Source organism: Pinus tabuliformis, chromosome Q (genome assembly GCF_031772625.1).
Source record: "Pinus tabuliformis cultivar Carrire ecotype Pingquan chromosome Q, CPIR1, whole genome shotgun sequence".
Taxonomy (NCBI): Eukaryota; Viridiplantae; Streptophyta; class Pinopsida; order Pinales; family Pinaceae; genus Pinus; species Pinus tabuliformis.
Window position 1 is genome coordinate 1,162,954,162 of NC_142296.1, and position 288,358 is coordinate 1,163,242,519.

Below are 288,358 nucleotides of genomic sequence, written 5' to 3' on the forward strand. Positions count from 1 at the left end.
GAGTGACAGCCCCCGGTCTGAGCGTTGTCGTGTCAATCTGCGCGACAACAGTCCCTTTATTTGATCAATTGATCGAGCTCCTTCTTCAGCGAAGCTCTGTCCTTTTCCACCTGAATGCTTAACAGCGAAGTGCATTGTTCTGGCTCCTTCAATTCATCTGTAATACTTTGATGGAACCCATGTAATACTTGATTTGGCAGTACAGCGATGTTCACATTAACGCGGTCCCACCCTCTTGCTCACTCTTTGTCCTTGGCGGATTCAAACCATAACACTCCACCTAGTATCTGCAAAATCCTCAATCCAATTGTCATCTCTATACGTCGCTCTCACTATAGTAGCTGACCTATCTATGCAGGTTGTCTGGTTGTCTCCACGGGTATCTTTAACTCAGTGATGCCTTGCAGCACTCCGTCTAAGGGTTCTAGAGGGACAATGACCCTCATATCGTCTTTTTCGAACACCATTTGTCTCTTCTTAAAATTGATTATCGCCAAATTATCGAAAGCCCAATCCAATCCAAGTAGTGTCGGATAGGGGAAGCGCCAGAGGATTTTGTAGTGTTATTGTCGTGTGGTTATCTCTGTTGGGTGAGCCAAATTGGAACCCTAGTTGTACTCAAGAAAAGCTGATTAATAAAATCCTCCTCTGTTGCACTAGTTTTCTCGCATTGGGTTTTTCTGGGGACAATTGTCCAAAAATAACTATGTTGATGTGTTTGATTCTTGTGCATATATTTGTTTTTGTATAATGGTGTGATATCTGCAGTAGAATTTATTTTAATATTTACTGAAAGGATTTTGTAGCTAAGTAGGTAAAATAAATCAGTGGCTGCAGTGATAGAATTTTCACATCAAACTCTGTTGGATGACTCTCCACTACCCAATTTGATGTTGGATCAATATCTTCCAACACAATGGGATTTGAATCAGGTCTTTTGTTCAGCAATTGGTTACATCTTAGTCGGAGGTTGTATTGGACAGAGACCAGATCATTTAATCGTTTTTTATCCGAACGATTTCTCTTCTTCATGTGAATCCTCTCAAAGACAGACCATTTGCGCTCACACCTAGTGGTACTGCAAGTTTGACTCAAAATACGAATTGCAAACTTCTGCAATTGAGGACAATGGCTACCAAAAGCCTCCCACCATTTTGTTGCAAAAAGCATAGTAGTGTAATCAGTTAGTTCAACAAATTATATCCAACTTTTAAATTATAAACAATTTAACAAAATAAGTATTAAGAATTTGAAAATTGAAATTTTTGTTTACCTGGCTCATCTGCGTCCCTTGCAATCTTTGTTAGGTTCTTGCTCACTGAATGTTGTGACATGTCGGTGTATCTCCAGCTGATCACACTCTAATGGGATCGTGCGATCAATGAGGTCAATCAATCCATGTCTAATCTCCCCACCCAAAGCTCCTGCCTCCAAAGCTTTATAATGATACCATGGGTTCAAAAAATACTCAGCTACATGTATAGGGCGATGGAGTTGATTGTTCCATCTTTCATCAATGATTGCCCAAATGGGCCCATACTTAGCCACTCTATCCTTGTATGCCCTCTTTATTTGCTCTTTTGCTTGATCCATAGCCTCATAAATGAAGCCCATAGCCAATCTTACCCCATCCACCAACCGCAACACCTTAACCAGTAGCTCAGCAACCTTCACAATCTATGTTGCCTTTTCCAAAATATTTCTTCATTCACTTTCTTTTTCAAATCATTGCCTTCATGTTTGAGAGACCACTGGTTTTGATTCCAGTCATCACTGGAAAACATCTTTTGCAAATTTCTATGTTCTCAAAGCATAGATTGCAATGTCAAAAAATGAGTTGCAAATCTAGTGATGATAGGCATAATAATATCTTTGCCCCCTGTTTGTCTCCTCATCAAGCTCAAAATCCATGAATGATTATAGATAAATTTTGTTATGCTTTTGGCATGATCTACAATGTTCTTGACCCAATCTAATTTGCCAATATCCTCAAGCATGAGGTCTATGCAATGTGCAGCACATGGGGTCCAAAAGATGGTTGTGTTTTTCCTCTAACAGTTTACCAGCAATAACATAGTTAGAGGCATTATCTGTGATGACTTGAACAACATTAGCCACCCCCACCTCATCAACAACCTCATCCAACAATTGAAACAACAATTGTCCATCTTTCACCCTAGCAAATGCATCAACTGATTTTAGAAACATGGTTCCTTGTGGGCAAATATATAAGAAATTTGATGATGGTACGGTCCCTTTGATCAGTCCATCCATTTGACATGATGGTACATCTTGTTTTTACCCATGATTTTTTGAAATCTTTCAAATACTCATTAATGGAGGAAATTTCTTTCTGCAAACGATACCCCCTTAACTCATGCATAGTAGGGCCTCTGAAGCCCTTTCCAGTAGCAAATATGGCATCAAACATAGGCTCATAATATGGTGAACGGGAATCATTGAAGGGGATATCAACATCATACCCACCATCTAGATATGTAATCACAAGCAATCTCCCTCAATTCTTTCTTCCAATGGTTATCTAAAGGGGGTTGGAAAGTTCTACTAGCTTCAGGACCATGTGCATCTGATGGAGAGGAGGGTGTGACAGTGAAATAACTTTTGATATTCATATCACCCTTCTTTTTCATTTTACCCTTACCATTTTCATGAATAGACTCCAAAGAGGGAGGAACATAGCGAAAGGGGTTGGATGCATCAGTACAAGGGATAGAAGAAGAGCCTTCAAAATCAAAATGGGGGTTGGTAGCCATCATTTTTTGTATACTCCTCTTCCTCCCAATTTCAACCTCTATTTCTTTTTGCCTAGTTTTTTCTTCCTGAAACTTCTCAAATTTATTTAACAACTACTTCCTAATGTCCTTAATTTGTGGTGATTCACATGGAGTAATTTGGCCTCTAATACATGCCAAGTGTTGTTTCAGCCTATGAATGCCCCTAGGACCCTCCCTAATTTTTCTATGGAAAAATTTGCAATGCTGACTATCAACCATTTCAGCCTATGCCCAAGCAACATCTTTCACTCTAAGAGCCATTTTTTGACTTGGAAATTAAAGGAAAATTTATGAAAATGAAAACAAAAAAAAATAGCATTGCTTTAATGCTCATTTCTTTTACAAAAAACACACTTTTCAATTTCCAGATTTGCACAAAAAATAAATAAGCAAAAACAGATTTTAGAAGTGAAAAAAAATACCTCTAGGCACAAACTGCCTCCTCAATGTTGCTCCAACAAACCAACTCAATGTTGCTCCAATGGTTGCCCAAGAAGCTCCTCACCCTTGCTCCAATGCTTGCCCAAGACTCCTCACTGCTACTTCAAAGACAAACTCCACAACTCTTCACAAACTCCTCACAAATTCTCACTCAAATACAATGAGATAGCTATGAGGAAATGAGAGGGGTTGGGTAGCTTTTATAGGGTTTGGGAGAGGTAAAGGGACCCCAAATAACCCTAAGGAAAAATAGAATGGGACCCTTGCTCCAATGCTTGCCCAAGACTCCTCACTGCTACTTCAAAGACAAACTCCACAACTCTTCACAAACTCCTCACAAATTCTCACTCAAATACAATGAGATAGCTATGAGGAAATGAGAGGGGTTGGGTAGCTTTTATAGGGTTTGGGAGAGGTAAAGGGACCCCAAATAACCCTAAGGAAAAATAGAATGGGTCGTGGGGTCCTTAATTCCCCCCCAAAAAAAAAATCGTAACTGCTTTTCGACCGCGACCACCGAGCTGGCTGAGTTGGCCAAGTTCTTACCGAGTAGGCCGAGTCGGTCACCGGCTCGGTAACAACCCGACCAACCAAACCGATTCAGCCATCGAGCCAACCCGACCAAGCTCTGTTTCAATCGTTTCAGTTTCGAGTCTACCGTTTTTTAAAACAATGTTGGTCATACCAGCCAATTTCGTCGATTCCAGTTTGGTTCCGATAACATTGGTATAGATGTATGGAGGGAGAAACCACGGAGACATGAGTTAACCCTTTCCTCAACTTGCTTTTTCCACCCCTCTTGTGCACCTTTAACTTCTTTTTTATAATGCTTTGATATGGAGCATAGTTCAGTTGTCCAAGCTTGATTTTAATGATATCACATTTATTTACCCCTTAAAGGATGAGTTGGTATCTCACTCATCAGGGTTGTGACATGCAAGAGTTCCTTATGATATGATGGAGCAACTAATGCTCAAGAACCAAGTGATGGCTAATGAGTGGCTAATGAGGGGAGTAGAGCTCACACTAGGCTTTTGCCCACACGCTAATTATGTCCCAACCATCTTTTACATTTTATTTTTTCTTTTTCTTTTGTTGTGGTCATCTTATTCTTTAATCTTTCTTTTAGTTGCATCAACCTCTAGAGCAAATTTTTCCAACCCTAACTCAAGGATGTGGATGTATGGGTCCCAAATCGTAGTGAACCAGTAATAGCAAATCTGAAGGATAGATGTGATATTAAGGGAATGATGAAAGGTGTTATGTATGGGATGGTTATGGACATGCTACTTGAATCCAATTTTCTGAGGTAGTGCTCCTCCTATATAACCCTAAGGCCTTAGAGGAAGTCCCACTAGACTATGGCTAAAGGTTAAACCCCTTGGTAGGGTGAGAGAACAAATTTTCAATCAACATCGATCAATCATCTAGATCATCCCTTTATCCATATGAGAATTCCCAAAACATCAAGTAAAAGCTCCTGGTTAAAGTACTTCTCGAGTTGTAGCCCACCTACATTCAAGAAGAATGTTGAATGGTGAGAGGTGTATGACCCCTGCAAATGGAAAAGGAATGTGTCATATCATCACAATGAAACAATGTGTAGGGTTGCTAGTTGGTTGGTTGTCCAAGATAGGAGAAAAGTTTTCTCCTATGGGGTTACCCACTATGGTGGGTAACAAAGATAACATCCACCATGAAATCTCTGAAGAGAGGTCATTGAGGTGACAATGGTGGCTAAACTCTTTATTGTCATAGACCGAGGTTGGCTTTGCACTGGGCCTGCTAGATTTTGCAGTAATAGTCCATACAAGGATTACCAAGACCAAGCAATAAGGCGCAAGAAGTTGAGAACAACCTTGGTAAAATGAGGTTTTCAAGTTTTTAGGATTTTTATAATAAGTGATGGAGGGACAGAGATAAGTATCAAATCCAACTAGGGCAATGGAGTCATGTTGAATCAAATGAAAATGAGGTCAAGAAATAGCTCTCCAAATATTGGCTTACTTTCTTCAAGAGGTTGGGTCTAAGACTAGAACCAAGGGAAGAATAGCCACTCACCCAACTAAAATCAGCGATGAAATCAAGGTCTACTATGACTTGATGAGATTACTTAATATTTTAGACAAGGAACCATAAATAAAGACAAAGCATGGTATCAAATAATCACCAAATCAACAAAGGAAAGAGGACAAAACCTAGACTTCTTTCCTCCAAGTGACTCAAGTTATCGTTCAACAGATTGATCCTAAAAGGCTTGTAGAAGACTTGAAATTTTCATTTTTTATCCTCGCGGACCAAAATCAAACCAAGAAAGAGAAGCTTCAAGAGTTGAGAACATTCATCCACATAAAAAGAAATCTTTACACCATAAATGATCAAAGAAAGATATGCCAATGAGGCTCCAATGAAAGAGCTCCCAACTATCGAATCATCAATACAAATGAGGACGAGCTCCTCTATTTACATAGTGGGGCCTAACTTCCTCTTAGAATAGAATAATAATATCTCATTTGATTCCTTAGATCTAACCTAAGAAAAACAAAATTATAGCTAATTAATCTAACACAAAAATAAAATAAGAGAGATGAAGCCACATGTATAATGGACAAGATGAAGCAAAGCCCCAAGAGAGGGGAATCCTTTGAAGAAAGTCTCCAATCTACCTTGTTGACCTCGAAAGGCCCCTAAGATAAGTAGATCCGCAAGCAACCTCATCCAAAGTGCAAATCTTCCTTCCTAGAATCCCTCCAATATGGTTGAATAGGCCTCCAAGGTCAAAAACATCCCCATAATGGTGACATTAAACCCTCCAAAGTGGGCAACTCTAAAACAACTCCATAAAAGTGTAATATATGTTGCATAACCTCCAAAATAAATTTCAATCAAGTGCGCATGTCCATACCTCAAGTCAAGCAACTTCCCTAAAGCATGGGAATGACTTTCAAAGTCAAAAACTAGTCATAAAACACAAAGTCATGTTGACATCCAACTACATGGGGTCAGCCCTCACATTCAGTTCATTGGTCTTCATGTTGTATCTTTATGTTATGTCCACATCATTGTTATGAAAAAAAGAACCCCCATAAGCAATGCCAATGACCCTTCCAAGTCATATTATGTTCACAATACACCCCACAAGCTGTCATAAGGCTAATAAGTGTGGATCAGCCCTCCAAACAAGTGAAAATCAGCTCCAAAAGTGATGAAAAGGGAGTGCTCAAGGATCCTCCACATGGCATGTGATGAGGTTGTCCATGCATGCACAAATAGCCCAAAAATGCCTTGGTGGTTGTGACCAATGCCTTGGGACATGTGAGTTGCTTCAGTAAGTGTGAACTGCCTTGAAAAATGTGAAAATACCTGAAAATCAAAATGAGGCTGACTGCTCAAGAAGTGAATGCCATGACATCAAAACCCTCCTACTCATCAATATACAAGTGAATATCCAAGCTATCAAAGCTCAAGATACAAGGGCCAGTGAAGAAATTCACAAGGGGTACCCTTGTCAAAATGAGGGGTAACAAACCCTATAGTAGCAATCAATGCATCCACTAGTGGTATGCTCCCAAAAAAGTAAATGTCATCTTGCCGACCATAAATTGGATCCAGTCTCCCTTGATACCTGCGCTAAAATTAGACCAGGTGAACCATCCTTCATAATCCAAGCCTTTTTCCCCAAATCAGGATCAAAGACTTGAAGATTCACCTTGCATTTCAACCATGCCTACTTCTCTGAACCATAAACCACCAAACCAACTCCGCCCACCCCCACTTGTCAATCTTCCACCTTCTCAGTTAGTCAACTTGAATCATTCAATCACATCTACTCCCGTCCTTGCCATGTGCCTTGTAATCACACTCAAACAGAATGAATTTTTCAAGAATTCACCACTTTTTCTTGTGGTACTAAAGCAAGTACATCAACAATGCCAAGCATATAACTAGTGATATGAGTTGTATATGTATTTTAAGAATTAATAATATGGGAAGGTTTTCAACCTCCACTATAACATGCATAAAAGACCACCTCAGCCAAACAATCATTTTGCACTACTATCAATAAATATGTACATGCATGAATAGCTATTCCTTCTTCCCTCCAACATCCTTGCAATCCCCAGTGCTAGGAGAATGCCTGTTATTTTCTATCAACTCCACATGATCAGAGACACATAATCAACTCCTTGTTAAGTTCTACCCTTCAAATATAGTTTATATTTCGATTTTGTTGCATGTTTTACTGCAGACCTCTTTGAACTCCTACAACCATGAAACCCCCGCAACACCCCCCCCCCCTCCCCGACTCCACCATCCATGCTTTCAAAGAGAGCTTGAATCTGCTATAAATATTCTTCCCTCCCCGAAGAAGAAAAATTCTCTATCAAAAAAATAGGAAGATCAATAGATGCAGTCCTCCTAAGTCAGAATTCCACCGAGATCCCTATAGATAATTCCAAATGAGTTTTAGTAGATCTTCCTTTTGTTTTTCCCTAGAAATTTTGTGACTATTTCATGCTAATATTTATTTTTCATGATCAATAGCCAGTGGATTTCTAGACACTATTGTATTTCCAAGAATGATCATGTCAGGATCTGGATGGACTAGTCCTTATCATTCCAGGGTCATATCAATCCTGCAGCCAGAAAAAGGCTCTCGATTCCTGCTTACACTGGAACCAATAAATATTCCTTCTAATTGAACTTAGTCAAGGATTTCAAGAAAAACAAACTGGCATGCTTACATTACAATGACCAAATACGCTAAATTTGTCCAGGGGTCAAAACCAGTTTTCTGGATACAATCCCAGGCTTCCAATAAGTAATATGATAGCTTCTTGAGAAAAACATTTACACAACTTCAAAATTGCCTTACTAGTATTCATAACAGTGCGTAAATTAGATTTCTGTTTACCCTAGTGAAATAAGTACACAGCCAGCTTATAGAATTCACAATTAGCACTAAACCATACCCTTCTGTAACAGTCGCCATGCTTTGACCAAAATCAAAGACCCCAAAGTCCCTCAGGATTTGACCAATGGAACCAAGGCTATTAGGTTAAAATAACTGATGAAACATGTTTGGGTTGAAAAATCTAGGCAATGTCCATGTTAAACTCATGCACATGTTTTCTATAGATGTCTAGTTTTCCATTGTGTCTAGGCAAACACCATGGAGAGAATTCCGAAGTCCAATCAGTTACTGGCAGCTCCTGCCACAAATTATTTCATGAAATGGTAAAGGATCTCATCTCATAAGAAACAATGTAAGGCAGAGTACTAAAGCAGGTTCATCATGTAACATAATTCAGCTGGGCTAATTCATAGCCAACCAGTACCATACAGTGTATACAAATCTATGTTTTGTCTCAGAAATTTCGCTAATGGGGATGCCATCATAGTTTGCATGGTTAATACTTATAGCTTCAGACAATTCGATTGTCCTTTCTTCTATTACTTGCTTAGTTACTGGCAGATTAAAATTTAAGGCATGTCAGACAGTCGACAATCTCAGACCATTAAAATGAGGGACATATGAGGTACATTGGCTATGATTTTAGGTCGTAAACAGTAACATGTGGCTACATTCTGACAACAACAATTTCTTGTTGATCTCCAAGGCATGTCCATGTACACTAAAAGCATTTCCTGGTCAAAGATAACATAAAGCCAAAACTTCTTTAAGACTAATTACTTGGAAAACTTCTTCTTAGCAGCCAATTATAACAGAATCAAGAATCCGTTGTAATTCCTTTACTTCTACGCTATCCACACTTCCCGACGACAGCCGCCGATGTGACTTTTGCAAATGAAGTTTCAGGGAACTGCTACTTACACCTACAATCTTGCCACAAATTGGGCAACTCCTCATGATAGGCTTCCTTCGTTGCCAATCCATGGAAGGCTTTCCATACAATTTCTTATCCAGATCCATAAGAATTCTCATGAAACCATCATTTGGCTGTGCACGACAGTGAACTCCTTTAAGTCTGGTCCATGCTTCAAGAAGTGTCTCATGCCTGCAAATGAGGCCTCATATAAAGAAATGTATGATGGAATACAACAGAACTATGCAGCAAAAACATGGCACAAAATGCACAAGGAAACAGTAACATAAATCTACTAAAACCCACAATAACCTTACTTGCGTAGCATCAAATATGCAAGAACAACTGTTGTGCTACGGCTTTTGCCTTCAAAGCAGTGCACAAGAACCTTTCCCCCATTTCTTTCGACCTTCTCTATGAAATCAGATGCATCTTCAAAAATATAGCTAATATTTGCATCATCAAGATCAGATACCTGTTGCAGAGTATCATGCAACAAATAAAATGATAACATATCTCAAACATTTTAGATGTTTCTGTAAAATAATGCATTTTGAAAGAATACTAATACAGGTCAGAGTAACAGAAAGAATTTGGCACCATATAGTTACTTAACAAAAAGCAGCACAAAGAAAAAGAAAACTAAAAACACCTCAAAATTTTTATACTCAAAAAGGTCTGGATATTGTGCTTCTGATTGACCAAGCTCATTAGCACAGAGGCATAGAACATGAGTGACACCCAAAAGCTGCAGTGTATTTATAGACCTTGCAGCCAAAGCTCCACCAATAAACAAAGAATCTGTGACATGTGATGGCCGCTCTGAGTCGGCAGCTTGAGAGACCAAAGCCATCCTTTCCAGAAGGTGTTCCAACCTCACCTATACAAAGGGCAAAGTTTCTTCAGAATAGCAAGTTTCCTTCTACTAAATGCAATACTGGAATAAGGTTCTTCACAGATTTAACATAGATCAACTTGCTAGTCAATTCAAGGAATTCTTGACCACTTACCTTTAATTCATAACTGTCTATGACATTTTGTGAATCACCTCCTTCAAAAAAACCGGTGTTGAAATTCATTTCATGGCAAAGTTTAATCACTTCCATTCCAAGCATTTCATTCCAATGTTCCAGTTCCTTGCTCAGCTCACTATCAAACTGCAATGTTATACATTTATCATGACAGCATTCATCTTTCAACAGATCAAAAAAGAACTTCAAATGAAACATTCGTTGTATATTAACATGCCAAGAAAAAGGAAAATAGAAGACTTGCCTTTGCAATCTTGTTCAAATCCTTCAATTTAACTGTCAGGCGCATACTGTGAGATGAATCACTATTTCCTTTTGAATATTTTCCATGATAGTTCTCTTGAAAAAATGGTGACGTTTCTAAGTTGTCCCTATAAGGTGATTTTGAGAATGGATTACCAAGGAGGTCCTGTGAATCTGTGCCACTGGTATATGCAAGATCTTGAGGCTCTGTGTTTTGCCCATTTTTCAAGCATTCTTTACCTGCAACAGGTGACTGACAAGAAAGACTGTGAAATGGTGAGTACAAGTGGCATGATTCAGAGGCCCCAGAATCCTCTTTCTCGTCATCCCCTGGAAGATATTTGCTTATTAATGACAGAAATGTCTTTAACAAAACATCCAATTTATGGTGAAGCTTGAATATGAATGGTTGCAACCTCTGCATTTCTCTTAATCCACCACGGAAGCTAGCTTGAAACTCGTGCACAACATTGTCTTGGTCAATATCTCCAGAGAAAAACTGATCCATAGATCCAACCGCTGTTTCTGAAATGTGACAGCCAAGCTTTTCCCATGATATCTCATGTAACAAATCTGAAGCAAATTGTGGACTATTTAGCAAAAGCTCGACTAGTCTCGGATACTGTGAAATATCAGACAACCTTTTGCCAGCAGGAGGACGTCTTGGAACCCCTGAATCGATTGCCACAATATGAAAATCACTAGCATGTTTACTTCGATCTTCAATGGGAAGGAAAATTCCTTCAGAAGTAGTCTCATTAGCAGTGTAATCTAAAATTTGAGGAATGAATGTTATCATGTCAGAATTAGACATGTTCCCCAAGTCAAAACTTTTCCTTCTACGAGAAAATGAACTTCCTTTGTTTTTTCGAGGTGGAGACTTGACATTTCCTGGTACTGAGGCTACTCTGTTCCCAAATTCCAGCTTTTCAGTGAATAAAAGATTTGCCGGATTCCCGCGCCATCCAAGCTGGCGGCATGGGAGGCGATCTTCATTTCTGAGGACTAGATCTAGAATCAAAATCCTGCCAAGTGCCACTGCAGTCCTTTGTGCTGCCTCCTGAGAATCAAAAGCACGGGGACTTTGCAGCAAGGGACAACCATGAACATAACTGCAATTGAAAAATAAGATGAGGTCTATTAAATTTAACGGTATCAGAACCTAGATTTACATGCATTTCCACTATATATGCTAGATTGAAATATTATACAAAGGAACACTTAAAAAATTTATAAAAGAAAGCATAGAAGAAAAAATACTTCTCATTCCAGACTTCAGTACAATAAGAAGAAGTTTTGAGGTAATTGTCATTTTAGACTTCCTTACAATAAGAAGATTTTTTGAGTTATAAGGTGAAATCCTGGTTTATGTGGGTTATACAGTACTTCATTCCAGTAATCATAGATTTTCATCTAGGAAAGCTTTGACAGAAGCTGTGAAGAGTGCTTACATGCCTCTGGGCTTCTTATTGAGGTAGATAGGAAGGGCATTTTTATCTTTGACATGCTAAAGGAATGCAGTCAACAGGCATATACAGGATGTAATCCTTTACACTAATAAGAAGTCACGGCCTTTTTCCAAGGGAAAAAAATAACTTTTGAGGTTGGATGATTATATAATTAAGAGAGCTGCCAATTAGAAAAGAATTTCTGTCACAACCTCTAATCTAATATCGCTTCTTCAGATCATTTCCATGCATGTACTAATCTAGTGTTGTGTTCCTCTATGCTTCAAATCCTTAGGATATCAAACCTCATATTATAATTTATCGTATTCATCTTCTGATTCAAAAACCATGTTGCATAATGACAATGATATGCAATAATATTAGATTGTTTTTCTTGCAGAATGACTCGTTCTCAATATTGTTTTTCTTGTAGAATGACTCGTCCTCAATATTTAAAGCGGGTGATCAAGAATGCTGCCTTACCTTTTTGGTTTTTTACTTCAAGAACAACAAGGTGCTCATACAGCCAAGAGAGGGAGAAGTTTTTGTATGCATGAGATGCAGGTAAATCTAATAAAATAATATGGAAAAAAAAAAAAAGACAACATAAAATAAATAAATAAAATAAAATAAACTAGCACATATTCCTATTAGCCTGAATAGTTTAAGCACCACAACACTTGCACTAGGATTTCATTTGATCCCTCTTGGTGTTTAATAGATCTGGGCTTAAGATAGATGGTCCACAGTAGTTTATATATAACTGAAAAAGTTATCTTACATTAATGTTTACAACTGGAATTTAACAAGAAGGGAAAAGAAAAAATCCAAGAGGAATAAAGGGTAAACTAAATTCCTACAGTTTAGATAACATTTTGAATAGATTTATCTAATTTATGCATCCTAATGACGCACAACAAATTCCTTCTACGCAATAGACAACCAATCTGAATGTCTCTGGACCCCCCCTTGTTGGGTGAACCAACCTCCACAAGACCCCTTCCAAGCTGCCACTCCAGAGCCTATGGACAGCCACCACCAATCTCACAAACAGATTATAGTTCTAGGAGATCCTCAAGTCAGGTTCCACCTTGCATGAAGTTCTAGTAGTGAAATTACATTGAATAGCCAACCTCTATTAAGAGTTTCTTCCTCGCAGCTTTGGATGTTAGGAGCAATGTTATCAGAACCAAAGTGGAGATAGAACCGGAAAACCCTCTGAACCAGAAACCAGTCAGAACCAGACCGAAACCGGTAGGAAAACTAGACCAAAAACTGGTCAGCCAAAAACACAAAATATTCAAATTTTAGAGAAAAACATATATATTCATGTGCATCCATATGAATCCAAACCATTTATATACAATTATGCAAAAATTCTCATTTTTATAGCAAACCAGAGAGCATATAACCAAAAACTCACTTAGTGCAATACATTTTTGAGGCAAAAATACATCAACGAAGAGGCTCCACATGGACTTTAGTGTCAAAAAAAATATCATGCTACAACATATACTTACATATCGTCAAAATCATTTCCTATATTGAGATCCTCATCATCAATATCACCCTTTTAGCATTAAAATAAGATAGAAAAATATTCACATGTCAAATCAATAATTTGTTTGAGTGATGGGTACATTTTTACTAGGGTCATGATAGATGAGTTCAACAGCCAATGCCACTAGCACCAAGGAACATGGAGGGCTTGGTGCTCTTGATTAAATGCTAGTTCAATACCCTCGTATGCAACAGACTTCAATGGAAACGTTGCAATTCCCCCAATCCTGAAATCCTGGAAACTGTCAAGTCTACTGAATTTTGAATGAGATCTAAAATTCTATTTTCTCCATGTGAAAGCCAATGAAGTCAGAACCATTCTCAAGCATCCTAAATCAATTAACGGTAATGTTAAATATTTCAGTAAAAAGAGAATGTCACTTTTACTTTAACAATTTAACATTACCATTAAGTGCATAGAAATAGTAGGGCTACAAGATCGAATATTAGGCTTCCCCACTCAAAAATTCTTGTTTCTTTTTAAATTGTGTTTGGAACATCCTTGGTCACATTGTATAGAACCAATCGGTTCAGCACAAAACCAGCTGGTTTGGTACCGAACTAGCCATTTCCAGTGCCAGAGCTCAAACCGAACCAGTTTGACCCCCAAACTAGTCAGACCGGCCGGTTCCACTGGTTATGGTCCAGATCCGATAACACTGGTTAGGAGAGATGGGCTTCCTCATTGTTACACCCCACCAAGATTACGAAGTCAAGCCCCATCGATCCTAGATACTCTCTAAATGAGCTCATCTGACAATGCATCAACCCCTTGATAGTGATTGATGACTCCAATGAGGAGTTTGCTTTTCAGCCACCAAACTCATCTTTAGCATCTAGAACTAGCCAGCCTTGAGATCTGCTATTTTGTGTTGAGCATAGACTCATTTGGTTTTAGCATTCTTTATTCTCATTCTCATGTACCTTACACATATTCTTTTAGCTAGCTTCTTAGATTTCTATCTTTGTTAGCATCGCTTTAGAAATTGTTTTTGCACCCCTACTATGCAACTTAACTAGATGTAATTTCCAGTCCCATTCACCCGATCTTTTAAAACATGGACTAGGACTTGGAATTCGTTGAGGGTCAACTCGGGCTCGAACTCAGATTTGGAATGACTCCAGATCTGATTTTAATGACTTGTTTTACTAAAAAAATACATAAAATATTTAATTTTTAATAAAAATATATATATATTTTAAAGATTCCAAATCATTAGAGACAAATTACACAAGGTCTGATCATGCATATCATGCATATACCATTTAAGGGAAAGAAACAAAAAAAAAAAAAAAATCAGAATGGTACCTAGTGCAATATATAGCAGCAACAAAATACATAATCAATGAGGCTCTAAATGCCCTTTAGACTCTAATAGTCTGAAAAACATGCTAAAAGCATCTACTTTTCCCTATTCCTATCTTCTTCAAATTTCACAAGCTGGTTTTTCAATTCCAATCTAATTTGTCAAATATCTTCTAATGGGGCCATGCATGGGACAACCTTTCCTCTTATACCAGCCACATGTTCCTTCAACCTACAAATCCCCCTCCATCCCCCACCGCCCTCACCTTTTATGCATTTCTTGCAATATTTGCATCAAATATTCTCATTAACAATACTACCATGGATACATGCAAGGTCATTGACTCCTAGGAGCATGGTAAAATTCCAATCTACAAATACAAATATGGAACATTGCAAACCCTATCCTAAATTCTTAATATAAAAAGTTCATGCTCAAACTTCAAACTACTATAAGGATGAAAGTACAAAACTTTAAAGACAAATTTCAGTTATGCACTCTAATGAGAGAAAAAATAGAGACAGATTAATTGTTAACATACATGGATGGGACAAACCATTGCTCTTCAAAGCTGCTCTAAAACTCCAAATGCTCACAAATGCTCAACGAGAAATGTATGAGGTAGATAGAGGGGCGAGAGAGGGGGGAATCTCTTGATAGCTTTTTGGTAGGGTTTAGAAATTAGGCTTTTGTTCTTTTTTCCAAAAAAAAAATGCATTTTGAAAGCCGAGTTCAGGCCTAGTTTGAAGGTTGGGTCCTAAAGTTTTGAAGGCCAAATGCAGGTCTAGTTTGAGGGCCAAGTTTTGGTGCATTGAAGGCTGAATTTAGGTCTGGTTTCAAGGCTGGTTTCTGGTGTTTTGAAGGTCGTGTTCAAGTCTAGTTTGTGGCCAAATTTGCAGTCCTATTATAGACCAAGTTGTAGTCTGATTTTTTATGTGCCTAAGCTCTATTGGAAAACTATCGCAAGGATCTCTGGAGGCCGAGTCTAGTTAGCTAAGGCAGTGTTGCACTGTTGAGGGAGTTGTTAGTTGTAGTTGTGATGTTAAGGTGATGATAGGGTTGAGCCCCGTTGTGGACAGAGTTGCATTAAGAACTGGGCTATCATGGGGTGATAGGCCTGCAGGTTGCATAAGGTGATTGTTTAGTGCAAAGGTTGATAAGCCGCAAGAAGCAGACCTTCAAGGTTGTAAAGGCATGTTTGGTTCCAAGTGTGTTGAAAATACCTATGTAGCAAAAATAAATCTACAGTGTTGAGTACAAGTTGCCAGGTGGGCAGACCTTTTCTTTGAACATATAATAACCCTAAGTAGTGATAACTGAACAGTGAACAGCAAGAGTTGAAGAAGTTGAAGTGTCAGATGGGAAGACCTCTTTTTGATCAAATACAGAGAATTAACGTGTAGGAGATCAAGTCTAAAGAGCCAAATCAAGAAGCCTAGTTAAAGGGCAAAAAGTTAAAGTGTACAAGTCAAGTGGTTGTGATCAATCTTGAAGGGGCAAACCTGAGGGTTACATGGTTAAATGATAGCTCACTGAAGAATTTGTTGAGGACCTAAAGTTATTGATGACAGATCCAAGGAACAAATTGAAGACGTAGGTTGGTCCCTACAGTTTGCTAAGTTGGTGCTCTACTAAGGGGATTGGTGTCTCTTTTAGGCTTAGTCACCGGGTTCAACTACTTTTCCTTATGAAGTTCAAAATCACCAAATTTTAAGGAACCACGAACATAATCGATTAAATTTGCACATCAAATTTGGCTAAATAATAAGCAAATCATTTCCGGTTATTATCAGATTTAAATTTACATGTGAATTCATTCTTCTAAAGAAAAAAATTGTTAAAATTAAAGTATATTTCAAAATAAATTATGTTATTTCATTCAACTCAAAATATCGGGATCGAGCACAAGGTATGTATTATTTACGAGCCGAAATTAATCAAGGAGTACATTCTCTCTACTGTAAATTTCTGGAGTTTCAATTTTTGCTAGATTGTAATGTAGTGATGTGAGCCATCCTGATTAAAAAATGGAGGAGCTTCCCAATTTATGGCTAGCCATAGCACATCATTAGAAAGCATAGACAGCAATAGAACATCCTTTCGAGTTCAGGGACGGCAACGAAATAGGAAGATTTATATCTTCTATTTTTTATATGAAATAAACTATTTATGTTAGTGACCTAGGCTGTAATTCTTAAAAGTTATAAATTAATTTAAAATTATATAATAATACTTATATTTTTGTTTATATAGTATATAAAGTATAATAAAATTTGTTATTTATAAAAGTTATATTTATAAAATTATATATATATTCTCTAACTTAATGTCAAAATTTATCGAAGTTTTTTTCTTATACGAAATTTTAACGAATTTTATTGTTGTTGAATTCGAACACGAACACGAACCAGGTTACTATGCATGTAGGTTGGTGCCTACATTTGTTGAGTTGGTGCTTAGCTAGGTGAATGAAATCTCCTATAGGTTGGTGCCTACGAATGATGTATGTCAGTGCTTACTTTGTACAAGGAAGTTTACAAAATATTTACAAAGAAAAATTGTATAAATGTTTCTTATGTAAAGATTTGTGTTTCATGATTTATGTGCATCACAAGTTTTCAAAGATAAAAGTAGTTAAAAATAATGAAACACTGATTCAACCCTACCCCCTCAGTATTTCCAACAATTGGTAGCAGAGCCAGTACCTTCAGACACAACCTAACAGCTGAAAGGTAAACCTCAGAAACACAGATGGCAAAGTCAAGAAGGTGTGACTCCAAACCCACAAAAGAAGTATCCTCTATAGCCATGATTGTAAAACCATTTAAGGAAGCTAAAGAAAATTAAAAGAGTTAGTTAGATCTAGAAGAAGTTTACACCATTGATTTTGAAGCATAAATTGTGGTTGCTCAAGAACAAATAGTCGGGCTAAGAAAAGAAAATAAAAGGCTTAAAGAGTGTTTGCAAATCCTCGAAGAGGTGTCATAACATTGATGAAACAAAAGTTGTCCCTCTGAGATGTCAAGCAAAGGAAATAGAAAAGACAGAAGAAATGTTGCCAAGTCAGCTGAAGGAAAAGTTTGAGGATTATGAGAAGCTAGAAGCAGAAGTTGATCAAAAATGGAAAGAGCAAGAGCAAAAATTTACATAATCATCCCAAATATAAGTGAGGTAACTTGTTTGCATGCCTCGATCTACTTAGACATTTGAAGATGAGTTTTGTTTGAAGTGATATTATGCCCCTAACATTAAATATGGTCCATGTAATGACCCACTTATAGTAAATTAAAGTTTATGAAATCAAATAAAATTAATTAAATTATAAATTATAAATTAAATAAATTAAAATTAAATCATTAAAATTAAATCATTAAAATAAATCAATAAAATTTATTTCAAATTAAAATATTCAAATAAAATCAAAACAGATTTTGTTTATAAAAATCAACACGTATCATACTTTGGACACAGTGACGGAGGATGTCGGTAAATGAAAACTTATAAGAAGGAAAGGACGGTTGGAGGCAGGGGGAGAAAAACAAGAGAAAAGCTTATACACAGTTTGTTTATCATCAGGAACCGTTGGGCCTTGCTTGTTCTGAGGTTTCTGGGCACGGGGGAACAGTCTGTTTCAACTGAGAGGTTTACTGTACTGAGTAGTGAGGTTCTGCTCAGTTTAGCTAGGTGGTTTCAGTCTTTTGGTAACCGAAGCAGGAGTAGTTTGAGGCATCATCGACCGTAGGATTGTAGGTAAGTACTTTCATTGGTTCTGTCAATTAAATTTATAAAATTCAATAATTTTTATCATAGGATTATGATGTGTAATTTTAAAAGCCTTTACTGTCTCTGCAATGGCTGTAATATTTTGTTATTTCATATTCTGTTCATAGGGAATATTTGTTTAAATTATTCACAGTTCTTATAGTCCACTATAATGCTCTAATGGTTATTGTCCCTAATGACTATTGATTTCACTTGATGTTGAGAGGTTTTTGTCAGGTGGTATTAGCACAATAGCAAGAACCCCTTGACAAATGAGCTTGCTCCCTTTTTGTAGCACTCAAGAGGTTGTTGTACCCCATCCAAAGAGCAATTTTGACCTTGATGATGCAGTGTTACCCCTCCAGAGATGAGCATTGGGCTATGAGATGATTCCACGTGCTACTTGACTCTCATCAATAACCCCAGATGTTCAAACATTGAACCTATGAGGTTCGACGATGAAATTATAGATGATGTGTCTAGACTAACCCAAGACACCTCAAGGTCACCCTTGACAGTGCTTAATGAGTATGCTCATTTGGATCCCAAATGATGGTTAGGTATCCTTGAGATGACATCAAAGGGCTTGCACATCACCTTTGGACCCAAATGCTTGGGCATGATGATGCCAGAAACCACGTCATTCCTTTTGCCCCTATAAGTGTGACATAGGGCACAATTGTGATGATGTCATGGTTTTGGAAGCATACCCATGTACTTTGAGATTTCCTTGAGTATGGAGCACTCATGATCCATTTTTTCACTAGCTTGTGGCATATCGACCATTTATGGAGGATGATATCATAGTAGAGGACATTATTTCCCACATGTAGACTATTTTGGCATTTATTGTTATGTTTTTAAGCTATACGAAGGTCTGCTTGTGACCTCACACCTGTTGAACACTTATGCAAACTTGTTTTGGGAATTTGCTTGTAAAATTATGAAAATAAGGCTTGTTTGACATCATATAAATAGACAAAGCCTTATTTCATTTTTCATCATCATTCATGCATTATGATTCTCTTCCAAAAGAGTGTGAATTAGTCCTCTTGTTTCTACTTGGGCCAAAATGTATCTTTTACAGTGTGAGTTTCTCTTGGAGATGCTTTTTGGTTGGAGATGATTTTACGAGATTGGTTGAAGTGTTTCTCTTGGAAAATTTTGTAAGTTTATTGCCTATCTTCTATATTTTGTGTTTTGTATTTGTGTAGTAGGGTTTCTATTTGTGCCATGCAAACTACTAAAATTATCCTAAAATCTTGTTACTCTATGATATGTATAATTGTTTTCCTAGAAACCTTTAAGGAAACTCTAGGCAGGCATTCCTTAAATTTAAAATCTCCCCTCAAAAGAAAATTTATATGGTTTAAAGTGGATGCCCTAGTCATCTTCCTTACTCCAACAAGGTTGTTCTCATAGATTAAGCCCTAGAAGACTCCATTTTCCCATTTAGGACAAGGCACTAGACAAAGAAGTCTTGATGAATCCTCTTTAGTTAATAATTTCCTCCTTAATTTATCTAATTCCTAGAACCTAGGGTTAAGGCTAGGGCTTAGTAATTTTTGTTTGATATTTCATTGATATTAAAATAGGGAATGCATTAATAATATATAAAAGCAAAATCTAGCATTATTTCATGTTAAACCCTATCTTTTAAGACTAACATCATCATTCCCTTGTTGTTTATACATAATTTCAGCCATAAAACTCCATTATAAACCCTAAATCCTTGGTATCTATTTGAAGGCCTTTGTCCCTTTATTGATTAGTTATTGAAAGACTTTTTCCTTTGGTTGTTATATGACATCACTTGCCTTATAATTGGAAAAATGCAAATCCCTAACTTATAATAGTCCCCTGATCTATCTAGGAATAGAGTACCTGAAATTTGGCATAGAGTACTTGGGCATTTTAGGCTCCGCGGACACTATATCCCACTTAGTAGACCTCATATCAATCACCTTCAGCCATAATAATTGAATATCTTTTAAGTGACATTTAGGGAAGCCTCCCTTGTGGTCAAACAACACTAAATAGCAAGAGAAAGGTTGTTGAGGTGATAGTGGCAACCAATCTCTTGTTGCCCTAAGGTCTAGTTTGTAATGTCCCCTTCTAATTAATTTGCCCAAGGGAGGACGAAGTCGCCTATCCAACCCGGTAAGCTTTAGTCATTTGTAAAGGAGAAACCTATTATTTGATGTTATTTGGATAACATTGAATAGCTTGGGGTAATTGGGGGAAAACTTGTGATTAAAGCCAAATTTGGGGCAAAATGGAGGCAAAATTGTTAGCCCTTTGTTAAAATTGGCAACTAGGGCCAAATTCCACCTTGGGACACTCATATGATGGAGATGATTATTGCATTGGATTCCTCTTTTCGAGAGATCCAATTTTGATATAAAGATCATCTCATTCTGACAAGCAAAAGTGGAATTTTAATTTATTCTCTCTCATGCACAAATTGTCAAAGTTGGCCTCAGTCAAAGGTAGGCTCAAGAAGCCCAATGGATGTGTCACCTCACCCTCAACGAATTTTATAAATAGGAGTGACCTCTCTCCTCATTTGGACATCACACATCACATCAATCATCTCCCTCTCCACTTGATTGGTTCGTACAGCTTGGGCAGCCTCTCTCTCTTCTTCGCACGTGTGGCAGGAGGCCGAAAATTTCAGGGTTAAGTGCAGGCCGAAAATTTCAGGAAAACAGACCAACGTTGACCAAGGCTAATTTGACCAACTTTGACATTGGTTTTCAAGGCAAAATTCCAATTTTCCTAGGCCAAGTTGTTGGGCACAGAAATCGAGGTGTTTTGGGCAAGTTGACCAGCGTTGACTTCAAATTTGACCACAAGAATTACAATAGTGTTTCTCTCTCCATTGACCGAACTGTTTTGGGTTGACTTTGACTCTCCTTGAAGGCCAAATTGCACTGTTGTTGACCGAGTTGCTTGGAGGATGTTTTGGTGTTGATTTGACCAACATTGACTTTCCAAACCTAAAAAAATAAAAAAATCATAGAATAGTTTAATTTAAATAAGCAATATCTTCACTTTCCAAACTCAATTTTGTACGATTATTTTATAAATTTGGATTTTCCATGAAGAAATAATATCTACGAAAAGAGACAAAGATTAATTCCACTTTGTCCTTAGAAAGAACTCTAATACCACTTTTTGTTAGCTTCAAGGGTTAGCCCAAAAGTGTTTTTATCTTGCAAGGAGAGAACTAGGTCTTATAGCCCCTTAGCAATGCTTCATGGAAATAAGGATGGCTCAATTTCGGTCAACACTTGACCTTGGCTAGAGTGTTTGCATGGCATCCTTACCTAGAAGTTGTTACCCCAAACAGCATGTTGATTAACCCATTTAGCGCACACAATGGTGAAGTAAATTGCTCAATCATGGGAGGCACTTTACCCAAAAGGATGAGCATTGAACACTTGATGCACAACACTTAGCCCCTGGAGAATGGGACTATATGATTACACCTTATAGCTAGAGAGCATGTGATATATACCTTGGAGGTTGGACACTTGACTTGAGGACACTTTCGTTGAAGAGCATACTTCTTGTAAGTTTGTGATGGACCCAAACACATATGATGAGGAGAAGCATCAAAGCTTTGTGACCACATTGGCAAACATGAGAGTAGGATTGATCACATGAGAGGACATGCAGCACACAAATATAGAAGAAGCCCCTTGGATGAAGATAACTAAATAGTAGACCATTGTCGAAGAGGAAGCATTAGATTAACATCTTATTGGAGAGCACACCATCTTTGGCATGGAATGGTGGTCTTAGGACCAAGATCACTTGGAGGGCATTTTACTTTGGGAGTTCGATAAACTATAGTTTGACACACGTACATCCTTGCACTATAGAGTGCTCCATGTGAGGTTTCCTTGTTGGTTACTTGTATTGACACATCCTTATTTTATGTTATCCTCCCTCACCTACTTGTATAAACAAGGGGGGACAAAGCTCTTATATCCATTATCATCATTGTGCTTTTATTTGTACTTATCTTGGAGACATTAGGGTTGATGAGGAAATACTAGAAGCTAGATCTTAGGTTTTATGAGGAAATCCTAACGGAAGATAATCGTAGAGTGAAATGTCTTAGATGCAAGAGAGTAGAATCATTTTGATCATCATTGAATTGGATTGATTTGTCTTTGTTTTTCTTTGAGCCTAAGGCTTTGAGGGTTTTAGGACCCCTTTCTCTTCTTTGACTAGTTTCAATCGAGGTGATCCCACCCTACCTAGTCACCCCTTTCTCTTGTCAAGCACTAGTTATTATCTTGGAGTGAATCAGATCGGCTCTATAAAAGCAGTCTTCTCTTGGGAAAAAGATCGGATCTGCTTGGGCTTGCAGGAAGAGGGGTTTCGGTGGATGTTTAATTAGCTCACATACCCTAGTCGCGATAGTTTCCCTTGAGAATTCAATTGAAACAAATCCTATGTGACTCCTCAGACCAGATGCATAACAGGGGCTAGTGAATGCCATAAACCAGACGAAAGGACAAATTTCCAGCCACCAAATTTTTGGTTAGGCGACGAAGATTCTCCAAAGGGTCCTAAGATAATATATCGATTCTTGGTCTATGGGGCAGCCATTCTTATTCACCTTAGAGCTAACATCAAAAAACTTATTAGGCATAGCATATTGCTCCGCGAAATCAACACGCATCTAGGGTATGCACTACACAAGAGGGATCTCTGCAGCAATGGAAAAGAGCAGTCGGCGGCCAAGCCTTCTAAAGGTTGCAGTCATCTATTGGAATAGTTATTGAACCATACTGCAACCAATCACCCACACTTCATGTCAGTGTTAGGAGCTCCACGCTTGAGATTGAAGCATCTTTCGACAACCCTGTGACAACCTACACATAAAATGATTTTCTCTAAGGTGGAATTAGAATATATGATAAAGTCATCCTACAATAGGCTATTAAGGTACAGCAACCACAAAAATCTACCTGCAATTGGTCAAGGTTCTTTATAACAATGACAAGGGTTCAATCTCATTTCCACCACAGATTGAGAATAGCAAAATAATCAAAATCAAGCAATTTGATCAAATAGCAAGCGACAGTAAGCTCAGTTATGACCTCATCAATATAAGAGAATTCATAGGTTATTATTTTGAACAAGATTTGAGTTACGAGATTAGTCGTTGTTTGAGGTCGGCATTTACAATACTATACGCATAACAACTGTTGGATTAATTAAGACTATATTTTTCAATATTGACATTGTTGGGTGTGATAGTGCTCGTAAATGGTAATTAAAGTGGTACTGAGTTACTCAAATTCTCATCTCGTCTACGTTCCTTATTGATATTGCTATTTGTCCAATGTTGCCATTTGGGAAGATTTCAAGTAGTATTATGTTATTAGCACAATAAAATTTCATGTTTGAAACCCCACGGGCAAAATAATTACCCTAGGACATTACAACTAATGCCTTGCATGATTTTGGAGCCTTGATCTTTTAGGATATAAGCATAGGGAAAGATCATGGAATTTTATATTTTGATGATCCATGGAGGTCTTGGCACTTGTGTTGATGCAAAATTGGAAGACCTAGGGTTTTAGGATTCAAACCCTTGGACGGAAATGTAGATTTGGAGACTAGCACTAGAGTTGTCTTTCCATGTACTTCTATGATCCAACATGGTTAGGGTTTGCATACACTAAGGAAAACAATCATGCTTGTCTGGAGCATAGTTTTAAAAACTGGAATCGGTGACCAACCCAATCCACCTATAAAACCGATTTTTGAACCAGAACCGAAAAAATTGAACCAGTCAGATCTCAATGAACTAGTCTTTAAAAAAATACATGAAATAATTTAATTTTAATGAAAGAAAAAATAAGATTTAAAACCATGGGTCCAAACCATTAGAGACAAAATATGAAAAGTTTGTTAATCTATATACATTTAAGGGTGATTATACCAAAATGGCACCAAGCGCAATACATATCAACAACGAAATACATAATCAATCAGGCACTAAATGGCCGCTAGAGTCCAAAAACAATGTTACAAGTCATGGGGCCACTGGCCTACTACAAGTCTACATATCAATGATCGACACGATCACTCATCATGATCAAACTCATCACGACTACTATACGTGGGATCATCAACAAGAGCTACATAAACATCATTTGGCTCGGAGTCTGAGGACTCCTCAGACTCCTCTGCAACCTCAGTAGTATTAGTAGTAGTAGCAACAAAACTAGACCTAATGGACATATGATTACATATTATAATCATATAAACATACCATTATAAATTTATAGATAAGGATTAAAAAAAAACTTCTAAGAGATGAATAAGATTTATTCATCTCAAGTTTGGTCGAGTTGCATGACTGGTGCCTTCCATTGGTTGTTTTCCTTTGCTTAATTCAACTACTAGTTTTGGTTCCATTGGCTCTACCAAATCTACATTGGGAGCACTCTCCCCCCCCAACTCCATCGCATCAATATCAAATTCAGCATCAAACTTAGTTGGTTGAGTCCCCTCCACCCATTCTGATGTTGGATCAATATCGTCCCACACAATGCGATCTAGATCAAGTCTTTTGTTCATCCACTGGTTGCACCTTAATTGAAGATGAGATCACTTATCTAGATTTGTTCCAAACATTTTCTCTTCTTCATGTATCCACTTAAAACCAAACCAATTGCGCTCACAACCAATAGCACTGCAAGTTTGGCTGAGGAATCTAATGCAAACTTTTGCAAGTGAGAACATTGCCTGCCAAATAACTCCCATCGATCTGCTGCGAAGACAAATATATTAGTTAGTTCATTGTATAACAATTTAGATTCTAAGTTTGGATAAAAGAGAAAGTATTTACAGTTTGAATTGTAAACCACTGAACATTAAAAAAATAAACAAATTGGAATTGCTTACCTAGTTGATCCACATCTCTTGCCATCTTAGCCAAGTTTTTGCCAAAGCTACCTAAGGCCTTACTGAGAAGACGAATTTGTTTATGTATTTCCAACTGGTTGGATTGCTTAAGGGCAATGCGCTCCAAGCAATCGTACAACCCATATCTGACCTCCCCAATGTCATCTTCTCCTACTTTATTCTTGTAGGTTGCTCATATCTACTCCTTTTCCTGATCCATTGCCTCATAGATGTAGCCCATGGCTATTTTTCCCCATCCACTAGTCATAACACCTTAACAAGGGGCTCACCAATTCTCACAACCTCTGCGGACTATTTCCAAAAATAGTTGTCAAAAACTTTCTTTTTGGTGTCTTTGCCATCTTGTTTGCGATCCCACCAAGATGAATTCCATTCATTACAAGAAAACAATTTATGCAAGTTTTGTTGTTGAGAATTGAGAGACTACAATGTAAAGAAGTGAGTTGCAAATCTCATAATTGGAAGCCTAACAAGCTCCTTGCCCCCAGTGTTTTTTCTCATTAGGCTCAATAGCCACGAGTGGTTGTGGATGTATTTTGTGATACACTTGGCGTGCTCTATAGTCTTCTTTACCCACTCCATTTCGCCTATGTCCTCAAGCATGAGGTCTATGTAATGTGTAGCACATGGAGTCCAAAATCGGGTCCTATATTTGGACTCTAGCATCTTTTCAGCAAAAACATAGTTTGAGGTATTATTTATGATGACCTGCACAACATGCTTCTCTCCCACTATCTTAATCATCTCATCCAAAAGCTCAAATAGAAGGTTTGCATCCTTCACCCCATCAAATGCATCAACTGATTTCAAAAACATGATTCCTTGTGGGCAAAAAGAAAGGAAATTAATGATAATCCAATTCTTTCCATCGCTCCATCTATCTGACATGATAGAACAACTTATTTTGGCCCGTGACTATCTATGCTCACCCAAACATTCTTCAATGCAAAAGAATTATTTTTGCAAAAAGCTTACCCTCAACTCATGCATACTCGGGCCTTTGAACCCCTTTCCTACAGATACAACAGAGTCCCACGTAACCTGTTAATAAGTTGAGCAAGTAGCATTAATGGGGATACATGCATCATACCATCATCTAGCTGTTGAAAAACATAACTATGTTTGGTCTTCATAATTGTACTTGAAGTCAAAGTGTAATATATTTGTCAAAAGAAAAGCAACAAAAAAATATTATTATTGAAATTGACTTATTAAAGCATGGGTGTCATGCTTGGGTCATTTGTCTTACTCAAGTCAAGCCTCCATTGTAGGCTTTAGGTTATTTGTTAAAGTCAATTTGTGAAGACTCCTCCATCCATCTACTATTGAGAATTCAATAGAGCAATAAGTATGTTAATTCTCTTAACTTGATAACTGTTTGTGTTACCTTTTTACTTAATAGCTTTGTTCCTTATTATTATAGTGTGTGATCAATCAAATAGCTACCAAAACAATACGAATAGTGACACAGTATATAGGTTGCAAACCAGGGCCAAAACCCCTCCTCTTGAGGGGAAAACCTGTAAGTCTCTTCTCTTCTTATAGATTCTTCAATTAACGAATACCATGACTTAGTCACTCAGACAAATACCCTCCAAGATCAAGATCAACTCGACCTCCTGTTGTAGTGACTTTGACCTCTCACTGTAGATCCGAAATTCTGGCTCACAGCGACTGCTGCTGCTTCTCCTAGAGACTTTGATCTCCCTCGAATAGCCTTCTCTTCCTCTTCGCTAGCCTTCCCTTGAGACTTAGGGCTAATGAGATGCCCTAAGTGACCTATGCTTGCTTGTCCTTCTTTCTTTCCTTCAAGATCAAACTAGTGATAGACCCAACGCAGAAACCCTAGCTTCGACTTTCACAAGGGAGGTAGATCTAGCCCAACCACTTCAACATCTTCAACTTCCTCTTCTTCGTACCCTCTTCTTCGACTTCTTTCTTCCTCTTCTTCACATACAGAAAGAGATGAGTGAATGTCTCTAATGAAGGACAAGTTCCTCTCTATATATAGGCTCTTCTAAGGATGGGTATGGCTCTTCATGTAGGCTGACTTGACAGCTCCTTAGGCCAACTTGATCTTGGAGATATTTCAACACTTTAAAGACAAAATAATTTTTTCTTTACATGATACAATGTGCCCATAGGGTCTTCAATATATAACAATGAATGTTAAACCTAGGGCAAACACTAGAAGCAATCAATGGGTGCTTGACCTAAAAAATAAAAGAACTTCAGCATGAAACCCATGCTCCAGTAATAACAATAATAATTTTTTTCATTTTATTATTTACAAGAGTACATTTCATACTTATGAAAATTGAACCTAGTTACACATTTCTCAATACTCCCTCTTAACTAGGGAGGTATCCATAAGAGGTACATGGTCATTCTCAATCTGAAGAGATCTCATAAAAAGAGTAAGATTGGTAACCCATTTGTCTAGCATCATATCCATCAACATTGTTACATAGCAAGGTCTTGATTAACAGGGCTATCCACACGATCAGAGCATAATGCTAGCGAGACCAATGATTCATAGACACCAAAAGCATTGTCTCTCAAGGTACATACTCCACCCAAGTGTTCACAGAGTATCACCATCCATTGGACTATTCTTATCTTGGGTAGCTAATTCTCAAAGGATATCGGTCCATGACTAAGCTTGTCTTGAATGCCCTACCACATTCTCAAAGAGTATCAAATGCCAAATGGTTACCCCATCCCCCATTCTTTCTTCCCAAGAGCAAACAAGAATGTAGTGTCTATCTCTCCCTCTCACTTAGTGAGGATATGACAACCAAACCAGGCTTGTCTCTCAAGTATGCAAGCTTCTTGTTCGGAAGTGATTTCATCAATATGTCAGCTACCTGCTCATCAGTGGAGATATATTGTAGTTGCAACACACCATTTTGTACTAGCTCTCGAATATAGTGATACTTGTTCTTTATATGCTTTTTCTTTCCATGAAACACTGGATCTTCATGTTGGTGTTATGATACAAGTGTTGTCCTTGATGGCAACTCACACAGATGACAGATCATAGTGCAGCAGATCAGTAGCAAAGAATTGATGATCAGACTACAAAGAATGAAGAAAGAAAAGTATATACGCAGGTTCACTATATACCAAGCCGCGTATATACGCAAGTTCGTTATATACCAAGTAGTGTATACACGCAGTTTCACTATATACAAAGGCGCGTATATCGTACACACGCACTTTCACGCAAGGAAAGGCGCGTACATGTCGAAAAACTAAGTTTTGGGTCCGTGTTATTTGAACCTATGGTTTTGGACCTTGGTATTGCATCTGAAGTATTGAACCCAGGTATTAGGTCCCTAGTATTGGTTCTAAATGGTTTTGGACCATGGTATTGAGTAAGGCCTAAGACTATAAAAGGGGAAGGAGATCATTGGGCAAAGGTATTGACTCAAGCATTGAATATCTGATGAAAAGCAAGATCTAGAATACTGGTCATTGGGTAATGGTGCATAGCTAGATTTGAATCAAGGAGGAACCTGAGCGCTAGAAGAAGGATAAGTTCTATTGATGGGTCAAGATCTTAAGGCTTGAATAGTAGTATCTTTGTGTTATTTTGATCTGTTATATTTGGCGCATGACTTGATCTATAAATCTGATAATCTGGGTTTAACTGATGTCTGAATAAGTGAAAAAGGTAAATTATCTTTTATAGATCTGTATGCAGGTTTGGCACAACAGAGGCATGTATACACGCAGGTTCATTAATTCAAAACAGCGTATACGCAGGTTGGCCTTAATACATCAGCGTATGCATGCAGGTTCTGCATATTGAAGTAGCGTACGTCTCATGAAATATGTTTTAGCTACTTCTGTTCATTGTTGCAGTGTTCTGGGTTCAGGATTGGTTCTGGTTACTGTTACTGTATTCTGGTTACAGCTTTCTGAGAAGTGATTGGTTGATTCAGTACTGGTTTGTACAAAGAAGATTGGTTGATGCAGATATACTTGATGTTTGATTTATGTTATTCATGGATCCAGTCTGAAAATTTATGAAACGTGGTCCTTGGAAGAAAAGAGAAGGTTGTAGCCTTCTGTAGGTCAGCACCTACATACTAGTATCTCAGCTAGTACAAGAGCTAAGGGGGTTGTAGCTCCCTTCCAGGAGATGTTGGAGAACGAGAGAAGGTTGTAGCCTTCTGCAGGTAGTAGCCTACGTACTGGTATAAGACTGCACCAGTACAGAAACATTGTAAAAAGAAGTTTCTAATTGAAAGAAGATAGAGACGAATTGCAGCAGGTGGTTTTCACCCACATTGGGTTTCCACCTTATATCTTGTGTTCTTGTGTGTGACTGTATGATCTGTTTTACTGTTCTTGGTTACTATTTATATGGTTGTGACACAAATTAATGATCAACATCTGAAGAATAAATTAAATTACAAGTCTGCAAGTTATACACGAGTTTCCTTAACTATAGTTGCGTATATACGCCGTTTTCACTAACTGAAGTAGCATATGCAAATCTGATTATGAAATGAAAAATAATTGACTTGATAATACTGATTCACCCCCCCTCTCATTATTATTTCCAACAATTGGAATCAGAGCAGGTCCTCTAGAAGAAACTTGATCGCTTAAAGGAAGATCTATCATCATGAGCAACAACGAAAAAGAGGCATCGATCAGGCCACCAATTTTTGATGGAAGCAACTTCGTCTATTGAAAGGTAGGAATCACAGCCTATCTTCAATCTCTTGGTATAGAAGTATGGGATATCGTGGAAGCAGGATACACATTTCCATCAACAACTCCTACAGATACGGCTGGTAAGAAGCAGTATGAAACAAATGCAAAGGTTGTCAATACTCTATTAGGGAGTTTATCTCAATCAGAATTTCTCAAGGTTATGCAGCTCAAAACTGCAAAAGAAATATGGGACAAGATCGTTCGGAGCTATGAAGGAGACGATCAGGTAAAACGTGCAAAACTACAAACTCTCAGAATTCAATATGAAAATCTCGGAATGTATAATGATGAAAGTGTGGCTAATTATTTCTTACGTATAGATGAGATTGTTAATCGTATGAAAAACTTGGGTGAAGAGATAAAAGAAGTTACTTTGGTTGAAAAGGTTCTAAGATCCTTGTCTTCTAAGTTTGAATCAAAAGTCTCTGCCATAGAAGGAAAACAGGATCTACAGAGTATTACCATGTCACAGCTACACGAATCCTAATTGCTTTCGAAATGAGAAAAGGGGGACCATCAGACAGGAGAGAAGCCGCATTCAAAGCTTCAGGAAAAGGAGATTACAATGAGTCAAGACATATGTCAGAAGAAGAGGAAGAATCAAACTTTGTCAATAACCTTCAACGAGGTTCTGGAAGATTCAGAGGTAAGCTACCTTTCAAATGCTTTGCTTGTGGAAGAGTCGGTCACTATGCAGCCAAGTGTCCTCATAAAGATAAGCTTGATAAAGGTAAGGAACCAGTTAGATGGAACAGAAAACAGAATGTAAGTAAGAAGAGCTATTATACACATGAAGACAGTGATGGATTTTCAATTAGTGATGAAGATGAACATTATAGACTTTTGATGGCTTTTGAAGATGATGATTTCTTGGATGCTATAGATGAAAATGATCTCTATGAAGAAATTTCTAAACTTAAAATATGTTTAGAAGAAAAGAGTATGATCATAGATACTCTGACATTCCAACTTGTTGAAAGGGAAAAACACAATGAAAAGTTAGAATGTGAAATTGTGGGACTTAGAAAAAATATTGAGAAAACAAAAGCTCTTAATCTTAGATTTTCTAAAGGATCTGAAACTTTAGATGAGATTATCAAAGTACAGTGTTCCCCACTAATCAAGACAGGTCTTGAATATACTGAAAAAGCATCTCAAGCACAGAAGCCATCCACCTCCAAAAGTTATCTTGATGCAACAAGGAGAAGTGAACAGGTTGATAATCGCAACAACCGCATAAAGCAGATCACCAGGTAAATCAGGGTCAATTTACCTCAAGGATGAACAGAGATCACCAAGTACATCAGGGACAATCTACTTCAAGGATGAACAGAAGCTACAATCAACCGCAGGTAAATCATTCTCAATTTGCCTCAAGAATGAATGTCTATGGAAACTACAATCACCTGGACGGAAGGTTTGATAATCACAGAAATTTCTTCAATGGCCAATGTTTCTCTTGTCATAATTTTGGACACAAAGCATCTCAATGTGTTGCCTACAAGACCATCATGACCAGAGAAGCACGAAATCAAAGGAGTGTGAATGGAATCATGAAAAGAACCTACAATAAATTTTCTGCTCTTGAAAATGAAATAGAATGTTCTATTTGTAACAACTTCGATCATGAAGATTTTGAATGCAGGAGTAGGTTTCGGCAAACAACTCAGAAGGAGCAAGCTTCATTGAGTCCCAAAACATGGAAAAAGAAAGAACCACAACCAGAAAGATGTGGTATAGCCTTATATGCGGAAGGACATGAAAATCAGTGATACATCGACAGTGGATGCTTGAAACATATGACAGGTGATAAAGAAAAACTTCAGTCATATAGTGCCTTCGAAAAGGAAAGGAAGGTCTCATTTGGAAATGACACCCCTACATTCATAAAAGGTAAAGGTTCTATTATTTTGAAAGAAAAAGTCAAGGCTGGAAATGTTATGTATGTTGATGGCTTAAAACATAATCTATTGAGTGTCAGTCAAATGTGTGATCAAGGAAATGAGGTAATATTTCGATCAAATGGATGTATTGTTCGAGAGCTTGATACAGGAGAAACAGTGATCAAAGGCATAAGAACTCCAAATAATTTATACATACTCAAGGGAGGACAACAACAATGCTATCTAAGCAAAAATGATGAACACTGGCTATGGCACAAAAGATTGGGGCATCTAAGCTTCTCTCAAATAAGGAAAGCATGCAAATATCAGGCAGTTTGTGATCTCCCTGACATCAAAATTCCAGACAATACAATATGCAAATCATGTCAGTTTGGTAAGCAAACCAAAACTAATTTCCCTGAGAAGGAAGGATCAGCAAGTAAGCCACTTGAACTTGTCCATACAGATGTATGTGGTCCATCCGGGAAAAGGTCACCTCAAGGAGAAGAATACTTCATATTGTTCATTGATGACTTTTCTAGGACTTCTGAAGCATAAAGACGAAGCTTTCAAAAAGTTCAAAGCATTCAAAGCCTTGGTTGAAAATGAATCAGATAGCAAAATCAAATGCCTTAGGTCTGATCGAGGAGGGGAATTTACCTCGGATGAATTTTTTGATTTTTGTGAAGAACATGGAATAAGAAGGGAATTCTCTACTCCAAGGACTCCTCAGCAAAATGGAGTAGTCAAAAGGATGAACAGAACGGTTCAACAAATGGCTACTGCTATGCTTGATGAGTCTGGAACTCCTGCAACCTTCTAGGGTGAAGCCGCATTTGCTGTCGTTACTATTCTCAACAAGACAAACGTTTGGGTGAATAGCACTCAAACTCCTCATGAACTCTGGTATGGTAAGACTCCTACGGTAAAATACTTCAAAATTTTTGGAAGCAAATGTTACATCAAAAGGACTGATGAAAACCTTGGCAAGTTTGAACCTAGAGCAGATGAAGGCATTCTCCTTGGTTACTCTCCCCAAAGCAAAGGATATAAGTGTTACAATAAAAGACTTAGAAAAATTGTTGAAAGTATTGATGTAGTGGTTGATAAGAAGGAAACATTCCAAGGCAAGTAAAATCTGAAGATTTCGAAGATGATGAGGACTATCTTTCAACATCAAACCAGACTAATGATGAAGAAGAAACCTATGAGGAACCAGAAGAACAGATAAGGGTAAAAGAAAAGACTCCATCCAGGTACGTCCAGAAGAATCACCCATAGACTCAAATTTTGGGACAGAAAGAGGCAGGTGTACAAACAAGAAGAACTATTTCAGATGCTTCAAGCTATCTAGCATTACTCTCCTCCACTGAACCATAAAATGTAAGTGAAGCATGCAAAGATGAATGCTGGGTCAAGGCCATGAATGAAGAACTTGAGCAGATTGAAAAGAATAATACTTGGGAGTTGGTTCCTAGACCAAATGATAAGAATGTCATAGGGACAAAATGGATATTCAAAAACACGCTGAATGAAAATGGAGATGTTATTAGAGATAAGGCCAGACTTGTTTGTAAAGGGTATGCTAAACAAGAAGGCATAGACTTTGAAGAAAATTTTGCACCGGTTGCTAGACTTGAGGCCATAAAAATGTTCCTCGCTCTTTCCAGCTTTTAGAAGTTCAAAGTATTTCAAATGAATGTGAAATCTGCCTTTTTAAATGAAGACTTAGAAGAAGAAGTGTATATTGAGCAACCAAATGGATTCATCCTTGGAAATGATCCAAAACTTGTATGCAGACTTAAGAAGGCACTCTATCGTCTTAAACAGACTCCAAGGGTTTGGTATTATCGTCTACACAAATACCTCCATCAACAAGGTTTTTCAAAAGGATCAGCGGATAGCAAACTTTATATAAAAATTGATAAGGATAAATTGCTAATACTTGTTGTGTATATTGATGATATCATCTTTGGTAGCAATGAAGAAGCCATGAGTCAAAACTTTGCCTTGGTGATGCAAAAAGAATTCGAAATGTCCTTGCTTGGTGAGCTGACATACTTTCTTGGTTTACAAGTCCAACAAAATAAAGACGGTATCTTTTTATCACAAACCAAGTACCTCAAGCAGATCTTAAAGAAATATGGCATGGAAGATTCAAAACCAGTATGCACCCCTATGGTAACAAGATGCAACCTCAGCGCAAATGATGAATCAGCAGCATTACATCAACCAACCTATAGATCCATAATTGGTAGTCTACTCTATCTGACAGGTACCGAACCAGACATCATGCATGCAGTGGGAATAGTTGGAAAATTCCAGGGAAATCTAAAGGAAGCACACCTTCAGGCAGTTAAGAGGATTTTCAAATATCTTCAAGGAACACAAAACTATGGCTTATGGTATCCTAGAGATAAAGACCTCACACTTCATGCATATACAGATGCAAATTGGGCAGGAAGCGTGGATGACAGAAAAAGCACTAGTGGTGGTGCATTCTTTATGGGTTCCAAACTAGTATCTTGGTACAGCAAGAAACAAAGTTCAATTGCTTTATCTACAGCTGAAGCAGAATATGTGACTGTTGCATCTTGCTACACACAACTCCTTTGGATGATGCAAACTTTGCAAGATTTTCAAATCACTTGTAATCCACCTATCTCCGTTTTATGCGATAATACAAGTGCAATCAGTATTTCAAAGAATCATGTCATGTATTCAAAGACCAAGCACATACATATCAAGTACCATTTTCTCCGGGAACAAGTGCTTGAACAAAAGGTAAAATTGGAGTATGTTCCCTCCAAGGAACAGGTTGCTGATATACTCACCAAACCACTGCCCAGGGAGACATTTGAATACCTCAGACAGAAGCTGGGAGTAGTTGATGCATCATCTTGTCGTTGAAACTTATCTATTTCAGAGAAAAGTGGTTGTACGTGAGTTTCATGCGGAGCATTCACGTATATACGCCGGTTTCTGTGGATACAATCGCGTATATGTTGGTTTGAAAGAAATCAGTGGGCCAAACTCAGGATGAAAAGAGTCTGATATGGGTCTGACAGAGAACATCTGGCACAAGTTCAGGGGGAGCATATACACTTCTAATAATGCATTGTTGGCATTATCTTAGAAGATCTTGGATTAAGTTCACAGTTGTTTCTGGTTTCAGGTGAAACAGGTGCAGAGGGAGATCATGGTTGCTGGTCTGAATGATGATTGACAAATGCTGCTAATGATAGTTGTTGATGACTATCATAGTCTTGTTGTAGATATTTCGTCTCTATGTCATGTATTCCTTTTTTTTATCAAGGTCATGTAATGGCCTACTTTGGTTTCCCCACTATGCTTGGGATAGATGATGTAATGTTCTGATTTTATCATGTGTAAACCTTTGAAGTATCCCCACTTGGTTGGGAGATGGATGTATGTATGAGTGTTTGGTGATAGGAAGGTCATTCATGATGTATAAAGTTATGTTCTTTCTTGTAGATCACCTTTTTGCAGACCTTGCCTACAGTCAGGGGGAGCATGGATAGCACAGCACAGCAGAGAATTCAGCATGTATTCAGGGGAGCATAACCCTTTGCCCTTGATGACAAAGGGGGAGAATGACTTTGAGTGACTTGGGGTTGCCATCAAGTCCAAAGGGGGAGATTGTTGGCATTTTGATACAAGTGTTGTCCTTGATGGCAACTCACACAGATGACAGATCATAGTGCAGCAAGTCAGTAACAAAGAGTTGATGATCAGACTACAAAGAATGAAGAAAGAAAAGTATATACGCAGGTTCACTATATACCAAGCCGCGTATATACGCAGGTTCGCTATATACCAAGTAGTGTATACACGTAGTTTCACTATATACAAAGGCGCATATATCGTACACACGCACTTCCACGCAAGGAAAGGCGCGTACATGTCGGAAAACTAAGTTTTGGGTCTGTGGTATTTGGACCATGGTATTGTGTCTGAAGTATTGAACGCAGGTATTGGGTCCCTAGTATTGGTTCTAAATGGTTTTGGACCATGGTACTGAGTAAGGCCTAAGACTATACAAGGGGAAGGAGATCATTGGGCAAAGGTATTGACTCAAGCATTGAATATTTGATGAAGAGCAAGATCTAGAATACTGGTCATTGGGTAATGGTGCATAGCTGGATCTGAATCAAGAAGGAACCTGAGCGCTAGAAGAAGGATAAGTTCTATTGATGGGTCAAGATCTTAAGGCTTGAATAGTAGTATCTTTGTGTTATTTTGATATGTTATATTTGGCGCATGACTTGATCTATAAATCTGATAATCTGGGTTTAACTGATGTCTGAATAAGTGAAAAAGGTAAATTATCTTTTATAGATCTGTATGCAGGTTCTGCACAGCAGAGGTGCGTATACACGCAGGTTTATTAATTCAAAACAACATATACGCAGGTTGGCCTTAATACATCAGCGTATGCATGCAGGTTCTGCATATTGAAGTAGCGTACGTCTCACGAAATATGTTTTAGCTACTTCTATTCATTGTTGCAGTGTTCTGGGTTCAGGATTGGTTCCGGTTACTGTTACTGTATTCTGGTTACAGCTTTCTGAGAAGTGATTGGCTGATCCAATACTGGTTTGTACAAAGAAGATTGGTTGATGCAGATATACTTGATGTTTGTTTTATGTTATTCATGGATCCAGTCTGAAAATTTATGAAACGTGGTCCTTAGAAGAAAAGAGAACGTTGTAGCCTTTTGTAGGTCAGCACCTACGTACTAGTATCTCAGCGAGTACAAGAGCTAAGGGGGTTGTAGCTCCCTTCCAGGAGAAGTTGGAGAACGAGAGAAGGTTGTAGCCTTCTGCAAGTAGCAGCCTGCGTACTGGTATAAGAGTGCACTAGTACAGAAACATTGTAAAAAGAAGTTTCTAATTGAAAGAAGATAGAGACGAATTGCAGCAGGTGGTTTTCACCCACATTGGGTTTCCACCTTATATCTTGTGTTCTTGTGTGTGACTATCTAATCTGTTTTACTGTTCCTGGTTACTGTTTATATGGTTCTGACACAGATTAATGATCAACATCTGAAGAATAAATTAAATTACAAGTCTGCAAGTTATACGCGAGTTTCCTTAACTGTAGTTGTGTATATACGCCATTTTCACTAACTGAAGTAGCATATGCAAATCTGATTATGAAATGAAAAATAATTGACTTTATAATACTGATTCACCACCCCTCTCAGTGTTATTTCCAACACTTTAGACAAACGTATACAACTGGTGTTATCACAAACTATCATTGTAGGGTTCATCAGTCCTTCAAACAAGTCGAATACCAGCTTCCTCAACCATACTGCTTTTCTTACTTCACAGGTTGCAGTATTCAGCTTCAGCACTACTAAAAGCGACTGTGTCTTACTTTCTTCTCATCCATGAGACCATGGACGATCCCAAACTGAAACATCCTCCTATAGTGCATCTTCCATCTTGCTCACAGCCTCCCCAGTCGAAATCTGTATATCCAATCAGTTGGACATCATTTCCTCAGTCGTACTTCATACAGTAGTGGATGGTTCCTTGCAGATATCTCAGAATATGTTTTGCTACCACCCACCGAACATGCTCCGGCCCCACTTGGAATTGACTTAGAACATTTACTGCAAAGCATATGTTTTGTCGAGTATTCACCAAGTACATCAGTGAGCCAATGAGTTGCCTATACTTCGAAGGATCCACAAGGCTAGATTCGGAACTTCTTACTCTCTTCAAGTTAGTGATCATCGAAGTAGTCATAGGTTTGCAGTTCATCCTGTCAAATCTTCTCAGTATCTCGTTCACGTACTTTCCTTGACCCAAATAAACTTCATTAGGTCCTTGCCAAACTTCTAGTCCCAAGTAATAATGCATCAACCCAAGATCTTTCATGTCAAATTTTCTTGCCAGTTGCCTCTTACATTCTTCAATTCGACCTTCTACACCTATCAAGAGAAGATCATCTACATACAGAAGAATAATTACAGGTTCTCAATTTACAACCTTGATATAAAGGTTCGAAACATCAGAACTTTTTATGAAGCCTATTCTTTGTAGGTATGCATATATTCTAGCATATCATGCCCTTGATTCTTGCTTGAAGACATATAATGCTTTCTTCAATCTGTAAACATACGCCTTTCTGTCTTTAACTTAAAATCCCAAGAGTTGCACTATGTAGCCTTCTTCATCTATTCTGCCATTCAGAAACGCAGTCTTGACATCCATTTGGTGGATGTTCCATCCCATCGATGTTGCCAAAGAGACTAATGATCGAATTGTTGTATATCTTGACGTTGGAGCAAATGTCTCTTCATAGTCGATGCCTTCAAGTTGAGAGAAGCCTCTAGCCACAAATCTTGCTTTATACTTATCTATACTTCCATCGGTTGCATGCTTGATCTTAAAGATCCACTTAGAAGTAACCACAGATTTGTCTTTGGGCCTAGGTACAATCTCCCAGACTCCATTCTTCATTATAGATTGATACTCCTCATACATGGCATCCTTCCATTCTCGATGATTTATAGTCTTCAAAAGAGGATGGTTCTACTTGTATTAGTTTTGTCATGTATGCAACACACCCAGAATATCTCTTTGGTTTCTTGCTTTCTCTAAATGAGCATGTCGTTGCTCCATGACCTTCTGCATCAAGTAGTGTAGACTTCAACCAATTAGGTATTTTCCTTGTTTCAGGAATGACCATAGATTAAACAAATTCACAGGGACCTTCTTCTTCATGGTGTGATTCTTCATTCCCTTGGTCAGCTTCTTCCTCAAATATCGAAAGTTCTTCGTCATTAGAGTCTATAGATGGCTTCTTTCCAATGAACACTTCTTCCGGAGTTCTGTTGTCTAGAGATCTGTGGGGACCTCAATTATGAATGTAGACAGTTGTATTTGTAGCTTCTCCCCACAGAAACTTACGTAGATCCTGATCGTGTAACATTGCCTTTACACTTTCTTCAATCAACATATTCTTTCTTTTTTGCAACTCCATTTTGTTCTGGATTATATGAGACTATCTACTCCCTCTTAATCCTAGATTCCTTACAAAATGCTATAATCTCTTTGGATGTATATTCTCCATTATTATATCTTAGTATCTTGATTCTCCTTTCTGTAAGGTTTTCCAGTTCAGTTGTCAATTCTCGAAATTTTGTAAATACTTCGTCCTTGGTTTTCATTAAATAAACCCAGATCTTTCTTGAATGGTCATCAATAAATGTGACATAATATAGATGTCCTCCAAGAGATTTAAGAGTCATAGGGCCACATACATAGTAATGAACAAGATCCAAGGTTTCTTTTGACCGTGAAGCACTACTTCCAAATGGTCTCTTGGTATTCTTACCCAATGCACATCTCTTGCAGACACCTTCATGATCCTCCTTCAAATTAGGAATTCCATCTACTATGGGGTTTAGAGTTGCAAGGATTTTGAAATGTAGATGACCAAATCTTCGATGCCAAAGTTCACATCGACTAATTTCAATGTGGACTAGGGCTTGGGCCACAGGAGATATTAATCTGTAGAGTCTTCCTTATCGGATGCCAATGACCTTGACTTGATTTATATTTGAGTCATTTCCCCAGACAATGACCTTTCCATCAATGAAGGCTATTGCAACACCCTTATCTTCTAGACTTGAAATAGAAAGTAAATTCTTATGCAAACCTGGAACAAATAAAATGTTGTTGAGGTGTATGTTGCTTCCATCTTCAAGCGTTATGGAGGTTGATCCAATGCTTTTCACTAGATAGCTCTTGTTATCTCCAAGTTCCACTAAATAAGTGGATTTAGATTTTGATAAGGTCTTCAATCGATTGGATTGTCTAGTCATGTGCCTTGATGCACCACTATCAATTACCCAAAAGTCTTCATCTTGGAATATACCAAAGAGAGCCGAGAAAAGACCTTCATCCCTTTCTTTGTATGACACCTTCTTTGAAGAAAATAAGAAACTCCACCTTCCATAATACCTTTCTTGAGATTTAGATAACCTTACCTTTGATACCATGTTGAGAATTCAATAGGGCAATAAGTATGTTAATTCTCTTAACTTGATAACTTTTTGTGTTACTTTTTTACTTAGTAGCTTTGTTCGTTCTTATTAAAATGTGTGATACATCAAACAACTAACAAAACAATAAGAACAGTGACAGTATATAGGCTGCAAGGCAGGGTCAAAACCCCTCCTATTGAGGAGAAAACCCATAAATCTCTTCTCTTCTTATAGATTCTTCAATTGACGAATACCATGACCTAGTGACTCAAACAAATACCCTCCAAGATCAAGATCAACTTGGCCTCCTGCTGTAGTGACTTCGACCAGGCAATGTAGATCTAATATTCTGGCTCACGGAAACTGTTGCAATTACAACTACTTCTCCTAGAGACTTCGATCTCCCTCGAATAGCCTTCTCTTCCTCTTCGTTAGCCTTCCCTTGAGACTTAGGGCCAATGAGATGCCCTAAGTGACCTTCGCTTGCCTTTCCTTCTTTCTTTCCTTCAAGATCGAACAAGTGATAGACCCAGCGCAAAAACCCTGGCTTCAACTTTCACAAGGGAGATAGATCTAGCCCAAGCACTTTGACTTCCTCTTCTTCGACTTCTTTCTGTTGATTTTGGGTAGCATTGGATGTGCTCTAGCTCCGAAATTTTGTAGAGGGGCTAGAACACATGAGATCTCCAGAACCCAAAAATCATTTGGAGAAATTCCACTCAAATGAGGAGTTATTAAAATAATTAGTATTTTTAATGAGTTCCTAGGTCTAAACTTAGGAAAATAAAAATATTATTGTGTATGAATAAAACTATGGGTGAGAAGGTTCTAAGTGACGAGGATCAAACCTATTTTAATCTTAGCCGTTGATTAGAGATTAGATCTCGTCTGTTGACACATCAACAGGAAAAGTATAAGAGGAGGCTTGAGGGTCAGTTGGAGATACATCAAGAGATCAAAGAGGTCGATTTTTCTGGGGCGTGGCTTGCTGAGAAAGTCGAGTTAAGTGATCTGAGTTGCAGTGAGGGCCAATTCGGGAGAGGGACTTCAATCCAAGGCCGAGGATACATAGCGAAGAGGTAGAGCAGCAACAAGAGAGACAGCGCAGCTCCAGCGAGGGTGACGTAGAAGATAGAGGGGCTGACGCAGACCCTTAGAGGCAGTGTTGGGGTTTTACCTGTGGGGCAGAGAGAGTAGAAGTTTAGCATATCGACTTCTGAGCAAGGGAGGCTCATTGGAAGGGTGACACAACTCCTAGAGGAGATGACACAATTCCAGCGCAGAGCTTGCAGCAGCCATCGATGCCCAGCATTGGGAACAACATTGTCATCTATGGGATTTGATCATCCAGCGGTTGGAATTGACAAAATACTTGTCTCTGGATAGAGGTACTTCAGCCAGCGTTATTCTCTGTTGGGTAAGCCGGATTTGGCACCCTAGTTGTATTCAAAATTCTGCTTAATAATACAAACCCTCTATATGTTGCACCGCTTTTCCGGCACTGGGTTTTTCCGAGGAGGATTGTCCTAAAATAATGGTGTCCCTTGTGTGATTGTCTCAATTTATTTCAGTTCATGATTTGTATGTATATGTAGGCTGCAATAGTGTTTTCATTGTTGTTTAAGTAATTAAATAACTTGTCAAAAGTAAAGAACAAGGAGATGATAAACCAGTTATTGCAGTAGGATTTCCAAGGTGTTGATTCAGTTAAAAGTAAAGAACAAGTACGAGGACGCCTAGGCTAAGGCCAAGTGCATGATCCTATACGGGGTCAAAGATCATGTAGTACCACACATTGCTAAGAAGAACACAGTAAGGGAGATGTGGGAGGCGTTGACCACCTTGTATAAGGGATCTTCCATCCAACAAAAGATGCTATTAGAAAATCAATCGAGACAGTACCAGACGCAGATGAGACAGTACCAAATGCAGAAGGGAGAATAGATTGATCCCTTCCTTCTCAGGTTGCAAGGGATTCACGACCAGTTGACTTCAATGGGGTCTACACTAGATCCTGAGTTCATGGTCAAGACTGCCCTAAATGCAGTCACCGAGCACTGGGAGACTTTTATCCAAAGTATCTTGGGGAGAGCGACTCTCCCCAGTTGAGAGGAGATGTTGGCAGCTCTTCGATAAGAAGAGCTCAGGAGCATGACCAACATAGGGATTAGCGGCAACGAAACCCGGGTCAAGAAGGAGGAGGAGGAGGAGGATGCAGCTCTCACGTCATCGGGACATCAAGTGCAGCAGAAGAGAAAGAAGGACATCACCAAGGTCAGATATTTCAACTGTGGGGAACTCTGACATTATGCCACTCAGTGCCCTCAAAAGAAGGGCAAGTGGGAAGCTCTTGAATCAAAGGTTGCTCCAGCGAAAGCAAGCAAGGAAAGCGAGGATGACGATTGTGCCATGAGAGCTCATACACCTTTGGAGAAGAGTTGGGGCGACATGGAGTTGTAGTCGAGAGGACTACATGAGGGCAAGATCCTTGAGGTGTCCAAACTCTTGGATCACATATGGCTACGGGAGCCCTTAACCACAGTAGCAGAATGACGGATGTCAGTTGGTGTGAGGTGTGATGGAGCGACAGTGGTAGAGCTAGAGTGCCAAAGTCTGAGGCAGCGCAGTGGAAGTTGTAGCAATGCGAGAGGCACAGAGCAGTTTGCAGCAGCGCAATGGCAGCAAAGGGTCAACACAAATTAGCAGCAGAGGTAGCTTCAGCATCACGAGGCATCCATACTGAGTAGCATGTAAGTTTTGGGTGAAGTTCTAGTTGCTTACTTCTCAGCAATTGAGTTGAAGTGCAACAATTAGCAATCGCAGTGTTATGGGCAGCATGAGGCAGCATTTTGAGAGAGTTGTAGTACAGATGTAGCAGTGGCAGTTGCAGAGTCATCGGCAACAGTGCAGTGGATGAAGGGCATCAAGCCAAGCATCAGCAAAATAGGCCACCGATGCAGTAGATCAGTGTAGTACTTCTGTTGAGAAGTATTGCTAGAGCACATTCCTCGCTAAAAGGGAGTGTTGATTTTAGGTAGCATCAGATGTGCTCTAGCTCCGAAATTTTGTGGAGGGGCTAGAACACGAGATATCCAAAACCCAGAAATCGTTTGGAGAAATTCCACCCGGATGAGGAGTTATTAAAATAATTAATATTTTTAATGAGTTCCTAGGTCTAAACTTAGGAAAATAAAAATATTAATGTGTATTAATAAATATATGGGTGAGAAGGTTCTAAGTGACGAAGATCAAGCATGTTTTCATCTTGGTCGTTGATTAGAGATTAGATCACGATCGTTGATTCATCAACAGGAAAAATATAAGAGGAGGCTTGAGGGTCAGTTGCAGATACACCAAGAGATCAAGAGTTTGAATTTTTTGGGGCGTGGTTCGCTGAGAAAATCGAGCTAAGTGATCTGAGTTGCAGTGAAAGGGGTAGTTCAGCAGAGGGACTTCAATCCAAGGCTGAGGATACATAGTCGAGAGGTAGAGCAACAGCAGGAGAGACAGCGCAGCTCCATAGAGGGTAACGCAAAAGCTAAAGGGTTGACGCAGTCCCATAAGGCAGCGTTGGTGTTTTTTTTCCTATGAGACAGAGAGAGCAACAGTTCATTCATCAACAGGAAAAATATAAGAGGAGGCTTGAGGGTCAATTGCAAATACACCAAGAGATCAAAGAGTTTGATTTTTCTGGTGCATGGTTTGCTAAGAAAGTCGAGCTAAGTAATCTAAGTTGCAATGAGAGGGGTAGTTCGACAGAGGGACTTCAATCCAAGGCCGAGGATACATAGTAGAGAGGTAGAGCAACAGCAGGAGAGACAGCGCAGCTCCAGAGAGGGTGACACAGAAGCTAGAGGGGTTGACGCAGTCCCATAGAGGCAGCGTTGGGTTTCTTTTTTTTGTTGTGGGACAGAGAGAGCAGCAATTGAGCATATCGACTTCTGAGCAAGGGAGGCTCATTAGGAAGGTGATGCAGCTCCTAGAGGAGATGACAGAATTCCAACGCAGAACTTGGACCAGCCATCATTGCCCAGCACTGGGAACAACATTGTCATCTGTGGGGTTTGATCATCCAGTTGCTGGAATTGTCAAAATATCTGTCTCCAGACAGAGGTACTTCTGCCAGGTTTATTCTCTGTTGGGTGAGCTAAATTTGGCACCCTAGTTGTATTTAGAAATCTGCTTAATAATACAAACCCTCTATATGTTGCACCGTTTTCCCACATTGGGTTTTTCCGGGGACGATTGTCCAAAAATAACGGTGTCCCCTGTGTGATTGTTTCAGTTTATTTCAGTTCATGATCTGTATGTATGTGTAGGCTGCAATAGTGTTTTCATCATTGTTTAAGTAATTAAATAACTTGTTAAAAGTAAAGAACAAGTAGGAGATGATAAACCAGTGATTGCAGTAGGATTTTTGATGTTTAGATTCAGAAATTATCACACTTTCTTACTCTTCTTCGCATAGAGAATCAAATGAGTGAATGTCTCTAATGGAGGACTAGTTCCTCTCTATATATATGCTCTTCTATGGACGGACGTGGCTTCTCTTGTCGACCAACTTGACAGCTGCTTAGGCTGACTTGATCTTGAAGGTATTTCGACACTTGAAAGAAAACATTTTTTTCTTTACAAGATGCAATGTGCCCATAGGGTCTTCAATATATGACAATGACTCTTAAGCCTAGGACAAACCATAAAAGCACTCAATGGGTGCATGACCTATAAAATAAAAGAACTTGAGCATGAATTCCATGCTCCAACAATAATAATAATTTCTTTTCATTTTATTATTTACAAGATTACATTTCATACTTATGAAAACCGAACCTAGTTACACATTTTTCAACACTACCTCTTAACTAAGGAGGTATTCATAAGAGGTACATGGTCATTCTCAATCTTAAGAGATCTCATAAAAAGAGTCAAATTGGTAACCCATCTGTCTAGCATCATATCCATTAGCATTGTTACACAACAAGGCCTTGACTAAGAGCTCTATCCACATTATCAAAGCACAATGCTAGTGAGACAAATGATTCATAGAGACCAAAATCATTGTCTCTCAAGGTAAATACTCTACCCGGTTGTTCATAGAGTATGACCTACCATTGGACTTTTCTTATATTGGTTAGCTAATCCTTAAAGAATATTGGTCCATGACTACTCTTGTCTTGAATGCCCTACCACATTCTCAAAGAGTATCGAATGCCAGATGGTTACCCAATCCTCCATTTTTTCTTCCAAAGTGAAGACAAGAATGTAGTGTCTATCTCTCCCTCTCAGTTAGGGAGGATATATCAACCAAACCAAGCTTGTCTCTTAAGTATACAAGCTTCTTGTTCGGAAGTGATTTCGTCAATATGTCAGCTACCTACTCATCAATGGAGATATATTGTAGCTGCAACACACCATTTTGTACTAGCTCTCGAATATAGTGATACTTGTTCTTTATATGCTTTGTCTTTCCATGAAACACTGGATCTTCAGACAAACCTATGCAACTAGTGTTATCACAAACTATCACTGTACGGTTCATCGGTCCTTCAAACAAGTCGGATACCAACTTCCTCAACCATATTGCTTCTCTGCTTACTTCACAAGCTACAACGTATTCAGCTTCAGCACTACTCAAAGCAATTGTCTTACTTTCTTCTCATCCATGAGACCATGGAGGATCCCAAACTGAAACATGCTCTCGTAATGCTCCTTCCATCTTGCTCACAGCCTCCCCAGTCACAGTCTATATAGCCAATCAGTTGGACATCATTTCTTCGGTCATACTTCAAACAGTAGTGGATGGTTCCTTGTGGATATCTCATAATATGTTTCGCTCCCACCCAATGATCATGCTTCGACTCCACTAGGAATGAACTAAGAACATTTACTGCAAAGCATATGTCTCGTCAAGTATTCACCAAGTACATCAGTGAGCCAATGAGTTGCCTATACTTGGAAGGATCCACAGGGCTAGATTCGGAACTTCTTAGTCTCTTCAAGTTAGAGATCATCGAAGTAGGCATAGCTTTGCAGTTCATCATGTCAAATCTTTTCAATATCTCGATCACGTACTTTCCTTGACCCAAATAAACTTCATTAGGTCCTTGCTAGACTTCTAGTCCTAAGTAATAATGCACCAACACAAGATCTTTCATGTCAAATTTTGCTACCAATTGCTTCTTACATTCTTCAATTCGACCTCCTACACCTGTCAAGAGAAGATCATCTCCATATAGAAGAATAATTAAAGGTTCTTTGTCTACAACCTTGATATAAAGGTTCGAATCAACAGAACTTTTTGTGAAGCCTATTCTTTGTAGGTATGCATCCATTCTAGCATACCATGCCCTTAGTGCTTGCTTGAGGCCATATAATGCTTTCTTCAATCTGCAAACATATGCCTTTGTATCTTTAACTTCGAATCCCAAGGGTTGCTCTATGTAGACTTCTTCATCTATTATGCCATTCAAAAATGCAGTTTGGACATCCATTTGGTGGATGTTCCATCCCATTGATGCGGCCAGAGAGACTAATGATTGAATTGTTGTATATCTTGTCGTTGGAGCAAATGTCTCTTCATAGTCGATACCTTCAAGTTGAGAGAAGCCTCTAGCCACAAATCTTGCTTTATACTTATCTATACTTCCATCGACTGCATGCTTGATCTTATAGATCCACTTGGAAGTATCCACAGATTTGTCTTTGGGCCTAGGTATGATCTCTCAGACTCCATTCTTCATTATAGATTGATACTCTTCATCCATGGCATCCTTCCATTCTCGTTGATTTATAGCCTCTTCAAATGAGGATGGTTCTGCTTCTATTAGTTTTGTCATCTATGCAACATATCTAGAATATCTCTTTGGTTTCTTGCTTTCTCTAAATGAGTTTGCCACTGCTCCATGACCTTCTGCATCAAGTAGTGTAAAGTTCAACCAATTAGGCTTTTCCTTGTTTCAGGAATGACCACAGATTGAACAGGTTCACAGGGAGATTCTTCTTTAGGATGTGATTTTTCATTCCCTTGGTCAGCTTCTTCCTGAAATATCGGAAGTTCTTTGTCATCAGAGTCTATGGAAAGTTCCTTTGATTTCTTGAATGTTATGCTTTCATCGAATATGATATCACAAATTACTTCTATGTGATGTCCATCTTTCATGTAGATCCTACAACTAAGTTGCACTAAAACAGATACAGGGTTTGAAATGAATACGAATACGGGGTTTGAAACGGATACAACAAATTTTCACAAAATTTGAATACGATACGGCAAGAAACAACACATAATAAATAAATAAGAATAAATAAATAAATGAATAAAAAATTAATTAAAAAAAGAAATATATATATTTAAAAAATAAAATTTCATATTACCATTCATATTTTAGAATCTAGATTAGATCTAAAGACAAAAAGTACATAATCAATTATCATCCATGATCTATCATGATTCATCATCATCAATTCAACATAAACATTGTCATCATCATTAACGATTATTATAACATTCATGATTCAACATATCAACAAGTTTTTGTTTCAAATTTCAATCATCAAGTTATCAACATGACAAGCTACACGGACACCATCATTACCAAAATTAATAATGCATGCTAATTACTACATAGTACAAAGTACAAAATGAACTATGACTGACAGTCTACTATCATTATTCATAATTCATATGGTTGTTCAAAAGTTTAAAAGTTAAAACACCATTATAAATTACATTTACATATCATCAAATATGTCTTCATTCATGCCACTAGAAGGTTCCATGTCCTCTCTAGAAGTGGGACTAGAAACATTGCTACCATGTCCACTTGAAGATCCACCTATTGGTGACTCCGCATCAAACAAATTCATATCAGACATGGCATTCAATGTCATATCCAAGTCAAGCAACTCTAGTTCCATGTCCCATAATTTGGTGGGCCCAAATTTGTATTCATCTCTCTTGTGTGACAGAAGGCGAAGGTTTGAATGAACATACACTAGTTCCTCAGCCTTCTTAGAGCCCAATCTGTTTCGCCTCACTGAATGGATGAAGTCGTATGTACCCCAGTTCCTTTCTGCTGAAGAAGAACTAGCAACTTGTGACAAGATCTTGATGGCCAATTTTTGGATATGTGGAAGTGCCCCACCATAGAAGTTCCACCACTCAATTGGACTTACTCTGGTCTTGTCCCGCATACACTCAATATCACAACCCAAACCCTCTGATCCCACAAAATGAGAAAATTGTCCACGAATCCGAAGCCCAATTTCGGGATCTATAAAAAACTTTCTAAAATCATTTATATATTCTTCTGCAACTTCTGGGTCTTTGTTTGGTGTAGTTCTTTCTGGATCACGTAGCAACTCTCCAGCATAATATTTTGGATTCACTGCATAGGCTAAAAGGTGCAAAGGGGTGGTCATCTTGTTCCACCTTTTGGTCAATATATCTTTTACTTCTTTGTAAAAGAATTCATTCGGGTCATTCTCCTTGGCATTTATAACCATCCTTATCTTCTCTATCATGGAATCAATGCCCTCATACACCTCTCCCAAATTAGGCATGTCTCTGTCAAATATATGGAGCAAATCCACAATTGGCTTAGTAAATGCCAAGAGGTACTCCACCCTATCCCACCATTCATCATCAACAACCAACCGTTTCATTGCTTGTGCTCTATCAGATTGGGATTGCCTCCATTGATTCCAAAGAGAACTGCATACCATTGATTCTAATGCATCTTTCAACTGCATAAGCCTTGTTAAGACTATGATGTGAGAAGCAAATAGAGTCTTAGCAATCTACAGGTGCCAAATTGCCAATGCTTCAAATTTCAACAAATTAAAATCATAACTTGATTGAATAACTATTATGATTCACGAATCATGACATTTGAGAATCAAATTTAGATATTTGAATTTAGAGTAGGAAATTAGAATTTATGAAATATTTAATAAACTTTAAAGTATAGGTACCTTAAGGAGCTCCAACTTAGCAAATTCCCTGTAGATGCCTTGGGACATGTGGTGGTTTGTGATAAAGGCTTGAATTTCTTTTGCCTCTTCGAAAATAACTCGAATTCACTCAATCTGCTTCCCCATCTTGCTCAACATGAGGTTCAATGAATGTACAACACAAGGGGTCCAAAAGATGTGCTGATATTTGCCTTCAATAATTAGGCTTGCTGTTGTACACATCGTTGCATTGTCAGTTATTACCTGGACAACATTTTCAGGCCCTACCAATTCAATTGCTTCAATCAAGATGTTAGAAATGAATTGAGAATCTTTCATCTGCCCCTCACAATCCACTGCCCTCAAAAACATTGCCCCCTGTGGGCTCTGAGCAATCACATTGATCAAAAGCCTATTTCTTTGATGGACACCCCTGAAATGAGCCATGAATGACAAATGGGGCCTAATTTAGCCTCCAAATCTAACTTTTCAACACTCAACAATGTGGTGCATACCTTCTCATATCCAGGGCTCCTGTACCCTCTTGGGGCTTCATTCACTATTTTTACCATATTTGCCCAGTAAGGAGATCGCACAAGGTTAAGGGAAGACCATTTGCATATGCCATAACTGCATTGGGCTATAGTTGCATCTGCTATCTCTTGAGCGTCATTATTAAAACTCTTTTCAAGCAGTCCCAAATTTGACCGCTTTGAACAAACAATTCCTTGAGAATGAAGTGGAGGATTTGATGAAGATGCTCCCAACCTTCTTGGGTGTTTTAAATGGGAGGCAGGATTTGCCTCATTTGCTTTAGCATCTGCCTCGCCTTGTTCTCTCTGATATTTTGCACGTTTTGCCTTGCTTAAACCATTTCCATCTGTGTCATTCTCTTTAGGTGGGCCACTGCATATTCGAACCCCGTTGCCTTTTAACCCAAGAAAATGTTATGATCCCTTAAACTGCTTTTTACACTCACTGCAAACCCATGCCAATGATCCACCTCCTTGGATCTTCCCAACAGTAGTTACATATTTCCAAAGTGGTGATTTTGGATCAACTTTAGGGGCTGATTCAATTTCATGTTCCACTTCCTCTGCCTCATGAATGGTTGAACTTGAAGTTGCCATGAATGATGATGACGATGTAAATAAAACTGAAAAAGAAAATTGACAAATATCATATATGTATTTCAAAAGTTCAAAACAAGTTACAATTTACAAACTTATAATTTTAAAAAAATTAAAATATGTATCTCAGTCTTCAAATCCCAAGAAAACCCTAGTAAAACTGAATAGCAAACCAAAACCCTAGTGAACATGGACATCACAAACCCTATAATGAGGAAGATAGGTGTCAATTCTCATAAATATAACCCAAACCCAATGAACAACCAACTTTGCTAGTTGGTGTTAAAGGTTAGTTAAGTGGTTCGGGTAATTTTCTAAAGTTTATAAAGATTTTAAACATTGATCAAGTGTTGGGTTCTATGTAATTGGTTTTATGGCATTATGATTCTTTATTGCCTGCAAATGCAAGTTCACTTTGCATTTTAGAGGCATTCTCTTCAACAGCATCGTACCAGCAATGTAAGGTTCGAGCAACACCTTGTTTATCATGCATGGGAGAGGTAATGATGGAGATACATGTGATTATCTTTATTTTTGCATGTTGATTGATGTACATGGAGGTGTGTTTCATTGTTGCATTCCATATAAATGTCTGTATTCCCCAAATGCATTTATAAATGCCCATGGACGAAGTATTCGCTATTTACGACAGAATTTTACAACTCAATCGGCCCCTTTAATTTTGATCCTTTCTACAGACTAAGAAATGGTGATTTTCTATATAAGAAAGGATACTACAATCATTTGTTCAAAGTATGCCTCTCTATTTTCATGGCATTTTCCATTACATCAGTCTTCCCAAGGTCACATTGATGAGTCACAAAGCTTGCAAACGAATATTGAGCGATGATGTAACTGTAGGGCATACAACTGTAACAGTAACACTGTAAAAGTTAAATTTTAAAACTGTAACAGTAAAACTTAGAAGTTAAAAGTTCACTGACCAGTCTCTCGGTGGTGTCGGGCGATGAAACAGTTGAACAATTGTAAAAGCTTAAAACTAGTGTCGAACCCTGATGGCGATGTTACAACTTTCAGTTTCAAGTCAACTGTCTCGGCGGTGACAAGTCTCGACGGCGATGAACGTTTCAACTTCCACGATAATGCTTAATGATAAATAACGTTCACTCCAATTTTAGGTTAGGGTGAACTGTAAACCCCGTAGTTGTAATTTGAAGTTGTTCGGTGGTTGAGAAACAAACCAAATCAACCATTCCCAGCAGGCATTGTGCGGAAAACGTTTTTTTTCGTCAAATACGTTTCACAATTTTCCAAAACCGCTTTCAATTTTTTTAATACATTTCATGATTTTCCTAAAACGTTTTCAAATTTTTTAAAACAGCAAGTTTTTCAAAAAAAACGGCTAGGTAAAAAACTTTCCGTTTCCATGAAAAAACGGCAACAAAAACGTTTTACCAGCATTTCGTATGCGATCCGGATCTGAAACAGAAAATGGCGTTTTGGGGTTGGAGGTAGCTGATTCCAGCAACTTAGTCCTATAAGCTTTTGATGAGCTACTATACCCCACAAATATACCAGTCAAATCGGAAGGATACAGCTTCTTTCTTTTGTCCTTTGGTATATGGATATATACAGGACACCCAAAGATCCAGAGAAGATTTACAGATGGGTTCTTTCCAGTGAACACTTCTTCCGGAGTTTTGTTGTCTAGAGATCTTTGGGGACTTCAATTTTGAATGTAGACAGTGGTCTTCGTGGCTTCTCCACACAGAAACATAGGTAGATCCTAATCGTGTAACATTGCCTTTACACTTTCTTCAATGGATTTATTCTTTCTTTCTGCAACTCCATTTTGTTCGATATTATATGGGACTGTAAACTCCCTCTTAATCCCAAATTCCTTACAAAATGCTATAATCTCTTTGGATATATATTCTCCTCCATTATCGGATCTTAGTATCTTGATTCACCTTTCTGTAAGGTTTTCCCCTTCAACTTTGAATTCTTGAAATTTTGTAAATACTTCGTCCCTTGCTTCCATTAAGTAAACCCAGGTCTTTCTTGAATGGTCATCAATAAATGTGACATAATATAGATGCCCTCCAAGAGATTTAGGAGTCATCGGGTCGCATACATCGGAAAGAATGAGATCCAAGATTTCTTTTGACCGTGAAGCACTACTTCCAAATGGTCTCTTGGTATTCTTACCACAATGCACATCCCTTGCCGACACCTTCATGATCCTCCTTCAAATTAGGAATTACATCTACTATGGAGCTTAGAGTTGGAAGGATTTTGAAATGTAAATGACAAAACCTTTGATTCCAAAGTTCACATGGGCTAATTTCAATGTGAATTAGGGGTTGGGCCACAGGAGATATTAATTTGTAAAGTATTCCTTCTCGAATGCCAATGGCCTTGGCTTGATTTATATTTGAGTCTTTTCCCAAAACAACGACCTTTCCTTCAATGAAGGCTATTCTATCACCCTGATCTTCTAGAATTGAAATAGAAAGTAAATTCTTATGCAAACTTGGAACAAATACAATGTTGTTGAGGTGTATGTTGCTTCCATCTTCCAGCTTTATGGAGGTTCATCCAATGCCCTTCACGGGATAGCTCTTGTTATCTCCAACTTCCATTGAATAAGTGGATTTAACTTTTGATAAGGTCTTCAATCGGTTGGAATGGCCAGTCATGTGCCTTGATGCACCACTATCAATTACCCAAACGTCTTCATCTTGGAATGTACTAGAGAGAGCCGAGAAGAGACCTTCATCTCTTTCTTTGTATGATACCTTCTTTGAAGAAAACAAGAAACTTCACACTTCTGTAATACCTTTCGTGATGCCCTTAGATAACCTTACCTCTAATACCATGTTGAGAATTCAATAGGGCAGTACGTATGTTAATTCTCTTAACTTGATAATTGTTTGTGTTACCTTTTTACTTATTAGCTTTTTTCGTTATTATTACACTGTGTGATACATCAAACAACTACCAAAACAATAAGAACAATGACACAGTATATAGACCACAAGCCAAGGCCAAAACCCCTCCTTTTGAGGGGAAAACCAGTAAACGCCTTCTCTTGTTATAGATTCTTCAATTGACGAATACCATGACCTATTGTCTGAGACAAATACCCCCCAAGATCAAGATCAACTCGGCCTCCTGCTGTAGTCACTTCGACCTCCCACTGTAGATCTGAAATTCTGACTGACGACAATTGTTGCAACTGCTACTGCTTCTCCTAGAGACTTCGATCTCCCTCGAATAGCCTTCTCTTCCTCCTTGCTAGCCTTCCCTTGAGATTTAGGGCTCATGAGATGCCTTAAGTGACCTTCACTTTCCCTCCCTTCATTCTTTACTTCAAGATCGAACTAGTGATAGACCCAGCACAGAAACCCTAGCTTTTACCTTCACAAGGGAGATAGATCTAGCCCAAGGACTTCAACTTCCTCTTCTTCATACCCTCTCCTACTTCTTTCTTCCTCTTCTTCGCATAGAGAATCAGGTGAGTGAATATCTCTAACGGAGGACGAGTTCCTCTCTATATATAGGCTCTTCTAAGGATGGACGTGGCTCTTCATGTAAGCCAACACGACAGCTCCTTAGGCCAACTTGATCTTGGAGGTATTTCAACACTTTAAAGTAGAAATAATTTTTTATTTACAAGATGCAATGTGCCCATAGGGCCTTCAATATATGACAATCACTCTTAAACCTCGGACAAACCCTAGAAGTGCTCAATGGGTGATTGACCTATAAAATAAAAGATCTTCAGCATGAAAACCATGATCCAATAATAATAATAATTGCTTTTCATTTTATTATTTACACAAGTACATTTCATACTTATGAAGACTAAACCTACTTACACATTTTTCAACACTCCCTCTTAACTAAGAGGTATTCATAAGAGGTAAATGGTCAATCTCAATTTGAAGAGATTGCATAAAAAGACTCGGATTCGTAACCCATCTGTCTAGCATCATATCCATCAGCGTTGTGACATAGCAAGGCCTTGACTAACAGCTCTATCCACTTGATCAGACCACAATGTTGGCGAGACAAATTATTCATAGACACCAAAATCATTATCTCTCAAGGTAAATACTCCACCCAAGTGTTCATGGAGTATGACCTTCCATTGGACTATTCTTATGTTGGGTAGCTAATGTCGAAGAATATATGCCCACGACTACTCTTGTCTTGAATACCCTACCACATTCTCAAAGAGTATCGAATGCTAGATGATTACCCCATCCTCTATTCTTTCTTCCCAAGTGAAGACAAGAATGTAGTGTCTATCTCTCCCTCTCAATTAGGGAGGATATATCAACAAAACCAAGCATGTCTATTAAGTATACAAGCTTCTTGTTCGGAAGAAATTTCGTCAATATGTCGCCACCTGCTCATCAATGGAGATGTATTTTGGCTACAACACACCATTTTGTACTAGCTCTCTAATCTAGTGATACTTGTTCTTTATATGCTTTGTCTTTCCATGAAACACTGGATCTTCAGAGAAACTTATACAACTGGTCTTATTACAAACTATCACTGTAGGGTTCATCAGTCCTTCAAACAAGTCGAATACAAGATTCCTCAACCATACTGCTTCTCTGCTTACTTCACAGGCTGCAACGTATTAAGCTTCAGCACTACTCAAAGCAATTTTGTCTTGCTTTTTGCTCATCCATGAGACCATGGACAATCCCAAACTGAAACATCCTCCCATAGTGCTCCTTCCATCTTGCTCACTGCCTCCCCAATTGGAATCTGTATATCCAATCAGTTGGCAATCATTTCTTCAATAATACTTCAGACAGTAGTGCATTGTTCCTTGCAGATATCTCAGAATATGTTTCGCTACCACCCACTGATCATCCTTCGGCTCCACTTGGAATTGACCTAGAACATTTACTGCAAAGCATATGTCTCGTCGAGTGTTCACCAAGTACATCAGTGAGCCAATGAGTAATTGCCTATACTTGGAAGGATCCACAGGGCTACATTCGGAACTTCTTAGTCTCTTCAAGTTAGTGATCATCGGAGTAGTCATAGCTTTGCAGTTCATCGTGTCAAATCTTTTCAGTATCTCAATCACGTACTTTCCTTGACCCAAATAAAAATCATTAGGCTCTTGCCAGACTTCGAGTCCCAAGTAATAATGCACCAGCGCAAGATGTTTCATGTGAAATTCTGCTACTAGTTGCTTCTTACATTCTTAAATTTGACTTTCTACACCTATCAAGACAAGATCATAGACATATAGAAGAATAATTAAAGGTTCTCCATCTACAACCTCAATATAATGATTCGAATCCGCATAACTTTTTCTGAAGCCTATTCTTTGTAGGTATCCATCCATTTCAACATACCATGCCCTTGGTGCTTGCTTGAGGCCATATAATATGCTTTCTTCAGTCTGCAAACATATGCCTTTTTGTCTTCAACTTCGAATCCCAAGGGTTGCTCCATGTACACTTCTTCATCTATTGTGCCATTCAGAAACGCAGTCTTGACATCCCTTTGTTGGATGTTCCATCCCATCGATGCTACCAGAGAGACTAATGATCGAATTGTTGTATATCTTGTCGTTGGAGCAAATGTCTCTTCATAGTCGATGCCTTCAATTTGAGAGAAGCCTCTAGCCACAAATCTTGCTTTATACTTATCTATACTTCCATCGACTACACACTTGATCTTATAGATCCACTTGGAAGTAACCACAGATTTGTCTTCGGGCCTAGGTACGATCTCCCAGACTTCATTCTTCATTATAGAATGATACTCTTCATTCATGGCATCCTTCCATTCTCGGTGATTTATAGCCTCTTCAAATGAGGGTGGTTTTGCTTCTATTAGTTTTGTCATGTATGCAGCAAACCCAAAATATCCCTTTGGTTTATGGCTTTCTCTAAATGAGACTATCCCTACTCCATGACCTTTTGCATCAAGTAGAGTAGACTTCAACCAATTAGGTCTTTTCCTTGTTTCAGGACTGACCACAGATTGAATATGTTCCGAGGGACCTTCTTCTTGATGATGTGATTCTTCATTCCCTTGGTCAGCTTCTTCCTCAAATATCAAAAGTTATTCGTCATCAAAGTCTATGGAAAGTTCCTTTGATTTCTTGAATGCTATGCTTTCATCAAATATGACATCACGACTGAATTTAATGTGATGCCCATCTTTCATGTAGATCCTATAAGCTTTTGTTGAGTTGCTATACCCCACAAATGTGCCCTTCAGACCGGAAGGATCCAGCTTTTTTTTTTTTGTCATTTGGTATATGGATATATACAGGACACCCAAAGATCCGGAGATGATCTATAGATGGCTTCTTTCCAGTGAACACTTCTTCCAGACTTTTTGTCTAGAGATCTCTGGCGACTTCGCTTTTGAATGTAGACAATTGTCTTTGTGGCTTCTCACACAGAAACTTATGTAGATCCCAATCGTGTAACATTGCCTTTACACTTTCTTCAATGGATCTATTCTCTCTTTCTGCAACTCCACTTTGTTCGGGATTATATGGGACTATTAGCTCCCTCTTAATCCCAGATTCCTTACAAAATGTTGTAATCTCTTTGGATGGATATTCTCCTCCATTATCAGACCTTAGTATATTGATTCTCCTTTCTATAAGGTTTTCCATTTCAGCTTTGAATTCTTGAAATTTTGTAAATACTTCGTCATTGGTTTTCATTAAGTAAACCCAGGTCTTCCTTGAATGGTCATCAATAAATGTGACATAATATAGATGTCCTATAAGAGATTTAGGAGTCATAAGGCCAGATACATCAGAATGAATAAGATCCAATATTTCTTTTGACCGCGAAGCACTACTTCCAAAAGGTCTCTTGGTATTCTTACCCAATGCACATCTCTTGCAGACACCTTCATGATCCTCCTTCAAATTAGGAATTCCATCTACTATGGGGTTTAGAGTTGCAAGGATTTTGAAATGTAGATGACCAAATCTTCGATGCCAAAGTTCACATCGGCTAATTTCCATGTGGACTAGGGCTTGGGCCATAAGAGATATTAATCTGTAGAGTCTTCCTTATCGGATGCCAATGACCTTGACTTGATTTATATTTGAGTCATTTCCCCAGACAACGAACTTTCCATCAATGAAGGCTATTCCATCACCCTTATCTTCTAGACTTGAAATAGAAAGTAAATTCTCATGCAAAACTGGAACAAATAAAATGTTGTTGAGGTGTATGTTGCTTCCCTCTTCCAGCTTTATGGAGGTTGATCCAATGCCTTTCAGTGGATAGCTCTTGTTATCTCCATGTTCCACTGAATAAGCGGATTTAAATTTTGATAAGGTATTCAATCAGTTGGATTGGCTAGTCATTTGCATTGATGCACCACTATGAATCACCCAAAATTCTTCATCTTGGAATGTACCAGAGAGAGCCGAGAAAAGACCTTCATCCCTTTCTTTGTATGACACCTTCATTGAAGAAAATAAGAAACTCCATCCTTCCATAATACCTTTCTTGAGATGGCTTGCAATTTTCCTAATGCACTTCTTCACTATAGAGAAGATCTTCACGATGCACTTAGATAACCTTACCTTTGATACCATGTTGAGAATTCAATAGGGCAGTAAGTATGTTAATTCTCTTAGCTTGATAACTTTTTGTGTTACCTTTTTACTTATTAGCTTTGTTCCTTATTATTACAGTGTGAAATACATCAGACAACTAACAAAACAATAAGAACAGTGACATAGTATATACGCTGCAAGCCAGGGCCAAAACCCCTCCTCTTGAGGAGAAAACCCGTAAATCTCTTCTCTTATAGATTCTTCAATTGACGAATACCATGACCTAGTGACTCAGACAAATACCCTCCAAGATCAAGATCAATTCGGCCTCCTGTTGTAGTGAGTTCAACCTCACAATTTAGATCTGATATTCTGGCTCACGAAAACTGTTGCAATTGCTATTGCTTCTATCACCCTCGAGTATTTTCCATAGACAACAACTTTTCCATCAATGAAGGCTATTCTATCACCCTTATCTTCTAGAATTGAAATAGAAAGTAAATTCTTATGAAAACCTGGGACAAATACAATGTTGTTGAGGCATATGTTGCTTCCATCTTCCAGCTTTATAGAGGTTGATCCAATGCCTTTCACTGGACAGATCTTGTTATATCCAAGTTCCACTAAATAAGCGGATTTACCTTATGATAAGGTCTTCAATCGATTGAAGTGGTCAGTCATGTGCCTTGACGCACCACTATCAATTACCCAAATGTCTTCATCTTGGAATGTACCAGAGAGAGCCGAGAAGAGACCTTCATCCCTTTCTTTGTATGATACCTTGTTTGAAGAAAATAAGAAACTCCATGCTTCCTTAATACCTTTCTTGAGATGGCTTGCAATTTTCCTGATGAACTCCTTCACTATAGCGGAGATCTTCATGATGTCCTTAGATAACCTTACCTCTGATACCAAGTTGAGTATTCAATAGGGCAGTAAGTATGTTAATTCTCTTAACTTGATAATTGTTTGTGTTACCTTTTTACTTATTAGCTTTTTTTCTTATTATTACAGTGTGCGATACATCATACAGCTACCAAAACAATAAGAACAGTGACACAGTATATAGCCTACAACCAGGGCCAAAACCCCTCCTCTTGAGGGGAAAACCCATAAATCTCTTCTCTTCTTATAGAATCTTCAATTGACAAATACCAGGACCTTGTCACTTAGACAAATACGCTCCAAGATCAAGATCAACTCGGCCTCCTGCTGTAGTCACTTCAACCTCCCACTGTAGATCTGAAATTCTGGCTCACAGCGAGTGCTGCAACTGGTACTGCTTCTGCTAGAGACTTCGATCTCCCTCGAATCGCCTTCTCTTCCTCTTCACTAGCCTACCCTTGAGACTTAGGGCTACTAAGATGCCCTAAGTGACCTTCCTTGCCTTTCCTTCTTCCTTTCCTTCAAGATCGAACTAGTGATAGACACAACGCAGAAACCCTCACTTCGACTTTCACAATGGAGATAGATCCAGCCCAAGCACTTCGACTTCCTCTTCTTTGTACCCTCTTCTTCCACTCCTTTCTTCCTCTTCTTCGCATAGAGAATGAGATGAGTGAATGTCTCTAATGGAGGACGAGTTCCTCTCTATATATAAGCTCTTCTAAGGATGGACGTGGCTCTTCACGTAGGCTGATTTGACCGCTCCTCAGGCCGACTTGATCTTGGAGGTATTCCGACACTTTAAAGACAAAATATTTTTTTCTTTACAAGATACAATGTGCCCATTGGGTCTTCAATATATGACAATGACTCTTAAACCTAGGACAAACCCTAGAAGCACTCAATAGGTGCTTGACATTAAAATAAAAGAACTTGAACATGAAACCCATGCTCAAACAATAATAATAATTTCATTTCATTTTATTATTTACAAGAGTAAATTTCATACTTATGAAGACTGAACCTAGTTACAGATTTTTCAACATCTAGTGTCCTTGTTGTTGAAAGAATCCTTATGAAGTCGGCTAAAGTCAAAAGAACACATTTTGGCTCATTGTAATGACACATTTCCTCACATGGTCGTGTTGGCTCATTTCAATGTGGAGACAACTATATATACAAGCCTAACAAACTTGCATTAAACACAGAAGTAGAAGTTCGGATCATCTCTTAAATAAGTTCGGTCATCACAAGAATAATTTCGGTGCCACTACAGTGGTTATATTTCAGTGTTATTACATTGAAGGAAGCTCGAATTGATTGTTGATTTAATGAATAAATAAACCTCATAACTATCACGGTTTTGGGTTATTACAATGAATAAGCTTTTTATGCTAATGCAGTTTGGTAATGTTATATTGGGTCTATCTTGATGCTACCACAGTGAATCTCAGTGCTACCACAGTAGTTATATCTTGGTGTTAATACTATTAGTTTTTGGTAGCATCGGAAGTAGTCTAGCCTTGAAAATTGGTCGAGAGGCTAAGGCACATGAGTTCTAAGGAACTGAGAAACCGTTTAGTGAAATTCCACCCGGATTTTATTTTATAGAAACAATTAATATTTTTAATGGGGTTCCTAAGTCTAAACTTAAGAAAATTAAAATATTAATGGGTATTGATCAAAATATGGGTGAGAATGATCTATAAGGCGGATCAAGTCATGTTTAATATTAGTCGTTGATTAGAGGCTTAATCTTGGTCGTTGAAGACTCAACAGGAAAAATATAAAAAGGAGGCTTGGGGTTCATTTGGAAACACACACACACAGATTGATGATATCGATTTTCTGAAGTGAGAAGTTCTCAAGAAGAAAATCGATTGGGGAGATCTTGCAACTCAGGGGCAAAGAGAATCCGAGAGGACTTTCTTGAGAATACTGACAGAGAGGCGGAGGGAGATTGTAGAGAAGCAGCGCAAAAGCCAGGAGCGCTGACGCAGAAAAGCTCCCTATCACGCAGAATCCAGAATTGTCAGAACAGTCGAAACTACCGAGAACTGTCGAAATAGCTGAAATTGCCAAGAACTGCCGAAACTATGGGGAATTGTCGGAATAGTCGGGAGAGCTGACGCAAAAAAGTTGTCTGTCACACAGAATCCGAAACTGCAGGAACTGTCGGGAAGTGCCGAGAACTGTCGAAACAGTCGAGAGCGCTGACGTAGAGGGCAAGAAGGTGACCCAGGGGCCAACGCAGAAATAGTCGGGGTTAAGCCAGTCTTGTGCCGGATCAGTCGGAATTCTGTCGGGTGAAGTGAGGTTAAACTCACTTAGATTTTCGCCAATATTTTCTCTGTAAAGGATTGCTACATGAGCATCCTAGATTTGTATTCAGATTTTCTCCTGCATAATAATAAAACCCTTAGAGTTGCTACACCAGTTTTCCCAAATTGGGTTTTTCCGGGGCTATTGTGTCCAAAAATAAGTGTCTCCTATGTATCTTGTTCTTTGCTTTGTTTTCTATTTCATGAGATCAAATATTTAATTAGTGTAGGCTGCAAAAGTAATTTGCTTCAATATGCAGAAGAATAACTTGGTTAATGTATCTTAAAAATCAAGTAGGTGAAGTAGATTCAAATTTGTTGCAGTAGGGGTTCCTTCGAGTGTAGGATTTTTCACATGGTATCAAAGAATTGATTTTAAAACAGGAAGAGCAGATCCAGTGCTGAGCGGTGAGGCAAAAAACTGCACTTGGTAGCAATTCGAATCCCCTTCAAGGGACTGCGCAATCCTTGTCGAGAAGCAGATCCGAGGAAATCTCTCTTTGAGTGAGACGATAGAGAGGTACGATTTCCAGTTCATGAGTTTGCAGAGGCAGAGAGAGTGACACAGAGCCTCAGCTCAATGCTTGAAGGGCGCAGTTTCTGTCGGGGTAGAAATTCGCTGAAAAATAACAAAGACACGCAGAAGGGGAATTTTCTCGTCAGAGAACTTTCCACCAGAAAGTTCGAATTTCTCACTTGTTGAGCAATGCTAAGCAGTGACTAGAGGATTCAATTCAACAGTTGGGTGAGATAGCAACGCATGGGCTAAGAGATCAATACAGGTTGGAAGAAGCCTCCAACTATGTCATATGAAAAACCAGAATCTTAGTTGTTCTGGAGGAATATGATCTCAAGGCCTACGTCAAAAGTGTTGTAGTTGTTCCTGCTGACAACGATCAAAAGAAGAAGTACAAGGTCGAGCAGGGGAAGGCAAAAAGGCTCAGTCTCAATGGAGTTCGAGATCATGTGGTATCACGCTTGCAAGGCAAGGATACAGCCTGAGAGATGTGGGAAGCCTTGTCTTCTTTGTATGAAGGCTCTTCCAAATAGCAGAAGATGTATTTGGAGCAGAAGTTGGAACAGACTTTGATGCAGAAAGGAGAAGGGGTGAAAGCTTGTTGCAGTGGGATCCACTCCTCAGCCAACCGCAATGGTGAGGATAGCCCTGAATGGAATCTCAGATGAATGGCAAGTTTTCGTCCAAAGCATATTGGGCAGAGAGAAACTACCTTCATGGGAGGAGATGTGGGCGGCTCTTCAACAGGAGGAGTTAAGGAGGGACCTAGTGAAGACCAACCTCAGTGGCAGCAGTGGGAGTGGCTCAAAGACGAAGGAGGAGGAGGAGAACGAAACTCTAGCATTGAAGGTACAGCAGAAGCCGAAGCGAAAGAAGGACATTTCGAAGGTGAAATGTTTCAGCTGTGGGGAGATGGGCCACTATGCATCCGAGTGTCCTTTGAAGAAAAAGGATAAGGATGAGAAACATGATCCTAAGGCTGCTTCAGCAAAGATTGACGAGGATGAGTTTGCCATGAGTGCCCACGCATCTCTAGGTGGGAGATGGGGCGATATTGAGCTATAGTCGAGTGGACTACATGTGGGCACGATCCTTGAGGTGTCCACCTCTTGGATCAATTCCTTGCTACGAGAGCCCAAGATTCAACAGTAGCGAGATGAACTTGGTGTCAGATGATGCAATGGAGATTTTGGAGGACAAATGCAGTAGCTTGGGACCAGAGACTAATCAGCGCAAAGCAAGGTTGTCAGCAGTGCAGTTGACACATTGCAAGAGTCCGCAGCAGTGCACAGGATTCAAAGGGTCAGCAACAGTCAGATTCCAACATTCATTGTCTTATGCTGAACACAATTAAGTTCAACTAATTTTGGATGTTTTTCAGTTGTTTCTCTCAGCAACTTAGTTGCAGTACGAATGCAGTGTTAGCAATGGCAGTGCTAGCAGCATAGCAAATGCAGTGTTTGAGAGGGAGCTATAGTACAGATGCAGCAGTGGCAGTGTCATGGGCAGCAGTACAATAGCAGCAGCAGCACAGTGTTGGTGGCAGAAGCAATGCAGAAAGGAGGTGCTTCAGAAACAAAGCAGCATGTAGGTCAACATTGTTGCTAGAGCACTTTCCTAGCTAAGAGGGAGTTTTAGTTTTCGGCACCATCGGAATTGCTCTAACCTTGAAAATTGGTGGAGACACTAAGGCACATGCGTTCTAAAGAACCCAGAAACCATTTGGTGAAATTCCACCCGGATTGAATTTTATTAAAATAATTAATATTTTTAATGGGCCTTCTAAGTCTAAACTTAGGAAAATTAAAATATTAATGGGTATTAATCAAAATATGGGGGAGAATGATCTAGAAGATGGATCAAGTCATATTTTAATTTTAGCCGTTGATTAGAGACATAATCTCGACCATTCAAAACTCAACAGGAAAAGTATAAAATGGAGGCTTGGGGTTCATTTGAAAACACACACACACAGATTGAGGAAATCGGTTTTCTGAGGTGAGAAGTTCTCAAGAGTAAAATCGATTGGGGAGATCTTGCAGCTAAGGGGCAGAGAGAATCCAGGAGGACTTTCCGAAAAATACTGACAAAGAGGCGGAGAGAGCTTGCAGAGAAGCAGCACAGTGGCTGAGACAGCTGATGCAGAAAAATTGCATGTCACGTAGAATCCAGAACTGTCGAAACAACCGAAACTGTTGGAATTGTCGGGAATTGTGGGAACAACCGAGAGAGTTGACGCAAAGGCAGCGCAGTAGCCGGGAGAGATGACGCAGAAAAGTTGCCTATCACGCAGAATCCAAAACTATCGAAACTACCGAGAACTGTTGGGAGAGCTGACGCAGAGGGCAAAGAAGGTGACGCAGGGCCAGCGCAAAAATAGCTGGGGTTAGCAGCCTTGTGTCAGATCAGGCGAAATTCTGTCGGGCGAAGTGAGGTAAAACTCACTCAAATTTTCCGTCAGTATTTTCTCTGTAAAGGATTGCTAGATGAACATCCTAGATTTGTATTCAGATATTTCTCCTGCATAATAATAAAACCCTCATAGTTGCTGCACCAATTTTCCTGCATTGGGTTTTTCCAGGGACTATTGTGTCCAGAAATAAGTTTGTCCTATGTATCTTGTTCTTTGCTCTATTTTCTGTTTCATGAGATCAAATATTTAATTAATGTAGGTTGCATAAGTAATTTGCTTCAGTATTCAATAGAATAACTTGGTTAATGTATATTAAAAATCAAGTAGGTGAAGTAGATTCAAATTTGCTGCAGTAGAGGTTCCTCCGAGTGTTGGAATTTTCACAATTACAGTGAGGAAGTCTCCTTTCTTCAGTGTCTCTTGAACAACCTTCAGTGCTATATCAATCAAGTAAAATCGGTGTTATCACAACCAGGACGGTTTGGTGCTCGTTCGGTGCCATTGCAATGACTGAAGTGTAAATAAGGATGACAGAACTAAAGAATGACGTAAGAAGGTTGACTAGATGGATGGAGATAGTCTCAAGTCAAGTTGTAAGCGTCTTAGTCGTCTCATCATGAATCTACTGAAGAAAGAATTTTGACTGGGTTTTCCCCTAGAGTGACGTTTTGCCCTGGCAACGTGCCTACATCTTGTGTACTCTTTTATTTGTTGCTTGGCATTAGTTTTGATGATAAGAAAAGATAAATCGAAAGAATTAATAATAATAACGAAAACATCACAAGGTAATGTCATTAATAAGGGAAATCATTTAACTACCACCTCTATCAGAGCTATGGTCAAGGTTAAGGGCAGTTTGAAGAACACTCGTACATCTCTGAAGCATTCTCAGTGAGAAGTTAAGTTCGCATTGAAGGTCAAGATCAAGATCCCAAGCACATTTATGAGCTAATATTTTGAGGTGTATTGAAAGGATGGATAGCAGATTACAGTGAGCTAGTTCATTCACACCTTGAAGAAAAAGGAGGATTCCAGTATTACTCAAGGTGACAAGTTCGGATCAATTTGCAATAGTATGAGGATCGGTAAAATCACAGTCAAGGAATGATACTTCACTTAAATTACAGAAAAGGTTTCAAGAAGACAAATCAAGTGACAAGGTTTTACTTTAGTGATATCTCAGAAGAAAGTATAGTGTGAAGTTCGGATTCATCACAGTGAAGAAATTTGGACAATAGAATAATTTGGATTATCTTAAGAAATTGAGTTCATAATTCAAAACAACTTCAGAAATGGAAGAAGTCAAAGTCACAGTCATAAAGAAGAATTCAGGGTCATTGATGTGTTGACGCACTAAGTGTTGAAACAGTGATATGTGTATACAGTGAAGTAGCGCATTCGGCCTACAACTCGTTGAAGAAAAGGATCTCGTAATAGTTGTCTATGGAAATCCACCAATGATTTGAGGTATCTATGACTACAATAAGTATTCAGTTTGAAGAGAACCCGAAGACTGGAAAGCACAAAGAATCAACTCAAGGAACTCAAGAAAGTATCATGATTTCTATGCTTTAATCTTCGAACAATGTGTTCACAGTTTCCAAAGAGAGCATCAAGTCTTATGAAACATTGATCTCTCAATTAAAGAAGTTGAAGGTATTTAAACTCGAGGTATGAATATTTATAAGCTTTTATTATCTTACATGGTCCACATAATCCTAGTCTAGAACATACAAGAACCTTAACCCTTATCTTCTAGGATTTATAAAGCAATCTAAGATGTCAAGTAAAAGCTTAATATTAATTAGAAGGAAAGAAAAATTTTGATTTTTATATAAAGGATTCCATCCTCCATTGTTAGAAAATATATAATTATAGCTAACATCATATTCTAAGTATCGCATATTTTGTCTAGAAGTATTTGTTACAGGTACAAAATATCATGCCACTTCAAGGAGTCCCTACAAGGTTTGTCAAGGAACAAAGGTATGTCTTAAACTACAAAACAATGATTTTTTTATGATAAATGTTTATTCATTTGATAATATGTTACTAACATCATTATGTTTAGCTATATTGAATCATAAATCTACCCCCTCATATTCTTAATTGACTTTAAAGAACCCTACATTGGTTCTCTGAAAAACCCTAACCTAAGGGTATGCTAACGTGAATGTCTCAAACCATAAACTGCTTAGGGTTACTAAAAAAATTCTATTTGAAGTTTTAATGATCATGTCATGTTTGGGGTTTTCGTATTATCATTAAAACCCTAACTTGTTAAGGTTGAAATGATGTTCTCTGAAATCCAAAAACTTTGAAGTTCTGATAAAGTAGGGTTTGCTATGTTATGAATTGAAATCCTAGATCCTTAGAGTTTGGTTGGGTCTATAAGCAAAACCTTTGTTATGTATTTAGAATCCTAGGAATGAAACCCTAGGTATGTTTTCATTTGGCTGAAACCCTAACATGTTTTAAGTCAGTATATGTCTAACATATTAATATTGCCTGACATATGATGTGCTTATGATATGCTGATGAATTCCTAGATATATGAGTTGACCTCAGTGTTAATGGTCATGAATTCTAGGGTTTGGAAACAAGCTTTAGTCAAAGTTTGATGTTCTAGGATGATGTTGTTTTCTCTAGTATGTGTGATATAACAATTTGGAATCTACTATGGAGATTGTGGGATTAAGAAATCTAGGGTTTACATCAAACTCTTGCAGATGTTAGTCATGATGTTGATTAAGTTGTGATTGGTTGTTGAATCTCACATATAAAATCTAGGATATGTATGAAATCCTAGTGACGAATCTAACAAGAATTTTGAAAGTTGTTAAGATTCATTGATCTAATTTGTTTCTAGGGTTTTCTATATGAGAGAACTTGTCATGTCATTAAAAGAATGTTGAAACCCTAGATTTGTTTAATATTTTGAGTTGTGGATGTGTTTTAGGGTTTGTGACAAAACTTGGGAAGAAGTTGATGTATTGAAGTATAGTCTCTCGTTGATTATATTTGTAAGTGCTTCTGTTATTATAAGATTTTGATATGGCTATCTTCATGCTTCTATAATTTTGGTGAAGATGATCATAAAGTAAAGTTGATGTAATAAATACAGAATGTCTAGGCACCGCGACACCAGTTCAAATTGGGGGCTATCACCTTGATTCCCAACCTCTTTGTTTAAGTTGTCTCCCAACCACAGAATAAGGGGGGTAGACCCTAAGGAAATAGATGGCAGAATGACTAGTTGGGAACCAGCCAATCCAAGGGACACAGTTAAGCGACCAAATACTCGTTTTAGATTAAGCAAGATTTTAAAAGATTAGATTAAATTTAGATGATTGATACCAATGCCTTATGGAGTCAACTATCTTGCTGGAGCAGGAAAGAATGCGTAGGCAAGGAAGGAAGAAAGGGAGGATGCGAAAGATGTTGCGGGCTGGAGAAAGAGGGACGAGGGAGGAAGGAAATGAGAAGAGCGGGAGACAAGGGCGAAGGAATGCGAGGAGAGATACAGGTTAAGGCAAGAGGGTTTAGAAAACAGCAAGCAAAGGAGGGCTTGGCCTTAGGCAGCGAGGGCTTAGTCCCTTTATAGATATTTTATCAAAATAGAAAACCCTCAACAAATTTTTCGAAACTTTGATTCCCAAATTTTAATGAACCCTAGAAAATTTTTTATGAAAAAATCTCAGATCTGGAATTTTCAATGAATGGATTTGAACTAACGTTTTCCCTACAAACAAAATTGTTTGAGACAAGATCTTGCCCTCCAAGGCCTAGATCTGCCTCAAAACTCGAAAAATCTCCTTGTAAAACTTAAAATCTACACCTGTACAATAATAACAAAAAAAACCCAAGACCCAAAATATATACAAAAATTCAAAATCAAACCTGATTCGCAAGTTAGAAAATAAAATTTAAAATTTCTAAAGAACTATACAATTTAATTTACAGATCTATCAGATCTAAAGAGTATGAGTCCAATTCCGCTCCCAGATCTAATGATTTATGCTCTTTTCAACCAGATATAACTATAGCACAATTTATTAAAGATAAATAAATAAATTTAAATATTAAAAAAAAAAGGTACTAGCCCAAAAAATCCCTGCAAGAAGAAGTTCGTCAAATAATCTTAAGATTTTAATCAGGAAGGCTCTCCAGACCTTATGTCTCAGGAGTCGGCTGGTCTAACCGAGGACTTCTCAAAATGCCCAATTTTTTAAGTACTAATAATTTCTACAAACACTAAATCAAATTGTCAAATCGATAGAGATATAAAATAACAATATAATCTTCAAAAATTAGAGATACCTGCTAATTCAATCAAATTAAAATTGCTACCTTAGATCCAATAAACTAAGTAAGATACATGTGCAATAGACTATTCCTCGAAAGCTATTAATTGACAATTTATAAATAATATTCAGCAATACATTAAAAACAATATTACCATAAAATAACAGAGGAGAACACTACCATCAATAAAACCCCAAAGACTTTGTGTTTATTATTCCTAAAATTTATAAGAACTCTTCGAGAGCTAGTGCACGATCTAAAAGATCGGATGATTTGATGACAAATGACCTCTTATTTATATATTAATTCTCTAATGGCTAGTCGACTTGATCCCCCTCAAAGTAATCTCAACCATTGAAAAAGATTTAATTATCTTTTAATCTCTTCCGTCGAAATTATTTTATTTTTTAAGAAATTCTAATTTTTCATTTAATTGAATTTTAATCAACTCAAAATTAATTATTTTGTGTTGATTTCCTCAAAAAATGGATTTGACTTAACTACCAAGGCCCAAGGGTCCAAAATCTCTTGAAATTCTCAATATTCCCTTGGTCAGGGACCTCCAAAAATTAATTTCTTTGAGATCCACGAATTTTACCTTTTGGAGAATTAATTTTCCCTAGGACCTAAAATTAATTAAATTTCTAGCTTAGGATTTTAATTTAATTTTGCCAGAAAATTTAATTAATTGACTCATGGGAAGATCAATAATTTTTTCGACCCTCAAATATTTTAGCTATGGTGTCTAAATATGAGGGACCATGTACTAAATATTTTTTTTACATCAAGATATTACAATTTAATACATGAAGGGGGAACACCTGTTCATTATAGACCTTCAATTATTTACTCAATTCTGTGACTCAAATATGATCTAGTAGACCAAGTGATTTGTAATAAAATAATTTAGCCAATTAGCTAAAATTATTTCCAAATCGCTTTACAGAAAACTAGACTAGAACACTAGGACTTACCTAAGATCTTGACGACAAAATCCACCCTAGCTTTCCAGTGAGGTTGGAGGGAAAAACTTTGTCAATCATCTATGTTTAGAAAAACATGCATGAATCGCTAGATAACCGGATTCATCCTATAGGCCCCACGAATCCCGAATCTAGCGTGTCCGACACTATTCTGCCCTGATTCGTGTCCAAAAACCATGACACGTCGTGTCCTTTCCTGACTCGTCGAATCCGAGGTCATGTCACAATTTTGGCAGCGTGTCATGTTTTCCAGGACTCGTTAGGCAGCAAAAGTGACCTGCACGGGTATGAAAAGGCCGCATTTGGTCATTACAGCCACGCATATTTTCATTTGGCAAGCGTTTTGGCAGCTTAATGATCAAGTCTAGGCCCTAGTATTGATATGCTATTCATGGTAATGTTAAATTCTTAAAGTAAAAGTGACATTCTCCTTAATCTTCATTTTCATCCTTTTACTTAAATTTTTAACATTACCATGAAATTACTCAGGATGTTTGAGAGTGGTTCCGGCCTCATTAGGTTTCATATGGAGAAAGTAGAATTTAGATTTCATTCAAAATCCAGCAGACTTATCAGTTTTTCAAGATTTTAGGATTGGGGGATTGCAATGTTTCCATTGAATTTTGTCATGTATTAGGGTATGGAACTCGTATTTAATCAAGAGCACCAATCCCTCTATGTACCTTGACGTTAGTGACATTGGTTGTCAAACTCCTGTATCATGACCCTCCTAAAAATGTACGCATCACTCAAACAAAATCTTGACTTGACATGTTATGCTTGTTCTATCTTATGTTAATGCTTAAAGGGTGATATTAATGACAAAGATCCCTATACAGATACAGAGGTAATGACAAAAATACCTCTGGATATTAATGCTTAGAGGGTGATATTAATGACAAAGATCTTGATTTTCCAACAAGACTAGAAAATTAGACATTTCTCGTGGTGGCAAGAGGGCCAAGCATAAGAAATAGATAATAGATTGACATGTATTTGAATTTTGTATGTACTATGCATGCTAATAGCTATAGATGAAGATCTATATTTGAAATCAATAAATTTGCATCATTAACTAAAATTTGTGTAAGAAATATCTAATTTTTAGTATATATATGTATATATTTTTAATAAAATGATATATAACGAATCCTACGTGTCCTGTTCCGGGGGTCAACATGTCCGAATCCGACACCACGAATCTCGAATCCTACGTGTCCCGAATCCCCGTGTCAGGTGACTTAGATGAATCGGTGAGACGAAAAACCTCCTAAAATAGAAATCGTCACCAAAAAAGTAGGATTACCTAGGTCGTTACAAACATAGATGGTCTTACTAAAATCATTTACATTATAAACTTGTAGAATGGGTTTACAACTTTTACAACATGATGACTGAAGATGATGATGAAATCTAGATAATCTTCATTGTTCGATCATGATGGAATCTTCTTGCGAAAATGTATACTGCTATAGAGTAGTTGACGCGAAGTGGTCAACATCTGGCTCTACTTGGGGACACGTTGTTTCACTAAAGGAAAGTGAGAATCCAGAATCTACACCCAGGGAACAAACAAAATCACATAAGTAGCGTCCATCCAAATATAATCCAAAAAACATCATATAACATTGAGTATATAAAATAGAAGCTATGTAACCATTAACAATTCGACTAACATGAAAAGTAAATCTAATCTTAAAACAGAAATGAAATGCTGAAATGACAAGGTGTAGGATTAGAAATACAATACAAAGAATGCTCTATGGCATCAGATGTGTTCAATGAAATCCTTCTTGAGCATTTGCCTGCTTTTTGGCAAATTGGTGGGTGGTTTTTCGGATGTGCCATGCCTGATCATGCATATCATAAGACTTTGTCTTATCTGAAGATCGAGCTACTCTCGACTATCAGATGCATCAAACTACTTCCTTCTTCTTTTCTGCCTTTTGTTCTTCTTCTGGGTGGGTTGAGATGTCAATACTGAGACCACTATAGATTTCTTGTCCTGATCTTGAAGATGTTTGGACGAAAGATCTAAAGAATTTGAAGTATGCCCAATCTTATTCTAAATGTACTATGTTAATGGTGACACATATGCTTGGTCTTTCTTAACTTCCTCTGTAACCTTAGTCAATTTGTCCTTAATGGGAAAAGTGACCTCCTTGCGATGAGATAGGAATTGCTTCGACGGACTTAGAGATCTGTGAGTCGTGACAAACGCTTTGTGCTTTGGGCTGAGCTGCAGTCTCGAGCCCTGTGCCTTTTTCATCATTTGCAGCTTATTCTTAATAGTGGTCTTTTCAAATTTGATGGCATCAATTTGGTTATAGTGTCCAACCTTCATGGCATTTATTTCCTTTGCATGACTTTATTCCATAGTCTTTATCACTTTATCATTATCTGTTTTTATGGCCATCAAACAATTTTGCATAGAGTTCATTTCTTTGACATGATTTTTCTCTATGGTAATCAAATGATTTTGCATGGTAGTCATCATGGTTTCCATTTCATTAGCATGTTTTTCTTCTATAACCAACAACCTGCTCTGAAGAGATATCTGACTGGTTTCCATGTCCTTTATCATTTTGTTATGATTTACTTGAATAGCACTCATTTCTTTCTCATGATTTGCTTCCATGGTGGCTATCTAACTAGAGTGATTAACTTCCATGATCTTTATTTCCTCAACATGTTTTTCTTCTATAGCCAACAACCTGTTCTGAAGAATGATCTGATTAGCTTCTATGGAACTCATTTCTTTGGCGCAATCAGTTATTAGTTTTGCTTGATTAAGTTCCATATTCTTGCTGAGTTGAGCCTAGTTAGCCTCCATACTCTCAAGTTTTTGTGCTTGATTCAGTTGTATATCCTTAACCATTTCAGTTAATTCCTTGATAATATCATTTTCAGTTTCTTTAGTTTCCTTTACTTCAGCGTTCGCTTTGACCTTTCTCATATCTCTGTATTTATTTTCAAAGGCATCAAAGATTGATCGTAAAGAATCAAAAGTGTTATCAAGAAACTCAGCAAACCATTCTAAGGCATCTCCATATAAGGTGAGAACGAATATCTTCATTTTCACATGTTCATGGTCGGAATCTGGGCGATACTTTCTTATACAGAGGTTGAAATTCTGAAGGTGAGTCTAGGCAATAAAAGCATTGTCACCTTGAAAAGGAGGAAAACCATCAATGATTTCACCAACTTCATAAGGATAATCATGTGGAGCTCCTTGAATGTTAATAAAATCATTAGGATCAAACAAATCAATCATGATGACTTGCTTAAAAGGAAAAGGAGGGGCCAAATGGATGCTATAGAGAGAGATCCTTGTTCAACAAAATCAAGAGATCCACAAGAAGCAAACTTCTAGCAGAAATTCTTGTAAGAAATTAAAGAAGTGGAGTCGCCACTTGAACATGAATCTAGCTCCAATATACAAAAGGAAAAAACCAAAAGGTTGGTCAAGGAGAAACATATACGTACCAAGGAGGGCTTCTTGTCTGATAAATAATGGATGAATAGGTGGAGTCGCCACCCAAACAGGAAACCAACCGAAAAGTCCAAGTGCTAAATGTGCAGATAGAGAAGATGATAGGATTAAGATAAGGTGATGAAAAAATGGAGTGATATAATGGCACCAGAGAATGTGGCGTTGATGGGATAAGAAATGATGAAAATTTGAAAAGATGAAAGATGAAGACGAAAGATGAATTTCGTAAAGCTAAGGCCCAATAAATTGGTTCCCAGCAACTGCACCAAAAAATGTTGTCGCACAGAATGTATAGGCACTGTGACAACGATTCAAATCAGGGGCTGACACCCTAATCCCCAATCTCTTCGTTTAAGTTATCTCCCAACAGCAGACTAAGGGGGATAGACCCTAAGGAAATGGATGGAAGACAGACTAATCGAGAACCAACCAATCCGGGAGACGCAGTTAAGCGACCAAATACTCTTTTAAGATTAAAAGATTAGATTAAATTTAGACGATCGATACCAGTGCCTTATGGAGTCAGCGATCTTGCTGGATAAATTTAAGATCAAGTACAGGATGGATAATTGTTGCTTAAGGAAAATGTTATTATGATAAAAAGAGATGCAAAATCCGAGTGAGTAGTCTTGAGGTAAGATCGTTTAAGGCTCAAGTACTTAGTATTGATTAACTTTTTGACAAGAGTTTAATATAATCCTACACAAGACGAATGCAAATAGGATACAAAGATGAAAAAGATGTAATCGTTCAAGTAAACAACGCTTCTTAAAGAGAGGCGCCAAAATGACCATAAACCAATGATATTAATGTCAAGAGAACTAGAGAGTTAAATTATTTATCCAATCTATATTTAATGACAATTCTTCAAAATCAACACTCTCCTTAGGAATTTTCCAAGATAATTCCAATTATGTAGATGCTCAAAATACTCGAGAACTGAAAACAATTTTCCACAAGTTTTCCATAGAGTACTCAATAAAAATGTTGATCACAATTACTTGAAAATTTTTAAAACTAATTATTCAAGAAATATCCAATAATTCAAGTAAATAGATCCAAACTTTGACTTAATTTCTTTCTTAGACAATGAGCGATCTCAATAAATATCAAACATTAAAACCAAAGCATGCAAATCCAAAGCACTTAAATTTCAATAATTTAATATTTCAAGATAACAATTAAATTTAAACGCTAATTAATGCTAATTTACCTCTTCAAATAATTCTAAAAATTATTAATTTTTCTAATATTTCATACCCAAAAAAAAAATATCTCTTCTCTTATAGTCAAACTTAGAAAAATTTTAAAAAAATTATGTTATCTTAACTATAGAAAAAATTTAATTTTTGTGGTAAAAAATTTTAAAGATTTAAAAGCTCCAAAACCCTTATCACAAAAAAACCCAAAAAATGAACTTTAGTCACACCTTTATTAAATTTAATGTGAAACTTTTTAGTGTAGTAAATGTTAGGGAAAGTAAAAATTTAATTTTTTAAACGGCCAAAGGCCACTTAAAAAATTAAATTGAAATGTAATGAGTTAGGTTGATTAAGGCAAATCGTGTATGCAAGTCAACGGAGAGACATGAAGAATGCAAATCAGGAGAAGAATCTAGCATCGAGAAATGGTTGGAGGGGTAACGTGCAAAGGAGAGAAAGGACGCAGATCGAGGAACGTTGGTAGCAAGGAGATGAGAATGTTGAGGGAACCGTGTGACAGAGAAAGGAAAGGACTTCACGTGAATGGTTAAGGGAAATGCACACAGGAGAAGAAGAGAGGATCGAGGGCCGATGGAGCTGCTGGTTGGAGGCAGCAAGGAGGTCGAGAGGAATTTGAGAAGAATGAGACACAGGCAGAGGAGCGAGGTAGCAAGGGAGATGAGGGGGATGGGGAAGTGAGGAGCGAGAGGGAATGCGCAGGCAAGGAAGGAAGAAAGGGAGGACGTGGAAGACGATGCGGGCTGGAGAAAGAGGGGCGAGGGAGGAAGGAAATGAGAAGAGCGAGAGACGAGGGCGAAGGAATGCGAGGAGTGATAAGGTTTAAGGCAAAAGGGTTTAGAAAATCGCAAGCAGAGGAGGGCTTGGCCTTGGGCAACGAGGGCTTAGTCCCTTTAAAAAATATATCAAAATCGAAAACCCTCAACAAAATTTTTGAAACTCTGATTCCGGAATTTTAGTGAACCCCAAAAAAAAATTTATGAGAAAACCCCAGATCTAGAATTTTCAATGAATGGATTTGAACTAAGATTTTCCCTACAAACAAAATTGTTTGAGACAAGATCTTTCCCTCCAGGGCCTAGATCTGTCTCAAAACTCGAAAAATCGCTTTGTAAAACTTCATATCTACACTTGCATGTTACAACCAACAAATAAAAATTATGAAAAACAACCAAAAAAAAAAATCCAAAACCCAAAATATATACAAAAATTCGAAATCAAACCCGATTCTCAAGGTAGAAAATAAAATTTAAAATATCTAAAAATTTATACAATTTAATTTACAGATCTATCAAATTTGAAGAGTATGAGTCCAAAACCGCTCTGAGATCTGATGATTTATGCTCTTTCTAGCTAGATCTAACTATTTAGCACAAATTATTGAACATAAATAAAAAATAATAATTTAGGTACTAGCCTAGAAAAGCCCTGCAAGAAGAAGTTCGTCAGATAATCTTAGGATTTTAATCAAAAAGGTTCTCCAGATCTTGTCTTGGGAGTCAGCTGGTCCAACCGAAGACTTTTCTAAACACCCAATTTTTTAAGTAAGAATAATTTCTACAAACATTAGATCAAATTGACAAATGAATAGAGATATAAAATAACAATATAATATTTCATATTTAGAGATACTTGTTAATTCAATCAAATTAAAATTGCTACCTTAGATCTAATAAACTAAGCAAGATACTTGTGCAATAAATTATTCCTCGAGAGCAATTAATCGACAATTTATAAATAATATTTAGCAGAACATTAAAAAGAATATTACCATAAAATACCAGAAAGGAACACTGTCATCAATAAAACCCCAAAGGCTTTGTGTTTGTTATTCTAAAAATAATACAAGAGAGCTTTGAAAGCTAGTACACGATCTAAAAGATCAGATGATTCAATGTGACAAATGACCTCTAATTTATAGATTAATTCTCCAACAGCAAGTTGGCTTAATCCTCGTCAAAGTAATCTCAACCGTTGAAAAATATTTAATTATCTTTTATTCTCTTCCGTCGAAATTATTTTATTTTTTAGGTAATTCGAATTTTTCATTTAATTGAATTTTAATCAACTCATAATTAATTATTTTGAATTGATTTCCTCAACAAATTGACTTTTACTTAACTACCAAGGCCTAAGGGTCCAAAATCTCATTGAATTTTCAATATCCCATTGGTCGAGCAACTCCAAAAATTAATTTCTTTGAGACCCATGAATTTTACATTTTAGAGAATTAATTTGTCCTAAGAACTAAAATTAATTAAATTTTTGACTTAAGATTTTAATTTAATTTTGCCAGAAAATTTAATTGACTTATAAAGGGGTTAATAATTTTTTCAACTCCCAAATATTTTAGCGATGGGGTCTAAATATGAGGGACCGTGCACTAAAATTATTTTTTACATCAAAATATTACAATTTAATACATGAAAGGAAAACACCCGTTCATTATAAACCCTCAATTATTTACATAATTCTGCGACTCAAATATGATCTAGTAAACCAAGTGATTTGTAATAAAATAATTTAGCTAATTAGCTAAAATTATTCTCAAATCACTTTACAGAAAACTTGACTAGAACACTAGGACTTACCTAAGATCTTGATGACAAAATCCACCCTAGCTTTGGGGTGTGATTGGAGGGAAAAACTTTGCCGATTGTCCGTGTTTAGAAACACGCATGAATTGGTGAGACAAAAAACCTATAAGATAGAAATCGTCACCAAAAAAGTAGGATTACCTAGGTCATTATATACATAGATGATCTTACTACGATCATTTACATTACAAACTTGCAAAATGGGTTTACAACTTTGACAAAATGATCACTGAAGATGATGATGAAATGTGGATAATATTCATTGTTCGATCATGATAGAATCTTCTTTCGAAAATGTATACTGCTATAGAGTAGTTGACGCAGAGTGGTCAACAATACCAACGCATTTGCCTATCAGTCTAAGAGTGCTACAAGAATACTAATTCAAAGTCTGTCAAATATAATACTAGCTTGCATCAGATGTTATGGAATATTCTTGCACCGTACATACCCATTTTACTCCTCAACGTCAATCTACCATAAAAGAAGACTAAAATCTGACCTTTAGGCTTTAACATCACAGACATTAAACATTTCATGCCAGCACAAACAGAAATTTTGGGACTACAAATATATAAGACAAAGTATTTAAAGAAAAAAGACATGAAGCGTGATCTTGTCAACATTCAATTTCAAAAGTGGCATTATCTTGCTGCTCTGAGCCAAAATGCTGCGAAGATTTCTCCAAAGCAATCAGACATGGATGGTTGTCATTATTTGGACTTCAAAAAATAAGATATATTAGTTTGACACAAATGCTACAAGACTTGAAAACACCATTGAAATCAATGAGTAATTCCCACTGTTACAAGTCAGGTGTCACATGATATACAGCCTGCAAAAACATCAAAGCCTCCTGGAATTCACTGAGAAACCATCTTACCCTATTAGTAAGAAACAGCGATTCAATTCCAGAGCTTCAAGAAATTCAGTGCATGTTTTCTCGTCAACATCATCTTCTTCAGTGTTTGGCATGATTCTTGCTTTTTCTGCTGCATCCTTGATATTTTGCCACTCAGCACTTGAATTGTGGATAACTCTAGCCTGCAGCAGCAAAAAAAAACTTGTGAAACAAGTTGTTTAGAAATATGCCTTTCTGTTTCTCTTTATTTTCTAGAGGGAGCATTCAGAATACATCTATAATAAGTTACATTTCCTCAAATATTAGAAGATTTAAATTTTTTAAATAATACAAAACTGTCATTTGGTTCCACACAAGTTTTCATCCAAATGCCTCCGAACATATCACATCCATTTTTTGGTAGGTTCTATAGTTAAGAGTAGCCACCATTTTATGGGCATAAAAGTAACATGTAGACTACTTCAAACTTGCAGAGGATGAGACTTACATTGGCAGTAATCCTGCACATGTTTAATTCTCTATTCACTAAACTTTTAACCTCTGCAGGCCAACATGGCCAAACTTTGACAGGTGTCCAACTTTAGCCAATTACCATGCATTAGGAGAACGACTATGGCCTACAGAGATTTACCAACCAAATGTATACAAACATATCTTCAGAGCAAGATTCCAAATGGTTGTGTCACTGCATGTTTGAATCTTCTAGATCATATAACCGGAAAACAAGTAGTTGCACTTGTAATAACATTTTTAAATGCCTTTATGACAATGTATACCAAATCTCCGATATTGAAAACTATAAAGTCATTCCATTCCTGCTTGATCAGTTTTAGGGAGCAAGACTTACTTGAATTTTTGGATGTGGAATTTTTATCTCGAGTTTCAGTTCATATGGTTCAAAGTTCAGATAGATACACCAATGTTCTCCATTGGTCCAGATTCTAACATGGCATAGTGCTTTTGCACTATCCACTTCAAGAGGTCTGAAGGTTTTATCTCAAACCTTACCAGAAAAAATGAAAACACTAAAGTTTTACCTCTGTTGCTCTGCACACCCTTGTGACTATAGCTAGTTTTTACTAACAGTTTTCCTACCAGTTCAGGTTAAAACATTTGTAGTGAGTATAATGAAACTGGTAACAAGCTGTAGTTGAAAACTCACATTTCCTTTTAATCTGCTGCAAGTAAGGGTCTTTTAGCTTCAGAACCTAAATTCCCCCATGACCTATTCTGTACTATAATGGGGTCAGGAAGCAGTGCCTGATGAGCAAAGGAAGTAATAAATTTTTAGAACAACTGCGAAAGCCTAAAAGAGCTGCAGCAAAAGGTCAAAGTGGAATCAATGGTAGATTTGAGTCACGCGACAACAAATGTTGCTCATGGCATATGCCAGAGTTACTTTGCCTCAGCATTTGAACTTGTGACCACTAGTTGGTGATCACTATCGTCAAACCGCACTAAGTCACCTAGGATCACAAGTATTACCTATGGAAACCTCAGTATTTATTCACGTTGAGTCACTGTCAATCACATTCATATTCCAAACAATAAGATTTAGTTGTTTTAACCATTGCTCTCGACCTATGTTGCATGAGTTTCCAAAAAGGAGGGATGCAGGAACAGATGTTTTGAATCCCTGGAAGATCCCCACAAAACATTCAAGCAATGGCAAGTTCAGAACAGTAAAAAATGCTTTAAAATGAAAGATTAGAATATATAAATATGTAATAATATACAATATTAAAATATAAATATGGCATGCTCAACAAATCTCCAAGCTTAGAAGGATCAGGAGTCTTTATAAATGAAGACCTTATTGTTAGTTTTTGTAGCATCGGATGTGTTCTAGCCACGAGATCTGGTGGAGAGGCCAGAATACACATATTCTCCAATACCTAAAAATCGTTTCTGGAAATTCCACCTAGAGACGACTTAATTAGATTTATTAGTCAGTTTTTAATATTTCCTAAGTCTAAACTTAGGAAATATGGTTAATTAATCAGAATTAATTAAGTCATGGTGAGAATGTTATAGAGAAGTACATGGATCGATTTCTAGTTAATCCTAGCCATCGATTAAAATTTAATTCTAGCCATTGAAGTCACAATGGACGAATATAAGAAGCTGATGGGACTTGGAGAAGACACACCAAATCAGTTGAGCTTTTGCTGGGAAATCGATCTCCAGAGTAGCAGTATTCAGTTCCCTGAAGTGATTCAATGAGATCAAAGCAGTGAGAGAGGGGCAGAGATAGTGAGGCTAGAGGAAATTTTTCCGGCTCTGGAGAGTACATTGCAAAGAGGCAGTGATTGCCACAGATGGGCAAGGCAGAGCCCTCTTGGGGAGATTTCCATTTTGCTGGGGAGAAGGAGAAATTCTAAGCCAAAACCTGGGTAGATGGTCCGGAGGCAAAGAGTATCAGTTTCATAAGCAATAGTTGACGAGACAGTGAGAGGAGACGCAGTTCCGAGCTTGTGGGACGCAGTAACTGCATAGGCTGACATAGTGACTGCGCAAAGGGAGCAAGGAGCAGCTCAATTCGAGCTGAGGTCAGTGTTCAATCGCCTGTGGAGTGGCAAATTTTTCTCACTAGTTATTATTGCCAGTTATTTCTCTGTTTGGATTGCTAGTTTAAGTATCCATAGATTGTACTCAAATTTTCACTACTACATAATATCAAAACCCTCAGGTGTTGCACCGATTTTCCTGAGTTGGGTTTTTCCGAGGACTCAATCTAAAAATAACAGTGTCATATTGTGTGTGCGCATCTATTTCTTCCAACATTTTTATTTCTTCCACAGTACTTATTTTGTGAACATTGCAGTGTATTTGTTTCGATATTTTCTGTAGCACACAGCGAATAATTTGTTTAATTAAATTAACAAACAGAAGAAATAACAACAGTTGTTGCAATAGGATTTGTGGTTAACTGAATTTTCACATGGTATCAGAGCGCAAATTGTAAGCCGGAGAGCTCAGTACTAGAACGAAAGAAGAATTTTGTAGTTTTGCATAAGCAATAGTTCAAAACCCTCGGAGGCAACGCAATTTCTTGGCCAAGAGGGTCAATTTCTTAAGGAAAAAACGATTTCACTAAGAGAGCGACAAATAAATTGGATTTCTCCAATTCGAGGATTACCAAAGGCAGAGGGAGCAGCCAGTATTTTTCCTTGCAGAGCAAATCTCTAGCTGGACGCAACATTTTGCAGCAGTTGCTAGTGCAAAATAGCATCAAAAGGAAGAAAGAGCACACACTAAGGGAAATTTTCCTCACGGGACTTCTAGCTTCAAAAGTTTAATTTTCTCTTGCAAATTAGTAGTCATTGTGAGCAGATTTACTCACTCCAGCAGGGAGTGCGTAGAGCCTAGCAGCGACTAAGCAGAAGAGAAGAGGAGGATTTCGACTTATTTTGCTGAGATGGCCACTACCGGACTACGAGATCAAAATAGATTGGACGGTGCTTCCAACTATGCCATCTGGAAGGCAAGGTTGTCCTTCCTTCTGGATGAATATGGCCTGAATCCATTCATAGATGCAGTGGTAGCTATCCCCATGGATGTAGATCAATTGAAGGAGTACAAAAAGGAGATGGCACAAGCGAAAAGGTTGATCCTTGATGGTGTTGGGCATCACATTATTTCTCACATAACTGGCAAAGGTACTACCAAAAAGATGTGGGATACACTTTCCACGATGTACCAAGGCACTTCTGAGCAACAGAAGATGTACTTAGAGGAGAAGTTGAGATGCACCAAGTTGCAAAAAGGGGAAGGAATAAACCCATTCCTCACCAGGATTCAAGAGATCTGTGATCAACTTGCAATTGTTGGGGCAGTGCCTCAAACCACAGAGCTAGTACGATTGGCACTCAACAGTATCTCCGAGGAGTGGCAGGTATTTGTCCAAAGTATCTTGGGCAGAGGAACCTTGCCAAGGTGGGACAAGATGTGGGCCAATTTGCAGCAGGAAAACTTGAGGCGACACTTAGTTAAGAGCTCCATCAATAGCAAAAGCAGCGGGTCGAAGCAGGTAAAGGAGGAGGAGAATGTGACCCTCCCATCGAAGGGCCCTAGTCAAGGACAGGGGGAGCAGCGAAAGAAGAAGAAGGACCTATCAAAGGTCAAGTGCTTCAGATGTGGTGAGCTTGGTCACTACAGCACCCAGTGTCCTCTCAGGAAGAAGGACAAGGAGGAGAAGCAGGACCAAGCGACAGCTCATGCCGAGATTGATAGGTTGTCCTCTAGGCTGGAGGAACACTTTGCCATGTTTGCAGACATACCTCCAGGACTGAGATCAGGAGACTTGGCGTTGTAGCCTCAGAGTGCTACAGATGGGTAGGATTCTTGAGGAGGTTCACCTCTTGAATCAGAACCTTGCTACGAGAGCCCATAGTATTTCAGTAGCAGGATGGATTAGTGGCAGTAGATGCAGTCAGAGGTCGAGTGACAATTGCAGACTAATAGCAGTCAGATGTCCGGAAGCATAGTGCAGAGTTGATAACAGTGCAGTTGGCACAATGTAGAGTCAACGACAGCACAGAGTCTTCAGCAGAAAGAGTAGTAGCTAGTAGCAGTCAAGACTCGAGAGATAGTAGATTCAGTATTTAGGATGCTTTTCAGTTGCAGATGTTGCAGTTGCAGCGACAACAGATGGAGAGGGAGTTGCACTGCAGATGCATTGTTGGCAGCAATTTAGTCAGCAGCAGCACAAATACAGCACATATCAGAGTTATGTAGTGGTTGGTGGGCAGCATCAGCCAGACATCAGCAACGTGATAGGAGATGATGCAAAGACAGGATGTTTCAGTGGGTTGCAACACTAGAACACATTCCTCACTAAGAGGGAGTGTTAGTTTTTGTAGCATCAAATGTGTTCTAGCCACGAGATTCCACAGAGAGGCTACAATACATGTATTCTCCAATACACAAAAATCGTTTCTAGAAATTCCACCTAGAGACTACTTAATTAGAATTACTAGTCAGTTTTTAATATTTCCTAAGTCTAAACTTAGGAAAAATGATTAATTAATCAAAATTAATTAAGTCATGGTAATGTTCTAGAAAAGTACATGGATCGATTTCTAGTTAATCCTAACCATCAATTAAGATTTAATCGTGGTCGTTGAAGTCGCAACGAAGGATTATAAGAAGAATCTGATGGGGCTTGGAGAAGACACACCAAATCAGTGGAGCATTCGATTTTGCTGGGAAATCGATCTCTAGAGTAGCAACATTCAGTTGTCGAAGGTGATTCAGTGAGATTGAAGGAATGAGAGAGGGGCAGAGATAGTGAGGCTGAAGGAAGCTTTTCCAACTCTGACGAGTACATTGTAGAGAGGTAGTGGTTGCCACACAAAGGCAACGCAAAGCCCTCTTGGGGAGATTTTTGTTTTGTTGGGGAGAAGGAGAAATTTTGAGCCAAAAGCTGGGCAGAGGCTCCAAAGCCAAAGAGTATCAGTTTCCCAAACAGTAGTTATCGAGACAGTGAGAGGATATGCAGTTCCAAGCTTGTGGGATGCAATAACTACATAGGTTGACGCAGTGACTGCGCAAAAGGAGCAAGGAGCATCTCAATTCGAGCTAAGGTCAGTGTTGGATCGCCTGTGGAGTGAGAAATTTTTCTCACTAGTTATTATTGCCAGTTATTTCTCTGTTTGGGTTGCTAATTTAATCATCCATAGATTGTACGCAGATTTTCACTACTACATAATATCAAAACCCTCAGTTGCTACACCAGTTTTCCCAAGTTGGATTTTTCTGGGGACTTAGTCAAAAAATAACAGTGTCATATTCTGTGTGTGCATCTATTTCTTCCAGCTTTTTTATTTTTTCCGCAATATTTGTTTTGTGAAGTTTGCAGCGTATTTGTTTCAATCTTTGTCGTAGCACACAGCTTATAATTTGTTTAATTAAATTAACAAATAGAAGAAATAACATCAATTGTTGCAATAGGATTCAGGGTTAGCCGAATTTTCACACTTATTCCAACATACCAAACTGAGTTAAGGAATTAAATTTACAAGGTAAAGGAAGCTAGAAAGGAAGGAAAATGGAAAAAAAAATATAAATAGAAGAGATATTATTAGGGATAGAGATGAGGAGCCTCAAGGGTTAGCTCAATTGGTCAAGTACCCATCGCATAAGCACCTCCCTATGAGAGGTCACGGGGTCAATTTTCCTCGACACCCTCGAGGTTAGGCTCTGAAATGAGTTGGTGGGACTAATCCCTTCGAGTGGATTTACCCGAGACCATTTTCGAGAACATAGTGGTCACTGATCTCCGAAGTTAGTGAACCACATCAAAAAAAAAGGATAAGGAAGAGAATAATAATAATAAATTGGAATTCAGGACACTCTTGATCCTTTTTTGGAACTGTTGAGGCTTTCCATGGTTGAGTTGGATCCCAAGTGAAACCAATATTATGTTTATAGTTGAAACATGTGAGTATGATGAGCCCAAGGTGTTGAGAAATCTAGGGCAGGAGTATAAGGATGATTTCTCTTTCAATGATAATTGTTTGTGAAGACCTTTTACTTTTCCTGATTAGGTTCTTCTTTTGCCTTATTAATATTATGTTTTCTTCATCAACCAGCTACCAAAACATAAAAAACAATGAGACAAGGGGCATAATATATAGGCTATCAGCCAGGGCCAAAACCTCTCCAATCATGAGAGGAAAACCCATCGAATTCTTCTTCTTATAGAATCTTCAATTAATGAATTCCAAGACCAAGACCGTTGACCTAAGAACCTCTCCAAGACCAAGTTACCAGGCTTCCTTGAACAACTCTTCTTCTGCAGGTCAATGCTAGTCAAACTGATTTTTGCACCTCTGTTTTCGGCTTCTCTAAAATCTCAGCTTCTTGTTACAGACCTGCAATTTTTTGGCCTCTTCAAAAACCCTATTTGCAGCACGTGTGAGAGATAGACAAAGATTTATCCCTCACTTGGATAATGACTCCTTCTTTTGCAACTCAGCTTGAAAGGTGACTTGACTTCCTCCTTGTTTCAGCTTTCTTAGATGACTATATTAACTCGGCATTTGCAACCACAAATAGTACCCAATCTTCCTCGCACGTGTGAGAGATTTTCACCCTAAAACAGACCTAAACAATTCGGTTATTCCTCTCTTCTTCGCTTATCCAAGAGACTTATTTTTCGTACTTTTGTCCTTGATTGCTTCCTTGATGAATGGTGTCTTGAGTGAGGCCGAGTTCCCCTATTTATAGGCTTGTCTCCCATGCTTTGAGGTCGACTTGACTTCATCTCTAAGACGACATGATCTTTTGATAGGCCGACTTGATTGTAGCACATTGAACAAGGCCTTGTAGGGTTCCTTGACTTTACATTGACTCAAATAATTTTTCTTATAATATGTAACATCCCCAAATGGGTCATTCATACATGACAATGACTCAATCACTTTATAGCAAACCTAGAAGCACCCAATGGATGCTTTGACCTATAAAAAATAAATACTCTTGAGCATGAAACCCATGCCTCAAGACTCACAATAATAAATTTATTTTTCTCTTTCTATTAAATACATAAAATCATGATTACATTTGTCATTATCAAGACCGAACCTAGTTACATATTTCAACACTCCCTCTTAACTAGGGACGTATTCATAATCCATACAAAGTACTTGGACATTCTCAATCTGAAGAATTCTCATTAGAAGAGTCAGATTGGTAACCCATCTATATAGCATCATATCATCCAACATTGTCACATAGCAAGGCCTTGACTAATATCTCTATCTCTCCACAAGATCAGAGCACGACGTTGGCAAGACCAATGATTTATAGGCACCTTCATCATTGTCTCTCCAGGAGCATACCCCACCCGGGTGTTGTTCACAGGGTATGTCCTTCCAAGACTATTCTTATCTTGGATTCCCAGTCCAAAGAATATCGGTCCTTTACGACTACTCTTATCTTGGATCCCTCCCACATCCTCAAAGAGTATCGAATGTCAAATGCTTACCCACTCCTTCGTTCTTTCTTCCCAAGTGAACACAAGAATGATGTGTTTATCTCTCCCTCTCAACTAGGGAGGATATACCCATTGCTATGAAGGAATGTACCCGTTCCTATAAAAGGAATGTACCCAAGCTCCCTCTTATCGAAGGACTTGTCCAAGCACCGTCTTAGCTAGGGACGTTCTTCCAAGCTTTTTTATTAGAAACTTGCTTCTAGGCTCCCTCATAACTAGGGCCCTGTTTCCAGCAACAGCTCTTTGTTCATTGGTGGAGATCATGGGACCTTCAGCTGCTTGTAGCACTCCTCGATTCGATGTCATGAATTCCATTTTTTATGGAACCTTCATCTTTGGGACCTCTTCATAGGGCATCGGCCATCCATCACTTTCCTTCTCAAATCAGGGTAATCATGTATTTCTTCCTTTTATCAGAGAGTGATCCATTAGGCCATATATGGCTTTTCCTCATATAACTACATTTTCCACATCATGTATCCTTCAGGATCTTCCATCCTACCACATGAGTACCAGTTGTAGATGACATCCACACCTTTCTTTCGGTAGCCCTGTATTAACCCATCCAGATGTTGCTCAAAAATCAGAAATGAACATCACATCAAAAATTACCTTTTGTGATGCCCTTTCATCATGGCATCTGCTCGTTGCAACATCAACATCCTGCATTCATATTGAGACATCTCCAAGATATTCATTTGTCAAGAGACTTCTTTCTTTTCAGATTTTTCCAAGGTCTTCATATCTTTCCCATGGAGATATCATAGTCAATTCTTCTAGTCATAGGATGTTGATTGCCTTCTCCATAGTTGCATTTTTCACGATCTCTTTCTTTCTCTTTATTCACATATTACTTCCCAGGAACTCCCAATCATAGTTCCTTCATTTTGTCAACCACCTCATATTCCATATGAGGACATATTATCTTGATTTCATCTAGTTAATATGTGACCCATGCCTTTATGCATCCTTTTAATGAAAGAGATCATTTTTCCCTTGATCATGCTCGTGAGGTAGAGCATGCATCCTTACTATCTGTAACTATATAATGACATGACTTGACTCATTGAACATATGCATACATACCTCTTTTATTCTTTGGTCATCTAGGCTTCCTTCAACAGCTTCCTATCCTTGATTAAGAGTACTTCAATCATCTTTGACCTTTTGCATTCCTTTGTCATCATATCAAGATTCTTCTAAACAATGAATCCCATCCCTAGTGGAATTCTTAGCGATGCATCTTTCAAGAGATGAACCTTCTAATGAAGATTCCAGCAGAAGATCGTAATTATCCTTATCTTGTAGATGCTCCTTCCCAATGATGTATGATGAGCTTCATACTAGATGATTTACTTCTACCCATAAGTGCTACTTTTGCTTCTAATGAAGTTACCAAGAGCTACTTCCTTCTAATGATGATTGTCATAGAGTCCTACTTCAACAATCTTTCAAGCTTCTTATGATGATGCCTTGAACTCTTGCTTCAATAATACGCTCTTATGATGCCATCTCCTAAGATGATGCATCCTATAATGCTTCTAATGATTCCCACTATGATAACCATATTTTACAAAAACTGAAAAGAACTAGGTGGAGAAGACTTATTTCAATCATAGCAGAGATCTTTTACTTCTTCCTTCTTGGATCTCTTCTTTTCAGCTTCTTCCATTTCTTCGTGACATGGGCTTCTTCTATTCCTCTTTTGATGTTGTTCTTCTTGAGTTTGGGAGAATCTCTCTTGTAGTGCCCTAAATTCTTGACATCCATAGCATTGAACCTTTGCCATATTCTTCTTCCTTTTTTGAGGACCAAATTTCCCAAACTTGCTTTTCCTCGTTCCATGGCAACATATGCTTGAGTTCGCTCGGTTGATCCTACATCACTTTTTGCCTTCAACCTGGTTTCTTCAATTTTGCACAAGGACCATAGATCATTGAATGGAGTAGCTTCCTTTTTCCCATAAATGCTTGATGTAAAGTTACCCCATTCCTCTGGTAGTGCATTAAGCACTATAATAGTCATTTCCTTTTAAACATTATCTCTCCCAACTCTTGTAGTTGGTCCCTTATTTCAACCACCCTCATAAAGTATGAGGCTATTCCTTCTTCTTTTGATATCTTCATCTTGTAGAGTTCTTGTCTTAATGAGATCACTTCTCCTACAGTGCTTACGGAGAACAATTCTACAAGTTTGTCATATATTTCTTTTGATGTTTCTAATTTTGATACATAGGGAATGAGGGGATCCTTAATGGATTCTATGAGAATCCTTTGAGCCCTTACTTCCCCTTTCATGAATTTTGCATGAGCTTGAGCTTCTTCCTTTGGAGGTTTAGTGATTGAGCCCTTAACATGTTCCATAACTTCATTTTCTATGAGGTTCATGTTTGTCTTTTTCTTCCATGCAAGAAAGTTTGAAGCCCCAACCAACTTGTTGCTTTCCTTGCAAAAAGACATTTTGATAGATTCAGATGTAGACATAAATGTACTTACTTGTGAAGATACTCCTCTTCAACCTGTTGCCTTCTTGATTTTTGATGATGATATTGGTAATAGAGGACTTCTTCTTGATGAAGATGTCTTTCTTCAAAAGTGATCTTTGATTCAAGGAGAGGGAGATCACTTTGAATCCTTGATGATGAAGACAACTCCTTTGATCTTGATTTCTTTGGATGAATAGACTTCAAGATGCATCACTTTTTGTATATCTTCTTGAATCTAGAGAAGAGGCAGGGTCTATTGAAGTCTCCTTCCTTGAGCAAGGTTCCCAAGAGTGCTTTGTAGAATCTTTCTTTGAACCATCTATGGTTTCTAGGTCTTCTTCTTTTGACTTCCTTCAAGATGATGATGTAATCCTTGAACTTGAAGATGCCTTGGAGATGAGAGGATCTTCTTGATGACTTGATGCCTTTGAAAATCTTCTAAAACTTCGGTACTTTGATGAGCTACCCTTACTTGACTTGATACATTAGCTTTGATACCATGTTGAGAAATCTAGGGCAAGAGTATAAGGATGATTTCTCTTATAATGATAATTGTTTGTGAAGACCTTTTACTTTTCTTGATTAGGTCCTTCTTTTGCTTGATTAATATTATGTTTTCTTCGTCAACCAGCTACCAAAACATAAAGAACAATGAGACAAAGGATACAAGATATAGGCTATCAGCCAAGGCCAAAACCTCTCCAATCTCGAGAGGAAAACCCACCGAATTTTTCTTCTTATAGAATCTTTAAATGATGAATTCCAAGACTAGGACCCTTGACCTAAGAACCTCTCCAAGACCAAGTTACAAGGCTTCCTTGAACAACTCTTCTTATGCAGGTCAACGCTAGTCAAACTAACTTTTGCACCTCTATTTTCAGCTTCTATGAAATTCCGGCCTCTTGTTATAGGCCTGCAATTTTTCGGTCGAAATAGACAAAGATTTATCACTCGCTTGGATAGTGGCTCCTTCTTTTGCAACTCGACTTCAAAGGTGACTTGACTTCCTCTTTGTTTCAGCCTTCTTAGATGACTATAATAACTTTCCTTTTGCAGCAACAAATAGTACCCAATCTTCCTTGCAAGTGTGAGAGATTTTCACCCTAAAACAGACCCAAACGATTTGGTACTTCCTCTCCTCTTTTTCGCTTATCCAAGAGACTTATTTTTCACACTTCTATCCTTGATTGCTTCTTTGATGAATGGTGTCTTGAGTGAGGTCAAGTTCTCCTATTTATAGGCTCGCCTCCCATTCTTTGAGGTCGACTTGAGTTCATCTCTAGGCCGACATGATCTTTAGATAGGTCGACTTGATTATAGCACATTGAACAAGGTCTTGGAGGGCTCCTTCACTTGACATTGACTCAAATAATTTTTCTTACAATACGTAACATGCCCAAATGGGTCATTCATACATGACAATGACTCAATGATTTTATAACAAACCTAGAAGCACTCAATGGGTGCTTTGACCTGTAAAAAATAAATTCTCTTGAGCATGAAACCCATGCCTCAAGACTCAAAATAATAAATTTATTTTTTTCTTTCCATTAAATAAACAAAATCATGATTACATCTATCATTATGAAGACTAAACCTAGTTACATATTTCAACACAAGGTCCCTCACACATAGAAGGATTCATCGTGTGGTCAGCTTGGAACAAGAAATCATATTGGAGAGGGATTGAAGGCATAGCCTATTGAATAAAAAAATCATGTTTCTCCTCATATTCGACTTCATAAGGTTGACCCTCTCAATCAATATATTTGGATAGAAATATCAAACATCAATGCTAAGAAGATTTACACAACAAATTGTTATTTCACACCTGTTAATTCTACCTGTTACCTCCTAGGAGGTACACTATATATTTTCACGACAACACCATTGTAAGACCAATGAGATGCAAGTCCCAAAACCTTATGGGACATCTAATGATTATGTATGTGATCTCATATGCCATTTTATGGCCGGCCATTCCCAGTCCCTTTAGTACCCACTCTCAATTCCTATCATCTTCGACAGGATTGAAGGCCTTAAGATGGATCTATTGGGACACATGTTTTGTGGGAGCCATTAGTTTTGTAAGGGTAATCGCGCTACTGAGGGTTTGTCTAGCCCATGTCCTTAGCACACCTATGTCTTTTCCACATGGTCATGTGTCATAGAGCATGCATGCATTTCCTTGGCCATGGTATCATAAAATTCAGTTATCCACATGGCAGTCTTACAATTCAAAGCAAAATTCATGTTTCATGAGGCACTTCACGAATATCAATGCACAGGGCTTCAGATCAAAAATTTAACAAGGGCTCATTTTGTTCAGCATGATGCATACCTAACATGCTACATTGAGTTTTGGAAAAAAAAGGATTTTTCATGCAAAATTCAATTTTCAAAGGGCATGTGGGCATAGTAATGCATGAGCTAAAGGTCGCAAAGCATGGCAATGAGTTGTTGTTTTCCAGAGGCATGGCAGTGAGTTGTTGTTTTCCAACAAATAATTATTTGGGTTGACATCGTTTCACAAAATTCAATGTATCAGCAAAGATGGACGGCCAATAATATCCTGCTCTTAGGATTTTGTGTGTGGTAGTCCTGGCAGCAAAATGTCCTCTACAAAATCCTATGTGGAATTCCTTTATTAGATTTTCAGACTTGTGTTTCCTTACACATCAAAGAATCATACCATCGGGGCTCATCCAACCAAGGCCTTCTTGGGTCATGTAATATTTGGTTGCCTTTAATTTTAGAGCTCTTCTTTTGTGATCAATGAGGTGCGGGGGGGTGGACAAGTTGCGCAAGTAATAGATGATATTTGCATATTGTTCATCATTCTCAAGTTCAATAGAGGTAGCACACACTTGCTCCTTTTCTCCTTCTTGGAAAGCCTCGTTATTACCTTCAGTTAACATCTCAGCCAAGCCCTGGCCCTTAATGATTTCTTGGGACAGAGATCTAAATCATACTCTTGTACTTTTGTCACCCACTTTCCCCTAGATCCAAAGCAATCAGTTTGGGATAATACATCTTTCACAGCAGGGTAAGGAACATAGGCATATATTTTGTTGTACCCCACATATGCTCTAAAATACTTGAGAGACTTGACAAGTCTATAAGCTTGTTTTTCGGTGAGAGTATATCTTGTCTCGGCATCTCGAAGCAATTTAGTCATGAATGCTATTGGTCGATCACTTCCTTTATTGTCCTTTTGCATGAGTATACTAGCAATAGTATCTTTAGAAGCAAATGAATAGATGACGAAGTCATTAGTATAATCCGGACTAGCTAGGACAAGGGCAGAAGCAATTCTTTCTTTGATCTCCTCAAAAGACCTATTCTTCACAGTATCCCACATGTAGCGAATGTCCTTCTTCAATAAGCTATTCATGTGTTTAACGATCTCTGCAAAGTTTGGAATGAATCTTCTCACAAAATTTATTTTGGCAAAGAATGAGCTCAAATATCCTTTGACTTTGGAGGGGGGGTATCTTCTTGATTATTTCAATCCTCTCTTGGTCAATACTAATTCCTTCCTTGGATAGCACATGTCCCAATAATTTACCCCGGTCGACCTCGAAGACATATTTCTTAGGGTTGAGAGATATGTTGTATTGCCTACATTTCTAAAATACCTTTCTTAGATGCTTGCACTGATCCTTCCTCTCTTTCGATGCCGCAGTTAAATCATCTTGGTATATTTCCATGTTTTGCCCTATGAGGTCCGTAAAAGCAAAATCCATGGCCCTTTGGAAGATTGAACCAGCATTGAGTAGACCAAAGGGCATCCTAAGATACATGTAAGTCCCCCATGGAGTGGTGAGTGCAGTTTTCAAACAGTCTTCCTCCTTCACAACTACTTGATTATACCTAAAAAAACCATCAAGAAATGCAATCATTTGGGGAACCAAATATCCTTTACAACAAGTTCTCCATATTTGGTAATGGGTAATTATCTTTTAGACACACCTTATTTAGATCCCTAAAGTCCATGCAGATCCTGATGTTGAGAGTCCTCTTATGGGTGATTACAGGATTAGAAACCCAGAGGAATGATGAATGGGAGCAATAATAGTTGCAGCAACCATCTTTTGTAGATCTTATTTAACTAAGGGGGCAAGTTTTGTTCATTTGGGGTAGCATCAAATGTGCTCTAGGCCTCAAATTGTGCAGGGAGGCTTGGGCACATGTATTCCAAAGAACCCAGAAAGCGTTTTGGGAAATTTCACCCAGAAACGGTTTTATTAAAATAATTAATATTTTTAATGGGACCCTAAGTCTAAACTTAGGAAATTAAAAATATTAATGGTTATTAATCTAATTGTGGGTGTAACTTCTAGAAAAAGGCGAGGATCAAGCTAAAATGATCTTAGCCATTGATTAGCTTTTAATCTGGGCCTTTGAATGTCAACGAGAAGATTATTTAAGGGAGCTTGAGGGTCATTTGGAAAATACACCCGAGAGATCAAGAGATCGAATTTCTGAAGTGAGAGGTTCTCAGGAGGAAATTCTGATCGAGTAGATTTCTTGCAGTTGAGAGGCAGGGATAGTTGGGTTGCAGTATCTTCTCCAAAGCCCAGGATACGTAGCAGAGAGAAGCAGAGAGACACCAAAGGCGTTGACGTTGAGCCAGAAGGGCCCATGCAGAGCTTGACGCTGAGCCAAAAGAGCTCACCCAGAGGCAGGTCAGTCACCCATGCAGAAGTCTGAGTTTTGCAAAGGAGCTGACATTTCTAGGTCGGGAGGGCTGGAAACTGCTCCAGAAGGCAAGACGTTTCCCAATTGAGCTGACGCAGAGCCTCAAAGACCTCCACGCAGGCCCATGTTGTTACTGCACAAAGGCAGCGTAGTTGTAGCCAAGCAAAGTTGATTCAGTTGTCGAAACAGCCGAGATTTACCCGGTAGAGTGAGGTAATCTCACAATTCTTCTCTACCAGTTGTATTTCTCTATAACTGGATTGTCGGGAGGGCATCCAGAGTTGTATTCAGAAACTACTGCTTAATAATATAAAACCCTCACAACTATTGCACCGGTTTTCCCACATTGGGTTTTTCCGGGGACATTTGTCCAAAATTAACGGTGTCAATTGTGTTGTATTTTCTTTCTTTCTCAGTCTCTTGTTTCCGCATATAAATTAATTAAGTGAAGGTTGTAGTGTATATGTTTCAATATTTGTCGTAGGAAACTACAAATAATTTAGTTGATTAATTTAACAAATAGAAGAAACATGATCAGTTGCTGCAATAGGGATTCCGGTTGAGAAATTTTCACAAGTTCAGGATTCAATCGTCTTAACTTTTGTCTCACAAGCTTGACCACCTCTTTGAAAGGGATAGTGTGTTGTATAACCTCTAGGTTGTATGCTTTCAAATCATCAGAATACCAGGAAAACACATCTTTGAATTCCCTTAGTAGTCTTTCTAGCTCACTTTTTTCTTCTTTGCTCAACCCCTTTCCAATCTTAATTATTCAAGGGGACGATGTAGTTCCTAGGTTGAGGTTTATAGTATCAAGCGAATCGTGATCTTCGGGTTTGGTTATATTGTCATCATCCCTATTGAAGTGTTGCTCATTCATCAAATCCTCCTCCTTGGTATGTGACTCATCTTGGTTTTGGAGGAAATTATTTATCTCGTTATCGTTCTTAAACACGAGTCAGTGCTCTTTGTAATAAGGAATGGAAGGTCGGTATATGGTGTCTACAACACATCTTCCTAGTTAGAGATATTCACATCAATGCATTGGGATTTTGATGCAGTCATAGCTAGGGCATCAACAAGGGAATTAAAGGATCGAGAGATAGCTCGGAATGAAACCTCTGGGAAGCCTTTAATCATCTGGTAACCCTTTCCCTATATGATTTTAACCTTTCACGCTTGGTGCTAAAGGTTCCTCTTACTTGTAGGACAATTAGATTCAAATCCCCTATCACCATCAATCGTTGGATTTTCCTTGATTGAGCAACCTCAAGCCCTAATAGGAGACCTTCATACTCAACCACATTGTTGGTGCATTCGAATTGGAGTTTTAAGGCAAACATGGCATAATCTTCAGATGGGGATATGAGAACTATACCGGCCCTAGAACCAACTTATGACTCAACCCCATCAAAATACATAATCCAAATTCCAAGAGGTATAGGGGCTTCGATGGGCTCATTCTTGAATATTCTCCATTCACCAAACTCACAATTTTCCTAATTCAAACCTTTATCAAAATCTTGCGAGCAAGCGATCATAAGGTCAGAGAAGGCATGCCTAGGTACAATTGTGTAAGAATTTTAACCCGTAGGGACATATACACTAAACTTGTTTTCATTGGTCGATATTTTTAGATCGTGTATTAGTTGCTTAGATAGAATCATTCCCTATGAGGGAAGAGTTTGTACTATGATCATGTCCATGGTGATCTCCTTCTCAGGACAACTATGGAAACAAACCTTCTCCCTTTCTATCACCCCGTGGATCTCAATTTCTTTGGAATTCATAATTAGCTTATCAGGACATTCTTTAGAAACCTTAAGTCCTAGGTTTTGCATTATTCTTAAGGGCTTGATGTGGATCGAGCTTTCAAAATTTAGGATACAATTTCTTAAGGTGTGACCATTAATGCTCAAGGAAACGTAGAAAGGGTCAATGATATCTAACTTTATTCAATGGGAATATTTGGGGCTATATCTTTAGTAGGTCCTTCCTTTTAGCGTTTCCCCTTTTTCTTCTTAGTTTTTGGCAATGTTATGTCCTCACCAAGGGATGCCTCATTTTCTTTCATAGGTACATCTTGATCATCTATTTGCACAATGTTAACAGATGTTTCCCTCGTAGCTTGATCAAGTTCAAAAGTAATGTTTCGGGATTGGAAAAGGTTTTCAAGTTTCTTGTTCCAAACATTGAAGGTCAACTTTCCAGTGAAGGCATTAAAATAAGCAGCAAGGATCACCTCCTTTGGAGGTCTTAGTTCTTTGAGAATCAAATGCACTAGGATATTCAATCTTCGATTGAACTCTTTAATGGGTTCTTCTTCCCTCTTACAAGAGAGGTAGTCTTTGTATAATTCTACCACATCCTTTTCCTTAAACCATCTCTTGTTAAATGTTTTGACAAAGTTGTCCCAAGAAGAAATGGATGAAGGGCTTAAATTTTTATACCATATTCAGGCATCACCTTGGAATGTTAGGGAAAACATAATCATATGCTCATCTTCACTGTATGTTGAATTACATACAAGGAACTCAAATTGAGTCAGATGCTCTTGAGGGTTTTCCTTCCCACAAAATGTTGGTAACTCAAGATGACAAGGGAGAGGGTGGAGCAATGCCCCAAGAATGTTTTTAAATTTAAAGGATGGAAAAATTCTTGTTTGTGTTTTCTTTTGTTAGCCACCCTATCAAAGAAAGGAGTGTGACGGGGTTCATCACCTCTTCTTTGGTAAGTGGGAACTTAAAGATACCTAAGGGACAACTACTAGACCAAATGGCAATAACGAGACAAGGACCCACTGTCACCTCAGTGGATGTCCCCTGCTCTTTGCGAACTTTCACCAATGGTAGGAGTGCTGATATGAAGGAAATCACTAGAATAATAGGATCAATTAGGAGGAGTGAAGTGATTTCAAAAGCATATTCAAAGGAGAGGCTCAAATAATAACACAATTGCTCCAAAGAGAAGCGAATGGTTCCCCAAGAAGGGCTTATGTAGAGACCTAGACATAGGAGGGAAGGTTACTCAACACCAGGAGATACTCCTTTGATTAAATATTGATCCATGACCTAAATGATAGCTCAAATTTCAAAGTGTTTGAAAGAGTGTCGAACCTGAGCGACCAGATAAATCTCGTCATCCTGATTCTGGGGCCGTGAACAGTTCGAAAAACCGATACCGTATGAAGGAGTTATCGCAGTTTGAAAAGTCCAGTGAACTGCAATTTTTGGACATTTGACCAAAATTAATTTGGTTTTCGAAAATATTAAAAAAATATATACTCCTTGGAATATTCTAGGGAATATTCCCCAAAATATTCCCTTTTGGGGCAAGCGCTTGACCTTTCCTTAAACATCTTTCTTTAAGTTCTGTATTGAGCACGTGGGTAGTATTCGGAAAGTGGGAAACAGTGTCTCGCGCGGACAAAAATTTGTAAATGATATTCTACGATTTCATGTGATTAACCTTAGTCGACACGTAGCACGGGAAAACTACTTTTCTGGCGCACTCTCGACCTGATATCGGTCGCGCAAGAATCTGCGCGAGATTTCACGACAGTCGTTCGATTGGACGGGTCACATCAACAGTGGAAATCGTCCGAGTTAGTTGTTGAGCAGACGGCACGATATCCGTTGGATTGAGTGGGATAGATTGACGATGGAGATTCCACTATTTGAAATGCTTCCGGTGAGGATTATCCTTAAACGTCGGGATTATACCGTCGCATATGCACGCTAAACAGTTAATGTAACAATAATTTCCGACGGTTTAGTTTGGCAGAGCGAATAAAAAGGGCAGTTATGCTATATTTAATGGGAGTTAAGTGCAGTTCACCAAATGGAGTGGAGTATCCTTAGGGGATATTGATTAAATGCACTCCCAGAGCAGTTTTCGACCAGAGGGAGTGAAACAAGAAGCTAGCTAGGCTAATTGGAGCCTTCTGAAGCCAATGGAATAGTCCAAAAAAGTTGAGGAAGTCATCTTCATAGAGATTTTCATCCAGGGAGATTTTGGAGCTCAGGGCCACCAGGAGTTGGAGGCAGTGGTAGGAGCTACCAGTACTCGTTCTCAGCAAACCAACAGCCATTCCTAACTGTAATGGGACTTCTGAATCCATTGCAGGGATTTGTAGAAGCATTTGAAGACTTCTAAAGGTCGAGATGCTACAGGGAAGTTTCAGGCAGCCCAATGCCAACCGTGGAGGAAGGCCTAGTTTGGGGATGCAGTGCTTATTTTGAGCAATGATCAGTGTATTTTCGATGTCTGATATGTGTTGGAGACAATAAATGAGGTTTCAGTGACAGTTGGAGAATTCTGAAGGAGTTAGTGCCATCAAGAAGCTCAGGGTAGCTCAGAGCACTAATTGAAGGAATAAAGTCTAAGGGAGCTTAGATATGTTTGCAGAGTGATGACAGCCATGACAAGAATATAGATGGTATTCTAAACCCATTGGTTTAGCTCAGTAACCTTTGGAGTTAAGTGTGGAACTTGTAAAAGAAACTTTTCCATAATCCCAAAGAGCCAAGTCAAGATGACAAAAGCTCAAGGAGACGTAGCCCACGATATTCGGGTGAACTCCTAGATTAAATTTGTTGTTATGTGTGGATGTTTATTTGCTGCATTATATGGTTGTTATGTGTGTTTAATATCAGCAGAAACAAATGGACTTAAACCACTTAAACAAAAGACATACACCTGTTTCAAGTATTTAATTCCGCAAATGTCATATATAAGCTAGATCATTTATTTGATTAACTGAGTGGGAGGTTCTTGTAAGCATAACAAGTTATCAAACACCCATTTCAGATCACTCCTAGACCTAAAGATCCTAGCGGAAGCTAGGTCTTTCTAGGGTTTCATAGGAATATGACCATGTAAGGGGGTTTGGGACCACACGAGAAACCTAGATGAATCCAAGCAAGACCTCAGGGAGAGTATGATCTTTGATGATATGTGTTGCCGCACAGAGTATCTAGGCAGCGCGACAACACCTAGAGTAAGGGCTGACACTCTTAAATCCTTACTCACTCCGTTTACTCTCTCGTAGACAAGTCAAGGGGGCTAGTCCCTAGGTGAATAGATGAGGATAACCTGTGAAAAACAGACTCTAGGAGATTTTAATGGTGGATAACTTGATGAATTTAAATGATTAAATCAGATTGATAAATTAAACACCAAAGTAAACAAGACACAACCACAAGATAAAAACAATTTTGGACCAGTGCCTTCGATATTTGAATTAACCATCAATAAAACAAGTTATCCAGAACGATTTTCAATATGTGACAAAAAGTGACAATTATAAATAATCAACGAAAACGCCCATCATTGTCACATGCAAAAGATTCCAGATTTAAAACGATTATCGTTAATGACCAAGATCTAGATTCAATTGATTTTCTTTTAAGATTTATCTCACTAGACTATAAAAAAATCATGAGAATTTAAGATTTAGCGTTTAACATCAGAGACACCAAGGAATTTAAAATTAATCAATGGGTCAAAAATCAAAATTTTAATGGGCCATAGGCCACATTAAAATTCTTAACGTTTAAGTGAAAAACCCTTTAATGTAAATCCTTAATCACAAATTTAAATTTTTAGAAAAAAATTTAAATGTTTAGAATTATAAAAGTTTTTTTATTTTTATATTTTGAAAAAAAAAAAATGGATTTTTTAGATTTTTTAAATTTTGTTTTTTAAGATTTTTTTTATGTTTTATTTTTTAGGATTCAAAGATTTTTTAATCTTTTTAAAAAAAAATTACATGTTTTATATTTTTAGTTACTTTTATATTTTTTTTTAGATTAAAAATTTTTTAATGTTTAGGATTTTAATTTTACAAATTTTTAGATTTTTTTTAAGTTTTAGAATTTTATGATTTAATAAAAATCAAAGTCAAAAATAAAATAACCAAAACCAAAAATAAAAAGGAGACCCAAACTGAACCTTATAAAATATAAAAGAAACGTTATCAAAATATATGAAACCTAGAAAGATTATGCCCTAACACCCTAACTACATACAAACCTAAAACCTAAACTAACGCACACATATATAAAATAAAGAAAATATCGAATGTTTTTTGTTGATTGCAGGTGCACGGGAGGAGAAGAGAAGCTTGACGGCAGGAGAACGTTGGGACGTGGACAAGGTTGGACGGAGGTCTTGCGTGGAATGGAAGTTGGACAGAGATGCATGAATAGGAGCCACAGGAACAGAGGACGCAGGCAGAGAGGGGAGACCGCATGAGGAAGCTGCGTGAAGGAATAAGCAGTTGTGGTAATAGAAGAGGCACGCAGGTTGCAAGGAGTGGGCGCGGGTGGGAGCAAAAACGAGGATCTGGAAGTGAATACGCAGACAGCGTGCAGATGGAGAAGGTTGGGCAACGTAGGGCACTGGCTGCGTGAGGAAAATGAGGGTTTATGCAGGTTTGGGGCAACGAGGAGCAAATGAAAGTTGAGATGTAGCGTGAAGGGCTGCACAACGATGGTGAGAAAGGTAGGTTTGCATGAATGGGAGCCACGAGAGCGAAGGACGTAAGCTGAGGGTTACTGCAAGTGTGAGGCAGTGTGGAGCTGCGTGAGGGTGGAAGCTTATGGCTATTGACTACGACAGCATTGGAATGAGGACAGCGAGGAGCAGAAGAAAAGCTTCATACAGCAAAGAGGAGCAATGGAAGATGCGAGATTTCGAAGTGAGCAGCGACAAGGATTAACATAGTAGCGTGGATGGCCAGCGTCGATGGTTTTAGGATCTGGAGAGAACCAAAAAAAGATAGAGGGTTTCTAAAAAAATATTCTAAAATTTACAGCAAACTTAGAAACCCCAAACAGCAGACAGGCATCCAGAAACCCAACGAATCTCAATTAAAGTGTTGAATTCTTCTGCTTTAATAATGAAACCCTTAAAAATTTTCCAAATTTAATTAAAATATCAAATCCATATGCTTCAGATTTGACCCTGAAACTCTCACTGAAATTCCAGATCTGAAAAAACTAAATTAATTCCCTGTAAAAATGATGCCGATGGACCTCCAGAAATCCAAATCTTACCCTCCAGGACCTAGATCTGGACTATGCACAGTGTTCAGCTTCAGATCTACAACTGCAACACAACAAAAACACCCAAATGATATACACAAAGACCCAAAAAACACTAAAACTCCAAAAACCCAAGTCAGAAAACTAAAACTACTTACAAATCTATGTACATAAATGGCAGATCTATCAGATCTAGGGAGTGTGAGTCTGACTCCGCTCCCAGATCTGATGATCTGAGGCTCTCAACAGCCAAATCTAACGATTTAGCATAGAAAAAATTATTTTTTTTGAATTTTAAAGGAGGTACTAAGCTCAAAACCCTTCATGCATCACCCATAAAAAAATATCTTATGATAAGCCCGGGATCAAATTCAAACTGGGCTCTTCAGAAAACACGGATCGGGAGTTGGTTGGTTCAGCCGAGAACTTCCCCGAATGCCCGATGATCTAATAATCAAGGATTTTCCTGCAAAACTCAATTCAGCGGTCAATCATAGAACAAGAGAACAATAATAAAATTCAGATCTAATAGAGATACCTACTATTATATTCAAAACTTAAATTATCAATCAAACCCCAACAACTGAGCAAGATTCCTGTACTCAAATCGCTCTTCAGAAGCTATCATTAATGGCAAAAAAGAAATTACGCACAAAAATAATACATCTTACAGCATTTCCATGAAGAGTAACACCAACAGAAAATAACCCCAAAGTCTTTCTTTATTGCTCATAAAAAGATTACAAGAGAGCTTTTTGCTTAGTACACAATCAAAAGATCGGATGATACTGACTGACAAATGACCTCCTATTTAAAGATAAATCCTCCAACGGCTAGTTTGAGTGATCCTTGTCAAAGTGATCTCGACCGTTGATGAGGATCAAAATTTCTTTTACTCTCATCCGTCGAAATTTCAAATATTGAGGAAATTTTGAATTTTTCAATTAAATTCATTTTAATAAATTCAAAAATAAAAATTTTGCATTTATTTCCTCAAAATTTGGATTTTGACTTAACCCCAGGGACCCAAAGCATAAAATTTAACAAAATAATCAATTAACCTTAGTCCCTAGACCTGTTAAGATTTAGTTTTTTAAAGGACCCACGAATTTTACCTCTAGAAAACTTAAATTTATCTAGGACCTAGGACCTATGAGGGGATAAATTATTTTTCTAACCCTCAAGACACTTTACATCATGATTTTTTACATTTTTACATCTCAAGGGGGAAAACCCATTTGCAAAAGACCCTCACAGACTACCTAGTTCTACGACACAAATATAATCTAGCAGATTAAGCAATTTGTATTAAAATAACCTAACCAAATAGTTAGGAATATTCTCACATCACTTTTACATAGACTCGATTTAGAACACTAGGACTCCCCTAAGATTCCAGTGACAAAATCCATTCCGGCTTTGGGGTAGGCTAAAGGAAAACTCTGCCAACCATCCGAGAATGGATAGATGAGACAAAAAACCTCTCGGAATGTAGATCGTTACCAGAAAACTAGGTTTACCTAGGTAATTACAAACACAACACGGATCTGCTGAGATTATTTACATTATACACATGCAGACTGGGTTTTATAAGATGATCCTCAGGCTGACGATGATAGCTGGATGGCAGGAACACGTCGATCAGGCGCTATCCCTTTTGCGAAAAAAGGGGTGTACTGCTATGGGTCGCTGTCACATAGTGGTCAACAATATGATTAGGTCCAACCAAGAAGAGAAGAAGGGTCAATGTATGATTAACTTCCTTTGAGGTTTTAGGTTGGAAAGACCCTTGGAATGCCACTAACCAAAGAGACCTAGGAGTAGAAATGACGTTGGAGGTAGGGCTAAGGATATCTCCAAATCTAGCCTCGGGAATTTGTTCAAATTTTAAGGATACCAAGAGAAGACCCCACCGTAGTACTAGACCAACTTGCTCTTCAACGAGACCTTCCTAATGCATTTCGCACTAGGCCCTATGAGAAACTCTAAGGTTAGGGCAGAAAAATAAGAAAAGGGTGAAAAGGAAACGATTTAAGGTGATCACCTAGGATTAGGACCAGTGCCTAGTCCTTTGGCAGAACTAGAGTGAAAACAACCTTGTTTTTCAAACCCCATTATCTCAAGGAAGCATATTGCAACATGATAAACCCTAACAAGAGAGCTTGACGACTACCCTAGACTTTTATACTTTGTTGATAATGTTAAGATGGAGTTTCAAGGATACCTTATGCATAGTAACCCCTTTGTAACATTCTTGCTTATCATCTATGAATAATGTATGCAATCCTTTCACAATCTTAGTGCTTGCTACAAATTCGCATTAATTTAGGGCATATTCAAGATATAGAAATAGCATTCCATACACTAGACATTTCGCATAAGAAAAATATAACATTGAAACACTTACAAGGCGATAAGAATATATCCATCCATCTACAACGTGCCAAAGAAGCTTCAAGACAATAGTGCAAAACTTTTCCAAACATCAAAGTGCATTTAATCTCCAAAACTTGTCCAAAAGTGCAGGTCCGAAATACCCAAAAGGAGAGTTGAAATCCCAATGATGATGTCAAGTGTGAGGCTAGGCCTCTTCTACTTATACATGTCATGTGATATCAAAATATGAACTAACAAGCCCCTAATATGAACCTAATGTGCCAAATAATAAATCTATTGCTGACAAGCCTTTCAATAGGGTCGAAATGATAAATATTGCAAATGGGTCGTTAGAAGGCCTATACAAGTCCTCCATGTGCCAAATAGAAGAGGAGGACCCTCATGACGACGACCAAGGAGTTGGCCGCTTGGTTTCCAAGTAAAACATCTATTGGTGCCCCAAGTTGTTGTGGGGGCATAGTGAATGGTCTCATGGGTCTCCAACTGGATCAACATGTTGATACTCCATCCATAGGGGCTACAATGATGATACAAGCCTTCCCATGTATCCCTAGGCAAGACAAAAATCCATCTGGGCCTTCGATCATATGCCAAGTGTCTAGTGCAAGTATGTAGTCATCTGGGCAATGTGGTCCAAGTGCATCATCATCTTTATATGAGTGGGGCAAGAACAAGCCAAATGTGGTGCTAGGGTCCCATGGTGTGGCAATCAATGCTCCATTGTCGAGGAAGCCCATGGCTCTCAACATTCACCCTACAAGTGCCATCATGACCCTCTAGAGGGCTTGGATCTCGTATAGGGAGGCCAAACCCCATGTGAAGACCCACCTGCAATCCTATATAAGATCCAATGTGTCTCCTCACCATCCACTACAACAATTCATTAGTGCAATTGAGTAAATAGGCTTACAAATCAAGGGCCCAAGTGGACACTTCATCATGGCATGCTCTTCCAAATGGGCTTTAGAATAGTCGCATGCCCTTCCAAATGGGCTTTAGAATGTACAAGTTTCCCCAAGTTCAAGAGGGAGGTTAATTAAAGACCCTATTAGGTGGTTTCAGCCCCTAAGGGACTGACAGGTCCATGGCACATCCATCAAATGACAGGTGTCATGTGATATAATGATGGAATGGAGTGGGGTAGTAGGGGACGACTCCAAGCCACATGCCATGGTAAAAAGGTAGCTATAATGAGGGAAGCCCACACATGGGTGTATGGATGTAGGAGGGAGCAATCGTGGTACATGAATTACCCTGGCTTTTAAAATGCTCGGGGCTCCAAGGAATGAGAGCATGATGTGAATGATATAGCGGTGGATTACCCCTTAAGGTTGGGCACTTTACCGCCCACTAGGGGTTGGGAAAATCATCGGTTCCTTAATGATGCAGGGGACTCACATAAGGGCCCTAGGAACCAGGTTGATGGCCATAATGATAGGGATAGGGCTCATGTTTGGCTTTTGCCCGTGTGCTAATTTTTTATGTCCTGGCCATCTTTTGCATTTTATGGTACATTTCCTGTTCTAAGTGGCGAAATTATGCTTCTAACTTTCTTTTGAGTTACATCAACCTTCGGGGCATCATTCCAAGCCCGACCCAAAGTGTGGACAAGGGGAGGGGGAGGCTAACTACTTGTGGACCCAATGGACAAATGTGTATCCGAATGGGAAATATGTTAAAAGGGGTTATAACGAGTAGAGGGGAGTGATGTATGAGCTATCGAGAAGCGAGACCACGCAGCCAAAATCAAGGATCCCATGTAGTGTCACTCCTAAAGCTAGTAGCCAATAAAGGAGATCCCACGGCACTAAGATACAAGACTAACCACCAAATTGGTCAAGGGGACAACAGTACAAACCAAGCCCATTCTTTCCATTGAATCTCCCCACTAACCCATGCCTAGATGTGTCCATGATAAGTAAGCAAAGATACCCAATTACATAATGAAAAGTCATACCTTTGGGGATGGAAAGTCCACCTTCAAACATACGATCATAACAGATGGGCTAGGGCACATAATAGTTGGCTCAGGTGACAAAGAATGGTGGCACTTCAAGCTATCTATTGACTCCAAGTGGCTGTTGGCCGCCGGCAGAAGACAAAACTAGAAAAAAAATCGTGTCACCCACTGGTGGTGGGTAACAAGGCATATGTAGAGTGCTCTAGAACTTGTGGATTATCTGTAGCAAAGCATTCAGACATTAAACTCAAACAAACACTAAAAGAAGATCAAAGACATCGTGAAAACCTTCCAAACTAATAAGAGCGAGAAGTTTTCATCTTAAATCTTCCATAATTTTGTAGATTTGATAGTCGCGGACTTCTTGGCAACCTGTAGCAAAGTAAACACAAGATCACTTGCAAGATTGCAGTTACTTTAATAAGATGATGCAGCTTTTCTAAGACGAATTAACTCCTCTGTAGAATGTGGACTTCTTTGATTCATGCAATCACATTTTGGAAAGCAATAATAGAGGTCAAATAGACTTCAAATGGTTGCAGTCCTATACCAAACGAAATCAATCCAACAAGTCCTTTAAATTCATTCGTTGATTCTTGGTATTGCACAACAACCACAGAGGTATATCGGATGCAACTAGAAGGTCAACCCAATGAAACCCTCAAAACAAATGAAGACATTAACCCTTTTGTATAGCTCCGACCTCCTTCTGATATTATACCGTAGAGAATTTAAAACTTGTTTTGCGTTGAAAGCTATATCTTTGAGAGGGTAGCGAATGACCTTATATTGATTGGAGGGAACGTTCTTGAAGCAAGTTGACCTGAGGGTTGGAGGGAATTTGAAATTTTGAATTTCAAATAAAAATGGAGCCAAAACTTTGATATCCTTCAATAGTTGTGAGCATATCTTCTCACTCCAGAAGGGAGTGAGAGTAGCAAAGCGGCAGCCAAGCAGAAGGAAAGAGGGAGTTTTCAATAGTTCGTTGAGATGGCCACTGCAAGGCTTCATCAAGATAAGTTCGATGGAGCTTCCAACTATGTCATTTGGAAGGCTAGGATGTCCTTCCTTCTAAATGAATATGACCTGAAAGCCTGCATTGATAATGTAGTGGCAATCCCCCGGGATGTAGATCAGTAGAAAGAATACAAGAAGGAGATGGTGTGGGCGAAGCGATTGATCCTAGATGGAGTCAAGGATCATGTTGTCTCACATATCGCTGGCAAAGATACTGCAAAATAGATGTGGGATGCTCTCTCCGCGTTATACCAAGTTACTTCCAAGAAGCGGAAGATGTACCTAGAGAAAAAGTTGAGACTCATTCGGATGCAGAAAGGGGAAGGCATAGACACCTTCCTTACCAAGATTCAGGAGGTCCGAAACCAGCTGTTAGCAGTTGGAGCAGCGCCTCAACCCACGAAGCTAGTACAATTAGCACTCAACAGCATCTCAGAGGATTGGCAAGTCTTTGTCCAAGCATATTGGGCAGAGATAGGCTACCAGACTGGGATAGAATGTGGGCCAATTTGCAATAGGAGGAGTTGACTCGAGCTTTGTTAAAGAGCTCCAACAGATCGAAGACGGTGAAGGAAGAGGAGAATGTGACCCTTGAATCAAAGGGTCCTAGTCAGGGACAAGGGGAGCAGAGAAAGAGGAAGGACCTATCAAAGGTCAAGTGCTTCAAGTGTGGTGAGCTTAGTCACTACAGTACCCAGTGTCCTCTCAGAAAAAAGGACTAGGAGGATAAGCAGGACCAGCAAGCAGCTTCAGCGAAGATTGATAGGCTATCCTCCAAGCTGGAGGAAGACTTTGCCATGTTTGCTAACATACCTCTAGGAGTGAGGTGGGGTGACTTGGTGCTGTGTCCCCGAAGGATTATAAGACGAGATAAATGTGCTGATGGAGAACACACTTGAGCAATTTGATTTCATCAACAGATTAATTTCCAGAGTGCAGCAATCAATTGTCGGAGAGAGAGCTACTGAGATCGAAGCAGTGAGAGGGGTAGAGACAGTGAAGCCGAAGGAAGGATTCCAAATCCAGTGAGTGCATTTGCAGAGAGGTAGAAGAGGCACAGAGAGTCTGAGATTGGGGTAGTGCATTAGCCTCTAGAGGCAAAGTCGATTTGTTGGGAGAGATTGACGTTTTCAGTTCCAGAGGCCGAAGAGTCCTTGAGTGCCAAAGAAGCGTCTTTCCAATCAATAGAAGGCAGAACGACTTCATCAGAGTCCAGTCCGAGGCTAGACGTACAGACAACTACGCAAAGCAACATAGAGGCTGACGCAGAGGCTCAGAGGGTCGAAATTCTGAAAGAAAGTTTTGTTGGGAGATTGCCTGTGGGGTGAGGAAAATTTCTCTCCACATTTTTGCCAGTATTTTCTCTGCAAGATTGCCAATATTCGGCATCCAGATTGCACTCAGATTATTTCAGTGCTGCTTAATAGTCAAACCCTCAACTGTTGCAACGCTTTTCCCAAGTTGGGTTTTTTCGAGGACTTTTGTCCAAAAATAATTGTGTTATTTAATGTGTGTGTGCTAGCATTCCTTCCAGCATTTATTCTTTCGTAGTTTTATTTGTGTAGGTTGCAGTGTGATATATTCAGTATTTGTTGGAGCAAACAGTAAATAAATTGTTAAATTAATTAACAATTAGGAGAATAATTTCCAATTGCTGCTATAGGATTCCAATTTGGAATTTTCACACTATATTCCCTACAATTTCCAACTTTATGTACATAGTTAGAACATGCATAGCAATAACCATAAAATGTGCCTGCATACCTGGGTTTATAGGATGATGATCTTCTAGAGGTGTCTCAGCCTTGAAAATATCCAAGACTTTGTTGCTCTCCACTTTTGAATGTTATTCTATGATTTGGCGTCTTGAATGCATCGACTTGACTTCTTAAGGCATTGGTCTTCCAACTTTCTGTGTTGGTTGACTTGTGAAAAACTTTGACTTTGGGCTTCTCTTCTCCTTTGGAATGACGCTTCCTTTCACGAGGCTTCTTTTCTTCTTTGACATGTGGCTTCTCTTCATCTTTAGCTTGAGGCTTCTCTTTATGAGGCTTCTTTCCATCTTTTTCATGTGACATCTCTTCCACTTTGACATCTTCATCCCTGCAGCATGAGGACTCGCCAACATATCCAAGACTTGTCTTGATAAGTGGCGATCTTTGATAATTGAGAATGGCATCCAAGACCTACGAACTCCTCAATCCTTGATTCAGCTTGTCCACTTCCGCTCTCAAGGTGGCGATTTCCTGTTTATGTTTTATGCAATCCTTTTCCTTCTGCTTCATTTGAATTTTACAACTTCCTCAATCCTTTGGGCTTCTTCAAGTTCCATCTTCAAGGAGGTGATTTGCTTGCCAAGTTCTTTATCTTGCTTGTTCCATTTATTTGGCCTTTCTTTTTCCTTGAGTTAGCTTGTCAATGTGCTTTCCTTATTGTCTACCTCTTGCAGCATGCTTTTGAGATGATCCACTTCCTTATTTGCTTCATCAAGTCACTATCCTTTTCTGGTGTTTGTTGGTTATCAATTTGATTTTGAAGAATACTAATTTTAACTACGGCTAATCTCCAGTTATCAATATATATTTGTCTTCCCAGTCTTCAACTCTTCATGTTCCTTACAAAGAATACTATACATACCTTTGAGCAAATCCCTATCCCATTCCACTTTAGCAATTTTGTCTTTAAGAGAATTAACATCTTCAGAATCAGCAACCATCTTATCTTCAACAACAGGCTCCACCAATCAACTTTGAATGCTACGGATCTGCCTTCAAGCAATTAAGCTTCCAACGAAGGACCTACTCTGATACCAATTGTTGGAAATACTAAGAGGGGGGTGAATCAATATTTCACTTATTTTTACACAATTGGTTAGATTCTTTTAGATATTCAAAGTATCAAACAAACATGAAACAATACCCAAGAGATTTCACCCATCAAACTTCCTTATGTATGGTTTACATAAAAATTTACCTGATGAACTAGAAGTACAAGACTCCCCAAGGGATTTACCAACAAGGCTGGAAGGAATCAAATGTTGCATGCAAAAAGTGACAATTTCCTACATGCAGGCAAAAGCAATTGTTGGAGAGATTCTTCAAAGCGATTTCCAAGAAAAGTTGGAGATCGATTTTTCTGCACAAAGAGGTTGATTTTCCAATGGTGGGAGTTGTCCAGCAGGGGGTGCAAATTACCCTAGCAAATAGTGTGAATTGCTCAGAGAGGGAGAAATTCTAGAGCAAGGAAATTTGCACAAGAGAGATCAATTTGTACAAGAGGATCGATTTGCCAATTGAGGTCGAGATTTTTAAGTGGAGGCCGAGTTAATTTTCCCATCGAATGTGAGTTGCTAGGAGGGCCGAGTTTATCTTCCAAGTCGCTCATGCGAGCCAGAACCAACTTCAGGGGGAGGCCGAATTTGTTTTGGTGGGTCGAATAGCTTCCAAGAGGTTAGGGACACTTGCAAAAGTGATCAAAATAATTTTCTGGAAGTTTTCCATCTTACGCTAACCAGTGGTAATATTTTTTTGAAGAATTTAATAATTATAACCCTCATTTGCAGACTGGTTTCCCCTTTAGGATTTTTCCAAGGACATTTGTCCGAAAATATTGGTGTTCATTATTTGTGTGTGCATAATCTTCTTAGTTCCCGTGGTTACTTATTTTTCAGTAAAGTTGCAATTATGCTTTATTCAATATTTGCTACAAGCCAATTGCAGAAGGAAAATAATCTAATTTTATAGGAGAATAATAACCAGTAACTGTAACAGAGTTTAAACTTTCAAATGGTATAAGAGTGAATCTGAGGGCAAAAGGAAGATTTGCATTGAACACAGGAAGAGAAAGCGAGAGTTTTTACCCAATTCGAATTCTTCGGATATTTCTCCAATTTATTTGAGTTCGTTGAATTTCAAGACTTTCCAGAGATGGCCACGACAAGACTGAGAGATCGGGACAAGTTGGATGAAGCCTCCAACTTTAGCGTTTGGAAGGCCAGAATGACGTTCTTATTAAACGAGTATGGTCTCAAGGAATTTGCAAAGAACGATGTTGTCGTACCAACAGATCCACAACATTTGGCTACCTACACGAATGCCAAAGCAAAGAGAATGATTTTTGATGGAGTCAAGGATTATAATGTTCCACATCGTAGAGAAAGGTACAATGAAGGAAATGTGGGATGCCATCATAAAATTGTACCAGGATCCTATAGAAAATAAGAAGTTGATTCTCAAAGAGGCTGAGGATTGTCAAGAAGCAGAAGGCAGAAGATGTAACTTCATATATCACCAGAGTTCGACTTGCCAGAGACGAGCTTGCTATAGTGGGTGATAAGCCGAGTGATGAGGAGGTGGTGAGAATAGCACTCGATGGATTTACCAAGGAGTAGGGTGTTTTCGTCTAAGGGATCAATGTGCGAGACAAACATCCAAATTGGGAACGCCTTTGGAGCTACATCACTCGAGAAGAGCTTAGGCTTAGCTTGGTTAGTGAGAGCAATAGTGGCTAGAGACCGAAGGTTGAGAAGGAGCATGAAAACATTGCCCTAGCAGGAAAAGGGAAAGCGAAGAAGGGGTCCAGAAAGGGACAAGGCTCGAAAGGAGAAAAGAAGGACCTTTCAAAGGTCAAGCGTTATGGTTGTCACAAGTTTGGTCATTTCATATGATAGGAGTTAGAGAATTCTTCTCCAATTACAAGGAGGAGGACATCAAGTTCCAAATTCAGATGGGGAACAAGTCCAAATGCAACCCAATTGCCAGAGGGATTATTCTATTTCAGAAGGAGAACGGCAAGTAGATACCTATCTATGATGTGTTGCATTTTCCAAGCTTCAAGATGAATTTGATCTCTGTATCAGTCCTTCTAGACAAAAGATGCTATGTCATTTTTAGAGGGGCTAGAGTGTTATTACAACACAAGGATTGGGGGTCACCTATAGCAATTGGGGTGAGGAGCAACCAATTATACAGGTTGCAAATGGACATGTCGAAGGCACTAGTTAGCAGCAACAATCGAGAGACCAGGGGGAGCTATGGCATAAGAGGATGGGCCATATTCATCATGGAGCACTTAAACTGCTTCAGGAGACTACGACAGTTGTTCCAGAGGTGAGCACAGAGAATGACGATGTTTGCAAAGGATGAATAGTAGGGAAGTTTGTGAAGGCATCTTTTCCAAGGAGTGATAGTAGATAGCAAGGAAATCTTGACCTTGGGCATTCAGGCATATGTGGGTCAATATCGTCGAAGTCTCTCAAAGGGTGTCAGTACTTTTGTACTTTTATCAACGATTTCTCCAAGAAGACCTGGATCTATTTATTGAAAACCAAGGATGGGGTCTTCAGTCATTTGCAGGAGTTTAAGGCTCTAGTGGAGAATGTTATAGGCAAAAAGATCCAGACTCTTAGGTCAGACAACAAAGGTGAGTATGCTAGCAAGGAGTTAAAAGAATTATGTACCAGGGCAGGAATCAAGAAAAAGTGGACGGTTCCTTACAACCCACAGCAGAATGGGGTTGCTGAGAGGAAGAACTGGTCTATTTCGGAGGCATGTTGTATGACTAGGATCTCCCACGCTATTTATGGGCAAGGGCATACAGTACAACGGTTTATATTTAGAACAAGATCCCACATAGAACACTTGGCAAGATGACTCCCAAGGAGGCTTTCACCGGGAAGAGGCCAGATGTCAGTCATTTTAGGATATTTGGTTGCCTAGCATATTGTCACATTCCAGGGGAGACACGTTCAAAGCTAGATCAGGCTATAGAACGAGGACACTTCATTGGATACAGCAAAATCTTGACGGCATATAGCATCTTCATCATTGGGGCCAAGAGGATTATTATCAGGCGGGATGTCATGTTCATGGTGCACGAGTAAAGTGACTAGTACGAGGACAAGTTAAGGTGCGAGTGCTCCTAAGGCTTCATAGAGCATGGAACAACAGGTTAGGGAGATGCATCATGAGGATATGGAGGTGAATATTCCTAACTCCAATGTTTGCAGGAGGAACCATGAGGTTCAGGCTACACTCAGGGATGGTCAGGGGTTTGTGCAGACTCCTATGACGACCAAGAGAGAGCAGAGACAACCAGAGCGATACATTGGCTATATGGAACTAGTCAATCAGTTGGTAGATAGTGAGCCTTCCAGCAATCAAGAGGTTGCCTAGGAGCAGGTGTGGCGGGATGTTATGGTTGAGGAGTACACTTCGATCATGCAGTACAATGTTTGGGAGGTTGTACCGAGATCGACAAACAGGGCGATGGTTGGATCACGTTGGATCTATAAGATCAAGCATGGTGCATATGATAGCATCAAGAAATACAAAGCTAGGTTCGTGGCCAAGGGGTTCTCTCAGAAGAGGGAATAGGTTACCACGAGATATTTGCTCTTGTGGCCGGGTACAATTCTATAGAAGTCGTGATCTCATTAGAAGCACAGATGGGATGACAGATCCATCAGATGGATGTCAAGATGGCGTTCCTGAATGGTGAACTAGAGGAGGAGGTGTACATAGAACAACCGAAGGGCTTTGTGGCACACAGCAGAGAGACCCACGTGTGCAGGTTGAAGAGAGCTTTGTATGGGTTCAAGCAGGCTCCCAAGGCATGGTATGAGCGCATCGACAGATACTTGGAAGGAAAGGGCTTCCAGGTAGTCAAAGAGTCAGTGTATTTAATAGAGACCCTTATGGGCTTGTTACACTATGTAATAATATGTATTAGTCATAAGAAGACCTCCAAGCAAAAGTCATAAGCCTCCTCCAAGCGTTGGCACCATCAAAAGAAGCAATCCGAATTATATAGAGCAAGTCGGCTTCAAGTCTTCATGTCGGCCTAAAAGAAGGAGACAGACTTCTATATAACAAGCCATTCGACCTCCTCAAAGATCATCATATCATATTTGAAATCAACGAGAAAGAGGACGAGTAAAGGGTATGAAGAAGTCAAGGAAAAGAGGTCTCCAAGTGCAGCAAAGAAGGCAGGAAGTAAAGCGAGTTTTTGGGACTGTTCTAGGGCTAATTGCAGTCACACGTGTGAAGGGAAGAAGGCCATTATGTTGTCATATCAAGCTCTCCTATTACAGTCCTAAAGGAGAAGTGTTTGGGCTAGAAAAAAGTATCTATAAGGCCTCTCATTCAAGCGAGGAAGAAGGCTACACAAGCGAAGGAAGGAGGAGACTAACATACTTTTTGTGAAGATATTCCCTCACATGTGCGAAGAATTAGGGCTGCATTATTGTTGCTCTGAGTTTGTAATCTTCGTGAAGAAAAGAAGGCCCAGTTGGGAGGTGACAAGTTCATCTTCTTAAGTTAGAAAGGCTCCATCTCAAGCGAAGGAAGAAAAGGACAAGGATCACTCTAGGGCATACAATCTAGGGTTTCTACAATTGCCGAAAGAAGAAGAACAAAGTGCTGGAAGGAGGAAGACGAAGTGCCAGAAGAGGGAGGACGAAGTGTTGCAAGAGGAAGTAATCTTGAAAGGGCTTGACTTGTGCTTGGAGGATCTTCTTGTCAAGGGTCTAGGGTTTGGCATTGATCAATAGAAGCTTCAATAAGAGAAATTTACGAAAGGGTTTTCCTCTCTAAGAGAGAGAGGTTTTTCCCTGGCAGAGAGCCAACATCTTGTGTTCTTGTTTCTTGTGTTTTGGTAGCAGTTTGATGAAGTAAACACACACACTAATAATAAGAAGAAGAAGATCAAGCTAACAAAGATAAATTGTAAAAGTGCTTCACAAATTGTTATCAAGTCTAGAAGAATCCTACTATACATAACTGCCCTTGATTCTTCAACATGGTATCAAAGCTAAGGTGACACATCAAGGAAAGGGCATCTCAAGAACACTCATAAGGTGACTCATCAAGGAAGAACATCTCAAGAAGATCTACAAGATTGAAACATCAAGCCAAGAAGTCTCAATCACATCAACAACAAGAAAGGACTACAAGAAGACTACAAAGCAAGAGGAGAAGCCTTTTTGTAGAAAGGCACCTACAAGAAGCAATGTTGCAGTAATCGTTATCGGGATAATATCGGCGAGGGAAAAAATCGGGAAAAAATCGTAAAATACAAAAATATTCATTTTTTCAATTTTTTTAATATATAAAGCATCTACAACATAAAATATATACATTGACACATAAATATGATAAAAGAACTAATATATAAGATGTGTAATATCATTTCTAGTGCTACATCACACATAACAGTGAATCATGTCCTAAATAGTCAGTCTTGACTCCTGAGTCCCAACTCAGCCTCAAATATCAACAAAAAATATAATACTGTATCTCATATCATGAGTCATAATGTCATATACAATGAAATGAACCAAATAACTAATACCACTGATTTCCTCTGCCCCTCTTACGAGAAAATACAATAGCTTTCCCTCTAGATGTAGATGTCGGTGGAGTTGGCAGTGGACTCTGTTGTGCTCTAGAAGTTGAAGAACTAGGAGCTACAAGAGGTAGACCACGTCCTCTACTGGTGACGGTGGTAGCCTAGGTAGGTTGTATCACCTCCTCCTCCTGTTGCTCCTCTTCATCCTCCTCATCAAAAAATCGGTAACAAAAAAAAAAAATCAAGATTTTTTCCCAAAAGATCGCGATTTTTTCGTAATAATCGCGCTAATTTCAAGGTATCCGGATATTTTGCGGGAACCAACAAAAAAAAATCACATAATAATCGGGCGATAATATCGCCATTTTCAAAAAACCGCGATTTTTCGATATTATCGTGATTTTCGCAACACTGACAAGAAGAGCAAATCAAAGAGGGACCTACATCAAGCTACACCATCTTCAAAAGGAAAAGTACTACAAGTCAAGTCATCAAGCAAATCTCATCATCAAACAAGTCCATTTGAAGAAAGCAACTTGAAGAACATCAAGATCTAAGGAAGGCAAGCCATCAAGTCTTCAAGAAGAAAGCAAGTCCACTACATCTCAAACTCTATCAAGTAAGTATACGTCACGTCCCCTTTTGAATATACTTCAATGTCTTTTTGCAAAGAAAGCAACAAATTGGTTGGGACCACTAACTTCTTTGCATGGAAGAAGAGAACTGATTTACTTCTCAAAGAGAATGAACTTCTAGAACACATCAAAGGGAATATCACAATCCCTGCTAAGGAACAAACCCAAGCCTTAGCCAAGTACAATAAGGATGACACAAGAGCTCAAAGGATTCTAATACAATCCATCAAAGACTCTCCCATTCCTTATGTCTCCAAATTTGAAACATCAGAAGAAATCTATGACAAGCTAATAGAGCTATTCTCGATAAGCACAACTGGAGAAGAGATATCTCTACGTAATGATTTGTACAAGATGAATATATCAAAGGAAAGAATAGCTCCATACTTCATGAAGATCTCTAAGATGAGGGATCAACTTCAAGAGTTGGGAGAAGTCATGTCTGACAAAGAAATGACAATCGTAGTACTCAATGCTCTACATAAGGATTGGGGCAACTTCACATCAAGCATATATGCCAAGAAGGAAGCAACCCCCATAAGTGAATTATGCTCTCTATCTCAAATAGAAGAAACTAGACTCGAAGCAAAAGATGATGTTGGATCAAAGGAGAAAGCATTTGCAACCATGGCCAAGAGAAAGGGAAAATTTGGTCCACGAAGAACAAACAATAGAGATATGTCCAAAGTCCAGTGCTTTGGATGCCAAGAATATGGACACTACAAAAGGAATTGTCCTAAACTTAAGGACAACAACAACAAAATAAAAAGGGAAGAAGCTCATGTAACTCAGGAGGTGAAAGAAGAAGACAAGAAGCAAAAGAAGGAAGATCCTCCAGATCTCTACTATGACTAAGTCTAATTCTTAACTTAGCATCTTCTTTCAAAGTTTTAAGTAGTATAGGAGCATGTAGAGATAGAACAAAATGCATGGTTAGAAATGCCTTCTAGAATATAGGAGCATGATGTACATATAGCTCAAAATATTTATGTAGAAGGAGCATGTAGAAATAGAACAAAATGCATGGTTCGAAATATCTTCTAGAATATAGGAGCATAGAGTACATATAGCTCAAAATATTCACGTAGAAGGAGCATACCTATGTAGGATCTCATCCATGATAATAGAATATTTGATCATGATTGTAAATCCTCGAAGGCCTCCATCATCAAAAGGAAGAAACATTTGCAAGATGAGGGTCTTCAAGATCCTATGAAAAGAATCTTCAAAAGAAGGTTCATAAAAAAGAGCAAATGTATCAATGGGAATTCCATTCATGGAATACAAGGAAGGATGATATGCAGGCAAGAAAAGATGAAGCTAGAAAGGCTACACCAATCAAAAAAGAACATCAAATGAAGCCGAGATGATCAACGAAAAATCAATACAAGGTATGTATGCATCAAAGTTTAAGTCATGTAATCATATATGTTATTGAGTCATGGGAATAGTTCTAAAAACACGATCAAGTACAAAAGGATCTCTTTCACCAAAGACATAATCAAGAGCATGTACGACATCTAATAAAGGTCAACAAGAAGAAATGCTCACATAAGGAGTATAAGGTTGTAGACTAGTCCAAGAAGCAAGTGAAGAAGAAATACTCTCTTAAGGAGTATAAAATTGCTAACTAAGAAGCAAGTAATGAAGAAAGTGCTCTCATGAGGAAGTATAAGGATGTTATCTAAAGAATTCAAGAAGAAGCAAATGAAGAAAGAGATCAAGCATGTGAAGAACACCATGGTCATGAAGAATCATTATCTAACAAGATCCATTAAAGACATCTCCCGAAAGAAGGCATGACAACTCTGACAAAGGAAGAAAAAGATCAAAGGACCCTTGACACCTATGAAGGCCTTGGCGATATTACGATGCAAATAACTGATTCAACTCTACAAATATGTCATGAAGAAGAAGCCATCCAACAAAAGCACTATTTAATGTTGGAACAATGTTAGGATGAAGTCATTAAGGGCTATTAAACCAAAGAATGGGAACAAGCAATTACAACTAAGCATCTATGTGATAACTATTTTGAGGCATAGACAGATGACAAAGGAGTAGCCAGATGACGAAAAAACCTAACATACATCAAGAAGGCCACTTTCCACGAAAGAGAAATAACATGACAAGCCAGGAAGGAAAATGATCGATGGTTTGTGCCCTACCAAGAAGAAGTTCAAATAAAGACTTCATGACATCAAAGGAAAGAAGGAGATCAAGCAACTAGAGGACCCACGAAGAAGAAGTTGTTGATGAATGGACAAGTCCCTAGCTAAGAGGGAGTTATAACAAGTTCCCAATTACAAAGGAGCTTTAACAAGTTCCTTGTCAGAGGAAACTTGGGCATGTCTTCCTCAATTAAGAGGAAGATATAGACACAACATTCTTGTCTTCACTTGGGAAGAAAGAATTGGAGGATGGGGTAATCATCTGGCATCTAATACTCTTTGAGGATGTGTAGGGAATCCAAGACAAGAGTAGGCAAGAGGACCGATATTCTTTGAGGGCTAGGAACCCAAGACAAGAATAGTCCTAGAAGGTCATACTCAGTGAACACCCGGGTGGGTATATACCTTGAGAGGCAATGACTAAGGTGTTTATAAGTCATTAGTCTCACCAACATTGTGCTCTAATCTAATGAGAGATAGAGTTGTTAGTCAAGGCCTTGCTATGAACAATGTTGGTTACTGTGATACTATAACAGATGGATTGCCAATCCGATTTCTCTTATGTGAATTCTACAAGACTGAAAAATAGTCAAACACCTTGTAATGATCTATGAATACCTCCCTAGTTAAGAGGGAGTGTTGAAGAAAGTGTAACTAGATTCGGTCTGCATAAATGTAATTTTGATCTTTGTACTTGTAAAGAAAAAGAAATATTAATTTTGATATTTATAACAATGAATTTCTTGCTCATTGATTAGGTCAAGCACATATTTAGGTGCTTCTAGGAAGTCAAAGTGTCAATGCATTTATTAAAGACCTTTATGGGCTTGTTACACTATGCAATAATATGTACTAGAGTCATAAGAAGACCTCCAAGCAAAGTCATAAGCCTCCTCCAAGCGTTGGCACCATCAAAAGAAGCAATCTGAATTATATAGAGCAAGTCGGCTTCAAGTCTTCATGTCAACCTCAAGTCGGCCTAAAAGAAGGAGACAGACTCCTATATAAGGAGTCATTCAACCTCCTCAAAAGATCATCATATCATCTCTGAAATCAACGACAAAGAGGACGAGTAAAGGGTACAAAGAAGTCAAGGAAAAGAGGTCTCCAAGTGCAGCAAAGAAGGAAGTATAGGGAGTTTTTGGGACTGTTCTAAGGCTAATTGCAGTCACACATGCAAAGGGAAGAAGGCTATTCTACTATCATATCAAGCTCTCCTATTACAGTCATAAAGGAGAAGTGTTTGGGCTCGAAAAGAGTATCTATAAGGCCTCTCATTCAAGTGAGGAAGAAGGCTACACAAGCAAAGGAAGAAGGAAGAGTCTAACATAGTTTTTGTGAAGATATTCCCTCACGCGTGCGAAGAATTAGGGCTGCATTACTGCTACTCTAAGTTTGCAATCTTTGTGAATAAAAGAAGGCCCGATTGGGAGGTGACAAGTTCATCTTCTTAAGCTAGAAAGGCTCCATCTCAAGCGAAGGAAGAAAAGGACAAGGATCACTCTAGGGCATACAATCTAGGGTTTCTACAGTTGTTGGAAGAAGAAGAACAAAGTGCTAGAATGAGGAAGACAAAGTGCCGAAAGAGGGAGGACGAAGTGTTGCAAGAGGAAGTAATCTTGAAAAGGCTTGACTTGTGCTTGGAGGATCTTCTTGTCAAGGGTCTAGGCTTTGGCATTGATCACTAGAAGCTTCAATAAGAGAAATTTACGAAAAGGTTTTCCTCTCTAAGAAAGAGAGGTTTTTCCCTAGCAGAGAGCCAACATCTTGTGTTCTTGTTTCTTGTTTTTTGGTAGCAGTTTGATGAAGTAAACACACACACTAATAATAAGAAGAAGAAGATCAAACTAACAAAGATAATGTAAAAGTGATTCACAAATTGTTATCAAGTATAGAAGAATCCTACTATACATAACTGCCCTTGATTCTTCAACACCTTGTACAGCAGTTGATAGGCTCTCTCATATATCTGGTCAACACCAGGCCAAACATATCCTATGCAGTAAACTCTCTCAATCAGTTCATCGTGGAGCCGAGGAGAGTACATTGGACAGCGGGAAAACATATGTTAAGGTATTTGCGTGGCACATTCGGGTATGTGATTAGATATGCTCGAGGTGATGGTGTCGGATTGGTGGGGCTATACTGATTTAGACTAAGCAGGTAACACAATGGATCATAAAAGCACTTCACGGTGCAGCTCCAACATGGGATCAGCAATTATTTCTTGGTACAGCAAGAAGCAAAAGTCTATAGCACTGAGTTCATCCGACGCAGAGTACATAGCAGCAAGCATGGCTACATGCGAGGCCATTTGGCTTCAGAAGCTACTAGTAGCCTTGTTTGGTCAGAGGATAGAAATGGCAATGATACACTGCGACAATCAGAGTTGCATCAAGTCGTCAGAGAATTTGTTGTTTTACAACAAGTCCAAGCATGTAGACATCAAGTATCACTTCATCAGGGACTGTGTCAAACGCAAGATTGTCCAGCCACAATATATACCTACAAATGAGTAGGCAGCAGATATTCTGACGAAATCTTTGGGGGAGGCGAGGTTCATCTTCTTTAGAGGCAAGTTGGGTGTTATGCAAAACACCTTCTTCACTAAGAGAGAGTGTCAGTTTGTGTAACTCAGACAAGTGTTCTAGTCTCAGATTATGTCTATGAGGCTAGGGAACACATTTTCTCCAATATCCAAAAAGTATTTCGCGAGAAATGGCCTTCATTAAGCAGTTAAAAATTTTCCTAAGTTAGGGAAATAAGCTTAATTAATCAGCATTAATTGGGGTATATCGAATTTCCTCTAGAGAGTTCCGGAAAAGTCATTAGAAGAGGCCAAGATGATCTTAGCAATCGATTGTGATTAGAACATGGTCGTTGATTCAGCAACGAGAGAATATAAGAGGAAATTTAAGGGCATTTCGAGAACACATTGAGACACAAAGTTGCAGTGATAGCAAAGGTGCAAATGCAGAGCAGGGACATCAGAAACAAGGGTTTCAACAGAGATTGTTGGAGAGATTCTTCAAAACGATTTCCAGAAAGAGTTGGAGATGGATTTTTCTGCACAGAGAGGCCAATTTTCCAGTGGTGCAACTTGCTCCAGCAGGAGGTATGAATTACCCTAGCAAGTGGTGTGAATTGCTCAGAGGGAGAAATTCTGAAGTAAGGCAATTTGCACATGAGGATCGATTTGCCAATTGAGGTTGAGATTATCTAATGGAGGCAGAGTTAATTTTCCCAACCAATGCAAGTTGCCAAGAGGGCCAAGTTTATCTGCCAAGCCACATGTGTGAGCCAGAACCAGCTTCAGAGAGAGGTCGAATTTGTTCTGGTGGGTTAAATAGCTTCCAAGAGGTCAGGGAGGCGTGCAGAAGTGATCAGAATAATTTTCCAGAGGTTTTCCATCTTATGGCAACCAGTTGTAATATTTTTGCTAAACAATTTAATAATTAAAACCTGCATCTACAGATGGGTTTTCCCTTCGGGGTTTTTCCAGGGACATTTGTCCAAAAATACTAGTGTTCATTATTTTTGTGTGTATAATCTTCTCAGTTCCTGTGGTTATTTATTTTTTAGTGAAGTTACAATTGTGTTTTATTCAGTATTTGCCGCAAGTTAATTGCAGAAGACAAATAATCTAATTTGATAGGTGAATAATAACCAGTAACTACAACATAGTTTAAACTTTCACAATTTTCCCCACATTGGGGTTTTCCCAGTTATGATTGTCCAAAAAATACTTGTGCTCATTGTGTGATTGGTTTCTCGCATTTTTTGCTACAATTTTTATTTTGTGAATGGTGCAGTTCATGTTGTTATTCATTACTTCCAACAAAAGAATTAATTTGTCATGAACAAGTAATAAGAAATAATTAATTAGGTTAGTAGCACCTTCTGGGTAGCCAAAAATTTCACATGGTATCAGAAAGGTTACAATCTATGAAACTGGATTCGTCCAAAACAGGGCATGTGTCTGAATCCCACGAATCAGACATGATTCGATGGGAATTCGAATCCTAAAATGGGGCACCACGTGTCCTAACAGGACACCATCGAATGAATGTAACAAAAGTTATGTCAGAATTTTACCTAACGAGCTGGGGAAATAGGTTGGAGCCGACAATGAACTCTAGGTGCATTGCCGCTGCCTCCCTTCCTTCGGCCAATGTCTGGCTTCTGCTCGGCCCTGCCGATGATGGTGTTGGGCGCGTCAGTCATGGATCGTTGGTATCCTCCTCCTTTGTTGAACTGTGCTTCTTCCATTCACTGCTGAGAGCCCCCTTCACTCTGCCATGCTCTGCTCAGGACTTTGGGGCGGCTAGTTCACGGCCCCCGGAGGCTGCAACTCGCCCCGGCAGCCCCCTTCAGATTCCAAACGCAATGGCCAAGGGGGAATTCGCAGATTTTACTCCTGTTTCTCCTCAAGCGATGGTCATTGGGTGGACATTTACGGCTCTGGAAGAATGCTCTGTTTTTAATCATCAGAACCCCTTCCGCTCCCTGAATCTGCCTGGGCGGAGTATTAGCCACCCCCTTCAGATTCCAAATGCAATGGCCAAGGGGGAACACACAGACTCTACTCCTGTTTCTCCTCAAGCGATAGTCATTGGGTGGACATTTGTTGCTCCGGAAGAATGCTCTGTTATTAATCATCAGAACCCCATCCGCTCCCTGAATCTGCCTGGGCGGAGTATATGGAAGCTCTATGAGGCGGATAGCATTGACAGACTCAATGACGCCAGGATTTTCCCATCATCTCCTCACAAGCCCCTGCGGCAAGTTCAGGAAGAGAAAGCCCATCAAGGAACCAGCCTCCTCTCACCTCAGATCAAGAGAGGAAAGCGAAAATTTGACCTCTCTGGCTCATTTCAGATCCAAATCATGCTCATCTCTGGCAAAACTCTGCTTCAATGGGTGAGCTCATCGGATTTAGTGCAGAACCTCAAGCATGCTCTGGAACTCAAGCTGGGGATCCCCTCTGCAGCTCAACGACTTCTCCACGAAGGTAAACAACTTGAGGATCTTTACCCCCTTTCTTTCTACAGCATCAAGAGAAATGCTTCCATTGTTTTCACTTTCCGTCTGAGAGGGGGAGCTGTAGGACAGTCTTCCTCAGCTAAAGCGTTTTCATATAAAGATGTTGTCCATGCTCAGATGCCTGAGAAAACAGCTCCACCAGTTCAGGCTCCCAAACCTTTCTTGGTGGACAAACTGGAGGAAACCCCCTCCATTGAAATAATGCATCCATCGCTGGATGAGCAAACCCAAAAGTTTGCAGAGCATGCCATTATTTGCAGGTTCAATGGGCTATGGCCACGCACAGCAGACCTTTACCAATGGATTCACTCTAACTGGACCAACAATTGTAAGGTTCTGTTTTGCTCAAAGGGCTTCTTCATTGTAGTGTTTGCTTTCGGCGAGGACTACCAAAGAGCTTTAACTTCAGGCCCATGGTTTTGGGGTTCAGCAGGTTTATTCCTCACCCCCTGGTTCCCAGATTTCGATCCCTCTACAGCAATCATCACCAAGCTCCCAATCTGGGTCAGACTGCCCAATCTCCCGGCGCATCTATGGCACTTTGTTGTATTTCAAGGGATCGGCAACTCTCTAGGACGCTTACTAGACACAGACATCTCTAGAGGGGAAAAGGGCCTATACACCTTCGCCAGAATCTGTGCAGAAATAGACATGAGCAAAGGTCTCCCTGACCAGATCAACCTCAAAATTGGAGACTTCCATTGGACTCAGACCTTGGACTACGAGAACACAGCCTTTCGCTGCAGAAACTGCCACAACACAGGGCACCTTCGAAGCTCCTGTCCCTCGATGCCGGCCCAAAAGAAGAAAGCCAATCCTAAGCAGAAATCCAAAAGCTGGAAGCCTCATGACCCACCCCCCATGGACGATTTTGTTTTCAGCTCGGATGAAGATGAGGGGTCTGAGGAAGGGATGGAAGCAAAGTTGGCATAGGATCCGCCCTCGACTGGGCCTGAGGATTCGTCTGTCCAACCAATCTCTCAGAAAAGGATTCATGAATCCTCTACCTCGGATTCAGATAAGCAAACCTCTCACTCCACCCAACTCAGTTTGCAAGTCATGCCAGTTCAGCAATGCCCTCCTGAATGGGTCAAAGTTGGTAAAAAGAAAGGAAAAAAATGTCGAATAGCGGATTCCTACCATGTTGGGTAGAATCCTCTGTTCTGATCTTTTTCTGTTGTTCTTCTTGTTTCTTCCTGCTCAGCTCTACTCTCTTTTCTTATTCTTCTAGGAGCCGAGGTGGATAGCCTATCCTTTCCGGCTGCCTACGTTCCTGCTTTTCTTGATTGTAACTTTTTATTGTACTATTCCTCCTCTTAATAGAATTAGTTTTACTCAGCAAAAAAAAAAAAAAAAACAGGACACCATCGAATCCCGGTCATGTCCCGATTTTGGGATTCGAATCCCAAAAAAGTGAGGGTTTATGAGGTTTATGAAGGAGGGTTTATGAGGGTTTATGAAGTTTGTGAGGGTTTATGAGTCAGTGTTTATGAGGTTTATGAGGTTTGTGAGGGTTTATGAGATTTATGAGGGTTTATGAGGGTTTATGAGGTTTGGGAGGGTTTATGCAGATATTTGAATTTTGTATGTACTATGCATGCTATAATGTTACTAACTTACTTTGTAAACAGTAAAACTAGCATCTAGATGAAAATTTATGTTTGAAATCAATGAATTTGTATCATTAATGAGAATTTGTGTAAGAAATATCTAATTTTTAATATATATATATTAATAAAATAATATATAACGAATCCTGCGTGTCTTGTTCCGGGGGGTCAACGTGTCCGAATCTCTTAGGGTCCAACCCTAACCCCTTTATTTACGTAATAAGGTTGAGTCATAGTTATAGTTAGTGTCAGGCCAGGTAGTAACTCCTCCAAATCAATTCATTTTATTCATTCAGGTTGGTCTTTATTATATACATGAGGGAGAGACTGTTCACTTCATCTCTTGGTGACTATTCATATTTCTTATTATTTATTTACATCAATTACACTTATTCACCCAATCCTGATGATTAGGTGTCAACATTCCCCCCCTTAATCTGAAGGGATGTTGGTGAGTCCAAGCATCGTTCTGAATCGTTCAAGCTTTTCTCTTCCAAGCGCTTTGGTGAAGATGTCTGCAATTTGCTCATTAGTGGAACAATGGCGGAGATGGATTGTTTTGGCCTCAACATGATGTCGAATCAGATGATATTTAGTATTGATGTGCTTCATTCGATCATGGAACTTTGGGTTCTTGGCCAACTTTATTGCCGAGGTATTGTCAATCATGAGTGGAGTCGATTGTTCTTGTTTTACCTGCAAATCTTCAAGAATTTTCCTAAGCCACACAATTTCTTTTGTTGCCTCAGCTGCTACCACATATTCTACTTCTATTGTGGAATCTGTTGGAACTGATTGTTTGCGTGATCTGCAGGAGACAGCTCCTGATCCAAGACTCATAGCATAACCTGAAGTAGATACCCCAATTTCTTTGTCTCCATCGAAGTTTGAATCAAAGTATCCAATCAAGCTGAAGTCGTCCACCTGTGTATACTTGATTCCAAAGTCTTGAGTTCCCTTCAAGTACCTTAGAACTCTTTTTGCAGCAGACCAATGTCCCTCACAAGGCTTTTGCATAAACCTGGAGAGGATTCCAACAGCAAACAAAATGTCTGGTCTGGTAGTAGTTAGGTAGTTGAGACTCCCTACAAGTTGTCTATACTTTGTTGCATCCTCAAATTCTTTTCCTTCAATCGATGCGAGCTTTAAGTTTTGTTCCATTGGAGTAGTAAGAGGATTGCATGCTGTCATGCCAGACCTATTCAACAGATCTCCAATGTACTTCTTTTGAGAAAAGAATATGGACTTTGGATGTTGAGTTACTTCAATACCAAGATAGTAATGAACATAGCCCAAATCAGTCATTTCAAAACCTTTCCTCAATTCCTTCTTTATGGATGCAATGTAGCTTTCATTGTTCCCTGTCATCAAAACATCTTCTACATATACCACAAGATATACAACTGTTTTGCCAACTTTCTTGACAAATAAAGTTGCATCATCAAGATCATAATGTTTGAAATTGAGTTTCAGAAGATGCTCAGTTAGTTTTTCATACCAGGCTCGTGGTGCTTGTTTGAGGCCATACAAGGATTTCACAAGTTTGCATACTTTATGTTCATGCCCTTTCACAGCAAATCCTTCAAGCTGGGACATAAAAACATTCTCTTTTAGATCTCCATTCAAGAAAGCAATTTTTACATCCATTTGATCGACTTTCCAACCGTTCTGAACTGTTAAGCCAAAGAGTGTCCGAATGGTAGCCCATTTTGCTGTGGGGGCAAAAGCCTCCTCATAATCGACCCCTTCCTTTTGTGCAAAGCCTTTTGCCACAAGCCTGGCTTTGTGCTTGTCAAGTGAGCCATCAGCGTTATACTTGTTCTTGCAGACCCACTTGCAGCCAATTGGTTTGGTTCCTAATGGAAGATCAACCAGCTTCCAGGTGCCATTATTTATCAAGGCATCATACTCATTTTGCATCACTTCTTTCCATTCATCATGAGAAGCAACTTCTTTGAAAGAAGTTGGTTCGAAATCTGCAAACAAATTCAATTCACAATCATAAGAAACATCCATATCAACAGGTGAATCAGAGTCATCTACATCACCTCCATTTTGCCGGTTTGAATTTCTAGTTCCTGTCTTTCCAACCTCATCAGAATAAACACTTTCAAGTGTCTTTATCAACCACTTTGGGGGACCTTTCTCAGATGGTCCAGGCTGCTCCGTTGATTGAGTTGGGACTGAACAAGATTGAGGCTCCCAATTCTATCAATCACATCACTTAAAGCATCATCCGTTGTTGGAGTTTCATGCGGGGGAGAGAGTTCTTCAGAAGAAGATTCCACATGTTGATCTAGTATAAGAATCCCCCCTTCAAGATGTGGAATCTGATTATCAAATTCTTGAAATGATTTTGCATTTGCGAATCTATCCAAGCGATCAAGTTGCCGCTCAACAATATTGTCAATTTTGGATGATTCAAGAAAGATTACATCTCTAAATACAACAAACTTTTTATTGACTTCATCATAGAGACGGTATGCTTTGGAGTTGTTTGAATACCCCACGAAGATACACTTACGACTTATTGCACCAAGTTTGTTTCTAAGTACCTTTGGTATCAAGGCATAACAGGTGGAACCAAAGACCCTGAGATGCTTTACCGAAAGAACGTGCCCATACCACATTTCATATGGAGTCTTGTTTCTAATAGCATTAGATGGACATCTATTCTTTATATATACAGCACATAGAACTGCATCAGCCCAAAACATCAACTTTACATTTCTGAAAAACATTATGGAGCGCACCATATTTAAAATTGTCCTATTCATTCTTTCCGCTACACCGTTCTGTTGGGGATTATAAGGCACAATTGTTTAATGTTTGATTCCATGTTGGCAAAGATAGTTTTCAAATTCATTTGAAGTGTATTCTTTTCTATTATCAGTGCGAATAGAGCCAATATGAGATTGTGCATCATTTTCAATCCATATATGAAAGTTCTTGAATGTTTGAAAAGCATCAGATTTGTTCTTCAATAAATAAACCCAACACATTCTGGTGTAGTCATCAACAAATGTCATCATAAATTTATTTCCATTTGCAGAAGCAACCGGCATTGGACCACATAAATCTGAATGAATAAGTTCAAGTTTTCTAATGTGAATCATGAAAAGACTGTTTGCTATGCTTTCCTAGAATGCAAGCATCACAATGCTTAAGTTTCCTAGGAATTGTAGGCAAACCAGCGACACCATTTTTCTTCAACAAGCGGAGGCTGTCATTGTTCAAATGTCCAAATCTAGCATGCCATAATAAACTTGATGGAAGTGTAACTTCTTCATAATGAGAATTGTATGAGAAATGTTGTGCACAAGCAAAGGTACCTTGCAGCTTGAGAAGCCTTTCTTCTTATATTCCCCTCATGACAAGTGAGTGGTCAGATGCTTTTCTCACCTCAAGCTTGCCATCAAACATATGAATGGAGTGACCTTGCTGGCGGATGTGGACCAAGGACAGCAAGTTTCTCTTCAACTATGGGAGATATAGAACATGATGCAGAAAAATGCTTGGAAGACAAAGCAATTTAAGCCTGATTGTGCCAAGCCCTGATGGCTTGATTTTTGATTGGTCTGCAAAGTATACTGCTCCATCAACATTGTCAGTAAATTCTTCAAAAAAATCTTTTCTATGAGTCATGTGGCAAGTTGCTCTTGAATCAAGCAACCAATCATTTTTCCAAGAAGCAAGTGAAGCATTAAATAAATCTTCATTTACTCCGATATTACATTATGCCACAACATAATGAGCAGATTCAGGTGCTTTACCCTTGTCTGTGTCATTAGTTTACTTTTGGGTTGATTTCTTTGCTGTTCAATTGTGTCCCAAGGTAGAGGCATCATGTGATCCATTTCTTTTGCAGCGTATGCAGTGCAAATCTGACTTTTCTCCTTTAGAGTGTCCACCCCCTTGCCTCTGAAATATCTTCCTCTTCCTCTTCGACCACCTATTCCTCTGAAAGAATCTTGGACAAGATTCTTTTCTTTATGAGCAAGGGACACAGCCTCTTCACAAGATTCAGGGGTTGTCTTCTTTCCAAAAGCTTTCTCTCTTTCAGCAATTTTTTTCACAAGAGAGTCAAAGGTAATATCTTTGAGATTTCCATTTGCTTGCAATGACTCAAGATAATTGGAGTAAGTAGGATAAAGTGCCTTGAGAAAAGCGATAAGAAGAATATCCAATTTAACCTTAGTGGCTTCGATATCATGCATTATAGATTTTACTTCGGATGCAAGAGCAAGAGGATCATTATTTTGTAATTCAAGAGTGAAGAGTTTAATCATGAGTTGAACAACTTCAAGTGCAGAATGTGAGTCATAGAGTTCTTTCAGCTTTTGTAAGGCTTCGAAAGCAGTTGAAAATGGCGAAATATGGTGACTCACCTCTTCACTTATAGATGCTATAATTAATGCATAGGCTTTGCTGTTCTTATTTTCCCAAATGGCGAACTCTTTGTCTGAGGTAGGTTGTTCTAGCTCTTTGTCTCCGTCTCCAATACACACTCTTTTCCACAACTCATTGAAAATGAGCATGTGTTTTATCATCCAGGACCACTCAGAATGGTTCTCCTTGCCAGTGAGAACTATTCCCACAATAGATATGATTGAATGCATACTGTAAAAAAAATACTTCTGCTGGCAAAAAAATCTGTGTATTGTAAAAAAATACTTCTGCTGGCAAAATGTGCTTCAAAATAATACAGCCTTATTCTTCCTTCTTCATTAGGTAAGAAATTGATTTAATATACAAAGAGCAAAACTATATTCTATCTATCACCATTTTTTTTGCATTATAATATGGTTGTAATTCAAGAGAAATAAAAGATAAACAATATCAACTGCTCAAAAGCGAATCAGAATTCTGATGCAATTCGGAATTTGCCAAAAACATGGACGGAAATATAATAGGCAATATCATCCCTATGCTCAAATCCTATGCTTTACACCTTGACTACATACTTTTTCATTGAAAAATACATCTCTTTCTTTTTTTGTCTCTTATTCTTCAATTATTCTAGGGACACAAATCAAGAGGCAGGTACTTCTTTTTCAGACCAGCTAGCCAAAGAGCAGAAGTAATGCGTGCCTTGGAGCAGAACTAATGCGTGCCTCAAGCAGTATTAATGCATGCCTGGAGCAAAACTATAAATTCTATCCATATAGAATATCAATGGAACGTTGGCCATCAGCGTTTGCATGGAAACTAAGACAGCGCTGTATGGTGTATTCAATAGTGTAAGGAACCTAGAACCTGGAGAACTAAGGTTTGAATGATAGAAATAGCACGAATATACGATTTCAGCCATGCGTGCCAAAGCTCCAGGAGATAAAACCCTGTATATAACTTCTCCTTTTTCCACACGACAGTAAAAAAGAACTCAGGTAAGTATCTTATAGAACCTCCGAGCAAGAGACAATTGAAACATCCGTTTGGTAAGTAGAAGAATGTTTGTACAAGTCTGGGAGATGAAGGGTTTCACCCGTTTGGTAAGCTTTCACCCAAAGTGATGGGAGCAGGGCCTCCTTCTCTCAAGCAGGCAAAGAATAAATACGGTTACCCAAACCTAACCATCTTTTGGTGAGCGTTATGTAAAAAAAAAGTCAGAGCGAAGCAGCATAAAAAACAAAGTCAATCAACAGAGCAGAGAATAATGGTAAATAGCAGATGGAGCAGGTCTTGCAATGGAGCGTTGTTATACCAGTGTGGAGAGAGAAGGAGAAGCTCAAGCATTACCCAGATTATCAGGCAGAGGGCAGACCCAGATTTTTGAAAAATGGCAGAAGGGAGTTACAATGGCAGTTAGAAGCCAAAAATGGTGTTGGCTCTGATACCATGTCAGACCAGGTGGCTCTGATACCATGTCAGACCAGGCAGTAACTCCTCCAAATCAATTCATTTTATTCATCCAGGTTGGTCTTTATTATATACATGAGGGAGAGACTGTTCACTTCATCTCCCAGTGACTATTCATATTTCTTATTATTTATTTACATCAGTTACACTTATTCACCCAATCCTGATGATTAGGTGTCAACAGTTAGTTAAAGAGTCAATAAAGCCCATATTAATAATTGTAAGTGATTGACCCGCATTTAAAGAAGGGACCACAGTTAGTTGCAATGGGCCATAGTATTAGATAGATGGTATTAATAAGAACCATGGTATTGACCCATGGTATTGCATGTATGAATCCTCTATAAAGGATAGAGACTCCCCTTGAGGAGCGTCGTGTCTTATTTTGTAATTGAGCCCAACTCTATTGGAGGTTGCCCCCTCGAAGAGGCAAGTGAACATTGTTTTCCTTTCTGAATAATAAAATACATGCTGTTATTTCTTATTGCTCTGTGTTTTGGGTATATTTCTTCGCATATTTGGTATTCTGGTATCTTCTCACAGGTCAAGAGCATAACAAGTGGTATCAGAGCACTTTCCAGGGCCGGTGGAATCTCCATTTTTAGCAAAAAAAAAAATTTGGCTAGATACGTGTTCCAGCGTCTTTAAACCACGGGATCTGTTGTTGAGCGCATAAACCTGCGGATTTGGGCAGGGATGCACGCAAGAAATACAAGAGGTGGTCACGCTTGTTGGACTCTCTTGTAACCCCTGTGGTACCCCTTCGAGTAGTAGTGCATTAGACAGAACCGCGCACGAACTGTCTTCCAAGTACCCTCTGGGTATATCGGAAGCTCCCTAGACTCTCTTGAAACCTCGCCATAGATAAATCGTCGATCGTCTTGCTGCTACAATACACCGAGAACAACACTCAGGGAGATTACACGCGCGTACGATAGGGTAGTCGGGTTGTACGGCTAAGGGTACGGTTGATCCTCCTTGGTTAGTGCCCTGAAAGATTAGGCTGAGTGCTATTGTCGGACCCTTATGTATATTGCAATCTGTAGCACCTGACACTCCTTCAAACCATAGTTCCCTTGTCTCTCTCTAAGTCACGCATCATCTTTGCCAGATCAGATCTAGCAGATTGGGTTTTGTCGCAGCCGCAACAATCAGTTCCGCCAATCAGATCTATTAGATCTGCCATTCAAATCCAACAGTTTGGATTCTGTAGCAGTCGCAACAATCAGATCCGCCATTCATATCTAGCAGCAAGGGTTCGATCACTGCCACATTCCTACTCATACTCTGTAGTTGAGGGTTTCACCAACAGATCTGACTATTTGTGTGGCTCCTATACCTGGGCGTGATTCTCGCAAGACATTGGGCAGAATTAACTTTTCTGGGAATCGGCTACCGCAGTATTCCTAAGCGAGGAGTAAAACTCCTTTCGGAGTAGAAGAAATAAATAAATAGTCTGAGACTCTCTCGGGACACTTATAGGAGACTTAGCCCATAAGAATCAGGTCGACGGGCTGAGCAAGGTGGTACCATTCACTTGTCAACATCAAAATTTCAAGTGGTCCCAACTTTTTTTCACAGTAACGACAAGTGCACCGGATCTGTGCATGGTACAAACCAGAACTCAAGCTATGGCCAATGAGAAGATAAACACCCTTGAACAAAAGTTGGAGGCATTAACAAAGCAGATCCAGACCTTAAATGACATAATCACAAAGGGCAAGTCAGGGGGAAAATCGGAGGCATATGATTTTAATGAAAACCTTGAGGGCGAGTCTAGCCATTCTCTTCACTTCTATGGAAACCACAAACAGTTCCAGCCTTGACCACCCAAGCTGGAGATGTATAAATTTGATGGCTTTCATCTGGCCATATGGCTAGCACAAATGGAGCAATATTTCCCATTGAATCGCATCAGAGATGATGCAACTAAGCTAAGTGTGGGAAGCCTATACTTGGACCAAGAAAGATGGCAATGGTGGCAGTGGCATAAATGCTGCTATGCAATGTCAATGACTTGGCAGATATTCTCAAAAGCCCTTTCTGATCGCTTTGACCATGAATCTAACTTTTTGGGTCGTCTTACTAAGCTCCAACAGACAGGCACAGTGCAAGAATATATTAAAGCTTTTGAAGCATTATCCTTCCGCACATGAGGTCTAGCAGATGAATTCTACTTGGAATGTTTTGTCAGTGGTCTCAAAGACACCATACAAGCCCATGTCCAACTACAACACCCGGTCTTATGGCTGGCAGCTTGCAAGATAGCTCGTGAAGTAAAACGCGCGTTAGCGGCCCAGTCGACTCGTCCAAATTTCATAGCCAAGGGACGCCCCACACAGGTTTCGAGCACTACCCAAACACTTAAGGTTCAAAAGGTGTCACCAGCAGAAATGGCGGAAAGAAGAAAGCAAGGATTGTGTTACTACTGTGATGAGAAATACTCCCCGGAGCATAAATGCAAGGAACCCAAATTCTTTCAAATTGATGCTACTGATCACAGTTCATTTGAGGAAGCCCCACCAATTGAGGGAACAAAGGAGGAAGATGAGGACAACCAGCCGGGCAATGAGCTCCCAGCTACACCTGAAGAACCAGTTATCTTGCTTCATGCTTTGGCAGGAATTTCTTCTCCCCAAACTCTCAAAGTCAGAGGTTTTATTAAGCATCACCCTGTAGTAGTCTTAATTGATAGTGGCAGTACGCATCACTTTATCCATCAAAGAGTCGCTAAAGCAGTGCATTGTTTTGTCAGAGTAGTCTCTAATTTCCAGGTCCAAATTGCTGATGGGGGGGGCAATGAAATGTGAAGGCCGTTGTGAAAATGTCAAACTTCAAATGGGGGGTTATCACCAAAAGACCCACATGTTTGCCATCAACATGGGTGGGTGTGACATTGTCTTGGGTACTGAATGGCTCCGCACACTCAGCCCAATCACAATGGATTTCCAAGAGTTATATATAAGCTTTAAGCAGAATAACTACACACATACCCTTCGCAGACTCCAAGTAGGTGCTCCTTCTATCATCAGCTCGCATAGGATGGAAAATTTGTTAAAAAAGAGCCACCATGGAGTTATAGCCCAATTTAATGCCATCCAGGCCTTCAAACAGACTTCCCTTCATATTCATCCTGAGATGCAACGGGTCTTAAACAACCATCTGCAAGTCTTTGACAAGCCTCATGAGCTTCCACCCTCGAGAGGGGAACATGATCATAGCATTACTTTGGTCCCAGGGGCACAACCACCAAATGTGCGCCCATATAGATATCCTTTCGCCCAAAAGAATGAAATTGAAAAAATCATCAAGGAACTCCTGGAAGTCAGTGTCATTCGTCCTAGCATTAGTCCTTATTCATCGCCTGTGGTCATGGTGCTCAAAAAAGATGGGGAATGGCATATGTGTCCAGATTTCAGGGCCCTCAACAAGCTGACAATGAAAGATAAATTTCCTATCCCAATTGTTGATGATTTGCTGGATGAAATAAATGGGGCTCAATTCTTTACTAAGCTTGACCTTCGCTCGGGCTATCACCAAATTCGCATGAAAGAAGTAGACATTCCAAAGACTGCTTTCCGAACTCATGAAGGCCATTATGAATTCCTGGTCATGCCATTTGGTCTTTGTAATGCCCCATCCACTTTTCAGAGCCTCATGAATCACCTGCTCAAACCATATCTCAAAAAATTTGTCCTTGTTTTCTTTGATGACATCCTCATCTACAGCCTCACCTGGGAAAAACATCTTCAACATGTAGATTTGCTCTTGCAACTGCTCCGGAAGCATAAATTATTTGTCAAATTGTCCAAGTGCTCTTTTGGCATGGAAGAAGTTGAGTATTTCGACCACATTGTGGGGCGTGAAGGTGTCAGGGTGGATCCCAAAAAGATCCAAGCAATGCAGAATTGGCCTCAACCAAAGACCTTGAAGAGCTTGAGAGGATTTTTGGGTCTCACCAGCTACTATTGCAAATTTGTCCACAATTATGGTCGCATTGCTAGACCCCTCACTCACCTTCTCAAGAAAAATTCATTCCTCTGGAATGATGAAGCGCAATAGGCATTTATAGCTCTCAAACATGCCATGTGTTCCACTCCCGTATTGGCACTACCCGACTTCACCAAATCTTTTGTGATTGAATGTAATGCTTCAAGTACGGGTATTGGGGCTGTCTTAATGCAGGAAGGTCGACCTTTGGCCTTCACTAGCCAACAACTAAGTGGGACAAATTTGGGACAATCTACCTATGAGAAGGAGATGATGGCCATCTTACATGCAGTGGATACCTGGCGACCATACTTATTGGGGCGGCGTTTCCAAATCCGCACAGACTATCAAAGCCTTAAGTATTTTTTGGAGCAATGCCTATCATCGCCACAACAAAATAAATGGCTAGCCAAAATGTTGGGATATGATTATGAAATAATTTACAAGAAAGGGCACGAAAATGTTGTAGCGGATGCTTTATCACGCCAATTTTAGGAGGAAAGCACCCTGCTAGCAATCTCTCTTCCCATTCCAGAGTGGATTGAAGAGGCTCGCAAGGAATGGTTTTCACATCCTTTGCTCTCCCAACTCTTTAATAAATTGCAGGCGGATCCCAATTCCACAGTGGGCTACTATTGGCAGGATGAGATTCTTCGCTACAAGGACAAAGTAGTGATATCACCAACATCCACCCTCAAAAGTCACATTTTGGCAGAGTTGCACTCATCTTCCACTACAGGCCATTCATGCTTTCAGAAGACTTATGCTCGCACTTGACGTTCATTCTTTTGGACAGGCATGAAAAAGGAAATTCTTACTTTTGTAGCTGAGTGTACTGTGTGTCAGCGCCACAAAGGAGAAACAGTCAAATCCCAAAGCACATTACAGCCATTGCCCATCCCTGCCTCAATCTGGACGGAGGTTTCTATGGATTTCATTACGGGTCTTCTGAAGTCAGGCAACAAGTCAGTCATCATGGTGGTTGTGGACAGACTTTCTAAGTATGCTCATTTTTGCACCCTACCCCACCCTTTTACACCAACTTTGGTGGCTCAATCTTTCATGGACCAAATCTTCAAATTGCATGGCATGCCCACTTCCATTGTGTTTGATCGTGACCCGATCTTCACCAGTAACTTTTGGCAGGAACTCTTCAGGCTACAAGGTACCCAACTACAACTCAATACTTCCTATCATCCCCAAATTGATGGTCAAACTGAAGCAGTCAACAAATGTCTGGAGACCTACCTCAGGTGTTTCACTTCAGAAAAGCAACATCTATGGGTACAGTGGTTACCTCTAGCTGAATGGTGGTATAATACTAACTATCATGCCACCACCAAAATGACTCCATATGAAGCAGTTTATGGTCAACTCCCTCCTTCACTTACTTATATCCAAGGATGCTCGAAGGTACAAGCAGTGGATCAACTCCTACAGGACTGTGCAACCATGTTGGCCCACCTCAAAGAGAATCTCCGTTAAGCTCAAAATCGCATGGAACAACAAGCAGACCAACATCATTCAGAGCGCAAATTTCAAGAAGGGGATTAGGTATTCTTGAGGCTGCAACCATATAAGCAAACATCACTCAAAGACAAGGGTTGTCAGAAATTATCTCCAAAATTCTACGGACCGTATCAAATACTTCAGCGCATCAGAGAAGTAGCCTACAAGCTAGCCTTGCCACCCACTGGAAAAAACCATCCCGTCTTCCATGTCTCATGCCTCAAGAAAGTGGTTGGGAACCATTGCAAAATTCAAACCAGTCTACCGGAATTGGATGAAGAAGGTTCAGTCTGGCTCCAACCTGAACAGGTTCTTGACACGCGAGAACGGCACTTGCGCGACCGCACGACCAAGGAAGTCCTCGTCAAGTGGAAATACACCTCTCCAGAAGATGCAACCTGGGAACCAGCCACTGTTTTTCAACAGTTTCCACAGCTTCAGCCTTGAGGACAAGGCTATTTTTATGGGGGAGGGTATGTTAGGGTCCAACCCTAACCCCCTTATTTATGTAATAAGGTCGAGTCATAGTTATAGTTAGTTAAAGAGTCAATAAAACCCATATTAATAATTGTAAGTGGTTGACCCGCATTTAAAGAAGGGACCACAATTAGTTGCAATGGGCCATGGTATTAAATAGATGGTATTAATAAGAACCATGGTACTGACCCATGGTATTGCATGTATGAATTCTATATAAAGGATAGAGACTCCCCTTGAGGAGCGTCATGTCTTATTTTGTAATTGAGCCCAACTCTATTGGAGGTTGCCCCCTCAAAGAGGCAAGTGAACATTGCTTTCCTTTCTGAATAATAAAATACATGCTATTATTTCTTATTGTTCTGTGTTTTGGGTATATTTCTTCGCATATTTAGTATACTAGTATCTTCTCGCAGGTCAAGAGCATAACAGAATCCAACACTTGAATCCCCGTATCCTACGAATCCCAAATCACTGTGTCAGGTGACTTAGGTTACAGTGTTGAGGTTATTTTTATCTGAGCACGAGGGTTTCGAAGGAGGAATCAAAGGTTTTCACACTGACAAATATCTTTAGATTTATTGAAGTTTATTATTCGAGGGTTTCCAAAATGGCTTCAGCTAGATTGAGGGATGGAGACAAATTTGATGGTGCGTTGAATTTTGTTATCGAGAAATCCAGAATTTTATTATTGTTGGAGGAGTATGGTCTAAGGGAATATGAAACATTTGTTGTTGCCATACCCACAAATTCAACGCGATTAGTGAATTACCACAAGGAGAATGCCAAGGCTAGGCATATTATCGAAGACAGCGTTAAAGATCACATCGTTCTCCATGTTGCAGAATTGGATACATGTAAAAAGATGTAGGATATCATCTTAAAGTTGTTCCAAAATGCTACTGTAAACAGGAAGTTGATCCTTAGAGAGAAGCTAAGAAACACCAAAAAATAAGGGAGAAGGCGTAGTTAGTTATCTCACCAGGATCAGACTTGTCAAGGACGAGTTAGCAGCTGTCGGAGCGAAGATAGATGATGTCGTGAGAACTGCTCTAAATGGGTTCTCAAAGCAATGGGACATGTTTGTCCAAGTGATCAATGGAGGACAAGACGTACTGGACTAGGATCATTTGTGGAGCAACTTCACTCGAGAAGAGCTTAGGTTGAGCCTTCTCAGTGGCGGAAGCAGTAAAAGCTAGAAGTGTGAGGACGACGAAAATGTTGCTCTTGCAAGTAAGGGCAAAGCCAAGAAACACCCGAGCAAAGGGTCTAACTCCAAGGGAGAGAAGAAAAAGAAAGACTTGAGTAAAATCAAGTGTTTTGGATGTGGTCAACATGGACACTATGTCAGTCAATGTTCAAACAAGAAGAAGGGTGCCAAGAAGAAGAAGTAGCAGACAGCTGCTTCAACGGATATTGACAAATTATCTTCAAGACTTGAAGATGAGTTCGATCTCATAGCTTATTTATCTAGCTTGACCACCACAGGGGTCTGGTATATTGACAGTGGGGTGTCATGTCATATCACAAAGGTTAGAGAGTATTTCTCCAACTACAAAGCAAAGGAGATAGGCTTCCACATTCATGTGGGATATAAGTCCAAGTGTACTCCAGTTGGGAGAGAGGCAATTACATTTCAGAGGGAGTCAAAAAAGAGTACTCATATTACAGATGTGTTGCATGTGCTAGGTTTAGGAATGAACCTAATTTTATTTTCTTCTCTTCAAGATAAGGGGTATGATGTATACTTACGTGGATAGGTGTATATCAAAAACCAAGATTGGAAGTCAGTCAAAGAGATCGGGGTGAGAAGCAACAAGTTGTACAGGTCACACTTGGACGCTCCAAAGGCACTAGTTAGAAGCAGCAGTAGCAAAGATATGGAAAAACTATGGCATAGGAGGATGGGTCATATCCATCATGGAGCACTTAAGTTGCTCAGAGAAATCATGACAGGTGTTTCAGATGTGAGTACAGAACATGATGACGTGTGCAAAGGGTGTGTACTTAGGAAGTTCGCAAAGGAAGCATTTCCAAGGAGTGATAGTAGAGCCAAGTGTGTTCTAGACTTCATACATTTTGATATTTGTGGTCCAATGTCCACAAAGCCTCTCAAGGGTTACGATTATTTTGTGACGTTTATTGATGACTTATCCAAGAAGACTTGGATTTACTTTTCAAGACAAGGGATGAACTCTTCAGTTGCTTCCAAGAGTTTAAGGCTCTTATGGAAAACTCGACAGGCAGGAAGATAAAGGTTCTTCGGACATATAATGGAGGCAAGTACATCCAGAAAGCCTTAAAGGATTTTTGCACACAAGAAGGAATCAAGAGGGAATGGATCGCTCCATACAACCCGCAATAGAATGGAGTCGCAAAAAGAAAGAACAGGACGATAGTTGGAACAACGAGGGTCATGCTAGGGCAGAGGCATGTGGCATAACAGTGTACATTCAAAATAGGGTCCCACACAAGGTATTGGGGAAGATGACAACCGAGTGCTAGTTTTTGGTAATGTTGACCACTGGAGTGGCACTTGAAGATTTTTTTATGACTCCATGCCCAAGGATGTACAAAAGGTTGCTTGTACCATCAGAAATCATCATATTACCAAAGTTTTTCCACTCTAGCTTCTTCTCATTTTCTTCTTTAGTCCTCAGATTTTGCAACTATATGGGGATATCGTATAAATGTCACTAGCATGATGAATAAAACCATATAACAAGCCTAGGATGTTGGTATTCGATCAGCAAGCGAGTACATCTTGGAGTGTTTTTTTTACTTGGTTAATTATTCCTGCTTTTTAGCAATGAATAATTTTCTAAGTTTTTTCACTCACTGCATTATCCCAAAGCCAGGGTGACAGCTTGAAGGTTGAGCCCCTAACGCATCTTAGTGTCTAGAGTCAATGTATATTACCATGCTATGTCATCTCTGAAATTTCGCGGAATTTGACTAGGCCTAAGTAGGATTTTTTAATAATTAAAAATTTCCCGCAAAACGGTATTTTTTAATTAATTTCTATGTAATGATGTAAAAAGGTGGCCTTAGGAAATGTTTGGACCGTGTGACCACTCGACATTCATCCTCAGAGGGCTAGCATTATTCTAGGACCCACTTTGAGGATCAAAAAACAATTTATAGTCCCTCAAAAACCATTTTTCTAACGCAAGTGGAGAAAATGAAAAAAAAAAATCAAAAAATCAATAATTGGAAAAATTCAAAAAAAAAAATCCAAAGTCAAAATAAGTCAAACAAGTGACAAGGAAAATTGAGGGGAAGTCAAAGGTGATGTGGCAGCCATGTGGGGCCCACCACATAAGGTACAAAAAGCCAAAGCAAGTCAAAGGGTGGTCGAAAGGCAATGAAAAAAGGGCCCACGTTGAGTTTATGAGGCACATCAAATTGTTAAAAGTTCAACTTTTGATTTAATTTAAATCAAATTTGAAATTAAAGTGCAAAGGTAAATTAAATAAGTGGGGAAAGGACCCCACTTCCTTTCCTTGTCTACGCATAAGGCAAAGGCAAAAGCTTATATGCACATGGTAAATTAATTAAAAGTTCCACGCAGCCAAACAAATTATCTCCACATTGGACAGAGATACCTCCACACAGATTTAGTGAAGTGAAAGGTTTAGTTAATGGAGAATTTCATGAAGTTTGTCCCCTCTACTTTCCTCCATACAGCGCATACGCATTGCCACAAATGGAAACAGCAACACACACACCAGTTTAACTCAGTCATTATGCAGAGTGATTAATGTGGTACACAGGCAGTTTAAAGATAGGATTTGAATGTTGTTTTGATTGATTTTTACCTCAAATTTTGTGGGATTTTTCTTTCCTCGAACCTCACTTATTTCGCACTTGGCAGCCACAAAAATTGGGCACATGAGGAAAGGGAATACGTTGGCAGCTTAAAGAGAATGTTGACTGAAATTTACCGCAGTTCGTTGGCAACCTACAACAGCCATCTCTCCACATGTAGCTTGACATAACATTGGAATTGACAATTATGTGCCACTTATTTGATGGATAGGTCATTGGGATTTGCTCCCATTTTCCTATTTATATGAGACTTTGGCTCTCACTTTGAATCATGTAATACGACTTATTGGACTTGAGGATACGATGTTGGATTAAACACGCATTTGCATTATAATACAACAGACTTTGGAGTTACTTGTGAAGTGTTCTTCTCCTTGCGTATGGTAAATTCTTAACGTGTTTGTTATTATGTTTTTATTTACTTCCTCATGTTATTATTTCCTTCATGCTTTCGAGTTATGTTGATATGCAGCTATCTCATATTAGCATAAGAATTGTTTAATTGCTCTAAGAAAAGAAATGTTTCTGTGATATTAAATATATTTCTAGAAATTATTAGCATTGCATTTATTTAATTTCATGTGGATCTAATTGGTTTTGGTGAAGTTTTGTAGAAGAATCTTTCTTGGTCAAGTTTCAAGTGTGAGGGGAAGTTCTCAGAAGAACCAACCCACTCTTGAAATATTCAAAGTAAACCCGCATGTGTTAAATTCCAAAGTCTCATCAATTTTGATTTATCTTGTAGGGGTTTCTTTGAGTTTTAAACTCTTATTTATTGCATCAAAATCAGTTAAAAATTTGCTCTTAAAGTATTGTGCTTCATTTATTTATATCTTGTTATTTCAAAGAGCTAAACCATGGTTGGTCAAAGAGGAGAGTTTACTCATACTCTTTGGCTTAGCCTTTTGTAGGTTATTTTGTAAAATATTTTGTAATTTATTGAGCTAATACTTGTGTTTTGTAGCCCGTTTCTAACCTGTTTTCTTGCAACGACTTGCGACATTTATCTCCAGACTACTTACAAGTTTACATGCAGGACATTGGGGCTCAAATTTCGAGACTATTTCCATCTCTAGGCTGAGCTCTTGATGGGTGAGGCCGAGTTTATCTTGGGTTGCCCTCTCTCTCTCTCTCTCTTGGTCGTGGACATTGAAGAGGCTTAGCCTCTCTTCTCCTCCTATAAAATCTGAATTTTGTTGAACCTAGAAATTTTTCAGCAAGGAAAGATCTATGGCTAAAAGCTCAATTGTGAAGACTTTCCTTGGGTTTTGGAGGAGGCTTCATTGACTTTTTCCTCTTGTAACAACTAATAAAATTTCTGATTTTGGGAGCATGGGTTTTATCCATTGATATCTCTATCTCTCCACCTTTTGGGAGAGGACTTGCAGTTTGCTTTGTTGATCTCTTTCACTTGCATGCATCTCATCTAATTGGCTAATTAAAACAACCATGCATCACATTCATTTTGCATGCTCTTTAGTTTGATTTGCTACAAGTTTTAAATTCATTTACTTTCATAGCAAATTCAGATTTTTTGCATGCAAGCATCGTTAAGTTGATTTTATTTGGCTTGAATATTGTTCCAAGTTTACTTATGCTTCACCATTGAGCACACTTTACATGCATCAAGTATTTGGGCAAATTCTACTTTACAAAGCAACATTTTATTTCATGTCAAGCAAATATATTTCAAGTTGAAGTTTAGTTTCTTCATTTTGTTAAGATCTTACATGCCCCAAGCATCACTAAAACTTACCTCCAACTTAAGTTGGTTGAATAGACTTTTAGGGACCCTCTACCTCTATTGACTCCTCACTATGAGATCCAAATCTTTGGGCGAAGGTGAAGTCGAAGGATTAGAGTTCAATTGCAATCTTGCTTTTAGAGTTCAACTAATAAAATAAACCAAGAGCATTTTCACATCACATTTTACTTTACTTGCAATTTCCCATTATGTTATTTTGATGGTTTAAAGTTTCCCATGCAAATATTATTTCCTGAACCACTTTTGATGCAAGTATGTAATCTCTTAAATTTTGCAGCAATTTAATTCTCTTGTACTTGAAATATTGTTTACTTTTGCAACTCCATTTCATGTTATCATTTTGATGGTTATTATGCTCATGAAAGATTGATGTATCTTGTAAGTTGAGCATTTCATTTTCAAGTACTCATGTTTTATGTCGCAAATTTAATTTTATCTTGTTATCTTGGTCTAATATTTAAATTCTCTATCATTTGTGTTTTAATTGGTCAAGTCATTCTTTACTTGAAGGCACTAGTCTACATGTTGAATATCTATTTCAAGTTTACTTATATGCTTGTTTAATGTTTGAGGACAAGTTAAATTGGTAGACATTGACAAGGATCATCTCACTTACATTCCTCGAGTAGATTACTAATTGTTTTCATTTTTGCAAGATATCTTTACATGCTTTGATTTATCAATTTTTTTTATCTTAAAGGCATCCTTGTATCTTGCATTGATTATATCTTGTGCTAACAGTTTCTTGTTTCACTTTTCAGGATTACTTTTGCTTTCCATTTGAAAGCATTTCATTTCATTTAAGCAAATATAATTTTATTTTAGAGCAATACTTTGAAGGCACTAGTTGTTCATATGTTTTATGTTTATCTTATGTATTGATGGTTGTTGCTCATATCACATTTGTTTATAAATCTTAAGAAGTAATCTATTTCAGTTTAACAATTCTCCTAGAAACCTCGCATCTTTAACTTTAGTTTTCCTTTAGGGACCACCCCCCATAGCTAACCTAGGAGATAGCTTAAACGAAGAGAGTTGGGAATAGGTGATAGCCCCTTCTCTAGGTTCTTTGCCACCAACCACACCTTGTGGGGTTAAAGGCTTTTCTCACCAACTGTAGGTAGGTGTAGGCGGCAAGATCAACGAGTAGCTCGAACAGGTGTTCTAGTCTCTATTTGATGTCTATGAGACTACGGAACACAGGAGGATAATTATCTCCAAAAATCGAAAAAAGTTTCTAGGAAAATGCCTTAATTAGATTAATTAGCCAATTATTAAATATTTTCCTACGTCCAACTTAGACAAACTAGTTAATTAAATCAAATTAATTGAGATAAATAGATTTTCTCTAGAGATTTCTGGAAAAATCATGAGAAAGGGTCAAGATGATCTTAGCCATCGATTGGGATTAGATCATGGTCATTGATTTGTCAACGAGAGATTAAAAGAGCAAATCAATGGATCATTTGGAGACATCACAAGGAGTTCGAATTACCTCGTTGCAATGACAGCAAGGGCACAGTTTGAGCGAGGGAGACACTAGCAAAAGGGTTTCAGCAGAGAAGATTGAAGAGAAAATTTTCGAAGAAATTTTATCAGTTGACTTCCAGTTTCTAGTGATAGGAAGGAGGTCAAATTCATCGACAGAAGAAGGGTCGAGTTTAGCAGTGTGAATAGCCAATTTGCTAGTGCGAGAGACAGAGAGGCTCATTTCAGTTGCCAGTTGTTGGAGCTATTACCTGGAGGCAGTGTGAGTTGGTCAGAAGAGTTGTCAGAGGCATATTTGTAATTTTCCTGGGGGCAGTGCAAATTACTGAAGCAACTAGTACAAGTTGTTGGGAAGGAGTGTGAATTGCACAGAGAAGCCGAGTACATCTGTAGAGAGAGACTTTGTGGTTTCTACGTCGATTTGGTGAAGAGAAAAATATTTGTCAGAGCTTTGCTAGTGAGAAGCAAGTAGTTGTATTTCTCAATTTGCTGAAGATTAATAATGAAACCCTCATCTATAGAACTGGGTTTCCCCACATTGAGGTTTTTCCAAAGACAATTTGTCCAAAATATTAGTGTTCATTATTTTGTGTGTGTGCATTATTTCTCAGTTCTTGTTATTATTTGTGAAAATTGCAGTAGTGACTTATTCGTTATTTGCCGTGATTAAGTTATGAAGACAAATAATCTGCATAAGATAAAAGAATAAATTTTGGTCACTGCAATTAAGGAAATTTCACATGGTATCAAAATTGACCTAAAGCGCAAAAGGTTTGCACAGAGAAGCCAGTACATCTGTAGAGAGAGACTTTGTGGTTTCTATTTCGATTTGGTGAAGAGAAAAATATTTGTCGGAGCTTTGCTAGTGAGAAGCAAGTAGTTCTATTTCTCAATTTGTTGAAGATTATTAATGAAACCCTCATCTGCAGAACTGGTTGGTTTTCCCCACATTGGGGTTTTTCCAAGGACAATTTGTCCAAAATATTGGCGTTCATTATTTTATGTGTGTGCATTATTTCTCAGTTCTTGTTATTATTTGTGAAAATTGCAGAAGTGACTTATTCGTTATTTGTCGTGATTAAGTTATGAAGACATAATCTGCATAAGATAAAAGAATAAATTCTGGTAACTGCAATTAAGGAAATTTCACATGGTATCAAAGTTGATCTAAATAGCAGAAGGTTGCAAGAGTAAATCAGGCAAGGCACAGGAAGAGAAAAACCAAGGGTGTATAACCCAATTTATATTCTCCAGATCTATTTGGGTTTCGTTATATTTCCGGATTTTTAGATATTGGTGCAGTAGGTTTGAGAGATCAAGACAAATTGGATGGAGCCTCCAACTTTGGCATTTGGAAAGCCAAAATGTTTATTTTATTGGACGAGCATGGATTGAAGGAGTATGCGACCAATGTCAAAGTCGTACCAACAAATCCACAATTGTTGGCAACCTATAGAAAGGAGAATGCCAAAGCCAACAGGATTATTCCTCATGGAGTCAAGGACCAAAGAGTTCCTCATATCGCAAAGGACACAACGAAGGAGATGTGGGACGCAATTGTCAATCTATACCAAAATAACAGAAAATAGGCGAATGATTCACAAAGAGAAGTTGGGGACTATTAAGATGCATAAGGGTGAAGACCTAGTAACCTACCACTCTAGAGTTCAACTTCCCAGGGATGAGTTTGTTGCAGTAGGAGATAAGCCAAGTGATGACGAGTTGGTGCCAGTGGCCCTAAATGGGTTTTCTAGGAAGTGGGATTTCTTTGTCCAAGTCATTAACGAACCAGACACTTTACCGAGTCGGGATCGCCTATGCAATGATTTCACTCAAGAGGAGCTTAGGCTCAACTTGGTCAATAGTAGTAGTATTAGCAACAACGACAAAACTCCAAACGTCGGGAAGGAACAAGAAAATGTAGCCCTAGCAAGAAAAGGGAAGGCAAAGAAGGAATCCAGCAAGGGATCAGGCCCAAAAGGAGAAAAGAAGAAGAAAGACTAGAGTAAGATCAAGTGATTTGGTTGCGGTCAACTAGGACACTATGTCAGTCAATGTCCAAAATGGAAGAAGGTAGAAAGTTAAGGGAAGTAAATAGCAGCTTCAACAAACATTGAGGATTTGTCTTCGAGGCTAGAGGACGAATTCACTCTCATAGCTTGCCTCTCTAGCTCTTGTTAAAATTGGCAATTAGGGCCAAATTCCACTTTGGGCAGGTCTTTTGAAGAAGATAATTATGGCATTGAATTCCTCTTTTCGAGAGGACCAAAATCAACCTAAAGATCGTCATATTTGGATAAGGAGAAATGGGCTTTCGAATTTATCCAATGACTTGTATATATAGAGGTGTCTACAACCTCTTTTCACACATCCATCTCATGATTCTTCTCTCTCAAATGGTTGTAGAAGATCTCTGGCGAAGGAAGAAAGGTTTGGTTGACATCATTAGTGGGTTGTTTGATAAGTCGTGTTCCTCAGGCAGGAGGTCGAGGTAGTTAGGGGCAGTTTGGGCTAACTGGAGAACTATTTTGGGCCGAGTTCATGTTAAAATTGGCAACTAGGGCCAAACTTCATGTGGGTCATCTTATTCATGGCTGATAATATGTTCATTATATTCCTCTTGTCGAGAGGTGTAAGATTGATCTAAAGATCATCCGATTCCGATAAGTATTCATGGAGATATGAATTTATTTTGATTATGGAATTATTATCAAGCCGACCTACAACTAAAGTAGGCTCAGAAGCCCAACAGTCGCATCTATTCAAACATCAACAGTTGTGTATAAATACAGGAGGACTTTTCCTCATTTGCATTCACTCATCTCATCACATCTCTCTCTATATATTGCGCAAAAAAGAGTCTCTTCTCTACTGCGCAAAAAATGGTCTCTCTCTCACACATGTGAAGCTGGGAGCTGCTGAAACTGAAGTTGCAACTGCAGACCCAAACTTTGACTAGCGTGGACCATCAAACCTCCTCTTCTAATCTGCGTTGTACGTTCATCTGAACCTCCTCTGAAGGCTGCAACTTTTGGTGGTGGAATCAAGTCAATCCGACAGACGATTTGCAAGATATTGACTGCCCTAGTTTGAAGGAAGTTGCTGAAACTGAAGCTACAACTGCAGAAGTAAAGTTTGACCTGCGTGGACCAGAGATCTCCTCATCTAATCTGCGTTGTAGGTTCATCTGAACCTCCTCTGAAGGCTGCAACTTTTGGTGGTGGAATCAAGTCAATCCAACAGACAGTTTGCGAGATATCGACTGCCCTAGTTTGAAGGACGCTGTTGAAACTGAAGTTGCAACTGCAGAAGTAAAGTTTGACCTGCGTGGACCAGAAGATCTCCTCATCTGAACTGTGTTGTAGATTCATCTAAACCTGCTTTGAAGGCTGCAACTTTTGGTGGTGGAATCAAGCCGATCCGAAGGTCAGTTTGTGAGATATCGACTGCCTTAGTTTTGATGATGAAGCTGCTAATGTTGATGTTGTTGATCTAGGGTTTGCTACTGCTCATATAGATCAGATTTATTGTACTATTTCTCTCTGTTGAATTATTGAAGATAAAAGAAGATTTGATCAAAGGGTTTCCCCACACATTGTGGGGTTTGTCCCTGGCTAGCCGCCACATCTTGTGTCTCTTGTCTTGGCTTGTTTTCTGTCAATCATTTAATGTTCTATCTGCACTTTCCTTTATGCACATGTGATTGTTAATTTGTGGAATATAATAAGAAAAAGAAGTAAAATGTTATAAGCTTAGAACATACCACAACTGAACATGGTATCAGAGCTGAGGTGAAGACAAAGCCCAAGCAAGAGCAAGAGCAATCACCGAAGAGAAGATAGGCAAGGCTATCCTAGAAGAACAAGGAGTGTTGGACCATGTGAGAGGCAATATTGTTGAGCCTCCATCAAATGCATCCATTGCTGCCAGGTACAGATGGAAACCAGAGAAGTCAAAACAAAGAAGATCATCCGAGACTCTATCGACAAGCACCTGGTGGCCTACATCTCTGAACTGGACACCTCCAAGGAAATCTACAATAGACTAATGAGTTTATTTAAAGTCAATGATGCAAATCAAGTTTTGTTTTTTAGAAATAAGATGAGGGAAATCAAGAAAGGTAAAGATGAGAGTATGCAAGCATACTTCTTAAGAATCACTGAGATCAAGAACGATCTCCTATCTATTGGGGAAACTATTACTGACAAGGAAATGGCACTCACGACTCTTGGAGGATTACCATCCGAATGGTACGTGTTTAGGACTATTCTTCTGAACAATAATGTAATCCTTGGTTTCAAGAAATTAATGGCTAGATGCATTCAAGAAGAAACAAGGGTGGAAGAGCAAGAAATGCCCTTGCCCAAAGGTCCTCCTGTTGCTTTTTCTTCTCATGCTAAGAAAAGAAATAATTCCGGGTCTATATCGAAAAGAAAGGTTGGACCTAAGGGTGGAAGAAAAGGACGATGTTACATTTGCAATAAAGCAGGTCACTATGCAATGGAATGCCTTGATAGAAAGGCCTCTCACCGAGATGATGATCAAAACCCTCCCATGGTAATCAAAGGAATGACAAATTCAATAACAAAGGTAAGAGGAGTGCTGGGAATCAAGGAAAAGGACAACCATTCAAAAAGGCTAGAAATTCCAGGATGTATTAAATGCACCTGACCTCAAAAAGAACCTGGTGTCCATCTCGACAATGGAAGACAAAGGCTACAAGGTAACCTTCAGCGATGGCAAGGTACGTGTATCGAAAAATAATGTTAAAGATGCCTTTACTCTTGGGTTTCGTGTTGATTCATTATATCAGGTCGATGAAAGTCAGGTAGGTGTCATGTCTTATGACACATCTCTTCAGTTCGAACTTTGGCATTGGAGGTTTGCCCACCTTCATTACAAAGATCTACCCGATGTAAGACATATGGTAACAGGGATGCCCGAATTCCGAGTAGAAAAAGAAGGTGTATGTTCGGGATGTGCCGAAGGAAAGCTCAAAAGGGGACCATTCCCCTCAAGCCTAAGCAAGACCTCCGATATATTACAGTTGGTTCACTCAAGCATACCTGAGGTTGGCATTAAGAGGGATACTACTACACCACATACTCCAGAGCAGAATGGTGTGGCACCGTACGATTGTGGAAGTTGTCTCTATGGGTAGATGATGTAACAATGCCTAATGTGGAAGAACCGATGGATCCTATTTATCCACCTGAGCCTTCCTCTTCCAGGAAGAGGCCTTCATGGCTTAGGGGGATACTTGATAGTGCTGAAAGACATGCTGCACCCAGAGGAACCTTCCGTGAAAATAAGAAACCCAACAGGTATCCGAGATACCTGACCAGTATGAGCACAATCATACAAAATGAGCCTTCATCATTCTCAGATGTCGTCAAGCATCAAGTATGGAAGGATGCTATGACCAATATGGAGAATGATGTCTAGGAAGTAGTTCCCAAACGCCAAGACAAGACAATCATTACTTCAAAATGGCTTTACAAGATAAAGTTGCAGTAGATGGAAATACGGAATAGTATAAGGCTCTTTTTGTTGCTCGTGGTTTCTCCCAGAAGGAAGGTATAGACTATGATGAGATATTTGCACCTATTGCCAGATATACGACCATCTGCTTGATCATAGCCCTTGCCGCTTCACAAAGATGGAACCTACATCAAATGGATGTCAAGACACGTTCTTCCATGGTTCGATCAAAGAAGAGGTCTACGTGGAGCAACCCGAAGGATTTGAGATTTATGATCAAAAATATCATGTATTTAGGTTGAAGAAGGCTCTCTAGGGGCTGAAGCAAGCACCCCGAGCATGGTATGAGAGGATCGATAGCTACTTGATGAAGCTGGGATTCACTAGGAGTGAAGCCGATCCTAACCTTTACTTTAAGGTTGAAGATGACAAGCCTCCCATACTGGTGTTGTATGTGGATGACCTCTTTCTAACAAGTGCATACCCTCTCATTCACAAATGTAAGAGGGAGTTGGCTTCTGAATTTGAAATGAAGAACTAAGGACTTGAAGTGTGGCAGAAGCCAAGGGAAATTTTCCTATCTCAAGGAAAATATGTGGTGCAGATTCTGAAAAGATTTGGTATGGTGGACTGCAAGCCTGTGAAATGCCGACCAGAAGTTATGTGGTAGTGATGTCGGACCAGATTTGGGAAATGCCTCTGAGTTTCAAAAACTCATTCGCGTTGATGTTCTTGGTGAACCTTCGTCCGAACATATGTTTTGCAGTTAGCATTGTGAGCTCATATTTGGTTGAGCCTCACTAGATTGGTGCCAAGAATCTTCTGAGATGTCTTTAGGACATAATCTCTCATGGATTGAGATACACTGCCGGAAATATGAAACTGCATGATTATTCGAATGTTGATTAGGCAGGTAGTGTGGAGGATCACTGGAGCACTTTTTAGTGTTGTTTCTCTTTGGATTCTGCTTCAATATAATGGATGAGCAGGAAGTAGAAGTCGATTGCCATAAGCACCATCGAGACCGGATACATATCTACGAGTATGATCTCGTATGAAGCTGCCTGGTTGGGGAAGCTCTTCAGTGAGTTGTTTGAACACATACCACTGTGATTCTCTGTAACAACCAGAGGTGGGATTCGATTATTGAGGAATCCCGTATTCGTCGATTGCTCCAGCAGATAGACATCATCTGGGATATGGTAAGTCGATGAGCAAGGAGGCTCCATCGCATTAAGATGATGTACAGGTCGATACACCTTGTCAAAGCCCCGAGGAAAGATCTAATCTATGATTTTCCCAAACGACTTGGAGTCGTCAAGAAACCCTTGTACAAGGGTCCTGCATGTTGCATACATTGAGCTCTGGGAGCTCTGAGGACTTGCGGTTCTTACTGGAGCAACATACGACCACAGGGTGACTCACCCTCCCCTGGTGGTGCACACTGGAACAAGATGATTCGCTCTCTTGTGGGACAAGATGATTCGCTCTCTTGTGGAACAAGATGATTCACTCTCCTGTGTAGTAGGATGATTAGTTCTCTTGTGAGGCCTGGATTGATGTGTTCTCCATGGCGATTGTAGCAAGATTGATGTGTTCTCCATGGCGATTGTAGCAGGATTGATGTGTTCTCCTGTGAGGCCTAGATTGATGTGTTCTCCATGGCGATTGTACCAGGATTAATGTGATCTCCTGTGAGGCCTGGATTGATGTGTTCTCCATGGCGATTGTAGCAGGATTGATGTGTTCTCCTATGAGGCCTGGATTGCTGTGTTCTCCATGGCGATTGTAGCAGGAATGATGTGTTCTCCTGTGAGGCCTGGATTGATGTGTTCTCCATGGCGATTGTAGCACGATTGATGTGTTCTCCTGTGAGGCCTGGATTGATTAGTTCTCCTGTCGAGTCATCCTACCCATGCAGTCTGGGACTCATGGGAAGTACCTCTCATCTGATCAATGAGCAAGGAAATGAAGTTAGGGACCATAGTAGTACCGATGGACGCATCGTTTTATCGACCGTACTCCCTACGCTAGGATGACCTCCATTGATCTGGGATCAATGATACTGGTCTGGGACCAGTAGTAGGAGTGGTACATTCTATGACACTGACTTCGGGTCGGTTGTTACTGGTCTGGGACAAGTGGTACATACTCTGAGACTGACTTTGAGTCAATATGATACATCCTCGATCACTTCTTCTTCTTCATAATTCGGACAAAAGAAGAGCAGAACAGAACAAAGCAGAGCAGAGCATAACAGAGCAGAGTCGTACAGATCATTACAAGGCAGAACAAGACAAAGCAGAACAGGTAGAATAGAGCAGAGCAGGGCAAGGGGCAGGCTGTACAGGGCAATGCATTTGATGGATGAATAGTAGCGACCGACAGACAAATTACAGATGAAGTTCTCCCTAGTTGAGAGGGAGTGTTAAAATTGGCAAGTAGGGCCAAACTTCATGTGGGTCATCTTATTCATGGTTGATAATATGTTCATTAGATTCCTCTCGTCGAGAGGTGTAGGATTGATCTAAAGATCATCCAATTCCAATAAGTATTCATGGAGATATGAATTTATTTTGATTATGGAATTATTATCAAGCCGACCTACAACTCATGTAAGCTCAGAAGCCCAATAGTGGCATTCTATTCAAACATCAACAGTTGTGTATAGATGCAGGAGATCTTTTCCTCATTTGCATTCACTCATCTCATCACATCTCTCTCTCTCTACTGCACAGAAAAGAGTCTCTTCTCTACTACACAGAAAAGGGTTTCTCTCTCACACATGTGAAGCCGGAAGCTGCAACTGCAGATGCAAACTTTGACCAGCGTGGACCATCAAACCTCCTCTTCTTATCTGCGTTGTAGGTTCATCTGAACCTCCTCTGAAGGCTGCAACTGCAGATCCAAACTTTGACCAGCGTGGACCATCAAACCTCCTCTTCTAATCTGCGTTGTAGGTTCATCTGAACCTCCTCTGAAGGCTGCAACTTTTGGTGGTGGAATCAAGTCAATCCGACAGACGGTTTGTGAGATATCGACTGCCCTAGTTTGAAGGACGCTGCTGAAACTGAAGCTGCAACTACAGAAGTAAAGTTTGACCTGCATGGACCAGAAGATCTCCTCATCTGATCTGTGTTGTAGGTTCATCTAAACCTCCTCTGAAGGCTGCAACTTTTGGTGGTGGAATCAAGTCAGTCCGACAAACAGTTTGCGAGATATCGACTGCCCTAGTTTGAAGAAAGCTGCTAAAACTGAAGTTGCAACTGCAGAAGTAAAGTTTGACCTGCGTGGACCAAAAGATCTCCTCATCTAAACTGCATTGTAGGTTCATCTGAACCTCCTCTGAAGGCTGCAACTTTTGGTGGTGGAATCAAGCCGATCCGATGGTCGGTTTGTGAGATATCGACTGTCCTAGTTTTGATGATGAAGCCACTAATGCTAATGTTGCTGATCTAGGGTTTGCTACTGCTGATATAAATCAGATTTATTGTACTATTTCTCTCTGCTGAATTATTGAAGATAAAAGAAGATTTGATCAAAAGGTTTCCCCACACATTGTGGGGTTTGTCCCTGGCTAGCCGCCACATCTTGTGTCTCTTGTCTTTGCTTGTTTTCTGTCAATCATTTAATGTTCTATCTGCACTTTACTTTATGTACATGTGATTACTAATCTATGGAATATAATAAGAAAAAAAAAGTAAACTGTTATAAGCATAGAACATACCATAACTTAACAATTCATTCACTTTTGCAAGCTGAGATCCTACAAGAAGGCAGTTGCATGCTTAAGGATTGTTTCGAACATGTTTTAGGGCTATTGTATCTAGGGTTTCTATTGTACAGGTTGGCCGCAGGATTGTGAAGATGATTCAGTTTGGCCGCGGGCCTAAAAGACTTTGATCATGGGTCAAAAGAGTGGGAGATTATCCAGGGTTGGCCGCAGACTCTACATTGGACAGCAGGTGAGTCTTGTGGAATCTTGAAGGGATGAATCTAGCCCAAATCAGCTCAAGGGTATATGCAGATTTACTAGAAGAGGAGTTGTTGTCTTAAAAGGAGATCTGGAGGTGCATAGAGCAGTTGAAGCAATCAATCAATTAACCCTAACCAAGATAATGTCTGTTGTTGAATTAGTCCATTGAATGATTGTTGTTGACAGAGTGCTAGAATAGATTGAGCCATCCTCTTATCTAAGGGAAGTGATATTGGATCTTCTATTTGGGAAGCCAATTTTGACTTTGAATTATTGCATTCTCTCTCTGAACATTTGATATTAATAATAACAAGAATTGATCAAGGGTTTTTCCCTGGCTTCAGCCATATCTTTGTGTTCTCTTGTCTTGGCTTGTCTACTGCATCTATCAGTCATGTTCTTTCATTAGTTATTGTTAATGTAATAATGACTCATGTGATTGCAAATGGATTCAAGTGGTCTGATGAATGGGCTAAGATGGAACATTAAAGTAACTATCCCAAGCAAAGAACATGTTTACCCAAATTAACATGGAATCAGAGCCAAGTGAGGACAATCCCAAGCAAGAAAGGATGCAATCACTAAATTTTGGCCCTAATTCTGTTTGATAGGCGTATGGCATAATTTTGGGGTTTCACTGGGATTAATCATTACTGCAGGTTCGGTTTTCAAACCAGCAAATTATTCTGCCTAGATCAAGGCCCCAAAGGCTCTATCTACATACCCTCTGCGGCATCTCATTCAGTAGCAGACCTTTGAGATTCACAAGGCCTGGAAGTGCTAGCCATCGTGGAGATTTTGTCTCTCCTCTCTAAGGTTCTTTAGAACAACAAATTATTTTGTGGACTGTTTCTATTTTCCAAAGACTGTAATGGCTTATATCTTTGTTGATCCTTGATTTCTCAAAAGGAATCTGCGTCCAATTTCTGAATGTGCATCAACAGTGAGTAAAGAAATTTGATCCAAAGTAATGTATTTTGGCATCCTATTTCTACACACATTTACTCGTCTCTATGTCTGCCATAATGGTGAAGCCGACTGTAAGTCCTAGACCTATATTTTGCAGTGAAATTTTTAACATAGAGACAGCACAATAATTGGCATGTTATCTCTTATAATTCAGAAGGTTGGTCATCCAAGCAGGTATGTTGTATTTATGTAGTCACTGAAGCATAGTAACTTATTGCTTCCATCCTGAACGTAAACCTCCTTCATGCAAGGACAATGTTTTGAAGATTCAAATCTGAAACCTTCCTTCAAGTATTTGAAGTCTGATCATGTTTTGGTAATGAAAGTTAGCCTTCAATAGTAAGAGTTTCTACTATTAGTCTATCATATCTCCAAGCAGCTTAAACTATGGCAGTATTTTTATTACCATATAATCCTTGTATCTATGCACTTATCTGTAACAGGCAGTATGGATTCCATCTTCAGCTGGCAAATCAGTGTGCACCAGTATATGTCCCCGATACAGTGAAGAGTTTCTATTGCATCATTAACATTAGTCTAAGGTTCGTGTACAAACATGAAACAGTACATTAATGAGGGTTTTCAAAGGACATCAATTATGACTATACTTTGCCTCAGGATTATGCTCTCAGAACAATCCTCTTCTTGCAACAAGACTTTCGCTCTTGGTATAATTGTATGAGCATTGATTCTATCACATTGTCCCCCTACATTTTGCCCAGTTCCTCTACATCACAGTACGTAAAGTATCCCTGTGATTTGGCTGGTATAAAGCACGAATAAAGTAAGTATGGTTCTCAGCCATATATATGGAATCAATTCATATAGTTCTCTGCAATAATATGTATGGCAATGTCACAGATATATATGGCATCTATACACAGTTCTCTAATGGTTTCTCCAAGATCATGATTCAGTTCTATGCATTTGGCATTGGCACACATAGTAGTGGTATGGAAGAACAATATTGGAATGGGCATACTAATATGACACTATAGAGAAGTAAATGCTAATCATATACGTCTTTGTATGAGATCCAAGACTTGCACATGATTAAGCTTATGTATATACTCAACTTGAATTTCTTATATCAGTTGAGCTAATCTGTGAAGTCTTTTAATTTACAGAAAACCTACAGTGCAGTCATCAGTAAATCTTTTTTTTGGAAAGAAGGATAGCAACAGGCATCAAGCGGTGGAAGCATTTGATTCTCGTAATGGAATCAATCAGCTTTAAGAATTTTCTATACTATAATAGGAAGCTTTAAGTAGCAGAACTGAGACTCTACTGAAGTCATGTTAGTAGGTAAAGATCTTAGTAGAAATGATCCTCCTGGAAGTTTGAAGATCTGAAGCTATTATAAACCTCACTGTTATTTGTGACATCAGGTCTGCTATGTGAGGCAGTACCCTATGATTGGCAGCTCAACGTCTCTTATGGTCTGTTCAGCGTTATGTAAACCCTGTATATCAATCAATGTTGCAAACATCGACATCGGGATAAAATTGGCAAGGGTCCGAAAAAACCAAAAAAGCGGGAAAATATCGGTAAAAATCGGCAAGCATCAGTAAAGTCAAGATACCATCAAAATATCGGTAAAAATCGGCAAACATCAGCTAGGCCAAAAAATCGTGATTTTGAGATAAAATCAGGATGTTATCAAGATGTTCGCATCACTGATATCAATGACAGTGTTGCAGTCTTGTTCACAATCGAAGTTGTGAACAAGACAGATGTAAATCTTGGATACTTAATCTTTTGAAGCAGCTACAGTGGATCTTGGCATCAACTCATAATGGTCAGTTGTGGAGGTATGCAAGAAACAACTAATCAGTAAGCTAGAGCCTATGTTAAGAATGATTTGTTGTGAAAGGGTTTAACTCTTGTAGACACATCAAGATGTCATATTGAGCAAGGATTTCAATATACAGTCCTGATTTGCAATAGGAGGTTCCAGTAGTAACGTCTGTAATAGCAACAGTTACATCAAGGTTTGACAGCGGTATAAAGTCTGGATGGCGTAAGAGTGTTTACTTTGCAGACTTTTGAATGTGTATCAGTTTCATTAGCACCTGCTTTATAATCATTGCCCACAAGATAAAAGTATAGTGACACTCCTTGATCCGGATCTTGGGGGAGGCCCCCAAGATCTGAAAGATTGAAATGGATCTTGGAGGGGAGGCCCCCAAGATCTAAAACGGAGAATAATTGTAAAAGCTACATTGTGGTGGCGAAAACTGTCATTTTACAAAATGTGGCTTGTTACTTATAGTATTTTTCAGTTACAATACCACGGGTCAATTCCGTGGGTGAATGAATACCATGGGTTGATGTCACAATACCATCAATGAATGAATACCATGGGTGGATGTCACTTACAATACCATGGGTGGATGCCACTTACAATACCATGGGTAAATTCCATGGGTGAATGAATACCATGGTTTGATGCCATTTTTTATTCGGATCATTTTTCCCTCGTTAAGAAACAATGGTCCCCATTGCGTGAAGTTCTCTCGTGCAAAGCCATCATTGAATATGAAGAGCCACTGAAAAGAAGAGTTTTATGTGGTTAACCCATAACCACGATGAACAAAGATCCGAGGATAGAGATACCCTGTAATGCTTGTGACCAACTGTGATACTGACAGTGTGCGGCCTAGTAGATGGACTTCGATGAACTGTGGGTTTGTGGATGACCCATAACCATGATGAACGAAGATCCAAGGATAGAGATAGCATCCAAGGATAGAGATAGCATGTAATGCTTGTGACGAATTGTGACACTGACAGTGTGCGACCTAGCAAATGGACTTCGATGAAGTGTGTGGATGACCCATAACCATGACAAACGAAGATCCGAGAATAGGATACTCTGTAATGCTTGTGACCAAATGTGATACTAACAGTGTGCGACCAAGCAAATGGACTTCGATGACAAGGATTTTGTGCGGTTGACCCATAACTGTGATATTGGTTGCTGATGAAGTAGCAAGTGCCTACACAGCCTGGAGTGGGAGGGCACATCTCCAAAGAACCCAAGTTGAACGTTGTTATGCTGAAACTGATGAATGTGAAGCAGGTGCCTACGAAAGTGAGGTGGGAAGGCACATTTCCAAAAGGAACCTGCTCCGAATGCTGCTCCAGAATTAAAATGGACATAACTTGGTCAATATAACTCAGAATATTTATTATAGCCTGTTTTTGGAAACAAAATGACCATTTTGCATCTTCCCATGTGTTGGAAATCCTTATCTGGACAATCTAGAATCTCAGATTCGCGCTGCAACTTTTCCGTCGTCACAAAAATTCTCAAAAAATAGTTGATTTTAAATCAGCGATATCTCCCACATCCAAACTCCGATTCGACAATTTTTTTTTTTGAAATTGAGAGATTTTTCGAGAGGAACTCAGATCTACAATCACTTTTCTGAAATTTTGCACCAAAATTGCAAAAAGAGATGGGGGAGCCACCATCCACGAATTGTCGTTAAAAACATTTATGCAACATAGCTAATTTTAAATTAGTGATATCTCCCTCATCCGGACTCCGATTCGGCCGATTTTTTTTTGAATTTGGGTATTATTTTGCAAGGAATCCAGATATGTTATTTGTTTTTGTAAATTTTGCACCAAAAATTTCAGATATGATCTACAAACTCGCCGTCCAAAAACGTTCCTGCAAAAAAGAAAAAATTCTTCTCGCTTGGCCCAAGAAAATGCCTTGTGGAGGACGTAGCACATGTTTGAAGTTTGTTGAATATTGCTGCAAAATTTGAAACTGAAATATGCATCAAACTCTCATTCCCATGGAATCATAACCTGCTCTAATACCACTGATCCGGATCTTAGGGGAGGCCCCCAAGATCTAAAAGATTGAAATGGATCCTGAGGGGGAGGCCCCCAAGATCTAAAACGAAGAATAATTGTAAAAGCTACATTGTGGCGAACAAAAATGTCATTTTACAAAATGTGACTTGTTACTTATAGTATTTTTCAGTTACAATACCACGGGTCAATTTTGTGGGTGAATGAATACCATGGATGGATGTCACTTACAATACCATGGGTGGATGGCACTTACAATGCCATGGGTGGATGCCACTTACAATACCATGGGTAGATTCTATTGGTGGAAGAATAACATGGGTGGATGAATACCATGGGTTGATGTCATTTTTTATTCAGATCACTCCTCTTAGCAAAGAAGAAGATTTCAGTTGTTGTATTGAATGACATCAAAGGTATTGGTTCAGAAATAACTCCAGCATCCCATTGTCATTATTTTGACTGACTACAGTGGGTATCTACGTAGTCGTTGTTAGTAAGGGTGGTTTTCCAGTCTCACCTTCAAAACTGAGAAGTTAGTCGCATCTTAAAGATGAAGTGCAGATTGACAAAGGCTTGATGATCACCTAAAGTAAGGATTCAGAGGGAGTTGCAATATTTTGATGATGTCTATCCATCAGATGATGATCCTCTCTTTTACCAATGAAAGAGGGAGTTGATTTTTAAGATGTAAGATCTAGCTTTGTTCCTAAGCATTAAAAGTCTGGTAAAATGGAGCAGTTGTTGATCCAAATATAGACTACGTGCAGGGACACTGGGGTATACCTTGATACAAAGACTCTAAGTCGATTTATGGTTGAGCCTCATATATTGGATAGTTGCTCATTAAGATTATTTATGATCTAAAGTACACTACCAATCTAGAAGTATGATAAATGTAAATAGCACATCTAAGTGCTATATATTTTGAGGACCACCTTTATTTCATGAATAAAACAAAGACTGAAGTTTGTTGCTCTGAAAGCACTACTGAAGCAGAATGTATAAAGCAACAACCATGGCCATTTAAGGAAACTCTTCAAGCAGCGATTTATGCACATGTTGGAAATCACCATATTGCAGAGTAGGATTCAGATAATACAGTGTTTCACATATTGACACCAGGTACCACTTTAGATGGTATAGCAAGGAGAAATCAAGATCCATCACTCCAAGATGGATGCACAAGTGTTTGACATCCTTGTTGAGCCTCTCGATAAATGCTTCTTCATTATCTGCCTCTTGGAAAGAAGTTGGAAGTCGTGGATAGACCCTATTAAGAGGGTCTCGACTGAACATTGAGCTTTGGGAGCTCCTAGGGGCTTGAGGTACTTCTTGAGCTAGGAGCGACCATAAGGTGAGTGGTTCACCTTCCCCTATAGGTGTGAGGTGTACAAGGTGAGTGGTTCACCTTCCCCTGTGACGGATGACATGTGTGTAGGGTGAGTGATTCACCTTCCCCTACGATTGATAACACATGTGTGTAGAGTGAGTGGTTCGCCTTCCCCTACTATCGATGACATATGCATAGGATGAGTGGTTCACCTTCTCTTATGGCATATGAGCAAGATGAGTGGTTCACCTTCTCTTGCGGGTACCCCACTGAGAGATGCATATAGGCATCTGCTGCTTGTCACATATGGACAGGTCGATGGGATGTGGTTCATCCTTTCCCCACGTGTAGGATGCTCATTCCCTACGATTGATGGTTGACATGTTGGTGGGATGTGGTTCATCCTTTCCCCACGTGTAAGATCCTTCCTATAATTGTTGGTTGGCATGCATCTAGGACGTGGTTCATACTTTCCCAGCTATCGGTGATTTGCATGCGCATAAGATATGGTTTATTCTTTCTCTATGATGGTTGTGATGTGCGACTGTAAGATGTGGTTCATCCTTTCCCTACATGTGGTTGTGAGCAAGATGTGATTTATTCCTTCCCTGCTATTGCTACAATATCATCCTACCCATGTAGTCGAGACACATGGAAAGTACCTCTCATCTGGCCAATGAGTTGAGAAAAGTGGATAGTGTTAATTTGGGGTAGCATTGGATGTGCTCTAGGCTTCAAATTTTGTAAGGACGCTTGGGCACATGTATTCCAAAGAACCCAGAAACCGTTTTGGGAAATTCCACCCAGAGACGATTATATTAAAATAATTAATATTTTAATGGGGTTACTTAGGAAAAATAAAATAGTAATGGGTATTAATCTAATTGTGGGTCAAACTTCTAGAAAAATACGGAGATCAAGTCAAAATGATCTGAGCCTTTGATTAAGAGTTAATCTAGGCCATTAGTTGTCCAACAGAAAGATATAAGAAGGGGCTTGAGGGTCATTTGGAAAATACACCAAGAGAGATCAAGAAATAGATTTTCTAAAGTGAGAAGTTCTCAAGAGGAAACTTCGATGGAGGATATTTCTTGCAGTTGAGGGGAAGGGATAGCTTCCGGAGAGAGTGATTTTCTCAGCTGGAGAATCATCAGCAGAGAGAGGCAGAGAATAATCCAACAGTGGCAGCACTGAGCCATATGGGTTGACGTAGAGTCACGCAGAAGCCAGTGAGGAGTCTGAAATTTGTAGAAGGAATTCGAGTTTTAGAAGTCGAGAGCCGAGGTGTGAGACCAGGAGGCAAAAATTGAATCTCCTAGGCAGCGAATCAACCAACCAGAGGAGTGACGCAGTCCCCAGAGAGCTTGACGCTGGGCTAATGCAGATACAGCGCAGAGGCAGCCAGAAAAGTCAGGGGCAATCAATATGGGGTTGGATCAGCCAAGATTTCCAGTGATATTGTGACATAACCTCATAATTCTTTCTGCCAGTATTTCTCTCTGTAATTGAATAACCCTGTGAGTTATTCAAAGATGTATTCAAAATCTGCTATTGCTTAATAATAATAAACCCTTAGAGCTGTTGCACCGGTTTTCCTGCATTAGGTTTTTCAGGGAACATTTGTCCAAAAATAACAGTGTCCTATGTGTTTGTATTTCTTTGCTCAGTTTCTATGTTTCAAAATCATATTTAATTTGGTGTAGGCTGCTTTAGTAATTTGCTTCAGTATTTCAAGAAAAAATCTTAAATAAGTTTCTAATGTAATTTACAATCCGATGAAGTAGATTCAGTTGGTTGCAGTAGGAATCCTGAGATTGTTAGATCCAGGAATTTTCACATGGTATCCAAGCAGTTAATGTGAAACAGGAAGAGCAGATCTAGCACTGAAGCAAGGGCCAACTTGCTACAACAAGCAGCAGTTCAAATCACCTGAGGGATTGTATAGTTCTAGCCAGGAGGGTTATATTTTCGAGGTTGTCTCTCTCTCAGTGAGTCGACAAAGAGGTAAGATTGTCGAATTGAGAATTTGCAAAGGCAAATGGAGCCACGCAGAGCCTCAGCGCAGAGCTAGAGGGACGCAGTTTTCTACAAGCTGAGTGCTAGGCAAGAAAGTTGTCGAAAGAAGGAAGCAAATCGCATAGTGAGGGAATACTTCCTCAGTGGTTTCTTGCTGAGGAAACCAGTTTTTCTCATCTATTGGGCAGTAGAGGAGCAGCAGACTTACCAACTCCATCAGGGAGTACGTAAGCCAGCCTAAAAGCTATGCAGTAGGGAGAAAGAGGGAGTTGTTCAACAATTTTCGGAGGATATGGCACCCAATGGCTTGAAGGATCGGGACAGGTTGGACGGAGCATCCAACTACGTCATCTGGAAGGGTAGAATATCTTTCCTTCAAGATGAGCATGCCCTCAAGACGTACATCAACAATGTGGTCGTTGAACCTACAGATGCAAATCCGCTGAAAAAGTACAACGCTGAGATGGCGAAGGCCAAGAGGATGATCCTGGATGGAGTTAAGGATCACGTGGTGTGCCACGTTGCTAACAAAGCAACTACTAAGGAGATGTGAGATGCCTTGGCCACGTTGTATCAAGGATATTCCAAGCAGCAGAAGATGTACTTAGAGCAGAAGCTGAGATCTGCTCAGATGCAAAAGGGAGAGCATGTGGATCCATCCCTCACGACGCTGAAGGAGTCCCATGATCAATTGTATGTTGCAGGGCATACACCTCAAGATTCAGAGTTAGTTAGACTAACCCTCAATTCTGTCTCAGATGAGTGGCAAGTCTTTGTCCTAAGTACCCTAGGCAGAGCAGCATTGCCTAATTGGGATGAGATGTGGGCAGCACTAAAACAAGAGGAGCTAAGGAGAGACCTGGTCAAGGTCAAACTTGACGAAAGCAATAGCAACAGTGGTTCGAAGCCCCAAGGAGGAGGAGAATGCAGCCCTTGCATCGAAGGGACAACAAGGGCAACAAAGATGAAAGGACATCTCCAAGGTGAAGTGTTTCAAATGTGGCGAGATGGGCCACTATGCATCCCAATGTCCTTTGAAGAAACAGGACAAGGATGAGAAGCATGATCCTAAGGTTGTAGCTGCAAAGATCGAACAGGAGGAGTTCGCCATGACAGCCAAGATACCTCCAGGAGGGAGGTGGGCTGATTTGGAGTTGTAGTTCGAAAGAGCTATAGATGGGCGGACTCCCTCTTGGATCAATACCTTGCTAAGGGAGTCCAGTTTTACAATAGCAGGATGGACTAGTGTTGGATGGTACCGAGGAGTGACAGGGAGACAGTTGCAATGGCTAGGAGCGTTAGAAACTGAACAACACATAGCAGAGTTGGCAACAGTGTAGATGGCACAGATCAGAGGTCAGCAATATGCAGTAGATTTAGAGGGTCAGCACAAAGACTAGTAGCAGTTAATTCCAACATTCACGTGGTATCATATTGAACACAAGTTAGTTCAGTAATTTTGGATGTTTTTCAGTTGTTCTCTCTGCAACTGAGTTGCAGTACGGATGCAGTGTTAGCAATGGCAGTGTTAGCAACATAGCAAATGCAACATTTGAGAGGGAGTTGTAGTACAAATGTAGCATTGACAGTGGCAGTGTCAAAGGCAGCAGTATAGTGGCAGTAGCAGCACAGTAGTTGTTGGACAGCATGTCAGACATCAGCAGCGCAGAGGATGATGCTTCAGAGTCAAAGCAGTATGCAGCAGTAGTATATTGCTAAAGCACATTCCTCGCTAAGGAGTGTTGATTTGGGGTAGCATCGAAGAGGCCTCAAATTTTGCAGGGAGGCTTGGGCACATGCATTCCAAAGAACCCAAAAACCATTTTGGGAAATTACCCAGAGACGATTATATTAAAATAATTAATAATTGTAATGGGGTTCCTAAGTCTAAACTTAGGAAAATAAAAATATTAATGGGTATTAATGTAATTGTGGGTAAAACTTCTAGAAAAAGAAGAAGATCAAGCCAAAATGATCTGAGCCTTTGATTAGGAGTTAATCTAGGTCATTGGTTGTCTAACAGAAAGATATAAGAAGGGGCTTAAGGATCATTTGGAAAATACACCAAGACAGATCAAGAAATCGATTTTCTGAAGTGAGAAGTTCTCAGGAGGAAAATTCGATTGAGGAGATTTCTTGCAGTTGAGAGGCAAGGATAGCTTCCGGAGAAAGTGACTTTCTCAGCTGAAGAATCATCAGAAGAGAGAGGAAGAGTAATCCAGCAGTGGCAGCGCAAAGCCAGAGGGGCTAACACAGAGGCAGCGTAGAAGCCAGTGAGGAGTCTGAAATTTGTAGAAGGAATTCGAGTTTCAGAAGTCAAGAGCCGGGGTGTGAGACCGGGAGGCAAAAATCGAATCTCCTGGGCAGCAAATCGACCAACCAAAGGAGTGATGCAGTTCCCAGAGAGCTTGACACTGGATGACGCAGAGGCAGCCAGAAAAGTCGGGGGTAATCAGTCTGGGGCTGGATCAGCCAGGATTTCCAATGATAGTGTGAGGTAACCTCACAATTCTTTCTGCCAATATTTCTCTCTGTAACTGAATAACCCTATGAGGTATTCAGAGATGTATTTAGAATTTGCTACTGCTTAATAATAATAAACCCTTAGAGTTGTTGCACCAGTTTTCCCGCATTGGGTTTTTCCGGGGACATTTGTCCAAAAATAATAGTGTCCTATGTGTTTGTATTTCCTTGCTCAGTTTCTATGTTTCAAAATCATATTTAATTTGGTGTAGGTTGCTTCAGTAATTTGCTTCAATATTTCAAGAAGAAATCTGAAATAAGTTTGTAATGTAATTTACAATCTAGGTGAAGTAGATTCAGTTGGTTGCAGTAGGATTCCTGAGATTGTTAGATCTAGGAATTTTCACAGATAGGGACCACAACACTACTGATGGACGCATTGTGTACTGTTGTACTCCCTATGTCTAGGATGAATGATGTTTTTTCAACTTGATCGCTTGGGATCAAGTCCGATTGGAGTTTACCCCTTGGTTATGTGGATTGATTTTTGTCAATGGAGAGTGGCAAGGTCTTGAGACTCACTCTCAATCAATTCTTCTTCATTATCTATATCAGTGTTCAACAAAGTTGAGATGAGATGCAAAGATGATTCATTATAACAGGATGGCATGAAAATAAATGGATTGGTGGGTGGAATTCTCCCTAGTTGAGAGGATGTGTTAAAATTGACAACTAGGGCCAAATTCCACTTTGCGCAAGGCTTTTGAAGAAGATAATTATGGTATTGAATTCCTCTTTTTGAGAGGACCAAAATTGACCTAAAGATCATCAAATTTGGAGAAGGAGAAATGGGTTTTCGAATTTATCCAACGACTTGTATATATAGAGGTGCCTACAACCTCATTTCACACATCCACCTCATGATTCTTCTCTCTGAAATAACCGCAGAAGATCTCCAACGAAGGAAGAAAGGCTTGGTTGACATCATTAGTGGGTTGTTTGATAAGTTGTGTTCCTCGAGCATGAGGCTGAGGTAGTTAGGGGCAGTTTGGGCTAATTGGAGAATTGTTGTGGGCCGAGTTCATTCCCTTTTGCAAGCCGAGATCTTACAGGAAGGCAGTCGCATGCTTAAGGATTGTTTCGAACATGTTAAAGGGTTATTGTATCTAGGGTTTCTCTTGTACAGGTGGGCTGCAGAATTGCGAGGATGATTCAGTTTGGCTACAGGCCTAAAAGACTTTGATCATGGGTCAAAAGAGTGGGAGATTATCTAGGGTTGGCCGCAAGCTCTACATTGGACAACAGCTGAGTCTTGTGGAATCTTGAAGGGTTGAATTTAACCCAAATCAATTCAAGGGTAGGTAGATTTACTAGAAGAGGAGCCAATGTCTTAAAAGGAGATCTGGAGGCGCATAGAGCAGTTGAAGCAGTCAATCAATTAACCCTAACCAGGATAAAGTCTGTTGTTGAAGAATTCCATTGAATGATTGTTGTTGACAGAGTGCTAGAATACATTGAACAATCCTCTTATCTAAGGACAGTTATGTTGGATCTTCTATTTGGCAAGTCAATTTTGACTTTGAATTATTGTATTCTCTCTCTGAACATTTGATATTGATAATAAGAAGAATTGATCAAGGGTTTTCCCCATATTGGGGTTTTTCCCTAGCTTGAGCCATATCTTTGTGTTCTCTTGTCTTGGCTTGTCTTTTGCATCTATCAGTTATGTTCTTTCATTAGTTACTGTTAATGTAATAATGACTCATGTGATTGCAAATGGATTCAAGTGGTCTAATGAATGGGCTAAGATGGAACATTAAAGTAACTATCCTAAGCAAAGAACATGTTAACCCAAATTAACAGTTTGGATGCTTCTTTATAAAGAACAAAGTCTTAAGATATCAGATCTTAGGGAGAACTTGATTCAAAGGCATATATGAGAGTGTATATGAACAGTACTCAAATCAGAAGCTATATTATGGATCGCTATTCATCATGGCAAGCAACTTCTATTTGATATGTATCAACAGTTTGTTGGAAGGCAATCTAAGGATCTCAATCAATGAAAGCATCAAAACATCTGCTCCAACTACTGCCAACATGATCAAGGTGAAGACTACATCTTCACAATCAAGTAAGTACCTTTTCATAATCAAATTTTGTTTTATGACTTCATGATTGCAAGAAGACCTACATATTGGATGGGTCATCAAGGGTCATGCATGGAATAAGGAGGATCGTCATTATCCTTAGAGAAGTCAGTACATCAAGGTCTCCTTTGAAGCCATAAGAACTTGTAGGGTTCTATAAAGCAAGAAAGGAGACATAGGAAGAATGCATGAAATGCAAGAGGACATACTATCTGAAATGAAGTAAAGAAGAATGAAGAAATATCTTCATGAGATCTCAGTTATGAGATCTGGGAAAAATAATCATCATTGGCATTGATAGTTATTAGTGATAAGCAAGGTAACAAATGACCATGAATAAGAAGGTTACCTCGATCAACAGTTTGTGGTCTCTATGTTGAATAGAGAAAGTCAAAAGACTCAAATATGTGCAAAGGAAGGATTGACAAAATAAGTATAATGGAAAGATTACCTGAAGGATGGAGGAAGCTGAAGAAAGGGGGAGTAAGAGATATCCATTATGAATAAAATGATGTCCCTCTCAAAAGGATCCTATCGGAAGTCCTTGCAGATATGACAGTGGTAAGAAGATGCATCATGGCATCATGGAACCAAGAGCTCGCATGGGAACCATGACGGACATAGCTCTTGGGAATCTCATTGTACATTAAAGGAAAGGAAGAAGTCATTCAGGACAAAGGAAGTATTAAATAGAAGGGAGCCTTAGCTGAGGTGACAGTGGGCTAAGTCTCCATTTGTTGCCTTTGGTCTAGCATTTGCCCTTTAGGGATCCCCTTTAAGTCCCTTGCTAGTTTGAGTGGTAACAAGTAATGTTGTCTCTTTGTGTTATAAAAAGTCCATGCCTAGACAACTAATGTCTTTGTGATCTCAATTAAAGTAAGTTATTGAATTTAATTAACATGGAAGTTAAAATTTAAACCATAGCATCAATCACACAATAGCTAGAAATCAAACAGCGGAAACATAAAACAATTTCACACATAAATAGGTAATTTATCCTTCCAACCAGTTCTCATTCCTTTGAAATACTTACAAAAACCAACAGCTGCGTAGGCAACAAAACACCCAGAAACAAAGTTGTATGACCTGTTGAAAAATAAAAAATAAAAAAACACAGAAAAAACTATTGTACAATCTGTCTCAATGATTGCATGGCTCTATCTATGCAACTATATGGATTTGTTTGTATGATTGTACAGATTTGCTTTATGACCTATACAAACCTACTCCATTACGGGTGCCTCTTTTCTAAATCACCCTGCTCCCTCTCTCTTGCCTGGTCACTCAACCTACTCAGATGTTGAATTATTTCTAACCTTCCATCTTGACCTGTCTTTATACTTTTCGCTGAGACCAAAACCCTAATCTATTTTTCAGATTACTCCTAATCTAAGTCATGCATGCATGAAATGCACTCTTTACACTCAACAGCGAAATATAGAACTTCTCACCTGTTTTACTAAAGCAAATTACAAAATAGAATTACTTTTTCAAAATAGAAAATATCTTGAACTACCTCTCACACATTCACACTAAACTTGTATGGAAGTCCCTATCCAAGCTATTAATTTTTGTAGCATCGGATGTGTTCTAACCTTGAAATTTTGTGGAGAGGCTAGAATACATGAGATCTCCAAAACCCAAAAATCGTTTCTAGAAATTCCGCCTAGAAATCACTTAATTAGATTATTAGTCAGTTTTTAAATAGTTCCTAAGTCTAAACTTAGGGAATATGACTAATTGATCATAATTAATTAAGTTAAGGTGTGAATGTTCTAGAAACTCGCACAAATCGACTTCAAGTTAATCCTCGCCATCAATTAAGATCTAATCTTGGCAGTTGAAGTCTCAACAGAGGATTATAAAAAGAAGTCGATGGGCACTTGGAGAAGACACTTGAGAAGTTCGATTTCATGAGCAGATCGATTTCCATAGTAGCAATAGTCAGTTGCCAGAGAGAGAGCCAATGAGATCAAAGCAGTGAGTGAGGGGCAGACACAGTGAGTCGGAGGAAAGATTTTCCAGATCTAGGGAGGCAACAGCAAGTGAGTCAAATTATCCCAGAAAGGCAGCGCTGAGGGACTGCGCAGTCGATTTGGAGAAGGAAAATCGTTCTCATTTCCAGAGGCCGAGAAGGAGTCCCAGAGAGCCGGAGAGACGATCTTCTCAGCTTCCAGAGGCAGAACGACTTCATCTGAGCCTAGTCCGAAGCAAGTCGTCTAGCCAACTAGGCAGAGTACCGCAGAGGCTTAACGCAGTGCTCCAGGAGGCCGAGTTTATGATAGGGAAAGTCTAGCCAGAGATTGCTTGTAGGAGAAGGGTAATTCCCTTCAGTATTTTACTCAGATTTCCTTGTTGTTTGGAAAGCCAATTGGGCATATCCATAGATGTACTCACTGCGGCATAATAAATAAAACCCTCACTGCTGCACCGGTTTTCCCAAGTTGGGTTTTTCTAGGGACATTGATCCAAAAATAATTGTGTAGATTTATGTGTGTGCTAGCATTTCTTCCAGCACATTCTTCCGCGGTTTTATTTGTTTAGGTTGCAGTGTGAGTTATTCAGTATTTGCTGTAGGAAACAGTAAATAAATTGTGAATTAAAAATAACAATTAGGTGAATAATTTCCAGTTGGTGCAATAGGACTCGGGTTTCTGAATTTTCACACAAGCTTTTCTCAACATGCATTACATCTTGTTCTCTCATGTTTCTAATACACAGTCAAACTCTTCCAGCATGTTTGCAGTATCTTAAATATTGGCATGTTTTCATTATGTTTCATCTGTTTAGCTCACTCTGTTCTAATACCCGGTAATCATGACTGCCACTTTTACAAGGCCAGATTAGTGACACAACAATGGTTGCAGTTTAGTGCATCTTGGATTTTAGTACGTGTGCTGCCAACAAAAATAGAGAAGGCCTACAACAACATTGTTCCAAAGGAGAGATGACGTTAATAGGCGAGTGTGTACAAGGGTTATTTTCAATATTTAAGGAAAACTGAAGGCCTTTATCAAAATTCTAGACCTGCAGACTTCACCTTCAGTTGCATATAAACCAATGGAAAAATATCAGAAAATCCTAGAAGAATAAATTTCATAAGATAGCATTGCAGGAATTGAACCTATTCAGCTTCTGCATTCCCTGAAGTGATATTTGCACTGTTATAAATGCTATACACATATAAGAGAGGACCAGATATTTGGAGATTATGAACCCAAAGAGTGCAGATACATTGGATTTTGACATTGATAGATGTGAAAAAAAAAATGCTTGCTTAACATCTTAAGTCATAGACTCTTAATTCTAAGCTGCATAGAGCATAAATTTGATGATACATTTTCATCTTGAATCTTTCACATTCATTATGAGTGTTTATAGATACTACAGAAGCAAAATCTTACCTGACAAGAATGAAAACAAAGTGTTAGCATTGTGAAACCAAGCATGCGGACTTCATTACATCCTCTATTACCAGTAACCTACTCTTCCTTCTGAGTTATAGATGACCAGCATGTAACGTTAAATACCATGACACTAATTTTAAAATGCACCATCAAAGCTTATACATCCTGAATCACCAGCTTCATGGGTGATGCACAGTTATAAGTTTATTATCATGACATCTGAAGATGCCCAAACAATATAAAGGGAAAAGAGTCTGAATAAATCATTTTTCATCCAATTTTCACTTTTAATTTACATGCCTTTAAGTTCTATCGTATTTTGATCCAGATTAATTGCTTTAATATTAAACCTTTCATTGTAGTGTAATCAATATTATTAGAAAATATATCTGGAGAGGTTATTCCATTATACGGAGTGCTTTATCTCTATTTCAGACCTGTGTACAATCACTTGACCTTTTTAAGGTTCAAGTCCCATATGAATGTTGTTTATGAAAGGGGTTTCTGGTCAAATTCCAAATCGTAGCCATGCTAAAGAAATTTTAAGTTTAGAAAGAAGTTTTCAGCAGAAAAAACAAAGAAACAACCTCAATACTATGTCCTTGATTACAATTTTCAAGAGGTGGGATAAAAAAGGCAAAACAAAAGGAAAATCATACCCGTGGTGTTAACACACCCAAATGCTTTGCAAATTCATAACCTAAACGCTCTGATTGACTTGCCATCCTTGACGAAGAGATCTTTACAACTGCCACACCCTCGTTGGACTTGCTGTTATTTCGAAGACAATTCTTAAAGAGTGCAAAGAGCACAATACCACCAGAATTGACTGTTACCTGTACACATTCAAATAATTCTGACGTTATACAAAATCACATAAAATAGCTGATTATACAAAATGGACAACAATTTATAAATGACAGATAAAGCAATATTCCATATGGCAATGCCATATTCTTTGAAAGAGCAAGTCGGTGTTGTCCCTGATCTTAAATAACCAAGATAAATGGACACACAGTGCAAAGTAACTGTCACTTCTTGAGACAGAGCAAGTTGTAGGTACTATCACTTGAAGACAAGGTCTTCAGTTTGAAATGCTTTACAAGAAATATCAGGTGATACATGATAGCTTTTAGGAATCATGCACATGAGCACATGAAAGAGAGATCATAGTAATAATATACTTTCTTAAAATGACTCCATGTACATAACATTCAGCATTTATTATACATATGTTTGAAATTATTAAACAAACTCAATGTAACTGACCAACCATCAACATTAGATGTCAGCCGTAAGTCAACACACTAACATTGAATATAACCTTTAACATTTATTTAGTATTGCATTACTACGACAACCCTCCTCAACATGAAAATATTTTTTTTTGCTTCTAACCACTACCCCTCATCCCCCTCCCCTCCGTCTTCCATAAAAAGACTCAAACTTCTAAATCAAGAACAAGTCAACTGAATAACTAAATGATGACGCAACTTTTTCATTAGAATTGATATGAAACCTCATATGGGTATGCTTCTACCCACCAAGACATATGGGTAACCAGTAGCAATGCTCACTGGTTCTCTAGGAAAGCAACCTAGACACATACCTTGTCTTCTCTGTAAAAAAACATAGACTACTTATTCCTTCTCACCCCTGTTCTCTAGGAAAACAACCTAGACACATGCCTTGTCTTCTCTGTAAAAAAACATAGACTACTTATTGCTTCTCACCCCTGCAGATTTAGCACTTACCATTAGAGGTTCATCCTGGTTGCCATCACTCTCTTATGCTGAAAGTAAAACTTGGATCTACAGAACCATTCATCATTAAGCAGACTTTTATTGATTCCACTGACAAGAGGCCTGCCTAAGAGGCTACCTTTTAAGAAGCCAGTCAAAATAGGTACACATCATTTTTGTTGCCAACAATACTTCCCTCTTCAACAGCATCAATATCATAAAAAAAGATAATACCTCTCTCATTGTTCTTTGTTTCACTTCCCTTAAGTAAACTATAAATGCTATGAATCTATCATGATATGCTTTGGGGGTAAAGTAGCATTGCATCCTCAATATCGATAGTGTCTCCAACTTTTCAACTACATACATTCTTCCCCACCAAATGAAGTTACATTTTCAACTTTCAACAATTAAATTCTCAAAACAAAAAAAACACAAATTACCTTCAGACAAAAAATTGGAATTCAATCATTAGAGATTAGACGTTTGTTGCCAAATGTGCAAGTTTGCATTTCATTAAAGTGGCTTGTGGTTTTCTTGGTGTCTACAAACACAAGATCATGTATCCTTGTATATGTTCAACAAATCTTCAGCCAGAGTGATCTGTGTGTATCTCTCTATGTAGAAAAAGCCTTGTATGCAAATGCTTAATGGCAAAGGCACCTATAACACTTCATGAAGTGTGCCTTTTTATGCAATAAGTAGAGCTGGAGCTTGCCGTTCAAAGATATGCCCTCCTTGGATCATTACAAAGGAAAGTTTTTACAAGCCAAAAGGTGAGTTTGCCAGGTAGAAGCTACAGCACATAGTAATCTGCCAACATATGGCACAGAACTTATTAGTGAAGCTATAAAATGCAAAATTATAGATGATCTGTCAGCAGTCATGGTTTGCTTCCACTCTGAGCCTCCCCACAAGCTTGTTGTCAGCAAACCACGAGTACAAAAAAATATTTCAACAGAGTATTACCAGCATGCAGATAGCCTTAAGTTGGCTTGCAAATCAGCAGACTGAGGCATGCTCCTTACCCTTAATGCTCAACTTGTTCGCTCAAATAGCCATATGCCAGGGCATGTGCATTCATGCCACATATGAGGGTTTGCTGTTCAGAGGCAGTGTGTTGGTCTAGAGCTTAGATCCTTTGCTGTGTACATACAGGGCACTCATCTATTACTTTTTTAATTGGTTTTATCAGTGTTTCCCATGCATCTGTAACTCTAAATCAGACTCTTGTTCTTGCATGGTTTCTGAAGTGGAATCAGCATGCAAACTAGGGTGCAGTTTCAATGCTATTTTGAAACTGAGTTCATGCTTAAGTTTAACAAGCAGTTGGACTGCCTTTGTTTTACACATTGTTTTCAACGTTTAGCAGTTAAGGCAGCAGTTTGTATGCATTATTTGGCAGCTAAGAGGCAGATGTATCCTTGGAAAGATGTCTGTTTTGGGGGGCACCATGCAAAGCACAGTATACTAGAAAATGAGTTGATAGCGAAGGAAGTAATTGTTATTTGCTTAGTTTGTGTCTAATCTTGACTCAACTATGCATTTGTCATCAGCTAGGACTCTAATCATGAAAGTGGCAGTCCATACTTGTGAATATTTTCAGTGGTTTTAACCATAACTCGGGTGGATTTTCTAAACTAAGGTAAAGTGCAGCACTTCAACATACTTCAGCTCTCTCATGCAACTGAAAGTCTATCTCTAGTTTGGTTTCAGTCTCACACAGAGATAATATACAGCAAGTGTTGGACAAGTTGGACTTATATTTTGGGAGTGAGCATGCAAAGCGAATGTATTTTTGGATTCGAGTGTTAACGCATCCTCTAATCTTAGTGAAATATGGCACAGCCTTTTGGAAGATAAACATTTATATAGTAATGATGGAAAGATAATGTAGAAGGTTGGATTTGAGGAGATTTCTGTTGGTTATGAAGCCTGATTGTCTTCCTAATTCAGAGGTCTTGTTCATAGCCACACTTGGATCCCAGTTGGGGTGTGGAGGGGCATTGCCCGCGCCCCCTCCCACTAGAATTTTTTGGAAAATTTGCCTTGTAAAATATTGTAATTCCATAGTCAATCTGGGCAGTTCATCATTATGTCATAGATCTGATAGCAAAAGTTATGTTGGAAGTTTTTTGCCCTACAAGGCAACCCTCTTTTTATGAGGGAATTGTTGTGTATTATTCAGAGAGCGTTGTAATTGAGAGAGGGGAGACTGATAGAGTGAAGAGGAGGTTGCAGCAGATATGTTGCGGGTTGTATGTATTCATTTTGCTGGACAGAATAAAAGGAAGGACTAACTGTTTATCTGTGGACATAGCTCAAATCAGGTGAACCACATGTATTGGTGTTTCCCTTGTATTCAGTCATTCTATATTTTATTTCCACATTCACTTCAATTTTATTTCTCCATGATATTCCTAACAAATTCATCCTTATTAACTAGATTGAAATCTGTTATTACTTGTAGTTGTTGAAGTCTACAGATGAGAGTTATGTTGACATTAGCAGCGGCATTTATGTCATCTTATATGACATAAATTTCAGTTATCTAAACTTAGATTATAACAAAAAGGAGACACTAATCACAAGATTCACAACACTAATGGACATTTTTGTTGTAGTGTGACTAGAAGTTATTTTGACTGAATCCAATCAAGCTTTCTCAACTTGGGCAAAGATACAAAGACTTATGCTCAACCCTATTTACCATTTTGACTGCCATTGACTAATAGTAGTTGACCCAAGGATTGAGGAAAATTGAAAACAACCTCACTTGTGTTCTGCTGTGTCTGCCACAACCACAATTGCATCTATAATATTTACTGGTTTACAGATTTTAATTGTTGTATTCTCTTATTTTATCATCTTGAACCTCTACCTCCACAAAAGAAGCCATGGAACTGACAGCAACTAGCTGTCCCACACACATCAAGAAGCCTGGCACTGACAAAGTTAGAAATCAAGTCAGATGCAAGAATGAACTTTATAATTGAAGTATATGGTGGAGTTTTAATTAACATATTTTAGAAAAAGTCTCATGTTCTTCCACACAGTAGACACTTCCTCTTTTTCTCATTTACATTTATGGAATGAACATCTTCACCGGCATTTCTAGTTGGAAGTAAGACACAAATCTCTATCTGCATGCAACAAAGTATCAACATTTGAACCAAATGAAAACTTCCTGAACAAACAAATAAATAAGGACATCCTGTCAAACATAGGATATATTGTCAATCATGTATGTTGTTTCAATTTTCAACCAACCCTGTTATCACTATGTCCTGTGCATTGTCTACGCTGTACAACAGAATTGAAGACAAGATTTTCATTTTCTCTCTAAACTATATTTACTAGGCAATCAAAAGAAAATCAGAAGATTTATATACCTCCATAGGTTTGCTCATCTCATCCTCAGAGTATACGCCACTACTTCTGTGTTCAGTACGATGCAGAGATGCAAGACATTCCCAGGAAAACGTATTGCACTCAACATCTAACTCCATAGCTTTTCCCATTCTTTCCCATAAAGTCATCTCTGTAGATACCTCAAATGAAACAACACTTTTGCAATTCCCTGCACTGGAGAAAAATGAGGTTCTCTTTTCATCAGGTCTAAATCAACATTTGACCATTATATAAATTAATTAGTATGTACAAGTGAGCTCATTTAGAGTATGACTTGGCAAAGATGATTGCTAGTGCCTAGAAGGAACTAGAAACTCTAAGACAGGTATTCAGACAATACACAGGACATATTTTGGCATGATCAACCAGTATTTAGTTTTTTTTTAAGACTGAGAAAAGATCAAAAGTGATAGCTAATCAAAGAGAGAATTTTAGAAATTAAGTGCCAAAGACTAAATCTCACATGGTGTGGCACCCCAACTAGCTCTAAATTCTTATGATTGTCTATAACAATAAGATGAAGATATTTACGAGCCCCTTAGAGTGACATGTTATCCTTATTTCTGACTATCTTCGGATATGGTATGGATGAATAAAAACTGAACCCACAACCGAAACATATAAGAAAATTAATTTTTTAAGACATGTTCAAAGATACAGTATCACTTCTGAGTTCTTGGCAATGCTTCCCTGACATAAAAGTATTCCCATAATAGCATATCCACCCTATCCCTTTTAAATTTTACCACATACATAGTTATGTGATGCAGGTCCATCTTGGCCATTGGCTTCAGAGTCGGAACATGAACAAATGCAGGCCAGAACATGGGTCTAAGTTGGTTGCCACAACCAATTTCTATATAATTCATAGAATATCGCAAACATGCATTGGAAAGCTTGTGACATTAGGCTTGGACCATAGAGAGGCGATACCTGGTCTCATGCTGTGATAACAATGTATATCCAACTCAGGAAACTATAAACATAAGTGCTTTCTGCTGAATATAACTTTGTCTAAGAAATTAAAAAAGTTAACAGTTTTCTAAATAATTTAGAGCTGATAACAGTATTTGGTGAAAAAACAGTCAACATCTGTAACAAGAGAAGCATGGTACTCCAGTCAGTAGCTCTTAAACTAACCCCAAAACAAATTGTACAAACATCAAAGATAAGATGCACCCACTAGTTGTATAATGCACAGATCAGAACATATGGCAATATAAGAAACAAATAATAGAAAACTGCCAAACAACAACTCAGCAAAAGACTGATTATCACAAAAATGAGAAAATAGTGATGTTGTAGCAAGACAGCAAACTCAAGAAGATAAGATAAGATAATTTTATTAATGTCCAATAAACGACCACGAAAGTAGGTTAATGTGACAGAAGAAGAGTACAATCAATATGAATACAACGTGGGAGTGCAAGCGCAACTCTTAGAAAATGCTGAAAATAACATAAAGGAAGGAACACGCAGTAGTGCTACTGCGACATGCATATAAAAGACAATGGCACGATACAAAATAATCAATAGCCTACCAAGAAAAAATGAGTGAAATAGGGACATCTGGCAATGGAGCTAAAAATGTCAGGGGCTCCTAAGTCTGATGACCAATGGCAAGGGAGGCAAATTGGGCACAGGCTTACTGTCAAAGTCCCCTGCAACCATCAGTGGGTCGAGCCATATGATCCTCGGACGATGTAGGAGCTAGGGATACTCCTAGCATCCAAGGTCAAAAAAAAGAAACTTTGAATAGATCTCTGGCCACTTCTATGGAACGGGGAGCTAATCAAACAGGTTGGAGGTGCCAAGCTCTAGAACTCCCTGGAGCTTGTCCCTCTAGTGCTCTGAAAGCATGTGAACTGATGTATGGCTCAGCATCGGTGAACTAATCTTGATGATATCCGTCGATCCCCCAGAGAGAGAGGCTGAGAAGAGACCTGAGATTTGACCCTTCTATTGTCTAGTGCATGCTTAACTTCTGCCCATTTCTTATCGTTCTAATTTGACGGATCCACATAAAAGTATGAAGTGATTGTCTTGGTCATTCCATGGTGAGGCATGGTGTGCAAGAACTAGGATCTGTGACTGAAAATTTCCCTAATGAAGAAGGATGAGCATTGTTAGTCCTAATACATGGAGGTGGAGATGGAGCCTCTTGAATCCCGATATAGGTAATGATAGTGTTCTCTGTGTTAGTTTTTGCAGCATCAGATGTGTTCTAGCCATGAAATTTGGAGAGGCTAGAATGCATGAGATCTCCAAAACCCAAAAATCGTTTCTGGAAATTCCACCTAGAGATTATTTAATTAGATTATTAACCCATTTTTTAATGTTTCTTAAATTTAAACTTAGGAAAATTGGTTAATTAACCAAAATTAATTAAGTCAAAGTGAGAATAGTCTAGAAACTCACACGGATCGATCCATAAAGATCTGAGCCATTGATTAAAGTTTAATGTTGGTCGTTGGAGTCCCAACAAAAAGATATAAGAAGGATGTGGTAATGGAGAAAACACCAAAGTCACTAGGAGAATTTGTTGGCATTAAGATACAGGTGTTGTCCTTGATGGCAACTCACTCAGAGGTATGATACAGGTGGCAACTCAATCAGATGACAGATCATAGTACAGCAGGTCAAGAAAGAGGTATACGCATGTTAACCTTGATGAAAGTGCGTATACACGCAGATGAGAAGAACAGAAGACGCATATACGTACACACGCAGGTTCACAGAAGGAAAGGCGCGTACATGTCGGAAAACTAAGTTTTGGTCCGTGGTATTTGGTCCATGGTATTTTGGTATTGGTCCATGGTATTTGGTCCGAAGTGTTGACCCCAGGTATTGGGTCCAAGGTATTGGTTCTACATGGTTTTGGACCATGGTATTGAGAGAAGCCTAAACCTATATAAGGAGAAGATCATTAGGCCAAGGGTGAGGGGTGCAAGTGATGAATATCTGATGAAGTGTGAGATATAATATGCTGGTTATTGGTTTGTGATGCTTTGCTTGATCTGAACCAAGGATGCACTTATGCAGTTGATGATGGATGATGGATCGGGATCATAAGGCTTGGAATGTATTATCATTATGTGGTTTGATCATGGATAGACTAGATCTGAATTATTGACGCATGTTTTATTGTATAAACGTTATGATCTGGGTATGACTAATGTTTGGAATAGCTGCAAAGTTATGAGTAAATATTTGCAGATCTGTATGCGGGTTGGCTTTGGTAAAAGCGCGTATACACATTGGTTTGGTTCATCATAGTAGCATATACATAGAGAGATATGATATTTGAAGTTGCAGTTGGATCTGGTTGTTGTTGCAAAGTTCTGTGTTCTGGTGACTGTGTTGTTGACAGGGTTTCAGTGTTTCAATATTGGGTGATTCAGAGATTGATGATGCAAGTGTAGTTGATGGGTGTATTGCAGTGATGATCAATTTTGTGCTTCAATGTTGTTGATGGGTCCAGTATGAAAATTGGATGAAACGTGGCCTTCAGATTATGGTGTTGTGCTTCAGGAGTATCCAATATGAAAATTTATGAAACGTGGTCCCTGGAGGAAGAAAGAAGATTGTAGAGTTCAGTAGGCCGACGCCTACGTACTAGTAAATGGATCGGCTAGTACAAGAGCTAAGGGGGTTGTAGCTCCCTTCCAGGAGAGTCTGGAGAACGAGAGAAAGTTGTAGCCTTCTGCAGGTAGAAGCCTGCGTACTGGTATAAGACTGCACCAATACAGAACCATTGTAAAAAGAATTTTCTTATTAAAGAAGATAGAGACGAATTGCAGCAGGTGGTTTTCACCCACATTGGGTTTCCACCCACATTGGGTTTCCACCTTATATCTTGGTGTCCATGTGTGTTGCTTATGTGTGATGATTTGTTCTGCTTTATTGCTCCTGTTTACTGTTCATATGGTTAATAATGTTCCGATGCACTCATTAAGAAGCAACTAACTGAATTATAAGTTTACTGGATATACGCTTGTTTCTTTACACACAGTTGCATATACACGCGGTTTTCCTTATCTAAAGTAGCATATATAAATCTGAAAATGGAAATGAAAAATTTATATTGATTTGATAATACTGATTCACCCCCCGCCCCTCTCAGTATTATTTCCAACAGAATTCGATTTTTCAGAGTAGCCACAGTGAGTTGCTAGAGAGTTCGAGCTTCAGTGAGGAAGCAGAGGCAGTGAGGGGTAGGGACAAAGAGGTTGGAGGAAGATTTTCAGACCCAGTGAGTGCATTTGCAAAGAGGCAAAAGAGCCATAGTGAGGTTGACATAGGGACTGCACAGTAGCCTCTAAAGGCAGTTCGATTTGCAGATTCGGGAAGTCGTTTTAATGTTCTGGTGTCAAAAGAATTTTGCAGAGGTCGGGAGAAGTTTTTCAAAGTCAGTGGCAAACAAAAGAAGCAACTCAGATTGAGATCCAGGTCGTACAAATTAGAGTCTGCGCAAAGCCCACGCAAAAGGTTTTTTGTTAAGGCCAACCCAACCAAACCAGTCAAAAAACCCAGTCAACCGCCCTTCCTCACCGTTTTTCCGACAAATCGGGCATAAACCGACCAGTTTATGACGAATCCGTCATGAACCAGCCAATTCATTGCCAGGCCAACCGCAGACCCACCAGATGCATTCTTGGAGGCTTGTGAAGTGGTTTGGAGGGAAAAGAAGGTTTGTTTCTCCCCAAAAACAATCCCTCCAAGCCAATAAAAGGAGGTCTACCCTCTTCATTTGTCTCACACATCTCATTTGGAGTTTTAGTGAGCTCCATTGTGAGCTCAAAATGTGTTGAGTTTTTACTAGAGTAGTGGAACAACAGAGACTTTGAGCTAAGTAGTAGCCACCATGCCTCCAAAAACCAAGGATATTGCACAGGCTCATTGCGATATGATTGATGGCAAAATGATCTGCAAATATTGCCAAAAATCTATTGAATGAGGGGGTATTAACAAGTTCAAGCAACACTTGGTTCGGATAGGAGGCCATGTAAAGCTATGTAGATCACCAAATGAAGTAATTGGGCATATTAGGGCAAAATACCTTCAAAATTTTGAGACTCGAGTCACTGAACTAGCAAAGAAGTTTGTGACTCAAGCAGCTGCAAAGTTTGGGAGTCGAGACTCAAACAATTGAGTTTGATCATGATGAGAAGTTTCAAGTGATAATGTTGATCACTAATATCATATATGTAGACTTGTAGTAGGAGGCCAGTGGGCCCATAGCTTGTAGGCTTTGTTTTCGGACTCTAAGGGCCATTTAGAGCCTCGTTGATTATATATTTTGTTGTTGATATGTATTGCACTTAGTGCCATTTTCATATATTCACCTTTACATGGTATATATATGAGCAAACTTTGCATATTTTGTGTCTATTGGTTTGGAATCATGGTTTTAAATCTTCAAAATAGTTTTTTTCATTAAAAATTAATTATTTCATGTGTTTTCTTAAAACCAGTTCATTGAGATCTAACCAATCCCGATTTGAAACCCAATTTATTAGGTGCACTGGTTTGGTCACCAATTCCGATTTTGAATACTATGCTTGCTATGTGGCTCTCATGTATATATGAAGAACCATTCAACAAGAAAGATATGAACCTTGCAATACTGAGCAAGCCGCAACATTTTCAAATACAGACATATTTCATGAGCTCTTAGCCTCCCTTGCCAAAACAACAAATTGTAAGTTGTGAGTTCCAATATGCCTTCAATTTTCATAAATTTTCTCATCATATGTGTGTGCATGTGATTAAGGGCAACAAGAGAGGGCACCAATCTCTGTATAGGTTCCAGTTGGAACCACCATCAAAACCTCCCTTGCTTACTACTATAAGGAAAGACATTGATGAGTGGTCTTATCCTTGCAATAGGAATGACAACTATGATATCCCTATCGATCTTTAGATAGAAGAAGCTTGCAGGAATACAAGTGAACCTTGGCACTTTGTCAATTTTCTTCTACATGATGATCATCCCACTGCAAGAGTTGTTCAAGCCACGGGAGGTTTCAACATATGCCTTCTGCAAGTTTGATGTTACATTGTTTTGGTTTGCAACCAAGCACAATGATAAAAGCAATGATAACGATAAACTTATTTGTTGATTATAATGGAAGTATGATTTTACCTAGTATGTTATGTTCCTTTGATCGGATTAGGATAGGATGAATATGCTCTTTAGCATAAGCATTAGTTTAGTTTAGATGTTTTTTATTTTGGTGCAATTCCTTTCTTGGCATAGTTGTGTAATTTCATTTTATTGAGTGAAGCTATTTTCATTTATTAGATTAGTTATGCAGCTTGCTTTAGCTTAGATATTTTGTTTGATTTATTTCCATCTCCAAGAAGGGATAGAGTGTCCTATTCCCTCCTAGTATTTAATGCAAAATCTTGTAAACTTGTCTCAAGTTTTAACAAGTGGAGACTCTAGGGCTCTCACATCCCTCCCACGTGGAGGACATGTCCCATATTTGGAGCCAGTTGTTACCCCTCATTTCAGAAGGGATGACTATATGCATTTTTTCATTTGACAACACCATTGTAAGCCCAAAGAATGCAAGACAAAGCCTTGTAGGCCATGTGATGTTATGTATTATGGTATCCTAAGCCTATTATGGTTGACCATGCCCAGTAAGTTTAGACTCCATTCTTAGGTCCTTTCATCGTGTGTAGGACTGGAGAGCTCAGGATGGACCTACTTGGACACATGATTTAGAGAAGCCACTGGTTTTGTAGGGTAATTGCACTATGTAAGGCCAATCCAACCTTTGTCATGAGTGTACCTATGTCATTCCCGCATGGTCATGTGTCATAAAGTATGTATACATTAATTGGCCTTAGTGCATTATCATTTTATAATTTTCAACATGGCAATCGTGCAATTCACAACATTTCACATTTCTCGACGTGGTTCAGGAATCGTAATGCACAAGGTCCCGAGGTCACCAAAACCAAGAAACGCTCATCATGCTCAAAAAAAATTGCATTTGGCATGCCACACGGAAATTTTGTAAAAAGGTGAAAGCATCAAGGAGATATTCCCATTCAAAGGTGGTCATCCCCATTTTTGTGGCACGTGTGGGTTATAGAACACATATTGAGGTCTACACTTGTTCAAAATGGGGCATGTCTTACATCAAAATAATCTAAAAAATTATTCCAAGCAAACGCGTGAGCCCAAATTCTCAAATTATGCAAGACATTGAAGATCTACCATTGTCACTCATTAAACAAAGGGTTGTCCCACACGTGTGAGATATTGGAGGGTCAAATATATCATTGGGCTAAGTAAATGACAAAAAAGTGTCAATTACTCAATAAAAGTCAGGTCTCCTAGCAAAATAGTAGGAAAGCAAGTGAGCCTCTTTTCAAGTCAAAACAGGCCTCCTTCAAGCAAGTTCAACCCTCCTAATCTAGTTGTTTGCTCATTGAAGACAAGTGCAACATACATTTAAGGCAACACATGGATTGTAATAAATGCTTTAACTATATTTGTGCTCCCATTGCATTTTCTACATATTTCTCATGTTCATTATGCTTTGAAATGGTAAGTAGGATAGATATTGTACAAATTTTCAACAGTTGCTAGAAATCTTTGTTGTCAAACGTTCAAAATATATAACGTGGACAAGATAAGTTTTGTGTGATTTATCGAAAAGAAAATACCTATGTGAACACAATATGAGCAATGAGTGCAATCTAGAATATGAGATCTTTGGCAACATTGCTTTGGCTAGTGTACAACCTCCCACTAAATTTACCATATGTTAGTAAAATGGATAGCCGATTACATAACTCAGCTTATTAAAGAACAACTTAGCAACCTCAATTGGAGACTTGAATACAAATAAATTAACTCACTAAAAATCAGCTCCGCAAATCCAAAATGGAGAGTCAACTAAAAATTCAGATTATTGAAGCACAACATAGCAAATCCAAAATGAAAAATCAAACGGAAAACTCGCCTTATTAAAACACAACTTAGCCAAACCAAAATGAAGAGTCAGCTACAACAGTCGGTTTCTTAAAAAAAACACTCAGCAAACCCAAAATGAAGAGTCAAGTAGAAAACTCGATTTATTCATAAAACAACTGAGCAACCCAAAATGGAGAATCGATTACAAAACTCAGCTTGTTAAATTAAGAAACAACTGATCAAAACCGAAAAGGGGAATCAACTACTAAACTAAAAACCCAGCTTATACAGAAACAACTGGGCAAACTCAAATGGAGTCAACTACACCTCTCAAATTATTAAAGAATCGGGACTATCAGCCTGAAAAAATCAATCAGACTTTAATCTCGAGCTCACTTTTTTTTAGAGGAAAGACTAAGTTCATCAATTTGACAGGGCTTCAAATCTGACTCTAATATGCTCAAATTAGTGACGCTTTACCCCAATTCAAAGAAAAGAAAAACGAGGAATGAATGGCGAACCTTTCAGGATTGAAATCAAGGCCAGTTTTCATGCTGGCTCCACCATGAACAACAATTCAACTTCTAAATGTTGGCACTGCTCAAGTCTCTTGATAAAACATCCACCAAAGTAACACTTACGCCCACCAATTCTGAGACAAGCGGACATGGAAAGTCAACAATCTGGGGATTTCACGTTTCGACCCGGCAGCGAAGGCACCCGAGGAGCTCTTTGTCCAAACCGTGGGCAATTTCCGATTTCGAGGGACGATGAGAACTGAAATCTTGGCGCCATTGTACGATAGCATTCAGTAAAGATGGGTGTAGGGCGGGCAATGGGGACTTGCTTGCAACCGTCTGGCAAATATAATTGAAATACACGGCCTGGCGGCAAAAATCTGGCAAGACGAGGGAGAGGGGTCCCAATGCCATCTTTCTCTTTTAACTTGTAAAATATGAACATCCAACACGCCTCGCTGCACTCTCTTCTATGAGCCGTACTGTGAAATAATTATAGTATTTTTTCAATGAAACGGAGCGAGGTTGGTGAAAAGTCCCCGCCCGCCACGGACCAGTTTATTTAAATAATTTGTAACTATTTATGATGAAATAAAATCCAATAATAATTTTAAAAATATATATATACCTTTATATGATAGTGGATATTGGAGTAATATTTAAGATTATTTTTTATTGATTAAAAATATATTTTTGTCACCTAATGCATTGGATTTAATGGAAATGAAATGAAACTTTATAACGTTCACGAGATTAGATATGGTATAGGACCATTAGCTTTTGTTTTTTTGCAATTTAATATTTTTATTATTCAAATTAATGATGAGTTGATTTAATATTTTAAGAGTGTCTTTATTGAAAAGATAATGTTAAGGAATTGATGTTAACATATTGTTGTAATTGTATCTGATGTCTCAGAAAGCACCATATTCCAAAATAAAATGTTTTTCCAATTCCACTGCCCCGGAAGTGTAAAAAGTACACACTCGTTTTTCCCAAGATTCTTTAGGTCTTTTCCACCAACCTGTTCCGCATCGTAGTTGATGCGAGTAAGTTCTTAATTGAGCAATAAGAATCTTTGTTCTACATGGAATGTCAGCTCCGATGTACTCTTTTTGTTGTTGATCACAAGTCGGGTTGAATTCTTTAACATAGTACTTCTTCTTTCTACCCAACTCATTTCCCCATATACACTTACGAAACTTCTTCATAACAAAACTTTTTAAATCCTTGTTATCTTTGGGACATGCATTGAGGTAAATATTCCATTGTGCATTCATTTGTTGTTTTGTCTCATCCATTATTTCTTTCTTTCACTCGTTCCTTCATTGAAGATAACTTTAGACCATCTACCTTCTACCATTTGCTCAATTCTTTGTAGATACCTTATGAGACACACCATAGCAATTGCTTCGATGGAAGTTGCTCATGTTTCACTCAGCATTATCTCATAAGAAACTAAACTTTTTATTTTAAACTTGCTCATGATCAAGCGCTTTTGGATTTTCTCAATTTGCTTCCATTTTGAGACAGGGATGCTGCTAGCCCACAATTCACACCCATATAATATCACTGGACAAACTAGGAGCCCAAAAAGCACTTTAATTGTTTTCCAATCCCATAACTCTGCCTCTACATCTATTTTGAAGAGCATATAATGCTTTCCACCCTCCTAAAATTCTCTTCTTTCTGCAGTGCTCCCAATTAAGTTTGTTGTTGAAATCAATCCTGAGGTACTTGTATTCATTTACTTCTTCAAGAATGTTGCCTTCAAAGAAGAACATATGTTGGCTCTGCTTCTTTTTATTTGAGAAAATCATTATTTTGGTCTTTTTGGTATTGACTTGCATCCCCATTGCTTTACAAAAATGCTCAAGGGCATATAGATGCATCTGCAATCCCTGGGTCGATTTAGCAATCAATACAAGGTCATCAGCATATAAAAGAAGTTTTATCAGAAACTCCCCCAACTAAACACCATCCCCACCTTGCAGATTTAGCCACTCTTCCAATTTATCAATATATAAACCAAAAAGAGTAGGGGAAAAAGGGCAGTCTTGCTTGACTTCGATATCACTTCTAAAGCTTTCTGAAATGCCTGTTGATGTTCTAATTTTGACTTTCAACTCTTCATAAATCATATGGACAACAACTCTATAATGCAAAGGAATCTCAAGTTCTTCCATTTTACTCCACAACTTATCTCTAGGGATCGTGTCAAATGCATTTTTGAAGTCAACAAAGTAGTAAAATACTTCTTCTTTTTCCTCCCAGACCTTTTCAATAATGTGTCTCAATGTGATACCATGATCTACTATAGAATGTTTTGGCCTAAAACATGTTTGCCCTTTTGCCCTCTTTTCTTTGACTTCTACCCATTCACTGATTCTATTTTCTACCATGTCGCTGATGAGCTTTGCAAACAAAGGATTGATCATAATGGTTCTATAGTTGGAAGGATTATTAATGTTTCCACTTTTAAAAACAGGGATTGCTAAACTAGTTGTCCAATCTATTGGGAATCCTTGTCAAATGACATCGTTGAATATTTCCATGATGTGCGGTGCAAGAATGTTCATTCCCCACTTTAGATATTATGGTTGAAGTTCAATCAAGTCCTTTCCCTTTCCTATTTTCAACTTCTTAATTCATGTCTCTACTTCCTGTAATGTGAAAAGCTTTGTAGTTGTGTTGATCCTCGTAAGAGGCTCCTCCTCTGATTCTTTCTCATAGAGTTGTCTTGCATAGTCAAACCATTGATTGGCTGTAATATTATTTTCAATTTGCTTCTTTCGTTGTTGAGGTTTCTGCCAAAAAAGCTTTGGGTTATTCTTCCCTAGATATATTAACTATTGTCGTCTTGTTTGCATGAACTCATGGTGTAAGCCTAGGAGTATTTTTGCGGGAAAGGTTAGATTAATATGAGGGTTTGAGGTAGTGGTGGAAAATATGGTTACACCCAAAGAAACCATATTAAATGGTTTTGTGGCTCATCCACATATAAGTGGATCAAAGTTACTCCTCAATGTCTTCCTTTTTAAGTAAAATTCAAAAGATCTTAGCTCGAGTGGTTTGACGCACAACATGTTATAACTAGTCGTTTGTAGCATTTATGAAATAGTTGTATCTAGTGTAATAGTGGCGATCGATCTTTCAAAGCTAAGAATTCTCCATAAAGTCTAGTTCTGATTAATGTGTGTGTAAGTGTGTCAAATGCAAGGAAATGAGTTAATAGCCCTAAATTTAAAGGTATTTGGCCCTTACAAACCATTAACAAACCATTTTAGGTCTAGTGGTTTTCCTTGAATAAGGGTGATGATCCATGAATAAGTGTGATGGATCAACTCGCATCTATAGATAACAACAATTATTGCTATCCTTATTAACAATGAGTTATGATAGGTTTCACCACACCACTAAAAGGGAGAAAAAATAATATTTAAAGAAAAAACTATATATATATATATATATATATATATAAGATTGAAATATTTGATTAAAAAAAAAATCAAATATTTGTTATAACCTTAAAATTGATTTAAAAAAAAAAAAAAACAAAACAAAACATGCTTCAATTATTGGGCCAAAACTAAAAAGCTTTAGTTTTAGATGGTTGATATTAATTGTCTATTATATTATTCATTTAAGGTTAAGTAATGTTAGTAGAATAGATTGAGAAAAATTCATAAAAATTTTTAGCATGAGGGAGGGCTACAAAGAAATAAAGATAACTTCAAAATGGTTTTTGAATCATTTGCAACCAAGGCTACAAAGAGGTGGAGATCACTTCCATAAAATTCTTTGAATCTATGGCCACTAGGGCTATAAATTAGTGCACAAGTCATGTGATTCCTCAACGGGATAAATAACGCTTGTATGCATCAATATCCACCAAGATACACGCTGACTATATGGTTAGGGCAAGGCACTTAGAGTTGTTTGCCATTTTGTACACGGACGCCTAAACTGCGTACCCCCATTGAGAGAAAAAACATCTATCTAGCAAACGCTTTCTTTCTTCGAAGGGCATTTTTACACATGTCGACCTAGTAATTCTTGGTTTCTATTCGTGTGTTCTTGGATTTTCTCTGGCAGTTGGGGAAGGGACGAGGTGAAGGTTGTCAATTTCTTTTTGCCTCGATTCTTTTTTGATGGTAGTGATGTCCAACTGCAGATAAGTTGTGAAAATTACCCATACGAGTCACATTGCATAAACAACACATTGTAGCACACATTGAGAGGAGGTAGCACGATCTTTGGCAACGTTTGGACTTTTGTTTTTCCGGATTTAGAAAAAATGAGGGCTTGTCTAGAGTAGGGTTTGGGTTTGAGGGAGGCACTGTTCGAAGCTAGGTGGAGGAATTAGGAGTTCGACATTGCAACAACGAAGGGGTTGGAGCTTAACATATATAGTTGTTTGCATCATAAATGCATTCAAACATGACAAAGGGACAAAAAAAATTCAGAATCTATGGAAACAAATGATCTAGGACAAGTGAAAATTATCTCATTAGCCAACGTTGGGAAGTGGGTTTGGGTCAATGCCAAACAGTATCGGAACATTTTAAAATGAAGACTAGCTCGTCTAAAATGGAAGCAGACAAGGAAAAAATAGTATCAAAGGGAAAGTACTTGGGCCCTTCACAATAAGCAATATTCAAACAATTCCCCTTTGTAAGCATGTGGCAACAACAGACCCAAACAAAAATGTATTGATGCTTTTGCCTTTTATAGTCCCACATCCACACCTCTCACATGGTAATCTGATCCTTTTGTGAAAAAATTGTTAAGTGCAAAAAATAGGTTGGAGGTTTTAGAAGATAAAGAGCAGGAAAGAGATCACAAAATTCATGTAATAACAATTGAAAACCAGGCTTTAGCAAAAAGCAATGAAGTTTTGAAGGAGCAAGTGGCATTGTTACGGGAAGACAAAATGGAAACACATGAAGGCAGATGTGCAAAACATGTAGAAATATATAGTGGAGAGTACAGAGGTGGCGAATGCGAAACCATCCCAGGATAATGGGAAAGTGGTTGCCCAAATAGACAAACATGAAGAGAAAGCAAGAGAAGAAAGGAAAGGAGGTTCCACAAAAGTTTCCAAACTTGGGATCAAGTTATTAGCAATGCTGCTAATAGGGAAGGAGAAGCAAACATTCAAGCTCGCAACATGAAATATAGAGAAAGAAAGGAATGGCAAGATAGAGCAGTAAACATAATTATTAAGGGGGTGAAAGACTATGGGAAAAATGAATGTACTCTTGACCTTGCAAGGGACTTCTTGAAAGACAAATTGTTATGGCAAGTACAAAGATGTCAAGCATGGAGAGTGGGTAAGTTTAACGATGAGAGAGCAAGGCCCATAAAAGTCATCATGCCTAGCTTGTGTGATGAATATGTCATTCTAAGCAAGAAACAACTCTTGAGGGGTTCTCACTTTTTTCTAGAAGAATATTTAACTATAGGACAACAAGAGGAAATGTCAAAGTTTAGGGTGGCAAGAGATGAGAGCAAGAGAGCATGGATTTATAAACGTGAAGTTGTGATAGCGTGATTTGGACCTCCTTCCAAAACAAAGCAACAAGATGGTAATAAAGAAGAGGCAAGAAACTCTTTAGCAGGAAATCAAGAAGCAAGGTCAGTATGAGCAAGCAAGGACAAAGACTCAATTATGAGTCTTGCATGTCAAAACAAATAGCAATCAAGCCATACCCAGGTTTCCTTAAGATTACTTTGTTGAAACTACAGAGGTTACCTATGGAGACGAGGACTTGGGTTAGGGACTATTGCAGAAGATAAACACATAATTTGCCTCATAGAAACACATGAGCATGAAGGGTGCAAGCAACCTTTGTTTGAAGGGCACTGGAAGATGGAAATGTGGAACAAGGCAACAAGGAATGGCAAAGGACATGGGGCCATCATGGTATTAGTGAGGGAAAAAGAAGATTGTTTCATTCAGTTAGAAAAAGAAGACTCAAATAAACAATTCATTTGGTTTAAAATATCATAAAATGGAAATCACATCAGAATTGTAACATTTTATTTTGCATCGCGAGTTTCAAAAACCTACAAAAGTAGAGGGCTTGACCACAAAGATCCCTTTGCAACCTTAAAAGAAGATATTGCAACATATTCTCATCTAGGTGAAGTCCTTATAGTGGATGATTTTAATGCCATGACTACAAGTGGGCAAGCTAGCATTATTTGTTATGAAGAAGACTGCGGCCCTATCTGGCTTACAAAAGAGAGTAATCATTAGTGGGAAAGAATTTCAAAGGACAAGGGTTGCAATCTCTTTGGTGATCAATTGCTTACTCTATGAGGGGCTTTCGATTTAGTCATTTGTAATGGTTTGACTAGACAGACAAACTCCAATAATTTCACCTACAATACTTACAATGGAGCTAGTGTAGTAGATTATGTAAATATTTCGCATCGTTTGTGTGAGAAAATGGAAGAAGTTTTGATTGGAGATTAGCCTTGGGACTTAAAATTAAATCACAAGCCAATTTATTTAAGTTTCTCTTGGACTGGAAAGAAGTAGTTAGGGTCATAAATTTAGTGTGTTCAACAAAATATCCCAAAGGGCATAATTCTTTTGACTCCAGAAAATTGTAGTACCTTCAAACTAATGCCAGAGAGGCTCTTCGAGAAGGAGAAAAAATTCACAACCTTCATAGTCACGAATTAACACATCTAATTCAAAGTGCACTTGCAGAGTGCAAAAGAGCAAAAATTAAGAAGTCTAAAACAAATTGCTTTTTGGTTGATGCTTGTTTTGACGAGGAATGCAAAAAGGCAAGCAGAATATGGAAAGAGTCAAACAAAGATAACATAAAGCTCAAAGCTTACAAGCATATATTAAGAAAGGAAAAGGTTGATCTCATGGTTTCAACGAGGGAAGAACTAATCTTCCATGGGAGAAAAAAACCCCAGATTATTTACAACTTCTAAATAGTTCGATGCAAGATAACTTTATGAGTAGGATCCCATGGTTGACCCTCCTCCCTTGGTCAACATTGATATTGAACTCTTCACGATACAAGAGGTAGAGATGGGTATCAAGAAGTTGGGTGTTGAAAAAGCAAAAGACTTCGTTGAACTCTAAGTAGAGTATCTAAAGTGGGGCTTAAAAATTCTTGCACCTCACATTACAAAAAATTTCAACAACATCATACAATAGGGGTTCCCAACAGATTGGACAACTAGTATGGCAATATCTCTTTTCAAGAGTGGTGACATTAATAAACCCTCTAATTTTAGGACCATAATGATAAACCCCTTGTTTGCAAAGTTATTGGGAAGCATAGTAGAAAATAAAATCAGCAAGTGGGAAAAAGAAAGAGATAAATGTGCTAAAGGGAAAGCAGGTTTTAGACATAAACATTCCATATTTATTCATGGTATAACTTTAAGGCACATCATTGAAAAAGTTTGGGAGAAAAAGGAAGAAGCCTTTTGTTGCTTTGTTGATTTTAGGAAAGCCTTTGACATGGTTCCCAGGGATAAGCTTTGGCACAAAATGGAGGAACTTGGGGTTCCTAGGCATTTGAGAGCAGCTCTGCATAGGTTGTATGAAGAGGTGAAAGTCAAAATTAGAACTTTAATAGCCATTTCTAAAAGTTTTAGAAGCGATATCAAGGTCAAGCAAGTTTTCCCATTATCTCCTTCCCTTTTTGGTTTATATATCGACAAGCCTAAAGGGTGGCTAGTTTTGCAAGGGGGTGACGATATCTATTGGACCTCCAAAATGTCTTCAAAATGACATCCACTTTCACTTTTATTGCCGCCATTTTCATAAATATATGGGTTAGGATCCTTATTTACCAAAGTTATTTATTTTATGTGTTTAAAGTGAATTTATGATTAAAAACTAGGAAATTAACATGGTTTCATGTATCTATATATGTGGCTTGAGTTTCATGACATGTGTAGGTTATTTGGAAGCTTACAAAGCACCCTTATGTGGTCTCCAATGCTCAAATTCGAATTCCCTTCAAAGGAGATTTGGATAAAGGTCAAAGAAGGATATGTGTCATATTTGAATTGTAACTCTATGAGGTGTCTCATCATTTCTTATTTGGATTAGAACTCTATGAGACACCTAGGGGATATGTGTCTCATTATGAGCTATTTGGTTGTAACTATATGAGATTTTAGTGGATCCTCATTAAATAGGGTAGCTTCTTATGTTTTTGTATAAATAGGAGAGCCTTTTCCTTTGAAAGGCACGTGCAAAGTTGGAGAAATGCTCATGTTTTTAAAAGAGAATTTGGAGCTTATACTTGGAGATTTGAAGACTTAATTTTGATTGCATATGGAGCTTCTTCACTTGCCATCCTCATACACCATTGGAATGGCCATCTAATGATTGTGAGATTTAATTTCTTTTATAGATTAAAGTTCATTTGCTTTCTTAGTATTAGTTTTAGAATGACTATGTAATCTTTGCTTTTCTAAAAACATTTCAATAGGGAAGATTTATGTATTTTCTAATTGGATTAAGTTTGAGGCAAGGGCTCATAGTTATTTAGTTTCCTTTCATGTTCTGTTATTTACTTTCTTAGATTAAACCATCAATTCATTGTATAATTGAATAAAGGATCAGGCCAAGAAGGTGACTTCAAATTGGGTGATTGAATGTTCAACCTATGCAATCATTGAGCTTTACTTTTTCATGCTTTTATATTTGCTTTTAAGATCCTCATTTAATTGCATTAACTGATATTCCTAAAGATCATTCTAAGAAATTGATTTAATCATATTTCAAGATTGAATGGTTGAATATTTGATACATGCAATTACTGAGTTATTTTCTGCACACTTTACTTGCTTTTCTAGGACATTAGAAGTTAAAGTATAAATAGTTGCTTACACATCATCTCAAGAAGGTAACACTTCATAATTGAATGTTGGAGTAACTAAGCATACATTAGCTGTTTTTAATTTCACATGTTAGTTGAATTTCATTTTCATTATTTGATTTCATAGATTAGATGAATTGGTTTTCGTTATTTTGTAGTTAAATTGATCTAAACTGAAAGACAATTTCTAGCACATATAGTGCACGCATGCTTCACAAGTTTATGAAACCCCCGGGTTGACAAATTAAATGATAGGCAATCACTTTGCCCCAACAGTACCCATTTGGGCAAGGTTGTTATAAGGCTTATTTTGTATGCATGTGACCTTATTCTGATTGTTAAATCTGCTCTTGGTTTGCAAATGCACTTACTTTCCCTTGAGCATTTTTGTAAAAGGGTGGGGATGCATGTCAATATTAGCAAAACGAAAGTAGTGGTTTTGTCTAACAAAAGAAAACATAACCAACATGAGTTCTACTTTGAAGCCAACATTATGGAAGAAGTTTTGGATTACAAATACCTCGAAATTAATTTCAACAAAAATCTAAGCTGGGATGGTTGTAGAAAGAAATGAACTTTGGGGGGTTGGAAAGCATTTTATGCTTTTCAAAATAGGTGTAGAGAGGTAGAGTTATGGGACTAGAAAAACATTTTAAATATTTTTGGGCTTTTAGTGATTATGGTGATTCTCTACGGTTGTGAACTATGGGCTAATAGTACATCTGACATGCAGTGGAAACAAATTGAGAAAATTGAAAAACATTTGATTACAAAGAAATTCAAAATTAATAGTGTAGTTCCTTATGCTACCATGTTAAGTGAAATATGGGTTGCTCCTATTGAAGCAATTTCTATGGTGCGAGTAATAAGGTATTTAAATAAAAATTGAGCAAATGGAAGAGGACAGATGGCCTAAGATTGTCTTTAATGGCATATTGTGCAAAAGAAAGAAGACTTGGATGCAAAAAACAACAAGTGGTTTAGTAAATGGGGTATTTGCTTGTGTTAATGTTATGAAACCAGCTCAAGAAAAGATAGAAAAGATAGATCAACGCCTTAGAATTCAGCCTCTTTAAGGGGGCAACCTCCTTTACATTACATAAATGAACAATTCTTGGATGATACAAATGACAAAACCTCCTTTCTATATATAGGAGTCTAAGGAGTCACAATATAACCCAGCTGACCTAACAATAATAATATAAAGCCACAAAAATAATAATAGAGGGATTCTATGGGGCACAGTAATAACAATATGGGGATAATAGGGGCACAACAATATTAATAAGGGACGCAACTACAATAGTAATGGGGTAATTACTAGTATTATAGGGACCCAACATGCCCCTCTCCTTCAAAAAAAGTGTTTTCCTCAACACTTGAGTAGTTCTGGATGCTTCTGTATAAAATTCTCATCCTCCCATGTGGAATATCTTCCACTTGATAAGATACTCTGAAATTGATCGATTTCGTAGCTATCGAGTTCTTGTTTCTGTGACTGCTTCCGGTTCCAATATAAATTTTCCTTCCTCGTCAAGTTCTGGCAATATTGTTTGAACTGGGAGCTTGTCGGCTATAACCTTCTTTAAACATGAAACATGGAAAACTGGGTGCAATCGAGAAGCTACAAGAAGCTCCAATTTGTATGCCATAGTACCAATCTTTTGCAACACCTTGTACGGACCATAATACTTTGGTGATAATTTATTATCCTTCTTAGCTTGCTTGAGGGACATTTGCTTATATGGTTGTAGCCGTAGGAATACCCAATCACCTACATCAAAACTTCTTTCACTGCGATGTTGCTCTGCTTGTTGTTTCATTCTATTCTGTGTCAACAAGAGGTTATCCTTTAAGAGTTGGAGGACTTGTTGTTGATGTTTGATGTGATGTTCCACTGCTTGAACCTTAGGATTTTCTCTTAAATATGATGTGATGGATGGTGGCTGATATCCATAAAGTGCCATAAATGGGGTCATTTTTGTTGTTGTATGGAAGGAAGTGTTATACCACCATTCAGCTAGAGGCAACCATTTGACCCATTGTGTCTATTTATCAGATACAAAGCAATGAAGATATCCTTCCAAACATTTGTTTACTATCTCAGTTTGCCCATCAGATTGAGGATGATAAGATGAGCTATGAGCTAACTGAGTACTAAGACAAGAAAATAATTATGTCCAAAAATGTCCAGTGAAAATGGGATCTCTGTCACTTACAATAATCTTTGGGTTTCCATGTAGCTTTTGAATTGTTTCCATAAATGCAGTAGAAACCATACTGGCTTTAAATGGATGTGATAATGCACAAAAGTGTGCATACTTGGTAAGTTTGTCAACTACCACCATGATGACACTCTTTCCCTCAGACTTGGGTAAACCTGTGATAAAATCCATTGAAACCTCCTCCCAATGTTGGCTTGGAATGGATAAAGGTTGTAATAGACCCGGTGTCTTAATTGTTTCAACTTTATTTTGTTGGCAAACCAAACATTCCGCCACAAATTTTTGAATATCCAATTTAAGGCCATCCCAAAAAAATTCCTTCTTAACCCTGTGGTAAGTTCTTAAAAATCCTGAGTGCCCTCCTAAGGGAGAAGTGTGCAATTCCATAAGAATCTTTTGTTTTAGTTGGGAATTCTTACAGAGGTATAAGCGATCTTTGTACCATAAAGAATCATTTTGCCAGTTGAATGTATCAGACGTAATGGAATCTTGTTGTAACTTTCGAATAAGTGCCCATACTTCTTCGTCATTCTTCCATTCCTCCCTTGCTTCATTTATCCAATTTGGTTGGATAATAGAAATGGCGCACAACAATGCTTCGACATCCTCATCCTTTCTTGAGAGTGCATCTGCCACCACATTTTGCTTTCCTTTTTTGTAGATGATTTCAAAGTCATAACCCAACATCTTTGTGACCCACTTTTGTTGCTCTTCAGAGGATAATCTTTGTTCTAAAAAGTATTTAAGGCTATCATGATCCGTTTTTACCTTGAAGTGTCTTCCCATTAGGTAGGGTCGCCATTTCTTAAGTGCATGGAGTATTGGCCAACATTTCCTTCTCATAAATAGCTTTATGTAAAAACTTTCCCTTGATTGGACGACTTTCAAAAGCAATGGGTCTTTCATCTTGCATTAAAACAGCACCAATTCCATTTCCTGAAGCATCGCATTCCATAATAAAGGTTTTTGTGAAGTCCGGTGTAGCTAAGACCGGTGCTTGGCACATTGCCTCTTTAAGATGTTCGAAGGCCTTTGTTGCTTCTGGAGTCCATGAAAATGCATCTTTCTTCAATAATGTTGTTAGAGGTGCTGCTATTCTCCCATAATTCTTAACAAACTTGCGATAATACCCAGTCAACCCGAGAAATCCTCGCAGATGCTTTATGGATGTGGGGATTTTCCATTCTTTAATGGCTTTAATTTTGCTAGGGTCTACCTTAACTCCTTCATGAGATACAATATGACCCAGATATTCCACCTCTTGTACTCCAAAGAAACATTTGGATCTTTTTGCATATAATTGTTTCTCCTCCAATAGTTGTAGCACCCTATCAACATTTTCAACATGATCCTTCCAAGACTTGTTGTAGATTAATATATCATCAAAAAATACTAACACAAATTTTCTAAGGAATGGTTTGAAAATGGAATTCATCAAACCTTGAAATGTTGAAGGTGCATTGGTAAGGCCAAAAGGCATGACCAAAAATTCATAATGACCCTCATGAGTTCTAAATGTTGTTTTCGGAATGTCTTCAGTCTTCATTCTGATTTGATGATATCCTGAACGAAGATCCAACTTGGTGAAGTAAATTGATCCACGCAATTCATCCAGTAATTCATCAATGACGAGAATGGGAAACTTATCTTTAATGGTGAGCTTGTTGAGCTCCCTATAATCCGAACACATGCACCATGATCCATCCTTCTTGTGCACTAATACTATTGGAGCAGAGAAATAACTTTGACTCAATTGAATTATACCAGCCTCTAGCATTTCTGCAACCATACGTTCAATTTCACTCTTTTGGGCATAGGGATATCTGTATGGCCTAATGTTTGGAGGAACACTTCCTGGAATCAAATGAATAGCATGATCATGATCACGAATAGGTGGGAGACCTTTGGGAGTCTCAAATACCTTGGAATGATTGTCCATGACTTTTTGAAGATCTAGAGAAATAGATGATTGCAATGTGGAAACATCTAGCGAACATAATTGTGCAATTACTCCCCTTTGTTCCTTTTTTAGAAGCTTTGTCATACCATTAGAGCTAATTATCTTTCTCGGTTTCCCTGCAATACCCTTAATTCAACTTCCTTTCCTTCCACGGAAAATTTCATGAAAAGTTCTTGAAAATTGAAAGCTATTGTACCCAAGGATTGTAGCCATTGTACTCCTAGTACAACATCAGCACCTCCCATTGGAATGGAAAGCATTGGGCTAGTCAATACATATTCTCCCATCGATAGCTTGATATTATGGCACTTTCCAAAGCAATTTATTGTTCCTCCATTTGCAACCATCACTTGACACTCTGGTGCTGGGTATAAGAAGCAATTCAATTCTCTTGCTACCTTACAATGAATAAAATTGTGGGTACTTCCTGAATCAATCAACACTAGTACCTTTTTCTTCTTGATTTGTCCTTCTATCTTGATGGTTTGAGGAGTGGTAATTCCCGCCAATGCATTACAAGATATGGTCGGATCCATTTCTTCTTTATCTAGGCTTTGTTCCTGGAGTATATCCTCTTCTTTTGACCTTTCTTGCTTCTTTTCTTCTTCCTCTTCACAATCTATGCAGAATAATTTCTTCTCAGCACACTTATGACCTTTAGTGTATTTGCTATCACAACTGTAACAAAGCCCTTTTGCTCTTTTTTCTTCCAATTGTTGTGGTGTCAACCTTATAGGTTGTGGAAGACTAGGAGCAACCACACTTCCATCTTTATAGTTGAGAGTGGTATGCTTCTTGGTTGCCATAATTTTGCTTTCCATTTTTCTTGCTAACCTGAATGCCTTCTCTAATGAATCAAGTTCCCAAAGGTGAACATCATGTTGGATATTATCCTCTAAATACCCTATGAACATATCAATCCTATGCTCCTCTGGAATATCTTTTACCCTTATGTTCAATTTTTGGAACTCCTCAATGTGCTCCATTATTGAACCCTTTTGTTTGAGACTTATCAATTGACTAAAAAAAGTGTTGCTTTTTGTATCCTCATAATGTGCTATTAATTCTTCCGTAAAAATTGCCCAAGTGATAAATTGTTTACGAGAGCAAAGCCATTGATACCATACAAACTGATTTGGTTCCAAATATAAAGTTGTCATGCGTACCTTTTGTGTGTTTTGCACATTATTGAGATCTAATAATTGCTCCATTTGTAATATCCATGTTGCGGGATCCTTGCCATCAAACTTCCTCATATCGATTTTTGGAATATGGTGGGTTTTCGATCCCACATTAGAGTCTAAGAAATCATGATTAACATTTCTTTTGTTCGCATCATGAGTTTCCTTTACTACCTTTTCACCATTGGTAAGTATTTCTTGTAGAAAATTTGTCAAATTTGTTTTCAAATCTGTCATGCCTGTCTTCAAATTTGTGTTCAAATCTATCTTCAAGTTGTCCATCTTAGCTTCCATGCCATTCATTTTAGCTTCCACACCATTCATCTTAGCTTCCACGCCATTTATCTTAGCTTCTGTTAGCTTTTGTGACAATGATATTTGTTGCACTTGTTCTTGTAATTTTGATATATCATGTAGCATTTATTCCTCTTCTTCATGAGTCATGCTAGAGCTTTCAGGTTCCTTAGTAAGTGTTTGCATTTTCTTTCCTCAGGGCATCAGTTACCGATAATAATGCTCTACTATGCCCTTTGAATTCCTTCAAAATAAATTTTCAAACCAAGCTTAAGCAAAAATTTAAGAAAATCTACACACCTTTTTTTCACTTTGTAGGAGCTCGATATTGCCTCTGATTTATCTCTGTACTTTCTGATCAACTAGTTCTAAATTTGTGACCTGTAGCAGCCCTCTGTGTCCTCTTTCCAATGCCACAAGTCTGATCCAATTTGGATTCTCCAAGGAAGAGTTATGCGAAATCTCCCACAGTGACTTGATTATAGACTAGTTCAGTAGAGCGAACTTGTACAACGTGCCACGAGTCATTGTTTCGACCTTTGGATCTGAAAATTGCATACAAGAAACTAAATTATGTCCTCTTTCTGTAACTTCTTACGAAATTTCAATCCGATCCCTAGAGAGAAAGTTATGACTATTTTCCCCAGGTCACCTGTTTCGAATGTAATTCAGGAGTCTGCAAAAATACCAACTTCCTCATATCATATCTCCGCAAATATAGTGCGAAAAGCTCTGAAATTCAGACCCGAAGTTCAGCGCGATTTCTTCTCAAATGGGTTTTTTTTGCAACTTCTGAAACGTCGCAGAAAAAAAGTTATAGCGAAAATGCCACGATGACCTGTTTGAAGCAGCGAAACCATAGAATCCAAAGCTCTGATACCAAATGTTATGAAACCAGCTCAAGAAAAGATAGAAAAGATAGATCAACGCCTTATAATTCAGCCTCTTCGAGGGGCAACCTCCTTTACATTACATAAATGAACAATTCTTGGATGATACAAATGACAAAACCTCCTTTCTATATATAGGAGTCTAAGGAGTCACAATATAACCCAACCGACCTAACAATAATAATATAAAGCCACAAAAATAACAATAGAGGGATTCTATGGGGCACAGTAATAACAATATGGGGATAATAGGGACACAACAATATTAATAAGGAACACAACTACAATAGTAATGGGGTAGTTACTAGTATTATAGGGACCCAACATTTAATTTTTCATAGGGATACATTTTTCTTTGCTTTGATAATTGCATTTCATCACTAATACATTAAGTTCACCCCATATCATCAAGTCATTATTCAGATCTACACCATTATACATCAACATTTGAAATTATATAGAAAGAAAAACATCATCATCATCATCATCAATGGAGAAGAACATAAAAGGAACAATAGAAGAAAAGCATGCAAACACATAGAGACACCAAGATTGGTCTAAGACAAGGGCAAAACCCACTATGAGGAAAAACCCTTGCAAATATTCTTCTTCTTACAACGTCCTCAAATGATACAGTAAAAAAGAGTACAATGATCCATAGCTTTATATATGTAACAAAACAACTATGATATCCATGAAACATATCTAATCATGCTTGAAATCAAAACCCTGATATTGATGGTTGTAATGTGTTGTCATAGACTGAAGTCAACTATTGTATATTGTTGTCATTGTGTCGAACACTATTGAATACTGCTATCACTGAGCAAAAACTTTGGAATACATAAATCTCATCTTTGAGTCTCGGACGCAGGGAGGAGGAGTTGTGCAAGCATCTACGGCAGCTTGGACGCTCCCATCCCATTCTGTGCAAGCGTCTGAGGACCAACTTACCATATCTGCCTAAAAACCCTTGGATTCTCCCATGTAGTTATTGTGCATGCGTCTGGGATAGCCTGGACACTCTCAGGACCACTTTTTGCGAGCGTCCGAGGACCGAGACCTCCATATCTGCCTTTGAAGCCCTAGACACTCCCATAAGACTTTGTGCCAGCATCCAAGGCTCTTTAGACGCTATCATGACCACAGTGTACCAACGTCTAGGCACTAAAATTCCATGTTTTGTGCCAGCATCCAAAAATCAGAAAACCCTAACTCAAAGCGAACCTCACGCCTGTGATTTTAGACCCTTCCGCGAACTCCTTCCGTCGAACCTATACGAGCCAATACAAAAGAGAAGATAAGATCGCTTGATATAATGTGTACAAATGAGATTGAGGTCTCTTATATTTATAGGCTTTCTTGAGGGTCCACTTGGGGTTAAGGTTGACCCAAGCAGTTGCACATGTGATTAGGGCCGACCCATTCCAAAATACATGTATGAATAAAATAATTCATAACTCAACTTCCACTTGACCAAATTGGGTGATCTTTAGGTCAATTTTGGTCCTCTCAAAAATAGGAATCTAATGCAATCATTATCTCTATCGTATGAATTGTCAAAAGTGGAACTTTAGTGCAGTTTACAAAATTAACACTCCCTCTCAACTAGGGATAATTCCGCTTGTCAATATTTGTCCATCGATCAATATGCCATTATGGAATCTTCAAGTGTCATCACTAATCATTTCTTTCATGTAGTCATCGTGCCATGTCCATCTCAAGTGTATCACCATCACAAATCATCATTGTACATCTCAATCTATCCTTTGCTTATTCTTGCTTATCTCTTGATTGTTCCTGCTCATATGCTGAACATTCTCGGTTCTAGAAGAAGAAAAATATGTTATTGGAGGGGAGCTTAAGCTACCGCCCTCTATCCATAAGCCTTCTACCTAGAATATCTGCCAATGGGATGCTACCCGGAATATCATCATCGATCGTCATCGGAGAGCATATCATCAGGGAGTGCATCTCAACCTGGAACCACATTGGGGAGCACAACTCGACCCAGAATCTCATGGGGGAGATATACATATATAACCCCATATCGAGCAATAGGACAACTCATAATATAGGGGAGTACACCCTCGGCCCTTGAATCTCATCAGGGAGTTTACCCTCAACCCATAATTTCATCAAGGACCTTACACTCAACCCGAAATCCTATTGCCTACCAATATTCCCAACAATGACTCTCAGTAGTCATGTGGTAGAACAGTTGCATTATGATCATCTTGGGTTGTACACCCCAATTACACTCTCAAGTCGTTGGCCAGACGAGGAGTGGTATTCCCAACAAGACCTGCTTGTGGGTATGGTGCCAACTGGGATATACTATACAAAGACCATAAAGGGGAGTAGCACCCTCAACCCTATGGGTAATAGATAGGGGTCATGCCCTATTGTCCAAAGTTCTATCAACCCCATGAGCCCTTCTCCCTCAATTCCACACCTTGGAAGCTCAAACAATGGCGAAGAGTTGGCTCAGTGCCCTCAATTAGCGTTGCTCTCATCATACTCATATCTCGTATCAACTTTTCTCAATAGTAGTTGTTTCCTATTCATACAAAACATCAAATAAAATATCATGTCAGAACATAAAAAATCATATAAATCACAAAAGGATACCATAATCATACTCCCTCTTAAGGAGGTGCCAACCACAAGCCTGATCTTGTTTCGAACAACTACATTGTATTAATATATGAGAGTATCCTGGTCCCAACTATATATATATAGGGTTCTCTGTCATTGCAATGTACCCATGTCATATCCAGATCATGCTCAAACAACTCCCTAAGGAGCCTATGTATCCTATCTAAAAGCTAACCATGCTAGTAGAATCATGATCAACCTCGGTCATGCTATGGACCTCTCATCCAAGATATCATGGCAAATCTCATACTAAATCAGCATTCAAATATGCTTATTAGAAATAATCTCAAATGTCAACAATACATTTATGCAATCACATATTAGGAGAAATATCTCAGCATCGAAAACAAAATATCTCATGCAGATATTGCAAAGGATGCTCGATGGCAACTCTATGTGAATGAAGTAGTTCAATCATGAATTCATTCAGGTTTTATGCACATCATATATATGCGGATGGATATTCAAAATGAAACATCAATGCTTCAATCAATTGTTGGATGCCATGTCAAGTTCAACAACATTTAGAACTTCAAATTGGAGTATCCAAGGATTTCCATTTTCATTATTAAAAACATTTTCAATAGCTATGCAATATAGAAATTCTTTTCCAAATTCCAAAAATCGATCCATCATGCCATGATACGTCATTTCAAGGTTCATAAGCTACCTCCCTTTGATTTATATCATAAGAGGCTCGTCACTTGTCAAGAGTAGACTATCAGTATAAAAGCAAAACCAAACCCATTATCAAAATCAAAGCCATACCTTGGAACTCATCATCCTGACTTCATCAAATAACTGTCAAATATAGACATTTTAGGATCGGGGAGCTTGCTTCATGCAATGATCTAAACATAATGCCTTGCTAAGCTAGCATATTCATAAATCAATGTCAGACCATTATCATAGTATCAATACTTTCAATCGAGTGATAGGGAGAGCTCATATCAAGTTGTGACTTCATTAATTATCATACCAACAAGTTGTTATCAACCTTGCCTTATCAATCTGAACTTTATAAAGTCATTCTCATAACCATAACATAAGTCATTTTTGTTGCTAGGTGCAAATGCATACACCAAGGATGAGTCATGCAGGTTCCAAATTCATTATGAATCACAACTATTGGTTCCTCAATCATTATGTTAGGAACGAGGAGGCCAATTAAAAATCACTTTTTCTAAATATAATTCATTGTGCCCACATCGCATTGACATTAGGGAAAATCATCAATCCTCAAGTCAGATCATTAGATATCAGGCCAAGTCCAAATTAGCTATCGTAGAGAGATCTATAATCAAATCATATCTCTGTTCATCTATATCAATTAGCCAAATCATGCCAACCTCTAGTAGTACAAACATAGTGACATATCCATATGTATGTCTCAGTCACCTGTAAACACAAGTTTAGTTTGCATGTTCATATTATGACAAACATTCAACCTTTTCCAGCTTGTAGATATAGTTGTTATCTGTAACACATCTCACATTTTCCAGGTGAACATCTGATTTCATGCAATATACTTCATTATTATGTGATCATTAATTTTAACCCAACAACTTCAGAAATCAAATTACAGTGGCAGAATATGTTAGAGACACCTTGATTCAGATTTGAGACAACTTTAGAAAGCTTCAGGTGATGGTCAATTATAGTCAAACCCCTAGACGCTCCCTTCAGGTTGGCATGGGAGTGTTTTTAGCTTCGTGGACGCGCTTTGGACCTTAGCATGCATGTGTCCAATGATGAGATATCCCAAATCTGTGACTGTGTCCAAAGCGGAGATCCTAATTTTGTACAAGCTTCAGATCTAAGACTCTACTGCATATCAATACTGTCAGATGCACATATATCATATTTTAGCAGCACATAATGTAAATAGTAATATGAGTAAGAGTCTTAAGAAGAGATTCTCCCACTGACTGAGGATCTACTTCATTCATATTCGTTCATGTCATTAACCTGTCTCTACTAGGGTCAAGCAACAATAGGTATATTAGAACATATATCTATCATGGCTATTAGCATCATGACATCAATCTTTCATCAAAGGTTAGAATTAAAGAATCAACATCATATATCAAAGATTATGAACACAGTAACATTTTCTATCAAGTCACTTCATCAAGTTAGGGCATTCATCTTTACCATATTATATCAAGACACGACCACAAATAGTAAGATATCTTCATATCAATCTTACACTCATACCTCTCAGATCAAGGTTACCATGATCAATGAGATCAAGTTAGTTCATTCTATAAAACTTTACCACAACAATGAGTGTTAATCTCTCTTTCCATATGTTTTCATCATGCTTATCACAAGCATTATCAACAGACTTAAGTATAGGAATTAATGAGCTATCCTTCTCTATGAAATCCATCATGACAAGTATCAAGAGTATCATTTAGTAGAGTCAATGTGCTAGCCTTCTTTATAGGATCAAGATATCCAACAGATAGATGTTAGCCAAACATCAATGTACCAATGTATCAAAAATAGATAGCCTCGTAGACTTCAAGAAGATCAAAATTTCCAACACCAGGTGCATCTTTTCATCATATGAAACATAGATCCAAGTCACTTTCATATGCATGTATGAGCCATTAAAGAAAAAGACATTATCATCATACCTTAGGGCTTACTGAGCCAATAGCTGAAACACAACATGCCATGCATCCCTTGTGGTATTCAAATACCTGTGCACCTTCTCATTAGACATAGGTTGCTTGAAGCACTTTGTAATCTTTTCATTAGGTACCTCTTTATATATTTCCATATATGCATCTCAAAATGATACTCAAGAAGGGTCTACTCATCAGATCTCATCAAGGAGGTTAGAAACATCCATATACTCAAATACATATGTAGGAAGTATAAGCAATAAACATAATCATCAGATCTATAAGTCTAGACACAAGCAAGAGGCATCATAAGTCAAGAAATACTTATCTTCAATGAGAGGTGATCCTCTCCCTCTTGAACCAATATTCAAGAGGCATCAATTTCCATGGTCCATATACCAATGTCGCCTTCAGATGTCCAACAAGGTCTACTAGGGATTATCGCATCTAGGACCTCATCAAATCTCCCACAAGTGCTTGAGCATCTTCACATTGACCAACTAGGTTCAATATCTCATATAGTTTTCATAAACCAAGGTTTTCTCTCCAACCCTTACCTCATAGAATCCATCAAACCCCAATAATCAAGTTGCCTAGGGTTTTCTTCAAACCCTAGAATTATTTTAGGTCTCCACCATCCTCTTCTTGCATCCATCAAAGGTGTCATTGTCGGGGTGATCTCCATGGATTTTCTTCAACGCAACTTTGATACCATATTAATTTTTCATTGGGCTACATTGTTCTTTGCTTTGATAATTACATTTCATCATTAATACAATAATTTCACCCCATATCATCATGACATTATTCATATCTACACCATTATACATCAACAAACACAATTATATAGAAAGAACATCATCATCATCATCAATGGAGCAGAACATAAAAGGAACAATAGAAGAAAAACATGCACACACATAGAGACACCAAGGTTGGTCTGAGACTAGGGAAAACCCTTGCAAATATTCTTCTTCTTAGATCGTTATCAAATGATATAGAAAAAGAGTGTACAATGATCTATAACTTTATCTAGGTAACAAAACAACTATGATATCCATGAAACAAATCTAATCATGCTTGAAATCAAAACCCTCATACTGATGGTTGTAATGTGTTGTCACAGATCAAAGTCAAATGCTATATATTGTTGTCACTATGCTGAACACGGATGAATACTGCTATCACTGAGCAAAAACTTTGGAATACAAAAACCTCATCTTTGAGTCTCACACGCAGGGAGGAGGAGTTGTGCGAGCATTTATGGTAGCCCAGATGCTACCAGACCATTCTATGCATGCATAAAAGGACCTACTTACCAGATTTGCCCAAAAACCCTTGTACGCTCCCATGTAGTTATTGTGCATTCGTCCGGGACAGTGTGGACTCTCGCAGGACCACTATGTGTGAGCGTTCGGAGATTGACACCTCCAAATCTGCCTCTGAAGCCCTAGACGCTCCCATAAGCCTCTGTGCCTACGTCTAAGTCTCTTTGGACATTGTCATGACCACAGTGTGCCAGCGTCTAGGGACTTAAATGCCCTATTCTGTGTCAACATCCAAAAGCCAGAAAACCTTAACTCAAAGTGAACCTCACGCCTATGATTTCAAACCTTTGTGCAAACTCCTTCCATCAAACCTGTGTGAACCAAGAAAAAAGAGAAGAGAATATAGGTTGATAGAATGTGCCAAAATGAGATTTAGGTCTCTTCTATTTATATTATTTCTGGAAGGTCCACTTGGGGTTAAAGCTAACCTAAGCAGTTACACATGTGGTTAGGGCCGACCCATTCCATAATACATGTATGAATAAAATAATTCATAAATCAACTTCTTCTTGACTAAATTGGGTGATCTTTAGGTCAATTTTGGTCCTCTCGAAAAGAGGAATCTAGTGAAATCATTATCTCCATCATATGAGTTGTCCAAAGCTAAATTTGACCACAGTTGCAAAAATTAACAGCTTGAAAATGTGTACCATAAATAGTAAAGAGATAAAAGCTTTTGTTATGGATAAGTTCCACAAGCATACTTGGGATAAGGAGCTAGGGAGAAAGAAAAAGTACTATATTGAAGAGTTTAATCCCACTCATAATCATCAGCAAAATGCGTACACAGGGGCCAATATTTCTTGGAGAGCCAAAATTATTATTGCTCAGTTAAGGACTAATTCTCATCAACTCTATTGTGAAATAGGGCACTAGAAAAGGCCAAAACAAGTGTGGGAGGAAAGAGTATGTATATTTTGCTCTTCCGAAAAAGTGGAAACAGAAAATCATTTCATTTTAGAATGTGAGGCCTTCAAATACAGCAGGGAAAGTTATGCAGATATTCTGGCAGCTAGTTCTTGGGATAATTTATTCAACGAGGGGTTTGTCAAGAAGCTGGGAGCGTTTATTGTGAGGTTTCACAGGAAAAGGGCTGAATACAAGAACCAAATGGAGAAGCAATCTGTCCCATAGGTTATCTTTAGCCTTGTGGATGTTAAAATAATTTCTTTCTTTCTTCTTTCTTCAACAATTTATGTCTCAAATATGTGTTCCTTTTTGTTTTTGATAAGTATATTCTCCTATAATAACATAGGTTTTTTGTGATGATATTGTTATAGTTCATGCACTAAATAAATTTAGTGGAAACATAATAATAGGACATGATCGATGGATTAAAGAATAACATGGCTAATAATTGCAATGTCGCATAGTCCTTGCTTCTACCGCTAATTAATTGATTAACAATTATGTGTAGTGCGGAGAAAACTCTACATAATGAAATGTCATCTCAGGTGGCACTGCATGATTTGCATGTCGTTCAAGAAATTGAATGCATGAAGCAATTTCTTGGTCAACAAAACTTTCAACAATCAATTTTGTGTCCTCATTTAGGGCTACATTGCATCATGTTTAATGACTTATTTGTAATGATTTAATGATCATGGTGCATCCATCCACAATATTCCACATGGAATTTGCTATATGATAGTTACCCATTACTCTATAGTCTAAATATTTCACCATGAATGTGGATAGGAGCTTGCGCAAGAGAGCCAATTATGCATCATATTTAATGATTTCTCAGTGACGATTCAATGACCACATTGCATCCATCCACAATATTCCTCATGCAATTTTCTAAATGATAATTGCCTCCACCACTAATTAATTGATTAAACATTGCGTGGAGTGCGGAGAAAACTCCACACAAAAATATCCACACAATGAAAGCTCTCCGCACAAATCCACGTAAAATAGATAATTGGAGTGTTTAATGTTGATGATTCCCGATGTTTTTGGTTGACGATTAAAAAGCTATTTACATTTTTTATTTATGAAATCTCTCTGCATAATGAAAGTTCTCCACACAAAGCTCTTTGCACAGTGAAAGCTCTTTCTATAGTGAAACCCCTTCGCACAACACAAAATTAGCTAACAAAGTTAATTAATTGATTAAAGGTAATGCGAAGTGTAGGGAAAATCTGGACAATGAAATTTCATCTCAGGTGGCACAACATGATTTGCATGACGTTCGAGAAATCAAATGTGTGAAGCAATTTCTTAGTTAGCAAAAATTTTAACAATCTATTTAATGTCCTAGAGCTACATTGCATCTTGTTTAATGAATTCTTTGTAATGGTTCAATGATCATGCTACATCCATCCACAATATTCCATGCAGAAATTTCTAAATGTTAGTTACCCATCGCTCTCTAGTTTAAATATTTCACCATAAATGTGGACGAGAGCTTGTGTAGGAGAGCCAATCATGCATCTTGTTTAATGATTTGTCAGTAATGATTCAATGAACATGATGCATCCATCTATAATATTCCACACACAATTTTCTAAACGATAATTTATCATTGCTCTCTAATATAAATATTTCACCATGAACATCTTGTGAAATGGCAATGCGGATGTGGAGGAGAGCTAATTCTGCATACCTTCTGCACTACGCACAATAGTGTGTGGCGATGTTCCGCACTTTCACATTTTATTATATAGTATTGGTAATATTTAATGTTAAATAATGCTTATCTTTGTATCCTGACTACTGCTAATTACTTGATTAAAGGTTGTACGGAGTGCGTAGAAAACTACATACAATGAAATCTCTCCACATGAAACTCTTTGTGTAATAAGGTCTCTCTGCACGAAACTCTTCACATAATGAAAACTCTCTGCACAATGAAAGCTTTCCGTAATGTGAAAGTTGTCTGCATAGTAAATTCTCTTCGCAAAAAAAACTTTGCACGATGAAATCTCATAGCAGAATGAAAGCTCTCTGCACACATGTCAAAATTGATACATGAAGCAAATATTGAGCAACATTACATATCAATTACGCAATGAAGATATTTTGCATCCAATGAACAATTTATTGAGTTATTTCCACATAATGAATGCTTACGCATGTTTTGCACAACGAATGGAATTTTCACATAGAATCATCCATTTATCCATTTAAGCAAGTTTTGAATTCAAGTGCAGGAAAAAGGGTGTGCGGCAAGTGCGGGAGAAAGGGTGTGCAATAAGTGTGGGAGTTTTTGTTTTGTTTTTCCCCGCACTGCACAAGACAGGGGCGTAGGAGCTAATTGCTATTATTTTGTTGTGTAGAGAAACAGTGTGCGAGAGAAAGGGTGTACATGAAATGCGAAGCAGGGACTACATCAAATCAAGCTTTTTCCCCTTTGTATTTTGCATAAGGTTAATTTAACACTATAGGAGAAATTTACTTAGGAAGAGGAAGTGCTCATAGAATATTATGACCAATACTTATTTGCCTATATTATTGTGCATAGGTGTTGAACAAATAATGTTGATACATTGCAAAGTGCTTAAAGAGTCCAAAGATGTCAGAACTAACGGAATTGTAATTTGCTTACCGAGTGAGGCTTTATTTCTTTACATTTCGCATAAAGTTAATTTAATGTTGCGAGAGAAATTATATTATGACCATATCATAATTTAGATCATATTATGACTTATATAAATGTGCTTATATTAAGGTACAAAACAAGCAACATCGATACATTGCGCGAAGCGGTTAAAGATTATTTGTATTTTTAGTATAGTTGTCTGTTTCATTTCATATATGCAAAGGAACTGGCTATAGAAGATCTGAAGAAGGGATAACATATTATGTCGGTTCATAATTTGGCACTGACTATAGATAGATGTGCTAGCAGTTGCAGAGTGAAGGATTTATAGGTGAAAGTGTGTGTGTGTGGAGACAAGGGAGTGCGAAGAAGGAGACACAAATATAACACAATTTCAAAGCAGCGTTCAGAGAACTTGAACACTGGAGAACATTATTTATGAGTATGAAAACAAATGAAATTGAAGAGTTGATACCTATGTCACGGTTGTACAAATTGTGTAGGATTTATTTTAGGTTGTGAATTGCCTTTTTTGCATTTCTTCTATACATTATTACATATCAGAGAGTACATAGAAAAAACACCTCTCAGCAAAGTTATCATTGTCTTTCACTGTCTTAATTGAAACGTTTTTTTTAATTGAAACAATTGTAAACAACAATGTAAACTTTGAAATGAGAACTCATACGATTATCCGTTTCGTAGAGGTAGCAAAAAAGTGATCCGATTTTGAAAAATGGTGATGCAGAATACACTTATTTTTTTTTCGGAGCATATTTTTGACACTTTAAATAACTGATACGATTACCCATTTCGTAGAGGTAACAAAAAAGTGACCCGATTTTGAAAAGTGGTGATGCAGAATACACTTTTTCTTTTTCGGAGCATATTTTTGACACTTAAAATTTTCTTATGTATCAAATATAAATATTTGTTTTTAAATGTTAATGATTTTCATGCTGATTTTGAAATGTGTTGATGTAGCCTTTTTTTTTAGAGGGCTTATTTTCCACACTTTAAAATTTATTATGTCCATTTTTTTTTTAAATCATGATTACTTAACGAATTTTCAAGTTGTTTTATTTTTCTTTTTTTAAATGTCGATTACTTATATATATATATGACCAAAAAAAAAAAAAAATTATCTCGTAAACCATAAAAGAGTTTGTTAAAAAAATAAAAATAAAAAAACTATAAAATTAAGTAAGTAAAAGTTAAAAAAATTAAAAATAAAAAAATAAAAAAAGATAAAAAAAAAACTACTAAAATTAAGATTAAAAACATTTAAAAAAAATGAAAATTTAAATATATATATATATATTCAAATTAAAAAAAAAAAAAAAAAAACATTTAAAATTTAAAAACAAATATCTATTTTTGATTAATTTTTTTTTTTTTATTAAACCCTATATTTTTTATTTAAAAATGAAAAAATTAAAAACTAATATATATATGTTTGATTGAAAAAAATAAAAAATCATAAATAAATATTTTTTATTTAAAAAAAAATATGCGCATAATTTTTTATTTTTCTTAATTTTTTTTTTTTTTTTTAACACTTAAAACTTGTATATATATATATATATATATATATATATATATATATGTATATATATATATATATATATATATATATATATATATATATATATATATATATATATATATGTATATATATTAAAAAAAAAACCTTTACTTAATTTATACACATTTTTAAAAAATAAAATTAAATAATTCTTTTTTTATTTAGAATAAAAAAAAATAATTTGACTCACACCCTCCGCTGCCCAACCGCCCGTGGGGGTGAGGTGTTGGGCGGCGGCGGGGCGATTGCATGCAACCCTCCGCCCAGGGTCGCGCCCCCACGGGCTGCCGAGCAGCTAAGGGCGTGAGTCAAATTTATTTATTTTAACTAATAATTTGTTTATTTTGTTATATATATATATGTGTGTGTGTGTGTGTGTGTGTGTCTATATATATACATATAGATATATATATATATATATATATATAGAGAGAGAGAGAGAATTTAGACTTCTGTGATCCATATTAATTGTAACAACGTTTTCGGTAAAAATAACATAAAATAAAATCTCGTCGACGCGTTTCAAACAGACTAGTGTGGTTCATCTTTAGGACAAGATTTTTACCGAAAATGCTGTCACAATTGTTATTTTTTTTAACCTTTTTTCTTTTTTCTTCTTCTTTTTTTTTTTTTTTTTTTTTTTTTTTTTTTTTAATTTCAATGTTTTTCGGAGTCATGATAAAATCTTTTACGCCATTATTTTGAAATGTTGAAAATTTGCCCTTGAAAAAAAAAAATGTTATTCCCGCGTCAACACTTTTCGTTTTGATCCCGGATGCAGGTGAATAGTCAGGTCAGTGGTACGAAAGTGGCGTGGAGGGTGGGCACGTGGCCACTCACAAACGCTAGATGGATATGCAGGAGGACGGAGACATGGTTTCACACAATCTTATTAATTGCAACATTAATGCTGCCCTCCCTCGAACACGACTTATCTACGATGGCGCCTGGCACAGTCTCCATTCCTGTTTCTCTTCCGCGCGCTTTCAGATTTAACGAGGTGGTAGCTCCTTGATGTTCCTCAAGTGCCAACCCCATCCCCTGCTTCCCTTCGACTCTGGTTCAAGGTGCTGACAGTAATCAGCCCGCTCAGTCTCCATTACATCTGGTGTGCTTACTCCTCAGTCGCCTCCTTGCCATTCCCTCTCCGTTTGTTTGTCCTGCTCTTCACAAAATGCCAAGAGAACGCACCAGAATGGGGTGCAGACGGGGCAGTTCCCGTGGCCGAGTCTCCCGCCAGCCTTCCTCAACCACTTCGGACCCCTCGTCTGAAGCTTCGGAGTTCTGCTGCAATAGATATCCTGCTACAAGAAGTGGCAGGGGCAGGGGAAGAGGGCAAGTCATAGCAGCAGTATGTTCACATCATTCTCACTCGCATACAGCCCGATTCCGCATTCCCTGTTCTCTAGGAAACTCATCCTTCATCGTGTCAGTTACCGTCGAGATGTGCGAGGATGCTGTGGGTTCGGGGGAGGTTAATCCTGGGGCTCCTCTGGAACCTCGGAGGGCAGACCAGCACGTCTCCCAGCGCCGAGATTCAGGCGGCTCGCCAATTCTGAATACAAACGCAAATGATGGCCCAAGCGCACCAGCGGGAGGTGACCCTTCAGGTTCTGAGGCCCATCCTTCTGAATTCAAAGACACAGACCAATTTGGGTGCCGAATTGTGGAAGAACAGCCTTCAACCTCGGATGAAGATTGAACGAGTCCGCGCCTTTGGTTTTTGGTCAGATGCTGAAGAAAGAGGTTCAACTCCCTCGGGTTACATAGTTTTTTCATGCTTGTAAGCTCGCTGAATCAGGTCTCTATCAACTCTATATGTCGGTTTCCACTATGAGGGCGGCATTCTCTTGTATGTTGGTGTCTGTTTATGTTGATATCTATCTAAGAGCTAGCTGTTTACAGGTCAGTCTTGGTCACTGTATGGGTCAGTTTTTGGTCACTGTCATGATTCTAAGTCTAATGTTTTCAGATACTACAAATCCTGAAGTAAGTCAATACGCAGGTTCTCTAGTAAGTACTTCAAGTGTTTTTTGTAAGAATGCCAACTCCATGGCTAGAACCCTCGAGGCATCTGCCTCTATGTAATAACATTTTTGTATCAATATAGGAGTAGACCAATTAAGAAAAAAAGCACTTTTCGTTTTGAGGGTGTTTTTTGCACAAAATTTACCATTGGAAAAAAAATAAATTGTTATTTGAACATCAACACTTTTCGTTTTGAGGGTGTTTTTTGGACAATTTTTGCACAAAAAATTGGTTTTCACTGCCATTTTTAAAACATGTTGAAAATTTACCCTAGAAAAAAAAAATGTTATTCCAGCATCAACACTTTTCGTTTTTAGCACTGTTTTTCATGTTTTTTGGGGATTTTGGATATAGTTCTCGTGAGTTTATAGTTCTTGTTTCAAAGTTTACATTATTAAACACTAAATACACTTAGACAATCAGGATTAGAAGGATTCTCAGCAATAATGCTTGTGGTTGTTGCTCTTCGTTAACTGGTTCAATACCACGTTGTACTATTTTTCCTCCATTCTCACTTTTTCTATACTTCTGTATTCCGCAAAATTAAATTTATTCAATTCTAAAGACTTGTTGTTAGCAATTGTATTCTTCATAGATCTATGTATGAGATCCAAAACTATTGTCAAATGTTCATTTTCATTTTAATCAATAACAAATCATTAGATATAAAACAAAGTCGCAAATCATGTGTTTGAAAACATATAGAAGAAATTACCATAAAATCAGAGTCAGATTTAGTAACGATAAATGTATCCATATTCAAATGGTAATAAGTATAGCTATAATTCAGATATACACAAGATCGTATTCAAAACATAGGCATTCAAAACAAACTTGCTCAACAAAATCAAAACCATAATACCGAGAGTTATTTCATTGTACACTTAAAGGGTGTGCGGGAAACATAATTAATTACTTAAGATGCATATGCATAATTAGACCTAGCTTTGATTGTGTGGAATGTGGGAGTTTAGAGGAACTACAATGAAAATGTTCTCTAAACTTTTGTATTCCGCATATTGAAATTTATTCAGTTGTAAAAACATGGTGCTATCATTCTATTATTCAGATATGTATGCCTAACATCCAAAGCTATTGTCAAATGTTTAATTCCATTTTAACAAATAACACAACATTGGATATAATACAAAAGCTTAATCATATGTTTGAAGATTTAGAAAGAACATTATCATACAATCAATACAAACTCAGATTCAGTAACAACTGTATCCAGATTCAAATTCCAATGACCATAGCCATAATTCAGATATATACGAGATCATATTCAAAACATAGATAAAAAAACAAAATTGTTGAACATAGTGAGAACTATTGAACCAAGAATTAAAAATCTTGGTACAAAATCATAAAAGTAAATGCATTTGTTCCAATTGGAACTGGAATTGGGCTCTTGTGAACCGTCATACAACAAAGGCATCTGCGACGAAAAACAAGAATTTGTATACAGTAATTAGTTAAGGTCATCATAACATAATCAACAAAGTTAAATTATTTAACATTAGTTAATAGAAAATCGAGTGTTGAAGGAATTGAGAACACTTATAGTATGCAAAAGCTTCCACCATGATTGTGTTTATGTTAGATGTCTTTTGGGTTCGTGAGTTCTTCAACAAAAAATTTCACTGTAGTTTTAATGAAATCTTTGTCAGGAGCAACTGTAATTTCCATTTTGACTTTTTTATTAAATATCTTCTTCTTCTTCTTCTTTTCCCCGATTTTTTTAGCTTCTTCTTGCATCTGCACAACCAAGACAAAGTGCTCGTTATTAACTCTAAAAAAAGTAATTAGCCATTTGGTAATTCTTCTGCAGCATAATCAACTATGCCATCAAACTTTGTTGCCATTGATTGTTTTAGTTGGTCCAATTTAGCTTTTAGCGTGTCTCTTGAAATTAATTTAGAATTGTGTAGGATGTGTGGACTGTCTATACGCTCTATAATTTCTACCACCATCAGATAGGCATCACCTCTTCTCCTGCTTAGCTTACCACATTTAGAAATTATTTCATCAAGTGTACTGATTCTCTCTGATCATCCAACTTCGAGTTGCTTTATTCATTAACATCTCGAAGCCCTTTATTATTATTATCATCGTAGAGTAATGCAAGCCTCTGACTAAGAGTAACTAAATCATTGTCAGTGAATTTATTGTCTAGCTTAAGATTACTATCAACCAAATTCGCAGATGTTCTAATTTCCCGTTGCAAACGCGTTAAATCGAAAATTATTTGCCATGCATGATCAATAGTTTCTAAAATTTGGCATATGTTATTGATGGTATGTGGTTTGACTGCATTAAGTAGATTGACAACTTTATTAGATCCTTGTGGTGTTGCAGTAGAAAAAATGATAATGATGGTATCTGTATTGCGAGTGGAGTCATTAACATAGGACCCAACTTTAGAGTGTCTTCTAGTTCTTTTAATCTCTTTTTCAGCCTCAAGTTTTATGCAGCCTGCTCATCAATAGATTATTCAAGTGCATGATTGGTAGATTGATGGAATACCATGACCCTCTTCATTTCAACACCAAACAGATCAATATCCATTTATTCTTCATTAATAATCTTTTTACTATGAACTTTTACCTTTTCAATTCTCAAATTTTTGGTGTCCTTGTCATATTTTTCATTTTTCAATGTGAGAGAACGTTCATAAAAAATAATGACCTATTCTGCAATCTGCTCCATTATCTTATGATTCTCTATTAAACAAAATGTAACCTAGCCAGGTGGTACAATGTTGTCATTTTCCACGTCGATAGCTTGTTGAATGCCTTCTCTATTTGTAGAACTTTTGGATTTGGTTGCTTGAACCATATGTGCTTTTTTTAGAAAGAATCTCCGAAGAGACTCTTCGTCATCTTGACGACCTGATAGCTAAGCATGAACCAATTTTCTAGTACCAATTTTTTTTTTCTCTTTCTACACTAGAGGATGATGTTGCAACAATATTGGGTGTGGAAGTTGGAGATTTTTATGTAGGAATTAGACCTCTTTGCCTATGTTTTGCTTCCTTGTTAATGTTGGTTTCTTGAGCCATTTTTTACAATCCATTACTGATATTTGAATTTTAATTCTTTGTAAGCTTTGTAAATGATTTTTTTGTGTAAACATAGTTTGAATTAGACAAATATTTAAACAAACTATTTGTTTGCACATTATGAGAAGCAAAAATTGCATTGGTTCATTGTTTGGATGCAATTTAGGTTATTAGCATAAGTCGTCAATGACATAGCATCGTAATGAATCTATTATTGTTAGACAAATTGACTAACTGTAAAGTGACTCAATTGAAAATCAAATTAGCTTAGTTGATTATACAATCCATCTTGTATCACTAAGAAAGCAAATAGAAAATGGATTTTGGAACATTTGTTATAGTTCCTGTGTTCATAACGTGCAAAAAGAGCTAATAGAAATCCCTAGACCATTGTGTAAAGAAAGAAATACCACAAAGATGCGAAAGAACCTGAGCAGTTGAGAAAATGAATTGTTGAATAATGTTGACTCTGCCATGTTGTGAGCCTTTTGCTTCGCACAATTTCAAGCACTTATTCGCTACAACATTCGTCAATTCACTACTGTAAATGTTGTGGTTTCTTTTCTTTTTCATCGACAGATTCAAATACCGTTGATAAGGAACGAGCAGTGAAAGTTCAAATCTATATAAGTAAATTAGTTCATTGTATGAGTGCAAATAGCTAGTTTCGTTTGTCTACTACTTATTTCCACTCTCAATCTTCCTTAACATCGCAATTATATGCTCTAATCCCAATTACCAGTTGTTACTATTTCTCGTGTGGAAATTGCCACATATGACACTCTCAAGACACTCTCAATAAATAACAATTGAAAATATAAAATCCAACATTTACGGGAAGTAATGGAAATAAATGTTGATATTCCAAAACCATCTTGTCCACTTACTTTGCATTTTTCGTTTGTTTTAATATCACTAAAATACGTGTCATTAGAAATATAAATTTACGACACAAAATAAGTATGAATTATTTGTGATTATGACAATTAGCTTGGAAACTGTCAACAATAATTGTAAACAATTCCAACAAAAAAAAAATGTGCAAACGTGCTCAGCTACCTCTACCACGAATCAATTTAGTGGCTGCACTGGCCCCCCACTAGGTCGATGTCGATTCATTTTATTTTGATACCTGAGTATGAAAAAGGCTAAACCAATTTTGATTTATGAATAATCTGACACACAATTTTCAAGATCACGGTACAAAGCTAATTGTCATAATATGTTTAAGCTGGATGCATGCACATTTTCCATGATTTATGTCAAAAAAATTGCCAACTAATGCTATCAATCATGAATTAATAGTCCATGACAATAGTTCTATGTTCAATGTGTTCGTCTATTTGTCTAAAATCAAATATTTTTGGAAGACGATTGGTATTTGTCGCTTTGCTTCTTTAAATCTTAATAATATTTTTCTTATCCATTATCAGGTTTAAATATGATCTATACATGCTCAATTATTGAAAGCCCCCATGGATAAAAGCAAAAGAGTTAATCGTATGAATGCAAATAACTTTTTTCATTTAGCTATAGATTTCTCAATACACTTAACACTTTCAATAAATAGTAATTGAAAATACCATGTGGATGTTTATGGGAAGCAGTGAAATACATATCAAAAGTTGAAAATTATTTCGTTCTTTTATTTTGCTAACTGTTATTGATTTAATATAGTCGATATATGTGCACTAAGTAGAAGGAATTTATGAATTAAAATAAATATGAATTTGTCGTCATCATGACCATTGTTGTACATATTGTCAATACAACAATACAAAAATATTGTGCGCAAACATGATCAACTGGCTCTAACACGTAATGATTTCATGGTTATGTTAATGTTCTATATGTGGCATCAGTAATCGGTTTTGCAATTTTCTTTGACAGATACTCGACGCAAGCTACATAATGGACTAATTATGCATTGATTAGCTACAAAATTGCTAAAATTATTTACATTTAATCTTGTAATGGGAGCCCTTAATTATTTGCCTAATATACGTTAAAGCATATTGCCAAACATGGCATTGAATTGTGCCATCGGGAAATGTGTGCGGAGTTGTGAAACACACGACGTAGAGATTATTCCGCAGATAATCCTTTTCCACACAATCATTATTTCAGACACTAGAAAAACTTTACCTTTCAGATTAAAATGATAATTCGTTCAGTGTGAATGAATGTTCATTGAATCATTGTTTTGCTAGTTATTGTATAACATAGTGCTTTAGCCTACATTGGAGTTCAAAGTTTGTAGCAATAATCCTATATTGGAGTTCGATGTATATAGCAATAATCAGTGTTACATTTTCATTGTACATAATACATAACAAGAATATTGAACTCTTTCTCTGTATTTTCGCATTTCGTGCAACTGAATTAGTTAAATTAAAAACAAAGTAATTAAATACTTAACATTACCCAAATTTAAGGTTCATTGGGTTTTTTATTAACTAATGCAAGAATCTCGACTGACGAATACTAAGTGCATTGCATACGATTAATTCAAATAAATATTTTACATAAATGTATTTGATTATGGACCTTTTTTCAGAGAGAAAAAACTTCATGATTTATATTAAGAGAATATAAAAGTCGAGATACATGAGAAGACAGAATGCCTTAGGCGCAGATATTCAGAAATCAGATACTGTCATAGGATCATAGGATCAGAACCGCATGGATGTCAAGAAAGATCAAAACATTGAGCGCATAGCGCCACAAGATCTCCAGGGGAGATATCCAACAAAAGCAAGATATAAAAAGTTTTGGATACAACAATAATGCCACATGAGAAGGAAACATATGATGCCAGGACAGATATTAATCCATAGGAGGCATATAGCCCGAAATTTTGATCAAGATGGAGGCAAGGGGAAAACAGGAATTTTGGAAGATGTGTTCATTCCTCCACTTCCAAAGGAACCAGCAAGTAATAACGAAAAGAGAACGCCAGGAGCGGCGTTGCGCGCTTCGCCACATGAAACCATCCTGAACAGAAGGAAAAACCCGGTGAGTAAACCATAATTTAAGGACAGATCATACCAGATTGAAGATGTTGCGCCACATTGGAAGAACATGTGTAGATTGGATTCAACATCGATGAGACACATTTGACATCGACCCGGACCCTGCCAACCTTTTCTTTGGAGAACCTCCCAGGAAGCTTTCCAAAAATTGAAAGGAAAGGAGGGAGAGGAAGGCGAACGGCCAGGAGAGAGAGCAGCATATAAATCGTTAACAGTAATTAAATGAGAGGGCTTCTCAAGGGACCAAATGAGTTTATCGGATGAACCCGATTGCAAGATTCCTTTGCTTGTGAAACTGTTGACAACCAATTCCCATAAGGGGCGAAGAGGGAGGGGAATGGATAAATCATCTCCATTCTTCCAAATAGGGTTCTGTGAGATCCATGAATTTATAAGCTTATTCCACGTAAAAAGACCTTTTGAAAGAAAGAATAGGAGCAAGTCAGGAGAGATCATCGATTCCAGCTTGAGCAGCGTTGGGTCAAGTCCAATGTAAACACAGGAACCAGAAGAAAGAGTCCATCTTAAGTTTCCCAAGAAGAAGGATTGAATCTTTCTGAAGCTTTTCCATATGGAGGAACCTGACCAGATTCCCAACGATTTCCTTCTGAACCAGTAGACCATACTCCGCCCTTTGAGATATTTTTGATTTATGATGTTACTCCACAGGCTCTTGCCATATATACCTCTAATAAGAGATTTGCATAGAAGGGCTTTTCCAAAGGAATTCATGTGCAGAAGGCCCCAGCCACCCATCTTCTTCGACCTTGTAATTAAATCCATCTTAGCTAATTGAATCTTGGACTGATGAGATCGACCGCCCCATAAGAAGTTTGTTGCCAAAGAAGTCATCTTTTTTGAGATAGATAAAGGAAGAAGGAAGAGATGGGCCCAATAAACCGCCATTTGTGAGAGAACAGCTTGCACCAAAATTAGTCTGCCCGCCAGGGATAAAAAACGCATCTCCCATCTAGAAATTTTGTTGTAAAAACGATCAATCAGCGACTGCCAGTCCCGGATGCGATATCCTTTTGCTTTTAAATGGAAGCCCAGATAAGTAAACCCATCCTTTATCAAAGCATTGTTTGTGCCAAACAGCGCTGCAATCCATTGAGCTAGGGCAGGATTTGTTCCATTATGATATAGCGTGGATTTGTCCTTGTTTATAATCAAGCCTGTTGCAGATCAAAATTTGTGGAAGATCACATTGAGACAGACCCATGATGATTTGCATAACATTGCAAAGATGAGAATATCATCTGCAAAGAGATTGTGAGAGAGAGATATATCCTTGCATATTTTAACCGGCCTACATCTTCTTTCAGACGCAGCCCTATTAATCTGAGAGCTGAGAGAATTCATCACCAGGATGAAGAGAAGAGGGGAGAGAGGGCATCCTTGGCGAAAACCCCTCTCCGCTTTGAAGAAGGATGAAGGGATACCGTTGATGATGACTGAAAAATTGGCATTTTCAACACACGCCATAATCCAGTTAATTCCTTGCGACCTTAAACCAATTTTTGCTAGAAGAATTCTGAGGAAACCCCAGTCAACACAATCGAATGCCTTTTTGAGGTCTATTTTTAGAGCAGCAACATCGATATTTTTGGAATTAATTGTGAATAGGCATTCTTGGGTCATAGCAACCGCATCCAAGATAAGTCTGTATTTTAAAAAAGCATGTTGTTCCTTTGATATAAAGGAATTTAGGACAACCTTCATTCTGTCAGCAATTATCTTAGAGATGATTTTATAGAGAGAATTGCATAAAGCAATCGGCCTGTAATCCAAGAACGATGACGATTTGTCCTTTTTGGGGATAAGGGCTAGAAAAGTGGCAGATAATGCACTGTTGATATTCCCAGAGATGCGAGAGGCTTCCACCATGCGCAGCATGTCATTCTTGAACAGCTCATAGAAATGAGAGAAGAATTCTATCGGCCAACCATCTGGCCCCAGACTTTTTTCCCTTTTAAACTTTTTTATTGTCTCAAGCAATTCCTCCTCCGTTATAGGCTTGAAGAATTCTTCATTTGCCCTCTCGTCAAACATAACAGGCAGCAAATCCACTGCCCGCATGATGTCACTTACTTCACATCTCTGCCTTTTATATTGATTTTGAAAGAATCTTGTAGCCTCCGCCGAGATTTCCTGTTGGGAGTAGAGAAAGCCGCCCTTTCCATCTTCAATTTTCCATATGGAATTCCTCACTCTCCGAGCATTTGCATAATTGTGAAAAAACTTTGTGTTTCGGTCACCCTCCCTGAGCCATGTCGCCCTGCTTTTTAGCCTCCATATTGCTTCCTCTTTTTGCAGAAGCTCTTTCTTCTTTTTTTCCAAGGATCTGATGAGGGTTTTTTGTTCGAAAGACAGGCCATTATAATATATCGAATTGGAGAGAAAGCATATTTCTTTTTTAATATCCAGGAGCTCCTGCTTGTCATTCTTCCGCTTTTTTATTTGCCAATCTTTTGCATCTTTTCTTAACAGCTGGACTTTTTCCCGAAAAGTGAGAAGAAAGGCTTCTTCGGATTGATTTATGTCCCTCCAAATTTTTGAAATGAGTTCATTGAAGGATTTGTCCTCAATTTGAGAATTGATGAATTTGAAGGGATAGCCCTTCCTTTGCATCATACCTTTCCACCTAGAGTTTGTTGCGATATGTTAAACAACACATGTGTGAAATAGCCCCACCTTAATCAAATGTGTAGAGTGAGCCTAACATAACTTATAATATATGTAAATAGGAAAATGGTTAACATTTGTTTTGTTTTGTTTTTGTTTTTATTTTTGTTTTTTGTTTTCATTTTTTTTGTTATGCCTATTACATTACGAATCAAAGCTTTTGTTCATAGTTAAATTAACGACACATCTACGGAATAAAAGTCCCTAAGCACCCTCGTTCTCCCGCACATACCTCATCCTATGCATAGTAAAAGCTCCGCACAAGTAGACATAATAATATCAAATTGGAGATTTGTTCAGCCCCCCGCCTGCCCGCACATACCAAAATGTAAATTTGGTTAACCATTATCGATTAGCATAAAAGTGTTATACGAGAACAAAATGTGCTTAGCAAATATGTGAACAACTTAATTTAAATGAAAAATGCAAAACTTATGTGTATTCACAATAATTGCTTTATAGAAAATAAATGTATCGAAAAAGTCTACGACGATGGAAATGTATACGAAGATTCATAACTTTTTTCTGCTAATATTCAAACTTGAGTCTTGATACAAAGTAAGTGCAGAGATTCATAAGTTTGCACAACCAGAAAAAGCTTTGCATTATGCACTCCCTAATTTTCGCTCATTTTTCTACTTCTACAGCATTGTGCTCCTCTCCTATTTCCATATTTTGTATAATGAAAGTTTCCTTCATAGCTGTACAAAGGGTTAATCGAGACAAATTAACTAATATATAATATTGATAAGTATTTGCTCAATATCAATTTTCTGATTCCACATAATGAAATGCTAAGACATATTGTTGGATGGCTACATGTGCAGAGATGTGTAAAATGGGTAATGATGAGTGCGGAGCTGCAGAAAAGGTTTTTAGAACATTAACATTGACATTATCGCTATTATAACTAGTGATATTGCTCAATAAAACCTTTGACTCCACCTCGGCACAATGAAAACATCAATACTAGTAACTATATCAATTTCTTACCGTAAATGATTGCTCCGTTTGACACGCTTTAGAAATCGATATTAGCATACTATTTTATTAATATAATAAAACTCATTATATTTTGGTTAACTAAAGCTCTTCTGCCAATACGATGTTAAGATTGGAAGTACGAATATGCGGAAGTGTGCATGACATAAACCAAAAGAGTTGTTAGATAATAGTCAATTTGTATTATCATAAATTAAGCTAATTTTTTGTTACACAAGTGCAGAAGCTATGGAAGATGCACAAGTGATGTGTGAAATGTGCGAATGTGTGGAAGTGTTGTTGTCATTTCATTATGAGTACAATGAAATATAGAATGTGAGCACTATTTTTTTATTGATATGTGTGTTGGTTCATTATGCTATGTCGTGTCTGCTTTCTTGCAGTCTCATTTCTTACCTTGTTTTATATCATATTTGCAAATTCTATAACTAGTGAGACAATATTACAACTTGGTTATGCGGGATAATTGATGAATCATTTTTCAGTAACGTTGATGTTAATTAATGGAGTCTACAATGATGGTTTTCTTGGTTTACAATGTCGAGCAATCCAATAACGATATCATTCTCATTTCTTGCATTGCTAAGCATTCTTAACATTACCTTATATTTTCTCATTGAAGAATTTGACTATTGTCGAACAACTCTTTTGATTTAATGGATGATTGGGATCTAGTTTAATGTTATGATTGGGAATGTGCGAATATGCGGAAGTGCAGAGTAGTGATTTCTCTGCACTCTCACAAAATCAACTTCTTCCACATTAAAAACTTCACACTTTAGATTTTTTTCACAAAACACGTGTGGGAATGTAGAGCTTTGTTGATTGCGGGAAAGTTCAAAGCCAACATACAATGTTGCACAATCAACTTCTCTGCACTTCAAAGCCAACATACAATGCCAAATCTCATTTATTAATTTTAATGTCGCGTATTGTACTCGTTTTTAGCGCAGTTTAACATTATTGTTTATAACATATTATATTATGTAATCATTCTAATGATAACATGTAACATACAAGCTATTTGAAAGCATTTAGTACTAGAGCATGTGAGAAAGGACATGTGTTATATGCAAAAATTGTATTAACACAGTAATGTTTACAAAGATGTAGAAACTTGGAATTCACATTTAGCATTGAAGAATTAATTAATGCTTAACAATGTTATTAATATATATTCAACAAATCGATACGTAATCACATTATCGCTCAAATGCTTAATAGCATTTACTTTGTTGCATTGTGTAATGATTATCGATTACAAACATTTCAATAAAATCATAACTAATGATATTATAAAATACTCTTTTCGATATTTATTCAGTGAATTCAAGTATACATAGTGATTTTAAAAGAGTGTCATTTAACATTCGATAGATTCCTTTGGGATTAGAGAAGAAGGGATGAGTTTCGACGGGAGATCTTGCTGGTCTAGTTGGTGTTGGTGATGGGTAGTTTGTATCTACATGTGACCAATGAGAGAGGTTAGTTAGAAGTGAATGATAAGTGGAGGAAGTACAATTTGCAATTTAGAGATTAGGTTGGAGACCAAGTGGAAGTTATGCGAATGGACCTGCTTTCGTTTCTTCCATGGAAGATTGAATCTATTTACGAGGCTATTTCTTGAGTAAATAGTTTCAGACATTTCTATTATGTTGTGCCTATATGAAGGTGCAACATGGAGATGGATGTCAATTTTTTTGAGTTGTAACTTGCAAAGTACTATTTAGTGTTAGCTTTGTGGTGATGTTCGAAGCAAAATGGTTTTTGGGAATGAAATCATCTTGAAAGTTTTGTTAAGCTATTATCGATATTGTAATCTTTCCTCTTTTTTTGGCATAAACTGATACTTAGTTTCATTCACAAACACTTTGAAGATTGTCGATTGTTCAATCTTTTCCTTTTCCATATTATTTGATTCTTTTGGTCAATTGAAAGAAATGATGAAATGAATTTTGCAAAAACATCATTTCAGAACATTGCACAAAAATGGTAAACAAATTTAGATTTAGAATAGAGTGATCACTGTTTGTGCCTGAAAAGTCTTTAACAATAACGAAAACAGTTACAGTAACAAGAATTGTATCCAAATTCAAATGCTAATTACCATACTTATGATTAAAATAAACATAAAAGATGAAAGAGATTTTTGAAAACCAAAAATTGTTATTGAATATTCATTTTCATTTTGATCAACAAGAGAGCCATCATCTAGGAATTTTCCACAAAATTGGTAAACAATCTCAAAATTCACACAGAGTAATTAGTTTTAAACAGTAACAGGTACAATTGCAATAATGACAATACTACCTGGTTATTCATCATAGCTATTATACCCATAATGAGACTTCTCTAATATTCCAGCTCACTAGCATATTCGCGATGACCATTTCGTTTTTTTGTCTCTTTAACTTCTTGCACCTACATGTTGAAAAAATAGTAACAATTGTTCCATAATGAATTAAATACACATAATAAATGATAATCTAATCTAAAATAAAGTTCTCTAGAAAAACAGAGGCATGTGTAAATGAAAGCCCTTACGTAACTGAATTTACATTTTCGATATTAAACCACTTCGAAAGTTTTGGGTGCAAAGAATAACGCTTGATTCCTAAAGCACTTATCAAAATATTTATAGCTATCTGCAAAAGTAAATGAATTTGTCTTAGTGAAGACTAGAATTTGACTCATGTGAACTGTAATATGAAAAGAGGCATCTGCAAAGAGAAACAAGAAATTGCATCCAAAAGTTGTCTTAGTTCATGATAACATATCTAACAGACGTGAACATTTAATCACCAATAAATAGGAAAACAAATGTTCAGAGATTTAAGAAGACTCACAATATGTAAAAGCATATATCTTGATTGTTTAACTGCTATTTTTTTTTTTTTTTTTTGTCTTTTGCCTTGTTCAAGCAATTTCTTTAGCTTTGCTTCGATGCAACCTTTCATAGGAGAAATTATGATTGACTTCTTGACACATTGACTGAATATATCATTCTCAATTTCCCTGGCTTCTCCTTGCAATTGCGCAGCTAAAGCAGAGTTATGTTTATTAACATTAACAAAAGTAATTAGGCATTCGCTAATATTGTGTGTACTAAAATCATCTATCTTATCAAATTTTGTTTTCTTTGATTGTTTTAGCTTATCCAATTCAACTGTCAATGTTTCTTTCGAAATTAATCCAGAATCACATGTGATATGTTGACCTTTCAAATCCTGAACAATATGTACAACCTTGATGTGGGCATTTTCTCCTCAATTCTCTATGTTTTCACATTAAAAAATAATGTTCTCCAATCTTTTGATTCGCTGAGACCATGCAACTTTGATTTGCTTCATCTGATTAGCATTTGACAATTCATGTCCTTTTTTCTCTAGATGATAAAGTAATTCAAGTCTCTAGCTAAAATAAAATAAGTCATTATTTACGAAATACTTGTCTCCTTTGAGATCACGTTTATTGTAGTCAACGAATGACTTAGTTATTTGTTTTAAAATGCTCTAAATCAAAAGTTGTTTGCCATGCATGTTCAGTCATTTTCAATCTTTTGCATATGTTAGTGATAATATATGTTTTCACCGCATTAAGAAGATTGATAGGTTTACCAAATCTATGTGATGTGTCGGGGGTAGTAATTGCCAATGATGTTGTCTGTATTGCCAATGGAGTCATTGACAAAGGACACAGATTTAGAGCATCTTCTAGGTCCTTTATTCTTGTTTTTAATCTCAAGTTTTCTGCTTCCATTTGGCTAACAGACTATGCATGCACATCACTGGTAGCTTGATGCAGTTTCATGACCAATGTGGTTCTAACTCGAGGCGATCAACATGCATTTCTATTTGATAAAAAACCTTTTTGTGACAAACCTTTACTTTCTCAATCTTCAATTTTTTACCACTCTTCTCATACTTTGCATTTGAAATGTGACATAATGGTCATCAAAAGTAATAAATTCTTTAGCGATTTGTATCATTGTTTTCTAATCTTCTGCAAAAGAAGCACTAACCCAATAAGGTAGCATTTATATATATATATATATATATATATATATATATATATCTTGAAATGAATCTTTGATCAGACTCTTTGTCATTTTCGCTACCTGATAGCCTACTGCAAACAAGTTTTGTATTTGTAGTATCTTTTCTCCTTTTTTCACTCGAGGATGAACTTGCATCAAAATTGTTTGTGCAACATACAAATTGCTTTGCAGTACTAAGATTTGATTCTTTAGTAATTTCTTCAACATAATCAAGTAGCCATTGAATTTTTGTTGATGCATTTTGACTTGTGGAAACAAATTTTCGTACCTAATAGTTTCCAAGGGTGCGCCAAATAGACACTCATTATCAAAGTCTTTAATGGCTTCAACTTTACTTAATTTAAAAGGATGCAAAATCTTTGCGATCTTTGTAACATGAGTCACATTCTTCACTGTTATTTCTCCAACAGTAAATGACAAAGAAATGAATTATCTTATTCTTTCGCTTTCAAATATAATCAACTAGTCATGACATTGGCTATAGACTTCAACAACAAAATACCTATCTATAACAATTTTTGGCAACAACAATGACTTACCTTGAAATCCATAAATTTTAATTAGCGTATTACTTTCTATTTCTTCATGCATTTCTTTGCCCCATAGGAAAACCTATGCTTGTGCAAATATTCAATTAGGCTCTTGTCCAATTATCATGTAGCTGACTTATTTTACAAAGACATCTTGAATTAGAGATAAGTTTAGAGAAGCATTATGCTTCCATAATATAGGATACCATAACTTCATTGGTTATTGATTCACATTGAATTTAGGATTGTATGACAAACCGAGAAAAACATGGTTGGAAACCAAAGATTTTATGTGATATTCCATCATGAAGAACCTATTGGTCTTGGATAAATTGACAAATTAATTCATTAGAAATGATACTAGGATAGTCGAATATACAATTTTTCTTTTTAAATGTTTGATAAAGCATATAGAGAATGCATTTTGGAACATTTTCTGTAGTTTCTCAGGCCATGACACGTGCACAGAGCCAACAAAAGTCCCCAAATGACTGTTTAAACAAAGAAATATCTAGGACAAAAAGATTGCAAGGAAACTGGTAACTTGGTGAAATGAAATCTCCAACAATGCTAGCCTCACTTGCTTTCGATAATTTCAAGGGCATATTAGGTTATAGTAACTTGAATATTCATTTGAATGCCTTCAGATTTAAAGGAATCCTTTTTGCTAGTAGCACAATTGTTCTTGTTCTTGAATCAAAATTGTTTGCGCACAAATGAAAAATTTCCCTAAAAACATTCGCCAATCCACTAGTCCAATTCTTGTTGTTCTTCTTCTCTTTCATCAGCAAATTCACATAATGCTCATATGTATTCAGTCAATGAAACTTCTCATCGATACAAGAAAGTAATTTAATTGCATCAGTGTAAATAGCTTATTTGCTTCCTCTGTTAGCCATGTTTATTTTGTACTTAAAAACAATTTCTCAATCAATAATGCTCTCAATGTCAGTTAACTGCATAATTTTTTGATTCTCTATATAATCACCAGTTGTTACTATTGAAAGCACGAAACCAACTCTTACTATTGCAGATACCAAAGCTAATGTTTACGAAAATTTGTGCAAATAAATCCTGAAATTCCAAAACCATCTCATCCATTTATTACACATCTTGTTTTTGTGTTACTATGAATTATTTGTGATAATGATAATTAGCTTACAGTGTGTCGATAATAATTCTCACCACAAAATATGTGCTTAATTATCCCTATTACGAAGCAATTTGATTGCATGGCTAGTCTCCACTACTCTGTCATTGTCGACTTTGATCTACAGTTAACGTGACACACAGATTTGAAAAAGTTCAGAGACACATGCAACTTTGGCTAATCATTGCAAACTTCTCATCTCTCTTACTTGTTAACCATATCTCATTTTTGCTCGCAAACACATAATATGTTCCCTAAATTAAGTTTAGTTCGTAATTGCATTTAAAGATATCTCATGAACGTACAAAAAAAGTGTCACACGAGATGGAAGTATGTGAAGAAAATGTGTGAAGCGATGAGTATGTACGAGGAAATGAACATGCAAAAAATACAACAACACTCCCGTACATTCGCACATTACGCACAACAGTTGCGCATCTTTCATATCTTCTACAGTTATGCAATCAATAATTAGCTTAAGTTATGACAATATAATTAAGAAATTTGAATTATCAAACATTGAAAGAAGTAAACGAAGGCAAAGAAAGAACAAATAATCAAAGATTTAAGAATACCCATACCTCAAAAGTATATACAATTCCTGCAATCTACGGTTGTCATTGCCTTGAAATAGTTAAATTAATTACTTATATATTTTGGACTCCACATGAGAATGAACAAACAAATGTATTGTTATAAATTTTACGAAATAGCTAAGATTTACAAAAATATGTTGCATTTATAATTGCCAATGAACTTTATTGTAACTGCTACCCCCAACACTGGAGGATGGTGAAAGGTGGAGAAAAAGAAAGGGAGGAAAGAATAGCATTTTTACTTTTTTTTTTTTTTTTGGTTTCTGTGAAAATAGGGACGGACCATTTGCATATGCTCTTTAGATTACGACTTTTTCCACGGGAAAAAAAATTTGCGAGTGAACTTTACTAAAAAAAGAAAAAAACATACCTTATGCAAAGTTATAGTCACCAAAAAGTGTAGTGTGGCATTAACTGCATCATGATCACTCCAGTATGAATGTGAAATATGAACACTACATTGTTCAAGAGGAAAATTTGTCCAAATGTGATAAATAATTGTCTTATTCCTGGAGATAAAATTTCTCGTTACTTCTTGTAATTGTTCGCACTGCATGTACTATAAAAAACAATTTATTTTGTTTTCTATTTGAATTGATGTCAATATTGAAATATCCAATAACTATAAAAATGTAATCACTAGGCATGAATTGTGCCCTTGCTATTTCTATCACTTTAATGATTGCCAAAATAGATACAAGTGGCGCAACAAATACATTTATTATGCATATTCGACATTGGAAATATACTTTCGACAAAACAAGTTCTATTTTTTATTGCAAAAGTTTTTCATTAATATGATTTCTATGTTTTGTTGTATGCAAGTAAGTACTCCATGAAGACAATTTGATATGTTGAAATTGAGTTTTCGAAATTCAATATTTGACAACGAAAATTTTAGATGCATTTCCTAGATACAAAGAATCATAACATTCATTAGGGGGTCTTCATCACACACAATGTCAGTTACATGAGCCTATAGACTTCGTGTATTTATACTTTCAATTGATAAAGTACTTGCATTTGCTATTGGTTTCTTTATGTATCTTGATTTCCATGACGCTTCATTTCTTAAGTGTTTCATTTCTTCTAATATTTTCTTATTCACACAAAAATTCCTTTGTGTAGTTTATGAACAAGTTACAACTATTCCATGGTTCTAACACATGACAATGTTGTGTAAACTAGTCCATTTGTCGATGTACCACTCGGATAAAATGCAAGTCCATTCAACATTAAACCCTGTCATTGATGAATTTTTTTAGCACAAGCTAGGTGTATCATAAATTGTTTTTGCACTATAGTTATAAAGCTCTTGTTATGACATTTCAATGGTTTTGGAACACGAAATATTGGTCATATCGTTCATGATACTTGTTTCTTTGTAGTTTACCACTTTCTAGATTTACAAAATATATCCATAACACATCGTCATTTTTGTTATTTTTCATATATTTTTTGCATATTCCATCCGCGCCATTAATAAGGCCATATTCTATATTATAGTTCCTTGCACATAGCTCAACGAGAACATTACATTTGATAAGGATTCTTGATGGTAAGCTTATTGTTTTCTCATATGCTTTATAGCCTATTTCCATACTGTGAGGTTCGTCAATCGCATTAAGAACTATTAGTTCTTCATTTACATGTGACAACATTTTTTTTGTTATGCTTTTGTACATCCTTGTTCTTGTAAAATAGATATGGAAACAATGGATCTAGTGGAGCGGGTCTATAGCACATATCGTTTACATATTTTATGTCTTCATCAAATTGTTGATTCACTCACTTTCTGTTGAGGATTTCAACGAATTTTTATCATTTTAATGTATTGTGGTATGCAATTCATAGAATTTCACTTTTTCCTTCCAAAAATCATACACTGTTTTCCCCCTACTAAAATTGGTTGCTCAAAATTTATAGAACCTTTGATCGGTTGCGCTTGGAGCAAGTCACCTAAAAATATTACAAATATTTCCAAATTAAGCCAACGAAGTATGATTTATTTCCTGTAAACATTTTTCAATTTGGTATAATAATTTTTAACCTATCAAAGACTCCTCATCAATAAGCATAACAAAAATTTGTTCGCAATGTTTTATCAATGTGTCTAATTTTTCACCTTTAAGCGAAATATATTCAGATTTGTTAAATGGTAAATGGAATGCAAAATGCAATGTTACACCACCAGCATTGAATGTTGCCTTCACTGTATATGTTGTTATGATTCCTTTTAGTTGAGTTGGGTCATATCCGAATATGTTGTTGTACAAGCAAATTAGAGACTGAAATATTACTATAACAGTAAATGTTTTTCCGACACCCGCACTGCCTATTACAAGTACATAAAATGGTTGATCTCGGTTTTTTTTTTTTTTTCTCAATTACTATTTCTTTCACTATTTTTTCTTGTTTTCTTCTAGTACTTATGGTTGCTTTACAAGTTGTTAAGGTCTCTCAACAATTGATTTGTTTTTATAGCCTTTTGCAAATATTGAAAATTTGATTCAATATCATATTATTGATAACGTTTTTTGTTATATGTTTCTTCATATGTAAGTACATCTCTTTCAAACAATTCACTCTGTTTGTTTTCAAGCTCAATTGTCATGCTATCAATATCAATCCACATTGTCATTGCTCCATTCGTAAATTTTCATTCATTGAATTTTATGATTTTTTCAAATAATAAATATGCATTTTCCCAACTCGAATATTTTTCCTTAAAATTGTTCTCGTCTATACGATATGGGACATACAACGTTAATCGTTCTGTGTAATAGTTATAAGGATCAATATTTTTATTATACTTTACGTATCTTATAATGTATGTTCTCTCGACGCCTCCTCTTTTCCTCCCTTGTAGTGTATAACATGATGCAAATTCTGCTAAGCATACATGTTCAATGTTTTATGGTCATTGCACATAGTAGTCAATAATTGATAAACATGCTATGTTTTTTGAATCATCCAGTTCACACTCCATCTCTCTTGGTTTCTTTAGTAAAAATGTTTGATCATCTATTGCTGAAGTGTTGATAAATATACATCTTCTTGACCTAGTATTCAATGACATTGATACCATTATATATACAACTTTTTATGCATACATTTGTTGTAAGTTCAATAAAGATTTTCAAGTCTTGCAATTGTTTCTATGATATCACCATTGTTTTTTTGACATTCACTTCATACACATTTAAATACCGATGTCATTGTTTTATCTAGCTTTGTCATATATGAATTATAATAATAGTTGTAGCATATGAGTTAAGTATAAACTAAGAATCAATATTTTCACCCCAAATTAATGGAATATGTCAAGCAAAGTTTTTATTCCATGTGTCTATTGGTTATCTCTTCAATAGAATTGTTCTTTGTTTCATAGTAGATTGAATTGAATTGATATAATCAAATTCACTTATACCTATTTTTTCAATAAAATTATCAAATCTATATGTCTCAACATGTTCCATATTCTCTAGTGCATCAAATATCGTTCTTGCATTCACTTTTTTTTTTTGCATTATTTAATTCCATAGTCTCAAGTATTTGCGTCATTGGAAAATTGAACCTACGATGCATCTGTTTTCCTTTCCTACAAGTGTTTATATGACGATGCCACTGAATATTTTTCAAATTTGTAGGTAGTTTAGTACTTGTCAATGAAACTTTCAATTTAAATGTTCGTACTTTTTCCATAGATAGGTGCATTTTTTATCTATAACAATCCATGTTCATGTTGGCTTCCTCGATTTTGGAATTTTATTACAAAAGAAATAGTTAGCCATGTCACCAAAGTACTTAGACTCATGTAAAATTAACTGGGGTAGAGCATTCATTCTACTTCTGTAATATCGTACACAAGTAACAAAGTCATTTCTTATCAAGGTATCAATATCATCTTCCTCTACTTTGTTTTCAGTCGATAGTTTTTTCTCTCAATGTATTTGTTGTAAAGCTTTTACTAAAGGCTCCCAGATATGTTTACCACTGCTAAACAATACAAAGAAAGTTGGTGGACCCAACTGTCAGATCATTGCACATAAGTTTTTGCACAAATGCAAAAAATAGTTTCGCGATGTCTATATTCGTCTAAGATTCATATACGTAATGTTCTATGCCATAATGTGTTTCAAATTTGCCTTTGTTTTAACATCTTTAACTATTAGTTTTTTTTTCCTTTCCTTTTAACTGTCCTTTTCCTATACGAATCCAAATACAACTTAATACATGACTGAGGATTATTCACACTAATTTGTAAAACAAATTCATTATATTATACACAAAATCATGACCTTGATGCAAACTTCCCATCGAGCAATATCGTGATATGTAAAATTCTTGTAACACTGTATGATTTATTATTATTATAGCAAAATGGAATGGGAAATCTCATCTCTTCTCAATACCTATCTCTATAGCCTTCACCTGGAGCAATGTTTATTTGATTATTAAGAAGATCATAAATACTATATGAATCACTAAATCCATGTAATAATGTTTTTGTTACTGACTCTTGATCATAGTAATCATTATCATCATTGCTTTCTGTATCTGTCTCACATGCATATGCATCCTTGTTTTGATCAAAGAATTGTTTCCAATTTTCGTTTATTCCAACATTATCTAGTCTATAAAGTGGAGTTTTACAAAATTGTCTCAATGCCTGCATAACTTAACGAACATGTACTCGTCCAACAGAAAATATGATTTTAAACACTAAACATTTTTTTTATTATTTTATTTTTTATTTTTATTTTTTTAACCACTGTACTAGATTCATTTATGTCACGAGGAAATGAAATTTGAATTCAAGATGTGTTAGCAAGTACATTGATTAGTCCACTAGTCAGTGCGAACCGTGGTTTTCTAAAATGATGTCCAAGTTCCCATATTTGCAAAAATGGTAATATTAAAGATTTTAGTATTTCTTCCAATCCATAAAGTTCTTTCACTATTGAAATTTGTCTACTATGCCTAATTTGCTATGGAACTACATATTTGATAATTTTGTCATTGTCTAATGCCTTTTTTCATTTTTTACATATACACTTAACTTTGGACAGATTGCTTAATTGTTTTTCTAAGACATCTCTTTTAAACCAAGTTTGATTGCATATTGCACAATCATAAACATGAACATCTTGTATTTTCTTAAAATATCGTTGTTTGACCACTGTTCCAAATGTATACTTGAACATTTGTAACGATTCTCTATTTTTATCTCGAAATATAGTATTTTGTGTTGACTTTAGCTGCTTCGACAGTCTTCTAATCAGACTTGTTTCAATACGATTATTGTTTATTATGTATTTTTTGAGTTGATGCAACGAGCAATGTGATCTCTTGTTTACATTGACAGACTTTGTATTAAGTTCCATAGTATCTTCATCTATGTCGATGTTTTTAAAGCTAGGATTTAATGGCATGCATAGTTGTCTAAAAACACTTGTTTCAAACATGTCCTTGTTTCTTACTTGTTTCAAAATGTCTAGCAATTGGATTTTCTTCATGAAATAATATGTTGTGACTTTCTTTGCATAAATTTGAATTAAAATGCAAATAGCATTTCATTTTTGTTTTTTACCAAAGTCTTATCGAAATTTTTACCCAATTTGATAACCAATGAATACAAAATATGTCCCCCCAAAGTCCTTATTCTTCCGTAGCCATAGAATTTGAAGTTGATTTTTCATCCTTTCTAAGTAAACGTTCAGGCTACTTATACCATGCATTTGTATCAATGCATATATATTCAATTCACTTTCATAAGATAATATTGCTTCAACATTCTTTTCATGTAAACAATTATTGAAATGTTATATTGTTCATTTGCCTAACTCTATTGACGTGTATCTGAAATGCAATAAATTTTGCACAATATCGAACAGGCAATCTCCTACAACATATGGAAAATTGTTTAAACGAAATATATTATGTTGCTTTTATGATCTCTTTTAATAGTAAACAAAATATTCTCCATTGATGCTTTAGCAATCGCGATTCAAACATTTTCTAAATTCACCTTTGTTTGAATCATCTTTGTGTTTCACCAAGGTTTGAATTATCTTTGTGTTTCAAAGATTTGTAGCGATCTCCTACCTTCCTTTTGGCACCTTTGGAGTCCATTTGTTGGGCCACACATTGTAAGTATCACAATTGGTCAACAAGCATTATATGGTTTTCTACCCTCGAACCTTCATCCAACACTACATGAGCATATTTACATGGATTCACTACATCCATTGGTCCACAACACAGACGTTCCATCACCTACAACAACTCATGTTGCTATACAAACCCTTGACGTCCTTTGTGGCCCTCTGTACTTGGTGTTGTCACAATGTTAATGCAGATTTACACAACCATGCCAATGTTTAAAAATTTATGTATACAACATCTAGAAGCTGAGGAAACCTCATTCAAACCATTTTTCGACTTTCCCACAGTCGTATGTGATAGGATTTTCAGTTACTTCTAATTATCTTAGTAAGCCATTGATTATATGTGCATTTAAATTGTCAATCCAAGGTTCATATGGAACTTGTGAAATGTTGTGCACAATATATGCTAGTGCAATATGTTATGTGTCCTGAAGTTGTAGTGGTATGAGGGTTGTCATAATATAAGACATAGATGGTTTCACAAGTCACTGATCTGATTAAATACACCACAGTATGTATGAAATAAAGCACTCTTGCAAAAAAGTAAATTTTAGGGAAATTAAATCACAATTCATGAAAGTAAACACACTTGCAGAAAAGTAAACATACCAACTACTAGAAGTAACATGCTCAAATATGATGATATTTTTGGTTTATTGTTACAATTATACAATGGCATGGGTGTATGATGCAGTGAATGACAAGAAAATAACCCATAAACGACATGCAAACATCACATAACTCTCTATCGTAAACTAGTACTGAAAATAGAGTAAAAGTAAGCTACGAGTGGGTGCAACAGCAACCAAGATTTCTAGAAACACACAAATCTATATAAAATTCATTAGTTGGTCATTTAACTCTAGAATTAATATATTAACTATGCAACCTAGAGTTGTGACAACAAGTAACATGACTACAACATAGGAGAATATTAGAATTGCAGCAAAAGAAAACTAATAGAGTTGAACCAACAGAAAATCAACGAAATTGCAACGATTGGAAATAATTGTAAATTAATAGAATTCTAAAATACTAATTTCCTGCTAATGCTACCTAGCAGTACCAAGCTAAGGACAGGGGCCCACCTCCTTAGATGAGGTACTATTAAATCTTCAGTTCACACGATCACGAAATTAACACAGAGCAATTGGAGCAAAATATATTTTCTATTGCAAAGAATGGAGAAATTTCACAACAGTTTAACAATAAATTTCATCCTCTCTTTTTCTCCTTGGGCTTCGAAGGAAGCCGACTATTTATATAGAATTCTTGCCATCTAAACTAAGATAAAGATCATATTATCAGCTTGAGAGAATCATGCAACTCATCCTGTTACAACAATCCATTGAGAAATTGGTTTGAATTAAACAAAAGTTATTTCAGATGAGTTGGGTATCATTGGAAAATGAGTTGTCCTTCGTAATTAGTTAGCCAATTTCCTCTGTCATCTCCCATCTTGATAGATTCTTGTTGAGCATACAATGGGAGCATTGATCAATGAGCTTGGTATTGTATGCCAAAGTTGTAGCAATAGGAATTGTAGCGAAACAAAATCGAGGGATTCCATCTGCAACATGGCATTCATGAGTTGCAACAACTTCATTGGTCACAAGTGAGTTGGAACATTCTTGTCTTCTATGAGTGGCCACGATGTACTAGTAACGATGACATGGAGGGGAGTCACAACACTTTCTTATCTTGGTCCAAGGAGTTGCAAAACTTGTGTGTGAGCTAGCAACACTTATAGTGGGGTTGCAATTGGTGTTGCAACAACATAAAGGACTTGCAGCCTCTGGCCTTTTCTACTGACTGATAGTGTAAAAGTCAAAAAAATAATATTATTCATGCCTAAACTAGAAATAGGGTAAGAATTGATGAAAAATGCATGAGGAAGGAATTAAAAATGGAAGAATGACATCAAAAAAGTTATGGGCGGGTGTTGAAAGTGTGCCAATTTGACATCCGTCATATCCCCCCAGCCAAAACTATTCCATGTCCCTTATGAAATTAACAGTCAATCGAAATCTAAGAGAATAGGGCCCCTATGGAGGTTGCTAATGTTGAAATTTGCCTATCATGTTTATCTGGAAGGAGGTATCCTCCCCTTTCCTATAGGGATTTTCAACATGAAACTTCCTTTTTCCACGACAACTTATATTCCTTATTGTATGGCTTGTCTGAGAACCATGTCACGGGTTAATGGAAATTTAATATGATCTAATTTTCCCCACATGTTTCCATGCACCTTACATATTTTTTCACTCTCTCCAAGGCAATCTGTAAATTGCTAGGATTGAATGGATCTTTTTGCTTAATGATCTCACTAGCATTTTTCCATCTTACTCTACATTTGTCTTTGTAATTTTTTTAAGTATGCTAATTAGATCTATGCAATGTGTAATGGCCTCCTACTTATTATGCAATGAAAATTATATCTTTGGGGGAGGAGAAATCTAGCATTTATGACTATGGATGACTTGTAAAGGCATGAAATGTTCTCCCCTTATCCATAAATTGACGTCAAAAATATTTTATGAAATCATGTGTGATGCAGTCCAGTCTACTTGATTAGTCAAAAAGGAAACCAAATATCTTAGTTGAATGTCCCCCCCCCCAATTTATTGGGGTTCGATACATTGTCATGAAACAACAGGACATCAAGCTAATATAGCTCACCAGGGAGGTTCTTTTCTTTATGAGCGCACCCTGAGTAAGTTGTAAGGGAGGTAAGGGGACACATTGCTTAATTGTTTTTCTATGACATCTCTTTTAAACCAAGTTTAATTGCATATTGCACAATCATAAACATGAACATCTTGTATTTCTTAAAATACTGTTGTTCGACCGCTGTTCCAAATGTGTACTTGAACATTTGTAACGATTTTCTATGTTTACTTGGAAATATAGTATTTTGTGTTGACTTTAGCTACTTCGATATTCTTCTAATCATTCTTGTTTCAATAACATTATTGTTTATTATGTATTTTTTGAGTTGATGCAACGAGCAATAGTCAAGTATTATTGTATGAACAGGCATATGGCTTGTGGAGTGTTCTCCTTCCTTAAGGAGTGAATATATGGTGTTGCCCTACCTTAAGGGTTTGACAATAAAGAAGAATTTCTATTTATTTCTATCTTGTTATTCTTGGGTTATTTCTATTATCATAATATCTTTGGGTTAGATCTATAACAAGTGGTATCAGAGCTATAACAATTGGTATCAGAGCTATAACAAATGGTATCAGAGCACTTTCTTAGGCAAAAGTGGAGAATTTTTTTTTTGCAGGATTTCGGGGCAGCGAGTTTGCAGATCAGATATATATGTTTTGGTGCAAGATCTGAAACATCTACTTGTATATCTGGATTCTATGTGAAAAAATACCTGATTTCAAAAAAAAAAAATCGGCTGAATCAGAGTCCGAATCAAGGAGATATCACTGATCTAAAAATCAGTGGGGTTGCAGACAATTTTTCAAGGCAGCGAGTTTGCAGCACAGTTCTGGATGTCCTGGTGCAAGATCTGCAAAATCTAATTGTAGATCTGGATTCTATGTGAAAAAATACCCGATTTCAAAAAAAAAATCGGTCGAATCGGAGTCCGGATGAGGGAGATATTGCTGATTTAAAATCAGCTCTTTTTGCAGAAATTTTGGCGACGGCGGGAGAGTTGTAGTGCAAATCTGAAATTCTAGTGCCTGGATCACGATTTCTATCACATGGGCAGATGCAGAATGATTGTTCCATTTCTGAAAAGATGTCATAATAGGGATTCTGAGCAATATTGAAGAAACTGTGATGATTTCAAATTTTCGCCAAGTAAGTGAATTTTTCTCAAACCCTCTTCATGGAGATGCTATATTTTACAGGGAAAGATGATGGTCCTACTATTGAAGAATTCATACAAAGATACAAGTACATACATGGGACACGTTGGAAGATTCCAATGAAGCTTAATATGAGAGATGAGGCTGAAAATTGGTGGTTATCACTTGACCACAAACAGTTGACCAAACTTTCAGATGCAGAATTTGAAAAACTCTTTTTGGACAAATGGTCTCGGGCTAGAAAAAAGAGAATGAGACACATAAGGGGTTATTTGCTATAGATGTCTCCTTATTGCAGGTTCATGGATTCATTCAAAAGGAGAAGATCGTTGTTTCTATAAATCCTAGTTGTAAGCATAATTTTATCAATGTTAATTTGGCAAAAAAATTGCAAGTTCCAACAAAACACATTGAAAACATACAGGTTGATAAAGAGGATGTTCAAGTTTATAAAGATTTGAAGCTTTCTATGGATAAGTATGTGTTGCATTGTGACTTTTATACTTCAGATATGGATAACATGGATGTTGTCTTGGGATATCCTTGGATGGAATCTGTGGGTATGGTCAATATTAATGTGCAAAAGAAATTCCTGAAGCTCTGGTATAAAAAGAAGAAAATTACATTACAGGATATTTCCATTAATAAACAGGTAGAGTCCAAGGAGGCTGAAGGAGAAGATGTTCCAGGGTCTGACATATTAGATGATGAGCCAGTGATGATAGACAATCAAACACAAACAGAGGTTGAAGCAGAAAAGGTTACAGGTGCTGATACATCAGAGGAGGGCTCAGTGGTTGAAGTCATATTGGAAAAGAAGACTCCACAACAGGCACCACAACAGGGTGAATTAAAGAAAAAGCCATCGTGGGTTAAAACTTCAACATATCATCACCCACATCACCCCGCAAGACAACCATCAAGATGGCAACCAATTAGCCACACGGACGACAACCCGCGCAAGACAGATAGAGAGGAGCGAAGATCCACCTACTACACATCAACACAGAAGAGCTACCACAGTCAACTTCCATCTCAAGCGAGCGAGGCACCAGCGAGACCGCGGGTTCACCTTTCTCTTGGATGGCTACATGCACGTGCATGGTACCAGTGGACTACTCTTTTGAGTAGATCTTATTATTTGTGTTCTTCCCATGTTTCGGGGACGAAACATGCTTAGGGGGTGGAATGTTATATATCTAGGGGGGATAATATGGGGTATCAAGGGAGGTACCCAAGGTAATAATGTAATAATGGGATGGGCCATAGTAATAAATAAGGTGGTTAACCCATATCATGTAAGGGACCACAAGTAGTTAGTAATAATGTAATGGGCCCATGGTATTAGTTTGATGGTATGAGGGAACCATGGTAATGACCCATGGTATTGTATGTATGAGGCCTATATAAAGGCTAGAGACTCCACGTCAAGGAAGATAGTCAAGGATTATTGTATGAACAGGCATATGGCTTGTGGAGTGTTCTCCTTCCTTAAGGAGTGAATATATGGTGTTGCCCTACCTTAAGGGTTTGATAATAAAGAAGAATTTCTATCTATTTCTATCTTGTTATTCTTGGGTTATTTCTATTATCATAATATCTTTGGGTTAGATCTATAATAGTCTCTTCTTTACATTGACAGACTTTGTATTAAGTTCCATAGTATCTTCATCTATGTTGATGTTTTTAAAGCTAGGATTTAATGGCATGCATAGTTTTCTAACAACACTTGTTTCAAAAACGTCCTTGTTTCTTGTTTTTATAGTTGATGCAACGATAGTTGCGATATCTTGTTTGCATTGATAAGCTCTATGTCAAGTTCTATGAAATTTTAATATATGTCCATGTTTTCAAATCCACTCACATTAACCTCTCTATGTTGTTTATTAGATTCTTCTATATATTACTCTTCATTAACTACTTTAATACGACGTGAAATGTTTTTATCTTGTACTATCTCTTCCGGGGGCTCGTAATGAAAATGACCTACACTCGTTCCAAATTGCATAACATGGAATATTTTTGCGTCTTTTTCGAATGCACGAAATTCAGCTACACCAACCAGCGTATCAATAGGCCATATGTATATACTTATATTCAAGATATACCATATCCAATCATAAACAAAAAGGCCATTGTCTGTCTTCCCTTTATCATATTGCATTGTTAATTATATAATGTATCCGTGTCAATCTACTATTCGAGGGAATTGCATAATTACATCTTCGTTCATGTATTTTTCTATGTAGTTTAATGCAAACGAATCATTATGCATGATTTCATTGTAAAAAGTTTGTATAATTATGCATCATAAACACGAAACATCATGTTCATTCTTTGTTATTTGGCATATTGTTTCAAAACAACTTTCATTGTAAATACTCTTGAACCTTGAAAACCTCTTAAACATATGTCTACTCATGGTTTCCTCTATTTGCATCCATGTATGTTCTATTTGTTCGTACGTTGTTATATTTAATATATGTTCTTGATAAATTCTTATTTAACATTTTTTCTCGCACGTAAGTGGTTCAAAATGTCTAGCAATTGGATTTTCTTCATGAAATAATATGTTGTGACTTTCTTTGCATAAATTGAATTAAAATGCAAATAACATTTCATTGTTGTTTTTTACCAAAGCCTTATCGAAAATTTTACCCAATTCGATAAACAATGAATACAAAATATGTCTCCCCAAAGTACTCATTCTTCCATAGCCATAGAATTTGAAGTTGATTTTTTCATCCTTTCTAAGTAAACGTTCAAGCTGCTTATAGCATGCATTTGTATCAATGCATATATATTCAATTTACTTCCATAAGATAATATTGCTTCACCATTCTTTTCATGTAAACAATTATTGAAATGTTATATTGTTCCTTCATGTAACTATATTGACGTGTATCTGAAATGCAATAAAGTTTGCACAGTATCGAATAGGCAATATCCTACAACATATGCAAAATTGTTTAAACGAAATATATTATGTTGCCTTTATGATCTCTTTTAATACTAAACAAAATCTTCTCCTTTGATGCTTTAGCAATCGCGATTCAAACATTTTATAAATTCACCTTTGTTTGAATCATCTTTGTGTTTCACCAGGGTTTGAATCATCTTTGTGTTTCAAAGTTTTGTAGCAAGCTCCTACCTTCCTTTTGGTACCTTTGGAGTCCATTTGTTGGGCCATACATTGTAAGTATCACAATTGGTCCACAAGCATTATATGGTTTTCTACCCTCGAACCTTCATCTAACACTACATGAGCATATTTACATGGATTCACTACATCCATTGGTCCGAAGCATAGACATTCCATCACCTACAACAACTCATGTTGTTATACAAACCCTTGACGTCCTTTGTGGCCCTCTATACTTGGTGTTGTCACATTGTTAATGCAGATTTATACAACCATGCCAATGTTTAAAAATTTATGTATACAACATCTAGAAGCTTAGTAAACCTCATTCAAACCATTTATTGAATTTCCCACAGTCGTATGTGACAGGATTTTCAATTACTTCTAATTATCTTAGTAAGCCATTGTTTACAGGTGCATTTAAATTGTCAATCAAAGGTTCATATGGAACTCGTGTAATGTCATGCACAATATATGCTAGTGCAATATGTTATGTGTCCTGAAGTTGTAGTGGTATGAGGGTTGTCATAATACAAGACATAGATGGTTTCACAAGTCACTAATCTGATTAAATACACCAAACTTTGTAGGAAATAAAGCACTCTTGTAGAAAGGTAAATTTTAGGGAAATTAAATCGCAATTCATGAAAGTAAACGCACTTGCAAAAAAGTAAACACACCAACTACTAGAAATGACATGCTCAAGTATGATGATATTTTTGGTTTGTTGTAACAATTATGCAATGGCATGGGCGTATCATGTAGTGAATGACAAGAAAATAACCCATAAACGATATGCAAACATCACATAACTCTCTATCGTAAACTAGTACTGAAAATAGAGTAAAAGTAAGCTACGAGTGAGTTGCAACAGCAACCAAGATTTCTGGAAACACACAAATCTATATAAAATTCATTAGTTGGTCATTTAACTCTAGAATTAATACCTTAATTATGCAACCTAGAGTTGCAACAACAAGTAACATGACTACAACATTGGAAAATATTAGATTGACAGGGATACATTAAGTTCACCTCCTTAGATGAGGTACTATTAAATCTTAAGTTCACACGATCACTAAATTAACATCGAGCAATTGGAGCAAAAGGTATTTTCTATTGCAAAGAATGGAGAAATTTCGCAATAGTTTAACAATAAATTTCTTCCTCTCTTTTTCTCCGTGGGCTTCGAAGGAAGTCGACTATTTATACAAAATTCTTGCTATCTAAACTAAGATAAAGATCGTATTGTCAGCTTGAGAGAATCATGCAACTCGTCCTGTTACAACAATCCATTGAGAAATTGGTTTGAATTAAACAAAAGTTATTTCAGATCAATTGGGCATCATTGGAAAATGAGTTGTCCTTCGTAATTGGTGAGCCAATTTCCTTTGTCATCTCCCATCTTGATAGATTCTCGTTGAGCATACAACGGGAGCATTGATCAATGAGCTTGGTGTAGCATGCCGAAGTTGTAGCAATAGGAGTTGTAGTGACACAAAATCAAAGGATTCCATCTACAACATGGCATTCATGAGTTGCAATAACCTCATTGGTCACAAGTGAGTTGGAACATTCTTATCCTCTATGAGTGGCCACGATGTACTTGTAACAATGACATGGAGGAGAGTCACAACACTTTCTTATCTTGGTCCAAGGAGTTGCACCACTTGTGTGTTAGCTAGCAACACCTATAGTGGGGTTGCAATTGGTGTTTCAGCAACACAAAGGACTTGCAACCTCTAGCCTTTTCTACTGACTGAGAGTGTAAAAGTGGAAAAAATAATATTATTCATGCCTAAACTAGAAATAGGTTAATAATTGATGAAAAATGGATGAGGAAGGAATTAAAAATGGAAGAATGACATCAAAAAAGTTATGGGCAGGTGTTGAAAGTGTGCCAATTTGACACCTGTCATATCCCCCTAGCCAAAACTATTCCATGTCCCTTATGAAACTAACAGTAAGTCAAAGTCTAAGAGCATAGGTCCCCTAGGGAGGTTGCTAATGTTGAAATTTTCCTATCATATTTATCTGGAAGGAGGTATCGTCACCTTTCCTATAGGGCTTTTCAACATGAAACTTCCTTTTTCCACGACAACTTATATTCCTTATTGTATGGCTTGTCTAAGAACGATGTCACCGGTTAATGGAAATTTAATATGATCTAATTTTCCCCACATTTTTCCGTGCACCTTACATATTTTTGCACTATCTCCAAGGCAATCTGTAAATTGCTAGGATTGAATGGATCTTTTTGCTTAATGATCTCCCAAGCATGTTTCCATCTTACTCTACATATGTCTTTGTAATTTTTTTAAGTATGCTAATTTGATCTGTGCAATGTCTAATGGCCTCCTACTTATTATGCAATGAAAATTATATCTTTGGGGGAGAAGAAATCTAGCACTTATGACTATGGATGACTTGTAAAGGCATGAAATGTTCTCCCCTTATCCATAAATTGACGTCAAAATTACTTTATGAAATCCTGTGAGATGCAGTCCAATCTACTTGATTAGTCAAAAAGGAAACCAAATATCTTAGTTGAATGTCCCCCAACAAGTTATTGGGGTTCAATACTTTGTCATGAAAAAACATGACATCATGCCGATATAACTCACCAAGGAGGTTCTTTTCATTATGAGTGGACCCTGAGTAAGTTGTAAGGGAGGTAAGGGGACACATTGCTTAATTGTTTTTCTATGACATCTCTTTTAATCCATGTTTGATTGCATATTGCACAATCATAAACAGGAACATCTTGTATTTTCTTAAAATATTGTTGTTTGACCACTATTCCAAAAGTATAATTGAACATTTGTAACGATTCTCTATGTTTATTTGGAAATATAGTATTTTGTGTTGACTTTAGCTGCTTTGATAGTATTCTAATAAGACTTGTTTCAATAACATTATTGTTTATTATGTATTTTTTGAGTTGATGCAACGAGCAACATGGTCTCTTGTTTACATTGACAAACTTTATATTAAGTTCCATAGTATCTTCATCTATGTTGATGTTTTTAAAGCTAGGATTTAATGGCATGCATAGTTGTCTAACAACACTTGTTTCAAAAATGTGCTTGTTTTTTACATGTTTTTATAGTTGATGCAATGATAATAGCAATATCTTGTTTGCATTGATAAGCTCTATGTCAAGTTCTATGAAATTTTCATATATGTCCATGTTTTCAAATCCACTCACATTAACCTCACTATGTTGTTTATTGGATTCTTGTATATATTACTCTTCATTAACTACTATAATACAACGTGAAATGTTTTTCTCTTGTACTATCACTTTCGGGGGCTCATAATGAAAATGACCTACACTCGTTCCAAATTGCATAACATGGAAAATTTTTGCGTCTTTCTCGAATGCATGAAATTCAGCTACACCACCCAGCGTATCAATAGACCATATGTATATAGTTATATTCAAGATATACCATATCCACTCATAAACAAAAAGGCCATTGTCTATCTTCCCTTTATCACATGGCATTGTTAATTATATAATGTATCCCTCTCAATCTACTATTCGAGGGAATTGCATAATGACATCTTCGTTCATGTACTTTTCTATGCAATTTAATGCAAACGAATCATTATGCATGAGTTCATTGTAAAAAGTTTGTGTAATTATGCATCATAAACAGGGAACATCATATACATTCTTTGTTATTTGGCATATTGTTTCAAAATAACTTTCATTGTAAATACTCTTGAACCTTGAAAACCTCTTAAACATATGTCTACTCATGGTTTCCTCTATTTGCGTCCATGTATGTTCTATTTGTTCATACGTTGTTATATTTACTATGTGTTCTTGATAAATTCTTATTGAACAATTTTTCTTGCACATAAGTGGTTCAAAATGTCTAGCAAATGGATTTTCTTGATGAAATAATATGATGTGACTTTCTTTGCATAAATTTGAATTAAAATGCAAATAGCATTTCATTTTTGTTTTTTACGGGAGTCTTATCGAAATTTTTACCCAATTCGATAACCAATGAATACAAAATATGTCCCCCCAAAGTCCTCATTCTTCAGTAGCCATAGAATTTGAAGTTGATTTTTTCATCCTTTCTAAGTAAACGTTTAGGCTAATTATAGCATGCATTTGTATCAATGCATATATATTCAATTCACTTTCATAAGATAATATTGCTCAACATTCTTTTCATGTAAACAATTATTGAAATGTTATTTTATTCCTTCATGTAACTCTATTGACGTGTATCTAAAATGCAATAAAGTTTGCACAGTATCAAATAGGCAATCTCCTACAACATATGCAAAATTGTTTAAACGAAATATATTATGCTGCCTTTATGATATTTTTTAATAGTAAACAAAAGCTTCTCCATTGATGGTTTAGCAATCGCGATTCAAACATTTTCTAAATTCACCTTTGTTTGAATCATCTTTGTGTTTCACCAAGGTTTGAATCATCTTTGTGTTTCAAAGTTTTGTAGCAATCTGCAACCTTCCTTTTGGCACCTTTGGAGTCCATTTGTTGGGCCATACATTGTAAGTATCACAATTGGTCCACAAGCATTATATGGTTTTCTACCCTCGAACCTTCATCCAACACTACAAGAGCATATTTACATGGATTCACTACATCCATTGGTCCGCAACACAGAGTTTCCATCACCTACAACAACTCATGTTTCTATACAAACCCTTGACGTCCTTTGTGGCCCTATGTACTTGGTGTTGTCACATTGTTAATGCAGGTTTATTCAACCATGCCAATGTTTAAAAAATTATGTATATAACATCTAGAAGCTTAGGAAACCTCATTCAAACCATTTATCGACTTTCCCATAGTAGTATGTGATAGGATTTTCAATTACTTATAATTATCTTAGTAAGCTATTGATTATATGTGCATTTAAATTGTCAATCCAAGGTTCATATGGAACTTGTGAAATGTCATGCACAATATATGCTAGTGCAATATCTTATGTGTCCTGAAGTTGTAGTGGTATGAGGGTGTCATAATACAAGACATAGATGGTTTCACAAGTCATTGATTTGATTAAATACACCACAGTTTGTAGGAAATAAAGCACTCTTGCAGAAAGGTAAATTTTAGGGAAATTAAATCATAATTCATGAAAGTAAACGCACTTGCAGAAAAGTAAACACACCAACTACTAGAAGTGACATGCTCAAGTATGATGATATTTTTGGTTTGTTGTAACAATTATGCAACGACATGGGTGTATGCTTCACTGAATGACAAGAAAATAGCCCATAAATGATATGCAAACATCACATATCTCTCTATCGTAAAATAGTACCGAAAATAGAGTAAAAGTAAGGGACGAGTGAGTTGTAGCAACAACCAAGATTTCTAGAAACACACAAATCAATATAATATTCATTAGTTGGTCTTTTTACTCTAGAATTAGTACCTTAATTATGAAACCTAGAATTGCGACAACAAGTAACATGACTACAACATAGGAAAATATTAGAATTGCAACAAAAGAAAACTAACAGAATTGAACCAACAGAAAATCAACGAAATTGCAATGATTGGAAATAATTGTAAATTAATAGAATTCTAAAAACTAATTTCCTACTAATGCTACCTAGTAGTACCAAGCTAAGGACGGGGGCCCACCTCCTTAGATGAGGTACTATTAAATCTTCAGTCACACGATCACAAAATTAACATCGAGCAATTGGAGCAAAATATATTTTCTATTACAAAGAATGGAGAAATTTCGCAACAATTTAACAATAAATTTCTTCCTCTCTTTTTCTCCTTGGGCTTCGAAGGAAGCCGGCTATTTATACAAAATTCTTGCTATCTAAACTAAGATAAAGATCGTATTGTTAGCTTGAGAGAATCATGCAACTCATCCTATTACAACAATCCATTGAGAAATTGGTTTGAATTAAACAAAAGTTATTTTAGATCAGTTGGGTATCATTGGAAAATGAGTTGTCCTTCGTAATTAGTCAGCCAATTTCCTCTGTCATCTCCCATCTTGATAGATTCTTGTTGAGCATATAATGGGAGCATTGATCAATGAGATTGGTGTAGTATGTTGAAGTTGTAGCAGTAGGACTTGTAGCAACACAAAATCGAGGGATTCCATCTACAACATGGCATTAATGAGTTGCAACAACTTCATTGGTCATAAGTGAGTTGGAACATTCTTATCCTCTATGAGTGGCCACGACGTACTTGTAAGAATGACATGGAGAAGAGTCACAACACTTTCTTATCGTGGTCCGAGGAGTTGCAACACTTGTGTGTCAGCTAGCTACACCTATAGTGGGGTTGCAATTGGTGTTGCAGCAACACAAAGGACTTGCAGCCTCTGGCCTTTTCTACTGACTGATAGTGTAAAAGTGGAAAAAATAGTATTATTCATGCCTAAACTAGAATTAGGGTAAGAATTGATGAAAAATGCATGAGGAAGGAATTAAAAATGGAAGAATGACATCAAAAAAGTTATGGGCGGGTGTTGAAAGTGTGCCAATTTGGACACCCGTCATATCCCCCCAGCCAAAACTATTCCATGTCCTTTATGAAACTAACAGTCAATCAAATTCTAAGAGAATAGGGCGCCGAGGGAGGTTTCTAATGTTGAAAGTTGTGTTATATTATGATATGTTCTATGCTTAGAGCAGTTTACTTATCTTTCTTTTAGCATTAGAAGAAAAGGCAGCGGGATGACCTTTAAGTGTGGGCATTTCCTGTTCTTCCATTCTAAAAGAAAGATAAGTAAACTGCTCTAAGCATAGAACATACCATAATTTAACATGGTATCAGAGCTGAGGTGAAGACAAAGCCCAAGCAAGAGCAAGAAACAATTCCAAGGCTACAAGATGGCTTTCAGCGATGGCAATGTACATGTGATTGCTAATTTGTGGATAATAAAAAGAAAGATAAGTAAATTGCTCTAAGCATAGAACATACCATAATTGAACAACTTGACTATCATGTTTATCTGGAAGGAAGTATCCTCCCCTTTCCTGTAGGGCTTTTCAACCTGAAACTTATGTTTTCCACGCCAACTTATATTCCTTATTGTATGGCTTGTCTAAGAACCATGTACCTGTAGGGCTTTTCAACATGAAACTTCCTTTTTCCATGCCAACTTATATTCCTTATTGGATGGCTTGTCTGAGAACCTTGTCACGGGTTAATGGAAATTCAATATGATCTAATTTTCCCCACATTTTTCCATGCACCTTACATATTTTTGCACTCTCTCCAAGGCAATCTGTAAATTGCTAGGATTGAATGGATCTTTTTGCTTAATGATCTCCATAGCATGTTTTCATCTTACTCTAAATTTGTCTTAGTAATTCTTTTAAGTATGCTAATTTGATCTATGCAATGTGCAATGGCCTCCTACTTATTATGCAATGCATATTATATCTTTAGGGGAGAAGAAATCTAGCACTTATGACTATGGATGACTTGTAAAGGCATGAAATGTGTTCCCCTTATCCATAAATTGACGTCAAAATTATTTTATGAAATCCTGTGAGATGCAGTCCAGTCTACTTGATTAGTCAAAAAGGAAACCAAATATCTTAGTTGAATGTCTCCCACCAAGTTATTGGGGTGCGATACTTTGTCATGAAACAACAAGACATCATGCTGATATAACTCACCAAAGAGGTTATTTTCTTTATGAGTGCACCATGAGTAAGTTGTAAGGGAGGTAAGGGGACACATTGCTTAATTGTTTTTCCAAGACATCTCTTTTAAACCAAGTTTGATTGCATATTGCACAATCATAAACAGGAACATCTCGTATTTTCTTAAAATATTGTTGTTCTACCACTGTTCCAAATGTATAATTGAACATTTGTAACGATTCTCTATGTTTATTTGGAAATATAGTATATTGTGTTGACTTTAGCTTCTTCGATAGTCTTCTAATTAGACTTGTTTTAATAACATTATTGTTTATTATGTATTTTTTGAGTTGATGCAACGAGCAACGTGGTCTCTTGTTTACATTGACAGACTTTGTATTAAGTTCCATAGTATCTTCATCTATGTTGATGTTTTTAAAGCTAGGATTTAACGACATGCATAGTTGTCTAACAACACTTGTTTAAAAAACGTCCTTGTTTCTTACATGTTTTTATAGTTGATGCAACACTAGTCGCGATATCTTGTTTTCATTGATAAGCTCTATGTCAAGTTCTATGAAATTTTCATGTATGTCCATGTTTTCAAATCCACTCACATTAACCTCTCTATGTTGTTTATTGGATTCTTGTATATATTACTCTTCATTAACTAATTTAATACAACGTGAAATGTTTTTTCTCTTGTACTATCTCTTTCAAGGGCTCATAATGAAAATGACCTACACTCATTCCAAATTGCATAACATGGAATATTTTTGCGTCTTCCTCGCATGCACGAAATTCAGCTTTACCATCCGACGTACCAATAGACCATATGTATATAGTTATCTTCAAGATATATCATATCTAATCATAAAAAAAAGGCCATTTCCTATCTTCCATTTATCTTTTTTTTTGCCTGAAAGAAAATTCATAATTTCATTTGGGTGAAATTACATGCTGTAGATGCCCATCGGCATATGTTGTACCGTGGTCGTCAATCCATTGTCATAATTTAGTATATTTACAATAAGACCCCGAGGGGTGTGCTGTGCTTGTCCATGACCAAAATTAGAGATCAAAAATTGTCACACCAGTAGGTGATGACTATTATATCTATAATATTTACATCAACTCAAAATAAAATTGTCTTATGGACAAAAATATAATCAAAATTTCTGAAAAATTAGGGGTTGTTCCCCCTCTGAAGAACCCTGTCAATGTATGGCCTGTGAAAGTAGCGAAAGGTTCCTTCTGGTGTGTGTTCTATGATCATCCACTCTCCTAGAGGACGATGCGTCGCTTCTTTCGAAAGCTTGTCTGCATTTTCATTTCGTTCCCTGTAGATGTGAGAGCAAGAAATCTGATCAAAATATGTTTAAAAAAAAAACAATTTCGTCCATTATAGTTCTCAGAGAGTATGCATTACAAGAAGTTGTGTTGTTAAACCAATCAATCACATTCTTTGAGTCCCCATATATTTGTATTTTCCTACAGTGTTGTTGGATGGCAAAGTAAATCAGATGACAGAGTGATATCAGTTCAGCATGATTATTTGTACCATGGCCTAATCCCATACTAATCTGAAAAGAGTGTGTTTTTGTGAGGTGAAAGATGATGCCACCCCCACAACCATGTGGCTGAGCAGCACCATCAAAATAGGCCCAAGGGGTTGATTTGTCTATCTGCTCTTGTCTAATATTCCTGGGTCTATTGTAATTTTCCTTTGCAGGTAATTCTTCAAAAGCTGAGTAGATTTTTGGAGGGACCAGGTTCCAGTTCACCAGCTTGTCTTCAAAGATTATGAGGTTTCGCTTGAGCCAGATATGCCATGAGACCAGTAGGGGTAAATTTCTTATTCTTTCCGCTGCAACTCCCCACCAGATGTCCCATGCAGATAAAATATCAGCTCCATGCCATCTCATGTTCAGCTTGAGAGTTGTGAGAACTTGTATCCATATGTTAGTTGTGATCGGGCAGGTGAGGAAGAGATGCTGTGTCGATTCCTCCTCCTGGTGGCAGAGTACACACCAGGTAGGACCCATGAAAGCCCTCTTTTTTAAATAGGATCCAGTGGGGATCTTATTTTCAAGTATATTCCACATCAGAAGTCTTGTGCGCAAGGGGGCTTTTAGTTTCCAAATGGATTTCCACCAACTACTTATGGCCTCCGGTTTAGACTCAGCAATTATAATGTCGTAGCCCTGTTTGGAGGAATAATGGCCCATTTTGGAGTGAGCCCAAATGAGTTCATCTTCTTCATTTTTTAATCTGACATGTGATTCTGTGAGTGCTTGTATGAAGTTTTGCCATGTCCTGTCCCATTCAATGGGAATGTTCCAGTTTTGTCCGGACAACCAAGCTTGTGAGAGAAAAGTGGAGTTTTGTTGATCACCAAGTTGTTCTATATACTTTATGCCTCTGTTGTTTAAGTGATTTATAAGCTCGAGTGGGAGTTGATGAGAGTTCCCACTTCCGGTCCAGGGATCAATCCCAATACGAATAGAAGCTCCATTTCCAATTTTCCATAATAGTCCATCCTTTATAATGGGGAGCGTATTTAGAATGGCTCTCCAGATAACCGAGATGCCCTTTCTGTTCCAGGATGGTCGTCTTATCCAGTCAATGATTGTTGAAGGCCAAATGTATTTGTGGGTGATTACCTCCGACCAGAGGCTTTTTTGCTTTAGTAATAGCCAGCCCTATTTTGCAGCTAAGGCTTGTGCAAAGGCAGGGAGTTTCTTGAGACCCCATCCTCCCCATTTTTTTTGGGTGGCTATTCTGTTCCATTTGACCTAGGCAAAAGGTTTTCCTTCCTTTCTTCCCTTCCAAAGAAATTGACAGCAAGCTTGTTGAATTCTGTGAAGGATCCCTCTTGGGATCCAAGCCAGGGACATCCAAAATATAGGAGTGGCTTCTAGGACTGATTTGATAAGAATTAATCTTCCAGCCCTAGATAGGAATCTATAACACCAACAATTTATTCTTTTCTCCACTTTGGTGATGAGCCAGGTCCAGTCAGCAATTTTGTATCCATCTGGTTTAAGCCTAAAGCCAAGATACTTAAGCCCCTCCTTTAGTTCAGTGACTTCAAAAGGAAATTTTTGCAGTGAAAGTTGTATTTCCTGCTAAGTACAATTTGAGAATGAGATGGTGGATTTTCCCCAATTGATTTCCATCCCCGACGCTCTACAGAAGAGATTTAGAATCTCATTCATGGATGTGGTGTCCAGTACACTTCCACTCAAGAAAATTAGAATGTCGTCCACAAAGAGGAGATGAGTCAGATTGAAGTGATCCATGATTTTTAGTCCCCTGAGTCTCCCCCTTCTTTTTTCAGTATCAATCAACCTGCTCAGACCTTCCATGACTAGGAGGAAGAGTAACGGGGATAGAGGGCATCCTTGCCTTATGCCCCTGTCAATATGAAAGGAGGGAGTGGCTGACCCATTGATGAGTATGGCAAAAGATACAGAGGAGATGCATCCCAATATCTAGTTGGAGAGAGCCAAAGGAAAGCCCAAATTTGTAATGATCATTCTAATGTATAACCAACTAACTTTGTCAAATGCTTTTGATATATCTATTTTCAGGGTCAGTCCTTTGTGCTTCTTGAGTTTTATAGAGTGGAGGGCTTCCTGGGCCGAGCCAATAGCATCTTGGATATGTTTATGGTGAAGGAAAGCAAATTGCTCCTGGGAAATGTGATTGGATAAGATGGGCTTAATACGATTGGCGATGATTTTGGATATAATTTTGTACAGGCAGTTGCAAAGAGAGATAGGTCAGAAGTCATTGAGAGAGGCGGGGGAGTCTGATTTAGGGATCAGAGCCAAGTAGGTGAAGTTTAGGGGGGGATGGATGTGTCCAGTAGTCCTGCTTTCTTCGATGACTGCCAGAAGGTCCTGCCCTAGGATTTCAAGAAATGCAGTGTAGAATTCGACCGCCCAACCATCCGGACTAGGACTTTTATCCTTCTTAAACCATTTTAGGGTGCTCTCCAGTTCCCCCATAGTGATAGGTTGAAGTAGGTCTTCGGATTCATCGGGGTTCACAAACCTTGGGAAATGTCCGGCCAGATTAATGATATCAGGGAGGGTGATGGCAGCCGGAGCTGTGAACTGATTTTTGAAATGAGAAATCCCCAGCCTAGCAAACTGAGGGTGTGTGGAGGCCCATCCATCCTGGCTAACTGAGGGTGTGTGGAGGCCCATCCATCCTGATCACTAGGTAGCTGCCAAATGGTATTTGAGGCCTTTCTACCATTGGTGAAGTTGTGAAAAAACTTTGTGTTTCCATCGCCAGCATGGAGCCATATAGCTCTGCTTCTAAGCCTCCACAATTCTTCCTCTTCAAGTAGGATCTTTGCCTTCTGTGTTTCCAGATTCACAAGTTGGAGCTTTGTATCATTTGATAGGTAACCAAGCCCCTTTTCATCCGTTAGGCAGGCAATCTGTACTTCTATGTCTTTCAGGGTCTGTTTATCTCTCATTTTTTTCCTTTTTGACCATTCCATAGTAAGAGTTCTAAGTTTGTTTAGGCGCCCACAAAAGTCAGCAGCCACTCTCTGCTCCCTAAGAGGGGGTTGTGCCTTCCAAAAATCTGATACCAGTTTGATGTAATCAGGGTCCTTTAGGTATCCAGAATTGAATTTGAAGGGGGCTCGAGGCTTTTTAGAAGGGCCATAGATTTGTAGATATATGGGAGAATGATCAGATAGTCCCCCAGTACCTACCCATTGCCTGTAAAGGGTAAGGGAACGAAGGAGATCTTCATGTATCAGAAAGCGATCCAGTCTCCGACCCAGGGTAGCCACACCAGTTCTCCTGTTATGCCAAGTGGGCATTTTCTTGTTCATGGGCACATCAATAAGTTTATAGTTCTCCAGCAGTGTGCTCATCTGGTCCGAAATGGGGTCAATCTGAGAGTGATGGCCCCAGGATTCCTCAATGCCCATTGAAAAATTTAAATCTCCTCCGATGATGGTGGATCCCGTGACAAGAGGGTGGTCTAGCATGGAGTGCCAAAAATCAAGTCTGTTCTGATTAGGAGCATATATGTTTATCACCTTTAAATGGATCCCCAGTTCACTCGCAAAAATATCCATGCCAATGAAGCCTATTCCACCCCAGGATGAGATATGTTTGACTGTTTTGGGGTTGATTCCCATGGCGAGACCCCCCGATCTGCCAACCGCATCCAATCCTTGGAAATACCAGCCCAGGAGGATGGAGTGAAGGGTTTTGGATATGAAATCAGATGAACCAAGAGTTTCCTGGAGTAGTAGGATGTCACAGTTGGAGTTGTACAATAGACGTTTCAGAGCCAATCTCTTATTGGGGTTGGCTAGTCCCCTACAGTTGAAGGATAGCCAGATCATGGGGGAACAGGAATAGAGGGCTCGGATGCTCTAAGTGCCCTTTCAATGGTGGATTGGTGACCTCGCGCAACATCGGCCACTGCTATTCTGATGGCTTTTTTGATCTTGGATGGGCGCCCTCTGGTGGGCTCTGGGTCAATGTTTATGGGGGAAGAACCCAATCTAAGATGAGGAGAATTGTGCAAAGATCTAGATCTGAGGTGTAAGGATGTGACCCCATCACAGAGGGGGAGGAGGTATTTGGAGGAAGGATAGAATTTCCCTGGAGAGATGTAGGAGTAGTGGAGAATGTGGGGGCGGGGGATATGATGGTGCAAGTGATGGTGGGGAGAGGGAACAGGGAAATGGTAGGGGGGGGGGGGGGGGGGTGCAGGTATATGCAATGAAGAAATCATAACATCTGAAAGAAACACAGAGGTTATGGGAACAGAGTCATTACCCGGAGGGGGAGCCGATCCCGCAGCCGATTTGGAGCGCGTGCAAGGTGGAGAGGGAGGAGTCTTCCACGGATTTTTTGCCTTCTGTGTCACCCCTTCCGTAGCCTCAGGTGGGGCATGTCCTTGTTGCTGGTCACTCATGTTCCGTTCTTCCGAGAGATGATGTTTTGCCCCTCGAGAGGTCTCCGATGCCGACAATGAAAGTAGCGGACAGTCCTTGTACAGGTGACCCACTTTGTGGCACCTTCGACAATGGAAGGGGACTCCTTCATAGTCAAGGAGCTGTCTACGAGAAAAATGCCGCCTGTGTAGTGTGATTTTCTCCTCAAGTCCCTCCCTGGTATCAAGATGGACCAGAATCCTTGCCATGGTCATGATTCCCATTCTTTCATAGGACTGGTCGTGCTCAAGGTAAGTCCCCAGTGCGTCGCCGATACGTTTGAATACCTGGGGGGTCCAGAACTGCATGGGTAACCCTGGTAGTCTGACCCAAATTGGTCCTGCTCCCAACTGCTCGCGTTCCAGATCAAATAGAGGGTCCCATCTCTTGAGTAGCACAGGTGATAACTCAATATGCCAATATCGACAAAGAATCCAGTCCGTGTACTCCTCCCTGTGAAAACGGAGGGCAAACCAACCACGAGCCAAAACCCTAATGACAGGGAGTTCCTTTAACAGAGAGCCCCATACTTCCATGGTCCATTGTCGAAGGCGCTCCACCAAATAGTTTTTGCCTCGCACACGTCCAACAATAACCTTCCTCGCCGTATCAACCGCATCTCCCATAGGTATGTCCTCGTCGAAGGTCAGGTTTATGTCTGAGTCCACTGCTCTGAGGCACCTGCCCTTTTTGGGCTTGTCCGTGCGCCGACCTGTGGGGTGCTCCCTCAGTAAACTTCTGCACGCTTCCGAGGAACTGCGAGGAGTAGACAAAGTGGGTCTAGGGTTTGGGATGGGCGAGCTAAAACAACCTGACCGAATCAGTGAGTTGGGGTTTACGTTGCTGGATCCAGGATGTGCAACAGAGTGTGTAGGGTGTGTAGGATTAAATGGGCTAGCCGGAGTGAAAGAGTATGAGGGCGCTTTCAATGGCATGGAAGGAGGCAGAGATGAAACCAGGGGTGAGTCGAAGGTGGGAGAGGCCTGAATTCTGGTGTCGAGCAGGTTTAGGGTAGCCAGAGAGAGTGGAGGGCATTCCAAGCGGGCGAGGTATTCAATGTGGACAGCAGCCGAAAGCTGTTTTCTGGTGGGGAGCGGGTGTAGCGGCGTCCGTTTTGCATCTATCAGTCAATGTGCTTTTGCAGGCCTGGGACCAGTATCGGGTCCAACTTGATATGCCCAGATCTCTTGTTCGGGCATTGGGTCCTCCTCGTAGTCCACGAGGTCCTCTTCAACCATCGCTGACCGACAGTAAAACCGACGTCCGTAAAACCAGGGGAGGGTAAGACAAAATGGTAGAAACGGAGTTCGCTAAGCTCGGGCGGTATACCAACCGCAGTAGACAGCCAAGTATGGGTCACGAGGTCAAAAACAGATGTTGAGTCAGTAGAGCGCAGTCAGACCCGCGAGGTTAACCCCCAGAAAACGCCATGATTTTGGCCCTCTTCCCTTTATCATATGGTATTGTTAATTATATAATATATCCATGTCAATCTACTATTCGAAGGAATTGCATAATTACATCTTCATTAATGTATTTTTCTATGCAATTTAATGCAAACGAATCATTATGCATGGTTTCATTGTAAAATTTTTATGTAATTATGCATCATAAACATGGAACATCATAATCATTCTCTGTTATTTGGCATATTGTTTCAAAACAACTTTCATTGTAAATACTCTTGAACCTTGAAAACCTCTTAAACATATGTCTACTCATGGTTTCCTCTATTTGCGTCCATGTATGTTCTCTTTGTTCGTACATTGTTATATTTACTATATGTTCTTGATAAATTCTTATAGAACATTTTTTCTTGCATATAAGTGGTTCAAAATGTCTAGCAATTGAATTTTCTTCATGAAATAATATGTTGTGACTTTCTTTGCATAAATTTGAATTAAAATGCAAATAACATTTCATTGTTGTTTTTGACCAAGTCTTATCGAAACTTTTACCCATATCGATAACTAATGAATACAAAATATGTCCCCCCAAAGTCCTCATTCTTCCATAGCCATAGAATTTGAAGTTGATTTTTTCATACTTTCTAAGTAAACGTTCACGCTACTTATACCATGCATTTGTATTAGTGCATCTATATTCAATTCACTTTCATAAGATAATATTACTTCACCATTCTTTTCATGTAAATAATTATTGAAATGTTATATTGTTCCTTCACGTAACTCTATTGACATGTATCTAAAATGCAATAAAGTTTGCACAATATCGAATAGGCAATCTCCTACAACACATGCAAAATTGTTTAAATGAAATATATTACGCTGCCTTTATGATCTATTTTAATAGTAAACAAAAGCTTCTCCATTGATGCTTTAGCAATCACGATTCAAACATTTTCTAAATTCACCTTTGTTTGAATCATCTTTGTGTTTCACCAAGGTTTGAATCATCTTTGTGTTTCAAAGGTTTGTATCAATCTCCAACCTTCCTTTTGGCACCTTTGGAGTCCATTTTTTGGGCCATACATTGTAAGTATCACAATTGGTCCACAAGCATCAAATGGTTTTCTACCCTTGAACCTTCATCCAACACTACATGAGCATATTTACATGGATTCACTACATCCATTGGTCCACAACACAAAGGTTCCATCACCTACAACAACTCATGTTGCTATACAAACTGTTGACATCCTTTGTGGCCCTCTGTACTTGGTGTTGTCACATTGTTGATGCATATTTATACAACCATGCCAATGCTTAAAAAATTATGTGTGCAACATCTAGAATCTTAGGAAGCATCATTTAAACCATTTATCGTATTTCCCAGAGTAGTGTGTGATAGGATTTTCAATTTCTTCTAATTATCTTAGTAAGCCATTGATTATATGTGCATTTAAATTGTCAATCCAAGGTTCATATGGAACTTGTGAAATGTCATGCACAATATATGCTAGTGCAATATGTTATGTGTCCTGAAGTTGTAGTGGTATGAGGGTTGTCATAATACAAGACACAGATGGTTTTACAAGTCACTGATCTAATTAAATACACCACACTTTGTAGGAAATAAAGCACTCTTCCAGAAAGGTAAATTTTAGGGAAATTAAATCACAATTCATGAAAGTAAACGCACTTGCAGAAAAGTAAACACAACAACTACTAGAAGTGACATGCTCAAGTATGATGATATTGTTGGTTTGTTGTAACCATTACGCAATGGCATGGGCGTATGATGTAGTGAATGACAAGAAAATAACCCATAAACGATATGCAAACATCACATAACTCTCTATCGTAAACTAGTACTGAAAATAGAGTAAAAGTAAGCTACGGGTGAGTTGCAACAACAACCAAGATTTCTAAAAACACGCAAATCTATAAAAAAATTCATTAGTTGGTCATTTAACTCTATAATTAATATATTAACTATGCAACCTAGAGTTGCGACAACAAGTAACATGACTACAACATAGGAAAATATTAGAATTGCAACAAAAGAAAACTAACAGAGTTGCAACAACAAAAAATCAACGAAATTGCAATGATTGGAAATAATCGTAAATTAATAGAATTCTAAAATACTAATTTCCTGCTAATGCTACCTAGCAGTACCAAGCTAAGGAACGGGGCCCACCTCCTTAGATGAGGTAATATTAAATCTTCTGTTCACACAAGCGCTAAATTAGCATCGAGCAATTGGAGAAAAATATATTTTCTTTTGCAAATAATGGATAAATTTCGCAACAGTTTAACAATAAATTTATTCCTCTCTTTTTCTCCTTGGGCTTCAAAGGAAGCCCACTGTTTATACAAAAATCTTGCTATCTAAACTAAGATAAAGATCATATTGTCAGCTTGATAGAATCATGCAATTCATCCTATTACAACAATCCATTGAGAAATTGGTTTGAATTAAACAAAAGTTATTTCAGATCAGTTGGGCATCATTGGAAAATGAGTTGTCCTTCGTAACTAGTCAACCAATTTCCTCCATCATCTCCCATCTTGATAGATTCTTGTTGAGCATACAACGGGAGCATTGATCAATGAGCTTGATGTAGTATGCCGAAGTTGTAGCAATAGGAGATGTAGCGACACAAAATCGAGGGATTCCATCTACAACATGGCATTCATGAGTTGCAACAACTTCACTGGTCACAAGTGATTTGGAACATTCTTATCCTCTATGAGTGGCCACGACATACTTGGAGCAATGACATGGAGGAGAGTCACAACACTTTCTTATCTTGGTCCAAGGAGTTGCAACACTTGTGTGTCAGCTAGCAACACCTATAGTGGGGTTACAATTGGTGTTGCAGCAACACAGAGGACTTGCAGCCTGTGGCCTTTTCTACTGACTGATAGTGTAAAAGTGGAAAAAATAATATTATTCATGCCTAAACTAGAAATAGGTTAAGAACTGATAAAAAAAATGCACAAGGAAGGAATTAAAAATGGAAGAATGACATCAAAAAAGCTATGGGCGGGTGTTGAAAGTGCACCAATTTGGACTCCCGCCATATCCCCCGAGCCAAAACTATTCCATGTCCCTTATGAAACTAACATTCAATCAAAGTCTAAGAGAATAGGGCTCCCAAGGAGGTTGCTAATGTTGAAATTTGCCTATCATTTTTATCTGGAAGGAGGTATCCTCCCCTTTCCTATAGGGCTTTTCAACATGAAACTTCCTTTTTCCATGCCAACTTATATTCCTTATTGTATTGCTTGTCTGAGAACCATGTCACGGGTTAATGGAAATTTAATATGATCTAATTTTCCCCACATTTTTCCATGCACCTTACATATTTTTGCATTCTCTCCAAGGCAATCTGTAAATTGCCAGGATTGAATGGATCTTTTTGCTTAATGATCTCCCTAGCATGTTTTCATCTCACTCTACATTTGTCTTAGTAATCTTTTAAGTATGCTAATTTGATATATAGCAATGTGTAATGGCCTCCTACTAATTATGCAATGCAAATTATATCTTTGGGGGAGAAGAAATCTAGCACTTATGACTATGGATGACTTGTAAAGGCATGAAATGTTCTCCCCTTATCCATAAATTGACATCAAAATTATTTTATGAAATCCTGTGAGATGCAGTCCAGTCTACTTGATTAGTCAAAAAGGAAACCAAATATCTTAGTTGAATGTCCCCCACCAAGTTATTGGGGTTCGATACTTTGTCATGAAACAACAAGACATCATGCTGATATAACTCACCAAAGAGGTTCTTTTCTTTATGAGTGCACCACGAGTAAGTTGTAAGGGAGGTAAGGGGACAGATTGCTTAATTGTTTTTCCTTGACATTTCTTTTAAACCGTTGTTCTACGACTGTTCCAAATGTATAATTGAGCATTTGTAAGGATTCTCTATGTTTATTTAGAAATATAATATTTTGTGTTGACTTTAGGTGCTTCGATTGTCTTCTAATCAGACTTTTTTCAAAGGAAAAATCGTAATCTTTCATTATGAGGAAAAATTACATGTAGTATATGCTTGTTGGCATATGCAATATCTGAAGATCATATAGACCTTTGTACAATAATAGCTGTAACAAAATTATGGGCTTGCAATTTCCAGTATCAAAATGTAGAACTTTGTCTCTATAACAGCAAAATATAAATATATACATATTTTTGAGGCTATGCATTTACTCAAAAAATAAACGAGTGTACTTAGGGCCTTTCCTCCCTATAGTATTTTTTATCTATATATGGCCTGTGATGATACTGAAAGATCTCTAAATCCTGTTGTTCAATAATTATCCACAAGCCTCGGGGAAGTAGCGAGCCCTCCTTGGAAAGCTTGTCAGCATCTTCATTGTGTTCCCTGTATATATGTTGACAAGAGACCATATTAAAACTTGTTTTGAGATTGTATACTTCGGTCTTCTAATCATACTTGTTTCAATAACAATATTGTTTATTATGTATTTTTTGAGTTGATGCAAGAAGCAATGTGGTCTCTTGCTTACATTGACAGAGTTTGTATTAAGTTCCATAGTATCTTCATCTATGTTGATGTTTTTAAAGTTAGGATTTAATGGCATGCATAGTTGTCTAACAACACTTGATTCAAAACCGTCCTTGTTTCTTACATGTTTTTATAGTTGATGCAACGATAGTCGCGATATCTTGTTTGCATTGATAAGCTCTATGTCAAGTTCTATGAAATTTTCATATATGTCCATATTTTCAAATCCACTCACATTAACCTCACTATGTTGTTTATTGGATTCTTCTATATATTACTCTTCATTAACTACTTTAATACAATGTGAAATGTTTTTTCTCATGTACTATCTCTTTCAGGGGCTCATAATGAAAATGACCTACACTCATTCAAAATTGCATAACATGGAATATTTTTGTGTCTTCCTCGAATGCACGAAATTCATCCAGACTAGCCAGCATATCAATAGACCATATGTATATAGTTATATTCAAGATATACCATATCCAATCATAAACAAAAATGTCATTGTCTATCTTGCCTTTATCATATGGTATTGTTAATTATGTAATGTATCCCTGTCACTACTATTCTAGGGAATTGCATAATTACATCTTCGTTCGTGTATTTTTCTATGCAATTTAATGCAAACGAATCATTATGCATGATTTCATTGTAAAAAGTTTGTGTAATTATGCATCATAAACAAGGAACATCATATCCCTTCTTTGTTATTTGGCATATTGTTTCAAAACAACTTTCATTGTAAATACTCTTGAAACTTGAAAACCTCTTAAACATATGTCTACTCATGGTTTCCTCTATTTTCATCCATGTATGTTCTATTTGTTCGTACGTTGTTATATTTACTATATGTTCTTGATAAATTCTTATTGAACATTTTTTATTGCACATAAGTGGTTCAAAATGTCTAGCAATTGGATTTTCTTCATGAAATAATATGTTGTGACTTTCTTTGCATAAATTTGAATTAAAATGCAATAGCATTTCATTGTTGTTTTTGACCAAATCCTTATCGAAATTTTTACCCAATTCGATAACCAATGAATACAAAATATGTCACCCCAAAGTCCTCATTCTTCCGTAACCATAGAATTTGAAGTTGTTTTTTCATCCTTTCTAAGTAAACGTTCACGCTACTTATACAATGCATTTGTATCATTGCATCTATATTCAATTCACTTTCATAAGATAATATTGCTTCACTATTCTTTTCATGTAAACAATTATTGAAATGCTATATTGTTCCTTCACGTAACTCTATTGACATGTATCTGAAATGCAATAAAGTTTGCACAGTATCGAATAGGCAATCTCCTACAACATATGCAAAATAGTTTCAACGAAATATATTATGTTGCCTTTATGATCTCTTTTAATAGTAAACAAAAGTTTCTCCATTGATGCTTTAGCAATCATGATTCAAACATTTTCTAAATTCACCTTTATTTGAATCATCTTTGTGTTTAAAATTTTTTTAGCAATCTCCAACCTCACTTTTGGCACCTTTGGAGTCCATTTGTTGGGCCATACATTGTAAGTATCACAATTGGTCCACAAGCATTATATGGTTTTCTACCTTCGAACCATCATCCAACACTACATAAGCATATTTACATGGATTCTCTACATCCATTAGTCCGAAACACAGAGGTTCCATCACCTACAACAACTCATGTTGCTATACAAACCCTTGACATCCTTTGTGGCCCTCTGTACTTGGTGTTGTCACATTGTTAATGCAGATTTATACAGCCATGCCAATGTTTAAAAAAATATTTATACAACATCTGGAAGCTTAGGAAACCTAATTTAAACCATTTATCGACTTTCCCACAGTGGTATGTAATAGGATTTTCAGTTACTTCTAATTATCTTAGTAAGCCATTGATTATATGCGCATTTAAATTGTCAATCCAAGGTTCATATGGAACATGTGAAATGTCGTGCACAATATATGCTAGTGCAATATGTTATGTGTCCTGAAGTTGTAGTGGTATGAGGGTTGTCACAATACAAGACATAGATGGTTTCACAAGTCACTGATCTAATTAAATACACCACACTTTGTAGGAAATAAAGCACTCTTGCAAAAAGGTAAATTATAGGGAAATTAAATAAAAATTCATGAAAGTAAACACACTTGCAGAAAAGTAAACACACCAACTACTAGAAGTGACATGCTCAAGTATGATGATATTTTTGGTTTGTTGTAATAATTATGCAATGGCATGGGCATATGATGTAGTGAATGACAAGAAAATAACCCATAAACAATATGCAAACATCACATAACTCTCTATTGTAAGCTAGTACTGAATATAGAGTAAAAGTAAGCTACAAGCGAGTTGCAACAACAACCAAGATTTCTAGAAACACAAAATCTATATAAAATTCATTAGTAGGTCATTCAAATATGTAATTAATACCTTAATTAGGCAACCTAGAGTTGCGACAACAAGTAACATGACTACAACATAGGAAAATATTAGTATTGCAGCAAAAGAAAACTAATAGAGTTGCAACAACAGAAAATCAACGAAATTGCAACGATTGGAAATATTTGTAAATTAATAAAATTCTAAAATACTAATTCCCCGCTAATGCTACCTAGCAGTACCAAGCTAAGGAAGGGGGGCCCACCTCCTTAGATGAGGTACTATTAAATCTTCAGTTCACACGATCACGAAATAAACATCGTGCAATTGGAGAAAAATATATTTTCTATTGCAAAGAATGGAGAAATTTCGCAATAGTTTAATAATAAATTTCTTCCTCTATTTTTCTCCTTGGGCTTCAAAGGAAGCCGACTATTTATACAAAATTCTTGCTATCTAAACTAAGATAAAGATCATATTATGAGCTTGAGAGAATCATGCAACTCATCCTGTTACAACAATCCATTGAGAAATTGGTTTGAAGTAAACAAAAGTTATTTCAGATCAGTTGGGCATCATTAGAAAATGAGTTGTCCTTCGTAATTAGTCAGCCAATTTCCTTCGTCATCTTTGATCTTGACAGGTTCTTGTTGAGCATACAACGGGAGCATTGATCAATGAACTTGGTGTAGTATGCCGAAGTTGTAGCGACACAAAATCGAGGGATTCCATATACAACATGGCATTCATGAGTTGCAACAACTTCATTGGTCACAAGTGAGTTGGAACATTCTTATCCTCTATGAGTGGCCACGACGTACTTGCAATAATGACATGGAGGAGAGTCACAACACTTTCTTATCTTGGTCCAAGGAGTTGCAACACTTGTGTGTCAGCTAGCAACACCTATAGTGGGGTTGCAATTGGTGTTGCAACAACACAAAGGACTTGCAACCTCTAGCCTTTTCTACTGACTGATAGTGTAAATGTGTAAGAAATAATATTATTCATGCCTAAACTATAAATAGAGTAATAATTGATGAAAAATGCATGAGGGAGGAATTAAAAATGGATGAATGACATCAAAAAAGTTATGGGCAGGTGTTGAAAGTGTGCCAATTTGGACACCCGTCATATCCCCCCAGCCAAAACTATTCCATGTCCCTTATGAAACTAACAGTCAATCAAAGTCGAACCTTTCCCTTCGGAGATGAAAAGAGCTCTGCAAGGAAAACCCTGCACCTAGGGTTTAGCACTGATCTGAACAGGTTCACCAACAGTTCTGGCAGTGCACAGAGACCGATTAGTTGATCTTCTTCTCAGAGGCCGTGTACTGGCCCGACAAATGGCAGACGGGGGGTCCACTGGGACCCCAACTTACAGGCAAATAGTCATGCAGAAACACAAAGCACATGAAGGTTTCAATATCTCTGGGTATGAAGCCCGAAAAGACAGCTCTGGGACAAGCAGCGGAAGAGCAACCTAGTGGTAGAAAGATCCAAATCACGGATCAGAGATGCCAGTAAAAGTCAGTGACAGACAGGAGAAGCACGGGAACAAACCGAAAGCAGGCCAAAACAACTCAGATCCAATAATCGCTCCGCCAGATGAAGAAAAGTAACATAGGGAGGGAAAACGCCCTATAGAAAATGAGGATAAAACGGAAGCTTCCAACCTCAGCCCCAAAAATACCCTGCAAGGAGTCTACAAACCCAAAAAGAAGGAAGCCCTCCGTGTGGTCTTCTCAGATACAGACATTCAGGCCTACAGAGACCACATGATGGAGCATGCAATCATATGTAAGTTTATGGGACTGTGGCCAACAGAAAGAGCTCTCTGCCAATGGATCAAGCAGCACTGGCGACCAAAAGGTGATGTCAAACTACATCTTGGAGCTAAAGGTTTTTTTATTGTTGTCTTTTCTAACCTAGAAGACAAAGATAGGGTCTTCGATGGAGGGCCTTACTTCCTTTCATTAGCAGGCCTCTACATGAGGCCATGGAAGGCGAACTTCGTGCCTGAAAAGGAAACCTTCACCCAAGTCCCTGTGTGGATCCGCCTCTTGTCATTACCTATCGATTACTGGGGCCTAGCGACCCTAAAGCTCATAGGAGACCGACTTGGCACCTTCATTAAAGCCTCGGAGGAAACGATGTAAAGGAAGTACACTTCCTGTGCCAAGATCTGCGTCGAAATGGATGTCTCAGGTGCCTTACATGAAGGACTGTGGCTAGAGTTCAGAGATGAAGATTACTTTCAAGCCATCGACTATGAACAGATCCCCTTCCGGTGTAGGAAATGCCATGAACACGGTCACCTTGTCAGGGAATGCCCATTAAACAAACCAGTGGAAGATGCCAAGCTTGAGCAACCAGCCAAGAACCAGGAGGTTTTTAAAAAGCCAAAATCAAGACAAAGGGCCTACAGGAAAAGAATAAACAAAGCAGTGATAGATCCCAGCAAAACCCTCAACCCCTTCAGCATTCTGGACTCAGAAGCAGACTCGGAAGGTAACAACAAAGAGACAAAGCTACCAGAAGCTCCTCAAAAAAATATGACAGACCACAGATCAACGGATGCAGAGGAAACCACTGAAAATACAGAAGTACAAACGCATGAAGTAGCAGATGAACGAGATGAAGACACAGACATGCTAACCAGCGATGGGGGAAGCGAAGATCTGGAACTCAATGAAGTTCTAGAAAAAGAAGGGGTAAATCTGCCAGACATGGAAAAGCACTGGAGAACACAAGGGCTGGAAAATATCCCGGAGGAAGAAATAAAGAAGATCAACGACCTCTTCATAGCAAGACAACAAGCGGAGCTAGATAAGCAAAAGAAAAGATTAGGAATCATGAAAGGCACAGGTAACCAATCTAAAAGCCTTTTTCTTCATTCATTAGGACAGAAGCAAAACAAGAGAAGAGGCCGAAGGACAAATGGAGAGGTTCTTCATGATTTGGGTATCCTAATGATCAATTCAGGCAAAATGAAGGCTTTACACGCCTTCCCGTCCTACCAATAACCTCATCATTATTAATGAAAATCATCTCCTGGAATACAATAGGGCTCAACAGCCAATTCAAACAAAAACTTCTCAAGAGGAAGTTACAACAGGAAAAGCCAGACATTATGCTCATTCAGGAAACAAAGTGTGCCACTAATCAGCTGGAGAACATCACCAAAAAGCTAGGAAAAACTATCAAATATATAGACATAGCCAGTCAAGGATGGGAAGGAGGCATTGCAACCCTCTGGGACTCCAGAGTAATCGAAATCACCTCTATGGAAGCTACCAGATCATACATTGCCATAGAATTTCAATTAACAGGTAATTCTGAAACCTACCTCTGTATAAATGTCTATGGGCCACAGCGTTTAGAAGATAAAATTTCTTTCCTGAACTCACTAATGAAGTTAAAGCTAAGATACCAACATTCAAAGATCATAATGGGAGGGGATTTCAACATGATTACCTCCCTCCTGGAAAAAAAAGGAGGCCTTAAGCGACTGAATAAAGACTCAGAACTCTTTGTTGACTTCATGGAATCCGCCCAACTGGTCGACATCCCCCCAAAAAATGGGCTCTACACTTGGAACAACCGAAGAGGAGGACAAAATAGGATAGCCTCTCGCCTTGACCGTTTTTTGATCTCAGAAAACATCTTACTGGAAGGAACAACAGTTGACTCTGATATCCTCCCCAGTGGGGGATCAGACCACTGGCCCATCGCCCTGGAAGCTGCCTTTCTAGAGACCCCCAAAAACAGGCCTTTCAGATTTGAGAAATTCTGGCTAACTCACCCAAATTTTCCAGATCTGTTGAAAAAATGGTGGGAAGAGCCCAGAAATATAAGGGGGACCAAAATGTTTAAACTCTAGTCCAAACTAAAGCACATCAAACACAAAATCAAGGATTGGAATGCAACCGAGTTTGGTAATATTTTCCAGGAAAAGCACAATATAGAAGACCGACTAAGTCAAATTCATAAAGACTGGGCTTCGGGGATTAACAGGGAGGACTCAAATGAACAGGAAAAGATCCTAATGCAGAAATGGCAGCTCCGCTGCCAACAGGAAGAAATCCTTTGGAAGCAAAAATCTCGCATCCAATGGTTGAAGGAGGGAGAGAAAAACACAAAGTTCTTCCATAGATCGACGATGGATTACAGGGGGGCTAATAAAATCCTTAAGCTTACCAATGCATCTGGAGAAGTTATTCAAAACCACAATGAGATCTCAACTTTGCTTACTAGTCACTTTAAGCAAATTGCCCAGGAATCTCAAGAAGATCGATCGGAAGCCAGAGAGGAAATAATACAGGCCATACCCCAAATCATTACTCCAGCACAAAATGCCTCTTTGTTAAGAAAGATCTCAATGGAGGAGGTGGAGGAGGCTGTTAAAGACATGCCAAATGATAAAGCACCGGGACCAGATGGTTTTACTATAAACTTCTACAAAGCTTGTTGGCAAACAGTCAAAACAGAGGTCTGGGAAGTAGTTGAAGATTCAAGACGATCTGGCTCAATTCTTAAAGCCCTAAACTCTACTTTCCTAGCCCTAATCCCCAAAGAAGAGGAAGCCCGAACTCCGGAAAAGTTTCGCCCCATAGCTCTGTGCAACGTGATTTATAAAATCATCTCTAAGGTCATCGCTAACAAACTTAAACCAATCCTCCCTGACATCATCTCGGAGGAGAAATCAGGCTTCGTGGAAGGCAGACAAATTCTGGACAACATCCTCTTGGCTCAGGAGATGATACATACTTTGCAATCCAGAAAAATCCCTGGTATGATGATTCAGCTCGACCTTTCAAAAGCTTTCGACAAAGTGAATTGCAATTACCTGAAGGCCACCTTAAGTGCTTTTGGTTTCGACATTCGGTGGATCAAATGGATTCTCGCTCTTATCAAGTCAACAAATTTCTCTATTTTGGTTAATGGATCCCCCTCGGCCCCCTTCTCTCCTTCCCGCGGCATAAGGCAAGGAGTCCCGCTGTCCCCCTTCCTTTTTGTGATCCTCATGGAAGGGCTTAGCAGATATATTCACATAGCCAAAGCGGAAGGGAAAATTAATGGATTGCACCCTTTCCCCTCCACCCCTGCAACTACTCACCAGCAGTTTGCCGATGATACTATGTTGAATGGCTCTCCAACTGTCAAAGATGCCAAGGCTTTCAAATCCATCTTATCTCTATTCAGCATGTCATCAGGTATGGACATAAACCACTCCAAATCGACTATTTTTTTCTTTAATACTCATGTTTCAATTCAGAACCATCTTACCAGCATCCTAGGCTTTCGAAAAGGTTCTCTACCCTCGAAGTACCTGGGAGCCCCGCTCACCACCAAGCCATGGCAAAAGTTTCATTGGGAAAGGCTCATAGCAAACATGGAAAAAAGATGCAAACATTGGACACACAGGGCTCTTAATTTTGCGGGACGCCTAGTTTTAACTAAAGCCATTCTGCAGGCCATCCCTCAGTATATGCTTTCTATCCTCCCGGCGCCTAAAGCCATCCTGCAGAAAATCCGATCCATTCAAAGATCCTTTTTATGGAGTGGCAGCGCAGAGAAGAGGAAATGGGCTCTCGTGGCCTGGGATAAGGTCTGTAAATCGAAACTAGCTGGAGGTTTAAACCTAATTGACCCCGACATTAGCAACAAAACTGGTGGAGCGAAGCTGTGGTGGCGCTGGCTGAAGGAGACCAACCTCCCCTGGGCCAGACATTGGAAGGAGAAATACACTCCTAACTGCAGAGACCAGGACCTCATAAGACTTCAGGAATTGCCAGAAGGTTCCCCAATTTGGAATTTGGCAAAAAAGAACAGAAATCTAATTCAAGAACACAGTTTTTGGGAGATCCGTAATGGGAAATCTGCCCTCTTTTGGGAAGACTCCTGGCAACAGCACCCAAAGCTTGAAAACCCAGATCTTGAAGCGTACAAAATTAACTGTCAAAACAGGGGAAAGCACTCCGTTCATCAATACTGGAACCCTGATAGCCAGGACCAGGAATGGAGAGAATGGTCCCTCCGAGACGCAGAAAGCCCTAATGAAGAAAATAATAACCTTCAAAATCTACTCCTAATCTTAAACAAATGAAAAATCAGAATAACCACAGATGAGGACAAGCTAAGATGGGGGCTGAAGGGCAATGGCAACTTCACCCTTAAAGAAGCCAGAAGGCAGATGGAATTCTCAGAGCAGGGGGAGGACGCATCATGGTTCAACAAGGTTTGGGATCCCCTCTTTTGGCCAAAAATTCAAACTTTTCTATGGCTTCTCATGCGGCGAAAGACCCTCACTTGGGAAAACCTGCAGAAAAAGGGCTTTGAAGGTCCTTCTTTTTGCCCTATGTGCAACCAAGCCGCAGAAACCATGAACCACTTATTCAATACCTGCGAGTGGGCAAACCACATTTGGCAAGAGATAGAAGCTATCATGCAGCAAAACAGCAGAGACTTGGACTCCATCCATAACACCATTAACAATTGGCCAAGCAATTATTCAGAAAATCCTCAAATCAACAATATATGGAAAGTTCTACCAGGTTTTATTACTTGGACATTGTGGAAAGAAAGAAACAGAAGGATTTTTCAAAGCGAACACAGGAATATTGAGCATTTGAGAATTACCTTATTTCAGAACATCCGCCAATTAATCCTGGTAAAAAGTAAAGTCGACCCAGCCAGCCGAAGGACCAGAGAATCCTAAATGCCTTCAACATTTGCACCGACCAAAGTCTCGTCCCCCAGGCCAAACAACAGAACATCAACAATACACTAAAAGGATGGACTCGACCCCCTGAAGGTTTTCTGAAGTTAAATTTCGATGGGGCCTCGAAAGGAAACCCGGGCCCAGCTGGTATAGGAGGCATCATCCAAAACCAGTCATGCGAAATTCTCCATATATACAGCAAAGCGCTGGGTGAGGGTACCAATAACGAAATGGAATTCGCAGCAATGGAAAAGGGGTTAAAAATCCTCCATAGAAACCAAACAAAAAACGCAGTAATTGAGGGCGACTCTGAGATTGCCATAGCAGTGGCAAAGAAAATATACGGGGGCACTCCAATAAGCAAAGTAACTAAGCACTGGCGCCTGTCCATGGTCACAGACAGTATCGGGAAATTGCTTGGAGGAATGAAAGGCCTCATCTTCCAAGCGGTAAGGAGAAAGGCAAACTCGGTCGCCGACCACTTGGCTAACCACGGGATCGAACACCCAGCTGAAATGGTGGACAACTGTTGGCAGATGGTGGAAAATCATCATTTAAAAGACCGATGCTCTCAACTCGCTCGATTAGATTTAGCGGCTGCGGAAAGGGCAGGTCGGCAATCTGATTAACAAACTTTCATAAGTATATGGATAGGTCGACGGGACTGGTGCCATCAACTCCTAACAACTACCGCAGGACAAGCCGGTTGAGGGCATTAATGAGCATAGCAGGCTACAGGGATTTGTACAGGTTCATGATCCAGGATGACATAGGCCGCCGCAGAAGCGCTGGACGGAGGGACACGTGGCACGCTCAAGACCGAGCAGGAGGTGGTGAAGGCAAACATTCCCAATCAATGAAAAGCCCCTCCAATTTTTCGCACAACTACATTTATGGTGATCGGACAGGCAATGAACACGCCGCGATCCACTCCCCTGCCCGAAACCTCCCCGCCAATTTCTATATAATTGCTCCTGCACTCTCTTGGAGCATCATGTTTTATGCGCTTAGGAAGCAGAGACTCCATCTTTGCATTAGTGTTCAGGAGAGTATCAGTCACGAAAGGTTTCTCATGGCGGGCGAGAGCAGCCGAAACCAGTCGGCAAACAGAGATTTGCAGACGGCCCGAGATTTGTTCGAGCGACGAACATCTCAGAGGAATAAGCGGAAAATCATAGATTTGGAGGCCTCTGCGCAGGAAGAGGAAGCCAAGCTCTCTGATCATCAACTCAGCCAAGAAGTCGACTGGTTGCATGACCCTGGAACGCCTAGCACTAGAGCAACCCAATTCGTCCGTACTCAGGCAGAATCATGGCGCATGAAGACCATCTTGGCAAAGGCAATGGACGTTCAGGGGGAACAGGCGGACCAGCTTCGCACGCTCCAGCAGTTTGCAGCCACGATGACGAAGGACCACATGGCAGTGGTCGAGAGCAGCGAGTTTAAACTCTGCGCAATGCATCAGGAGATGGATTCAATTAGCAAAAAGCTCTCTGTTCTGATCAAACTCCTCCGGAAAGTTATTGAGCAGGACAGCAAGCCCGCTGATCCGCAGAAGGGAGGTCCGTCGTGCGTTCACCAGGCTAAGGCTTCCAGGCGCATGTAGCCCCTGATCCCCCCAAAAACTCTGATTAGTCTTCCATGTCCCTTTGTTGGACTTTGTTATATTTTTCTGTTACTGTTTTTGAAATTTGCCTATCATGTTTATCTGGAAGGAGGTATGCTCCCCTTTCGTGTGGGGCTTTTCAACATGAAAATTCCTTTTTCCACGCCAACTTATATTCCTTATTGTATGGCTTGTCTGAGAACCATGTCACGGGTTAATGGAAATTTAAAATGATCTAATTGTTTCCACATTTTTCCATGCACCTTACATATTTTTGCACTCTCTCCAAGGCAATCTATAAATTGCTAGGATTGAATGGATCTTTTTGCTTAATGATCTCCCTAGCATGTTTCCATCTTACTCTAAATCTGCCTTTGTAATTTTTTTAACTATGCTGATTTGATCTATGCAACGTGCAATGGCCTCCTACTTATTATGCAATGCAACTTATATCTTTGGGGGAGGATAAGTCTAGCACTTGTGATTATGGATGACTTGTAAATACATGAAATGTTCTCCCCTTGTCCATAAATTGAAGTCAAAATTATTTTATGAAATCCTATGAGATGCAGTCCAGTCTACTTGATTAGTCAAAAAGGAAACCAATTCTCTTAGTTGAATGCCCCCCACCAAGTTATTGGGATTCCATACTTTGTCATGAAACAACATGACATCATGTTGATATAACTCACCAAGGAGGTTCTTTTCTTTATGAGTGCACCCTGAGTAAGCTATAAGGGAGGTAATGTGACTGGCAATCTCAAAATTTGTACCAGTTGTGAGCGAATTTTTCTGAAACATTAGATACTTTTATTATAGAAAGATGTACTAACGAGAGAGAGGTCTATGGTTGAGGACTGCCTCCACTATCGTGCCCCGCTGAATCTTTTGGATCTCTAGTTCATGATTTTAAGCTATAGTTTTTCCACCTTCTTTCTTTCTCCTTCCTCTATTTCCCATCTCATCTTATGAACCTTTACTGTCTAGTCCCGCTTGTCTTTTATTTCTCCAATAATATTTTAGTGCTCCTTGAGGGGTATCACCTCCTCCTCATAAGAATCCAAAAAATGTTTCCGTTTGTCCTCTTGTGCCTTTATCCAATTTTAAGGGTTTTTTTCCCTATATCCATTTGTCTTACTCTATCATTTCTTTTTTTGTTTTATTGATTTTGTAAGCAGTGGCACACGTGGTTTGCATTTCCACATCTTTCTTTCGTTTTCCTATATATGGGGTTGTTTCCTTTTTTTTGTCTAATGGATTCCTTGGAAATAATGAATTTTCTAGCTAAGCTTGACATTCAAATCCTTTAAAGGTTCCCAACCATTTGATTCTTTTGTCATAATTTTGATCATGGTTTTCATTTTCTTGTGTTCCATTCCGAGCATTTTATTTTGTAATGTTAACGATGCATACATAGGTAAAGAATGCAAATTTCTTACTTTTTTACACTTCCTAGGTGTAGCAGTAATTGTTTCTCTGGGTTAGCAACACTATTCTCCATAGGAGTGGAAGCAGACGTGTCCATATGAGTGCCATCCTCAACTACAAAATATATCTTAAGTAAGGCAACAAGTCCTTCTCCAAGGGTTCTCCTTGCTATTTCTTGTGGAGTAGCAATGTCATATGTTCCCAAATTTTCAATCCCTAAGACACCTTCCCCTGCCAGTTCTTGTGTATCAATAGGGGTTGTATCTTCCTTTTACTCTGTAATTTCTTCTGCCCTTGTTAGTTCTTGTGGAGCAAGGAATCTGCTACCTAGGCTAGACATTCCAATCCTTTAAAGGATTGCCCTATATTTGATTCATTTCTCATCATTTTGATTGTGGTTTTCATTTTCTTGTTTTTCATTCCGAGTAGCTTATTTTTTTGAACGAGTGATGCATACATAGGTAAATAATGCACATTTCTTACCTATTTGACCTCCCTAGGGGTAGCAACAATTGTTTTTATAGGGTTAGTAGTACCAGTCTCTATAGGAGTGGAAGTAGATGTGTTCACAGGAACAACATCCTCATCTCTAGAATGTATCTTAAATGGGGAAGCAAGTCCTTCTCCAAGGGTTCTCCTTGTTGGTTCTTGTGGAGCAACACGTCATATGTTCCCAATTTTTCAAAACATAGGCCACCTTCCCCTATTGTTTGTTGTGTATGAGTAGGGGTTGTATCTTCCTTTTGCTTTGTAATTTCTTCTGCCCCTACTAGTTCTTGTGGAGCAACAAGGGTTTGAGTTGTAGTATGAGTGTACTTGGTTCTTATTTTATTTGGAACATAGGGGTGGTATTTTCTAATTCAACACTCTCACCCTTTTGGTAGTTGACTTACTGTTGATTATTTCTACATCAAGGATGCTTTCTCCTTTTGGATTTGCAACGCTCAACCCCTCTCCATTGTTAGGTATTGGTGGATATTTTTTTGGCTAGGGGAGTCATTGTAATGTACCCTCTTGCTATAGTTCCATTGTCACCACTTCTAGGTGTAGTTACAACAATTATAAGTTCTTATGGCTGAGTTGCAACTGCTATAATTGTAACCACTATCTATAGAACTTATCCCCGTGTTATTTCCTTCTTTGCTCAAGGATCATTCCACAAGTGACTTAATAAGAACATGACATGAAATGGAATTTCACAATCTATTTGACTTCTATGCATGGGTTTCCATGTTCTGTAAGGTTCTAAGCAAGAAATACAACATATTAACAATGTGGTCATGCATGAGGTGGTCGAGAAGGTGCATATGTTCCAAAATTCCCTTTTCATGTGATATAAATTTGTATTAGCAAGGCCACATTTTCCAATGGGAGTGACAATGCATGATATCCAAATCCTATTCCTTTCTTCAATAAAGTCTCTCCAATTTGCAAGAAATGTTGGAGGATTTCAAGCCTAGACATTCGCTTGCAATACGATTGTTCCCATTCTTATGGAAGTCCTATTACTTCTGAAAAGATTTCCTCTATCACCTCCACAACTGTTCTGACAACCATACACCTGCTAATCCTGAAATTAAGGGAAAATGCAATATTACTTCATTTTTGTAGCCCTTCAACCTCTACATATAATCTATCCATCTTTGTTTATGAAAAATAACTTGAACATGGTCAAAACCCTACAAAATTACTGTTTTAGTGGGTTCGCGATGGATAAGTGACTGTTCCATGGTACTTGTAACTCCTTCAATTGTTGTTGTTACAAAAAGAAAAATGGAACTTGGATAATTTTTTAGGGGCTATATTTTAAATTTGACACGAGGTGAGAATATTATGCAAGTAATGTTGGCTTTAATAGCCTCTCCTGAGTGGTTTTCATATTTTGGAGTATGATGCAAGGGAATGGCAACAGTAGTAATAATAAACAAGTACTTTTTCCACTTAAAACCTATTCATTATTCAAAATGTTAGGAAATACGCTTTTCATAGCTTACCTTGGTGTCTTCACCCTCATACAAATGGTGAGTTGGCAACTTGTGCCAAAAATCATGCATTTTTGTCAAAGTTGCAACAAAAAGCCTGAAGTTGCAACAATAGTACAAGTTGAAACAATGGAAGTTGCAACAAAGGAAGCAAGAGCAGTGGTTAGAGGTGTTGCAACAAGAAGAAGTACAACAACTAAAGTTCTAACAATGGGAGTTGTGACAAGAGGAATTGTAGAAACAAGAACTACAACAACCAAAGTTGCAGTGAGAGGAGTTGCAACAATATGAATTGTGGCAATTATTGATCGAAAATGATGCAGGAGCATCCTGCTCATACTATTATTGTTCATTTGGTTGATTTAGGGGGTGATGTTTTTATGTATTTTAGGAATCTTGTATAGATTGAGTGAGAAATCTATGTGTGAGGCTTTCAGTTGTGAAATATTCTCAACTATGTGAGAATATCAGGGATCATTGATATGTGTAATCTCATAGAGATCTTAGGGATTTATATATATATATATATATATATTTTTTTTTTTTTTTTTTTTTTTTTTTTTTTTTCTGAATACGACTAATTCTATTATCATACAAAACAGAGATACATATAGAGTACAGTGGGCAAGGCTATGGAGATTTACCTATCAGCCTTCTTCTTGCCCTGATTACAGTTCCAAAATTGAGCAAAATCAAAAATTGGAATTTGATACTCGGCCACTGAAGACACATAGACTCTGAACAGACACCAGGACCATGGACTGACCCAGACAAAGACAGACAGACACATGAACAATTACATCCGACACATTGACATAGATGTCGATGCCACTTGGCAGAATCATAAACAGAAAACCCAAGAAATGCAGCTGAGGTTACCGGGAGCGAGCTCATTCTTCATCGGTGGTATAGGGCACCTCTTCTACTCGGCACCCGAAACGGAGAGAATCATCGGAGTCTGAGAGAGGGATGACCGCGCCAGAGGTCCCTCCCTGTGCTGGCCTGCTTGGACCAGCAAGCGCTGAAGGACCGGCGGCAGGGACGCAATCCTTAGCTGGGCGCGCGAGGTCAATTTCGAACTCTCGTCTAGGGGCCAGACGACTAGTTCCTGCCTCAACCGGAAGGCACGCGATGGGGGATTCCTCTCTACTGTAGCGTTGCCAATCCGGTGAAGGCTCTGCCCCTCGCACAGGATGGCTTGCTGCAATAATTGTCTCTGCCTCCGCGCTTTGAGAGACTCCCGGCTCAATCATAATGGAAATTACCAGAGTAGAATTGGCTTGAGGGCAAGGGAGCCTATACCTGAGCGTGGGATGCTCCGTCTGACCCTCCTCTGAACGAGTGCTTCTACCAGCACGTCCGCCACCTTCCTCATTGCTTCCTTGGAACCTTTGAGGCACAGACGTGACTTCAATGGAGGAGGAAGGCGAATTGTGGCCTTGCCGCTGCGTGGAGGCCCTGCCTCTGGTTCCCCCTCGCCTGCTGCACATGCGCGGCCTCTCCCTCTGCATTTCTGGCTTTTCCAATTGCACCCTCACGCAGGCACCCGGAGCTTCTTCAGCGCTTAGGACAAACACAATCTCAGCGCAGTTGCAGGGCGTGCTCGTCCCTTGCCCTGAAACCGGCAGAATGCACTTCTCCTCTTTCTCCTCTGAACGCAGCAGGGCATCAGAGTAATGCCATCCCACATTCCTCTGCGGAACGAACCCTTCCCCGTTAAAATGCTCCATGGCACCGTTAGCCAAGCAACTCGCGCGAGCTGAGAAGACAGGCATTAATGCCTTCGACCGTCGGACTGCATGCGGGTTGATATCCCGCCTCACCTGGTACCTCCTGTCGTCACGGGCCTGCCACCTGCCCACGTGACCGCTAACGCCATCAACACGTCGTTTCTGCACCCGCATCCGGGAGGGTGAGATCCTTCTGCGCCAGGGAAATGCAGTCATTTTTAAGCTTGTCATCTTCTGATGTATCCAGAGATCCTGCGAAATATAGAATGCACTGAGATGCTCCTTGGTTGGCAAGTCTATCTGCCACTTTGTTCGTTGTTCTTCTTACGTGCTTGAAGGTTATACTTTGGGGATTTTGTAGCTTTTCCTCCAATGATTCCAGTCTGCTTAGTAGCCTCCAGCTCGTGGCCACCTTGACAGCTGGCGTGCCTGCCTGAATTCTTTGAGCGGCATTGATAAGAATTAAGGAATCTCCCTCCACTTCCAATGGGAAGTAGCTATTTTGTTCTGCAAGGCATATGCCCCTCCATAATCCTTCTAATTCAGCTACATTGTTGGTGTCTTTGCCAAGTGAGCCATAGAAGATCTGCATTATTGCCCCTGTATGATTTCTGAAAATTCCTCCATAGCCCGCGTGCCCTGGATTACCTTTGGCTGCTCCATCAAAGTTTAACTTGTAGGTGGCATTTGCTGGAGGGGACCAGCTGGTAGGAGAGGCGATGCTGTTGGAGGTTCGGGTGCTTTCCTTCGTTATTGCTGAGAGGTTCAAATTCCATGCCTTCAGAATCCTGCGTTCCATTGGAGAGTCTGGCATATCTGCATCTGACCAGGTTTTGATGGCAAGAGTTTCTTGCAGGTGTTTGTTTAAGATCAGCCATAAGGCATCGATGGACCGGGAGGAATTGTTAAAGATTCTATGATTTCTTTCCTTCCAAAGAGTCCAATATATGAATCCTGGTAAGAGGCTCCACAAAGAGTTAAGAAGCTGACTCTTGAAGGGGTTTTTGGGCCAATTTCTTAAATTCTCGGTTATATCTTCTGTCCTGGCTGCTGATCTCATATTGCAAGTTTCAACTTTCCTCCATATTTGCGCTGCTAGCTGACATGTTTCCATGAGATGACCGATTGTCTCAGAGTGAAGGTTGCAATTTGGGCACCTTGATGGCCCTACGAATCCGCGTTTTACCAGGTTGTCCCAAGTGAGTATTCTTCTTTTGCTGAGAAGCCATAGGAAGGTAGAGATTTTGGGCCATAGTCCTGGCTGCCAGACCTTTTCCCAGATGTGGTCCTTATCGATCTGGTTGTCGGTGTATCTGAGCTGGTGTGCCTCTTTGGTGGTGAAAGTTCCTTTAGGCTTATGGCCCCATCTAAGTCGATCCTGTTGAGTGGAGTATCGGATTCTTCTGTATGATAATTCTTGATCTATGTCCACATATGTTTCTCCTAGCCAATCTCTCTGCCAGAGACTGGCCTGCTTCCAGGTTCTGAAATCGTGACTTGCGGATTGTTGCCAGAATTGATGGACATGAGTGAGGTGTGCTTGCTGCATCTGCGCTTGCCAAAGAGGCTTTTGAAATACTGTAGCTAGCCTGGGGAGCTGCTGCCAAGAGTCCTCCCAGAATCTTGCCGTGTTGCCGGAGTGTATTTCCCAGAAACTATGTTCTTGAATGAACTTACTGTGGGGTTTGGCTGCGTTCCATATAGGTGATCCTTGAGTAGTGGAGTTGATTCTGATTAAATCATTCCATTGACTGCCTGGTGCATATTTGGCCTGCCATAGTTTGGCCCATGGTGAGTTAGGCTTGGTGATCCAGTTCCACCACATTCGAGCTCCCATAGTATTGTTGCTTTGTATAGGATCTCGCAGACCTAGGCCACCTTCCGACTTGGGTTTACAGACGTCCTGCCAATTTACAAGCGCCCATTTCCTATTCAAGCCAGATGACCCCCAAAGGAAGTTACGCTGAAGATTGCGAATGGTTTTTAGAACCCATTTTGGGGCGGCCAAGAGTGAAAAGAGGTACAAAGGCATGGCCTGAAGGACCGATTTGATCAGAACAAGCCTGCTGGCAATGTTGAGAGCCCGGAAAGTCCAAAGAGAGAGTTTGGATTCAAGCTTATCTAGAAGAGTCTGCCAGGAGGAATGCTTTATAGCCGCAGCGGCCAGGGGAGCCCCTAAGTAGGTCGACGGAAGCTTGGAGATAGTGAATCCCATTATTCTGGCTATGTTCCTTTGAGTGGAGGGGGGAGTGTTAAAGAAGTAGAGCTGGGATTTCGAGGCATTGATGGAGGTACCTGAAGCTTTGGAGAAAATGGAAAGCAGGGATTTAAAGACAGAGGCTTCTTGCGAGGATGGGTGTCCAAAGAGCATGGTGTCGTCAACAAACTGCTGGTGGGATTGAGGGGGAAGGCCATGAACAGAGATGCCTTTGAGCATTTGGGAGGAGACAGCTGCCTTTAGCAATCTACCCAGCCCCTCGGCCATAAGGACAAAGAGGAAAGGTGACAGAGGGTCCCCTTGTCTTATGCCCCTAGATGGCCGAAAGGGAGAGGAAGGAGAACCATTTAACAGAACTGAAAAGCTCGGAGAGGAGATCAAATTGATAATCCATCTTGTCCAAGTGTGACTGAAGCCAAAAGCTAAAAGCATTTTTTGTATGTAGTTCCAACTGAGCTTGTCAAATGCTTTAGATAAATCTAGTTTTAGAAGCATACCTGGCTTTTTTAGAATCTTGAGAGAGTGAATCACCTCATTTGATAAGATGATGCCATCCATGATCTGCCGCCCTTCAACATAACCTGTTTGTTCCGGCGAAATGAGTAAGGGCAGGAGAGGTTTGAGCCGATTTGCGATGACCTTGGTGATGAGTTTGTATATTACATTGCATAGAGCGATGGGTCTGTAGTTTTCAGGTTTACTTGGTTCAGCACACTTGGGGACTAATGCTATAAAGGTGGTGTTGAGGGCCGGGAGAATCCAATGCATGCTTCTTGATTCTTCCACCAGTTCCCAGACCTCTTCCTTGATTAGCTCCCAAAATTCATGGTAGAAATTGGCTGTAAAGCCGTCTGGCCCAGGGGCTTTGCCGTCCTTGAGCTGGTTCATGGCCTCTTCAATTTCTTTTAGAGATGTGGGCTGTAGCAATTTGTTGTTGTGCTCTTCTGTTATTATTCGAGGAATATGCTGAGTGATGGCCCTGATTTCCGCGTCCCTGTTTCCTGCCGGCTCTTTAAGGATGTCTTGAAAGTAGTTTGTAAATTCCTTTTCCATGTCTTCGTGGGCTTCGACTCGCTCTCCTTGTTGGTTGTTGATGAAGGTGATGTTGTTGTGCATACGCCTTTGGATAGCTGTCCTGTGAAAAAATTTGGTGTTCTTTTCGCCTTCTTTTAGCCAGCTGATTCGCGATTTTTGTCGCCAGAGTATTTCTTCTTGTTTCCTCCGTTCTTCTATTTGATGCCAGAGGATTTGCTCTTGTTGGGACTGTTCCTCTGTTCGGCCTTCTTTAATGATATCTTGCTGTAGTGCTTCCATTTGCTTTTCCAACTTTTGTCGATTTTCCTGTATGTTGCCAAATTGTGTTCTATTCCAATTTTTGAGGACTTGTTTTAAATTTTTTAACTTTTGTTGGAATTGATACATTTTGGCTCCTTCTGGTGGCCTGTAGGACTTCCATGCTTCTTCTACTATTTGCTTGAATTTTGGGTTTGTAAACCAGAAGGCTTCAAATCGGAAAGGCCTATTGCATCGTGTACCAGGCCGAGACCATTGGAGCATTATGGGCCAGTGGTCCGATCCTCCGTGGGGCAAGATGGATGCATTGAAGTCTCCTCCTAGATGGATTGCATTATCTGAGAGGAGGAACCTGTCTAGCCTGGAAGCAATATGATTGGTGCCACTGCGCTTGTTAGTCCAAGTGAAGATCCCATTGGTGGTTGGAATGTCCATTAGGTGGTTGTCCTGAATAAAATCTCTGAGTCCTTTGCTGTCATTTTCTAACCTTGTTCTACCACCTGTCTTCTCCTCCAGCGATTGTATAATGTTGTAGTCTCCTCCACTGATCCAGAGCGGGAACTGTCTGTGCTCATTTAGAATGGAGATCGTTTCCAACAGATCCAATTTCTGCTGTATGTTTTGCGGAAAGTATACATTTGAAAGGTGCCCATGGATATTTGTTCCTATTAGATGAAAGGATGCTTGAATGAGGAAATGGGTGGCATGGAAGTCATAAAGAGTAAGGATCTGTGGATTCCATAGTATGGCGAGTCCACCCGAAGCCCCTGAGGCATCTACTGACATTGAGCTGCTGCCTGCCCAAATCTTATTTCGAGCTTTCTCCATAGCAGTTGTGCTGCTTTTGGTTTCTTGAAGAAAAACCAGGGAAGGTTTTTCTTGTTGTATCAAGTTCTTGATCATCCTGAGTTTTGAGGGGCTGTTGAGTCCTCTCACATTCCAGGAGATGAGCTTCATGGTAACTGGGATGTGGGTTTGTAGTACTTGGTCAACTTAGGGAATCTCCCTGATTCCATAAGTAATTCTCCCACTGCGATGGTTCGCTGTAGATCCGTTTTGCGTCCCCTCTTCTTGGTTTCTTTGAGGTTCTTTTTTCCATCCCATGGACTTCCTCCCTGTATGCCTAGATTTTTGTTGTGCTGTACCTTGGCTAGGACTCCTTCTAGCCGATCTATTTGCCAGGGAGGAATGGTATTGTATTCTTTTTGCTTGCAGGCTGTTTCAAGTTTTAGGATATCAATACCTTCTAGGATAATGTTCTCCGGATCTTGTTCCATGTTGCTAGGGGCATTTTGCTCATCCTCCTCTGTGGTGTCCTGTAGGCTTAGCGCTAAAGCTGCGTCTAAATCCATGGCAGAGGCTTGTTGTTTTGAGTCTAAAACTGATTTCCCTTTGCCGGCAGATGGGGCGCTGGGATCTGGAGCTACCTTTGAGATGTCTTCAAAAGGTGGGAGAGGAGATTGAAAAGAGCCAAGATTAACTGAATGCTTGTGGGCTGGGGGATTGAAGGATGAAGAGGGCTGAGAAACAGATTCCAAAGGCTCCACACTAGGAGGGTCTTGGGTAGCCAGAGGAGAAAATTTGTTCCTAGAGTCTAATCTGGTTGTGATTTCTGGGGCTGCCTGACTTTTCTTGGTATGCCTGCGGCGGTTGGGGATTTTGGTAAAGCCTTCCGAATCGGTCAGGGTTTCAGTGGGAAAGGCTTTGGATTGCTGATTAAGAGGGCAGTCCCTGAAAAGGTGCCCATGCACATGGCATTTGCGGCAACGAAAAGGGATGTGTTCATAATCAAGAGTTTGGATCCATTCAAAATCATCGTGAAAGAGACTTACCGAGTCTGCCAGAGTCTTGGTGAGGTGCATCTTAACGCAGATCCGAGCATAGGATGTGTATTTGCGCGTTTTTGTTTCCTCTGCGACTTTGATGAAGGTCCCCAATCTGCTGCCAATGTCTGCAAGCGTTTCTTCCTTCCAGTATTCCACTGGGAGGGAGTACATTCTGATCCATACAGGAGCCCAGCTGAAATCTTCTTTATCAGGGTTGAATCGTGGCTTCCATTCTGTGAGGTACAGTCCTGATGAGTTGAAGAAGTATGGGCCACCCTCGAATATCCTAGATTTGTCCTCTACACAGTTAAATATGGCTGTGAAGAAGCCTTTTGGACCCAGTTGCAGTGTAACTTGTCCCTTGGGTTTCCACTTTGATGCGATCCAACCATGCAAGGCTTTTTCTGTCGGCCAAAAGCCCAGAAATTTTCCGATCAAGGCGTGATCCTGCATGTACTGGATTTCTCCATTGATTCGGTGACTGGGCAGTTCTATCTTGATGCGTTCTGCCGCCTTCGGAATGCAGGTAGCCGAAGTCGCCTTTGGCTGTGACGAAGAGGCGTTTTGGCGCTTTTCAGTTTCTGAGTCTGTAGCTGCAGGCTGATCTGCATGGATCTCGTTGTCATTGGTCCTCTGTCCTTCTTGCTCTGTTTCGGGAGTATTGCCAGGAGGGGTCAGAGGGATTTTGTTCTGCTTCTCGCCGGTGGTTGGGGTATTCAAAGGAGGGGGGGCAGAGCCCGCCCCTCCTGCTGGCTGTGCCATGAAAGGCCTTCAGCAGTGGACTGGCGGCGCAGCGTGATCCGTCAGGTACGAGTAGGGTTGCAGGGTTTGGTTAATGGCTGCAGGTGCACAGGCATCCGTAGTAGGTCAGCCTCATCCTCCACTGTTATTGAGAGGAAAAAACTATTTTTCTCTCCCAAAGAGAAATTTTTAGCACCACATGGTACTGAATCATAGAGATCTTAGGGATTACGAGATCCTCGAATAGGAATTAGTTGAGTGAATTGTGGGAAAAATCATGGATTTAGTATAATCCATAATTATGTAATTATTCCTATAAATTGTGAACCTGCGAGTTGTGATGGGAGGCCAGAATGCAATGTAAATCAGGCAAAGATTGTTAGAGGATAGTGTTACAGAGTGTTAGAGAGAGCTAAGTAGTGGAGTGAATAGATCAGAGCACGAGATGTTCTGAATGTATATGTAATTATTGTTATGAATGAAAGGAGTGTTGTGTTCAAAACATGTTTTTGCGTGATTTTTATTATGTGATTTGATTCTTTAATCGTAGGTTGAATCCTCTGTTAATTATAGTGAATCATTAATAGCCTGGATATGTTTCAAGGTCACAGAACTAGAGACAGACTGAACTTGGCGGAAGTGCTAAGTTTTGGCGGAACAAAGAAACCCTGAACAATTCATGAGAAATCTAGAGGAAGAGCGGAGATCGTCGGATCGGCCAAATTGACTGTTAATATCGACAGAAGATCTGAATCGTCTGATCGACAAGCAACAGACCTAACGGCCATTGCATGGTAACAAGTGCTGAAATTTAATTCTAAAAACGGACCCAAGAAAATCATTTAAAGGAGTTTAAGGTTCTGAAGAATCGGACCATTTGTTTAATGGTGATCGAACACATAACGCATGCAAACAAGCGCGACTGTTAATTCCAAAATCGGACGCGATGAGGTTTTATACAACAGGGTTAAAACCTCGTTGAGTTCCGGCCATTTAGACCGTTCATCGGTTGATTGATCGGATGGTAATCACGCTCGAATGTGCGCGTGGTTTAACATTTCTGGCGGACCTGATAGGTTATGAACTAGGGTTTATTTCTGTTGAGTTCCGGCCATCAACCATTGTTGGTTGATTAGTCGGGTTTTGTGGTAATTCCGCTAACTTGAAGGCTTTTGATATATACGTGGGGCCCATAACCCATAGGTCCACGTGCGGAAAATGTAAAGATACAACTTTGCTGTATCAAAGAGGCTTAGCTGTCATCATTTTGGTATCGGGTAGCAAGGAGGACTTGTTACTACAGATTTTTTGTTGCAGCTCACAGAAAGATCATAAAGGAAATTCCACAGAGGATGTGGGTAGAATTGCTAAGGGATGAAGGAAGTTGGTAAGAGTTTCTGAATGAAAGCAAAATGTGGCAGAACCTTGAAGAATTCTAACAGAGGTTGGATAAAGAGGACAATTGTGTTCTTAAAAGGTGTAGATGAGTTGAAGCCTAGAAGGAGTAGAGAGAAGTGCTCAAAGAGGTTCTAGAGATAGAGAACCAAGTGCTTGCCAAAAGACCAAGTACAGAGGAAAGCTTGGTGAGGTAAGTGGCAGTAGGGAGGACTTGCTGTTGCAGAGGCTTTAGTACAACTCATAGTAAGTGAGTGAGGAGCTCATGAAGATAGAGGAGAAATGACTACTGATAGTAATAACAGAGGTAACAGAGGTTCTGAGGAAGACCACAATAGAAGAAAAGTGAAGAAGGAGGATGCCAAGGCAAATGGCAAGAGAATGAGTCAAGAGGAGCTTGACAAGGAGATTGCGGAGTTAAAAGAACAACTCAATGTATTAAGGATGCTACTAGAGGAAAACCAAAGACAAGGTTGGGTCTTGAGGAAAAAGGCAGTGAAGTGGCATAAGTTATAGAGAAGGCTACAACAGAGGCAAGTGAAGTGGTTGGTGGAAAAACTCAGAGAAGCTGAGTTGGAAATGGAAGTTTCTATTTGTGAAGCAGAACAGGGGGAAGTTCTGGGTGAAGATGAAGAATGGAGATCAGTGAACTATTGGGATAGTTCAAAGCAGCATGAGGAAATGTGGACAAAGGTAGCAAAAGAGGCTATAAAACCTTGTATTTTTTAATCTAATAGTTTTGGTGTGTTTGCAGGTTCTACAGAGGATTGGCAATCTTATGAAGTTGTCATAAAAATTGATAAAAGTCACCAGAGTTCAGAGGAGAACTTAGATCAACATACTGATGTTCTAACAGAGGATGAAGAGTACTTCTCTGAAGATAAGTATTCTAGAGCAGAGTATGATGGAGAATGCCTCTTGAATGAGGAAAATATTGAATTGTTACAGCATAAGAAAATTATTGATGAATTGATGTTTGGAGCTGTTACAAAACAAGGACAATTTCTTGTGGAAGAAGGAGATGAAGTTCAGCCTGAAGATCTGATATGTGAAACATTAGTTGAGGCTATTGAGCCTTACATTTTCAAATTGGAAATTGTTGTATGAATACAGGGATTATAAGTGTTGAAGGAGGACAGTTCTCAAATACTGTTACATAGCATGGAGTTGATGAAGTATTGATTTTTGAAAACGTAAGGAGAGAACAAGAACTTATTTCTGTGAATATGAATGAGACAGAATTGTCTATGGAAGACAATCCGATTGAATCATTGATGAATAGTGACCATAAAAAGGATGAAGTTGGAAATGAAGAGCATTGTGATAAAACACTTGCTAAATGTAAAGAGGAAAATGAATTGATGGAGAAGTTGATAGGAGGAAATGGAAATAGAAAAGAAATTGTTACAATAGTACTTGATAGCAGTAGAGAGTCTCTAAAAGACATGGAGACAAAAGAGTGTTTTAATTCACAAACCAATAGTTTGTTTGCAGGAACAGTGAATAGAATGAATGAGTGTGATGCTGTGATCGAAGAAATTGAACAGAGATTATTTGGAGATGAGATTGAATTTCATAAGCAATAAGAGGGTAAGGATGTAAGGGTGGCAGTAAGGATCCAACAACTCCAAAGTGAAGGTAACCAACAGAAGATTAAAGGCAAACTTAAAGAAGAGACTATGTTAGCTGAAAACATAGTAAAGGATCATCATTCCAACATGATGATAGGCACAATGGAGATAACCAAGGAAGCTGTTGAGGTAGTCAATAAAGAAGAAGGACTAAACTCTCATCAAAAGATCAGTGAATGGGAGAAAGAATTGGAACTATTGGAGAAATGGCTGAAAGTATCAGTAGGGAAGAAAGAACCTGATGAGGATTGTAAAGGATATGTAAGAGAGGAAAAGAAGAAAATCCAGCAAAGAAATGAGTTGGACATAGAAATTGAAATGATGATGGAATTGATGAGAAAAGTGTCTCAAAGGGAGAAGACAACAACAAGAAAGCAAAGCAACAACAAGAAAAAGACAGCAGCAGACTCTGAGGGCATAGCTAGTGGGGCAAAGCAGCATAAAGTGTGGAAACCTGGAGAACAACAACAAACAACAGCAACAAACAAAGACAGAGTATAGAACAAAGTATGCGATCCAGGAGGACTAAGATCGGAAGCACATGATCAGGAGATCATGATTATTTTAACCTTGGGAGTCTGATGCAGGAGCATCCAGCTCAACGATTTCCTTGTATTCTAGTTAACTTAGGGGGTCTTGTGTTTTCAAGGAAGTTGGTTTCCAGCTCAGCTAATGACCGTTGTTATGATCAATAAGTCTTTTGTGAACCTGAAGGAAATTGGGATGATTGTTTTTTATTCCATGAAGATGAGTTTGCAGCTCAATTAGAGAAGGAAACAGTAGGTAAAGAGACAGAAGCCAAAGAATTTGAGGCCAGAGAAACTATAACAAAAGGAGGAAAGGGCACCACAGAGAACGTCAACTGCGTTGATGTGATTAACAAAGAGGAATTACTCTTAGAGCATGGTGGAGGAAATTGCTTTACAGATATATAGAATTTGGTTGACAATTTGAGTGATGATGATGGTGAACTTTCAGATTTAGTTCTTACTAATCTCAGCACAACAGAGTTACCTGGCAAAGCTATAGGTGCAGATGGTGAACTAGTTCGAGACTCGTTCAAAATTTGGAAACCAGGGAAATGGGTATTCAAGTTTCCACATGCAGTTCACAAGTCTATATTTCCAGAAATAAAGATGGTGTGGTATGGAAAATCGAGAGTTACATCCATTAGTGTTTTGAAAATACTATTCCCAGAATTTTGTGCAAAATTACAGAATGGAGTTGATACTTTGAAGGACCATCAACAAAACAAAGTTTGGAATCTTGGAGGTAGCAAGTCATTCAGACTTGTAGCTGTCACATTACTACAGAAAAGTGACATACCTCATAGACAAGAGTCTATGATTTTTTTCTACATCAAGAGTCTGATGCAGGAGCATCCTTCTTAGAGTATTATTGTTCATTTGGTTGATTTAGGGGTGACGTTTTTATGTATTTTAGGAATTTTGTATAGATTGAGTGAGAAATCTATGTGTGAGACTTTCAATTGTGAAATATTCTCAACTATGTGAGAATATCAAGGATCATTGATATGTGTAAATATCGTAGAGATCTTAGGGATTACGAGATCCTCGAATAAGAATTAGTTGAGTGAATAGTGGGAAAAATCATGGATTTAGTATAATCCATAATTATGTAATTATTCCTATAAATTTTGAACATGTGTGTTGTGATGGGAGGCCAGAATGCAATGTAAATCAGGCGAAGATTGTTAGAGGATAGTATTACAGTGTTAAAGAGAGCTAATTAGTGGAGTGAATAGATTAGAGCACGAGATGTTCTGAATGTATATATAATTACCCTTATGAATGAAAGGATTGTTGTGTTCAAAACATGTTTTTGTGTGATTTTATTATGTGATTTGATTCTTTAATTGTAGGCTGAATCCTTTGTTAATTACAGTGAATCGTTAATTGCCTGGATATGTTTCAAGGTCACAGAACTAGAGATAGACTAAACTTGGTGGAAGTGCTAAGTTTTGGCAGAACGAAGAAACCCTCACGAACACGAGAAACCTAGAGGAAGAGCAGAGATCGTCGGATCGGCCAGATCAACGGAAGATCAGAATCGTCTGATCGACAGGCAACAGATCTAACGGCCATCGCATGGTAACAAGCATTGAAGTTGAATTCTAAAAATGGACCTGAGAAAATAATTTAAAGGAGTTTAAGGTTTTGAAGGATCGGATCGTCCTTTTAATGGAAATCGGACGCATATCGCATGCAAACAAGCGCGACCGTTAATTCCAAAATCGGACGCGATGAGGTTTTATACAACGGGTTTAAAACCTTGTTGAGTTCTGACCATTCAGATCGTTCGTCGGTTAATTGATCGAACCGTAATCGTGCTCGAATGTGCACGTGGTTTAACATTTATGGCTGACCCCGATAAGTTATGAATTGGGGTTTATTTCTGTTGAGTTCTGACCATCAACCATTGTTGGTTGATTGGTCGAGTTTTGTGGTAATTCCACTGACTTGAAGGCTTCCGATATATACGTGGGCCCATAACCCACAGGTCCATACACAGAAAATGTAAATATGCAGCTTTGTTGTATCAAAGTGGCTTAGCTGTCATCATTTTTATCAGAGGTCTATTAAAGTTTAAGACTTTGGATAGTTAATTAAACGTTTCCGCATAGAGTTTAATTAAGAACATTAAACCTTGGTTATAGAGGGTTTTCACCATGGATCAGGTGATTACATGCACGATCGATATTAGACCGAGAGCACGCGAGCAAAGTGGTTTTCTCTTTTCACCGTGTGCTACTTGTCACCTGCTGAAGGTAATCGTGTGAATTTTATAAATACCGCTTACCGCTTTGAGACCATGCGAGATACCACTTATTGTTTCCATAGACATCTCCACTATTATGCACGTGGTTTTAATCTCTGCTATCCATCTTCTTAACTTTATTCTTCCTGGCCATCTATCTCCATCACTCTCGTTCATTGATCTGATTGATCCAAGGACTGTGCTTCGCTACTACATTCTTTTGTTTCTTACTGTGTAATAGTCCATTTGTTTGGGTTTCTACCTATGTATTTGTTCTCGCCTTCTAGTCTTCAACTGTTATGATTCCAATCTTCAGTTTCGTTCTTCATTCCTTCGCACCTTTACGCTTCCGTTGCGTAACTCGTTAGGTTTCAAGAACCCTTACAGTATACCTTCACTGTAACATTAAGTTTTTTTCCAATACTGTCTGTGTATAAACTCGTAACACACTTCTCTGCACTTCGTCTCTGGTTCTGCACACCTACAAACCTATGTTATGCATAATTACTTCTAATTCACACACAATTCATTCAATTACTCCATTCACACCACACAAACTCAGAAATCGAGTTATCTGTATTAATAAACAAATAATTACAAAAGGATTCCTTTCTGGCCTGATCTTCACTATCAGTGGCCTTTTCCTTTCCTGCCCGTAGGCTTACAATCAACCCTATCTAACTAACTCACTCTCTAACTCCTAGCTAGCTAACCCTCTTCTATGCCTTTTAGGCTTACATTTATACAAAAGGATTCTATAACCAATTCCTGGTTTAGATCCATAACCTTCTCAACAAAATCCTAAAATCTCTTCTTTATCTCTAAGGATCCTCTCTAATCCACAAAATCATCAACTAATTCCTAATCTAAGCTTTTACAATTAATTTCCAGACCTATCAATCCCTATGAACTCTCAACTGTCATAATTCTCTCATGTTCCCCAACATTCGAGAACATTTACAAACATGCCTCACAATACTTAATTAAATCCTATTCTTAATATCTCTTATTGAAATTACTCAAAACCTTAATAATTACATTAATTTAATATTCAGGAAACCAACTTCTTTGAAAACACAAGACCCCCTAAGTTAACTAGAATACAATGAAATTGCCGAGCTGGATGCTCCTGCATCAGACAACAATGCTCTTCCTTGCCTTTTTTACAATCATATTAATTAGAGAAGGATCCTAACATAAGCATCACAAAATTGTGATGTGCCCTTATCTCTTCTTTTTCTTTGCATGTCATGTGCTAGTCAGAACTAGTTTTCACACAACATGTGCCCGTGTATGCTCTTTGGGATTTGCATATATGGGTTTTTTCTTTAATTGTTGGAATAAAAGTGAATTAACTAGCAGGAATTTTCGGTTTTTTAACCAACTCCATATAATTATTAAGCCATCCACCTATGATTTTCCATAGAACGACTTCTTTAGATAAGGGTTTGGCCATCATGGGAGTTTTAGTATCATATACAGTTCATAGTTTGATTGCTCCATTGTCATAGATAGTATCAATCTCATAAGGCATGAGCCATCTGGTGTGAAACTTTACTCTAAAATATTTAAACCTAGAGTTAAATACCAAATCTGAGTCTCCAGCCTTGAACTTCTTTTCCTTGATGATTTTTCCATGCCACCATTCCCTCTGATTTTGTATTATTGTTGTTTGGTTCAAGGAATCTCGATGAAGTTCATCCAACTCATTAATCTAGAGAAGTCTATGATTTTGAGCTTCTGATAGGTCCATTCAAAGTTGGACAATTATTTTCAGTGTCTGGATATCTGTATCAATTGGCAATAATACTCTCTTTCCATACAATAGCTCGCAAGGAGTGCAATCTGTTGAAATATGTAACTAGGATCA

At 38.2% G+C, this 288,358-nt stretch overlaps 2 protein-coding genes across 3 annotated transcripts; both read right to left on the bottom strand.

Moving 5' to 3' along the window:
* Nucleotides 1-8,755: 8,755 nt before the first annotated feature.
* LOC149223788 (dual specificity protein phosphatase PHS1-like) lies at nt 8,756-181,298 on the bottom strand. 2 transcript variants are annotated; one of them, XM_089385921.1, is made up of 9 exons: nt 180,769-181,298; nt 172,296-172,483; nt 167,821-167,997; nt 77,234-77,394; nt 10,340-11,450; nt 10,075-10,221; nt 9,717-9,944; nt 9,382-9,539; nt 8,756-9,256 (listed from the first exon to the last, which is right to left on the bottom strand). In XM_089385921.1, the coding sequence occupies exons 2-9, from the start codon at nt 172,440-172,442 to the stop codon at nt 8,947-8,949; spliced, it is 2,439 nt and encodes an 812-aa protein (XP_089242047.1). In that variant the 5' UTR covers nt 172,443-172,483; nt 180,769-181,298; the 3' UTR covers nt 8,756-8,946. The 2 variants fall into 2 exon arrangements, with proteins under 2 accessions (XP_089242047.1, XP_089242046.1); XM_089385920.1 differs by having other exon boundaries at nt 172,296-172,488.
* Nucleotides 181,299-250,884: 69,586 nt separating this feature from the next.
* On the bottom strand, nt 250,885-253,436 carry LOC149223789 (uncharacterized). Its single transcript, XM_089388002.1, has 2 exons — nt 252,612-253,436; nt 250,885-252,108 (listed from the first exon to the last, which is right to left on the bottom strand). The coding sequence occupies exons 1-2, from the start codon at nt 253,434-253,436 to the stop codon at nt 250,885-250,887; spliced, it is 2,049 nt and encodes a 682-aa protein (XP_089244128.1).
* Between the last annotated feature and the right edge of the window lie 34,922 nt (nt 253,437-288,358).

Coding starts and splice junctions, on each gene's coding strand:
- LOC149223788 (XM_089385920.1), bottom strand. CDS start 180,800: ATGAAAACTGGCCTTGATTTCAATCCTGAAAG. Junction 9,945..10,074: donor TAGACAGTTATGAATTAAAG/GTAAGTGGTCAA, acceptor CCCTTTGTATAG/GTGAGGTTGGAACACCTTCT. Junction 9,257..9,381: donor GCATATTTGATGCTACGCAA/GTAAGGTTATTG, acceptor CCTCATTTGCAG/GCATGAGACACTTCTTGAAG.
- LOC149223789 (XM_089388002.1), bottom strand. CDS start 253,436: ATGGGAGATGCGGTTGATACGGCGAGGAAGGTTATTGTTGGACGTGTG. Junction 252,109..252,611: donor CCTCTGTGTTTCTTTCAGAT/GTTATGATTTCT, acceptor CTACTACTCCAG/GAAACTCTTGGTTCATCTGA.